This window comes from Serinus canaria, chromosome Z (assembly GCF_022539315.1).
Source record: "Serinus canaria isolate serCan28SL12 chromosome Z, serCan2020, whole genome shotgun sequence".
Lineage (NCBI taxonomy): Eukaryota > Metazoa > Chordata > Aves > Passeriformes > Fringillidae > Serinus > Serinus canaria.
Window position 1 is genome coordinate 31,869,189 of NC_066343.1, and position 288,358 is coordinate 32,157,546.

At 42.1% G+C, this 288,358-nt stretch overlaps 1 protein-coding gene across 6 annotated transcripts; it reads right to left on the minus strand.

Moving 5' to 3' along the window:
* Positions 1-59,007: 59,007 nt before the first annotated feature.
* On the minus strand, positions 59,008-235,222 carry NRG1 (neuregulin 1). 6 transcript variants are annotated; one of them, XM_050987240.1, is made up of 12 exons: positions 234,926-235,222; positions 204,305-204,482; positions 197,365-197,489; positions 190,355-190,405; positions 187,412-187,462; positions 91,022-91,151; positions 84,288-84,346; positions 74,001-74,103; positions 70,200-70,326; positions 69,573-69,703; positions 68,749-68,952; positions 59,008-64,800 (listed from the first exon to the last, which is right to left on the minus strand). In XM_050987240.1, exons 1-12 carry the CDS (start codon positions 235,143-235,145, stop codon positions 64,149-64,151), a joined length of 2,031 nt encoding a protein of 676 aa, XP_050843197.1. In that variant the 5' UTR covers positions 235,146-235,222; the 3' UTR covers positions 59,008-64,148. The 6 variants fall into 6 exon arrangements, with proteins under 6 accessions (XP_050843197.1, XP_050843196.1, XP_050843195.1 ...); XM_050987239.1 differs by lacking the exon at positions 84,288-84,346 and adding an exon at positions 85,003-85,070 and having other exon boundaries at positions 69,573-69,700; XM_050987238.1 differs by lacking the exon at positions 84,288-84,346 and adding an exon at positions 85,003-85,070.
* Between the last annotated feature and the right edge of the window lie 53,136 nt (positions 235,223-288,358).

Consider the following 288,358-nt stretch of genomic DNA (forward strand, 5'->3'; position numbering starts at 1 on the left):
TTTCATTCTTTCACAACTACTATTGACTCTTGGGCTCCCGTCTACTGTGTTTTTATGGCCTGGTCTCATAGAGGCTCCCTAAATCACGGCTCTGCTTCTGTGACCTCCCATATGTGGAGAGTGGTAAAATCAGCCATGCAACTGGTTTGCTGGTAAAATCAGCTGGTAAAATAAGCCATGCAACTATAGTAAGCAAGGATGCATGGAGAGGCTACCAAGACCCTTCCTGTGCCAAGCACCCAATTAGCTGTTCAACAATGCAACAGATTTGCCTGAGCAAAAAGGATCTGCTGCTGACTCAAGCTGATGTGTCCAGCCTAATAACCCTACTGAGTTTTTCTGTATAGTCTTATGTAAGCTCAGAGGAGTTTAATGTCTATACAGATAAAAAGGACTACTGACTCCATCCCCAAGTGCATCGTGGTATTAGGCACAGTACTGGGAGGAAGGCTGGAGCAGCGCGTAGCAACGGTAGGAGCCAAAGATCTGAGGTCAAATCCTTACCACCTTTGCAAATCAAGCAGACTTTGGTCTTGTTGGGGTGTCACACAGGACACCCCAACAAGCACAGGACACTGAAGAAAAATCATCCAAATATAACAAAAGGTGTGTATTTCCACTGCTGTAATTGAACTGCTGAGAGCACCGTGTGGATATTCTCTTTCAGAGCTGAAACAGTCACAATTCTGCTGAGTTTAATTGACTTAGGACAAGAATTGAGTTAAAAGAATTAATGCCCAATTAAACTAAACTGAGGTCACAGGGCTTTAGAAGAATTTAACAAATCCCTTTTCAAAGTTATTTTGAATTAATTTCCTCAAATGTTCCTGTGCCGACAAAGAACAAATGTTTGTCTGCAAAGGGACATTAATTTGGTTAATGTTATGGGATTAGCATAAAGAAAAAGAGTGATTTGTGATTCACTCCCTGTGCATGAGCCATTTTCATGCTGGCCTAAGTATACTAATTTAATCTAATCTGCTCTGGAGCAAGTGCTGTCGTGGAGTGGACCATCAGGGGTAGCTGTTCCAGAAGAATCCTGGCATAGGGAAATGCTGAGTGCTGCAGGAAAATCCATTCCAAACTGCCAGTCCAAATTTAATTCCTTAATGTGTTGAATGGCAGTTCTTTGTTACCTCTGCAATTCAACAGCTCAGAAAACTGATATCTCCTTCTTCTGGACAAGCCATTACCTAGTTTGTCTCTCTCATTTTTTTTTCTTTTCTTTTAAAGTGCTAGATTTGAAAGAGATAAGGGAGAAAAAACCTAAGGCAGTGATTTGAATTCCAAAGTAGTATTAGGAATGTATTGCAGGCTATGATATATGTAATTGAAAATCTATAAATACATCAGGCTGATGCTGGCTAAATCAAAGCCAGGTTTACTTCTATTACTGTTAATCTTTGGAGTGGTCTTGCTCTCTCTCCACTCCCACACCCTCATCCCTTGTGAGAGAAAATTGCACATTCTTTTTAATGAAATTAGAGCAAAGACCACCACATGTGTAATTTTAGCATCACTAATTCTTTAAATTAAATCCAGAGCAGTAAATTAAGCAAACCAAATAAAAATTGCACAGCCAGATATGAACATGAAGGTGAAGAGGGGGAGACAGGCACACTGCTCACTTAAGAACAGAGAGATATTTTCAGACCAATTTCTTCAGAAATTGAATGTTATGCAGTAAAAATGTGTGTGTCCCAGCAGTTCTAACAAGTTGTGTGTATGCTGGCCAGTTACAACCCAGTTTAAAGAGGAGAGATCTCATGATAATGACATTACCCAGTCCTAGGAGAGAGGTAGAGAAGTCTTGACTCACTCTCCTGCTGAGGGGAGGGCTCATGTGAAGTGTAATTGAACCCACACAGGAGACACACTGTATATGCACTTTGTTCTTTCCATTGCTTGAGGAATGGCTTGGTTTTCCAGAAGCAGACTACCAGATGTTCACAGATGTGTCCAGATTATGAAAGAACATGGAAGAATTGTCAGCCAGTGAGGCTTTCCAGTCAGTCTCCAATTCTCCAGCTGGAAGGACATCAACTCTTTTCCTCAGCTCATTCCACTTCTTCCACCCTGGCAAAAAAGTGTTGGCTGAGGACGAGGAACCAAGGCACTTATCACCTGCAGAAAATTTGCATTTTGCTGTCCCCAGGGGAGAAAATTGTTCTTTGCCCTCAGAACTTCAAAATACCATGCTGTGGTTGCAACAAGTTGGGTTGATACAGTGGGGTGAGAGCTCTCTGCAGTGTGTTGAGGGGAAGGGATGCTGGTGCAGAGCCACTAAAGACGTGGAAAGCAGAACAAAATTTAGCAACTGGTATCCCATCCTGTGGCAAGGAGGTCTGCAGCACGCCCTCCACCAGCTAGGTCACTCACTTGGCTGCTGACACCAATCTGTCCCTCCAGCCTACCTGTACGGCCAGGGTGAGCTGCTGAACACACTGTGCTCTGCAAACGACGTGCAAAGCACCACTGGCCTCCAGAAACTGAAGGGTATGAGCAACATTGATTTGCATAAAGTGGTGTTTCATTCTGGAGCTTTTCTGCCCCTTTTTGGCTTTTGTGTAGCTGATGAATTATTTAGTAAACAATTGGCTTTCTTAAGAAAACTGCTTTGACTGCATGTGTCCACTAAGATGCTCTGGTGACATTCAAGAACAAAAGCAATTTAGAGAGGGAGAAATACCAGAACAGGCTCTTAGTAAGTCTAGAAATATTCACAGTGCAGGCCTTGCATTGAGATCAGAGCATTGCACAATGAATAAATTGTGGCTGACATTTGATCAGTGACTCATTTTCCAACTATTTGGAGAGGAAGTATTGATCCCAGTGTGCTGGAAAAACCCAAACACTTTGCTAGAAAATGCCCTTTCTAATGTAGCCTTTTGGAGGGTGGGATGGGGGAGGAAATAAAGAAAAAAACATTTGGTATCTTTTTGTTATGGCTGCTGGTATATTCTTGACATTCATTCTGGGCTGTCATCTCAAGTTTGCAAATATATTCCTCTTATTCTCTCTTTTTTTTTTTTTTGGTTGACAGGGACATTATTGTTTGATATTTACTTGTATGTAAATAGATTTTGAGCAGATGACTGAGACTGCCCTTGAAGTTAAATATTATTTAAGTACACGAGAGTAATAACAGGGTATGAAACCAGGGACATGATAAAAGAAATCTTATTATAAAATAGATATTACATTATTGAAATTAAAAGACAGCTTTGCACCCAGTTTATGCCCTTATTTAGGCTGCCCTCAGCCAGCTGGTTGATCTGGATGCACTGTAATGCTGATAAACCGATCATAGGATTGATACTGTGAGTGATAAACCATGCTTCTACTAATGGGGGAGGTCAGGTCTTTGCTGCCACCTGCCACGACAGTCAAATCAATCAAATCTCTGAGGGAGATGAGGGATGTAGCAATCCCTACTTTAAATATTTTGGGAGACTTATTTTTTCTTCTCCGACCACCCTGTTACTAGAGTTGTGGAGGGGAAAGTTGTTCTCCTCACCATGTGCATGACGAGGGAACTCTGATGAGATTCCTTAATTTTCTGCCTCCCTCTTGAAAGCTGGAGTAGGAGAAGGGATTTGGGCTGGATGTCGCTGGCAAGGGCGGATATCTGGGTACACACAGTGTGATCCTTGGAGAAAGGTCTGGCTGATTAGGTAGTTAGTCTCCACTGGCATACATAGTTCTGGTCTGTGGGCTTTTTCCATGGTCCAATCTCTCATCTTCACTCTTCAGTGGAAAGTCCTTTTGTTCTGTTTTAGGGTGAGTGAGGTATCTCAGCAACTCTTTCTATATTGTCTGTGACGGATGTATCCTTTTTTTTTCGTACCACAGGGAGGGCTGTTGAAGAGATAGCTCTTCATCCCTGGCATCTGACGCTATCCTGCTGAATTTCTGGTTTATGGAGGAAATCTTGAAGCCACAAGGTACCAGAAAACCTTGCTAGGTTTGAGGAGCAAAGTAAAAATGAAGAATAATAATATGTATTCAAAGTTAATCCAGAGCCATGGACATAAAGTATAAGACAAATTACATGCTTTTTCTTCCTTGAGACACAAGCTTTTGTGTACCATAGGAAACCTGTGTTAGTTCTTGGCTTTGACATGACTGCTGTCTGTAGTATGCCACCTGTCAGCTCCCTTGAGGGGAGCAGCACTGGTGTGGAGTCTTACAGCATGGATATTCAGCATGCACCATCCAGAATGCCAGCACGCCTCTCTTATCCAAACACTGTTGCAAAAAGCTCTGTTTTGTGCAGCTCTGAGAACTGAAACAGCGTGTCAATTTCCCCATTTCACAGCTGAACATTAGAAGTCACCAGTGAATCAGTCAAAACAGGCCCAAAAACTGCAAGGGCTCTTCTGGGATGTATATGGTGCTGCACTAGTGACAGGGGGTTTTTCTGCCCAACAAGTTTTTTCTACTTGCCGTTTTTGTACTTGCAATTATTTAAAAACCCCCTCTCAGCTGGCAGGTCCCTTTCATCATTTGGCAATGAAGGGAAATCTTGGCATTTTCAGAAGAGAGCTGAGGGATGTGATTAGGTTGGAATTACAGAAGTGTGCTGTATGCCAGAGAGCAGTACAGCCTTTAATCATCCAACAAATACTGTGTGGTTTATTGGAGAAATTAATATAGGAAATTAAATGTCTCTCTCCTTAAAAAAAAAAAAGAAGAGACAAAGAAGAATATTTAATTTAATAAGTGAGGCTTCAGTGCCCACATCTAATCCAGAAATAGCTTTGAGGTGGATAAAACACAGGTTGAGATCAAAGGTCTGTGATGAGGCAGCATTTTTCTCCTGTTCAGGGTATTATCTTACATTTCCTTTGCCATCCGCTGTAGCAGGTCAGGCTGCCAGGGCCAGGCTGAGAACAGCCAAGCTCACCAGCCCCAGCAGTGCCCAGCAGCCAGACCGCTCCTCACACATGGACAGCTTTTCCCTGCTGCAGTGAATGACTGCACTTTGCCCTCCAAATATAGATGGGTGGCTTGTGGCTGTGAAGAATAGAGCAGTAAGGTGATGGGCAGGTTTCAGTGTTGGCAACACCTCTGCTTAGGGGGGCTAGCAAAATTGTACTCACCTTCCCTCAGTCATTGCCTACTTAGTACCTTTCTCTTTTGGTATGGCACTTCATCTAGACTGTTCTTGATCAGTTTCTGTTCCAAAATTGAGTTGAGGTAAGCCAGGAACTAAAGGCCTCTGTAGTTGTCACTGCATGCACAGGTGTCACTGGGACACCATAGCAACAAGAGATGTTGGAGTAATGGCTCAGGATATGAGACACAGCCTTTTTCTTTCTCCCCTCTCCTAATCTGAGCAGTGGAGAAGTGGGATAACAGCCAGTTTGTCAACAATTTTGCCAGCTGCAGGGAGTTTTCTGTAGACTGGGCTGTACCAAGGCAAGGGCAGAGCACAAAGATGCCTCAGTGTGCAGGAGGCAGGGGTTGCGTGGGTGCAGGATCCCAAGTTCCCATCTTCAGAATGTGTAGGAAGGCATGCATGGATATCTTGCTGTGTAGGGAGGTCTGGCTTTTTGCCTAGCAATCATCTCTTCTTTCAGGGAGATGGTCACACACAAGGGCAGAAATGCTGAAGTTTGAACTTTTATAGCCCCATGGAAAGGAAGTGCTTTTGCATGTGGGCACTGAATTTTCACAGCTGACATCATTAGTATAAAGACTCTGTCTGACAGTGCATTAGACAGTCTTTTTCCAGTGGAACAAAGACTGGCATTTTAATGCAAAGCCATTTTTCTCTGGCTTGTCTTCACTGCTTATCAGACTGGGAAACACCATGGAGCAAGTTTAGTGAGCTGCCGGGACATTTAAAAAAAAAATTAAAAATCTTCATGTCTCTGAAGGTGAGAAACAGAGAGAAATCAAGGAATTAATCTAAAGAAAGTGCATCAGAAAACACTCAGCACAAGAACAAGGAAAAGGATGACCTGGCCAAGGAAACTCTCTCTCTAGTTTTTAACTGAAGAAGAAACCATTCACTTGGCCAGGACTCCACTGAAATAATTTAATGGAAAACACATCCTCTCCCTTCTCTTGCACACTGTCTTAATAGTTTTTTCTCTCTCCTTTTATTAAAACTCAGTCAAAGATTGTGATGTTCAGAAAAGCATATTCCATGCTAACTGACCAGTCTTCAGAAACCTATCTGAATCAGGGACACCTCTGGCAAAACTGTGGTCCACACACTACTTTTCACCCAAGATGACAGAATTATGTTTTTCCCCCCCGTTTAATTTTGTCAAATCTGACTTTGCTAGATTGACATTTCAGCTGGAGAAAGACAGAGCAACCTTTCTGATCCAAAGAACAGATAAATACAAAAAGTTTAATGTGGAGTAGTGTGTGATTTGATGTAGGGTGTGGTATTCACTTGGGAGTAAATGTGCCTTGATTTTCTCTACACTTTGCCACTCACCTGCTGTATGATCTTAGGGAACCACTATGTGCTTTTTCTTTTGTCCAATCACTTCATTTGTCTCTCTAGGAAAGGTTCAGATCTGTTTTCAGGGTGTGTGCCACACCGAGACCCCCAATTCCAGCAGGGATCTCGTAGAATTGCTCCAGTGCACTGCTCAGGTGCTGCAGGAAGAACCTCACTGAAGCATGGAGATCTCTCTCTTCAAAATACCAACCAAATATAAATTAAACAGTCTGACTGCTGTCTCCAAATGGCCTGCACGTCTGAGGAAGGAGAGACAGAAAGAGAGGCACTTCCAACACAGTCCACTCATCTTAGTCAGCTTTCTTTTGGATGAATTGAAGGCTGGAGATGTTCTACCAGGTTGACAGGCATCAGATGTCTCGGCTGAATTAGACATAAGGCTACAGATGTTTCAAGTGAGACACAGAGACTCCAGCCCCATGAAACATCCTGGTTCTGGGGTCAGAGAAGGAGAGGGAACAAGTAGACAAGGTGATGAAATTGATAAAATGCACCTCTAACTAGGAAAAAACATTAATTCGGTAATGAAATTCTTGTTTTTAGTATTGTGTTATTTTCTGCTGCTGATACATATGTACAGTGCAAGAGAACTTTCTCCTTGCTGTTAATGAAATATAAGCAAATTCTTAAACCTTTTCAAAGTCTCAGCCCTGGCTGACTGAGGAAATAATGAGCAGTAGAATGGACTCTTCTGTGTCTGGACTGTTTTCCTGGGAAACCTAATGTGATAAATGAGCCTGTTGACTAAAGGTTAATTGCTACCTGCAGAGTACTAAAACATTATATTGATGAAATTGTGGGTGAAAAAATCTAGAGTAAGCACAGAGCAGAACATTTTATAATTTTATACTATTCTGTTCTGGCTTTCTTTTTTTGCTTTAGGTTTAAGAAGAAGAAATTTTAGACATGTGAAAGGATCAAGAGAATCCTGCACCAGTTCACCTATCCATAACACAGGATTTGCCTACACAAGTTTATCACAATGAAAAAACTTTGCAGTAATGTTTTCATATGCCTGTATCACTGGAAACAACCCACGAGATATGTGGTTTCACCATCAGTTAGTGCTTGCACATGTGATTTAATAGTGGTATCTTCTTTGTCTCCCACATTGCTCCTGTGTATTGGACATTGCAGAGGTACTGCATTGGATGAAGTTTGCTCCTGAAATTTCATTTAGGTTCCACCATGGGTGTGTTGTGTTTATCAGGTCTCGTTCTGATTTTAAAGGCAATAGTGCCAATTACAACTGAATATTCTGCATGTTCTGTTTAATCTGACTGTGGAGGGCAGTGAAAGATAGCTTGAAAATGTCACATCCTATTTCACTGAGGGAGCACCATGAAGCATGTTGTTCTGCTATCAATCTAGGTGATTTGATAAATTTTGGTACAGGAATGATTTGACAGCATTCCAAAGAGATGTTTCTGAGAAACTTTCCCAGTTTCCCACAATCAGAAACAACACCTTTTTTTTTTTTATTTTTGAGCACTGTGCTAACACAGTGCTGTTCAGTAAGCACATAACTATCAGAAGATTGTGAAATCTCCCTCTGAATCTGTCTCATACAAGATGTAAATGATAGTGGAAAAGCCCAAATGTGGAGAATACCCAGAAAAGAGGTGCAGCTGGTGCATTACTGTCCCAGCCCTTGCTCTGAGCAACAGCAGTACATAGAATCATTCTGAGATCTGTTCAGAAAGCATAGCGAGGATCAGGGCTGTTGAAAGCATCTGCCTTGTGTGTGTTTCATATCCTCTGTGCCATCTGGTCAGCCTCCGGAGTCCTCTCCAAAGTGTGTCTCAGAGCTAGAAACATGTATAAAAATCCTGCTAGCACAGATGATGAAATTTCTGACATTTCCTTGTCTTGCCATCCATCAGAGTATGTATTCTTTCCCCTCAGGGAATGATGTCCAACATTGTGTCAGTGTTTCTGCGCTCCATCCTCCTTTGGGATGCTCCTGCACAGTTCTCATTCTTGGCTGGGGTTCTCAGGCTCCTCAGAGGGACCCAGCTGTGGGCTGGTGTGGGCACAGCTCTATGAGAAGCAGATGAACACAGACTGGAAGGCACACCAAGCTAACACATTATTTACTGTTCATGCATCAGCAAAAGAAGTCCAGCACGTGATGGACTTGATTCACCTAGACATGTCTGAGGCTTAGTTCTGCGCAACAACGCAACAGAAGCACAGACACATGCCTGCCTGGTATTTTCCTCCCTGTGTTAAGAATACCACAAAGCAAACACAGAAAAAAATCACTTTGCTCCATATAGGAAGAATACTACTGTGAATTACCAACTATCCAGTATGCATTTTGTTGGTTTAATTTCAGACTTTCTGCAGCTTTTCTTTTTTCCCCCCAGTGCTGCTATTCTTTTTTCCCCCGATTAAACTGCTGCTGTATTGTTCCCACAATCACACTAGAAAAAAATTTCTGGTTTCCATCCTAGGAGATGCAGGGCCTTGGCTTTAAAAAGCCATAGTTCAGGTCAGAAAGAGCCTCCTGAAATTCCAGCTAAATCACTTGGACCTGCCAAGCTTTTCTGTTGAAGCTGAAATAATCACAAGCTCATGTCCAAATGGTTTGCTTCATCTAGTCTTATGAAATATGTTAATTATCTTGAAGAAGATAAAATCCTCTGGCTAAATCCTAAATTATATGTGGTCTTAGCCTTATGTTGCTCAGAAAGGGCTTGGCCCCAGCTGGCAGACATAGACAGAACAATAATAGTATCCAGCTTTATGATATCTGGGCAGTATGTACATCCCCTTTTTTCTGGACATGTTGCCTGATCCACAGATTAACTGCAACTATACTGAACAGACAAAGCAACCATACTGGAAGACAGAGCCAATACCACCTAAAAATTTATTAAGGGAAAGTTTGCACTATGTTAAAAAAAAAAAAAAAAAAAATCATCCTATGCCACGTGCACAAGACATTTTGGCCATTTTTCTGCACACAGAGTCCTACCCTGACCTGCAACTAGTCCAAAGCAAGGCCAGGGGATAACTGGAGTATTAAATTCTTAAAGGATCAGAATCTACAAACTCTGTCTGAAACAGAAGAAAAGAAGTTTAAAGATAATGTAGAGTTGTGATAACTAGGTCCAAGAACATTACTAATTTCTAGTTGTCATTTTCATGTTTCTGGTTTTTGTGACTGTGCATAAGGAAGTTGTGCAAGTCCTCCTGCCAGTAGTGCAGAGATGCCCAAAACACTGGTCCCATCAGTGAAAGGCTTGATCCCAGTATAAACTCATGCTCCAAGAACACTGTTTTTAAAAAAAGAAGAAATATGCAACTGGAATAAAATCCAAAATGATATTGTTTGTGAACCCCTAGAATGTTCTGTCTCCTTACAGCACATCTCTAATCTTACCACTTTTCACAATTTTTTCACTCCTCTCTGCCTGCTGGAGATCAGCATGTGTTAACTTAATCCCGCTGAAAATCTGAATTTTGGCTTTGAAGACTGCTGATTACAAGACAGATAAAATATCTTTTCCCATCTTTTTTTGAAAACACAGATTTCTGATCTGAAGTAAGATCACTTCAGACCCAAAAGCAGGAATAGTGCTAAGAAAAACCTGGAGATTGCGTATGTCCCAGTTCCTGTCTTTCACAGGTGAAGAGACTTCTCTCTCCTGACTATGCCTTGGATCCTATTGCAGAGGGAAAACAAAAAAAGGCTGCTGTCTTCTCTGGTCTACTTTTGATAGGCTTTTCTTTTTTTTTCCTTCACAGGGGCTAAAAAGAACCGAAGAAGGGAGGGGCCTTTGACTGACATAACTGCTGGCTGCAAAGAGAGAAGAACCTGACTGGAAGACAGGAAGAAAAGTTTATACCATCTCCAAAATGATAAAATACTTGGTCAACTAGAAGGAGGTTGGCCAGGACCTGGTTTTCTTGCATGTGCTTGAGCAGTGAGAAAGCCAGCTATCGAGATGGCAGCAGTGCATCTGAACTGTCTGTGTGTTGGTGCTTATTTCCTTGTCTGCTTGTATTGGTCCATCCTAGACAGGTCCTTAATTGCTTTATTAGTTTGTCGCTTCATGCGTGAGTCAGACACATTCAAGTTTTGGTGGTTTGCACCCAGCAAGTTCTAGCAAAGAATTTCGTGGTTATTACATTGCAGGTCCAGTCCTGCAACACAGACCTGTCAACGCAGCGTTATCAGGGAGATATCTTATCTAACTCCAGCTGGGATTTATGGATCTGTCTATACACTGGAATGGCAATATGGCTTGAAAAGAATATATACTGTATATATTATACTATGCATATGTATATATCGGTATACCAGGTATATGTATACCATATATGAGCCTATCACGTATACATGCAGGATGATCACAGTCCCAAAATCCAGGAAGATCACTCTAAGGAAGGAGTTCTGCACACTAATCTTCTTTCCCACTCCTCCCCATCACTTCCAGTGTACTAAAACTGCCGGGAAATTCTCTCTCTGGCACATATGATAATCTCCTGCTTTTAGCAATAGCTATGCTGAGTAATCACCAGCAGGAATGGTGGAGAATGACAAAGGGCAATACAAAGTGGAAGGGAAAGATCAGCTCCTCAGTTGGTCTCTTTTATGGCCAAATGTTGCCTCTGTAAAGAGCTCAGACATTTTGAGGATCTATTTACCTCATTAGAAGAGGTAATCATACAGGGACCAAATCTCTGTTCCTTCTTTCTCACTCATTTTCCCCAAGCAAGTTCTGTCCTTAACTAAGTCCCAAAATATGATGCAAGATAATGGAATTTATTAATGGGAGAGAGTGGTATCCCAGTTTACATGAGTGAATGTGCAGCAGACATTTCAAGGGGTAGAAATACCAGTCCACTGTTGATGAGTTTTGAAAACCTGGCAGTAGAGACTATGATCCCGGTATATAAAGCATAGCTTTGGTGGTGCAAATCATGCTGTGGAAGAATCAAAGTTGTTGCCTGGAAGATGATGTGCAGCACCCCAAAAGAGAGCTTGCCTGCGTAGTACATTTTCTGGAGGTAGAAAGGGCAATCTGGCCGTCATCATGTGGTTGTGATTACCATACCAGTTCACCTTTTGTACAGGAGGATCTTGCCATTAGGACAGTGTAACATGTTTCAAAAAGGGTAATTTTTCTGGTTTTTAACAGGTGAAGAAAAAGAGACAAAGTGAACCAAGATACCTGAGGCCAATGAGAAGTTTAATAGCTGAGTCTGAATTAGACATTGGGCTGTCTAGTGGGTCAGCATCAAGTTAATCAGGTATTCATAAAGCTGTGTTATTTACTAATGTAAATATGTCCACACTAGAGGGTGCTGCACTGCTTTTCTAAAGTAATTTTCTGCACTTATTTATTTAAGCTCATGCTGAACTCAAGTAAAACTTCTTTTTCTTGACAATGAAGATCTAAAGAACAGAAACCATTCTCGGGTAATTCAATGTAGGCATGCAGTTTTGCTTTGGAGAATTAAATGTCTAAGGAGGAAAAGAAACTCCTTTTTAGATCAATGAATTTGCAAAGGCATTTTCCCAGGAAATACTGTGCACGTACATAAGTATACATATAAATAGTCTCCTTTATTCATGAAAGCAATTTAAAAAAGAAAATAGAATAAGACAGAATTTTAACAGATATAGTGGAACAGAACTTGTGTTTCTTGAAAAAACAATTACAATCAAAATGTTGACAGTCAAATTTTTACGGCAGAATATGTAGATATAATAGACTGTTTTATGAAAATCGGTTTTACCAGTAACAGTCTGACTTTATATATCTCTCAAAAGTACATATACAGATTAAAAAAATCCAACCCAAACACTCATTCTCCAGCAAACTTAAGAAAATTAACTTTCATTAAATTAACAAAAGCCTCTCAATCTGGAAATGATGTGGGCAGCTCAGAGACTGTGCACACAGACTGGGCATGACATCAGGATCAACGACATTTCTAATCAATCAAGGGAGTGGCTGAAACTCTGCTCCTTTTAGAAGGGAATAAATTCAGAGAAATGTTGTTGAGTTCAATGGTGGTATGAATCTAAGATTTTAGCACCAGTGCCATGCTAACAAAGGTGTGTCCTTAGCAAGGAGCATGCATACACATGCATGCACAGTTATGCATGTGTGCACATATAGAGAATGCAGACATCATCATGTTTCAGCTACATTCTTTGGAACAATTTTCTTTGGCCTGAGAGTGGGAAATAAATTTTGCTGCTGGGAACATAATAGCCCAGAATAGCTATTATAGAAGGAGTTAAAGGTTAGTTTTCTCAATGGGCAACTCAACAGACTCTAAATCAAACACCAGTGAAAGAAGCCATACCATGTGGAATTGAAATGGACATAAATTATTCTTCTTTTGTGCTTAAGTTTTCTTCTGTAGTGTAGTTATCTTATGCTGGCTCTAGCCAAATTAGTGCATCTCTCATACTTTTAGATATCAGACTGCACATACTTGTGAGAATTAATCCACTATCTGCATACAGACCAGATAAAGTCATAACTTTGAGCTGCTTTCATCAAACCACAGCTTCTTCCTGATCTTAGGTCCATGAGGTGCACAGGCACGCTCTCTGCAAATCTGTGTTCAGGATTACAATTTGCATAGCATCTTTCATGAAGTTCATGGGAATGCTGGATTACTCCGCTGACAAATTTATGAAATGAACAGGAAGGTTGTCAATAATTCAATTAAGCTGCTACTAGTAATTTTCAAGATATTAATGTATTTTTCAATATATTTCAATGAAAAAATATATTCAATATATTTTCAATATATTCCAGTAGCTACTGTTGTAAGTCCTTTTAAAATGACTGCATAGCAGTGGAACTTGCTACATGTGAAGCTGAAAAGGCAATATGGCTGGGAAATTATGGTATGCATTGATTAATGCTGAATAAAATCTCCTAGCTTCTATCAGAGAGGGAGCTGCTGGAATTGAAGGGAAGACACTTCCAAATTAAAAAGCACTCTCCACAGCATCTAGCCAATGCTGCACTTGAATGTGCATGTTGCAACTTTCCACTGTGTTGAATTATCACCTGTCTTCAGCTTCCAACTCACATGACACCTCTGGTTTCCTTGTTCCCTGAGTTTGTGAGCAGTCCCACTCTCCTTGACACATGTGCTCAATGGCACACTTTGCTACAGCAAAAGCTCTGCCCTCACTTTTCTGCTGCTTATGGTGCTTTACAGCTGCTATAAAAACAATTGTTTTCATGTCTGGATTAAAACAGTGAGCAAACTTACTGAAATCAGAGGTGACAGTTCTATCAGAAACCCTAGTAAGTTCTGAAATTCAGAGGAGGCTTTTTTGACAAGGGAAATAATTCTAAGTGCATGAATTAGGTGTCACCTGGTTTTGTCCTCCGGCTTTACCTTGTGTGGCTCCATGCAGCTCCTCAATGGACCATGACAACTCCCTGCCTTGCTAAATTCCCCTTCAGTAGCAGACACTTCAGAAAACACAATCTGAATGTTTTTTGCACTGGTACTCCACACATGCCATGGCTCAGAGTGCAGGGCTGATAAGGGCCCCCGCAGAACTGAGTTGCTCAGCCTGGGGAAGGTGGGAAGGATGCTCTCCCTGTAAGGAGGACCTGCAAAAGGCAGATCACAGCAACCTGGTTTTGGGTCAGGGCTCTGAGCTGCACCTACCATTTCAGCGTTGCACACTGGAGATACTTCATCCTATGAAAACAAATGGAAAGGAAACGGGAGGAAAAGGAGTACAGATAAAGCCAGACGGGGCAAAACATGGTGTATCCTTTCCTTCCAGTGTCATAAAATGCATTGGAGTCCCATTATCACTGTGCCCTCTGCACCTTCCTCTCCAGCACATGGCATGTAGATTTCACAGATGTCAGATGATATTGCAGAGCCATTGTTTGAAATCCACGTGCAGAAACTGTCACTTATTATTTGCATTCAGTGGATTACCAGCGACCAAAGAAGATAATACTGGACTTTCATTGCATTTGCTGATAGTAAAGCAGCTCTGCACATCATGGGAGGTTGACCTTGTGAGAGATGAGATGCCCAAGTGCTGGAATAATTGCTTTGCACCAGGAGAGTGAGTGGGACAATGCTTTTTTTGCTGTTTTCTTCACCACTGGTACTAGCACAGTGAAGCCTGATGGCTAGGCTAGCCTGAGATCCAGCCTACTAGCAATGCAATCAACTGGTCTCTGTCACTTGAAGCAGGGAGAAGGTCTCTGTGTGTTTCTACTCTCCTGAGGTGTGGTGCAGAAGTAAGAGCCACAGTATTGGTTGCTTTCAATGAGAGTATAAACCCGTTTTGGAAAAGTAACTTTGGACATGGGAAGGCCAGGCAGAACATGAAAAGCCTCAAGAAAACACTTGTGCTGTTTCACTTGGAAAAACTTTTTATCATTAAACCAGCTACAATTACTTTGAAGGTCTCCAGTGACTTTTGTCTGCAGATTAGTAGGAAATTCACCCTAAAGTTGAGAAAATATTCATGTTCCTTTGTGGCTCTTTACTTACCAGTTTTTTATGCCACTCTGATCTTTCTCTGTGTTGTTCTGTCAGAAATAGATGGTTTTTAATCTTTTTTGTCTCTAAGTGTCTTCTGTCTTCAGACAAGTTGTTTTATCTGGTCCTCAGCTTATCCCACATTTAAGCTCCCTGTGAGATGTGCTCTTCCTGTATTTCTTACTATATTATTTGTAGGGAGAGAAGAATCGGAAGACAAGAGCCCAGTCACATCTTTTACCATAGAGGAGGACTAGGATCACTGGTGATCTAGGGGGGATGCAGGAAGAGATGTCATTTGTGATTTCTTGGGCTCACTTTCAAGCCAGAGCTCCTAAACTTGTATATTTAAGCATGCATAAAACACACACTTCTTCTCCCACACTCTTTGATTTATGATTCAGTGTGGTGCCTCTCTTCTCCAAGGGTTGTCTGCAAAGCCAAACCATCCAACAGAGCAGCTAGCTGGTGACCTTAGACCTTTAACCCAATCACCAGTAATGTCTGCTGATTCTTATATTTCAAATCCTGATGGGTCACGTGGGTGGGCTTGTTTTATTTGCACGTGGCACTATTTGTATCTTCTTGTGTTAAAAACCTAGGAAACTGCATATATATATATATATACATATAAATATATATATTGCACCACATGTTGCCAAGAGAATGTAAGAGGTAAAAAAAGTTGAGTACTTGGGAGTTAGGTAATGCCAAAAACACTTGAACTCCCTTGTGTGCACACATTATGAAACAGTCTCTACTTACAGGATCACATTACTCCTGTTTCCACAGGTCAGAGAATACTAGGTGCTGTAAGCTGGAGGAAAGCCTTGATTCTGTGTCTCTCCTGCTCCTGTGACAGAAATTAGGGGGTAAAGTGCAAAACAGAAAACTATGAGGAATAGGGTAGTTTGGCAACAGGTGTGTAAGCAAGAAAATCATCTGGTTGAGACGTAACGCCTTCAAGGTGTGTGGCAATATTTGGCACAAATGTCCTGATAAAAGACTTCATCTGCATTCATACTATTCTCACGTGGTCTGGACTGTCCTTGGGACTTTATGCAGAAAATTGGAATTACAACCAGCAGTAAGATTCACCAGCATGGGAAAAATAGAACAGAAGGGAAAGAACCCTAGAGACAAAATGTGTTTTTTTTTCTGCTGCACATTGGTGTTCCAGAGGTGTGGGGAAGGGAAGGGATTTCATAAGACTAAATTGCAGAGTTATGTGACAGGTCAGCAGTTCTACTATGTTTGTCCTTCACATTGGTGTGAAGTGTCAAACTCCATGCATTCAGGTACTTTGCAAGTTTTTTTATTGTTTATTCCAGGGAGCACAGTAAACCTACTTTCCCCGGGCATGTCTAGTGGTCTGCCGCACAGTAACCCTCTTTCTCTGTAGTAAAGAAAAAAATATTGAGAAAAAGGAATTTTAAAAAGGGAGGAAATTAAAGGGGAAAAAAAAGAGTGTAAACACAACCTGAAAGTATATTCACTTTGCCAAAACTTCATTCATAACAGTATGAACATGTTTATTGATGTTGAATTAACTTCAAACAAACACTCTGGACTGAGGAAAAATGGGTGTCGACTAAAAAAATGACATAGGAACAGAACAGATGAAAATGTCCTCAAGGTCAGTTTTAGGACATCTGTTGTTCATAACATGTGTCTATATATAAATATAAAATTGCTTGGATAAGGGTGTTGAAAACCTAAGCAATATCCAGCTCTAGTTTCCGTTTGCTCACTCTGGAGTAATTCCACAGACCTTAGTGGAGGAGATCCAGATTTACCCTAGTTAAAAGATGGAGAGCACAGTCTGACTCTGAGAGCTCAAAACTCCGAGTTTACAGATGATGCAGAGGATGAACAAATAGCAAGGAAGAGCGTAACCAGATTCCAAGGGATTTGGATTATATTGAGAATTGGAGCCGGCAGATGGGAAATGCAGTTCATTGTCAAAATGATAAAATAATGAGGCTGAGTTCAAGGAGACAATCTAGGGAATAACTGCTACATTCAGAAAACAGCATAACTAAAAAAGAGATTAAGGCAAAATAATTGAATCCCTCAGCCTCTTACATAGCTGCAGTAAATAGAAAGGCCTGTGAGGTATGTGCTTAAGTGCTGTAGTAGAGGTAAAGACTATTAAAGAAGATGCACAGTAGTCATAGTACCTATGGCACTGCCTAAGAAATTGTCTCTGCTTCTAACTATCAGTGTACAGAAAAGCTACCCTACCATTTTTCTTCCTTTCCTGAGAAGGCCTAGCACTGATCTGGGCAATGCAAGTTAGGAGAAAGGACACCTTGGTGTGGTTTTGTCTCTGTCCTTCCTTCCAGTATAACTGTGAGATCCCAGTTTGGAGATGAAGGTGGAGAACACCTCAGTGACACACAAGCATTGCATACCCTCACAAGAGAGACTTTAAACCCTGAGTTCCCCTAGAGAAAAATGTTTTAGGCTGGTAGGTATGCCAATATTTCAGGAAATCCCTCTCATTTGTCTAGGACCTGTATGTTGGTCCAGCTTTGTGATGAATTTGCAGTAATCAGAGTGAACAGAAAAGATTCAAGACCAGACATTCTATCTCCATCCCCACATTCACCATTTGTGCTGGCACCATTCTCAGTCCCAGACTGAGAGGGACCAAGAGAAATCTTGTCGGAAAACCTGTGAGTGCCAAGGACAGAGTACTCCTGTGATGCTCAAAAAGGATGTGCTGGTAACAACTGATTCAGAGCAGGCAGAAGTACTCGTTGAGTTATTTTCCTGAGTCTTCACTAGCAGTCAGGTTTTCCACTTTCTTTCAAGACCCTCACCCTATGGGTAAGTGTGGGGGAGTGAAGTCCAGTTCACTATAAGCAAAATGCAGGTGTGGGATCACTTGATAAAGCTAAATAGCCACCAGTCCATGTGATGAGATACATCACAGGGTTCTGGGGGATCCAGCTCATGTTGTTGCCAAACCACTCTCCATCATATTTGAAAACTCATGCAGCCAAATAGGAATCCCTGAGGACAGGAAAATGGTAATTGTTGCTCATTGTTTTAAAAAGGGAAAAAAGAAAGGAAAAAAATAAAAGGGGAGCTACAGACTGGTAAGCCTCACCCCTGTGCCTGGGAAAATCATGGAGGGGATCCTCCTAGAAAGTATGCTATGGCATACTTATCATCTTATCACCTTATCATCATTAAGAGATGATAAGGTGATTCAAGGCAGCCAGCACAGCTTTACTAAGGGCAACGTGTGTTTGAGCAATCTTGTGACCTCTGCAGTGGAGGCAATTGTCAACAGGGAAAGACTGAAAGATGTCATCTTCTTAGACTTCTGTAAGGTTTTTGATATGGTCCCACATCACATCCTGATGTCCAAACTGGAGAAACATGTATTTAACAGTTGGACTATTCAGTGGATAAGGAACTGGCAGGATGGATGCCACCAGAGAGCTGCGCTCTGTGTCCAGGTGGAAGCTGGTGACAAGTGATGTCCATCAGGGGACAGTCTGCTGGGACTGTGCTCTTCAGTGTCCTCATCAATGGCACAGACAGTGGGATTGAGTCAATCCCCAGCAGCTTTGGGGATGACACAAAGCTGAGCAGTGCAGCTGACACAACACAAGGATGGGATGCCATGCAGAGGGACCTGGAAGAATTTGAAAATTTGGTCAATGAACTTCATGAAGTTCAACAAGTCGGAGTGCCACGTGCTGCATCCGGATCAGCAATCCCAGACAGGAGTAAAAACTAGGAGAAGTCACTGAGAACAACTCTGCTGAGAAGTGCTTGGGAGCTCTTGTGGATGAAAGGCTGGACATGAGCCATGCACTTATGGCGTGCATGACAGGCTGGACATGAACCATGAAAGCCAGCTGTATCCTTACTACAGCAAAAGAAAAGTGGCCAGCAGGTAGAGGGATGTGATTTTCTGCCTCTACTTTGCCTTTGTGAGACCCCACCTGGAGTGCTCTGTCAAGGTCTGGGGTCCCTCGCAAAGGAAAGACATGGACCTGTTGGAGTGAGTCCAGAGGAGGCCACAAGGATGATAGAAGAGATGGAGTACCTCCCTTATGGAGACAGGCTGAGAGAGCTGGGATAGTTCAGCCTGGAGAAGGCTTCAAGGAGACCTCATTGCATCATTCCAGGACCTTAAGGGGGCTTATAGAAATGAGGAATAAAGACTGTGAGAGCATGTAGAGACAGGACAAGGGACAATGTTTTTTAACTGGAAGAGAGTAGTTTAGATTAGATGTTAGGAAGAAATTCTTTGCTCAGAGGGTGCTCAGGCACTGGAACAGGTTTTCCATAGTGCCTGTGGATGCTCCATCCCTGGAGATATTCGAGACTAGGTTAGATAGGACCCTGAGAAACTGGGTCTAGTGGAATGAGTCCCTGCCCATGACAAAGGGTTGGAGCTATATGATCTTCAAGTACTTTGCAATCCTTCTCTGATTCTATGCATCTATTATGAAGAGGACTATTTTTGAGGATTCAGGTTAATTACAACGGGCATATATTGCACTGTCCCTCTTCATAGAACATTCCCTTACATTAATTAACTTACTTGAAAGGTTCCTGTAAAATCTGGAGTTGAAAGTAATATATTAATTGATGACTAGTTTTTTCTTCCAAGACCAGTGACAGGGCATTATTTCCTATGCTATAAATTTATGGTCTCAGTTCAACAGTCTACCTTTCCTAATTTCATGATTCTGCCCTTTAATTCTTACTAGTGCTGCCAGGATCACTCAGGAGCCAAAAAGCTGATGTGTTGAACACCTTTTGTTACAATACTATTGATTTTGATTAAATGAGCAAGAGACCAAGGCTAAAGATTTTATTTAATTTTCTGCTTTATTTTTTCCAAAATCAACCTCCCTGATAAAACAGCTTTTGGATGTTTTAGTGGACTCAAGTTTTCTAATTTGGCTGTGATTTTTTTCTGTCTTCTTTGATGTATCCTTTGTGAGGGCAGTTCTGGGTTATACAGGACACCACTGGTTGCAGCTTTTCCAGCATTTTCCTAGGCAGTAGTTGCCTCATTCTCACTTCAGCAAGCAGATGAGCAGGTCTGACCACTGCTCTACCTGCACAACTCTCTGGCAGAGAGGGGCTTTAATGGCAACAAAAAGAGTAGGTGGGGAAAATGCATGAGATGGCAGCGAAAACGCAGCACACTTGCTGTGAATCAGCAGGTGTGTGCCAGCCACGTGTCTAAGCCCTTGCATTTTATATAGACGTGTCTTTGCTGTCACATCACTGACACTCTCCTCCTCCTCTGGCAAAAAAAATCCTTCACAAAAAAAATCATAGAGGACATCCAACATTCAGAAAAACAATCTGCAAGTTACCCCTGAAGAGCCAACCCCCTCTCCCCACTCCCCAACAAAAGTAGTTTTTAATGTTAAAAAAGAAACAGAAGTATTGGAGAAGACCAGAGTTGTTTGTGAACTAATTGAAGGCTATCCCTTTTGCAGGTACTTCTGTGTGAAAATGTCTGGATCCTATGTTGAGATCCAGTCAAAAAACCAAACAGGAGAATTTCTGTTAGAAAAGTCCATACCCAAGCAGCCCAAGAGTCATCATTTAATAGATTTAAAGGTCAGTAGGGACCATTATCTCATTTAGGACGACATCCGGTAAAGCACACAGGCTGTAGGGCTTAATCCAATTACCTCTGCATCAGCCTATAGCTTTTATATGCCTGTGGCACTTTTCACTCTGAAGAAATGGTTTTCCCTGGTCAGCCAGCTTCACCACTGAAAGCATGTGGTTTCCTAGCCATTTGTATGCAAATCTGCTGGAAATGCAGCAGTTTGCAGCAGGTCACATCACCTCTGAGACTGCAGCACAATTTGAGGATCACACAGCTCTGGGGTCTGCAGTGTAGTGAGTGCTGAGTGAGCAGGGAACAGCGACAAGAGGGAGGTGACTGTGTTTTTCATGGTGACACTGGGATGAGGCTCACTTGGACACATAGCTGTACCTCTCGTAGGAAAACAACACCTGAGTAATGAATTATAAGTGGTAGTTTGGTGTGTATAGTGGTATTTTCAGAGTTTTGACACACCTTGTTTCTTTCTCTGTGTCAGACAAAAAATGCCTATGAGACAGCAAACAGATTTCTAAACAAAGGACACACTAGTTTTTCAATTATTTCTTCTGACAATTTTCTTCCAATATTTTCACATTTAAGGAAAGGTATGGTTGTGTTTTCTGATTTAAGGCTGATGCTGATTTCAAACTCAATGAGGAAACAGACATGTTTTAAAAGTCTTTTGAAACAGTGATGGTCAGAATTTGTTGTCTTTTTTGTCCTTTTCCTGTTTTCAGTGTAGTTAAGAATAAAATTTTATTTCACATGAAAGCGAATTATAAATTGTTAATCTTCTATACAAAGTGATGTTTTTATTTCCTGTATATATTTGTTTAGAAAAAGACAAATAACTAGAACAGTTTAAGTATGCTTCTGTTTATGTAAAATGAGTCTGTTTCACTTCTGCTGAAATACAAATTCTGTACCAAAAGGTTGTGATTCCTCAGATAAGGTTGACAGTAAAAATAAACCAAGCAATTTGCAGAAAAGTCCTGTGTGGGCTGCAGAAATAGAACTGAGTATCATAGAGGCATTCACACCCAGTGCTAGAACAACTGTGACTGATCCGGGGATCACCGGAGGAAGCATCATTCAAAGGTTTGAGTGCATGTCTCCATCCCTACCTACAAACTCCCTGTGACATATCTGAGCATAGCTACTCATCCCTGGTAAGACCTTCTAAGCCCTACCTAGCCCTCAACATAGAGCTCTGCTGCCAGGGACTCTGTGGCACAAGAATCTGGCCCCTTCTGGTCTGGCTGGAGTTTTCTAAAATGTTCTATGGCTAAGACATCACTGGCTGCTGCATACTAGTGCTTCTCAGGAAATGTGCCAGACTCTGTACTAGCTCTAGTGGAAAGATTTGGAAAAAAGTACAGAAAAAGATGTGAAATGGTACATTGCAGAGATTTTCAAGGAAGGCTGTCTCCCAAGGACAAATTCAGGATGTTTCAGTGGGCTGGACCAGGACTGGATAAATGAGTGTGAAGGAAAGGGGTGCCGAACAGCATTAAATGCTTGGAGACACAGCTCTTCCCAAGCTGGGAATCCCAGCCCTGGCTCTGCCCCAAGCACCTAAGGAGCAGCAGTCCTGAGACAACAGTCTCAGCACAGAAGGGCCATGCCTTCCAAAGGGCCATGAGGATGTAATGAAAACCTGGCAAGTGCCATTCCATGAACAACAAAATGGGCTTCTGCTTGCTGGAACCTCTGCAATACCCAGCAATCATGGCTTGATACCTTCATCCAACAACAAGTGGTGGAGCAGCCCTTTTCCAAGGCATTCATGTCTTCCCTCAACCATTCTCCAGAGCCTGGAGCTCTCCTGTGGTTTTGTGCTTGTGTGAGCAGTGGATTGGACAAGCACACTCCATTCACGCCTGCTAGACTTCAGCACTACGTGCAGCTCCCTCTGTCATTCAGCACATACATCTTCCCTGCACTTTCCTCTTGGAAAGCAAGTCTGGTCTCATTAAGCTCTGCTGTCCCAAGGCAGCCTCATTGTTTACATCAGAGCAGCAAATCTACCAAGGAGGCCAATTAATTGAGATGTGTCTGTGGCCAGTTTGAAGCATTGAGCTAAATTCTTAATAAAGAATAATAGGGGATGGTGCTGGCCACAGAGATTATTTGGTTTCCAGGAAACAGCCTGCAACTGGGAAACCAATATGTTCAGTGCTGGGTGCCAAATTGCCAGCACAATCCTCCTGTTTCATCCTGCAGGCAGCTAGCAATCGGCCTCTGGTGAGCTCAGCCGGCCTGAAAAGCAATGGGAGGAGCTGCTGTGAGCTCCCCTACCTTGTCACACTTCCAGTAATATGTCAGAGCAGTTGACCCCTGGATGACTCAGCCACATCTCATAAGGGAAGTGCCTGGCAAGAAGATCATGCTGGAGGAAAGGTTTTAACAGCTGGGAGGAGAAGCCCTGTCATTGTGGCAGAAGAGGAAAGTAAGACAGCATGAAAGCAAGACTGCCTACTTGGACACCAGCATATAAGGGTCAGGAGAAAATGGATGCCCCTATTGATGCTGGACTGAAGTTTTTGTAGGTCAAGGCCATCGCAAGAGGCAGAGGGATCAAGCTCTGGCTATGCTACTCTGTAAATGTGAAGTGTTGTATACTTACATACATATTTGCTTGCAAAGATTTCAGACTATGATTTCAGAAATCATTGGCCAGGCTTACCAGGAAGTTCCATTTGCTGTATTGCTGCTTCAGGGGCTAAAAGAAGACATCAAGTGACTTGTCTAATGAGAGAGTGTGTGCGCTGCTTTAGCATCCAGAGCAGCAATAAGGGGGATTACACATGCTAGGGACTCCAACCCCTTAATGTCTTCCTGGGCAGGGCACATGGTCTATAAGAGATAAAAAGGCAGCACTGGGAGAAGAACTACTGCTGTTACAGCTGGCAGTAACCAGTCCATGGACCAATCTCTGCAGCTATGGAGCCCGTGATCCCATGGCTTCATGTCCCATAGCTAAAGCACCGTTATCCCAACACAGTATCCTAACACTTACTGTTTCTTACACAGATATCAGATATCATCTATCACCAGCTGACTCTGTGGCCTTTTGTTTCCGTGATCATTCAGCTTGCAAAACCACCCTGAGACCTGAGCAGAGACCAGAACAACGGTTATTCCACTTGTGAACAGTGGGACACACTCAGTGAACACATGAGCTTTTCATTACATGTACATATCTATTTCCAAATACTTCAGTCCTCTGGGGCATCTCTGGTACCCTTAGGGCACATCTTGAGTTGCTGAAGTTCTCACACAGCAAATAAAGATCCTAGCCAAAGACCCTCTAAGAAAAAACCAAAAGTACCAAACTCTTTAAAAAAGAGTTTAAAAAAGTATCACTTCAGTGTCAGTAGTTGTATTTTCTAAAAATTAATCGTGGTGGTTTAAACATCTGTGAATATATATTGTTTATGTATACAAGCTCTCTTATAAGCTTTCTTAGACTCCTCAGGTGGGAGAAAATTCTCCTGTCCTGAAATGTACCTGACTTAACTAGGCTTACTGATAGCAGGATTCTACAAAAGTAACAAGCATAATAAAGTCTCTCTCTGAATGTTTGGATTTCAGTAGCCCTGAAAAATGTCTTATTTAGCAGCAGTCTCTATCTTGCTCTAGGATCTGTCTGGGGATAGCTGTAGGTTTTTTAATGTCTCTGAGTGGAGAACCAAGAGCTCTTAACCATGGTGCAGATGTGCTCCATTACAAGGTCTTCCAGCCTCCCACATGGCACAAGACCTGTCCATTTCTCAGAGCAGTGTCATGGTTTGGTAGCCATCAGACAGTTCATACCTGACTTTTTGGGGTGATTGGAGCACAGACCATAGAAAAAATATTAGGAAAGCAGAAAAGAAAAAAAAACCAGTTTTCTTTAATACTGGCCTTTTACATCTTCAGGAATTAGTGCTGAAGAGTTCCAAAAGACTTACATCTGTGTTTAATTTTTTAATCAGAAGTAATTGCACTGGGATTAATGGGATTGTTGACGGGATTCTGCTTACAAATGCATACATAACTTTGAAGGAACAGCATCATTAACTGTAAAATCACTAGAGGTACAATACACATATGTTGTAATTTTCTGCATTTGTCTCCCTTATCCCAGATAGACAAACCTAACTGTCATTGTTCAGAACACAAAATCTTGCATTTCTCTATGCAGAAGTTCAGACAATATAAAAGACTGTCTTTATCCCCTTGATCTTCTCTAGGATTTCCCCTGTCACTCACTCCATGCTTCTAAAAATTTGTAGTTTAATCCCAAATGTTATTTCTGTCATTTTTCTGGGATTAAACATTTCCATTTACCTTTCCCTTCAGTCATGAGTTATCGAGTAGGTGGCCCATAAAGGCTGTTTATGTCTTCACAGTGTTTGAAGGCTTCAAGTTCTATTTGAAATTGCTATTTTCTTCCACTGTTCAAAGAGAGAAACCACTGTTACTTTGCAATCATTTAAGCCTCCAATCTCACATCAGAAAGATACACTGCTCAGTACAAGCAGTGACAAATTCATACTCAACAGCCTCACATTACCTAAAGGTTCATGTGTCTCATGCTTGTTGTTTTTTTGGTCATCAGGGCGTGGATTGGAATGGACCTGAAATGTCATCTAGTGCCAGCACCCCTTCCATGGACAGGGACTCCTTTCATTAGGCCAGGCTTCTCAACACTTTATCAGCTGACCTTGAACACTGCTGGGAGGGGTGGGGGCAGGCGGGGTTGGGAGGGGTGTGTGAGCATCCACAACCTCCCTGGGGAACCTGGTCCAGTGTCTCATCACCTTCATGGTGAAGAATTTCTTCCTAATATCTAGCCTAAATTTCCCTGCTTTCAGTTTGTATCCTTTACTCCTTGTTCTATCACTACAATTTCTGACAAAGTGTCCTTCTCTGACATCCTTGTAAGACCCTTCAGATACTCAGAGCTTGCTATGAGGTCTCCATACAGCCTTCTCTTTCCCAGGATGAACAGACCCAACTTCCAACAGACCCAACTTAGTTTGGCTTCACAGGGGAGGTGGTCCAGTCCTCTTGTCAATGTTGTGGCCTCCTCTGGACTTGATCCGACATTTCCATGGCCTTCTTATTCTGATGTCCCCTGAGCCGAATGCAGGGTTCTGAGTGAGGTCTCACCCCTCACAAGAGCAGAGGGGCAGAATCCTCTCCCTTGTCCTGCTGCCCATGCTGCTCTGGATTCAGCCCAGGATCCCGTTGCTTTCCTGGGCTGTGAGTGCTCATGGCTGGGTCAGGTTAAGGATTTCATCAACCATCACCCCCAAATTCTTCTCCTCAGGGCTGCTGTCAATCTCCACTCAACCTGTAGCTGTGTCTGGGATTTCCACAGTCCAGGTACAGCATTTGCCTTGTTGAACTCCATGGGGTTTGCACAGTCCCAGTCCTCCAGCCTGTCCAGGCCCCTCTGGATGGTATCTCTTCCCTCCAGCATGTTAGCTGCTCCACAGAGCTTGGTGTTGGTGCCAGACTTGCTGATGGTACCCTTGTCAATGTCATTGACAGAGGTGTTCAGCAGTATTGGCCCCAGAATTGATCCTAGAGGGACACACTACTGGTCATGGGTCTCCAGGTGGACAATGAGTTGTTAACAACAGCCCTGTGTGTGCGGCCATACAGGCAGTTTTCTTTATCAATGGTGGTCTCCATCATACCCAGGCCTCTGTAGTCCTTAATGCTTCCCAGGCTGCTGTTCAATATATATTTGACTGGCAACCACTAGGCACACTAATAGTGGATAATAATCGGTGGGTTTAACTACACTTGGGACTGTCTCAGAACATTGCTGATCTGGGCTCCCAGAAGACAACACGTCTCCCTTGAAAGCAGGTCAGGTGTAATATCAAAGATTAGTTATATTTCCTTGTATTTCTTCCCAACAACAAATTAGGTAACAGAAAGCTACATCAATACTGCAGTTCTTCCTAATGCTCTGGCTTTGCAAAACAGAATTTTCTGCACTATCACTCTAATGTAATATAATGGAGGGTCATTACAAATGCTCCAGAGATTCAAACTGATAGTCAGTCTAGTCCAGGGACTGCCTAGAGCAGTGGCTGGCAACCAAATGTTTTGGAGTAAGTGATAAAACATGTATAATGTTCCTTTTGTTGCAAGACTCTTCAGCACAAGGGAACCCCTGTCCTAAGCCCTGCTGCAGATCATTATATTCCCCAAACAACAAGGCTAAGTACCTCACAGAAATGTTATCCTAAGCAGTGTAATTATAAATGCAGATTGTACCCATTTAAGGCATCTAATCCCTTTTTGGAAGTCTTACTGACAAATCTGCTTCTCTGCATGGCAGCACAAATTTAATTAGTCTCCGTTCAAGGGGTCCCCATCAGCCTGTAGTTGTCTGCTTTTTGACTCCTCCACCTGCCCTCTTCTCCCAGGGTGCACAGGTAAATACCCATGGGTGCACAGCTTGCTTTTTCTCTTGCTGGAAGAATCTCAGGGTTTCATCCTGAAGATGAACACTCAGCACCCATGCCCTGTGGGATGCGTATCCTGGCACCCTCTGCCATATCCAACCTCTTCAATGTTCCTTTCAATATTTTCAGCAGAAAAGTGGCTGTTCAGGAGTTTCACACCTTCTCCTCCCCCCAGGGCATACCCATTTCCCTAAGACTCTTTCCCTGAATTCCCCCTGGGAAAAGCGGATCTGGAACAGATCCTTAGCAGGACCTGAGGACACCTGACTGAAGGGGAGGCTTCTTGCTGGAAGGAAGGGAGGTCACCTAGTGGGGCAGGAGGGGAGCATGGCTCAAGTGGTCAGCTGATGTGGGAAGGGAGGATAACATGCTGTATTTGAAGAGCAGGCTGCTCGGTATCTGGAGCTTTTTAAGACAGGAAGCTTGAAAGCATAGGTTGTCTTTCTGATAAGCCTTGCTTTTATCAATTCTCTGCAAAGCTGTTCCCCCCACATCCCCTGTTAAAATTAATTTTTTAAGTGTAATAAAAATAATTTCATCAAAATGCAACATCTCAGCAAAGGCTCCAATTTTTCACCTCAGTGTTGCCATTTTGCCTATCATAATGCCATTCCAGTATACCAAATTCATCCTACCAAAAACTCCAGCTTGGCAGAAAGAAAATACTTCAATAATTTTCATAAAAAAAAAACCTGGCACATTCCAGTGGAATTTTTCAATCTAATCAAAAGAGCATTTGCTGGATGGACAGATGTCCAGTCAGAGCATTTCAGCCATCTCTGATAAGAGACTTAGCAAGTAGTTCCCAATACACCCTAGAGACTTAGACACTCAAGGCTCAATGCAAGTTCGAAGAGTTTCTTGCTCCAAAACCACTTGGTATCAATTTGTGTTAGCCCACTTCTTCCACTCAACACCAGAATACTACAACAAATAAAAAGTAATCAAGAAATAGAGGGAAAGAGTCTGAAATATCATCAGGGATCAGAGCTTCTCCACCCGAAGCAGAGCTGGTTGCTGTAACATATTTGGCCGCATGCCTGCAAGAGCATGAAGAAAGAAAAGAGCACTCAGGAGAGAGCAGCACCAAAAAGAGATCATGGGAATTGGTAGTTATACTACTTGGGAAAGTCCCAGTGAGGGACTCAGTGAGTCCTACCCTGAGCTCTTCTAGTGGTCAGGGAACTTCCATAAAAAGTATTGGAATGAGGAAACCATGAAACTGTCAAGATTCTGCCAAAGCCCTGTAACACTGGAGCTCTCCCCTTCTAAAATGACATCCTCATGCAAAGGACCTGAAGCCACTAAGCTGAGTGAGCAAGGAAGGAACCCACCATTTGCACCTCAGACTGTGTGTCTGGGGCAGTTTATTTCATTTCTCATAACACTCTATTTCTATACTCTTGCAATCTTATTTCTTTTTCTATCCTTCCTCTTGAAGATTGTTCTGTACAGAACTGAAAACTAAATGCATTCAAAAACACACTGTTAATTACATATAAGACCTTTGACTGCTCTAAGCAACACATGGGATTTAAATATATAGTATCATTCCCCTGTGGATTAGCAGCACTTTTAAATCTGTCTTGAAATCAATATTTTGCATCAGTGACTAGAGAAAATTAGTCTGGGACTGAAATTGAAACCTGCAGCTATCTTCATCACATCCGCACAGCTCCATCCCTCTAGGAGACTGTGCCATCTGGTACACTGAGATCAGGATACTTGTCAGGCAACCAAATTGAGTTGAGAAGCTTTGGTTGCTAAGATTTCTTCCGTTCAGATTTTTACTGATATTAGGAATAGACCTTACGCTTCACTAATTGCTGCAAAACCTTTCATGCATGCTCTTTCACACATCAGAACTTCTCAGGGAATCAGAAATGCCTTTGCACCCGGCTTCTGAGTTTGCCTCCCAAAAATAAAATTTTCCCACCGAAAGTAGCTCATCTGTAGTAGCTGCTAGAGTCAAGTCAAAGTAGTACCTGAAATAAATTTCCTCAGTGTGACCTTTCTGCAAGTCCACAGAGCACAGGCCCCAGAAGCATTTTAATTCTCAGTCAGGGAGATGCTGTGCCTGCTATGTGCGCTGTTACGCCTCCATCTTCATTTGATCTGCTGCAAGCCATGTGTAGCTGGTAAGTTAGCACACCTCACTCTGCAGGAAGATAGGTAGCTTTCAAGAAACAATGATCCACCACTCCAAGAATTACTCTACCTGACAATCATTTCCATCCTCTTTTGTCTTTGCAGTTCCTGGGTTTAGAAGGATTTTTCCCTCTAGTACTGTTTGCAAATAAAAAACCAATACTGAATATTGTTTTATTATTTGCAAACTTCTCTTTTCAAGGATTTAAAATTTACATATTCCTGAGCATTTTCCCCATAATAAAGCTGATTTCAGGCCAGCAAATTTTGAACTTCCAGTTGTACTTAATTCTCTTGGATGGTCCCCTGTAAGTGCATCAGTAACTACAGGATGAAAACAGCTGCTTTTAAAGAGATCAATATCCCATCCTTCTCTCTCTAAATAAACCAAGGTGCTTGAAGCTGTTACTTTAAGGCAGCATATTCATACCTTGCACCACTTATATATCTGTATTCTGAGCCCTCTGCTGTCCCATTTAATCTCTTTGCCTCCTCCAGCATCCTCTCCGTACCAGTGACACCAAGCTGAACACAGTGGGGTGGGGATGGTGTCACCACAACTGAAGCCAACAGCCTGTAGCTCCCTGTCTCTGCTCCTTGTTCACAGCCACTGTACACTGTGTTAACCCTTTCAGCTGGAGCCTCTCACTTAAAATGCACATCAAGGAAGTCTGCCAGAGGCACTGCTTTCCAAAACTGTCCTTTCCCTCACCAGAAGTTGCTTCTTACTGATTTTTACTATTATCCAAACACAAAGGCCTACACAATTGGGCAGAACACAACTCAGTAATCTGGATTTCCCTGAGGAACCCTTCCTTAGCCATTCATTATTCTATGTATTCCTGTTTCTTCTGCAAATTTTATCAGCAATGATTTTCCTGTTTCCTTCCAGATTATTGATTAAAATATTGAACAGCCCTTGGACTGAAATCTGTCCTTCAGGGATGAGACTAATATCATCTGCATTCACACACTGGTCCACTTGAACAATTACCTTTTGAGATCTATTTTTTGGTCCATTTTTAATCCATTTAACAGAACTTATTGATTCCTAGACCATGCTTATTTTAAGAAGAGGTACTTTAGAACACAATGGAAACCTTATTCATTTGGAAAAGTGCATTCATTCTGGTCCTGGCAGCCTGGGGAATTGATGTTGACCATGGTGCTGACAGCATAGCATTTCTTTGTGCGTTTTTTCCCCTACTATTTCCTACCGCAGTTTTTTGCTGTCCAGGAAAAGAGAGGCATGAAAACCACTTCTGTTATTTCAGAGGTGCTGTGCTTTACATCTTCTTCAAAGCCCTGATCTACGGAGGGATTTGCCTTCTTACTCGTAGGGGTTGTTGATTGCCACTAGGGAGCAGCGTTTTATCCCTGGTGTCCAGACTTACTGCCAGAGAGTTCCAGGGCTATACCCAAATCTCTTTGTTTTTAAAAGGATGCTAGGAGGAAAATGTGTTATTCTCCAGTTCGGAGCTTTTGAGATCATCCAGTTTTCTTTGACTGACAAAATCTTTATGAATGCTATGTATGAGACAGCAGGCCAGTACACCTCTTACCAACAAATGGTTTGTCTTTAGCTGCACTTAAGTCTGGGTATGATCTTCATGCAGGCAGAATTTGCTTTGTTGTGCTGTGGATAAGTCCTTTTTGGAGAGAGGCAATTGAAACTGAACATTTCAAGCATGCGGAGGATCCAGGAAAGGCTTTAATTATGAAAAAAAATTATTGGAAGAATATCTACTTTTAAGATTTGAGGCAGACAGAGTTGTGTATGTGGGTTTCTGCAGCATTTGTAACCAAAACAAGTCCTGCCGCCCAAGCAGCTGGGTAACAGAGAGCCTGTCCTGAGCCTGTCAGAGAAATCAACCACAAATTGAAACCAAGTAACCCATCTAAACTAAGGAATAAATTAATGCAACACTAGCAAGGAAATTTCATTTTCCTCTCCAGGAATGCTTGCAAGGCACAGGAGCACAAGAGATGTTCCTGTTCATAGCTCATGTCATTGCTTGCCAGGCAGGCGGGTCACTCCCCAGCTCCCACACACAGACCACTGACCCCAGAGACTGGTCTGGAACCACTCAGTGGGAAAGAGGAGTTTATCATGACATTTCTTGGACATGTCACGGCAGTCCAATGCAGCTTTAGCAGTGCGCTGCAGCTGCAAAAGGAATGAATCCAACTAAACAGGGAGAGAAATGAGAGGGCACATATTGCACAAAGGTATCCCGACAGAGAGCAAGTTTCAGGCAATTACAGCACCTGCATGACAATAGCATGTGTATCTGCTTGGGATATTGGAGAGGACTGCATGGAAACCTGCTTGGCAGATGATGCAAAGGGAGTAAATTGCTCCCTGTGTCTAGACAGGCTTTTTAGGGACTGCTGGAAAGGAGGTGATAGTGATAGACAGTCAGTTGTGGTTGAAAAAGGGGTGGGAAATAAAGAAGATTCTCTATGTAAAGTTTAAGGCTTTAGCCAGCATCATCTTTGGAAGTCCTTCCAGGAGTGTATTCAAGGCCAGTCAGAGATGTGGAAAAACAAAGACTTAATGAATAGCTGAACAGATAACATCTGGAAGATGCGAGGGGGAAATGTCCAGTTTCATCATAAACACCCAAAGGATTGACTTTTGGAATGGAACATCTTCAGCTAATCCAGCATGGGAGGGGGCTGAGCTGTCAAACAGCAAATCAGAAAATTAAAAAGTAGAAAAAGCAATGGAGCTCATGAAAAAGAAAAGTAAAGAAGAAGTCTGAAAATATATAAATTCTCATTTAAGCAGACAATGGGCAATAGGAAATGAAATCATAGCATATAGGTACATACATACATACACATATATAAATATACATCCATGTGGTTGTCAAATATTCGTCATCCTAGAAATGTGTGGGAATTGAAAACATGGTTTTAAATGAAACTACTAATAAACAGACTGTAGCAGAAACTTGGTAGAAGAGGGATAATTAATAGAGTGCTGAAATGTCATAGCAGGTGACTACTTTGCCACAAGCCATATACAAGACTCAGTTCAAAAGAGAAAGGCTGATAGCATTGAACAGCAGGGTAAAAGATGCTATCAGGAAGAGGAAATAAGTTCCATTTGGGACCAGATGAAGACAACAGGAATCCTTCTGGTTACTCAGTTATGAGCAGGCAGGACAAAACCTTAGAGAAGCAACATGTCAAGGGCATATCTTTTTACTCTGCTCATCAGGAGAAGGATGCTCTTCACAGGCTGTGTAAAAGTTGTGGATGGTTGCACAGGTCAAGGTGAGAAGATAAGGCCACAGCAGAAAATCAGATACATTCTTCATGCCTGCATTCATTCAGAATGAGCTCGCTGAGGTTCATGGTTCATTTTCAAGCATATTTCTTGGGATATGCTCAAGGATCTGCGTCTGAATAAACTTATAGAATAACCTCTTAAAATAAAGAATGAAAAAGTCTCCATGAATGATGCCATTCATCCAAAACTTCAAAAGGAGCCCAAGTATGAAATTCCCACATCAGCTACTGTGGTGTGAGAGCTACCATTTACAGCAGCCCTAGTGTAGGAATGGTGGGTAGCAAGTAAGGTATGTTTTAAAAGACCTGTGGAGACAGATGTTGTGGGCAGTGCAGGTTAGAAATTCTGATGTCCATGCTGAGCAGTACAAGATAGAATTTATTTATATAACAAATAAGAGGAGAGTACTCAGATTTTGTGGAAGGAAGTAATGTTTCACTGATCTGCAAGGGTTATTTCAGAGATCCACTGAATTTGTTAGGAAGATCCAGGTTTTCTTAGGACCTAAGGACTAAGATCCTAGGAAACTGTATTTCTTGCATCCATAAATTCCCTACAGGATTATGGTAGACCTGAAGCTCTGATAGGCTACAAGCAAAAAGGTATTGCCTAGCTAAAGAACAGGATAAAATAAAAGAAAAAGTAAGTGAATAAAAGGTCATAACTTACAATAATATACAGGTTGCAAATATAAGGTTTATAATAAACAGGTTGCAAATGAAGCAGATCTATACAGAAATACATGTTGCATAGCTTGTTTACAGATGATTATTAGAAGGAGTAATTACCTAATGAGGCAATCAGCTTTGGCAAGCAGACAAAGCTGGCTTAGTAAAACAAGTGGTGCTGATAAAGGTTGTCAAAAAATTTAAAGAAGCAAAACAACATAAGAAAAATTGTAGATTAAACTCTGATATGTATTTCATACAAAACATTTACCATGTGGCAACAGCGGTGTCAATGCCGCATACAAAGTGGTGAATTGTAAATTCTACATTTTCCCTAAAAACCAGATTATTGTATTACTGTGAGTTGATTTGCAGAATCATTTTTTCAGTACAATAAAAATACAGAAAGGAACTAATATAAAAGTTAGTAGATGGGAAGACAACAGAACAGGCTATGTTACTATGTTAATCCATACGGCCTAAGATATCCATATCTTGAATACCAACTCCAATCCATTCATCATGGAAGAATTTTATGCAGCCAAAGGAGCACCATGGGAATGACTGGGGTGTGGAGAGGCTGCAGCTTGCAGAGTGATTAAATATAAGCAGGGTGCTTCTTCTTGAGATGAGCTGGCTGAGGGTGAATATGCTAGAGCTCATGCTCACCATGACGTGTGATGTCCAAATCCCAGGAAAGCAGAGCTTTTAGTGCTGCAGCACTGGGAATGGATCCCATGAGAGGGAAATGTGTTTCCCTCTCGAAGGGATTTCTAAGCTGTCAGAACTTGCTTTAAATCTGAACTTTGTTGCTGCAGAAGTTTGAGTTATTTGACTCTATATGGAGAACAGAGATGGGGGCAGTGAAAGATTAGTGAAAGAAGTTTCTAAGGAATCTGTCTCCAGCTGCTGGACAAACTATTCCCTGAAAGCCAACATGCACTGTTGTAGGGACACATTCATTTCTCAGGAAACACACTTCTAAAACTGACACATTCTTCAGCAGAGTTTGTTTATAAATTTTCCCTCACTTCTAAATAAACACCAGGACTGATATAAAGACCTTGAACAAATTGTTCTGAACTGCCAGATCTCACACTCATTATGATCTGAGTGGCAGCATTTGGAAATGGCCTCTCACTGTGCCAGATGCTGCACAGACATAGAAAAGAAGGGCAGGCTTGCATTGCTCTACACGAATTTCTCCTTGTTATGGGTATTGAAGAGACCAAGATGCTAAACATGAGTGACATTAAGGATGGGTACTGTCGACACTTACAATATTATTTAAATTTTCATTTATAATAATGAAATCAAAGGCCCTCATTTTTTGAAATTTAGGAAAAGTTTAATAATAAAAGACGCCCATGCAGCCCACAAATAATTTTTTGTATATCCCTTCCTCCATACGTTCCCCCCGGACCTCTTCCACCTTCCTAACCCCCCCAGTTCTCTTCTTTGTGAATGATTCAGTACAGCTGAATGACCTTTTCTCTTTGCAGCAGAGTGGTCTTCATCCGCATCACCCTAACTTCTCCACACCACCTTTCTTCCACATCATCCACCTCAATTTTGACTATGCTATGAAGTCCCTTGGACTGCCAGGTATCCTAACTCAGAGATACTTTATTTAGGAGTGCCTGAAATTCATGGCTTCATCTTATTACTTCTGGGCCTTCTGCGTTAGCCCTCCTCAGTTTCATGTTTCTTTAAACAGATTTATTTACCTCTGCACTCTTTTCCCATCATTAACACACCCACGCCTATTATATGAATCAATTCAGCTTTTGAAAGTAGAAGCAGCATTTCGATCTGTGTGTGTGAAAAATCCATAATGTGAGATAGAAAGGCCCTTCTTTCTGATGGTGTGAGCAATAAGAAAAATTGCAAAGTTCAGAAAAGAAAGTAGTTGCAGAAGAGTAAGGAATTCTTAAAAAATTTTAAATTCTAGGACAAACACCCATAATGTGAAACCCACCAACGTGTTCAAAACAGTTTTGTGCTAGCACAAGTAGGTCTAGTGATTTTTGTGGGGCTGGTGTCACTGCTGGACATGGAAAAGACTGTTGGGAGGGTGCTCCTGATGCTCACATAAACTCACAAGATCGTCAGTGTTAGGCTGAAGCTGACCTGAATTTATAACTGACACTAATTTTCATCAGGTGGACCATGGAATTATAGTATCATTTCAGTGTACTATCATTTGTACACATACACACACATTTACATCTATCCAGTATAATACAATTTTAGAATTACAGCACCACTATTGTCCTTAACAAATAGAGGAGTCCTGGACACACTTCAAGAAGGAAACCTTGAAGGCACAGAAACAGGCTGTTTCTGTATGGTGAAAGATTAGCCACTGGGGAGGAAGACTGGACTGGCTGAACAGGGAATTTTTGCAGGAACTAGTGGAAAAAGAGGGTTTATGACCTTTGGAAGAAGGGGCAGACAAGAGTAAAAAAATGTTAAGTCATGTAAAGAGAAAATTGGAAATGCAAAAGCTCAACTAGAACTCAATCTGGCCACTGCTGTGAAATACAATAAAAAGTGTTTTTATAATAGATCAATAACAAAAGGAGTGTGAAGGACTTCTCTATCCTTCTTGGATGCAAAGAGGGGAATATTGTAGCTAAGGAAAGGACTGAGGTGCTTAATGCCTTTGCCTTGGTCTTTAACAGTAAGACAAGACATCCCTGGGGCAACCAGTCGCCTCAGCTGTGGAGTGGTAGCTGAGAATAGAGAGGAATAGGGAGCAGGATAGAGCCCCTGCAATCCAGGATGAAGTTGTTAGTGAACTGCTGGTAAGGTTGGACATCAGGAGGAATATCTTCATGGAAAGGGTCATTAAGCATTGGAATGACCAAGAGGTGACTGCATGTGGCAGACAGAGCTGTGGCCTGGTTGACCAGGTGGTGATTGGTCAAAGGTTGAACTCCATGATTTTGGTGGTCTTCTACAACCTAAATGACTCTGTGATTACAGCACCTTGAGGCTGGAAAAGGCGTTTAATATCATCAAGTGCAATCATGGACTCAACACCTCCAAGTCTGTCACCAAACTGTGTCCCTAAGTGTCACATCTGCATGTCTTTTAATGGCCTCCAGGGTGGTGACTCCTCCACAGCCTGTTCCAATACTTGAGAGTCTTTTTGCTGAAGAAATTTCTCCTGCTATCCTATCTAAACCTCCACTAGTGCAGCTTGAGGCCATTTCCTCTTGTCCTACTGCTTTTGAATTATAAGAAGAGATTGACCCCAATGTTGCTGTAACGTCCCTTCTGGTACCTGTAGAGAGTGATAAGGTTTTCCCTGAACCTCCTTCTCTCCAGCCTAAACAACTCCAGTTCCTCCAGCTGTTCCTCTGTCTCATAAGACTTGTGCTCTAGACCCTTCACCTTTTTTTGCTCTTCTCCGGACATGACCATCATGTCTTCAATAGCCCCTTGTTCTGCCTTTAAATAGCTACGTCTTATATTTAATTCAATCTGCAACATGGAAAGAGGCAGTACATAAACTGTAGCAGGAGAGGTTCAACAATGAAAACAATCTCAGCAAACTGGAGACACTGGTCATTGAATACTAAGAAGCCCTACTTGAGTTCCACAGAGGGAATGGGCAAGTCCTGCCTCAAAGCCAGGTCTCCAGAAGGGATCTGTGTCTAAATGCAAGTTGTATTGCAAAGACTGATACCCTAAAAGACATTAATTTAAATTTAAAAAGGAGTTTAAAAAGGAGTGCCCAAGGTGGGAGGCCTTCAAAAGTTTCTTAGATTGGCACCTGAGAGGGTACACAGGGCTACAGCTGTGCTTGCTCTGAGCTGTGTGGTGACCCAACCGTGTGGACTGGCTGCACGACCAATCTCTGAGGGGAGAGACTTACTGATAGCACAAATTCTTAGAGCATGATCATAACTGCTAAGACTCAGGATGAAAATGACCGAAAAAATCCTCATGTGGAGTCTTGGCCTTGTGTTTTCTGAGTATTTACATAAAGAAAGTGACTAAGGACTACGTTGGAATCAATAGTGTTTCCCCTATGCCTTCTCTCTATCAATAAACATACTGAAGAAAAGAAGGTATCAGAGGAAGCCCGGAGAGATAAGAGTTATTTTCCCTTTACTCTACTTGTTTTCACCAGACTTGTAAAACTAGTCATGCAGCATGTGTGTGTTTCTTTTAGTTTTTGTGCTCTTCTGGGCTGTGATCTGTGCAAATGCAGGACATCACCTTCCCTCCCTCGGAAGCCAGAATTTCAGCTCTTCTCTTGGGACCACAACTCACAACATCTTCAGTCTCCCTACAAACATATTTTTATGGACAGCACTCCATCCAGTCCGTGACCTCCCTTGCCATAGCATGGGGAAGAGTCCAGCAGACAAAAGTCTCCGAAGAAGAAGAGGTAAAGCAGAAGTATGTTAAGTTTTGAAGAGGAGAAAAAAAGGGAAGGCATGGGACTGAGGCAGCTTTCTTGCTGTGCCTTTCTCAGCCAGTAGACATATGGGATAGGCCAAGTCCCTTGTAAACAAGACACACAAAGTCAGAGTTCAATCCACTATGAAACCTCTGCTCTCATAAATGACTTTCAGGTATTTTGTTTAGTAGGTAAACAAAATTCAGGAAGTCTGAATGTCTGTCTTCTCAGAGAGGCTTGTGAGATGGGAAAGTTGTAGGAAAAAGCTACTAAATTACTGAGAAAAACACAGCAAAACAAATTCATGAAGCAAGAAAAGGAAGTCTGGCGCAATAACAGTTTGGGTACATCACCAGAATGAAGTAGTTACAATTCCTCCACAAGAAAGTATAAGTATAGCATAACATGCCATGGCTGCAGTTTGCAGCCATGGCTGAAAAGGCTGTAGTTTCTTCATGGAAAACTCGTCATTTAGGGTATGACCACACACAGTAAATTAGTTAAATGAGAGACAGCTCACCCACCAGCCTCAGAATGGAGTCTGGAAAGGAAAAATAAGAATGAGAGACCCAGCGTGTTTGAATTAAGTGGAGTAAATGCTCACGTAGGAAGAGACACAGTAGATAAATATGAAAGTTGTCACCTTCTCTGGTAGCCTGGATTTTACGTACATGTCTCGTTTCACGAAGGATATGCATGATAGACAACCATCTCATTAAAAATGTAACAACAACACAAAATGCCAGCTTGCTGGCTGTTGTCTACCAGTTAATTCCTTGAGTATGACAAATGTAACTGAGACACCCAGCCAGGAGATGGAAGAAAATCCACTGTCCAGTCATTACAGTAGTTGTTTTGGATAGCATCCAATGTGCAGCCGAAGTTCTCCAACCTAGATGTAGGAGACAAATAGTGCTGCAGTGGCCCTTTCTTGAGTCTGATCTAAAGTGATCCATGTCACAGGGCAGCCTTTGACTCTTCATATCAGATAGAAGAGACTTTACCTAAATTTTCCCAGACCCTTCCTTCCAGTAGGTCCTTAAGATGTTGGCACAACTAGTCTTATAGCTGAGAATGAGCTCAGATACACCTTGTTCACTTTTGGCCCATGAAACCTTGCCTGCAGTAACTGATAGGATGGCCAGAAGCCAGGCCAGGAGTTGGAATTGATGATCCTTGTGTGTCCCTTCCAACTCAACATATTCTGTGATTTTGTGATATTTGCTGGTGTTATGTACAGGCCAAGGCTGTGCGATTTTTCTGTGGACCTGAGACAGGCGGTCTGATAAAACAAATGGCAGCACTTTTGAATCAAACCTGGATAGTGATTTAGCATTTCAGGACTTTAGCATCTTCAGCAAGCCCTTTGACATGCTTGGAAGAAAACCTGAAAACAAATGTGGGCTACCTGTGCAAATGGCACAGAGCCTGCTGACAGCTTCAGGCAGATTTGTGTCCCTACACTGCCAAGTAAGCCAAATCCAGCCAATGTGAATTCACCTAAGGCCCAGACTGTGGGCCAGTGGAGGTTCTTCCAGCTCCGTGGCATGTTTGACTGCTGAATTGACAAACCAGTCTTTGAAGGCCCAGTTGTGCCAAGCCATAGAGGCAATTCAGACAGCAAACCTGAGAGCAGTATTTTGCAGTGTCTGTGCAGGGTCCTGCACAGCAGAGTAACTCCCAGCCCATGAACAGCAGGAGCTGCTGAGGAAAGGGGTTTCCTGCAGCTTGGCTTCTGCTGCTTACAATCCATCTCCCCTGCACTTCTAAGGGAACCAGGGTGATTACTTGTGTTGTAGCCATAGCAAAGATCAGGATCAAGGAATGTCTTAAAAATCCTTTAATTGCTGTAGCTGACTCACTGTAATTCACCTGTCAGAGCTCTAAAAATATTTTTAAAAGCTCCCCCAGAGAAAATGGCTTATCCTGGATTAACTTCGATTGATTTGTTTAGAGGTGCAAGCCACAGAATTTAGTAAAGCCACTGAAAGAGTTTTTACAGACAAATTTGCACAAAGGGTCCGTTTTAGTTGAATTAGCACAATGGCTGCATACAGAAAAGGTCAAAGAACCAAACAAGAAAAGTGTCAGAACTTATTCAAAACCTAAGTATTTCTTTCATTCTGATAATTGCACTTGCCAGGTACTATGTTTGTTGAGTCAAGAAAGAATTTATTCCATGAAAGGACAGATGGATTGCATGAAAGCTGGAATCAATAATTAAAACAACCTCCTTATATTTTCAATTTGAGTTCTCAGTTTCAGTGAAAGATCTTTTAAAATGAGTCTGCAAACATTTTGATGGAAGTTGCACCACAGCATGATACATCTTTTGGTTTCCTAACTACTCACAGTTGTGCCATTGCAGATCACTGTCTGGCTTTGAGGAAACTCCTTAGAAGTGGTGGAACTTTAGATCACCACTCCAAGAGAGATTGACGAACTGATAGTCAAGGCAGAAAATTGTAATTCACACCTAAATCAATGGGAATACAATTTCAGCTTTAACGCCGAGCAAATCAAATCTCACCTGATTTTATAGAGATCTAGACGAGTTAACTGCTCTTCCATCACTCTCTGTTAGCAGTCGGTGGGGAGGGAAAAAGGTTCTGTGCCTGCAAGATTTGTGTTCTTGGCATGTTATCACTCAGGTTCTCAAAGGATAATGAAGCACAGTTTGTGATATTGCTAGGACTTTATAATTCCTTTCTGGGCTGAAATACGTATTTTTGTCTTTTGTCCCAAATACCTAATTCAAGGTGGCACCTCCACTGCCCACCAAGAGAGTTCCAGATGTGTCCTTCATCTTGGGACCAAAGAGGCAATGGAAACAGCTGGATTTCTGCATTTCTTTGCTCAGAGCAGTAATGAATTAGAGCAAAAAGGCAATTTGTCTTGCTTTTCTTATCCTGGAGAGGTGAATGAAGATAATTGGGGCATTTAATTCCCCTCAGAAAGTCTATCAAACTAGCAGAAACACTAATGAAGGCAATTTTTTCACAACTCCAGTTCACTCTCCAAAGAAGATTCTTTAGGATCTCACTCTGCTAGATAGCCCTGCTACTCTTCCCCACTTTGTCCCCATACAGGGGGCGTAAGCTAATGAGGCAGCCCAGGGGCCACCTGGCGAACTTAAATCACAGTCCCTTTTACAATGGATTACCTACACAGGTTTTGACCTCCACAAAACATGTGGAAATGTAATTCACTGAGATACTGGAGAATACCTTCAATGACTATTATAGAACAGAGTGACTGATGGCAAGCCAACTGCCTATTTTTATAGCCTGATTCTTGACAAATATCAGATCAGGGTGTTTTTTGAGAAGGCAGTTCTTTCTTGAAAGATCCATTTTCTGATACTTTAAGATTTTGACAAGTGAAAATAATTAAGAAAAGGGGGGAGATAAGCAAAAGTAAATTTCAGTGCTCTCAAAGGGCTCATGTCCACATTGCAACAAATGCTATAAGTCTGGACAGTGAATGCAGAAATTTCTGACTAAGGGTTTCTATTTTTAATCTCAGCCATACCACTTTATGGTTGGAACAAATCAATTTTCCAACTCACTCTACAATAACCTCTTCTGCCTGCTGTCATCTTCATTTGCCCTCCAAACTATAGAACTAGCTGGAAGTCTGCAGAGTTCCCAGCAGCAAAAATGCATTACTTCTTAGTGCTTGATTATTGTGAAAGTGAGCTGAATTAGAAAGAGCTCTGCTCCAGATGACATTTGTCACTGTCAGCCTATTATGGGTGCAAAGCTTTGGAGAGGACAGTCACCTAGCTCCTGATGGGAACAGGCTCCTGGATGCTGTTGGATGCCAGTCATGATGTCATACTTCACAGCTGATAACTCCCTTGCCACATCTTCCCTTGTACTTCAGGAAATCTGATACTGGATGGGCAGACTTGTATTCTAGAAACACGTGGAAAATTATCGAAAATTGAGTTCCTTTCCAGAGGAAATGTTTTTCTCCACCACCAGCTGGCTTCCTTAGATGACTTCAAGGCTTTAACAACCAGGGAGCCCCATAGCACACGGTCTTTTACTTTACAAAAGTATCTACACCACATACCCTTGCAATACCCATGCTCTTAGAGTACGGGTAGGGAAGGGAAGTCTGCCTGCCTAAGGGGCTGAGTTGTTGCTCTACTCTTTTCTCCCCAAGAAAGGCTGTGCCTATCCAGGTATACTGTTATTAAAAATGCCTCACCTGAGGACTGAAACCTACTCCTGAAAAGAGCATGTACTGTGCCATTTCTTGTATCAAATATCAAACCACTCAGTGTTTCTCTGTAATACCCTCTAGGGCTGAAGTGTTGTTGTCTTTTTCACCAGAGATGGCAAATGCATCACACTCCTTAGTTTCAGGACTGTCATTGAGGGAGACAAGCAAAACACAGGAACTGAGAAGAATGCTCCTTTTTCATACTCCCAGCGCACACATTGCTCTGTGCAGCGTGCTTCAGTGTGCCTACAAAGGGAGCAGTGCCAGATTGTTTATGTTTTACCTGGCACTGTGGAACAACCCAGGCCTTTGCTTTGGCATAAAGAAATAAATAATTCCAGGGTGTAACAGAGGCTAACCTTTGCAAATTCAGACAGGAGGGCCTGGAGAGGAAGGTGGGGCATGAAGAAGGCAAAAGCAGGGATTATATCCTTCAAGAGAGTGGCAGCTGGACAGTACACCTCTCCGATTACACAGTCTCCACCTGATGCTTTAGGTTCGTTTTTCTGGAGCCTTCACTACCCAGGAAGTAACTAATAAAGGCAATTGCACATCACACAAATTTTAAACGTGCTAGGGTTTTAAAACACATTACAACCTTTCTCGGTTCCCTTCCATACCCATTGCAGCCAGCCAAATCCACAAAGGAGGGGACGGTGGCCCCTGACATAGGATGTAAAGAACACATGATGGCAAAACTTACAGAGACAGCTGTCTGTGTAAAAGATAGTGTACTCTGGAAAGGTGAAGGCCTGTTCTCGTTTTCCCTGAGTTTTCACCAGCATGTTCAATCTCCAGATTGGTGGAGCATGGTGGCATACCAGAGAAAGGTTCCCCATGACTGCCCTGGCAGACATCAGGCTCAGGAGGACATCAGGACCAACATGTCTGTGGATGCTGGTTTTGTTCCTAAGACATCTGAAGTACGTGTAACACTCATTTTCACTGTCCTGGGCAGGGTCAGATATCTGTCACACTTGCCTAAGAGTCCAGAGGGCTCTTAGGGCACCAGCTATGAAGCATGGTTTCTTCTGGCTGCTGAAAGGGCAACACAATTCCTCTGCAGTTTCTAGTGCCAGTCCTCTAAAGCATGTCCATCAACAAATGAGCTCATATGACTTGAAAATCAGGATAAAATACCTCATCAATTTGAAATCCATTCTTTTGGGGTGCTTGCCTAAATGTAAAAAAAATCCCTCAAAACCTTTCCTTTGTTTTTTTAAATCACTGACCTCAGAAAAACCAGTGGATAAATTATATTTTTTCCTATGTCAACTGTTTGTTATCACAGGAAATGTCCTCAGAGTCAGGACTAGCTGTTTTTTGTGTTTTATCTGTGCAGCAAATTCCATTAAGTGAAATCTAATGCCAAAGCTCTAAGATCTGCATTCCTGGGTAATGACTGTTTGGGGGGCATTGTCTTTGAATCAGGAGCAAACACAAGCTGATAAAACACTTGTTGGATTATTTAGTCATGCCATCTTTTGCTGGATAGCTAACACACACATACAAATCACTAGAGTCAAAAATATTTCCTAAGTGGAACATTGATGATTCCTGAAAGATAAAGCAATGGTCTCAGGCAAGAAAGCAACCCTACTAGTGATTAAGCTGTTCCTGACATACATAACAGCCTGAACAAGATCTCCTTCTGCCCCCTCAGAGTGAAAAATCTTGTTTGTCCATGGCAGTGTTGTGCAGCAACGCACAAGGGGAAAGAAAACATCACCCTATTACATCTCCTCGAAATTGTGGCTGTGGCTGATTCTTCATGGCTATGGACCATGTAATTTTGTAGCAGCTATTTTGTTTGCCACGTCGCAAGAGTCTTCTCCCCGTCTGTAGAAAGAGACGGCAGGGCAAGCATACACCAGAATACTTACACTTAAGTATCAAATCTAGTACTAGCCTGGTAGAGAAACTCTGTAAAGACCTTCTTACAGAATTGCTATTTGTTGTGTTTAGCTTAAGGTTGATGAGCTTTCAAAAACCAGCATCTTACCTGGTAGGTTGCAAAATATGGCTTGTTCACATGACTTGATTGCCCAAGTGACAAGAGCTGTTGGATTTATTCACAGCTAAGTGTTTGGCCACTATTATTTTTTGCTCACAAATGGACACAAGGACCAGAGCTGTCTAATAATTGTTGAAACGCTACAGCAGCACAACTGCCATGATGATCCCAATGCTGTTCAGGTTACATGACTGATACTTACATGGTCTGGATCCATTCTAAGGCCACAAACAGGCTGTTAAGTTTTGCTAGCGGCTAAAGAGTTGACTGAAGCTCACACACAGAAGCAATAGAAAGACTTCTTTCAGAGTGGGAAAATTTTATGTTTCTCAACCCAAGATTAGGCCAGGCTTAGCCTTCTTCATCAATCTGCCTTACTGAGGTACATGAGGTCACAGTCAAAAACAGAAAACTGCCCTACGGTTTCTTTCACAAACAAAATGTGTTTTCACAGACTATGTTCTCTGAGTTGCCAGTGCTAGAACTGTTTCATGTAAGGAGAGACAGAAAACTGTGGATTGCAGCAAAGTTTTAGTCTGTAATATCCCTTAACTGGCCACACTTTCCTGAAAGCCCCAATTTTCTCTTAAACAATGGCTCAAGTGCTATCATTTGGCTGAGGACATCTCTGCTCTGGTGGAGTGGTTGAGGACACTCCACACGGTGGAGTGATTGCTTGGGTCTGCAGAAAGAGCTAAGTAATTCACCTCTGACTCTCCTCTGCTTTCAGATCAGATGCACAGACTTTTCAAAGCGATGAATAGAGAGACTTCAGCACCAGAAGAGGACAAGCTTACAGCTGTTTAAGCCTGGCACAAGCAAGGTGTAGGGGACTAGAGCAGAGCCGGAAAAGGTAACCTCTCTCTGGATCTCCAGCATAAACACTTGTCTAGCTCCTAAACAGAGTGCTCCTGTCTTTGCACAAGAGAGCACAGTCCTGGACTGAGTAGGCACAGACACGTGGCAGCAATATGGGATGAGGGAGAGAGCAGCTCAGATCCTTGCATTGGTGGTTCTGTAACAGGTACAGGGCAGCAACTTTGGCCTTCCTCTCTCAAAGTGAAGAATAGCACTTCATGAACTACTGATTACTCCAATGCAAGGCTTCTGCGATTTTCTCTGCTGAAGCTGCTGATTGCAGGGTACTGTAAGTGCCTTAGCTCTTTTAAGGTCAAAGGGTTTTGCAGATAGACTTGCAGCAAGTTGAAACTTGCAACTGTGCAGCCTGCCTTCTAATTGCAACTCAATACTTTCGCCCCCCCCAAGGTGCTGGGGTTGTGTTTTGCAGATCCTCTCCTGGAGTGTTCTCTTTTTGTTGTTTTGCTGCTGTTCTCATGGTCTTGCAGCCTTGACTCTGTGCTGTGCAGGTCTCCTGCAGAAAGTGACTGCCACAAATCTGAGACTTTTGCCTGCTTTCCCCATTTTCCCCTGCCTGTGGTTGCTTTGGTTCATACTTGGGAGCCTGTTTTATGTAAGCACAAAGATCAACAACCAGGTAGTGTGCAACAATTGCACCTGAGCAAGGGGTGCTTTAGCGTGTGCAGCATCCCACAAGCAGGGAGTACCAGGAGAGAGTCTGTGTGACTAATGAAAAACTCTGTGATTGTTTTGGTGAAGTATTACAGGGGATCATCTGCTGCCCTGCAGATAAAAACAGAAAAAGGACACTTGACTCTCCATTGCCCTTCTCCCAGCTGGCTGCCAGAGAGGTTTTTTTGCTTTTCCTTTCTTTTTCTCTTATTCAAATAATATTTTCCCCCAAAAGTAACTTCTGTCATAACAGTCAATACCTGTCAATAGCTACTGACGCTGCTAATAGGGACTGTCTCTGTCTCAATATGCTTTGTGCAGCATGCTCTATGCTGTATGAATTTCAAAGCCTGGGAAACACCAGTCCTTGGGTAAGGCCTTATCCAGGAGACACTGCACTCATTGTTAAACCTGGGTATGAATTCAGTTTCTGCTCTTGGACTCCTCTGTGCTGCCTGCAGAGCAGCAGGTATATTCTGTGAGACAGTAGGGAGTCCCTGAGGGCCCCTGGGGCTCTCACTATGTGAACATTTGTGCTGGAAACCTCAGTGCCTAATCAGTGAGATTGGGATGCCTAAAGGAAACTGTATGTGCCGGGCTGAAGGAGTTCCAGGCAAGAGGTCTGATGGCCAGAAGTTCTAAGCAGAATTCTCATGCCCGTGAGAGAATGGTAGCTGATGTATGTTGCTACAGCAGATGCAGTAACACAAACCAGTTGTGGCTGCTTTTTAGCCATGGCCCAGTAAACCTGCTAGAAAATCATTGATCAGCAAGACGAAGATCACTGGTTACAAGGGGTCCAAAAAACGCTGCTACTATCTCCGTGGTGTAGGGGCACTGCTTGCTCTCCTATAAGGAAGGCTGGTGTTTGGGAATGTAAGTGTCCAGCTGGAAAGAGCGAGAGCTGCTGGGCAGCTACTTTGTCTGGTCGAATGAATAGCCCTGTTTTGATGAGCTCTGTTCCCAGTGTTACTCTAATTATGGTTGTTCATATTTTGTCATAGGCATTTTTCATGGATTAGGCATTTGTTTTCCACACTGTCATTAAACCCGTGCTCTGGATCCAGAGCACTCTGTCCTTCTGCTGACCTGTTGGCTTGCTGAGCCTACAGGGTTAAGGTGTTAGAAGAGACATGATTTTGGAAAAAATAGGCAGCTTGTTCCACAGTGGGTTGGAACCATCTGAGGTTTCATAAGTGTCAGACAAACACAGCAAACAGATGACATCAGCTCCAGATAATGAGACAAAAAGAACTCACATCTGTAAAGAAATGCTCAGGGCCAGCTTCTGACACCCTGTGGGTCTCCTGACTGCCTTACTTATGCACGTGTGGACTTGGAAAAGATACTGGCAGTATTTTCATCAGGAGGTACTCCTGTCAGGGGGGAATGGAGTGGTCTGGGCTCAAGTGCTACTAAAGTGCTAATGCTCGGGAAGTGCCGGGAGCCAGCATTGTCTAAAGGATTAGTACAGTAATTAACAGGCTCTCTAAACATCTCTGAGCTTCCAGAAGTTCAGCTTTAATGACCTCACTGCAGAGGTCGAGGTTTCCTGGCTAGACTACAGCCAGTAGAGGTTATTTGAACTTTTTGCAGTTCAGCTAGGTAGTACAATGATTTCAAAAACAGGAGTTTCCCTCACCACAGCATTACAGCACAGGATATGCCTGTATGTTCCAATGTGTATCTGCACTTTGTTACTGAGGCCAGCCTAGATTTACAAGGATCCAGAAAAGCATCAGGCTAGCTTTTGGGAGTTGTTATGTTGCCACTGCCACTGGAACATGAAGAAGGACTTCAGGAAGTCTCAGGATTCAATGCAACCTTCAGCTGGAGCTTTTCTTGACTGCACAGATCTTGCCTGTTTCTTCCACACCACATCTCTCCCTGGCATCCTGGCAGGTCTGTGATCCATTCTGGGGACATCTTTTATTCCTCTCCCAGCAAATTGCTAAAGCAGCAGCATGGCCATGAGGCCACCTCATGGTTATCACTGTGTGACCACAGCCCTCTTTGATCAGGTGGTAGGTGCCAGCTGGAGCATGACCAAGGCATCCTGAAATCCTGAAACTGCCACTGAGTACCCCTTGCCAGCTCCCCAGAGCAGGCAGGGAGTTGTTGCCCTGTGCTCCCCCATCTCAGACCCCTTTTGAGCAGACTTCCTCTCTGAAAGGAACCATGCAATCATAGGTCAGACAGCACCTATGATTGCATGGTTCCTCAGGTTTTGGGTCTTAAGAGAAGTTGTCCCTGTTTTGAGCAGGAGAGATAGCATTGCTAATGCTCCTGGCAGGGCTCAGGGCAGGCCTCTGCTTATTGCCTGAGCAAATTCTCCAGCTGTCTCCAGGAATGGTCCCCTTCCCCCTCCTACTCTCTTAAACTTTGTTTGGTGGCTCTTTGTCCCAGACTATAACGGCCAGCAGTGTCCTTCTCTGTTTTCATTCTCCCTGTCATTTTTCTGTCTCCTTCCCAAACCTCTTGGATTGCAGCCAGAAGCAGGCACAGTGGTACTTAGAGTTGGGGCAGCAGGCAAAGCCCACCTCAGCCTTCGGGCTACTAACAGGGGGTGCACGGCAGAAGGGCTGTCCTGTGCTCCCATGCTGTCCTGTCCTGTCCTGTCCTGTCCTGTTCCAGGTGCTGTATCTGACTTTTATCCACCCACAGGCAATGGTGACCAGGAAAAGTGTGACTGGTCTAGGGTTAAAGCAGTCTTTCATTCCGTCTTAACTCCATGGTCCTTTCCTCTCTGCCTTTCCCTCTCTCTCTCTCTCTCTTCTCCTCTCCCTAGGCTTTTCTCTTTGGGATGCCCATGGCTGTGGGGTAGACTGGAGGAGCCCAAGCGAGAGGGAATGAGGCTGCCAGCTCCTCCAGGTGCTGTCCTTCTGTCAAGCTGTTGGGGTCTGCCAGCAGGACAGCTGGTACCCTCAGCTGTACTAAGCAGCCTGAGATACTTAGCACAGAGTCTGTCATCTTGTGCCTGAGGGTGAATGGAGAAGAGTGAAGGGGAGGGAATACCTCTCCCCACTGTGCACCTCTTAGAAAGAAAAACAGTTTGTTATGATGCCAGAGCACCAACCGTGTTATTGCTTAATTTGCCTTTCAGGCTTTTTGCAAGGCTTACATCATAGGCTTTCAGTTCAGAGCCATATGTTACCAGCTGCTAAAAGGACTAATCTGAAAAAAATCTGACACCATAACTCTCTGAGCTGCTGAAACAGTTTAAACAGATACACTGTGCTTCTGTTAACACACAGAGACATCTATAAAAATGCTAGTCACACAAGCAGATAGATATTTTTCTGCCCCGAAACCAAAGATTATGCCCAGTTTTGGGAGAGATGTCATTCTGAAACAAGGAAATAAAGATAGGTTTTTTGAAAAACAGGAATGGATAAAAATTACCCTTGAAAATCTAGGTCAGAATTTACCCCCTTACCTACCTGAGCATGTACTCTGACTGATACTCTGGACTGTAGGAAATGGCCACTGTTTGATTCATGCCTTGCATACAAGTGCAAGTCCAGCCCTTCAAGGTATTCACAGATAATCCCAAAGGCTGGGTAAAATTGTCTGGAGTTTGTGGTCCTGTCAGACTCCACTCCCACTGAGCGTGACATCATGGTGGATGAGATGCCTGCAATTTTGCTGTTTCTTTGCCCTTCTCTTTTGTCATGAGCACAGTGGACTTTTCCATCTTTATATATGGGCTTGTGTCTTCTCTCTGGTCAGTACTCTTGCTTTTTAACTCATTTACTGTACACTTTCCACCCCAAGATTCTCTGCAGTATTTGTCTTCCAGGCACCAGCTCAGGATATTAGGGTGATTAATCCAAAGGGTGAGCTTGAATTCAGACCTCTGAGGTAAAAAGGAACCCCTCTGCTGAGATTCCTGCATAAAATATGTCAGCCTGGGAGCCAGATGACATAGCATTTTTACCTGTAAACTGGTGGCCCAGTCCTGGAAGGGAAGAGCTGTGTATCTGGCAGTAGATACTCTGCTTTGAATAGACTGGGTCTGTTCAAGGCTGGAAGAGAATATTCCCATCCACTTGAAGTGCATATTCCCGAAGTCCCTCAGTGAGAGACCAGGAATGGGCAGATGCAAGGCAGCACAGTGCGTGCTGGACAAAGCAGATCCATTCCTCCCAGGCACTGGAGAAAGAAATTGTGTATTTGAATAAGACAACTGAATTAAATCCTTCCAGAAGGCTCCTCGAGGAGATGCCTTGGCCAAAGCTGAGTCAGTGTCCTTGAAACAATCTTTTATTGTCTGCCATTAAACAGTCTGAGAAAGCTGACATGACTAAAGAGACTAACACCTACTTTTCCAGTCTCTCTGCCTCCTTTTAATACATCCTTTCTATATGAGACTTTGAGCAAACTGACCTTTGTCTGCTGGCCTCAGCAGTGCTGGGTTGAGTACTGAATCATTTGCACAATCTGTATGTGTGCTGTCTGCATTTCTGCAGTTAGGACAGTGCCACTTGAGCAATGCACCCAAGAAAACATTTATCATAGCTGGTAAATAGGTTAAATACTGGAGAGGTAACAGATTTCTTTCTAAAGATCTCATTAATTTCAAAATCAATCATCTGACTCTGCTCAGAGACTGGGTACCTCCCTCCATAAGACAAAATAAATAGGCTACAGGGACTTGGTTGCAACTGAGACAATGCCTTGGTTTTCCTTTTATTTTGTCCATAACTTCTGGAACACTTTCCTACTGCATTCATTTAGCCTTCAGCACACTTAATCTGAAATTGACTTTGCCTGCCCTCTCACAGAGTTTTTGAATGCATGAATAGCACTGGGTAGGATAGATCAGCATTAAAGCGAGACCAGCAATCTGATCAAATTTCTGGCTTACTCTTGTTGCCTGCAGCAACACTGTCTACACATCCAGAAAATTACTTTCTCAGGGGCTGCACTTCAATGCACAGTTAAAAAAAAATAAAATTAATTAACCTTCTTGACTTTTACCTTGCTTAGGCTATTTCCCACTTCCAGAAGCCTTTTATTTCTCTTTCAGTTGAATGGAAACCAGAATGTAACTTAGCTCTCTGAACTGAAAAAGAAACCAGACAATACATTTCAACATGATTAAGGCCTTTATGTTTCTTTTTCTATGTGCAGTTTCAAGTGAAAAATTCTTAGAATTGCAGATATGTTTCTAAGAGATGCTTTTAATGAAGAAGTTGGAACAGCTAGGGAACAAGGGACTTTGTGCTCCATTTTGTGCAAATTAAGGTAGGGAAGCAATAGAGTATCAATGGTTTAGAGCAGCCTCCCCCAGCACGTGACCTTGTGTGGGTCAAATTGTTGACAGAGTAGTAATTATAGCTACAACAAATAGTATCAGATATAAATGCTGCTGGGGTCCTTCTTGTGAGAAGGGGTACTGGTTCAGAAACTGTAGGGGACAGAGGTTGTTAATGGTGAAAACAGCAAGTATGGCCAAGGGGCAAGGCATGCCACTGAAGAACTGTCTGCCTGAGTCTATCTTCACCTTTCACAGTGCCTGCCCTCAATTCACCTTTCACAGTGCCTGCCCTTGATTCAGCTTTCACAGTGCCTGTCCCTGGTCAGGTGGACCACTCCTTTCCTTGTGTCTAGCACAGGAGGACCTCTCTGGCTGTACACACCAATTTGTTTTCCATCTATGAATAACTGCAGACAGATGATGGTCTGTGAGACCCTAGCTGAGTCTCTGGGCTCAGACATGGCCCATCCTATAGGCCATGTCACAGAAGTGACAAAACTGGCAGTGCCAAATTGCAACCTATCCTTGTGCCTAATTTCCGCCTATCCTTGCAAGACAGCCACAGCACAGCCTCGAAAAACCCAGTTTACCAGCTCCCGGGGTCCGATGGGGCAGCAAGAAAATGTAATTTGCTCTTCTGGTAATCTCTCTGCAGGGACAAAATTGCAGTACTCCACAGGTGAACCAGCTGCCTTGGCTGGGATTAAGTGTGGCAAGACAGGAACAACACTCTTCTCAGCCGTGTTTCAGCTGCAGCTACCCTGGAATTAAGCTGAGATCTCAGAGAAAAAATCAGATGGGCAAAAGACCAAAAGGCAAAACTTTGTCCCCATCTGAGTGTAAGGAAATAGTTTGTTGTTTTCTAGTGTGCTTTTGTTGTCTGAAGTCAGGGTGGAATTAGAACCAAATAACCAGGACAAACATCACACAGGATTAGGCTCAGCACTTAGGTGGTGTTTTGGAAGATGAGTGTGTTTCTACTCAGAAGGGACAAGGATGCAGGAATGCTCTAGTGAGCACCATTCAGATGTGGCACAGGCCTGCTGACTGGCCCAGTGCCTGGGAGTCATTAGTGGACAGCCATATAAACATGTCCCAGCCAATGAGTTGAGTTTTCCATTTGTAGAGTAAATGAGGAAAGTCTTCAGTTTCTGGAAGCCTTCTGCTATTAACTGCTGACATCCATTGTCATTTTTTTCTGCTGTGGAGGGTCTCAGTGCCAGGAGGGAAGCAGCCCTCTCCCTGCAGTATGGCAGACTGCCCTACTGACTGTTTCATTTCACATTTATTTTCCTCCATCTATTTTCCTGTGTGATTCTCCTGATCACACAGGGGTAACTTCTGTCATGCTGTTTCTGGCCACTGTGCATAATTGCTTGCAATAGACAAGAAAACTGCTGCTTCTTCAACAGCAATCTTCTGTCTAATGGAGCTGGATAATACAATAGTCCCACATGTTTTGTTCCTCCTTGTAGTACTAGCCCTTGATGTGCAGCAAATGTGTTCCTCTTAACATAGACAGAAGAGATTACTGCTGTGTACAGCCTCTCAAGAATTAGCTTTCTATTAAACAATCAAAGTGCTTGTCCTGTCCTGGGCCACGGCACTCTGGCTGCAATAGGTAGGTGTTAAGGAAACGAGCTCCATATGTGGGCTCAAAACAGAGCTGCACGTCCCATCTATTCAGCCCAAAGGTGCTGTTCCTAATAAGTGTGGGGCATTCCTAAGTGTAAGAGCTATGCTGAATTTTTCCTCTCTCTCAGCAGCAAGATATTTATCTCACTCCCATTCTGTTATGCCTTCTGAACTGCTCCTGCCTTTCTTCCCCAAAGGTCCTAAATACTGACTGCTGTTGCCCTACTCCACATGGAGATATCCAAGCAGGATTACTAGGCAGTCAATAGAAAATGGGAGCAGCAGAGAGATGAACTTTGCCTCCCTGTCTTTGAAGCTGGTCATGGCCTCTTTCACATGCACTCTCGAAAGTCACCTTCAGACATCATGGAACACAACCAGACTGTATTACTGAGCACTCCAACCAGCTTTGTTGTCTTTCAGCCACCAGCAGAAATATTTTCCTCTCTCTTTCTAGTATCTGACTAGGGTCAGATAGATTTCTTTTCTGGGGTAATTTCAAGTACCAGGACATTGCATGGGATTGGTATTTCCTACTTCAAACAGGCCATTTGCAGCTGAAACTCCCTGCCAATTAGCTGAGAGAGAACCCAAAATTATGGTAACAAACTTCAGCTATACCAAGGTTATGTATTACATAGCACGGTGACATTATCACTGTCACTTATTAATAGAATTAGCCATCCTATTTTTAATCCCAGGTGAATTAGTGATTACAATTAGCAAAACAGTAACTCACGAGCTGCCAGACCTTTGCAGCTTTTGTGAATGAAGACAGGGAATATATATTATCTTTTGAGAGGCTTCAGAGTGCTCATCTGCACAACAAAACAGTGGTGCTGCTGAGGCTAATCAGCACATGCAAATCAGGGCTACAATCCTTGTAGAATGTTTTCTGCTCCAGGGCAAATTATTAGTCTTCAGAGACCAAGAAAAGCAGCGAAGTTTCTCCTGGGAAGGGCAGGGGTGAAGACTCTATGCATTTAACCCAGTTCTTTTAATTTCTATGTTAAAAGCGAACAAATCTTTATTTTTCTTTAGGGATGAACAAAAGCATTAATGGCTCATAGGTAGGATTCTTTTTCCCCAGCTACTTTCAAGATTTTGCACTTTCCCAAGCCCCTCCTCCAGAATCTGACTTCAGGCATCTTGCTTTTTTAATGCAATAGTGGAAGGTGTTGTTTCAGAGAGGCAGAATTCAGCATATACAATATAGGTAATTTTGTACTTTGACTCAGTCAAATATCTTGGTGAGAGAGGTGGTGAGATGGCTTTACTAGCCTCAGTACAAGACTAAGAGTTAGGACCACTATGTTTAGCCATAGAGATATTTCAGCAATTCCTAGAAATGCCATCTGTTGAGCACAAATCTAGCTAAGTAGCCTTGTGGCGAGTGCATGCTTGGCTCTCTGCTGTCACTGCTATTTTGCTATCAGCAGCAAAGGGGATATCCAGTCCACTTTGAGGGAAACCAGCTTGCAAAATCTAAGGGACTCTCAGAGAGAGATCGGACCTTTGGAATAATACTAAGGAGAGTTATTATACTACTCTGTGAGAGTCATCTGTTGGACAAGTGCAGTTACGTGTTTTAGGCAAAATAAATATCTTGCATGGGCAGTGGATAATATCCTGCAAGTTCTTGCTACATAGGTACAATGTTTATCTATAGGCGAATGCGACAGCTGGCTACAAAACTGGAGTCACTGGACACTCATGTCAGTGCTCAGATGTACAAGGGAGAGGTTCCATGTTGGTAGTGAGTGAGACCATCTGCTGAGTGCTCTTTGTGCCCCCAGGCTTTGAAGGATGCTAACCCAGCCTGCAGGCTGCAGGTTTCCATTGCATTTCATCATCTCAGCTCCCACCCACTGCCCCTCCAACAAATCAGGGAAAACATTTGCTCTTTGGCGCAAGAGATTGTTCAGCTTCTAAGTCACCGGATGCCTGTGCTCTGAAGTAATTCTCCCTACCATAGCTGTCATAGCAGAGTATTGACACAGTGTCTGGTTTCAGGCCAACACACAGAAAGTCAAGCTGTGCATTTGTTTCCTCCCCTGGGCTGGAAGGGGCACTGCTGCTATCCTGAGTGTCTCAGCTTGCTTCAGGGTGAAGGCTCTGGCTAGGTGACTTCGAGCCAAGGGTCTTCCCTGCCAGAGTGGGAGCACTTAACAGCCCTGGAAGCAAGCTGCAGCCAGGGATGGCTGACCTTTGGAATCTCCACACATGCCAAGGGCTTGACGCACTACAATGCGCTCAGCCGTCTGTTTAGAGCAATACTCTGAGATACTTTTGGAACTCCCGGGCATCCAGGCCTCCGGGTGACAGACTGCAAGGGGGCTCGAGCCTCTGCTCTGAAATTCAGCATCATCAGCTTCCACAGGCAGTATGGTCCATTTCCCATCACCTCAGTTTGAGATGAAGAGTATCTTGCTCAGTGTATGTGACAAAGCTAAATATGGACTCTTAGACAAAGTTGTTTGTCTTTTACTTCTGAGACAGGATCTCATAGCATCGGCTTTGTTATTCCCCTCACCCCACCCCATCCCTTTTAATTTTTTAAAATCTAAACAATGTGGTGCATACATGTGGAAATGAGGTGGGAAACAGACAAAATCAGCTCTTTTAGATCCTGAACCGAAAATCTTTTCTAAAAACAGCCTAAAAGTACGTGCTGACATTGATGATGTGATCCTGGTGAAATAACAAAGAAGGAGTAGAAAGCATGCAGCTCCCCTGCAGCTGAAGGCCTACTGCAATCACCTCGGGACCAAGCTGAGAGCTGCTCTGCTGCTGAGCTGGTACAGCTCTTGTCAGTCAAATGAAGCTGTAAGACAGAAAGTGAAGTTTGCTAAAAGTACCATGGGTTCCACATCTTAAGCCCTAAAATGGCAATTTAAACTAATTATGAGAGCCACAGAAATAATTAGATAAGCTCTGGACTGTATTGGACAGCAAAATAAAGAGCTGCGTGTAGAATCACTGTGATAATAATCCTCTTACCTGGACTTTATGTTATGTGAACTTCCTTCTGTTACCTCAGAGCTCGTAACAGGCCATGCAAGTTCTGTTTGAAGGAAGCTGGCACTTGGAAATGAACCTACTAGGGTTACTACATAAGGGTTCCTTTCTGCTATTCCATTGATATGACCCAGAATGTGTGATTTAGTACCATGACAACTGAGAGGTTGATTATAAAAACAGACACAAGATAGCTGTAGTCTGCCAGTTCTTTTTTTGAGTTTTATTTCTTTCAGCTTTATTTCATAATCATTAGCCATCAGATAAATACTGCATGTTTTAGTTGCATATGATAAGATGGGGTGTGCAGATAGCTAACTAAGCTGACTGAATTCCAGGGCATTTTTTAATTATTAAAATGGTTAATGTATCACTAGGATGGCATTGTTTTGTTTTCTGGAGCTTTGATTAGAGGATGATTTAAAACAGGATGCTGAATTTCAGGTTCCTGGATTTATATTGTGGCATTCATCTAAGTGATCTTTATTTCCTAATTGGCCTTTATTTTTGGATTACTGCTTTCACAGCACTAGTAATTCCCTCTGCTTTTTCTAGGAATGTTGCTCTAGGCACAGGTCTTCTCATACACATTACTGTCCATTTCTGTGGAGGATCTGACTCACCTCACCCTCAGCTTTGGGCCCTTGGGGGTGAGGAAGAGGAGCACAAAATGGGAACATCCTGAGAACCAGAATATGGGACAATAATTAATTGATCTTCAGAAATCGTCCCTCTTTGCCACATATAGAAGGCCCAAGACCCAACATTTGGGAATCTTTAGTGACTCATTTTTGTTGTTGTTGTTGTTGTTTGGGATTGAATCCATTGTTCTAGAGTTATTTCAATGAAAATGAGAGGCTCATGGCCGCCCTTTACCCTAGCTGGAGTCCCCTCAATCTTCCACCTTGCCAGTCCCTTCTCAGCTGTGGCCCTGTGAAAGCCCCTCTGAATCAGTGACCCAGCCTGTCCAACTGAGGAAGAAAGAGGCATTCCCTTTCTATATTTTCACAGCTGTACATGACAAATACCACCCTCAATTTTTTTGTCTCTGAGGTGAAAAAGTGTTTTCTCTTGGACGCAGGCAGTTTTGCAGCTGCTGAATGGCCTTGTTGTGACATTTTTTCCTTTCCTGTCACTGAGCATGCACTGAACATCAGGAAATCATTACAGAAAATTGAGAGACTGTATGTGTGTGTGTACACATAGAGAATACATAACCCAACTGATGCAATAATGTGCAGGGTAAGTTAAAATACCTCCTACACAATATCTGGCTTCTGAAGCATGACTCCAAATTGGCCATTACCAGAGTAATGACTTAATCAGTTGTTAACAATCGCTCTACTCCCTACCAACTGATGTGCATGTAACCTTGCAAAGACTCCCTTGACACCTCCTCTGCTGCTGTCATCAAGTGAGCTGGCCTTATTTCAGTGTTTGCTATGCACTGCTGCCAGGGTTCCTCTCTAGTTCCTAAGGCATTACATCCAGTGCAGGGAACTCCTGCTATTCCCAGGGGGGGAAAACCTAAATGGAAACTTAGCAGCTGCCATTTACCTTAGAAGTCCAGTTTCCAACTAAAGTTGGTGCTTGGCTACATTCTGGAGTTAAAACCTTAGAGAGTAAGGTCTAGCTTTCAAGGAAATTATTCCATTCATGCTGAAGGCTTTGTCTCAGATTTTGACAGTCCCTGCAATGCGTAGAAAGTGTAGCACTCTAAATACCTTCTGGAGTCACCATATTGTGCCCAACCCCAGTGACAAGGCAACTTTTCCAGATGTGCATTGGCCTGATCTTGTTCCACCTCTTGCTTGCTGGAAGATGTTGAACTGTCCTTGTCTTCATGTGTGGAAATGGGGACATCAGGAGGATATCAGTGATTTATGACATTTCTCCTACCACCTTAAGTCTGGAGACACATGAAATAAGTTTTGCAATCAGTAGAACTTTTCTAATGAGAGCTGCTCTGAAATAACTCCAGCAAAAGGTCATAGCATCAGAAATGCCTAAGGATACAAATTTTTTTTTTTCCTTTTGGAAAGCAGAAAGAGATTTAGCCCTGAAAGTGCCATTGTCAAGGAGCCATTGTCAGTAAAGAGTTATCAGGCTCATAACCTATGCACAGTCCATATTGCTTTGCTTCTGCTGCACAGGTTAATCATCACTGACTAACTGCAGTCTCTCAAGGCATTTGAGATAGTATTCCTCCCATCAGTTGTAACTGAAACAGAGAGAATTAACTTAGGGAATGCATTCTCCAAATCATGTGCTCATAACTGGGTGGAGTTGGCATGCTAAGAGCATACCCAGCTGTGGGCTGCAGAAATGAGAAGGGTTTGCTTGATTTTCATGTAGTGCTCCCTGACGCCGTCTGCTTCCAGACCTTGTGGGGAAGTGCAGAGGCAGATGCTTGGCAGAGAAAGCCAAAAGGATAAAGACAGCATGGACTGACAATCAACTTTTGCAAGAACAGACATTTGGGACACACAAGGATGTGTTCCCTACAGCCCTCCTGTCTGTATAAAATGTGTCATGAGGACCTTGGTCCTGTCGACTCTGAATGGTTCCTATGGTACTTAATTGCTTCGGAAATCGTCTCCCTCCACTTCCATTCCTGAAAGGACATTGGGAATGCCTGAGGATGGGTCTGTCTTCTCAAAGCAGTCCATTTCAAAAGCCTGCAATGGAAGGGCCATCCTTCCTCCATTGTAGCACTGTGCCATAATGTGCTAGCTTGGGCTCTCTGTGAGGTGACAAGGCCATACACAGCTAAGACACTCAGGTGAAGCAAATAGCCTAAGCATCCAGCCTTGCAGCCACAAGATCCCTCCACATGAAAAAGAAGGACAGTGAAGCTGTCCGAGGGAAACTGAGATCAGACTGGACCACCAGATCTTTGTGTTGAGAACCAGGGAAGAGGGAGAGTGATAGAAAACCCTTGCCAGTCATTTCCTCCCTCCACCCCGCCCTTCCTCCCTCCCTGTCTCTGTTCTTCTGTCCCTCCCCCACCCCATCACTCTCCCTTCCTCACTCCCTCCCTCCCTCTGTCCCTCCATTACTCATCCCATCCTCCCATTTATCCATCCATTTTCAGTTTGGCATCTCATTCTGCACCCACAGGTAGGCTTGGGAGCACTAGCCCTGGGAACAAATGGATGTGGAACACATCCAAAATGTTTTTACTGCATTCCTTTCTCCTCTGCTCATGCCTAGATTTCCTTCTCTTGTTTAATGCTCATTAGCAGCAAATGGCTTTACATACTTATATCACATAAGCACAGCCAGATTGGATATCTGCCCTCCCTTCCAAGTGTAGCAGAGGGTTGGAGAAGAGTAAGAGCAGCACTAGTACACACAGTATTTCCACTTTATACAATCTCCACGTTTTCTGTTCAGTTATTTCCTGCATCTGATGTGTTTTTCAAGGATTTAGTAATCTACATTGCATTAATGCCTAAGATCTGGCCCCCACCATGAACCCATGGAATCTTTTACAATCTACAATCCCTTGCAGCAAATAATTCTCCAAGTTTCCCACCCCTTACATGAAGAGCTACATCCTTCTGGGAATACTGTACCCAGGAGTTTTGATTGATAACTCCATTTCTTTTATTGGAAGAGGTATTAAACATCCAGTCCTTTCTTACCTTCTACAAGGTAAGTATGTTTCATCAGACCTTAAATATCTTCTCTCTGTGGTCCTTTCTTTCTGAATAATGATATTCAGCCTACCCAGTGCTCCCCAGACTTTTCCAGCTCCAGATATTTATTCACCTGGGTTGCCCTTCAAATCCTTCCCTGTTATACTATTTCTATCCTGAGACAAGAAGACCAGGACCACTCATTGTATTTACAACTGGCACAAATCATGATTTTATATGGTGGCATGGTGGCGCCATCTAAGAGTTCCCAGTATCTGCTTTGCTTTATTGTTGCTGAACAGTGAGGTGAACATTTTTGTAGTGTGTCATTTCCACCCCCCCAACTCTTCCCTCTCTCCAAACCCCATCCATCCTAAGTAGTAGTGGTCAGGGTAGAGCTACTCATTCTAACTTAAGAAACTAAAAATATTTGTAGGAGCAAGAGTGTCTGCCAGAGACCCCCACAGGGATGAGTCATAAATCTCAAGGAACAGTGGTCCACAATAGAACAAGACCTTTACAACAATGTTTGGATACAGAAAGATGGTAGCTAGTGACCTGGCACAGTCTGCTGAGCAGCTGGGCCAGGACCACACATAAACAATTTAATCCAGCACCTCTTTTACTGAAAATGAATAACAAAACCTTAATAAATCAACAATTACTTATTGCTGTATTTGGGGTAATAAATTCTTTAGTTTATCAGTAGCTTGTGGCTTCCACAGCATGTTCTTTGAACAGTTTGCCTTTCAGTTACATCCCCTTTCTCTCCTGAACAATAAATTAGCATTCGTTTTTTTTTTTTAAGGAAGAGGGGAAAAAGAGGATATATTACAATTTTTTTCAAAGCAAAAGGAAAAATGCAACATCTTTTTGACATATATCTTAAAATAATATGAGGATAACTTTCTCTGAGTGTTAGATGCCTATGCATAAATAATAAAGGATGTTATGTTATTTACAGTGTTACACAATAAACTAAGAGCGTCTCATTTAACACAATATCCATAAAGACAGTAAATAATGAAAACATCCACATATGTACAAGACATATTTACAATAGAATAGAGAATTACAAATGATGATAATTGGCCATGTTCTTTGTCTGCCCTTCTCTGCAGCATTTCATAGGTGCTTTTTTGTTTCTTACTAGAAGTAAGACCCAGGTAATTGTAAGTAGCCACACTGCAGGGCCAAGAAGCGCTCAACAGGCTGAGAGGTGTGTCCTTTGAGGAGACACCAGTTTGCTATCCTGGATGCTCAGGAAACTGCTTGCAATGTGTGTGAGAGAAGCAGGGAGATGCAGCATTGTTGTTTTGGACTACTGGAAAGAAGGAGCTTTCCTGTTTCCCTGATAAAGGCAGTGATTGATCTCTTAAACCTGGGTGTGTTGGGGTGGCTCAAGTGAGGAAGGGAATGACTGGGCCAAAAGGAGGAGTAGGCTTTTCTCTGTTGCATGAAAACCTATATAGAGCTGTAATGATTTACACCCCTTAAATATGCAGGCTATACCAGGTTGTGCACAACAAAATCTAGCTATACACTCTTGAAAGAAGCCTTTCATCTTGGAACAATTCCTGCATATAAACACATACACAGGAAAAACTCATGGCTCAAACTAAATGACATAGAAATAAACCAGGACAATCTTAACAACTCTGCCACCACTGGAATATTTCCCCCCTCTTCAAAGTATGAAGTATGATTCTTCTTGCCATGACTTTCAGCCAAAGAACTGGCAAGCATCACACAGTGATGGCTCAAGGGTGTTGGGACTGCCTAGCTCAAAGGTCTGGGAAATGAAGCAAATATCCCCAAGAGGGGAGCTGGCCTTTTCCATAGGCACTTGCTGGCTCTGCGCTGTGCTGCTGCAGCCTCCAGCCCCTTGGCCAGCAGGAACTGACTGCAGCCTGCCAGCAGCACCTGTGGCCAGGTAGACTCACTAACTTCTGGGTGTAGACCTGACTGATGTGAAACACTCTCACAGTGTGATAAACACAAGCTGAGAGGTGAGGGTCTGTGTCCTCTTCCCGCTTCTGTGCGTGCCAAGCCAGGGCAGTTCCCGAATTCACTGCTGCATGAATTGTGCTGTAAGGCTGGGTTCTTCACAAAGATCTAAGGGCTTAGGCAGCCATATCCCCAATTGTATTTTCTTGTTCTTAGGTCCATGTGAAGTCTCCGGCCTAATTTCATGCTTGCTCTATAACACACTGTGTATATTCTGAGGGGTAGGAATAGCAGGAACTGCACAACAATTTGACTTTGAGGCACTGCAACAGAAGATGTGTGACATTTTCCCTAGACCTATACCAAATAAATCTCACATTTACAGCTCCCAAGTATGGAATTTCTCCTTAATTTTGTACTGTCCCTCCACAATAACAGTGTCAGTAGTCAAATCATCTACTCAACATCAAGGCATGTTCCCTTTCTATCCTCATTAATCTGTCTGGGCTATTATAGATACTTCAACGAGAGCTGGCCTTATGGCTGATATATGCTGGAGGAGTTTACAAAAGACCCGTCTTATAATCTCTATTCTGCCACTAAGATGGGTGATTTTGGGGCAAATCTCTTGTTTCTCCGGTGTTCTTTTTCTGTCTTATCTGTCCTGCAAGGTCTTTGCAGTTTTAGAGGCCTTCCTGAAGGGACAGATATTCAAGTGCCCAAGGAAACTCAACAGTGCAAATCTTTTGGAAACTTGTGGCCTTCATTAGGAAAGCCCACCTGACTCTGTACTATTGAGTTGCAGACTTACTGGAGAGATGGATATTCTGCTGCATGGGATTGCAGATAAATAGGCATGACTAAAGGGATGAAAATGAGAATATGGCATATAGAATTTGTAGAGAGGTTATGTTTCAGTCTGCAAAGGCAAAGTGTGTTCAAGTACATGCCAGCTAAAGAAAAATGGCAAAGAGGACTTAAGTCCAGACAGTATGTATTTGCCATCTTCCACAGATTTCTCAAATAAGCAGTGCCATTTCAGCCATCACACAGCCCAAAGCTGTGGTAGTTTCCTAGCCTTTTGGTTCTACCACTGCATTCTAGTGGACAACTTTGTTTCCTATACTAAGGTTTTTGTTGTTCTTTTTCTGCTGAACCTGGTGTTCAGGTAGACTCACCTGTGTTCTTACTAACATGGTATGGTTACTTATACAGTTAGGAACTCACTGATTTTTGTCATCTTGGCAAAGATCTTCTTTTGCTATACTTTGCTTTCAGTCTCAAATCAATAGGACACCTTGTTCAACAAAACTCTTAGGCACATGCTTAACTTTTTCATGTGCTGGATGTGTCAATGAGGGTCTAGTACATGCTACATGAAGTTAACTTTTGCTGGGATTAGCATAAGCATATGCTTGAACAATTTACTGAGTTGGGACTTTTGTACCTCAGGTTTGCATCTCACAAATTTTCCTTGATGTATTTCTCTTCATTTAACTAGGACCAGAATGTGGCCCAAAGGATGAGTGTAGTTTGGCTGAAATTATTTTTGTCTTGACAGGGCTCTTATTTAGAGCTCAGTAATACCTGTAAAACACATGTTCTCATTTTCAGAATCCCCAGAGTCTAGGAAAAACATTTGTTTTCCACATCAATCCTGAGTCAATGCTGTGCCAACTGAACACACAACAAAAAATCAAAAGTATAGAAGAGGCAGAGTGACCCTGACTAAACTGATAGGAATTCAGTGCAAAAGAGTCCATTTGCTTCTGTCTGGATGGATGCATCTGCTCCAGCACTGACAGCATCCTTGTTCATTACTAGTCAATGACTTCAAGACTGTCACTGGCTATATAAACACTGATATTAAATAGTCACACATGGGTTACTAGGGCTGTAACTCACATGGTGTGCTTGCCTTCATAAATGGGCTCTGCATCAGCCTTGCCTCTCTCAACCCAAGTAAAGGAGTCAGTAAAGGTGAGTGGAAATAAACTCCACACATCTGCTTTGTCCCTCCTACGTGCCTATACTTTTTAACCATTCAGCAAATCATGTTATTCCTCCCTGAAAGGCGTTTCTTTGTCCAAGAGGAAGCCTTACTCCTACAGCAACTCTAACAAGGTATTGCTAGACGCTTGTCAGGGTTCTTTCTGAGGAAGGAAAAAAGGGGAAGAAAATTGAGTGGAAACAAAAGAATAAGTCATGTATTAGAAATCAACATTAAAGAAATAGAGGTGAAAACTGATTGCACTTTTATTAGTGGCATTTGTTTTCCAGCTAGATCTCTTCCTTGCTTGATTACAGATATCTATTATATTTGCCCCATTAACATAAACTAATATAAATGTTTTTTTTTTTTTCCTTTTTTCTTCTTTTTTTTTTCTTTTTTTTGTTTGAATAGAGTATTGGGTTCAAAGCCTCAGCTAACTTAAACCCATTTCCTAAGGGATAACTAGAACAATTAATATCTGGAAAATAATGAAATTGCAGCTCCTAGTATTACAAGCTGACCTCTGATTAATAATATATTTGGTTTAAAATCACAGTATTACTTTCTTTCTATAAGTAACATTACTTAATGCAGGCTGGCGTTTTTTTTTGTTTGTATGTTTTTTGTTATCCTGCTGTAATTAATAGTAGCATGCTGTTAGATCTACTATTATCCCAGTGCTCAAAGAAGCAAACCTTTTGGCTGGCAGAGAGCAGACAAAACTCATCTCATATACGGAAAGCAAATAAAAGTTCTCATATAATAAACTTTTTTTTTAAACTTTTTTTTTATCTTTTTTTTTAAATCTTTTTTTTTTTCCTTTCTGACTCTGTGTGAATGTATATGTGTGTTTTTCTGGTGGAGTAGGGTGAGAGTGCCATTACAGGGCTTTCTGATTTCGAGACTCTACAGCAAGCGACCAGAGGGACTTCTGCAATTCTTGCAAATCATACATCCAGTCATTATAATGCAGTGCACAAAAAAGCTAGGACAACTGGGGGTTAAAAGGTTATGCAAAATACTATGGGACAGCCATCATTGTAACTGTACAAAACTTGCTCTCAACTTAACATAACATAAAGGCACCATTGATATCTTTCCCCATTTTTGAAATACTGTAAAAAATTGCTACATATGGCACATAACACATTTGTACATACGTATATTTAATTTATAAAAGTTTTCTTCCCCTCCTGTTTTCTATCAGCGGAATTGCTAAAATAAAATAAATTGTTTAATTTAAAGGTGGAATACTTCATTATATAAAATAAAGTTTTACATGTGAATCTATGTGTTTTATGTTTTATACAGCAATAGGGTCTTGGTTAGCTATCACACTGGACAACCTTGCTTGTAACTCTTCTGGTGTGGAGAAGCGGTTTGCCGGGTTAGTCCTGGTTTCAGCCAGCCGGAAGGCAGTGGCTGGCTCCAGACCGGTTGCCCCGGGGTTCGGTATGCTCAGGAATGGTGTATCCTCACCTATTCTTTCATCTTCCGTTTCGGTCTCAGAGCTGCTGCTCTCAGAGCTTGTGTCAGAGTCCACTTCCACCCTGCTGGAAATGTGGCCATTGGGCTTTGTTCTTTTGACCCTCCGGCTGTTGGTGAGTTTCTTTGGGGGCTCCTGTGCTGGTTCATACTCCTGCGTGGTCTCGTACTCCTCATCTTCCACAATCCGCAGAGGACTCGGTGGCAGGCTGTTGCTCTCATGGGTGGCATTGTGGTGAAAGGAGTTGAACTGCTGAAGGTGGTGGTCGTACTTCTCATGCAGCTGCAGCGGAGTCACCAGGAGCAGAGGTCGCTCCTCTTCTATGAAGGGACTCACCGCCACTGAAGGGATGGAGATGGTCAAGCTGGAAGCCGGCGGTGACATTGTGGAGGGGAGGGACTTGGGAGAAGTTGGAGTGTGAAAATCAACGGGTGACATGCGAGCTGGTGTGGTCATAGCTGAGACATACCTGAAGAAAAGAGATGGGGACAGATTGCGAGCACAGGAGCAGTGGTGACCTGCAAAAACAGCAGCTCATGTGGACTGGGAGAGAAATGGCAGGGATTCCCTTAAGATCCCCAGCATCCTCACACAGGGCTACTAAGGAACCTTTCCTCTTCCTATTAATCCTATAAACTGCTGACTTCTGGGACTCTGGGCAAAAACATATGAAAGCAGGAGGAGCGTAGCAAAACTCCCAGATCCCAGCCATGGAGATGCTGTAAATTTTTTACCAGAATAACTTTCTGGAATGAATCCAGGAATGGGATTCAGAGACAGACAGGCTGCCAGAAACAAAACGCATTTGCAAGTATTTTCTCAAAAGGAAAACAGCTGCTGCACTTCTAGAAGGCTTTGACCAGAATCTGGGGTACATGCAAACAGACAGGGGGAAAGAAAGGAAGGGAACTGAAGGACTGTCCTCTTGGGGCTTCACCCTCTTCTGGCAACCAAACTGTCTCAGGCTAGGGAGGAAAGTAATGTTTGGATAAAATGTAGAGCCAGATTCTGCTAATTTTAGTCACCAAAGGCAGTCAGAGAAGCATTTGTGCTGCTCCACTCCTGGGTGCTAGTTACCCTGGCTGGTAGATCTATCTGCAAAGAAGCATAGAGTGTCATTTGTCCTCATATGGGAACAAATGCTGAAAGACAGGATTGTCTGGTCTAGTGCCCATGATTTCTCTGCAAAATTTGTCCCTGTTCCTGCAGGAAGGGTAGTGGTCAGAAGTGATTTCTGAAAATGAAGCTTAGGTGCCATTACAGGGTTTGTCCCAAAGAAACAGAACAAAAAATGTGAAGCTCTCAACTAGTTTTAATCAGTAGACATGCTATGAGGTCATGTGGATTCATGCTGGGTGAAGATCTGCCTAAAACCTCTTGATCAAAAGCACAGTGCCCAGCAAAACACTTTGCATAGTCTGGCTTTGCTTTTATTCTTATCCTAAATTCACCTGCCTGAATTTTGTCTGTATCTAAAGTTAAAATCATTCTGAGCACCATCACAGGCCCATTGAGAAAAGCTGTACGTCTATGACTGATGTAGTTATTTAGTTTTCTATCAGTGGTTTATTTATCTGAGCCTGAAATTACCGAAATAAACCTGAATCCATCTTTCTTATCCAATCTACGACTCAGTTGCACATGTTACACTTGATAAAAATGGAGTTACAGGAAAAGGGAGAAAGTGGGATGGATTCTGGACAGATGTGCAGCAGCATAAATTGATTTCACTAGAGGCGCATTGATTGCACATTGATTTACATGAACTGAGGAGCAAGAGAAAGGAAAAAAACAAACCTGGAGTTATGCATATGAATTAATCATGTTGGTTAAGCAAAGGGCAATGAATAGGTCTGTGCATTGGATGAATTAAGTAATTTTTTCTGCTTCCATGAGTGAGCTTTTCATATTTTTAATGGCATTGTCTGAAAAACTGAAGCCTTTCTACTTTCCCAGTTGGTACACTGCTGAATATACCTCTTTATGACACACTGGATTCTAGCTAAACTGGTTCTGTTAACCCATTGAGTTGGTTAAATGTGTTCAACAGTGCAGGCTTCCAATGGTGTCAAGTTACTCATACTGAAGGGTTGTGCATTCGCACATTTGTGGTCTATTCCCCCACACCCTAACAGGCCAGAGCTAACTAGCTGCTGTCTGCAGTCTGAGGCTCAGAGGCTGAATTTGTGCAGCTCTAGCCCATCCTGAAAGGAAGGTTAAAAGGTGATTGATTTATTCAGCTTCATGGCCAACTATGCTGGCTCAGTGAAAGGGGATCAGAGTGTACCCATGGCCATTCAGCACACATTAACTTGTTATATGCTGCCAGCTTCACCACATAGTCCAGCCTTTTGTGCAGAGACAGTGTTTTTTGATCTTCTCTCCTGTAACACAGCTAAGGACATCCAAGATAAAACTGCTTGTGCCCTCTGTTTGTGTACACAGGTGGCAGGGCATGGGATCCAGCAAACGTGTGGGTAACGCAAAACAACCCCTTGAAATGTCTGTTTAATTTAATTTGAAAATTGAGGAAATGCAGCCTTGGTCTACCAATTCACAGTAGAGCAACATGTGATGGCTTCAGGAAGTAATTTGTCAGCTCCTACATTCCTTTATGTTTCTGGGTAATTTTTAGTTCCAAGTAACTCTCACTTTTTCCCTTATACACACAAGCCATCTCAGGAACAATTGGCAATGTATTTCCTGCTTGCTAAAAAAAGATGAGGCCTGCAATTAATGCCCAGGGAACTATCATCTCCCACATTTCAAATTTGTGATTGCTTTAGGCACAGGCAAGGATGTCAATGCCTGATGAATTATCACAGAAATGTTGCTGCTATTGACCTATAGTACAACCTTCAAGAGACACAATAATTGATGAAATGCCTTCTTTCTTCTCAGAGAAACAAAAAGGAATATGGTCTCCCCTCTCGCCCAGCACCACGCCCCCAATTAAATCTAAACGGTTCGTATTAGAATGATGCTTTGGGTGTGTCCCATGCAATGCAGGCAGACAGTAAGAATGGTCTTCACTCCTCACATGCAGATGCCCAAATATACTAAGCTGTACTACTCACCATTGGCAGGTGTGTGGCCGTGCATCCTGCTCGGTTCCCAGGCAGGAGACAACATGGTATTTACTGTTACAGGTCCTGATCCAGCAAAGCACTTAAGCACATGCTGAGCTCTACCCATGTGAGTAATCTTGCTGATTTCAGTGGGCCTACTTGCACAATTAAAAGATAATCTTGTCAAAGTGCTCTGCTGGATTGGAGCCATGGCTGTTTATGTCATGTGAGCCATGTATCTTCAAATTAAATTCCATGGTAAATAACACAAAATTTTTAATGAGAGGGTAGTTTATTATTCTTGGTGGTACTACACTCAGGGTCCTTCCTCAGTGGGCCCTCTTCCTGCTGCTCAGCAGTTGTTTCTGCGGCAGAGGGAGGACCACAGAAATGGCATTTGCCGTATTGCGCATTCATTTTTCTGAAAACCACAACTTGTCTCCTACACAACTCAGTCTCCTTGGGTTGCCAAAAATGCCTGGCTTCATTTTTGGCATCATGGACACTCCACAAGGCCAAATCCCTTGTGATTTCGAAGTCCTCAGAGAACTGGTCCATAACCTTTTGTTTTCCTTTTCTTCTGCCTATGATTCCGGGGAGAAAAGCTCTTTTAAAATGTCCTGCTTCTTCTCAATCTTTCTATTGCTATTCTGGGGCCATCTTGATCTAAAATGCTAGCCTAAACCTGAGCAGGATTTTTTAGTTAAAGTTTTTTTGTGACTGATGTGCTTCTAGGCAGACCTTAGGAGCTGATGAACCAATCTTTGAAGAGAAAAAAATTACTTGGTTGGAAAACTCCTGGCCAGGTTTATTTATAACTATTCTTGATTTAATAATGACCTGAGTCCTTCTGGCTTGCACTTTGTATTTTTGCTATTATTTAATAAATGGTTAAGGGGAGTTTAGGAGCTGGAACCCTCCAGAAAGTAGGTGGTAGCATAATTTCTATATTGCTTAGGAGTTATTAGGGCCCTCCTCCTGTGGATCAAAACATTACTTTCTCACTGCAAAGTCTCTCAGTCTTCTCACTTGCATCTTCTAAGAAATTGGTAATTAGGCAAAGTTGTGTTTATAGTTTTCATGGAAATTTCTGACTAATTACTCCAATGGCACTTTTCCAAGTACGAACTGCTGGCTAATAGGACTAAATTCAGCAGAGGCAAGAAGGGAAGAAGTGCTTTTGGTGGACTTTAAGCTACTACTCAGCTCTTCACCTTTATGAATAAGGAGATGCATGCCCTACGTGAACAGCTGCACTGTCACATTTTCTCCTGTGCTCCCAAGCTTTGGAACCATCTGGGAAAACACCAGGTCTTGCCGGCTGAAAGCAACGGGGCGGTGTGTCCTACCTTTCGCTGTGAGGAGAGTCTCGGTAGGAATCGGGGGTCTCTCTCGCGTGCCGGAGGAAGCTGTTGCCTTCCCGTGGCCCGCCGATGCCATTGAGGCGGCCCCGGGGCCCTGCTGGGCTGGCGTGCCTGCTGTTCTCCATGGAGGAGCTGACGAGCACCGAGTGGCTTTCAGAGAGGATGCTTTCAGTGTGGCCATTACTCCAGCTGGAGAGCAGCAACCAGGAAAAGAGAGAGGGGGAGTGTGAGAGTGGGCTTTGGTGGCAACTGTGTATGAGCAGAAGTTTAGCCAGGGAAAGCAGGGGCTCTGTTGCCACACAGGATCTGCAGCATCACCTTTGGGATGGTAAGTGGAGCTGAAGAGTTTAGCAAACTTTATAAATCCACAGGACTCAAGGTGATTTTGCCACACAGGGCTCTGTTGCCACACAGGATCTGCAGCATCACCTTTGGGATGGTAAGTGGAGCTGAAGAGTTTAGCAAACTTTATGAATCCACAGGACTCAAGGTGATTTTGCATGTATGGATAAAAGACAAGGGAAGGAGGGTTCTCCTCCTCCAGTCATTAGAACTGTCCCTGATTTAGCAATTTGCATATACTAAAATTCAGTGTGACAGTATTGGAATGCCATTCAGACAATAAAGGTCTTTATAAATTCCTGGGAAGATAATAAGTTAGGTGATATGATATCAAATATTGTTAGCCTTAAAATGAAAACACTATGAAGGGAGCACAGATCTCCCCTGCTTTGTTTTACACATTTTTGGGTTTTACCACAGCAACAGATCAGATATTACAGCTGCTATTTGCCTTCCCCCTCCAGTACCTGTGGCTAGGTGTCTGGGTGACTGTCACGGAGTGATGTGTTGTGGAGGTGTAGTGGCTTGTAGAAAACGAGGTCTCTGTTTCTCGCTCGATGACATGCTCACCGGAGATTACATTTTTCGAAACGTACTGCTGAGAAAACCCAGACAAACCTCAGGTTTACCAACTGCAATTCACAGCACATTTGTAGACATAATTCCCAATCCCTTCTTCCCAGATTTCAAACTTTTACATGTGCCAAAGCACAAATTTTGTCACTTAAAATTGTGTCAGAAACTACTGACACACTTGAGGACACTCTGTGTACATAGCCCGTCTAGACTCAAAATAGGAGGAGACAAATGATGAAAGTAGCAAAGGTCTGCATCCCACACAAGCTATAAAAATGTAGTTAACAAGGGAATGAGAAGTCCCAGTAGACAGATGTGTGGAAAAGCAGCCTCCCATTACCATCAGATACACCAAAGAGGATGGTGTATCTGATGGAGAGGATGGCAGCAGTTTGTGATAGCAATCTTTTCTCTGTGGAGAAAGCCAAGAGAAATCAGTCACTAGATGTTTAAAAGCTGTGGGGTGAGCTTTCCTGTGGCACTGGCAGCCTAGGCTGAACATGTGCAGTGAAACCTACATTGACGAGCTGCACGTTATCGGGCGGTGGGTTGGGGTGGTGCGGCCCATTGGCCATGTTCATCACGTTGTTCCTTTCCGAGCGCAGGCTCTGCCGAAGGCGGTCGTGCAGCTTTTTCCTCTGCTTCCTGTGCATGAAACACAGAAACAATTTTAATAGACAGACAAAAGGAGAGCAGCTGCACCTTTCAGCATATTGATGTTGGTGATAATAATGTAACATCGGTTTTTTTTGCCAGAATTTTCTCCACTGCTGCTAGAGCTCAGAGTAACTCTCAAAACCACAGGTCTAATTGCAGCTGGAGCTGTGGGGACCTGCACAGGGGGAAAGATATTTGGGATCCCTTCCAGGAGTCAGCAGGACAAAGGGGGACAGGAATAAAAAAGTGAGAGGAAAAGGGAAGCCATTCCTAAGCAGTGCTCTGTCTCAGGAGGAGAACTTTTCTGCACTCAGGAGGGAGGGGGGAGAGATTTTAACCCAGACACCTTGACACCCTCACAAGGGTAAAACTTCTGACAGCCCATCAAGTCACACCTCTCCATTCACCAGAGGGAGCTAAGGTGTCTGTGCCTCAGAATTTGGCTGCAGACACTGGAACAGGGTCTTTGTGATGTGGCAGTTACACATTTTTTTGGTGGGATTCATCCCCTACCTCAAAAGTGTACTTCAAATACATAAATGTGTTATAGAAGAGTGCAGACGAAGACTCAGAAATCCAAAGTGAGACTATATGGCATAGGCCTGAGCCTCCAGAGTTCCTGGCAGCTCTGGAAGGTTTAGTTTCAGCAACATCAGGTTTGCTCTGAATCCTAAAGATCACCAGGTGGATGCCATGGGTGCTAAAGCATTTAGTAGAACTATCCACGTACTAAAGACATGATCTCTGACTGACTTTGATGCTTCTGCTGTCTCCTGTCCTTAGCTGCTATTTCACCACTTGCTAACAACATGTAATTTCAATGTGGAGTGTCTGAGGGAGCTGGGGTTGTTCAGCCTGAAGGGAAGGAGTCTCAGGGTTACCTTCTCACTCTCTACAACTGCCTGAAAGGAGGCTGTAGCCAGATGAGGGGTGGCCTCTTCTCCCAGGCAAGTAGCAACAGGACAAGAAGAATGGCCTCAAGCTGTGCCAGGAGAGGTTCAGGTTGGACATCAGGAGGAATTTCTTCATCTAAAGGGTTATTAAGCATTGGAATGGACTACTCAGAGGAGTGGTGGAGTCACCCTGTCTGGGGATGCTCAAGAAATGACTGGTCACTTAGTGCCATGGTCTAGCTGATAAGGTGGTGGTCATTCAAAGGTTGGACACATTCTCACAGGTTCTTTCCAACCTAAATTATTCTGTAATTCTGTAATCCTTCCAGCTCTCTTCAGAAGAACTTTTCAGAAGACCATTACAAGCTGTCAGCAGCAAAACTTACAGCATAGTAAAACCTGGCTATGCAGAACACACTAATTAAAACACCAAAACAAATAACCAGAGAAAGGGATATTCAATTTCATACTTAATTTCTAAATACTACCCAATTTTCTCTCATTATATTGGAGAACTTCCACCACACTGTCACAGAAACCAGGGCAGTGAAGGGAGGATGCAGGCTTCAACACACTCTGGAATGCATACGACTTTGGCTGTGGCTAAAGCTAAAATGCCAAGCTGTAAGCAGAAATGCAGATGGGGATGGCAGGGTAGGACAGTGTAAGAGATAACTATTTTCAATCCTGTTCTGAACTCAAGGGGACTATTTCAAGCTTTACAAAAAGGGAGGAATGAGGGAGGGCAATAACTATGTTGAAGCTTGATAGTCATGAAAGCCTAAAGACAATGAAAACATGATCTGATAGACAGCATTTTACATATTTTCTCTGTGTGTATGTGCCTGGATAGTGGAAAATGCTTAATTTATATCACATCACATAAGTGAATGGCATACACAGATACATCTGTCTTGGAAATGCTCCTGTCTCAGAAGGATACACTCTGTGGTTCATGTGGACTTTATGCTTTGAGGATAACCAGGCATCATCTTAGGACATGTAAGCAGTTAAGGTGTATAGACAGCGCAGTGCCAGGAAATATTTGAGCTACCCAAAGACCTGCTGGGCTGAGAAGCAGCACTCAATCAAGGTTTTGACTTGATTTCACAGCTCCCCTTCATGAGACTCTGGAGACCTTGTGAGCTGAGAACAATCTGAATTCCTTAACGTGGGAGACAAAGCAAGTTCTAGAAGGAGTCTGAGTTTGTCATCTACAGGACTGAAATCCTGGCACATGTAACCAGGGAATCTGTCCCTAGAAATCTGCATTATTCCCACCAGTGTGGGAAATCTGCATTATTCCCATCAATGACCAGTGTATTTGAATTTGCATGCTTTTATCTGTGCTGTTTGTCCTGTAGTAAAAGGACACTAACTAAATAAAGAAATTACTCTACAAAACTGAGATGAGAGAGTAACAGGTAAGCTACTATGTACTTAAGAAGCTTTTATATTCAGTGTAAATGGTGTGCAAAATAAAGTACCTCTGAATTAAGGCTCAGGGTCTGAAGCTAATGCCTTGGCAATTTAGTAGCAGTATTTCTTGTAAGGAGACCAACAAAATCTAAGCTATTAGATTATTACATTGTTCTCCTAACACCATTCCAAGATTAATCCTGGTTTCTGAGTTTTCCCCTATGTAGGAAAAAGAGCATATGCAAATCACCTCACAGATACCAGTCTGGCCTCACTGCTACATTTGGAGGGCCATGCCCTGGCATGGGACATTCATCAACTGTTTTTGAAAACAGTTAACTTTTGGTTCACAGTGATTGCTGATGTCTGGGGCAAAAAAAGCATCCAGACCCCTGATGGATTCTGCGGATTTCTTTGTACAGAAAATCTTACTTCAGGATCATGACTAAATGTTTGTTGAAATACATGGGGATGTGATTTCTAAAAGCAGTAATTGATCTGATTTTTTATTACTGTTTCAGCTGCTCCCCACTGACCATTGGCACAAGGTTATGGGTAGGAGCAGCTGTGCGTTTGTGTCTGGACTCTCACTGAGAGGAATAAATGATCTCCCTCCTCCCCTACTTTTAACACATTCATTATTGGTGGGGCTTACAACAAAAACCAACTGCCAATCAGGCCTTGAAACAGTAAATCAGGTTTATACAAATGTGGAATATTTATGATAAGGTCTTTCTGTGTTTTGGTGGGGAGATTTATAAAGGCAGCTAGAAGTTTTGGCAGCAGAAATTCTGCTGATGTTCTGTGTAATTTATAGTCCATAGCGCCTCATGCATGTTTCAGAGTCACCCCCTGCAATTTAGAGACTCACAGAACACATTTCAATGCCTACTTTCGCACTGAGAGCACTTTTGTGTTGAATTTTTGGCCTTTGGTGTATAGTAACTTTTAGCATCATTAATTGTGTCTCAAGTACAAACAAATTAGGCTTATACATAAAATTCACTGCTGGAAAGCAACATGATTCCAGGGTTGGAGTTTGTTCCTTTTCAGCTGGGGAAACCAGCTGAAATGGGTGATAGAAAAGAAGGCAAGCAAAAAAAGACAAAAAACTGCAAATTACATTTGAAGACTGAGAAATCTTTCCGATACTGCTCTTAATTTTGCACTGCTGATGGACATGGAGACTCATATTCATCTGGTTTGGATCAAAGCACCCTGGTCACAAATTTGTCTCTTAAGCTCACCTCTAGAGAAACCCAGATACAGCCTTATGCCCAGAGAAGTTACAGTCAACTGGGGAGGCCCTGACCAACAACCACAGATATGAAATAGAAGAGAAAAGTTTACTTGGTTTTGCAGTAGGCCACCACACACATGATGCCAACTACTAGAAGAGCAATGCAAATGCCAGTTATGGTCAGCACCCGTTTCTGGTACAGTTCCTCAGCTTCTAGAAAGGGACAAAAACAGAGAAAGTCACAACATGGAGGATGGCTAGGCAAGGAGCACACAGTCAACAGCTGTCATGCTACAAACCACTGCACAGATTCACACAGACACACCGAGACACAGCCACCATACTTCAGGCAGACTCATTATTGACTGCAAGGAGAACAGGACTACACCACAAACTACAAAACACAATACTGGAGGATGAGAACAATTACAGAATTACAGTCAAAAGTAACTTTTTTTTGTTTTTTTAAAGCTAACAAGAATAATATCTAAGAAACAACTTCTTAGTTGACAAACACAGCATTTGCTGGAAATAAAAATGAAGTGTGTTAAGGTAATAACAAGAATTTGCAAATGCTTTGGAAGTTTTGCAAAGACAGCTGGAATGAAAGCCATTTTTACAGCTCTTATGAGAAATTTATTTTCTTATTATCTTTTTTGGATTGTTTTCACCAATATTCCTCTGGTCCCATGTCAATTTATATCTCAGCTGTCTTTACAGGAGAAATTTTAAAACACTCTTGTACATTTGAAACATGAGCTTGGCTTGTAATTATATCACCAATGGAAATGAAGAGAGGTTTTGAGCTCTGGTCATAAAATTCAGACTCTTTCTCCACAGCTCCTCCTAAAACACAACAATATCCACAACCGGCAGTGCCTTGTGTGAGAGAAATGCAGAGTTTCAACCTGTATCCCTTAGTGACCTACTAAGGAACTCTCTATCTAGGGTGGCAGCTTGCTCAGTGATGACAACTTGTTACCTATCTCATTCATCTGAGATATTTCACTGTTATAAAGGTGTTAGCAGCACTGCTAATGTTTGGGCTGGAGCTACTGATGCTTTCCAGCCTTGCTCATGCTTGGCAGAGAGCAGGGCTGAGTGCTCTGCTGGGGAAATGTTAAGTAAGGAGCTCTGAAACAGAGGAGCGTTCTGTGTTGACGCTTTACAGATGAGGATTTGTGTACTTGCTCTTAGGAGAAAAATGGATGTCCAGCTTTACTTAAGTCTTATTTTTGATTAAGCAGACAGACCAACAGTGATCTGCAATATCGACCACAGTCAGAATATCAGCAGGTGATTAAAAATAAATTAATGAATTAGAGCTGCACAGCTTTGCACTACCTTTGGGATAAAGGTCAGCATTATTCCTGCTGGAAGGGACTGACATCTGGCTGGTACAGAGGTGCACAGTGGTCTCTCACATGTGCCACGTATCTCTCACATGTCCAAATGATGCACTGTCATAAATGACACACCAGTTCAGGGGAAAATATTCCTTTACTGAACAGGGAGCAGACTTCCCTCCTTTGTGTTTCCTGAGCTTGTCTGGTTTTGTTTTTAAGTTGCTGTGGGCAAGTGGCAAATACTCTGTGCAACAAACCAAAAAGCAAAAATAAATCTTAATTTCTCTGATACAATGCACCACACCATGGAACAAATTTGTCTTACAAGCCAAACCCACTGTAAATCAAACACCAGCAAACATGAGCACTGTCAGACAAAATTAATAGCACTAATAATTAACAAAGACAGGGAAGAGGAAAGAAGAAGTGAGTGTGGTAAAACTAGGATGCTGCAAAAATTTATTAAAGAAAAAAAATATAGCTCCAAGAACAGAAAGTCAAAGAAGGGAAGGAAGAAATGACTGAAACTCCAACCAAACCAAACTACGACAAAGAAAAAGAGGAAGGTGAAATATAAGGAAAGACAGGAAAAGAGGGGACAGACGTCAACTACAGGCCTGGCACATGCTTGGAACTGGAAAAAAACAGAGAGAAGAAATGCTTGGGGACAAAAAAAAAAGGTTGAAGCAGATTGTGAAGGGATTTCTCATACAGCATAACTCCTCACCTAGGCTAGTTAGTGGCACTGGATCCCCTTCCCTTTTTTGCCCCTTCTCAAAGCGCTTATTAGTTAGCCATGGAAATGGTGTATTACAAGGATGTCACAGGAAACAGGAGAATTGTGCTAAGCAATTTAGGGGCTAATTTGAAATGCTTTGAATTATTACTATTATTTTATTGTCATGCTGTCAGCTGTTAGCTTATGAAAGCAAAATGAATAATGACATATCAACCTGGTTTTTTTTGGAGCACGAGGAAGAGGAAGTAGAAGATTAACAGTGGACACTCTGCTCAGTTTTTGTACTGAAGGAAAAATTGCACTGACTCTGGGAGGTTTGGTGCAGGCTGAGGCTGTTCCAAATGAGCTGGGCAGCTGGCTGGTGATGGCCTGACTGAGTTTGCTAGTGGGCTGAGGCTCATTGCATATGTGTGGGACATTCTGGGAGCTCAGTCACTGCAGGGGACAGGGGACGTCAAGAGGGAGCAGGGCTGTGGGTGCAGCCCTGAGCAATGTTCACAGCACCACCAATTCTGCAGGGACTACAGGTCTTGATGGGCACAGGAAATTAAATCCCTGGATCTGCTTTCATAGCCTCAGTTCCCTCCTGTGCCCTTTGAAACAAAGCCCTAAGGAAAATGCAGCTGGACATGGTGGGCATGAATGGTGGTGCTGTCATGCCCGCCCTTGAACTCCAGGGGCACGGTCTGCCAAGGAAAGCACTTGGGCATGTCATGCCCAGCAAACCAGCAAGCTCTCATGTAAATGTGGCTGTGCTCCTGGCTGGCAAGGGACAGCCAGGGCCAAAGGAGGCATGCCATGTTGGGCGTGGGGGGGTGGGTGGGGGGGGGGCATCCCTCATTTGGGGGGGCAGTGTGGGCGACAGGGGCTGCTGGCAGCTGGGACACGACTGGGATCCTGGTCAAGACTTTGCAGATGGCATGATGCCTCAAAGACAAGCCTTGGACTCTGTTTAGGGCCAAGAAGAGTTTTGTGAAGAACTCCTGTGGGGCACTTGGGTTATACTACACCTTGCCCCAAAAGTGCCTTCTGTCTCTGACCAATGTTAACGTTTATGGAGTCAGTTAATGATAGCCAGCTAAATTACATACGCTGACTAAACTACCTTGAAATAAATTTATAGCAGCCCTACAGGAAAGTTTGTAAAGAATTTTATGTGCAGTGAAAATTTAGGAAAGATTTTAGCCTATTAAGTTTTAAAAATAATTTCAATATTTTTTTTACCCTACAGAGTGCTAGGAAAATCGAATCAACATAAGACTTGAGGTATTACATAAGCAGCCTTCCAGATATGCATATTATGCAATTAATTTCAAATCACTCTAATTTACACATAACTGATGATATATATGAAGTTTTAAAGTTGCTTTGTTTTAAAGTTTCTCTTCTTATATATTTCTGGGGATTTTTAAAAGAATTTAATTCCAAGAGGTTGTTCCGCTAATGTAATTTCATATATAAAGCAAAATTTGCATGTCAGTTTTTTAAAGGATTTTAATTTAACTCATACGTTAATGTAGCCTTACATCTTCCGCTACAACCTAATATGTATGAGTGGGAATTAATGCTAACTTAGGATAATAATAAAAACAAAAAATAAGCTGGGTTGTGAGTGATTTTTAAAATTTGGGCTTGTAATGGATTTTCCACAGTTCACAGCTTAAGCTAATGACATTTTGTGGGGGCATTTTTAATAAGAATGTGAACAAAAACTACCTCACCACCTGTTACTTTTTAAATTTTTTAAAAAAAAATTTATTTACCAATAATTGTAAGAGATTCCAAACTAAAAGTGACCTGAATTTCAAGTTAGCCTATTCAAGAAATGCATTATTTGTACCTCTGAATACAAATAGCTAGTCAGATAAGTACAGTCTATTCGTGAATACAACTTCAAAGATCTATTTCTATTATATTTAAAGCTGAAGTGTGAAAATAGTACCCACTGCCAATGTTCTTGTTGAGTTTAGTTTTAGAAATATTGCATATATTTGCTGACTTGAGGATCTGGAGTCTAGCTGTAAACTTCTACTTTGGATTTACAAACCTGGAACGGAATGTATATATCATATCATTTACAGGTATGTATAGGCAACTGATTTACACATGATGTGCAACCACCAAGATATGGGTTTAGACATAAAACTTTACTTGAAAATCAGAGCTCAACACTGCAAATTTGCACAATTTTAAGTGGCCATTACAGTTTCTCCCTCCCTTTTAATACACTAGTTAGACATTTTGCTTAACACTTACAGTGTTTCCAAAACCTGGCAACCCGAAAAAATCTCACCAAAAGCAGAGGTCAAAACTAGTCAAAACTATACAGCAGAAAGAGGAATGTACACAATGTTATGATCACTCTAGCAATTCCTAGAATTCCTTAAGTCTGGAATATCCTGTCAATATTTGATGACCATTTTAGTGAACTGATCTCCACTAACACTTCGTCAAGGATTGTTGTTATAGCTGTATGATCCCTTTTAAAGCATAAAGAAATTGGTTAGGAATTGAAAAGGGGAAGTGGAGAAAAAAAAAATTAAAAGGGGTTTATCTCTCAGGGTCTAGAATCTGCAGGCTAAAAGGAATGATTGGTCCATACCCATAAATTCAATCCCAAGATGCTCTGCCAATGCAGAAAGTTGTCAAAAAAAGAAAGAAAAAGGAAAAAGTTTCAGAAAAGAGCAATACACTGTACTTAAAAGTAAATTACATATGAGAATTACAGCTATTCTGTGTCTGCACATGAAACAGGACAAAGGGTGCATGGTTATGTGGGCAGTGCAGAAAGGGCACCTTCCTTAGCTATGTGACCAGACCCTCTGCAAGGCTTATACACAAAAATATGTATACATGGAGCATCCCAGCAGCCACGGTCCAGGGAAGGCAACAGGAACCATTAACCCTTAAAGATCTTACTGAGATGAACAGGGCTGTGGCCTGAGCATGCCATGCACAATGGCTGATTGTTTCCTCATGGGAACATGACAGCAAAGGGATGCTTTACAAAGGGCAGCATAACCCCTGGTAAATGGGGTGTGCACTGCTCTCCCTTCTGACCCCGCTTCTGTCCCCGGAATGCATACCCTTGCTCTTGAACTTTGTGACCTGGAGCTGGCTGGCACTGATTACTCAGCAGTGGTAGTCCTCTGCTTTGCAAATTGACTGCAGCAGGCCTCCAGCTTCTGGAAAATGAGGACCCAAACCCCTTCTCCTGTATTTGGACTGTGCTGTGTTGGCAGAACAACTTGTTGACCAGCCATATGGACCCTGGGGGCAGGGCCTGATCCCTTACACAAATCACTGCCTAAATCAGCATGCCCTGTGGGTCAAGAGGAACACAGGTGTCCCCCCAGCAAGTACCCTAGGAGACCCTTCCCATGGGGCCAACACCACAGCCATGGTAGCTCTTGCCTTTTATTGTTCTCGTGTGCTGTGAAATTTACATCCAATGGTAATTTTCACAGCAAATGGATTTTTAATGTAGTTTGCACACATGGGGAATGCCAATTCTTTGTTGTCAATCAGTAACATTTTAAGGGTTAAGTAAGTTGGAATCCATCCAGGTCTCTTCCTAAAGAGCCAGTTTCACATGCCTACCTGACCTCTGCTAAAGATATACATTAGTTGCATAGAAAGCTTGATTAAATCTTCAGTAAAATGAATGACATGCCCATGCACATATATTGCTGTAATTATGGCTGCTTATAGATAAGACACCTAGTTTGAAGGTAATTTAATTTTAGGGAAGTCATTCATATCATGCAGTTTCTATTTCATATAATTCAATAGGGAGTTGGTATTTTAAATGGGAATATATTCTGTCTGGAAGGCCTAACAAGAAAACATGCTGAAGAAACATGCATTGCTTATTCAAACCTAGATGTTACATAGCTCTGACTTATCCATGGTATTCCTAGTTACATTCCCTAGATCTGATAAGCAGAACATCCCAACACTTCTCATTTTATAAACAGGTGATTATTTTGGTATTTTCCTACTTAGCCTGATATTTTTGCACACTTTTTCCATGCAGTGTGGCTTCTATTGAATATCTGTCTCTAGGTACTCTAAGAATAAATGCAATTAATTATTTTTAACATCTCAGTTTTCATTCTGGTTGTGACTGGGGGATATGACAGTCTCGCAGGAAAAAATGCTTAGGAAGCAATTTTTTTTCAACGAAGTTATTTAAAACTACAGCTTGTTGGGTATATTGTAGCCTGCTGAGATGCAGGGTCTATGGAACAAGAGGATGGTGTTGGGAAATGTGGAAGAGAATCCTTCAGCACTGCATGCTCTGTTTATGAGTGGTGTGCCACAGCTGCTGGGCACTCCAGACTTTGAGGGGGCTGCTGTGTGGATTCATGTAGAGACATGGTGCTGCCCAGGGAGGGGTGAGCACCGCCTCCAGTGTTTGTAGAGAATTTTCATCTGGCAAAGAAAGGACCCATTTGGATCAACTGCAACAGCAGAGTGGTCCAGGAAGACCGATTCCAACTCCAAAGCACCAAAGTGTCATGTTTCTTTCTGTGGGTAATGAAAAACGCTAACAAATTAGAAATTCTTCTTCATGCAATTTCAAGTAAAAACAAACTCAAATCTCCTAAGCTACCAAAGAACAGAACCTCTGTGTGTCAACCATTTCTGTTTAAGAGACTGGGATATAGTCTCTTTGTGACATTTAGATTCCACTTTGGATCCAAAATCTGGTTCATTTCAATAGTACTAAGGTTGCAAAATTGGTTTTGAACTTAATGTATTAAGTCCTATGGCTCCTGTAAAAGTAACAATTGGCTCAATCTCAGGAGCATAGAAAATTTGTCCTTTCGTAATTGAAGTATCCTATTATAGCAATTTTAGCACTTAGTGAACATTAACTGAGCAGTATATAGTGAAAACCTGTCTTTTAAAATTCTGAGCAAAAGATGGACAATGGCATTTTTCAAAACTGCTTGTTCATTTAGGAGTCTTGGTCTCAGCACACAGAGTGTGAAAGGCTTTAGTAAATGAAAATTTCAGGGGAGATTGTCTACTACCTTATGCAGATGTGACAACTTGAGAAATATGTAGAAAATGAGAAATACTAAAGTAGTAGAATAGCTAAAGGCACACTTTTGAAGACCTGTAGTTTGTATGAAAAGGCTGAAAAATTAGGCCATCACACAGTAACTGCAGTTTTGGTCACCCTTTTCATCGGAGCTTTTCTCTTGCCCCCTTTAATGCCTCAGCCAGCTTCACTGTGACAATATGAGGCAGGGGCCACAATAATCTAAAAAGAAAATTCCTTCTGCTCCTCTTGCTCATCAGGGATGGCAGGGCTGTTTAAGCCAGTGACACTGTTTAAACTAGTGCCTCATGTTCAGGTGATGCCCAAGAAGGGCCACAGCCTGTCCCCGGACCGTTCTAAAGTCACAATTAATATCTAATTGTAAACTAGTGAAGTAAGCAAGTCCATAGTCCCTTTGAATGGGGTCCTTGGGGCATTTGAGAGGACAAAGTGTTTACCTGTGATTAAACTCTAGAGACATTCCCTCAACCTTCTATTAATTCATGGCTTTATCACTGTTTCTTAACCCAGGGATCATTCTGCACAGTGTTGCCATAAGAGTTCTCTTGCCTAACTACATGAAAATTACCCAAAACTTTGAATGTTGACTCATGACTTTTGCTCTCCTCCATTGGCCTTGATTCCCCGACTTCAAGGGAGAAAATGTGTGAACATTCAGACAGAAAATGCACGGAATTGATGTATTTTTGCAACAATTTGTGGACTGCCTTCTGCTGTCCTATGGGCCAGTGGTAGATCACGAGTCTCAAAGTCAAAGCAGTCACAGAAAAAACCCAGGGAGGCACTCGTGGTAGCAGCTGTGACTGCTATGCTCAAGGAAAGGACACTACAGGGTCTGCCCGCCAGGCTTGTGAGATGAGTCAAGTTAGACTTGCACTCTGCTGGGACAGGGCATTTCCAGAATGCTCAGTGGAGCCTTGTTCTCATCTGGCAAAAGCTCAGCTCAGTAATTCAGGACTCTCAAATACCAACTCCAGGGGAGATTTCTGAAGAAAGAAATTTTTAACAGCCAAATTAACACAGTAACAGCTCATCAGTAGGCGCACTTGGCTTGGAACCCCACTGACTCTTTCTTTCCAAATTAAGAGAGACCCTTCAAAAAGTAAGTGAAATTCATAACTGTATGGTTCACACATACACTTTTGTTTCCTACTGGCACTTACACTGTTTAGCATCTCAATTTACTCTGTATTTTGCAAAAGCTGCATCCACAGAACTAAGTTAATCATCCACAACACTGGGTGCAAAATATGAGCTTGGCTTTAAGTCCCAGATGCAACATTTGCCTTTAGAGAACTCTCTAAGTCCTCTGTTAAATAATATGCTCTGGTCTGCTTTGGGTATGATAATAAAATGTCATATAAATGCTTCTTCATTGATTTTTTTTTTAGTTAAGTATAAATGTGCCCTCAGTGGACCCTTTCCAAAAGTGTAATTTCAAGATCTCAAGCAGTATAAGAAATCAGATGTTGCAGTGCAGAGCAGGGCAGGCAGAAGTGCCAGACTCTCATAGCCCCATGGCTGGGGCTCTCTTATGTTTTCCCGCTTCTGCATTTCAAGGAGAGGAAGTGCTTGACCAGCTTAAGTACTAAAAACTATGTGTAACTCTTGCAGTACAGCAAGGGCATCTCTGCCTTTTCCATGGAGGCAATTTCAGAAAATCTCAACCTGGTGTTTTTAAAAATGCCAACCAGGGTTAGGAAACTGAAAAACAAAGGAAGGAAAACCCACCAAAACTTTTTTTTACTCCTTGGTTGGAAAATGAATTCATAATCAACACACAATTCTTCTACAGTTTTCAGATAAAATTCAGCAGCAAACAATGGATCTCATATTGTTTACACCACCTCCTTTTAAATTATTATTCTAAGATCCGAAAATCTGAACTGCACTTTTCACCTCAATCCACAAACAGGGCCACTTAAATCTAACATTTGGTAAACAAATACTGTAATAGCATAAAAAATTTTAGAGCCATCATTACCAGAGGGATTTAAATATAACTCACACTAATAAAGCTTCTAAAGCAGGGCATAAAATGCACACCTGAGTGCTGGAAGGTCCGGTCCCCAGTCAGCACTCTTGGGATTTATGTGGGTAGCTTCTATGATGGAAAGTATGAATTATGTATGGATGTTTTTCATCCATCAGTATAAGAGAAAATCTGTGCATCTCTTGAGACTCCAAAATGTCCAGCACATACTTACAGCTTTTTGTCCTATATACCAAAGGAAATTAAACTAAGCTGGCCTATAGTCTTTCTGTGCTGGCAAGTAATCCATCAAAAAACCAGTTTCTGTAACACTGCTTTTAGATTGCAGTATATTCTGATGCCAGGAACAACTAAATTTAAATAGTACACATGCATTTAAATGTAAGAACTAAGCAATTTTCTTGTATGTTACCTTTGACTTTGCTATAGCCAATGAGAGAAAATAAATATATAGTGTACCTTCTGCTGCATCCTTGTCAAGTAATAATAATAATTTCCATTTCTCCATGGGAAACCTTATGGGATGGGACTACAGTGCTGATTCTAGCAGTGTGTGTATGTGCGTGTCTGATACTTTCATTTGGCAGATTAATCTTTGATCTCTTGCACCTGTTACTCACAATATACCCAAAACATGTTAGACCTCATTGTTTAAATAATCTCTTCCTCTTTTCTTTTTTTTTCTGTACTCTCTCCACTGAAGCTTGGAGAAGGAGGAGGAAGAAAATTTTGATCCTGTTTGGCAAGTGCTCACTTGAAACAATGTAAGCACTTCAATTACCTTTAACCTCTAGTTCCAAATGTCATATATAAGCAGAGGACTAGCTACCCATCCTTTGGTTGAGAGAGTGCTGGCCTGTATCTTGACTCAAGCTTCTTGTGGCAAATAAAATGGGAGACTTTCAAAATTTCATTTTTGTACTTTTTCTGCTTGATGTCAGCAGGGAGTCGGTATCACAGAATTAATTCAGAATTAATTTCACAGCATTCCTAAGTCTTGCATTTCCCCCTACCCTCAATACCAAACAACCTCAGGATTGCTTTCTGTTATAATTTGCGATTGCTTTTTGTTATAATTTTCATGCAACAGGCAGAGACAATCAATATTAGGCCTTAGGCAACAAATCTAGTTACAGATTAAAAAAAAAAAAAAAAAAAACAAAACTGGAGGAAAGATGCAGCGACAAGAAAGCAGCACCGACTGAGCATGCTTCTACTGCGGCACAGACAGAAAAGTAGTGGACGTACTGTAGAAGCTGGCCATTACGTAGTTTTGGCAGCGATCACCAGTAAATTCATTTGGGCACCTGAGAGGAAAAACAAACAAAAAAAATGGTAGAGAAAAAAACAGAGAAAAGAGAAGAAGTGAACATATGCTAAGAAAGAAGCTCCTTCAGTGTGAACTGATATGACTTGGTGAGTTCACTTTCAGAAACTGAATCTCGGTTTAGCGTGTCAAAATAGCTCAGGATGTTGAGAGCAAGTTATTTGCTCTGTGGAAATGTAAAGAGATACCCCCTGCAAAACCAGCCAAAACCAAACCAATCCAGATCAAAATGAATCAAAATTCAAGATCTGAGAAAGAAATTCACCATTCCAGAGACCGAGATTGGTTTTAGGATGCTCTTTCCACAAGGCAGCAAGGACACAAGATCTGTACGTACTCATCTCCATGAGTTTGGTCTTTTAGGGTTGCACAATGCAGCAGTCTCCCAAACAGGAAAACTGCCAGCGTGTGCAAAACAAATGCATCTGTGAATGAATGGAAAGATCAAAAATCACACAAACGAGAAATATTTTGGAGGTCAATAATGCCGTGGTGTACAGATTGTACTTCAGAAAATCAGGTCAGAAATTAGTGAGTAAAGAGGCCGGTTCCAGCTGAACTGTGAAAACACCAAGTACTATTGATTTTGTTGCTGTAGTTGGGGAAGAAAGCAAAGTTCAGATTATTTTAACATACTTTCTTGGTTTTGGATTTTCATGGGCAGAGTTTCAGTACATCTTGCTCCAGTGAATCCAGGTTGGCACCTAAAGGGCAAAAACGTGATAAGCAATAGTACACCAAAACCACTGCACTAACAGACTTACATCTGCTGTTCTATGGAGTGCGAGTGCATTAAGTGACCTCCTGGTAGGGTGTTAGTGACAAATGATCAGAAGAGAGGCAAGAAAAGTGTAACCTTTCCAGAAGATAAAACTTTGCAAAATTTACAGAAAAAATCCATCAGAGAAAAAAAGGCATTTTTCCTTGTCTGTTTTGAAAAAGATAGAAGGGTCATGGCTAGCAAAAATGTGCACCAGCTCACTGCTTATTCCATCTCATGAGGGGCCCAGACTGAGTTATTTTTTAAAACTTGCAATGCAGTGCATAACAACAATTTACACTGTTGCTTTCATTAGTCACATAAAGTGACTAGTCACATAAAATCTATAAAAATACCATGATTTTCTTATTTCTGTTGTGTCTTCTGGTAATTTGCTTTGAGGAAGAACAGTAAGTACAGTGATCACCGAAAAGCTGCAAAAAATCCAAAAGGTGAGAGGACAAAGTCAAACCCAAAAGAAAGTATATTCAACATGGCTCACAAGAAGGTAAAATAAGTCAGTCCAGACAATAAGTAAAATGAGAGGGCAGAAGTGCTCTCAAGATTCGCAGCCCTTGAGCTGTCTGTCCTTCCAGTTCATAAGCACTTCTGCAGAAAACTTCAGGGCAGCTTCCTCCTTGATCATAAAGAAAGAATTTCTCTTCTATGATTTGTCCATCTTTTTTGCTGCTGCCTACCAATTCTTCCTTCACCTTCATTCTCCATGCTGGGGCAAATACCAGACTCCCAAAATTTCACCATAGAGGGGCTTCCTGTGCTTCAGACTTAAGTGTGAATGACTGTCCACCATACTAAGGATCTATAGATTTCAATCTTTGCTCTTTCTTTTTTCCAGTCTTACTCAGCATTAACCTGAAATTACCTGATACCTGCTCCTGTGAAAACATTTCAGTTGTGTTGTCCGTCTTTGTGATGCTTTCCATGACTTTGCCATCGTGCAAGAATCTCCACCTCCTTTTCTCCTGCTGATGACATGGTGCTGGCCTCTTTTTCAAATTTACTTGCCACGTGCTAAAAAGTCTTGTTATTTGCAAATACTTGTTGGCCAGAAGAATCCTCCATCTCTTCTATCCATCTGAGTTTCATGTGTGCTGAAAGCTGTCCCAAGATTTTAAATTCTGCATTTCCACAATTGCCCCTAGCCCTAAAAAACAGGGATGTTGTCCTTGCACAAGTGAGACTTTCAGAAGATCCCTTTGGCAAAGGATCAGTGTCAGGGATGAACACTAGCATCTTGTTCAAACCAACCATGCAGGAATGATATTTGTGTAATAAAGTTTTGAGAATCAGCAGATGACTCTTTGAACCTGATTTGCTGTAATGATATATTTATTTATTAAGGAAGAGAGTTTAAGTTTTTCAGAGCCAACGTCACCTCTTTTGGTGACTAGCCCATGCGGAGAGATCCCAGTCTCCATAGACATAGTCAGCTGAGAAAAATGCAACAAGGGTAACTCAGTCTTTAGAAGATGTTTTTGCTAGGCATGACAGAAGACTTTCTGCACCTTTGAGAGAACGCAAAGTACTTTTAACAGAAAGCATTTTGATCAGTGTTAATGAATCAAGAATAAAATTATTTTGCACCTCTGATCTTGTTAAATGGCTGTCCTTAGAAAGCTGGCATTTGTGCATGCTTGGCTTTCAGTTCACAGGGTCCTTTACATCTTTGTCGTCAGACTAAATGCCACAAATTACCAAGGAACATGACTGAAAGGTTCGTGTTTTCCTCCTGCCACTGGCTGCTGGTGGTTGCTTGCTTTTTCTGTACTAGATTTCAGATGTTGGTGCAGCTGTGGAGGTGATGAAAACAACTTGAGCACTGGTATAGACAATGCAGAAATCACTTCCAGACTGAGCAGGGTCAGCCCTGCTTGAGATGGCTCCGAAAACAGTTCAGGTGTGTTTATACTTGCTCTGAAACCATTGTCAGCAAATGGGCTGCAGCACCTGCCCTCGAGAATGAGCCCAGGGTGGGCCAGCTGAGAGGAAAGCTGAGATGAGCCTGTCCACTTATGAGGATGTGTGAATGCTGAAGGCATTTTATTGCTCAGATATGCACTGCAGCACTGTTTCCATAGCTTCCAGTTTGAAAGGTTGTCTCCTCTAGACCGTACTTTTACAATCAGCTTGCAATGGTGTCCTTTCCCAAAAAACTTTTCCTATTCAAAGTTTTCAGACATTTTTTCTTGTTGTGGCTTTTTTTTCTAGATCATTATCCATGTACCATTTTTCTTTAGGACAGTAGCATAAGTTGAGGTCAAACATTAGAGCAATATGTGTATGTTTGTGCTGTGAGAGCCCTGAAATTTCCTTTCTGCCTTAAAAAAGGCTACTTGAAACATTTATTTCTTATATTAACTGGGTAAAACCAAAAGAATGAACCACGTGTAATAGAATAATTGCTTTTTTCCTGCTACACACACTAGTTGCAAAGAGCAGCATTTGCATGTGTTCAGTGGACACTTCTGAGAACACTGAGCACATATCATCAGACTGGTTTTCATCAGGAGGGAAATGGCTGAATGGTGCATCTTTCCATTTCATTCACTGCCTATAAACAAATGCAATGTACTTCCGAAATGCATGGGAAGTACAGTACTTAGTAATCCATTTCATGGCCTAACTAAGTACTAGTATTTCTATCCTGTCTCTTGAATGAATACTTATGGAACTTCTGCTTGCAAACTTGCTGGTTTTAAGAAAATTCTGCCCATTTCTATTCTACAAAGGCCTTTACACGGAGACAGATGTAGAAAATGGCTATATCATTAAAAAGTGCATAATCCACTCTTTTGCTGTTAAGAAAAGCAGCAGCACACTTCTGTTTAGACAATAGCATTATTTCCATCCAATGAAATTCCATTGTAAATTTCATTTCTTCAGAATTAACAAAACCATTAGAAAAAATGATGTCTGCAAGTTGGAAATCAATTGGTCAGATTATCAAGACCTTCATGGTATGATTCTTCAAAAGAACACTCCAAAAGTGTAACAGATCTTATAATTGACATAGATTTTTTCAAGTAAGAAGGAAATGCTAGGAATTTTTGTCTTAATTTTGCATTTATTGAAATCTTTTTTCTTCATTGAACCTGGGGACGCATTTCCAACAGAACAGAAATGACTTAGGAATCTCAGTCTCATAGGAAGCCAGTAACATCTCAAGGCTTCTTAAGTCTATGATGTTTTCACAATGTGACTCATGTTTTTACAAAGCTTCTGAAAATTTTATACACTAGTCTATTTAAATAGTCAAAGCTTCTTATTTCATCTGTCCTATTTTGAGAGTGTTTTACTCTGTCTTGGACCTTAATTAAAATATGTGTGGGGAAAAGACATGCTACCACAGATGTAGCTGTACATTGCTTTACTATGTCTTCACACATTTCTTGAGCATTTCACATGGTTACCTTGTGAAAGCAGGGAATTTTCTTGAAGTTCACAGTAGTATCCAGAGCAGAAGATCTGATTCTGTCCAGATCATCAGTATGTATTTAATAAAATTTTATTTTTTAATATATAGCCAGATTTTAACTGGAGAATGGATTTAGGATTTTTTTTTTTAGTAGAATAGGGGATTTAAAAAACCAGATTACTTGGAAAATTCCATGGTTGTTTTGAATCTGAGTCATGTTTTTTTGGTTAGGGATAAAACCAATTTAGAATTATATGGCTCATGCTTTAGAAATTTTGTTTTTGCTCTCAACAGATGGACCATATGGAAAAATGTGAACTTGCTACTGAGGCAGAAATATGAAGAGCAAGTACCATATTTCAAGCATTCTGTTTCCACAAGCATGTTCTGGGAGTAGATTTGTTTTCTCAGAACAATGAAGACAATGTGCAGTGGTTAGATACCTATTTTAGATAACTGGAATGTTAGAATAAAAAGTGGACATCTTTATTTTCAAAAAAATAAGAAGAAAACTGTATTTGACCCTTCATTTTCACCCACTTTCAAGTACTCACTTTTATTTCACATATAGCTGAATTGCATCATTTTACTACACAACATAAAATTTTTGATCTGGCAAGTATTAGAGGGCATAGTAAATGGCTCTGCAAAATAGTGGTGGCTCTGACTGTTCTCAGGGTAAGAATCCTTCTCCACTGCCTTCTTGTAAATGAGATTCACCCTGTCTAAGTTTACAGCTCTGATGCTTTTTCCAAACATGTCTTGGACCACCCAGGCAGAGGCACATCCGCCAAATCTGGGAATCGCCTTTTCCTTGAAGTACAGCCTCAGAATTAAAATTTATTTCTTGTCCACAACAGGGAAAAACAGTCCCCACTTTATTCAAATGTCCCCAAGACTTTTTATTAAAAAATTAGCCAGTCTATATCATCATTACAGAACATACACAGATGTCTGAATTAAAATAAAGAACTCTTCATACCAGTGAAGATGGGTTACCTCTGAAACTACCAAGACAACATTAATGATTAGCAAGCCTGCTCAATGCTCAGCTCTGCCATTCACTGGAGTTTCTGAACAGTGTTTGGATAGGAAGCTGAAACACACAGGCTCTTGTGCATGCTCTGGAGAGTCATAGCAAACTGCTCATCTTGACTGCTGGCTTACAAAAACCATGTAAATTTAACACAAATCTTTCTCAAAAAAGAATCCAACCCACAGCACACATAACTTTTCCATATTCGCTCTAGCTAAAAATGATCCTGAAAATCAATGGAGCATTCATTGCTTTCAGCAGTACAGCAATCCATGAAAATCCAAAGTGAAACAAACCTGTGCAAGTAATATCTTTCTACAAAAAAAAGAGTAAACTTACAGGTAAGCCAGAACATTTTTTGGTTTGGTGGGGTTTTGTTGGCTTTTGTTTGTTTGTTTTCCTTTAAAAAACCTGAAGACCAAAAACCCAAAAAAAACCAATGAAGACAAGCAGTCAATTTCTTCCTGGCCTAGGGAAAGCATCACAGACCTTCACCTAACTCACCTACCAAAGCTATCTTCACAATTAGTGTTTCTTAATTTTTAGCCCAAGGAGACTGAAAAATTAAGCACTTTCAGCAGATACCAATCTTCACCAACCACTATCTCTTTGTCTGAAAACAGTGATATCCTCACAGAAGTGCACCCTTTTCCATACCTCTTAGGAACCAAGGATGCTTCCCGAGGTTTAAAGGATGAGTTTCCTCTCAAACTAGTGTGAAGAAGTCCCTAAGACTAGTTCCTCTTCAGGGGTAAAAGCTACATGACATGCTCCCAGACAGGAGATAAATTCCAGTGCTGGAGCTCTTCATGGATGCTCTCTGATGCAAGGGACTATAGCAGCAGACAAATACAGCACAACCAGGACCTGAGAAAGGTGCACAAGCACCCCACTAAACAAAATTCATATGACTTCATGAATCAAGATCAGCAAACCAAACAGTAACCTCCACCATGACCAGGACATTCATTGATTTTACGCAATTAAACACAACAACAGTTGTGAATCTGGTCTCACCAGAAACTGTTCAGTTACTACATCAGACAATTAAAATAACAGCTTCTTCTATACGAAGTGTGATATTCAAGGTAGTTTTCCACACCCCTTCTTTTTTTTCTTTCTAAATGTAGAATATTTAGTTTACAGTGTCTGTTTCATTTTTTTCTAACTTAAGGCTCAAGTTGTGTTACTTTGTGCCATATAAACACCAATAGAAGATGCTGTGCCACCATCATGTAGAAATAGTTCCCAGTTCCAGAACACATAGGTTATTCCTGGCATTCTTTCCCCATCCACATGGTTAAAAAATGAAGAAATGCAAGTTCAGAATAAGACATTTTTCAGGTGCTCCTCCAAAGAAAAAACCATTTGTGAGACCTGATGGCTCCAAAGGCCAACAAAAGAAACAAATAGGATTTCTTACCTGCACAGGTATCTTGGCGGGTTTGGGAGGTCTTTAACCATGTAACACTCTCCCCCATTTACACAGAAGGCTTTCTGCTTTATGTCACATTTTGTGAGATGACTTGTCCCAGTTGTAGATGTGGAAGTGGCTGCAAAAGATAAGAATGAAAACACAGATCAGAGGCTGTTTTTCTTTCTGACTGGTAAGTGTATTTGTATGTGAGGGAAGAAGTAAGGCTAGGGAGGATCTGGCAAGCCCTTTGAGCTCTCTCTTTGCTGCTACCACAAGCACTAATCACTTGACCCTGTATTTTGTTGATTGCCAGGGAGAGTGGAGTTCAAATACATCCCTCACAGACACACAACCACACACTCAGCCTGGGAGGAAGTGAGGGTTTTCCTAGCCCTGTCCATGAAGTGGCCTAAAATTTTTGCAACGCTAATATGTGTTTCCTTGAAAATGTGTAATTTATGTGCAGTAACTTTTGTTGCAGTAATTGTATTCAAGTGATTTTGGGGTGTGACAGTCATTACTGACTGCTGATACAGTGTCCAATAAAACAAGGTCCTGGAGGATATTTTCTCCCGGTATTGTCTTGAAGCAGGTATTTTCCAGGGAAGCTTAACCTGAGGCCCTGTGCTTACTCAAGACCTCAGTCCAGCCACCTCCTTCTCCCCAAGGAGAAGGTGAATGTCTGAATTCTGAGTGTCCCTTTCCTTGCTCATAAACGAGAGCTGTGACTGCCCTGGGTTGACTCCGTAGGAGGAAGAGAATGGGGAGGTTGGAGGTTTTGTTCCTTCCTGTGCATATGCAGTTGCTACCATTGTGTCCACAGGAACCTTTGATCCAGAGGCCAGCCTAGTATCCCCTGCAGCTGGGCTCATTTGCTTGAGATTAGAATGAGGTTTTGGGACACCAACTCTGCTAAACACCATTAGGTGTCTAAATTGCTATTAAATTAAAGTAGCATCCTGACCACAGAGTTTTGTAGCTTACTCCCTGCTGCACTTAGGGAATATCTAGAAAAGGCAGGAGCATTGTTTGTTTAGCAACCCCCATCTTCCGGGAGGTGCCCGGGAAGGATAAGCAATCACAGCCTTAGGATTTGCCAATGCAATTTCTGTCAAGGATATGCTCTTCATAAACTCACAGAAAGTAACTCAACTCATCCCCCCAAGGAGAGGGATAAGCCCCTTTGGTGGTGACAGTCTGCCCACACTGACTGCAGGTGAAGCTTAAACTCTAGACAATATGCCCATAAATTTTAAATGGCAAAAACTAACTGAAGTGACTTCCTGCAAACTGTAAAAAGTGGAGATTCTTGGATGATATTTGGTTTTTTTCCCAGACATACAGAAGTTAGGAATTCTGCTACTGTCATCAAAAAATCCCAATATTTTTGTTTCTGAGAGACAGTTTGTACCCTGAGGTGAAACAATGCTACTCCCTATTGACTGATTTCACCGGAGTTGACTAGAAAGCTGCAAACACCTACAGAAAAGTTGTCTGATACTTGAAACCTTTTCTAACACAAAGGCACCCAAGGGGTATGCTTATAATAGGTGACATGTGACATTCTACCATTTCCTGGGCACACTGAATCTGAAGAAAACATGGTTTTAGCAGATAAACTATGAACAAATACCACTTATGCATTAAACTATAATATGATACTGTCCTTGTCACATTTCACTTTCATACATTATCTTCCAGGTAAATGCATATTTAGCACTCAGTACTTGGGAGAGTGCAGCATTTGGCTTCTTTCTCTTCCATGCTGCCTTGCTTGTATGGGGTGCTCTCCTCTAACAGGGCCAGGAAAAACCCTCCAGTGACCTCTTCCAAAACTGAAGCTCCCTTCTGCTTCTCACTTGCATCCACACATTGTGTCACATCTCCACAGATCCTGATCTTGACTGGGGCCTCTTAGTGTTAATGAAATGCAAACATAGAGTACAGATTCCTCTTAATAACACATTCCTTTTTTTCTGGCCCCCTCAAAGATTAATTTATATCCTCTCAGACCAGGATAAATTTATGTCTGGTCTAGGGGCAGGAAAAGGGGTCATGTTTTAAGAGTAGTCTGACACTCTTTCAGCTAGCACCAGCTCAAACAGGACTTTGCACCCAATGTTGACAAAAGGCTGGCCTACAGACTGCCATTCGCTCAGCAGTGAAGGGTCCTCTATGTTTGATGTCAGAGGCTTGACCACCATCCTTGAGGAGCTCCCCTCCCTTAGGATGGGGAGATTTGCCTTGCAGAAGAGCCTTTCTCTCTCTGCTGGTGTGAAAGGATTATTATTGTAAAAGAGATGCCTGACATGACAGGCTGTGTCACACCATGTCCTAGGATGTAACAATGTGGGTGAGCAAATTCCATCTGTACAGACAATGCAATTTGAAGCCTTTGTGAGTCTCAACACGCAAACAATATTAAGCTTATCACTGCTGATAAACTATTCACCCCTTAATAAAGGACACACTTCAAGCTGCTAGCCAAATACCCTGAGGATGTCCCTCAGCTCAGAAAGCTAGTGCATTCATTTGGAAGGGGAAAACCAGCAATTTTGTCTGCAACATTTTTGAAAAAAAGAGAAACCCCACATTTTGCTACCCTTCTGACTAATGCAATGTTTTGAACTGAACATTGAGGGTAGATACAGTGACAAGTGGACTTGTAGCTGTCTCTAATTGTTCCATAATCTCTTGCTTTTTCTCTAAGCAGAACTTCAATCAAAACCAGAACACCATGGAGTTTCAAACCTAGCAGTGATTTCCCAACTGATGTAAGTCAGATTTGGACAGCAGCAATTGCTCTGAGCTGATTATTAGAGATAGGAATAATCTGCAGCTCTCTGAAGAATCTCATGAGACAAGGGCTTCACATGTATTTGTGAGGAGTATCTTCACCCATGTTTTGGGCATCACATGTTCAAAACTGTTGTATAAATCTTTAACAAGGAGTTTCTTTGCATTACTGATCTGCTGGCACCATAGTCCCTGTCTGCCTGAGCTTTGTAATGAGTTGAGGGGAAGAAAAAGGTCTTCCGGGAGTTAGTTCTGATTTTAATTTTTCTTTGCAAAGTATGCATAGTTTTTATGGCATATGGCCAGTATTCAGTGTATGCACTGTAAGCCTACTTTGCCAATTAAATACAAGAAACACTAACTGGGGGTTTGGGTTTCACTTAAAGCTACATAACGGAAGAAATGCTGTGTTTGGGAGCAGGTGTTCCACAGAGTCCATTTCATATAGTCCATAACTAGACCCAAAATATGGCCTTTCAGTGCATCTCTAGCAGACATGGTCTTGGAAGATGTTTAGTGGGAATGACCAGCAGTGATGAGGTAAAGCACACAGCTGTAGAATGTGTATCTGTACACTGCTACTTCTCCACCTAGTCAAAATTTGTACCTACTTTCTTTTTTGCAATGTTTTCTTCAGCTATACAAGCACAAGAGAGAAAAGCTGTTTTTTTTCTAACACAGCTTACTGCAAGGACTAAACTACGCACATTACAGGTAAATCACAATTTGAAAATATCATGCATGAGAATATCTGAAAAGACTGCATAGTTTACCTTCCCCTCTCTCTTCCCTGAAGGCAGAAACACCATATTTTAAAAAGCAACTGCAGGCAGTGTGAACAAGGTCACTACTTGTAAAGCAAATATTCACATGGCACTGAAAAACAATGAGATCAACTCCCATCCATGGGAATTGCCTAAAGACATTAACAAGAAGAAAAATAGAAGCTATTCCATTTTACAAAAGCAGTTCTATAAAATGTGAATTACTGTTGTAAAACCACCTTAGGTTCATTTCATGTCAAGCAGACAAAACTTCATGTAATTCTGTTCTTACCTGGGGAATCTCTGACCCTTTTTTTCTGGTTTGAAACAGAAAAATGCATTCTCTTTCTCTCTCTCGCTTTCCAAAAAACCCCTCTGATGTTTAGTGGCTACAGCACCAAGACTCCCAGACCCTGCACAGACTAGACAGACCACTGAGAGGAGCCCTAAGGGATCTCTTACTCAATTCAGACTAAGAGGGAACAGCTTTGCAAGCTAAACAGAATAGTATCCATGGCTCTTTGAATTGAGTTTCTGCAAAGGTGGTGTAAAATCAGAGGACACACTCAAAGTCATGCAAGGTAGCTAGTGAGATGTTTTTGACTCAGTGGAGGCAAAGTGGCACCTACAGCACAAAGGAAAGTCTGCCATTCTCACTGGAAGGCCACTTAGTGGAGTTAAATGCACCACCTTACTGGATTGCAGATCTTACAGCTTTCCAGTCTCCTTTTGTGAAGTGTGGCTCATGCTGGTGGTGAGAAAGGGACCTGCCTGGAAGTGAAGGACGGACCGAGTGAGAGCAGGAGGTGCACACGAACATGCTTTGGGGGCGACAGAGTGTCTGCTCCCAGCCACATATTCCTGCACTTGAAGCTCATTCATTTCTTTGAAAGAACAGTCCAGCTCCCTCTTGACTTGCTGATATGCAGTCTAGAGATGCACATCCTGATCTGTAGGGTATGTTGGTTCCCTGTGCAGCCTTGGCTGGAGCACTTAATTCCACTGTATCTCCATGAAACCACCTATGTTTTCTTCACGCTGAGTACTGAGCCTCTTCAACTCACTCTGACTTCCTTGATAAATCCAACTTGCAAGGTACTTACAGTACAGAAAACCTCGGCATTTCTGTACTGCACTGAATGAGGAAAGCTGCTGGTTCCAGTGTAACTGTGGGCAGCAGAATCTATATGCACAATTTCAAGGAGAAGAGAAGCCAAAACCTGAGAGCAATCAAAACTTAGGCCCTTTCTGAAGAGACAACATCACAAGACTTTCCATTTTACCAGGTGTGTAAAAAGATGTATTTCATACAGTCCTTCACACTTAATTGTTTCAGACCTCGAACTGCATTCATGTAGCTGTGAACATACCAAATGTTTAAAAAAACTACCAACACCAACAGTAAACACCAGAAGAAAATACCATCCAGAACAACCAAGTCTCTATATGAGACATTTACAGTCTATTTCATGGGGCTGCTCAGAATTTTTCACATTGTTTTTGTGATTTAATACCCTAAAATGGCTGTTCATTCCAGTTAAAATTTTTTTCAGCTTCTCTCTTCACAAATAACATGCAGTGTAACAGATTCCTGGGACCTCCACATGAGAGGAGGATCTGTTCAGCCAGCAGCTGGAATTGAGTGCTTAAAAGTTAGTGGAATTGTTCTCTGGCCTTAAGGCAGTACTTTCTCACTTTGGCACTATCTCTACGAAGATCAGGGCCAGCAAGAAGGAAACAGGAAATCACCGGGTATGCAAGATAGAAACTTCAGGAAAGATTGAGAGCACATAAACTCTTGCTGAACCAAGGCGGCACGTCTCTCTTCCCCCTACGATACGGACTCAGTGGTGGTTTCCTTTCACAAATCCAACCTTAGCAAAGCAAAGTAAAAAATAAAAAAAATTAAAAAAAGGAAGAAAAACAAAGCACAGACGCTTCAGCTTGCTGCACCACCCGATCGCTTCCTCCCCGATAGGCCAGCAGACTGACCCAGTTGGCAGGCGTGCGACTGTGAGACCTGCACAGCATCTGGCTCACCACAGAGGGTCAAGAGGTGACACATGCTAAACACTGCTGATCAAGAACAATTTTTGTTTGCTTCATTTAACTTTGAGATGGTAGAAAGCATGGGCACAGACACATGAAGTTCATAAGTTGTAAGTGAGGAAATGCAATTACTGCTCGCAAAAGAAAATTTTCAGAAGAAGGATGGAAAACACAGGCTGTGGAAGAGTACTAGTGTGTGGAAAGACCTGGTTGAAACTGAGCTTTGAGACAAGGCATACTTTTTCACTACCATGAAAGATGTCAGCTTGCACTTGAGGGGGGTGTGATAAGTGAAAGGTTTGTAAGAGCCTTTAGAAAACTTTCCTCACCTGGTGAAGGGAGACATGAATGGCAAAACACAAGGCAGTGACAGACCAGAGCATCCCAAGGGGAAAAATGTGTCTGTGGTAGGAAGGGACAGAAGGTAAAGAAAAGATAGGAGGCGCAGAGGAAGTAAACATAGATTGGAACAGTTCAGGAAAAATGGGTCTAAGCTCAGGAATGCTAAACTGACAGGAAGTGGTCAGACAAGCCAGACAAGGAAGTGCTTTTACTATTGGGTGACAACCTTGTAAGTGCCAGGAATGGGTGGGAGAGTCTGAAAATGTAGAGACCTTAGATTAAAGCAGACGGCAGACAAGGAGCTGAATGCAAATGTCATGATACCATGAATGTTACCCAGAGAGGAGTGCTTTGCTGCACTGGAGAACATCCCATCATGCAGAAAAACCTGAGTGGCCAAATAAACTTTAGGAAAGTATTCCTGGCTCACCTTGTTTTGGAGGCCACAAGGACTCTTTTCAGTGTTCACTGTGCAGCAAGGTAAGATACATAACTTATTGGTCCTGAAGTAAAGGGCTGAATAATGGGCTGAGCCCATGCTAACCAACTATTAATTCATTTGCTAGGAGGTGCTTCATCATATGTGTCTTACTCCTGTGTATCTCACAGCTCTTCTGCAGAGCTCTGAAAGGTCTCTTCAGGCTTCTGACCACCAGGGCAGATGCAGAGGAGACCACTGAAACTGAAAAGGAGACTCAGAGTGGAGGTGGAGCTTCACAAAGCAAGAGCTGCCTTGGTTGTTCGGTTCCTCCCCTGTTAGTCCTTCTCCCAAGGGAGCCATTTCACCCAGAAGAGAAAACAGCTGCTGGGCAGGTGAGAAGCCATCTACTCCTGAGTGCCAAGGCATAGATACCAATCTCAGGAGAACTGACTGCACCAAATCACTGCGCAGATCAAGTTTTCTTGCTGCTGTCAGGGCCCCTGTCTAACCAGTAAGAAAGGTGCTATTGCAACCATCTGCAGATGCATTGCAGCCTGGGGAAGTGACTGATCACATCTATATGGAGATCAAACTGCTGGCAGGAGGACTGGACTCAAGACCATAAAGCAGAGAACTTAGATTCTTTTCTCAAGTCCCAAATGTCCTGGTTCTGCAATGCAGTATGGGGGGCACCCTAATCCAAACAGCATCATTTCTGTATAGAGCAAACCACCATTCCCAAAGGTTTTAACTCAAGAATGCTTTTCACTTGAAAAGCAGGGAAGAAGAACCGTGACAGAACCGAAAGGACAAGCACACAAAGACTAGGAAGATTATGAAGACAGATTGCTGTCCTTCAAGAAAATGTCCAGAGGGAATTTGAACATTATCTTAAGGCCCTGCCAGCTACCCAAATTCTACTGCAAATTTGGCATGGCAGCAATCTTCCTGAGAAAGGAGACAGCAAGTACAGCTGTACTACCACTGTTTTCCCTGCCTCAGGATGCAAACTCTGGATTTTTTTTTCCCTATTCCAGTCCACATATGATGCTTTCAGTGAGGGTCGATCATTTAGCTCACTTGTGCTGTAACCAACATTCAATTACTCAGATAAATAATGGCAGAAAATCTAGGTCTGATTAGCTGCAGTTAGATTCAGCTCAGGTAGCCATGCTGTCTTACTCCTCTGTGGGGTTCGGCTGTTCGTCTCTGCTCCCACACATGCTTAGGATGGTTTGGCAGGCTGTGTCTCAAAAGATGAGTCTGGACTACAGGGTTTTTCGGTCTTCAGAATTGTTTATTATATCTTATCTATAAAGTCCCTTCTCTGCCCGACCTGGATCTGACCAGCACGGCAGCCAAAGGCACTCTGACCTTCCCCCAAGGCAGGCACATCTTTTATATCAAAAACTACGTATATCATATTTACTTTTTATCCCCAATACCTAGCACCCTCATCACCAGGTACACCCTCACCCCAGATCAATCCCCAAATGCCAACACCACACCAGAAGATGAACGACAAGAAGAAGAAAGAAGAGTCTTGTGACACACCCTGATTCCTCCATCTTGTCTCCACAACCCCCCTGTACCAAAACCCCAAAATCTGTAATTTACCCTATAACTATGTTTTTCCTTCACCATTCACACCCGAGTGATTCCCACAGGTTCCATCTCCTCATACATCAGTGGCACATCCCTAGATGGATCAAAATCAAGCCACCAAGTGCTTTTGGCAACATTCCAAAACCCCCGAGCCCCCCAAGGGTTCTCTCGGTAGCTCTGGACATCAGGAGTGATGTGCTGAGCTCCCACACTCCTCCTGAAAGTTACTGCGGCAGAAGATTGTATTACAGATTCCATCTAGTACCATCAAGTTTGCCCTAATGGGTATGTAGTGATACTGACATAACTACTTCCTTATCACATGGAGTACTGAAATAATTTCATTCCATTATAATGTAGTCAGTCAAAATCTATTCTTGTTCCTCTTTCCTCTGAAGGATTTTTGTTATTAATTCCAAGTAACCAATTATACTTGTGCAGATCAGTGCAAAATGTCTTTACCTCTTTAGTTCTATCTACTCACAGAGAAGCAGGGATAATAAAGACTATTTAGCAGCTTATGAAAGGCAGCCTGAAAGCTTTTTATTCCAAATTACGTTTCATATAAATTCAACATGATAATCCCTGTCATGAATCCTCCTTCAGGAAAGCACTACAGCAAGAATATAACTAAAAGTGAGCCAATAAGCCCACACAAATTCGAGATTGAACTCAAGCATCCACTTAATTTATTGTCATATTCACTTCCATGTTTCCCCCTATATCTTTATATAAAGTTTTTCTGAAGGAGAATGGATTTCAGCATGGTGCCTTAAGTGTTTAGCCTTGTTGAAAGCAAGATTTACCCACTGAAATACCTCATGTTAAATAAATTTGCAAGAGGAGGCTGTGTCTGCAACCTTTCCTTGAATAATTTTAAGTGCCCAGTCCAAGATTCTTAGGCACCCATTAATCTGTCTCCTACAGCATATTTGGCTGTGAAAAACATATAGGTTACCAATTCCACAATGAAACAAGCTTTCATGGACTTTGAAACACGTCTTCAAAGTCCTTAAGGACACGTTTCCTCCCTGTGCCCCCATCTCCGAAGCACAGAAGACTATGTTGCTTTCCTTGTGGCCATCTGCTTCAGGGAGGTGGTCATGAAAGGAAGCCTCTGGAAATGTGAGGCATGAAAGGGATGTGCTAAACCTGAAGGTAATAGAAGCTCAGTCTGTTCAACCAGCCTGAGAACCCTGGGCCGTGGGGAAGAGCAGAGTAGCAGAGATTAGCTTTTAAGATATAATTGTAGTCCTTGTCACAAGCTCTGACACAGACTAGTACAGAAATATGCCTTCAGTTCTGAGTTAAAGATACAGCAAAGGCAACTTCTCTAGAAAACACAAAGGGTTTCTCACAGGTTGCCAAATATCTCCTTGATATCTTTGATAAGAAAGCATTACAAGAAAGGATTCCCAACAGACAGGCAGGTATGGAGATAAGCAAAGAACAAGAATGCTTATCAAAGACAGCTTCCTTTCTAATGCACTCAATTTATTTGTCAGTTTACGTGGATATGTGTATTACACCAGAGATTCCCATGGCCTTTAGTTTTTTACCTTTTATTAAATTTTAAATTTCCTGTACAATTCAAAACAAAGTTTTGAAGTATAACATGTAGACAAGGCTTTATTCTCTTGGTGTTAAAAATAATTCCTCAACCTTTGGACTCTTTAAGCGGGAGTCCTTTAATTGCAAACTGTCAAAGCACTTAGAATTCCTGTCAAAGAAAGACCTTTCTGTAGCAAGAGAACCTTTTCTCATTTCCCTCCCTAATTTCCTGCCTGGAGGTATGAAATTGTCACTGTTTATAGTGCTGCTTGAGAAGGAGTGTGTGTGAAGTGGCACTCAGGAAAATCATACTAGTGACAGTAAAAAGACAAACAAGAATGGCCTAGAAAACATGACTAGCAGGGCAAAGTGGAAAGATTTCAGATTGCCTAGCCTGAAAGAATTTTTTTTCATAACTGTGTAGTGTAGTCCTGGTGGGACTGACTCCCACAGGCTTCAAAAGATTGCGTGATATGTCAGGAGCAGTCACATTAGCAGGCAGCAGCTTGGTGTCCTCAGTGAACCCTGCCCAGGACCTCTGCAAACTGCTGCAGATGGCAGCTACGACTGCAGAGGAGCAAGTTCTTACATCCAGACCAGCCCTGATGGTCTACTCGCTTTCCCCTGACCTCACTCCTGCCACTTCTTCCACTGCCTGCCTTAAAAGGCGTGCAGTAGTTCACCTTGGGCTCACTGACAACGTTTTGCAGCAAAACTTCAAAAGCTCCTGCAAGAGCAGTGGAATGCTGTCTGTTACATCTGCTGTCAATTCAGGTTTTTTTAAAAATTGATATAGTAATATTTGTTGCAATAGAAAGGGCTACCTTTGTTCTATCAACAACACTGTTTGTTCTGACATTAATTTTTCAGCTGCTAATCTTATTTTAGTCAGCTGTTGTTTCTTCAGTTAAGCTGTATTTTAATGAGCTGATACAGTAATGCCATTTCATCAGTTCCTGTTCTCAAGAAACATCAGAGAGGACTATGCAATAAACATGTTACTGTACCAGACAGTTTTTAAATGTTTATGAAAAGGTTGAAGTTTTTTTCACTTAAAAAGAAATACATGAAAACAAGCATAACATTATTTTTCTAGCCTCTAAAAAACAGTCTAGTAACAACCACTGCAGAAAAATAAAATGTGTTCTTGCTGAGAATAAATGGCACATTTCCTCCAGCAGTTGATTTCTACAATCTGGTTATAAATCTGTCAAAAATCAGATTTTTAGTGGAATGCTAACAGATTCTGGGCAGTTGCTGTCACAATAGAGCTACTTTCATACTCATGCAGATACAGATGTGCAGAAAGCATGGATTTGCAGGAATGAGAAAATGGTTCAACAGCCTGATCAGGACAAGACAGGCTCTGAGTGAAGGAGAACATGCAGTCCACATGAACATCATACTCTCTACAGAAAGCAAAGATTTTTTGTCCAGCTAAGGGAGAAAATGTGGCAACAGTGCATGCAGCCACACAGCCAAAAGAACTGCCCTGTGTACACGTGGCAATTGCCTTTCCAGCATAAAGTGAGTTGCTAAGGCAGTCCTGTCGTTGGTCCTTGCTCTTCAGTTCTAAAAGGGATTCTCTGCTGGTATGGAGCATTTCAGGTACAAGGAAAAGCTCAAAGAACTGGGCTTGCTCAGCCTGGAAAAGAGAAGGCTTCAGGGTGAACTAACTGTGGCCTTACAGCACCTGAAGGGAGCCTACAAGAAAGATGGAGGCTCACCTTTCTTCTGCAGACTGGGCTTAATCTTTAAGGTTCCTTGCAGAAAACTGTTAGTGCATGTGGTTGTGGTACCCTACCAATGACCTTCCAAGCACTCCCTCTGCTCACAATTTTTTGAACCATTTGGTATCAAAATGAAAATATATTTTCATTAGTTAATGTTAAGGTGGATTTGTCTTTAAATCTTCTTTCAGTACAGTTGAACTGTTATGGTTTCTCAACTGACCCATCTGTTTTATAGTGCCACGAGGTGTACATTTAAGAAAGAAATCTGTGCTAATGGGAACCTCAAGTATCAAATGTGTCACAGCCTCTTGCAGGTGACTCTTGCACCACCCTGCAAGAGAGACCCAGGGGATTTCCCTCATCTCATTGCTTGTCAAATAGCATTATTCCATGGGTTTCCGCCAGCAATTTAACAAAGCCCAAAAGATAACCCAAAGACTGGGAGAGAACAGAGCATCTGAGCCCGGTAAAACTTGGTGTTCTTTACACCAAAAAGCAGAATGTGTTTCACATATTACAGTTATTGGGCAGATGTACCAATCTAAGGACAGAAAGAGAGAGAGAAGCTCCTGAAAGTCTTGAGGACAGCACAGAAATTTTGCACAAATCAGTGAAAAGGGAAGCTGCCAAGTGTGCAGGGCCAACATCATAGGTGAATGCTTGACAGAGACAGCAGCTCTCTGTCAAGCATTGGAGCTCTCCTGAGGATACAGAGGTTGCAGGCTTTTTTTTAAAAATAGTATCTTCTAATACAAAGTAAAACAGGAAGATCAAAAGTCGGAACTGTTTAAAAACCCTGAGCCAATCTTAAAAAACCTTGAGTTTAGTTTAGAATAGGAGCATATATATATAAAAAACAATAATTCACTAGGTATTTTTATTGTTTTGTAGGTAAGCCTTTGAGCTTATCTTTTATTGCAATCCAAACAGAATTTCCCTTTTTCCTTCTAAATGAAAGCTAAAATGTAGCTTGAAGAAAGAAGCAATTCTTGAAGGGATTCTGTCTATGTTGTGTGCTGGTTGCAGTAATACAGCATTTTGCCATAGCCAGGAAAACATTGCAATCCACTGCAAATTGCCTGTTAATATTGCTTTCAAAGGTTCCTTGGCTGAGTACCCAATAATGTTGCAGATTCAACTGCAAGGAGCACGTTACCAGCCTGTGAAAGGATAAGGATTTAGTAATGGCGAATTTTTGTTACTTTTAAAAATTTTGAGAGAAGGTTGAGCCTTTTAACTGGGCAAAAGTAGTAAATGGTTGATTTTCTCCAGGGTTGGAAAGAGTGTGGGGAAAGGACTAGGATGCCAACCTGGCATGTGTGGCAGTACTGTGGCTGTGCCCAGGCATCAAATCTCTGTGCTGCCAGAGCTGCTGCTGTTGGCACAAGACTGCACCTGAGACCTGTGGGAGCTGCTTTTGGGGGGTGGTGCCTCTTCCCTTTCTGCTGTCATCCCCTCTCCTGCAGCCTTCCTTACCAATCTGCAACCTGCAGAAATTCAGCAAGCTTCCTGGCACAAAGACCTCAGTAAAGATAAGTAGAGAACAGCACTTCTAGCCCAAACCTGTGTTTTACAGGATGCATTTCCTTGCTGGAAAATACTTCAAGGTCAGTGAAGACAAGTTAAATTTGAGTATGTCAGGGCAAAACAGAATGATTTTTCTTTCTTCAGGGTGATTCTCTTACAGCCGCACAAAGCTGACTTCGTGTCTTTTCCAACTTTCCTCTTGTATCAGAGGCCTATGTCAGCTGTCTGTCTGACTTAACCTTGGTCAGCAGGACACAGATAGTGCTGTGGCAGACATTATTGTCTTCCTCCACTTACTCAACATTGCTTAGCTCCACCAAAGCCATACATTTTGTTAGCGGCAGCAGCCGCACCATGGAGGTAATGAAAGCCCTGAGTTGGTAATGTGCCAGTGGCGAGCCAAGTCACATGGCTTGTGCAATCTCTTACTCTCACTGTGCTGTAGATGTGACCTCTGGATGCCATTAATTTTCCATGGCCTTTATGGAACTCACTGAACGGGATGAAATTGCATTTTGCTGTGCAAGGAGTCTGCTTTGAGACAAAAGGGCAAACAGTCCAGGAGAATTTATCTGCCAAAGTCACTTATGACTTAAATGAAATAAGAAACTGATGCCACTGTGGGAGGGGGATGGGAGACAGAGACATCCTCTCTCTGATGTTTTTGCATGATTTCTCTGCCTTTATTTACATGTACCAATGAAGAGTGGTCCTTGGAGAAGTTTTCTTTAATGCTTTTAATGCCAGAAGCAGCTCTTCAAAATAAATAGTCTGAGACAGTGCTGGCATGGAAAGGAGTAAATTTGAGCATCTAGATGAAAATTTTCCTTTTTAGCTAGGGATGAAAACAAAGACTAGATTAGAACACTCACATGTGGGAAAGACAAGTCTAAATCAGTGAATGATAGCTATGATTAAAGAGTTGACTAATGGAAAAATGAATTCACAGATAATAAACTAAGAATTATATGAAATACATTTGCTTAACTACTTTTTTTTCTCCATGCTTTGGTCTGTTAGCTCTGTGAGGTCTTGCAGAAATTTACTGTGGCATAGGATCTTCCCTTCATTACTCATGTCGATAAGAAGAAATGTGGGTATCAAAGAGATATCTATTAAGAGATGATGCTAGAAAAAAATAAATTAAAAAAACCCTTTTTTATTTTGAAAAACTAGAAACAAGCTCAAGGAGTCTGATGAACATATTAAACAGTTTTGTGCTTCCAAAAGCACGAGGAACAATTTTTCGGTTGCTGAGTTTTATTTCCTAACTAGTAATCAAAGCAAAAGAAAAGCTTCAAGAAATCAATGGACAGCAGTTATGAAGAAGGAGATAGCGAGGAGAATGTTTAATATTTTAGAAGGGATTTGAAAGTGAAAAATTTGGAAAAAGGGTTGGATCAATATTTATTTCTCTATTTTCTTGAAAAAGAACTGGAAGACTGACAGTCATAGTTTTTGCTGCAAGGAAACAATTTTGTTTACGAATTTGCTCTAAATTGTGGTGAAATACACTTCATGAACAATTGGCAAAAAAAGGAAGATATATAAAGCTTTGAACTGAATAATTATAAAAATCTTTTAGGTATATTGTCAAGCACCTTTTGTCTCTACCACAGTGGCACAGTATATGCTGCTTGTGTCATGGACATCATTACATCTGTCTGAAAAGTTAATACCAATTTTCCAAGAAATTCTAACAAAAATGCTTTCCCTCTTCTTCCCCCCGCCACCCCCAACTTTGTTTTAGTGTTCAGTAGTTGAGATAGTCAGAAAGTGGTTCTCCTAAACAAAAAATAGAAGCATTTTGCTATGGCAAAATGCTTGTTTTGGTTAGACCAACATGAGAAACCAAGCTCATCCTACCTTGAAGCTGCCTTGAATTAGGGAGTCCAAAACTGGAGGTACCTAAAAAATCAGCAGTCTTTTCCTAAATTCTGAGTTTAAATGGCAACGGTATGAGCTCATAGTAGAATTAGGAGTCTGTTGTCTTATAACTGAGATCAGTGTTTGGCCCAAAGTCAACAGCAGACACATTTTACTAATGAGGGAGAACAGGACGCCATTCATTAACTCCCATCTTTCACACATATTCAGTGTGATCTGGAGGAGTGTGTCCCATTGAAAAAGAAATGGAAGAAGCTATCACTTTGAGATAAAACAGGAAAAAACAAATTTTAGGGTTTCATCTGTAACTGTATTACTGCTTGAAATTTGCTAACTAGACTGTTTTCAGTCTCAAAAAGAATCATGGCTACCTAGAATTGTACTTCTGACTCCACATGGAGCTGAAGTCCAAGTCTGGCTCTCACTGTTGCAACAGTGGACCTGTAGAGCATATTTACCATTTCATTACCATTTACACTTAGCCTTTCCGTTTTCAGATCCTTTTACCCTCTATCCAGTGGTTTATTTTAGGCTATGTCAAACCAGCAGACCATTCCATCTGTCTCTGTTTCTTGTCACAATTTTCCCTCTAGCCATCCCTGCAGCCCTTCTCTCCACCAGTTGAAGCTGCTTCCCTTTCTCCCCCTGCTCCACAGCACATCCTTGCAGCACTGGCCCTACAGATTTATAATGGAATATAAATTACAGGAGGCAAGGACAAGAGGGGTGTCTGTGGGCTCCACACCTTGACAAATGCTGGCCTGCTCCCACCCATGCCAGCCAGGTGTGCAGCAGCCAGAGATGTGCTGGGATGGCAAGGGGACAACATCTCTGCAGCCAACATGAACAGGGCTGTCCTCTTTCCCTGCCTACAGGTATGTGTCTGTCTGGAAGGAAGGAGAAGTGAGTAATCAGGTCTAGGAAGAGAGGCTGGGAGACGGTTCATGTGTGGGAGCAGGCTTGACACAGTAACCAGACCCATCAGTAATTGCATCCCCTGCATGTTCTGGTGTGCCTGGCTCGTCTCCTAGACTGACTGCTCTCTTGAGTCAGGTCTGGTTATATCTTGATACAGAACATGCCCATGGTATTAAACAAAGGGTCACAAAGAAAAGACTCAGTTCAGCCACTTAGTCTGAAAAAAAGGCATTTTAGAGCTTATTGCTTTGGATTCAAACTTGGAGATTCAGCTTTTCTGTGTATTTTTTTCCCCTAGCACTTAACTAGTCCTTTCTGGATTTTCAGTAGAGAGCAGAGAGTGACAGACACTTTATGAGAGGAAATTACCATGCAAGAGACCTCAAAAGAAGTGAAGCAATTATCTGAGCTAATTCCAGCAATGAAGTAAGGAAGCTGAAGAAAGAACCCCCCTTTATCAGTTTGTTAAATAATAAACTTAATTAAATTTTGGGCTTCAACCCTATGCAAAACCTGGCACAGACAGCCTGCTTAAAGCACTACCTTGATGCAACATGCACACATTCCTTCCCAAAAGGTGTACAAGGAATACCCACTGGTAGGCAAAGGGACTGGACTGGACTCAGTCTCACAGGCTTTCAAATGCCTTGAAAAGCCCTGTCCAGAGTCAGACTTCAGCGAGCAGATCTGGAGAAGCTCAGGTCACCTGGTCCTGCTGTGTTCAGTGCAAAGCTACATCAGCAGAGCTGTGGGAGCATCCTCTGACTGTGCAGGTAATGCCAGCCCTGCTCATCAAGGTCAGAAATTTCCCAGACATGCCAATCCTTCCTGCCCCTTCTGCTAAAACACAACCAGCTCAGTGCCAGGTTTTGTGCTCTGCTCCAGCTCTGCACCAGCTACCCGTGGAGCTGATTTTACTGCCTGATCAAATCATGGGCTGTTTCAGCCTGTGCTTTCACACATTGCAGCCTACACAGCACAGCCTAGTAATGCTCCTCAGTCCCTCCCCAGTTACGATACAATGTCTTTTTATGAGATCATCTTCTCCAAAATGCGTTTAAATTTACAACAAAAGTAACACTTACAGAAAAAAAGCATGAATGCAGATCATGTCTGCCACCCACGATCACTTTACAGGGACCTCACAAAAAGTGGGATCTCAAAGAGTGGGATCTCATTCAGATCCAGCAAATCAAGTGAAATTTTCCAGTTGATGGCATGCATTCTGGCAATGGTCTGCTGAGTGAGAGAGTCCAATGTAAATTAAAGACTGCAAGAGATTTGTGGCTCATAGAATTAAAGGCAAGATACTTATGTGAAAACAGAGGGAAAAAGTAGAAAATGTATCTCTGACCATTACAGTATGTCCACAATTATGGTATTTTACTTTCTGAAGAGCATGTTCAGCCACTAAGCCTACAGCCAATTTGTAAAACAGACTTCAGTGTTCTAAATATTTGTTTTGAAGGATCAGCAAACCCTGAAAAGGAAAAGACGTATATGGGAAAAAGAAAAATGCTTATGGATCCCAAGACTTATGGATCTTCAGATCTTTATATGTGACTGCTATTTTTGTCCCTTGGAGTGCTTAAACTCATATGTTTGATTTACTGCCTACTAAATATAATGCCTGCAAAACTTTTCTTAAATGAAAGATTGCACTTCCAGGTGGACATTTAAGCATGTGGAAACACATATCACATGCAATTCCCAGTTCCCTGCTCATGAGTCTGGATCTATTCCCTCATTCCTTAGAATCAGCACATTACCACATTAAAAAAAAAAAAAAAAAAGGTTTGGCTAGATTTTATTGAGCATATTCCAGAATTCAGCTTTGCCGTTGACTCTGTCTCTATTTAAATATTTCTTCAATTAAATAATGGTCTCATACAGTATATTTTTTCATAGGTGTTGAGTATGAACAGCTTTCACTGAAATCAAAGGCACTGGCAAGTGTTTATTACTTCTGTTTAATTAATCTTCTATGCTTTTTTCCAGACATTCATGCACAACAGAAATCTCTCATGGCAGTAGTAGTTGGCAGCTTTCAGTGAAAGAACAATGATTTATGAGATGGATGGCACATTGCCAAAGGCTTGCAGGCCCTTGACGTCAAACACCGCTTTTGGTTATCTGAGCTGATCAATGAATTTGGGCACCTGAGCATGTGAGTACCCAGCTGGACAAACTGCAACTGCTCTCTTTCTTAAAATGAGGCTGCATTAAGAACTGCAGTGAGAATCATCCTAACAGCACTTCTATTTTCTTTTTCTTTCCTCTTATTTCCATGGAGCTCACTGGGTTGCCACTATAAGTGCATGGAGGTAAAGAATCTAGGAACATTTTATAGTTACAGTACATCCAGACTCTCTAGCCTTTTCTAAGGTTTCTGTGAGGATGCTTATGCTTATGCTGGGATTACTATCAGAATTTCTTCTTCCAACACATTAACAAGCCCACAAAAGTATCTCCTCGTAACTGCATGCATCTACTTCAGACTAGATGAAATCTGGGCTTGATCTCCTCTACTGCACAAGACTCTAGGCTGTGTGCTCTCTTTGAAAGTACTGGAGTCTTAAGGGAAGGAGGAAATTTTTCTGCCATACACGACAAATGAGGTACTGCTAAAACCAGATGAAAAAGTGGCTGGGAAGAGGCAGCCTCATTTCTCTTGGGAAGCAGCAGAAGCAGATGAAACTGTATCTTTCTTCCACCTGCCTTCTTATTTTCATAGGCCTCTGTGGAGGAACCCTCAAAGTGCTGAACAAATGCGGACAAGGATGGGGTGGAAGGGAAATCCAATTAGACCAAAACCCTGTTCCATCCATTGATGGACCAAGGTGCTGTTGGGAGGGCACTGGACTTACAAAATAGATCTGGAGCCTTCATCCTTCCTCCCTCTCCTCATCCTCCTGACCTATTCTTCCAGCCTTGCTGTTATCTCAGTCTGACTGACCAAGAACTCAGGGTCAGAAGCAGACGTATCTGGCCATGGGCACCTTTGCATGATTTGCTAAGGAGAAAGAGGAAAAGGACAGCCAGTTTCTTTATGGACAATGTAGATCTTTGTGCAAGGGTGCTGCCACCAAAACACCTCTGTGTCTGCACCTGATACTTGTTCCTCAGAGATGGGTGAACAGGCAGAGCAGCAACAGAAGGCTCAGGCAGACAGGCCCTTACACCAGGAAAGAGTAGTGACACTCTGGTGTGCTCCCCCTAAATCACATTCTGGGAATGTCTCCACCAGCTACAAGGAGTACTGAAAACAACTGGCTTCTTCAGTAGCATGCTGGGAGTTAACATTGAGTAAACACAGGCTTTTCTGCCCTTTCACCTCAAACCAGGAAAGTAACTTTTCAGGATGTCATAAAGGGCTTTGAAGAGAATAAATCATCTTATTTCAAGGGCTTCAGCCTGCCCCACAGCAAACGGGTTAACACCAGCTGGGAAAGAGCTCCATGCCCAGAGATTCAGGCTTCTGTATGCTCCACAGCCCTACCAGGCAAAAATACACACAAAAACTGTCACATTCCAAAACCGTGCAGGCTCAAGCATCTTTTGTTCCTGAAACCACAAACAAACACAGTTCAGCTGCAGGTAAGCATCAGCTCATGGACACCTGGACGTCACTCTCCCACTGCCAAGCAGGAGGAAGACCTCAACATGGGCAGCATCACATCAACTAACAGGGAACCCAATGACTGCCAGAACACACATGGGGCAAACAGCTGGTCTCTGGTATAAGTCCCCAAACATTGAAGCAAAATAGCCTGTGCAGGGTCTTATTTCCTGATTGTTTTGTTTCTTCAAGCCTCCAAACAGCAAAAATGCAGGAAAGTTAAAAGCCTGGGGTGAAGGTCAGGGGAGATGAAGAACGAAAAGGCTTTGCTTGCCTTCACCTGTGAACTCTACTGCTGACACAGTGTGCTAATACGCACTGGTACTAGGGTGAGTTGAGTGTCCTAGTTTCTCTAGGCAGGAACTATTGGCAGAAAACTAGAGGCAGAAACTATCTCCTTCATCATATGTAAGTGTCTGTGCAATCACTGTTCTGTTTTGCTTTTTCTCCCCACCAAGAGTACACATGTATTATTAAAGGAAAATGATCCTTGAAAGGGCCAATGAATTTCAAGGCCATAGAGAAAGCAAACCAAAAATTACAAATGTAAATTGGGATTGCTCTTGGAAGAGTTTGTCTTATCCCAACCAGAACTAAAATGTAATTGATTTCTTGTGAGATTTACTCTATTAGTATTAAGAAAAGTAAAAAAAAGTAATTGATTTTGCTTTGCAGCTATGGTTTGTAAGTGAAAACATGTGTCAGCTCCTGTATCACACACTGGTTGTGCTTCTGTCTTACTGTTTTTCAGTGTCCTAAGCCTGTTTACTTTCAGAAAATTTGATCTGATAAATTAAAAGACTTTCTTTATCATGTTTTATTTTTCCTTCACAGTCTCTCTGCTTTAGTTTTTGGGATGATATATTCTCTGAGTTAAGAAAGCACACAGGAAGTTTTCTCTGCTCATCTGACAAATTATTTAAAACACACAAGCATCCTATTGAAAGAAATCTAATCTCTTGTTACAACATCCAAATTAGACTGTTTGATAAGGGCTACAGATGGTCTTGGTCTGTAGTGCAGAGAAACAGTGAACACTTTTAATCCAAATCCACCTGTAAAGAATCAGGTTTCAAGTTTTAACATGCTGTGTGTTTCTCTCTCTCTCTTTTTTTTTTTTTTTTCCTTCTCTCTTTCTGGAGAGCAAAAGTCTAGCTACATCTGTTCCTAGCCCAGATCCACACAGAACCTGTTCATGGGAGCAAATCCATTCATTTGTTATCAGCCTGGGGGCAGGACATAATCTAAAGAGAATTGTGTTTTCTGCAAAGACCTACAAGACCAGAGTAACTGAAAGCAAAGTCTGGGACTGCTCTCTGGAAGTTGTGAGATATTCATCAGCTGTGACACAGATCCCACAGTCTGAAGGGTGTTATTAGCTCAGCCTGTGCACTAGCCACAGTCCCACTGCTCACCCCTAGCTGTGCTGTCCCTGCCCCTTCACTTTGGATATGCACTTGCGAGATGGTTGAAAATGGAAGAAGACAAGTCTGTAAGGCTCAACCATCCTTTGGCACGAAAGACAGACCCAGGAGAAAGGCTTGTAGGGAGGACTGACGCTACATCTGCTGCTGTTACTCACCTCTGCACCATCTCTCGCCTGTTCAGTGAGCTGTCCTACAAGTTTCAGAAGATTGTCTCCTCTATGGGGACATGACAAACACAGTACCAACTTAAGGCAGTAGGTCCTTCTGCCTGTGTGCTTTGGGACTGAAGGTGAAAGAGCTCTGCAGTACTGCGGCGCATTCCTGTCTGCCTAGAAGCACCTGGCTGGCTGCCATTGGAAAGCTGCCATTTTTATCTTGTGATGCTGTCAACTGGCCTGAAGGACCCAGCAAGCCTGGTTTCTGATAACCTGATAGATTAGCCAATGGATGGATGGAATGGCTCCATCCATTCCTCAGCTGACCAATCTCAACTGCATTGTTCCCTGGACTGAGCCAGTGCAATCTTCCTCTTCACCTGCACATCACCTTGTCCTGAATTCCTATTTTGCTGCAGGATTTGAAATTAGCCAGATACTGCTACTTGTACCTTTACCACTCAAATGTTTCCAAGAAGAAAATGTCAGTTCCCACCAAGCAGTTCCAGTGCTTTTCAGACAATTCCATGCTCAGAAACCTAATCCAACAAATCATTGTTCTGGTTTCAGACTGTGATTTTCTGTGGCAATAAGCTTCACATTTTAATTACAAGCAATATAAGATTGACTTTGATCAGCTTTTAAGTCCATCAAGTAATGTGACTGAAAACATCCTTGCTTTTGTACTAATGGACAAAGAGAACGGAATCTCCTGTCAATCCTCTCAAAGCCAGTTTTAAAATCACCAGTCTCCCCATCTTGTCCCCCAAGTACTTCAGCACCAAACTCCACACACAGGACAGTTATTCCAAGCCCACTGCTATTCCTCTACCTTCTTGCTGATACCCTTTCTACTCTGCTATTTTAAATATGAAACGAAGCAGGAGGAAGCACTCCAGAGTACTGGAGTGCATCACCATTTTGTATTAAGGCATTATGTCATTTTCCCTATAGCTTTCCTATTCTAATTTTTATGTTTCCTAACAACTGCTTGGGTCTTTGACCACAGTGATATGCGCAGAAAAGCTCTTTTAATGGGTTTAAAAACAACAACAACAACCACAACAACAACAAAAATTAAACTACAGCTGTACTAAAATAGCAGAATAAACTTAGCATTTCAGAAACATCTGTAACGCAAATGAAGGCTCATCCCTACAGTCCTTCCAACACAAAGTCAGCAGAGAGACAAAAGATAAGAGGTGATATGATAGACAGAGGGTCAGTAGCAGAGGCAGAGAAAACACTTGATTATCCTGAGTAAAGATCAAGAGTGTGACACTGCCTTGGTTCTGGATTTTTCTTGAGAAATGGATAGTTGAGCTAATTACACCTATGTCCTTTATCACTTCAAGCAATCTAACCAAGTCGGAGAGGAACCATCACAAAGGACTGCTAGGAATACACCTGTTTCCCAAAGTCTGTTTTCTTGCATCCAGAGGCCCTACCTCTCTCACTGTCCCCCCAGAGGCTCTCTTCTTCCTCTTTTCTCCCTGTATCATGTATTATTTGCCAGATCTGTTTAATATGAAGCAGGAGAAATAACTGTTTCACAAACTCTGCTCTAACAGATCTGCACAGATATGGTCACCCAAGAGACAACGAAACTTTAACTGACCTACTTGTAGCCAAAGTTTAACTTTCAGCAAGGAAATAAGCAATGACTTTGATCCAAAGTTTTCAAGGAAGGAAAAAAGGAGAAAACCAAAGATAAAAGTCAGCCAGTTATTCCTGAAAGACATAATACACTCCACAGTGTATTTTTCAGGGTAGAGGGGAAGGAGGAAATGGGGAGCTCTAAAGTCATGTTCCTCATTCCACAGGTCTCAGGGGTTCCTTGAGTGTTACAGCTGGTCTGATTTATAAATAGGTATATCTCTCACTTTTTATTTCTCGCTTTTTTGTCATGTTCCTGCTGGCACATCTGGTCCAAGAATGGCCACTAGACCATTCTAGACAGGAAATTATTGCAGACACTTTAATGAACTTTCTTATTGAAGGGATGGTTTTCCAGTTACCAGACTCATGTTGTTGAGCCTGTGTGATGCTAAATGAAAAAGAAACCCTCTATTTCCTCCTTCACCCATTTCCAAAATTGATTTTAGAATAGAAAAATTACCAGTATTGATATCATTCTCTCTCTAGATTTAACAAGAGATTGCTTTGAAGTTTGGAAGAAGAAAATTAGCTCAATTTTGGCATCAGAGTGTGCCAAATATTGCAGCAATAAAAAATAATCTGATAAAATGAGGACAGACTTTTCCAAAGACTGAAAAGCTGCCTGCTTCTACTACTGGAGTCTGATTTTCTCCAACTGTGGCTTTCTGTGGGGACTGTTTTCTGTCAGAGGTGACACTGAATGCTGCCTAGGGAAGTTTTCAAAATTGATTAGTGAGGCTTTTGCTAGCTCTTTTGAGAAAACTTTCTGCCAACAGGTTTATCCGGATGAGTGGGAGCTGTTCTTTAAAACAGACATGCATTTTTTTGTACATGCCTATTCAATAGAAGAAGATGCATCTCTTTTTTTGGGCCAGTCTCCTCTTTGCCTGCCTCAGTACCTTCTCCAAACTCCTCTTCTCTCCTCTCTCTGCCCTCCCCATTGCATTGCTGCAGCCATACTCTCCCATCTGAAACAGAATCACAGAATCATAATGTTGGAAAAAAACCTCTAATGTTATGGAGTCCAATCTTAGACTTACCATCACCTTGTCAACTGGAACAGAGCACTGAGTGCTATGTCCAGTCATTTCTTGAACACCTCCAAGGTTGGAAGCTATCATGTCCCTGGACAGTCCAGTCCAATATTAAACAACCCTTTCCATTAAGAAATTCCTTTTGATGTCCAGCCTGAACTTCTCCTACTTCAGGTTGAGGCTATGTCTTCTCATCCTGTCTCTGGTTACCCGAGAGAAGAGGCCGATCCCCACCTGGATACAGTCTCCTGTCAGGAAGTTGTAGAGAGTGATGAGGTCACCCTGAGCCTGATTTTCTCCAGGCTAAACATCCCCAGTTCCCTCAGCTGCTCCTCACAGGACTTGTGCTCCAGACCCTTCACCAGCTCCATTGCCCTTCTCTGGACACATTCCAGCAACTCAGAGTCCTTCTTGTAGTGAGTGGCCCAGAACTGGACATAGAACTTGAGCTCACCAGTGCCAAGCACAGAGGGGCAATCCCTGCCCTGGTCCTGCTGGCCACACCTGTATCCTGCTGATACAGGCCAGGATGCCACTGGCCTTCTTGGCTGCCTGGGCACAGCTTGCTCATGTTTATCTGCTGTTGACCAGCACCTCCAGGTCCTTTTCCACTGTGCAGCCTTACGGCCACTCTGCCCCCAGCACTGACTGGGGTTGTTGTGACATGGAGATGGGACCTGGAACTTGGACTCATTGAATGTCTTTGCACTGGCCTTGGCCCATCAATCCAGCATGTCCAGATCCCTCTGCAGAGCCTTCTTACTCCACGTGGGAACCCTTCCCTAACTCTTCACTAGGAACAATTAATGTCAACTGTGTTGACGTGCTGTTCTTTCACAGGGGCTGCAGCTCTGTGAGATTTTTCTGGAAGGTCCTAGGAGAAACCTAGTCTTGGCAAACCCCTTGCTGTGTTAGCAGAACTGGCACACCTCCTCTCCCGCACAGAAGGTCCCTCTGAGATTGCTTTAAAAATTAAAAAGCTGCATTAAAAATAAAAAAGGGGTTTGATTGGCTCCAGTGTTACAGTGGAAGAGGATGATGTGGCCTCTCGGACTCATACTGATGTTCATACATAAAGATGTATGTGGTTAGGTCTTGCTGAACTCAATAGATTACATCAGCATATGGCTGGTATTAGGCCAGGTATTAGGTTTCCTGCTATTGAGTGTGGGGATAGGCTCATTTCTGCTCTTTGCTCCCAGATTCTGAAGGGATAAAACTCATTCTCCTTTCCCAAAACTTTTGTTTCATTTCTATTTAATTCTGAATTTACTTAAATAAAGGAAATTGTTTTTGCCAGACTCTGTCTGGATGTGGGCCTAGTTTACCCAGTGTCCCCTCTCTGACAGTGGCCAGCATCATTTGCTTCAGAGGAAGGTGCAAGATACTCTGTTAAGACTCTATTACAGAAGAAGCAGGCCCAAGGGAAAATTTCTTCCTAAATCCTACTAGCTAGAACTTGGTTTCTGTCCCGATGCCTGAGGATTTATATTCCTTCCAAAATGTCGTGTTTATTTTTAAGTATTAACTGTTATGAATCCGGCTAATATTGCTTTTCATGTTATGCCTAATCCTGTTTTGAACAGGTCTGCAATCTTTGGATTCATTTGTATCCTTTGACAGTCAGTTCCATAAGCTAATTGTGTGTTATATTAGAAAGTACTTCCTTCTATTAGCTTTCAATTTTTTGTCTGAATAAAAATTATTTTACTATTTTATCTCTGCTTCAAGTTTTCCTGTTTTCCTCACAAATTTCCACCCCAGAGCTGGGGAAAAAGGGTAAGATGTGTACTACTGACCCAAGTTGTGCCTACACCCTAAAAGACAGGCGATGGGTTTGAGGGAGCACATGTCCCAGCCAACCCCACTACTAGCCAACCCCAAGTAGTCTGCACTATGATGTGCCAGCACCCCAAAAGTAGAGCTTCTGTAAACAGCTTTTAGAGTCACAGATATCTCTAGATCAAAAATTGTTTAAACTTTCTTGTAACAACTTCAATTTTTGATATTTTAGTTCAGACATTTATTTATTTATTTATTTGTTTGTTTGTTTGTTTGCTTGTTTATGTCATATATTCACTGCTTTATTACAGACCAGTAGTCTTTAGGACCAGAATTGGCAAATGGAAGGGTAAAATTTGCTATTAGTCACCAGCCAGCATTCCTCCTCACTCACTAGATATACTTCGCGAGAAAAGAGACAGATGGCAGCGCCAGCAACATACTTCCTTGGAGATTTTCCATCAAGGAAAACTTCCTTGAATTAAAAGCTGAGTGTTCTGAGAAACCAAGTAGAAAAGTCTGCATAAGTAACTTAGGGCTTTTGCAATGTTCTTTACATCTCCTAGTATATGACAGTTAAAATTACTTTCCCACACTGCCTGTCACTGTGAAGGTTCTCTGCTGGAGGTGCAAAACTACAAGTTCACCAGCAGCCATCACTCGCATGATCTCAGGCTGCATGGGCTCCACTGGCCTCCAAACCATAAAGATCTGTGAGTCAGAGATGTAATCTGCACTTACTCCAAGACCACATGGATGGCTCTGCAGCAACCACAGGGGGCTCCTCATGGAATGCAGAGGGGTATGCAATACAAAGAACATTGTAGCATTAACTCCATCTTTTGCCTTAAAAATCTCCAGAACTGCAATCTGTTCTGGTCACTGTTCTGACAATCAGATGTGTGTACCACAGCCTGTACTTCATGCAGAATCTCTTCTCTGTCTTCTAGAAAAAACATGTTTCAGTACTCCAGGCACATTAATCACTAGCCAACCAAGCTGTTTAACTAATCAAAATCTGGGTCTTACAGCTGATGCAATGTAATGAATCAATTTCAGTGCCACTGTGGGCATACCAGACCTCTCTATCATTGTCATCTACTGGACTGGAGGAAGTGAAACTGCTTCATTTTCAGTAACCACTTATTTAAAGGCAGAGTAGAAGTGGCAGGCAGTTTTATTCATGGATAGCCACTGGTCAGGGAATTTGAGGAAGCCAGCTGTACAGAAAGTGGGGGTGATTGCTAGGCTAGGCATTCTACCTCATGACTGTGTTCTTGGGAGCTCTGGGAGATCACCCAAGCCAAAATACAGGCAAGGTCCAGGGGTGGCCTTAAGGTTACCAACAGTACCTCAGAGAACAAGAGGCTCATCAAATGACAACACGAACAGCTCAGTGAAGTACGGCATGGAAACAGGAATGACACTGAACTTTTCCTTTGCAGCTGCTCTTAGGCATTGCCTCGTGTCAAAGAACCAATGCTTCATGGCTTTTTTCCTAACAGGTGTCACAATGAAGTCATTGCTTGAGATGTCTGGAGTCATGAACAGGTATAGGACCTCACTGCAAAACTGGGTGAAGTAGCAGAAGATATTTACCCAGTACTGGGTGTTAAAGATAAACTAAGATAAACAAGACAAGCACAAGTAAAACAAAAGGTGGTGAAGAAGATGGGCCTTGCACAAGTTCTTACTCAGGGTTAAGGGCAGCTGTAGAAAAGGAAGAACGTCTTTTGCACAACTCTCAAATGGGTGTGTGAGAAACAGAGGTCTCCCTGCAAAGCCTGTAGAACTGTCTGCATTCAGGATCCTGCAGAGCCATAATGCTTTCTTGCAACCTTCTTTTTTTAATTTGGAAGAGAAACTGCAGAACTCTCATGAGCTGGTCAAGGACTGCAAAGAACATCCCGAAGAACCCATAAAGTCTAGACATTGTAATACCTGGGAGGAAGCTATGCATACCCCAAAGTACAGCACCCAGCCACAGCTAGGGATCTGCCTACCTGTGTGATGTTGTGTTACTAAAAGGACAGCACTGAACTTTCTGAACACATTCTGCCTCTCCTGCTTTTCCTCTTACACAGGTGCCTCCTGAATGAGGTATGGGCATGGGATGGATGGGAGGTGGCAGTAAGAGGGGGCACTGCGCAACATTCAGTCTCCAAGTGACAACAGCATGAAAGATGGCAGCAAAGTCCAGAGAGGACATTAAAGATTACATGATTGCAAGGAGACACAGATGAACAAACTGCTGTCTGATGAGTCATGCTGAACAGGTGTGACAGCTTAGCAGGAGAGGGGGAGCTTCTCCCACTGCCTGTTCCTCTGGAATGCCTCTTCTGAACATCGCTTTAGATTTGTCTGGGTTACTCTCAGCTACTGTCTCCCAGAGGAGAATGAAGGACTGGAGCTGTTTTTGGCAAAGTACAGGACAAACAGTTCCTGAACTTCTCTCCCATTCACAGTCGGACTTCACTCGTTTCAGCTCTGAACACTCCAAGTTTTAGCTGTCACAAATACACAGTAAAAGGACAGGTTCCCATCTATTGCTGCAGTGAAACACATCCCAAATCTTATACAGGAAAAGCGCGCCAAAGAAGATTGCTCTTCATATTAATTTTATTGTCATCAGAAAGACCTACATTGGGAAAATCGCCGAAGTACTTGTGATTTCTCGAGTGCATGCAGAGTGTTGTGGGCACACAACACTGGTGGCACAACTGGGTACAGAATAATCTTGCCTGTACTGTACATAGTACATGATGATGAACCACAGGAACCATCTGGAGAGAAAAGCAATTGCTAGTTGATTTGGGCAGGAAGAAGTAACAAGACGTAGCGGTGATGTAGGTGCAGCCGAGTCACTTGGAAAGAATGAGGCCTCACTCCAAATGAAGAAAACTTAGCAATTGCCTTACCAAATGTCCCTAGCGGGTCTGAAGGCAGGCCCTTGCAAAGTGCCACAGCTACCCTCTTAGATCTTCATGCTGCCCAACATTTTTTATGCTTATTGAGCAGAGAAAGAAGAGGATGACTGGCATTTTGGATTAAAAAATTAAATGCTACTATGTTATTAGAAGAGATGGTGCTTTTGTATGGGTTGATGCCTGGTTGTGCTTAAATGCTTTCAAAGGCAAAAAAGGATCCCCCTTATTCCAACATTGCCTGGACTACTAACAAACTAAGAAGTCTGAAGCTGGAAGCAGTCATACTTTGCTAGTAACACAACACAGGATTAAAAAAAAAAAATCTAAGACAATTAGAAGACTGTAAATCAACCTCTATTAATATGAAGCAAGATTGTTACAATTTTTCATTCTCCTGACTTAAGGAAAATCTATTTTCATGTTACTGCAAAACCCAAGCCAGAAATTTGGAAGAGTTTATTTGGTTTATTCATTCCTCTAGGGCTACTATGCTTCACTCTTTACACAGACCAGCACATTGGCTTTCAATTAAAACAACAGAAAAACATAAATCTAGGTCTCTTGCTGGAGTTGTTTCTGTAAATCATCCTCCCCTGCTATCCCATCCAGTAGCCACCAGAGACATGCAAAAATTGTAATATTGGGTTTTTATGTATGATAACCTTCCTCCTCTCTCCCATTCAATTATCCTTGATTTTCTAAAGCTGTTAGTGTCTAGCAAGAACTACAAGTACACCACAGATGGACCAAATTCATTGAACCGTAATAGGAGTGATTAATTCCAAGCTTAACAGGGAAAGCTAATCACAGCCTTAGCTACAAAGAGACCACCTTTGTTCTGATATAGCAAAGCCTGCTTTTTACACTGACAGTGTCTACAGGTTACAGATTTTGAAACCATAGTGGTGGGGAAAAGCATCAGTTGCATGAGTGCATCAGTTGCATCAGTTGAAATGTGGTTTTGACAGAGCTGGCATTTCTGAGACTCTGCTTGTACACTTGCTTTGTACCACAGTAGGGTGCACTGAATGCCTTTGCTGTCATGATCTGTAGCATTGAAATGGAAGTAAGGTGAGGAAAACACAGAAAATTAGGGCTGTTGGGAGAAAAGCACTGCAGTTTTTTCCTCAGAAGGTAAAATGTAAAAGTATTACAATAAATTATGATACTGTGACTTGATGAGGTTTCTCTGACAGAAGAGGATACAAAGAAATTCATCATCTCTATATTATGAGTTCTAAACTGCACTTAGAGATAACAGTTTTTCGCTTCAGAAGAAAATGCAATTAACATAAAAAACAAATGTGGGAATCTGAGGCCACCATCTACAATCTTCTTCCTGAAAGAAGGCTGCAAAACCTAACCACTACCTTAGACCGTCTTTCCAAGCTCTCTCTTTCTTATATATAGGAAGCTGAAAAATGCCAGAACTATCAAAACAACCACAAATTTAGCTATTCTGCACAGGATTTCCAAAGGAAAAAGGGCCAAAGCCCAGGATCATGAGACTCTGTTTCATATCAGGAGATGTTGGGACATTTCAGCACCTTGGTGGACATGCTGCTTTCACCCACTGACTGCCAATGTGACACTTAATTCCCCATTCCTATCTATAAAAAATCCATTCTCAGCTGATGAGCATTCATAACATGTGTGAGCCTACAAAAGATCTTTTGAAATCTGTGATTCCAAGATTTCAACAGCTCTGTCCTCCCAGACCAGCTGTTTGTTCCCAGAGACATTTCTTCTGCCAGGACCTGTCCCCACTGCTGCTAACTCCTGCTTGCATTGAGATTCCACTGGTCCTCAGCTTGGGCAGCCTTTGTAACTTCCACATTGCAAAGCCCTGATACTCCCTTCTCCACCATTTTCAGGCTTAGGGTGATGCCCCACAAGCCCTGCAGCCAGCTTCTGACCACGCGGGACTGCTGCTCCCTGACCAGGGCAGGATTTGCAGAGTTGCTCTGCCAAGGCACCTGTACAGGGTTTGCAGGTTTAGAGGCTGTTTGACCAGTGAAGTTGGGTTTCCCAGGGCAGCAGTGTAAGGGTTGCCATCTCATGTCTCAAAACAGAGGTTGTGAGGAACAGTAAAACCCTTTCCCACTGACAGCGCTACACAGCTCCCAGACCTAATGCTGAGCTTCCAGGCTGCTGGGGATCGACATGAGAGGAAGATGCAGGGTGCACAGTGATGGACACCACAAGATAGGCAAACCCTGCACAAAGCCCTAGGAGCTGCCTAAGAGAGGTTAGAGATAGACTAGCAAATGGTGCATTTTGCTTTTCATGCACTCTTGCATGTCACACTGGTTTTGTAATTTTGAATGCAGCTTCATGCCACAATGCAACTATATGAATCAAGCACAACCCAGATCAGATGGAATGTAAATCCACGCTGTTATGCACAGCCCAACAAGAGTCTGCCTTGTATGGCAGGCAGACAGAGTGACAAAGAAAAAGCCCCCAAGCACACGCACACGCGCGCGCGCGCACACACACACACACACAGAGACAGAGGTGCACGCAGTCACACTTGCTCTTGGATGCAAAAGGCTAAACAACAGAATCATATCCAATGCCAGAAATATTGTATGCTCGTTAAAATGCTGGCCAGACTGCTTTATGATTACTATCCCAGGATTTTAAATGATGGCTGAGTTTGAGACAAGCCCTTCAGAGCAAAAACTGATGATGAATAAAGGAGGGAAGTGGAGACGAAGAGAGTGAAAGGGAGTTAGACACATAGGAGAGACTTTTCTCCTAGAGCAGCCAGAATTAGCTTGACAAGTAGCCACTGTTTCTAAGCCAATGTTAGTTCTTTTCTGTCTGTTGGGGCATTATCTTAGATGACCAAAAATTATGGAAATGAATGAGAGAAGCATAGAAGCATAAGCTGTTTAACATTGCTCATAGCAACTCACAGCAAATCAAAGGGGAAAATAGAAATGTGGCCTGTGCTGCATCCTCTCAATGCAATTGGAAGGATCACTGGTGATGCCAGCTCTTATCCTTGACTCTTTGGGGTGCTTTTGCAGTTGTTAATTTTTAATTTGCTCTCCATTTGCAGCTTAGGACTGCACCAAGTGAATGAGCTAGGCTGTGTCTTTCAGCTAAAAGTAAAACAGATCATCCATAAAATGAAAAAAAAAAAAAAAAAGAGATTAATAACAGTTAAAAAAACCCCCAAAACCATACCTCAGGGCAATGTGGTCTTTAGTCACAATTCCAGATATTTATTCTTCCAGATGATGAGTAACACCAAGCAAACTCCTCACTGCATACAATGCTGATTCACCCTGGAGGCAGATCACCTTTATTTCCCCTTAAGGTGAATCTGTCAGCCATGCCAAAAATGAAGTAAGAGATTCTACTCTTTTCTCAGGGATCCTACTATTAGCAGGTATATACTTTCCCTCTGAAATGTCCCCTTCTCCTCTTTCCACCCCTCTCTTTTGGGAAGAACAAGGTTACCATAGTGAGCACAATATCCATAATTTCTTATCAGGAACACACTAGGTCAAAACGATCTGCTGTTGACATCTCTGTCCTCCCACTAATTCCCTGTTGTCTCCCCATTATAGTACTTGCAATCCACAGAGGCAGAGATGTTTTAGACACACCTTGATCATAACAGCAACAGGTCAGCATCCCACATGGTTGCAAACTGGATGTCACTAATAAGGAAAGGCTCTGTGAAGGGGCTGAATGAAGCTAAAGAACCACAGGGGAGCTGGCAGGCATCCAGAGGACTGATAAATCTCTGCCTGGGGCAGACCTTCAGCCTCACCACCAGTGACCAAGCCTGTAGCCCTCACTGGGCTGGCAGTTTTGTACCTTGTCTAGATCCCACACGATTCAAACAGCTTGCAAAACTAGCAGGCAGAAAAGCAGGAAATGAAGGCAGGCAGATGTGAGGGAATGCTCACACAGAGGCCTGAAAAGGAACGTCTTGCACATGCAAGATGCTGACTACAACCTGCTGCCAAAACGCTCTCTATCTCTTCCAAATGCTATCAAGGCTGATCCACCTTTCTGACAAGTGCACCGCTACTGTAAATGAAATATAATTCTACATATGGGTGCTTTGGAGTAGTATCCCTGCTGCCACCATATAATTCCTTATCTAAAGAGCCAGCTTCATGTGTGACTGTGTGAGCTCATCCAGTAGGTACTCACAAGACATTCTTTTGCACAACCGAATCTGTGCTGCAAAAAACTCCCTAATCTGTCTCTCAGAAAACCAGAAAATTTCTTTTCAGTGAAATTTTTCAAACAATGCTCTATCTACACCATGAGGAAAGGAAAATTTCCACTTGAATAGTGTGTAAAAGTTGCAAACAACTGACAACACGGACCTGTCATGGCAAATTCCAAAGACACCTAGCTACAAAGCACGGGCTACTGAGATGTCAATATTTAAAAGAAAGCAATTTATTTTTGTTATGTAAGATTTCTAGGCAGTTGTTTTCTGTTTCTGCTCAGCACTGGATGGCTTCCTTTATGCTTAACACAGTGTAAGAGTGGCAATGATGTCATTCATTGCTGCAGAGGAAGTAAAAAGCTCTGAGCTTAGACCTTGGCAGGAAAAAACAGTTTTGCACTTAATCTCTAAACAAGTGTTTATTTAAATAAAGTAAGTTTTACTTGAATGCTAGTCAGGTCTGACAGGAGACTGATAAACTTTCCCTAGGTACCCAGTCTCTGGACAGATGAAAAGTCGAGGCAGAGCAGAGGGACTGAAAGGAGCCAGATGCTTTCAGCCCCATAATCAGTTTACAGCCAAACCTCTCTTGACACCCTTATATCCTCCCCAGCATCTGTGCCTTTTCCAGAGCATTTTTAAAGAGGTGAACATTTATGTAGTAGTGGCTTCTTGAATTTTGCACCATGTCCACTTAGCAGTTTCTTAAAGAAAACCCCAAACAGTTTCTTAAAGGAAACCCCAAACTGCTGTGCACTTGAGTAGTCCTGGTCAGCTCCCTCCTCTGACCCACAGATCCAATGGTGGTGCTCCAAAAGATGCCTTTCTTTGGAAAATCTGGGCTGGAAATGCTTGCCTTGTAATAGGCAAGATCTGTGACAGAGCTGAAGGTACTGCTTTAGTATGAGGCTTAGCAATGTAAAAACCAGGCTAGCCTGTGTGACTGTGATCTGTCTGAGATCTGAAACTGAAACATCACTGAATGGGTATGTGGCTGTAGCTGTGTTTCTTCACAACCAACACAGTGACACCACTAAGCTCACATGTAAAAAATGCCTCTGGAGGCAACCTAGGAATCAAAACATGAAGAAATAATGTGTGTGCCTGTAGCACAGTTAAAGGCAAATAAAATCAGCAGGAAACACTGACTTTTTTGTTTAGGGTTGGGTTATTTTCCTGGTAAGTGACACAGTTAACAAAGACCCATAATGAAAGTAATCTTAAGTTTGGAGAACGACAGAAGTGAAGAGAAGGGCACAACTCACTTTGATCACAATTCAGCTTTATTTTTTATTTTAATTAGGTTAAGTGATGAAAGCTCATTTGCCTGCTGTTGAGAGAGTACACAGAGACAAGGGGATATAGGGGGTCCTCAAATCATGCCTTGCCTGGCCCCTCCCAGAGCCATCACAGGAGCCTTCAACCACACATCAAGGGATGAAACCTACCACTGTGATCCAATTCGTAAGGCTTCCTGGTGCAGCCTATAAACATGGGGTATTGCTGCCTTTGGATGTCTGGGACCTCTCATGGGATGTGAGGGAAGAACATTCTGGCACAGTGCAAGTCTCAAGATGTTTAGAGGAGGAAGCAAAGGCAGGGAATGATAAGGATCTGAGAGGCTTGACGGGGAATACGCATGGGGAAACAGGGAGATATGAGGACAATACGCGTAAACAGGCACTGATCATTGTGGTTCTGCGGCTGTGCCTTGCACATAATGAGTGCAGTCTGTCCAATATTCTCATGAAATTCCATTTCCAACTCTTTTAATGGGGTAGTGGTGTGCCTGTGTCTACAGGTCATGTGTATATGTACATGTCTCTGTGTGCACGCCTGCTATGAATGGGCGCCCAGTTCCACTGCTGCCTGGACCTAGGGCATGGATCTGCTGCAGCCCTGCTGCAGTGGGGCTATCAGATTTGTCCACTTCCTAAAAAAAAATATATACTGTTTTCAGGAGTTTGAAAGATGGGCAGCATAGGGCAGAACAGTACCAAACAATTACGAAAAGTGTGGTGCTTTGTATCACACACAACAACAAAACCATGTTATTCCCTGTCCAGCTTCACAAGGCTCAAACTTATCCTAACCATTTCTCACTTTAGCTACAGATAGATACAATTTACTTCTCCTTGGGATGAGGTGATTAAAGAACAAAAATGAACATGCTCATCCTTTTTTGGTCCTATAGAAAGTTTTCCATACAAAAAAAAGACACAGTACCTGTTTGAGAAAGGAAGACTTTTAAACAATTTAGGGAATTAAAATATTTTTGTCATATAGAGAAACATTTTTAAAACTAGCTGGGTTAGTGCAAAATGCACCGACCATCATTTTAGAAATAGAATGTTCAGTTTTTCTGGTCTATTGTAAGGCTGACTGTGCAGATGTTTTTAGTAATAGCAAGTCTCTCAGTGAATACAAGATGCTGTAATTTTTTTAAAACTATTTTTTGGCTGCAAAACTTTTTTTTTTTTTTGGAACACATCAGGGACAAAAAGCACACGTGTTTCAGACTGGGGTGTTATGACTTAGGGATGCTGACTGCAACTTGAAGGCAGTAAACTTTAGGTGAAATAAAAAGTAACAGAGGTTTCTTTTGGAGATGCTCAACTGACAGCCAGCCAGCCAGCAAATATGATGCACACCTCAGATGAGGATGCAGTGAAGAAAAGAACCTTTGCCACACACAGGGATAACAATCATTTTTAGGGGACCAAAATTCAAGGAAAATTGCATCAAACAGGTCACTCAGCATAGCACCCTGTTACAGAAAATCCAGGGTAATGCCTCAGGTGCCTATCACTCAAGTCACTTCTGGCAAATTCCTCACAGTCTGCCCTCTGTCCTATCTTCTTTTCCAGTGCTCTTCAGGTTTGGAGGTTTGACATGTGACTGTTTGTGCTGGTGGAAGATAAGGGTGTTTTGGTGACAGGTTTTCCAGCACCCAGCTGGACCCTCATGTCTAGAATGCACAGAGGCTACTCACTACACTTATGGGATAGCCTCTGGAGAAGCAGGACAAGGAAGGACTGGTGGGGGTGGCAAATCCTTAGAAAGGAAACCTCACTGCAGCACTGGAATTGCATCCTTTGCCCTTCTTCTTGGCATTGTACTGCACGTGGGTTTGTTGGCAAAACCCCTCGAGGGTTGCTGAGACTGTCCTTCATCCTCAGGTGGGAGAGAACCCTGAGGATATTCACTCTGAAGAAGGGGAGGTGCTATCCATCTGGCTGATCCTCACTGGCAGACAAACCCAGACATCTGGCAGATCTCCACTAGCCACCTTCCTGACTAGGGAAGGCTCACTTTTCTTCTCCTTTCGTCCCATTTTTTAATGATTCTTTGTCATTTGGGCTTTGCGAAATATGGGCCAGGTGTAGACAGGGTCACTCCTTCAATAAGCTTTGCGGTATTTTGGATTCTTTTCCCTCCTGACTCCCTATAAACAATCAGTGAATGCTGGGAAGGATCTTCTCCATCTCTGTTTTTGTGTCACAAGCTTTTCTGCTCTGACATCGTTGCCATGAGCACATACTACCATCACACTCAGCAGTGTAGACTATTGTCTTGGTGCCTTCTCATGGAGATAGATGCCTACACTGTTTCATGTGGGTGTTCAGCAAAGGATAAAATGCTGAATCCACTTTCGTCTGCATCAGCCTATTTTCAACTTGCCTTTGTCTAAACATCAAGTATCCAGCTTCTTGCAAAGTACCTAAAGTGTGTCTGGTTCCTCACTGTTACTGGTTTTGTACATTCCTTCTCTGCTCTTTCTGGTTTGTCCTGTTGGGATTATTTGTCTCAAGAATACAGAGTTGTATACACAGAACACAGTATATACACATTGCTCTGCAGGGACTTTCAGGTTGGGCCACAAAACAGCAGACATACTCTCTGGTTTGGCTTTTTGCATTGTATTGTGGCCATGGCTGAGATGGACATGAAGATCTTGGGCACACTTTCATTCTCATTTGAAGGTATTTGCTTGTCTTTGGAGGCTATTTGCTACTTTGGACATCTCTAGAATAGTACTCAGTGAACAGCAACCATGTCTTCCATTGAGAGGAGAGCTTTGATTCTTTCACTACCATCTTAAAACAGAGGAGGATGTTTTTTTGTAACCTATTGATGAATGTGAAACTTCCTTTGCTTTTCACACCTCTCCTTCCATTGTAAGCATGCTCCACTAAATATAATGGCAATTATGCAATGCTTTTGATGATTGCAGGAGATATCCATGCCACACCACTGAAGATTTAATTGTACTTTTTTGCAGTAACAGAGGTAAACAAGTTACCTTGTTCTGCTTTAGGGCAGAACCCTCTTTGTAACTCTTGTACACCCTAACTTTTAAATGAGTTAAGGTCTCTATTAGACAGCAGTGTCTTTTGGTAGACTGACGGACTGAGTTGGAAAAAGCTTGGGAAGATTTTGAGCCCACCAATGTATTTTGAAGCCTCTACAGTTTCAACAAATTAATCTAATCCCAGTGTTCTTATACTCCACAAGCATCACTTTCTGCTGGTGCTGAGACATAACTTCACAAAGGTCAATGTGGCTCCCTACATCTGTGGTGGATATGGCTTCATGTATGTGTACATGCACTGAATATATCTAAGTGAGCATTTCTTAACGAAATTGAATGAGCTAAGATGTCATGGACTTAGCCATGGCCCCAATGTTGTGGATGCTGGGTTATCAGCTACAGGTATTGTCCTTGAACACAAGTAATTAAGCTAAGTTAAGCTAGCTACTTGAACACAAGTAACTAAGGCTAAGCTTGCTAAACTGGTCATATCTCTTGCCTTCAAACACTGTCTGGACCACCTGCCTCCTGTCCTGATTTCTTTGTGCTGCAACCAAACCAAGAATATTTTTGAAAGCCTTACTGTTGTGTCCCATCATTGCTCATAAGTTCAGCAGTTCTGCTGCCAACGCTCAGGAAACTGGGTACACTCAGTCTGAGGTACGTGAATTGCCAGCCTGTCTCATATGCATGCACCTTGATTCCCACCATCCTCAGGTAACATGATCACACTATTTATTCAGGGCCATTTGTTCAGAGTCAGCATCAGCCTACTGCCTGCAACATGGATGCTAACAAATAGCTTCTAAGATGCCTGTAGGTATGAAAGATCTCTGTTGAATAATGCTAACAGCTCTGCTTCATCCTTCGAGCTCTTTGCACACAGTTTCTCTACTTTCCCACTACTGCCAAGGATCACAGCAGTTGGTAGAAACAAGACACCCTGGGAAACCATGTCCTGTTTTCACTTTCTGGTCTGTTTCTGTGTGCTGGAATGGAAGGAACTACAACCATGGTGACTTCAGACACTGCCCTGGGTGACTTCTGTGCATGTCTCACAGCCTAGAAATACACCCTGGGGCAGTCACGATAAGGAGCCTCATGCATGCAAATGGCTTTCCCAGTGAGTGCAGCACAACAAGTTTTAATATCTAGTTGAGTTTTCAGGGCTGGATCCCATCCAGGCTCAGCAATGTGATTGTACATCACTGGCATGTCTTTCTGGCTGACTGGGGCCATGGAAATCTGCTGGGTAACCCCAGCTTTTCTGACACAGTCCCTCCACGTCTACACTGCTTGTGTTGGGTTGGAAATACAGACAGGTACAGTGCTTAGGAGAATACCTAAATGTCCTTAGTTTGCATGTTTCAGCTGTAAAGTAACAGAAGCCATATTCTCCAGTTCTTGTATCCTCACCTCTCCTCATTTCCTGATTCTTTCCCTAAACACTTCCATGCAGAAACAGTTCTCAGACCCTCTGGGATCCCTGCAGAAGGCTTTGTGTATTTGACTGCTGGGACCTGAGGAGCAAGGCAGTGCTCATAAAGGAGGTGTCAGAGAAGTTCCTCAAATGACAAACAAAGCGAGCAAATAAGAACAAAACCAAACCTAGCATGTGGACCTTCCCTCCAGCGTCAGCTGCCTCTTACCTATCCTGCAGTGCTTGTGCTCCCCTATTAATGTGATGTTTCCTAGGAAGTTGTTCAGAAAGCCTCAGGTGAAAGGTATGCCTAGGAGAGAAAGCTTTGCCTGGCCACTTGGACAAAAGCAGCTGCCCATACCCAGCACACTCTATTTGTAACATTATCTGAGGAAGATGCTCAAGACTGATGTCTGCTCACAATAAGAGAAGAGTTTTCCTTTTCCTTAACTAGCACTTTGGTGGGGAGAGGGAAGCTTGCACATGCCTCAGAAGTGAACTGCTTGCCTGTGTGGATCTAAGACACAAGACTGGAGACAGAAGAGGGCAGAAGTCTCAGGGGGGCATTGCTTTTGGGCATGGGGAAGAAAGAAGTACAGCCAATAACACTAGAGGGAACAGGCAGTGCTGGCTGTGCTGAGAGTCACATGAGGCCTGGGAACAGCCGGGCTCTTGGCTTCAGTTACGGAGCAGCAGAACTGCACTTCAGAGACCACTTATCACTGCAATAAATCTTGCTTCTCACTGAGCACGTGTGGAAGCTGAGACATCTGACAGTGAGGAGGGCTCCTGTAGGCAGGGGTTTGGCAGCACAGGCAGGCAGCATTTTGTACAGAGCTACACACTATTGCCAGTAATGTGACAGAAGCAATACTCTGTGACCAAAGCTGCTGTTTACAAGTATTTTCTTTTCTTATTCCTGGTGTGGGCATTGAGAAGAAGGGGATTTAGATTAAGAAATCTCTTTTTAAGCAAAGAACTGAAAACAAAATTTAAAACAAATTCACAGCCTCGCAGCTTCTGTATAACACATCGTGCATTGTTTCCCTCACCCAGTCACCTCCAATTCCCTCCCAGCCTCATCAGCAAGCTGCTGGCAGAGTGAGCCTTTCCTTCAGCGTGAAGAGCGGGTCCTGCCATGCTCCCATTTTTAATGCTGCTTTTGCTGCAGAAAGCATGAGATGTCAGTGCCTTCTCACACCATATCCACACCCTGCTGCACGCAGCAGTGAGTCAGCACCAGATGCTCGCAGGCTTGGGAGTCTCAGTTTCATCAACTGTAAATCCCTGCAGCTCCACTGGCTACAAGAGCTCCTCAGAGCACCACCAGCTGGAAACCTGCCCCTGTAAATCTCCGGGGATGAGCTGCCCAAGCAGCTTGTCCTCAAGCTGGCCCTGCACAGGGGTCTCATTCTTCCTAGTTCCCAAGTCCATTTCCACTCCTCCTGAAGCATGAAACGGCTAGGTGGAACTGGGAGCCAGGGCTCTTTGTTTAGACTAAGCATGCAGAGTTTGCTTCATCTGTAGTTTAAATAAAAGTCTAAGTGAGTACAAATGAAAGTCAGGAGCTTGTGTGCCTGTGTACAGGGAAGCAGTAGGGATGCAGCCTGCTTCTGTGTTCATGGGAATTAAATGGGTATTTGTAAAGCCTGGACACATCTAGTTTACACACAGACTGAATATCCATTATGTACACACTAGCAGGAGCCTATTTTTAGCCACTGGGCAATCATAGGTTATCTCTCAGTGTAGTGTCAAATCTTATCCCATGCCTTCCATTCTCTTTTCCCCTCTCTTCAAGTCTTCACTACCCCTCCCTCAAACCTTCCCCTTCTTACAGAAACTGGGAGACATATGATGGTGTAGGTAATGAGAGTCCATCTCCACACAGACAACATTCAAGAAGGTTCATTCAATCATTCAAGAAGGTTTTACCTCCTTTCTCTATGACTTTTCACAACAAAGAGATCAACAGACAGTTCTATGATCACATAACAGGAATTTCCCCTTCCCCTTCCCCTTCCCCTTCCCCTTCCCCTTCCCCTTCCCCTTCCCCTTCCCCTTCCCCTTCCCTTCCCTGGGTTGAAGCATAACCTTCTCTGCATTGCACCATGTGACACTTAGCAATCAGAATCTGAAACACTGACACTATTTAGTTACCATAATGACTTTGCAAGTGCATATGCCTCCGGATGTCCCCAGTCCAAACGAGATGATGGAACCTGAGGGGTTAACAGGAGTGACACAGCCCTCACAGGCATTGCTAGAGTCAGGGATGACAGAAGCAGCACACAATCTGCTAGGTGAAGGGCTCTGCTAAAGGCCTCATCAGCACACAGGGCCCAAAGTGTTGACACACAAGGCACAATACATTTTTATTCTGCTATGTTTTATGGTATGTCATAACCAAAAAACATACCTCAAATGTTCTGAGGCACCAGAAAGTAATGATAAGATTGGCAAAGAAATGAAAAATTGGATAGTGTTGCATTTACAAACAAAATCAGGTAAACTCAAACATTTCAAACAACTGCAGAAAATAGGACTCTAATATGGCTGCTGCCCAGAAATGATCAGCTACACAAAACTGTTATTTTAACAGTCTTATACATAGCCTCTAGATAAGAATTGATTTTTCGTATCAAATTCTCTTAAGCTAGTATCTAAAAGAATTACCCTCACTTAAGAATTCCCTTATTTCCCCTCATACTGGGATGGAGTCTGGACTACTTTCAACATAACTCCACAATAACCAAGGCATCTTGTCCTCATTTGTATAGAGTTACCCCAAGTTAGTGCTGTACTTTCAAACTCAACTGTGAGTCCAGAATACTGGCAGTAAAAAACATCCATGGGCAGTAACTTCCTAATCTACTCCAAAATATACAAGGCTACACTGTCCCTGTGACTTAGAAATAGGCAGACCCCGGCAGGCAAAAGCTGTTATACTGATGGAGAACTGAAAACAGCTGTGAGTCTCCCCAGTCATTTATCTCTGAATTTCAATGAGTACCTCAACACTAAATCACTCTCTTCCAAAGCTAATTTATTACTTCTTTTTTTTGTCTCTGTACTAGTACTCTTGTGGGCAGGCTAGTAGTTTTACAAGGCTGGTTCACATGTTTTTTCATCTAAAATACTACAAATAATCATCCTATTCTTGTCTTACAAGAAACAGGCAAGAGCTCCAGTGACAGAGCAGTCTTTCAGGGAGGACATGTTAGCAATCCCCTGAACTCAGTAAGTGATCCAAGGTACCTAGAGGCTCAAGGGGAATGCAGAATGAGGGTATTAAGACAGTCTCTGTAGCCCATGGGCAGAGGAAGGTTACCCCTCAATGGTCCCAGCATTCAAATGAGACTGCTGCACTTGACCACTTCCTGAGAATCCAGCCTTTCTCATTCTGCTGCATGGTGAGCTAGCAGAAATGCATGTGCTGAGAAATGTCTTATAAATCACAGTCCAGAGATGCTACTGACTAAAAGCATGCTGGCTTGTGGTGCTGGTGTACTGCCTGCCTATTTGCTTGCTGCTGTAGGCTGCGTGAGAGCAGAGAGTTTTTCTTATTTTGCAGATCTCACAATAGGAGTTGTGTGTGCCCAGAGGGCACCACCTGCCACCCCCACCACCCACCCCCTCCCGCTTCACGCAGCTGTCTTTGGCCACGTCCACGTGGTATTCCTCATGTCTGGACTAGGTATTTCTGCAATGCATCAGTTTTCATCCCAAACCCCAACACCTTAAAACCAAAGCTAACCTCAAAAGCAGAGCTGTAGAAGCAGCAGGCCCGTACTTCTGGAAGAGGACATGGAGATTACAAAGGCTATTCACTCATGACTAAGCTATTTTTGACTTGTCGAGTCTTTTAATATTCAAACATTTCTTCCTTCACATCATGCTGGAATCACCATGTGAAAGATCACTATTTTTCAAACCACAGTGCCATAGACTCTGTCCAAGGGAGTGAAGTACAAGAAAATCTGGGTTTGTCTGTGTAGCATTATGGCTCCTCAATTTCTAGGAAAAAAGCCTGTTCCAGATGTGATGAAGGTACTAACACCTTCCTAAAACTGATGCTTTTCAGAAACCTTCTGAGGGTCTTCATGACAGACCTGTTGAGTGGCTGGGATGAGGGCCAGCCCCTGGCAGAGCAGCCTGAAGTCTTGGAATACACAGTGAGGAACAAATCACCGTACAATGGTTTATAAGCTGGTACACAGACTAGTTTCAAGGCAGATGTGCCCATTGCAGATGGGTGACAGGCTTTCTAACGGTGATACTACCATCTTGATGCCCCAGAGCAGCAGCTTGAAAACTCATTAGAGGAGGAAACTCCTTGCCCAGCACTAGGCTGAAGCAATGAAACAGGACCCAATTTCTTCTGTAAGACTGCCGCTCAGTTAGTTCATTCATACTGTTGTCCTGTCCTTGTAATGGAAAGATACACACTGCAGAACAGTCCAAGACCAGCTCCTGCCAGACTGCATCCTAGAGGCAGAGCATGCCACTTACTTCTAAAATTATCTCCTTCGCTGCATGGTTTTGGCCGAGGGTATTGCCCATGCATTCACATCACCTCCTGAGACCACACACACACATCCTTCCTTGTGCGTCCTGTTTCCATCCACTGCCAGGAAACACTACACATTATATATAATGTGCATAAAACCACAAGCATTGAGATAGGCACAAAAGAAGATGAAAAATACGTATCTATTTTGATTTGCTTGAATGAAATGGCCACAAATGAGGCTTAAAAACTTTAAAAAATGAAGCTTAAAAACTTGAAAGCTTAAAGAAACAAGACTCAAACTATGGAGAACAAGAGAACAGGGATCTTATCCCTTCCAGTGTGGGGGTCAGGCAGATGTACTGGGGAGGTATGAGCAGGAGGAGAGGGTGTCAGATCTCTGATGCTGCCACAGCTACAAAGCAAGCTGTTCTCTCCTTTCTGCCACACTTCCCTTTTTCAGAGTAAGAGCTGTTAAGAATTACACTACTTGTTATGTCTTCCTTTCAAATCCTGTTCCTGCTTTGCATACTGCTTTTTCTGTATCTGCAGCTATCCTTATTTTTCTCCCTGTAAATCTCTGGAGCATCTTTGCATTCTCCTCAGAGTGCCTTCCATAAGGAAGGCTTAGGAAGTTAGTCTCTGCATTTCCAGAAATGTGTTTGCTGCTCAACTTTGTTAACCCCTTGCTCACCTCCTCTGATTGTGCAGACAACTTGCTCTGCCTAACTTTCAGTTTTGGCCTGAAGACCCTGTGTGGGGAGGAGAATCAGTTCCAGTATCAGGGAAAGCAAGTTACCAACAAGGCACAGGCCTTAGGGAGAGTGAGATGTGTATATCCAGCTGGCTATCTAGTGTCATCTGCTCAGCTAAAAAATCCCAGAGGGTGTGGATTAGCATGTGTGAGAGTTGAGGTGGGGTACTCTGCAGTAAAAAATTTTTAGGAAGCACTGACTTGTTGCAAACTCAAAGTCCAAATTCCTACAAAATTTTTAGCTGGACTTGGGACTGCAGCCTTTGGAAAAGGGATGGTGGGTGTGCTTAGCCAGGGCACAAGAGACATGGTATCAAGGCCCTTGTGCCCTGAAGCGGGAATGATCCTGCATTCCATGTACTGAACTGAGTTATGTTCACTGTTGAGCTGCTAGTGCTCAGCGCACTGGGAAAGAATGAGTTTCGTTATGGTGCCCAATGGAAACACCTCAGCCAGAGTCCTAAGCAACCCAAGGGCACACCAGCATCTTACATTCACAGGTGCTGTCTGTGTCTTTAGACAGTGGAGGTGCCACCCTCAGAAGGTGAGTCTGTGAGACCTTCAGGAACACAGCAAGCCCATTTCTAACCCAAGTACAGAGGGACAATACTCTCGGGCAGATGGTGTAACTCTTTGATATGGCCTTGTGTAGGGCCAGGAGTAGGACTCAATGTTCCTTGTGGATCCCTTCCAATTCAGCATATTCTATGATTTTGAGGTTCAGTGACCGAGCCATTAATAACCTCCTTTCTCTCCTTCAAGTTTCATTCCCTACCACTTGACTCCAAGAGCCACACTCTCCATCCCAGGACTGGACAGCCTTATTAGCAGTGCTGAACTGAAGGGCAAGAGCAATCCTGGTTTATTTTTCTCACATGCAGATCCAGCACAACTCCTCCTGCAGAACTGCAGAGGATTCTTTGCAGATGCAGCACAGGACTTCTCAGAGGACAAGCTAAAGGTAACTGTATGGAGCTGCTGTACAAAAGTACTTTAATTGCTTTAGATGCTGCAGACTAACTTCATTAAGCCCTAGGCAGATGAGTCACAGTAGCAGGCTGTACTGGTGAAGGAAACACAATGGGACATGGGGAGAAAGGCAGCCTTTCCACTATAATTAGACAATTAGTGTTTTAAGTGGAACTGCCTGATTTCTTGCCTTCCGCTGGACTTTAACAGCAGGTGATCAGAGATGTCCTCAAGGACCAAAAGATGTAAACAGTGTCCAGCTTATCTGGCTTCTGTTGAAAGGAATGAAGTAATGGTTTTCCTCAAGGAAAGTGCCTTCAAAGCTCACACTTTCCTTACTTCTTTCCAGCAAAAAGAAAACTAGTACCACACAATCTACACCCACTGCCTTCACCCAGTTAGATCTTTTTGACCTGGCAGAGCCTCATCAGTATGTGTAGGGGAACAGAATGTCCTTGCTGCAAGACTGAACCTGGAAGGCAAAACCTGCCACATTCACAACTCATCTGGCAGCAAAAAGGACACGGCACACTTTCTGCCATGACTGTGCTACGCTGAGGTCCAAGCTCTCTGTGCTGTGGTTTCTGTCACTCACAGTAACTAATACAGGTGTGGGCCCTGTTCTTGAGATGCTAGAGTGACCCCCCCCCCTTGCACGTCCAGACATGCACCTGAGACAGACTCTTGGCAGCTGCCACCGTGAGCTCACGTCACAAGAGCTCAGGCCTTGCTAAACCTGTGATGGCAAGAGAACTTAGAAGTAAGCAATCCTGTGTGAAGGCTTGCTTATGAATTTGGGTATCTGAAATTACTACTGTTACCTGTAAAAAGAAAAAGCTGTGATGAAGATCCTCCCGATGAGATCACACCAGGAGACCTGCTTCACCAACATGCACATGGGCAATGTGAGCTGTCAGATAGGGTCCCTTCAGCCACTCCACCCACTGCAGTCACTGTGGGTCCAGCACTGAATAGACTCTGCAAGAGGTAGTCCCCTCAATGCAAAACAAAGGGAAAACATGCTGCCTCCCAAAATGGGGCTACTAATTACACAAACTGCAAGGTTTTGGGTTTTGTGCTTTTTTCCCCCCTTTTTTTTGTTCTGTTGACATAATATCTAGCTCTCAGGTGAGAGTGAATTACTTCTAGGCATACATGTGCTAGAAAGCATTCAAACTCATAAGATAATCTTTCAGAACTCTGTTACTTACATTTTCATACAGAAAACAAGTACTGTGAAGGCAAGAGCAAAAAATTCAATGAGTGCAGCTGGATTAGGAAGGACCTGCTCCTGACATAATAAGTTGTCTTACTGGTATTTCAACAATGAACACTAAAGTGAATGTCTTCTTTTATTTCTCTTCCCCCCACTGTGAAGTAAGTAGCTATATCCTGAAAATTACCACGCTCTGAAAGTTATCAAATATTTACCTGAATGACACAATTTTCATGACAATATTGTCCTGAGAAGAGTTATTACATAATATATTTGCAAAATAACTTTGCCAACAAACCGCAAAAGATTTTTAATTTATCATTTAGTGTTGAAGTTTATAAAAAAATCTTGAGCAGCATGGTCATGAAACTTTATGCTTTCCTACATTTTTAAGCAATTCATTAAAATAACTGTAATAACTAATGAATGCACAATATCTATAGTGGCTGTTGCAGTGCAGATCTAGTGGTAACTGCAGAAGCAAGCAGCTTTTTCACAACCTGGTTTTTATTAGAGTTTTTTACTTTTTGCTGCAGAGACTATGTAAGAGCAACTGCAGCTCCTTTGTGCAAGTTTATTTGGTTTCTCAAGGACTAAAATACGCTTCTCCACCTTTTTGTTTTGGTGTGGGGAGGTGGAGTGGGGATGGATTTTCAGCTAGCTATGTGTTTGTGCCCTGACTGCTCTGGGTGAAGCCTAGATCAAAGCCCATTGTGGACAACCCCTGCATGTTTAACCATAAAAAATAACAACTCTCATCATACATTTGGGAGAGAAGGCAAATGTCAAATTTTGCTGAGTCAGCCTAAGTTCTGTTCTCCAGAGGACTGTTATCTGTTCTCCCCCATCGAGGACTTATTGCCATTACAATATCTGATTTTTGATGTTTTTGTAAGTGAGGATTACAAGAGCCAGTATGGCTAGGGAGTTTTTCCAGGTAACTAAACAGACATCTTTGAGCTTCTTCAAAAACTTTTTACACTTCCCTTTTCCAATTTTCACTGCTGGTTTATTCTCATAATCAATACATTTATGGAATGAGGGCATAGTGGTAGCAGATTTCTAAAAACTACATAAAAAAAGCCATAGCTTTTTTGTGGCATCCCATGAAAAGCGATGTTCACCAAGGCTCCCTCATTTCAATTGCAAATCTGGAATGTGGCAAGTTTATAGAATGGGTGTGAGATTGCACATTTAAATGTGATCTGGGTTAAAGCTGCTATAAGACTGGTTCTATTATCCTGCCGACACATTCACTGGATTTGTGCTGGCATGGAAGAGGAGGGTGAAAGACTCCTTTTTGTGGGGCTCCCAGACTCCACTGTCACACTGATAATTGCAGAGCTCCCAGGCCAGCAATACCAGTGATCTCTTGTCCTTCTGAATAAGGGATGTTTTCCTGACTCTCTCCCTGCCACAGGATACATGCATTGTTTTCTGGCACTGTGCTGCTTTCTACCAGTGAACTCCAGAACCACCATCGAAGAAGCTGCATGGATGGTGGAAATGGTAATTCCCAGTTAATGTTTTATGCTTTGCTGGAAGGGAACCAGAGCTTTATTCCTGGCTCTGCTATATGCTTCCATTGCAATGTTAGCAAGCGAGGATGTTCTCAGACATGGCCACTAATCTCATTTCACTCATTTTTCTGACAGCTGGGGCCTGTTCTTTCCAAAACATTGTGCCTTCTGAGTGCTGTTGGCAAGGAACTGAATGGGTAAGAGAAAAGTCTCAATGTTCAAGCTCTGAGGGCATAAGGGAGAGGCTATATAAGATGGTAGCACATTTGCAAGTGGTTACACCTGGTCCAGTTCCTGTGGGGAGGAGCAAGAACACCTGCAAAGCTACAGAAGAGATCACACATAAGAGCTAAATCAGTAGGGTAGTTCTCGTTTGGCCACTATCTCACCCTTGAAGGTACCAACAAAGACTCTGCTGAGGATCTCTGACTTAGCCATCTGATAATTTGGCCACAGCCATCTGATAACTCGGCCAAAGAACCCATTTTGCAAATCACATGTAAACAAGTGAGTGACCCAAACTGTTTTATGTGACTCATACTGTCTGAAAAGGCACTCTGTAAACAGCTTTTATGGCTAAAAACGATTATAATCTGTCAATTACAGCATGCTACGTAACAGGGCACAAGTGTTCCACGTTTTTGTCATTTGTCACACATTGCTATGGCTTGTGTCACACACTGGCAAAACTCTAAAGGTTGAGAAGTTTGGTTATGGTCTTGATAGTATGAGTGCATAGCAGGCAGTCTCTTCATGAGAAAAGATTTTGAAAAACAGAAGAAGGATGCTGGGAACAGAACGAACCAGCCACAAATGTAGGGATGAACGATTTTACAAGAGGATGTCTGAGTCATTATGGATCACAAATGGTGGGAAACAACAAAGACACCAAAAAATCATGTCCCATTGCACGCTGCGTCAGTAAGTTCCCCATGCAAGACTGCAGACTCTGAAGAAGGAAGACGTGGACAAACATAGAAGAGTCCAGCAATAATCACCCCATACATGAGCATGAACATATGAACACATGAATATAAATGAGTGAATGACTTCAAGAACAGAAATGCTGAAATGGGGCAACAGATACTAAACACATTTAAGATGCAGACCTGGCCCTTAGTAGTGTAATAACTTAATGTTACTGCTGCTGCAGATCATTGCAGACCAAAATCTGACTTTGCCAGGATATGGAGGTTCCCTACTGATATCAGATACATGCTGTTTGTACTTGCCCTTTCGGAGTTCAAACTCTAATGCAGTTCAGTGCATAGGAGAGGCCAGCCCCACAACAGGCCTTGTAATCCCTTGTAATTTTCAAGGAAGGTTTTTCAGATAACCTCCTCCATGTTCTTCTGGTAGAAGGATATTAATGAAATCAGTGAATTTCTTGAGTGAATTTCCTTCTGCAGCCTTTAAACTCTTACATTAAGAGCACTAGCACTCGACAATAGAGCTAAAGGACTTCAGTTTTTAGAGTAGGTTTACAATGCATGCTTTTTTACAATGAGCACAAAAATTACCAGTCTGCTTGGGGTAGCTGAGAAAACCATTTGTGTGGCTCAGACTTTCTTCTCATACTCAGCACAAGAAGAGTAGTTATATTCCATGGGCATGACTTTCTGAGCAACACAGGACATGTAAGGCTTGAGATGGTGAGGAGAAGTTGGTAGGGAGTGAAGAAGATCCTGATGCTCTGTTTGGCAAACATTTGGTGTTTGGATCATGATGTATTTGTGTGCATGTACATAAGCATATGAACACATGAAATTTTGTATAGGGTTGAGTGGAAAGCGATATTTGCAATTCATCAGCTTAGTGTCATTCCAAGGATGCGAATGTTTATTAGTGGGAATATAATAGTCATTTCCTGTGGGAAAAAACTATTAATGGAGTAATTCCAAAAAGTTTAAAAGATTATCCAATGTGTTTCTGAAACATTCTAGAGGATTTTAAACATTTGTAACATCATGCAGATCTTCTACCAATAACATATATTGGCCTGTTCATTTTTTATTCAGCCAAAGTGGATACTTTTTAGAACAGAAAAAAGTAAACCAGAAGTCTGGCCTGAAGAAAAAAAAAAAAAAATCTGTTGTAGTTTAGATTCGTGAAGTTGCCAAGATTTGAAGCCTGTGTTCTCAATAAAAGGTTATATAGTTCATCTTGCCAATCCTAAGTGCTTAAAACTCCTGAAATTAACATGACAATAAAAATCTCACTAAAATGACTCACTAGGTTTGGCCTCTGGATTTTTGATCTTTAGCTGTCCAGATTTTCAAACTTCTTTTTGCAATCATCACTTAGAAATTATGAAAAAATAGCATTGCAGAGGAATGAAGTACAGATGCTCATGTAGTATTAGAACTGAACAGGCTGATAGTTTGTCAAGAAAGCTTTGAGTACCAAGAGCTTTGTGTCTGTATCTGAACGGTATTACAAGCCATGCTCCATTGCTTGTGTTTTAATTGCTACATTGGTGGAATATATAACTTGGTTACAAGCAACCTCTAAATCAATTGTTCTGACAACCCATGTTTCTGAAACGCTTTTTATTGCAAAACAGGTATCTCTAAAGAAATGTTATCATAATTAACATTTGCACATCTTTAGTCAATTGTTGTTAGTAATTTTTGACAACAGCTGACCAAATCAGGGCCTCGATCCAAGTAACAGCTGACACCATCTACATTGGTTGAATTCACAAAAGCAGGAGCTTTTATTTACAATCTAGGTAAATAATGGCAGAACAGATGCTATGGGGAAAATGTGCTACTGCAGCAAGAGCCCCCTATCACCTCCTTCTGCAGGCAGAAAGCCAGTGGAAAGCAATGCTGGATTTCATTTTTGACAACAGTGAAATATTTATTGTGATGAAATAGACCAAGGCTAGAGATGCAGAAATTGTTTTTCCACTGGCAGTGCAACCTTTCTCTAATGCATGGGCAAATCTCAGAGGGACTTATATACCTAAATAAGGTGGTTGACACCTAAGGAGATTCACTAAAAGGGTCAAACTTTATCCTTCAGTAAAACACATCCATTCTTCCTTGCCTGTTACCATCTCATACAGTTTTTAAGAGGAAAAAGAGAGAGGAGAGCAAGGACATTTCATGCATTGCCCACAATTCCTTTGGCATAGGGTAATTTCTATAACTTCATCTGCTATTAGTGGGTCCCAACGATTTGCCACAGAAGACACATCCACCAGCAATAGCTGAGCATGTATCTTCCACACCTTTGAATGTCAGCCCCTGCAATTCCCCTGGTGCCTTTCACTTCTCCTTGGGTGGGGGGGTTGGGGTAGGTGTTGGAAATTAATTTCTCCCATGGGTCAGGATTTCACACCTGAGTATAGAGGGGTTACTTTGATCTACCCCCATGCACGAGTTGCTATGAGTCTGTAGTGGAAGCAATACATGAACCTGCATAATCAAAGAAGGGAATAGCAATAATCCTGACCATGGTCCATGTGGCTTTTATATAACAGAACAAAGCCTGTGCTGTGAGGGATTCTGCTCCTGTCCACTCATGTAAAGTCTGCCCTGATATGCTCCTCATCTGGGGCAGGACGGACAGGTTTTGAGCTTGGAGATATGTCTGGTAGTGGGGAGGGAGGCCAGAGGAAGGAGGGACACAGTGGTCTTGGCAGAGAGCAGTTCTTATATTACACAGCATTAACTAAGTGCTGTCACACAAAATGAGCCAGCAGCTGTGACTTTGTTTTTGTAGGGCTTTTGCATAGAGTTACAGCCCAAACCAGCAGGCACTACAGACCAAGACCTGCTGTTTCAGCTATTGTGCTCTTCATTCTCACACGCCCATGAGGAGTAGTCACAAACTTTGCCCTTAGCTGAGCAGCACAAGGGACATCCAGCCTCCTTGGAAAGTGGTTCATTTTTGGCCTGGCACTGGGGCTGGTCCACACTGCTTCTGCTGAGGCTCAAACCTGCAGTTTTCTGCACTGCTGCCCTGAATTCCTCTGACCTTTGTGCAGAGCAAAGCCAGGCCCTGTCACATCCATGAAGACAAAAGGGTGAACATGAAGAGATGCAGCCCTGAGAGTACAGCCCCTTGCTGTCCATGTTGCCCAGAACAGCGTCTCTCAAAACACCACTCTTGTGCTTGTGGAGAGAGCTGATTAGTTCTGCCCCCCATTCAGGTCATGTTCAGCCCCCATGGCAGCACACACATAATTTTTTGCACCTAAGTAGGCTGGTCAATATAGAGTCGGGATGACTCCTGCCCCAGGCAACTACTGCATGATAACATACCCTTTTGTGGTAATCTAGGACCTGACTGGGTTCAGAACCTTTCCCCATGGCTGCATGGTCCTGAGCTTGTAAGAGCTCTATTAGTACCAGGAAGACCCTGTGCTGCAGGAATGACATGGCAGCAGTTAGGCAGACAAATGCATTTTATGAGGAACAATTAAAGAACTAAGTGTGAGAGGAAGTGAGTAAAACATTAGAAAAGGTCTGGTACAATTGTCATCCCTAAGATTGGCAACACCCTGGAAAGGGGAGTGGGAGGCTGTACAAGAATCCTCATTTACTAGAGAGCTCTCTATTGGTTTCTGCAGATTTATGAACCTGGTAGCTTGCTCACTGTTAATGCCTTATACTCCTGAGAAGCCCTTTTTGGGCAGAAGAAATTATGGCCTCCCCCACATGGCAGGAACAGATTGTTATATAGTTCTCCAAAAGGACCTAACTGCACCATGGAAGTTGAAACAGCATGACATTTCTTTTGAAGCAAAAGTAAAACTACTTATACTCTGAGTCTGTGGTCTTTCTTTTAGAGAAAAAAGAGAGATGAGTAATAGATGGCCCCCTGGAAATACTGTTCCAGCAGCTCTTAGCTGGAATCAGGCAGTGCTAATAAACTAGGGGCTTTCAGGATTATTCTGTTTAATCTCTGTAACAATATAGTAATTTTAGCCCAGTGAGAAACCACTGTAACTCTCCCATTTCTCCTGTAAGGACCTTGAATTTCCAAGCAAAATGAGTCTTAGCCATGTCCCAAGGCAATAGATAAAGAGCCTTTAGCTTCCCTGTCATTCTCTAAAAGTATCAGATAACCAGGACGTACATGGCATGTGAACAGGAAACAATATACCACTGAAATGCTTCAGGATGCAAGAGACTTCTTAAAAAAAACCCAAAAAACCAAAACCAAAACCAAAACCAAAAACCCACTACCTTGGAAATAGAAAGTACGTGAAGGTGGTTGGGAGACAGACGGTTAATCACACCTATCACTTAACACAACAGGACAATTAACCTTGTTTACTACAGATGTTTTGGTTTTGGGTTTTCAATTCTCTAAGAAAGGGTGAGACGACAGGGCCATAACATATAAGGCCACCACCTACTGCATGCTGAATCCATATTTCTCAATTATCTTCCAGATACTTAGATTTAATACCTGTAGAAGTCCACACGAGCCTCAGAGATCTTCCAAACAAAGTAAATGAAAACAGGTGCTTGACTGTTCTGGTGTGTTTGGTAAAAGCTCAGCAGCCAAGACTAAAATTACAGCTTCATTAATCAGGCATTACTCGTGTACTCTATTGTACGACTAGCTATAAGAAAATTAGGTATGTTTCCTCCTTAATGATACTGACTCATGACAGATCTGCCCTCTGCCACATCCACCAACTCACTGGAAAAGTAAAAAATAGCCTACAGTGTGTTTGCTTTCTGCTCCAGTCTGAATGTGAAACAGGTGTATCACGTGGCAGAGCATCACTTTGGCTGCTGTAGCTTGTGAGCCAAAGAGTTCTTTACTGTTTGGTGTCTAAGAGGTGTGCCTTTTGGGCTGCAGCACTACACAAACTATGCAACCTTGCTCAGTAACAGAAGATACTGAGAAGTATCAGAGATGTTGTTTCCCCACCTTACAGTTGACTACTCCTCTCATATTTACCAAAAAGCACTTCGGGTGCAGGATGAATATAAGTTGTGACCTGAGAAGGTGCAAAAGCCAGGAAAACATCTAAAAGAACTAGAAGATTCCAACCCTCAAAATTTAACTATGCTGACATGATCATTCTCTGAAGAAGGACTGGGATCTCCTCCAGCCTGCAGTCTTAAAGAACAATCAACCAAGTATTCAGCACCAGTCCTCACCTAAAGGGCAAAAGATCATCTACTGTTCAGGCATCTCCAGGTTACAGTGTGAAACCACAATCTTGCTCTAGAAATGCCTCCTCTGGAAGGTGAATGTTCAGCAGAGGGCTGCCACAAATGAGATGCTATGTAGCACATGGGGACTGGGGATATGGGAGCATGATGTAAAGCAGCACTCTTTGGTCATGAACAGCATCACTCTCCCCCTCTTGGGGCATCCTTTCAAACCAAGCATTCACTCCAGCTCCGCACAAATCTCCATTCTGACTGTGAGTAGGCCTGCACCAGCCATAGAATTTCCAAGTGGGAGTTCACACTGTTCATGCAGCAACTTCATAAACTGAACTCCAAGGGCACTTTGAGATAAGACAGATGGAAAAGCTTTGTTCATTCACTTGCACATCAATCCCCAGAAAGTCAAGGACCACAGCCTCATGTAGGGGGTAGACTGGATTCATATGGTTGGTAGTATCAGTTCCTTTTCTGCTCAGTGGACCACTGGAGAAGACCTTCACAAAGCCAAGACAAAGTAAAGCTTGATCTCCTAACTCTAGAGCCATGAAAAATCCCTTGACCTCTCCACCATCACTGATGTTGGAGCAGAGACCTGCTACCTTTTAGTTATCGTGTGTTGTACCGAGAAAATTATGACCCATCCATTGCAGTGCACAAGGACCACGTAGAGGCTTTTGTCTCTGCAGTAGGCATCATGTGCTCTGCTTTGCTTCCAGTAATTTCCCTGCAGTTCTCAGCCAGATGCTTTCCAGAAGACGTTTCATTTTCAAGTGGGATTTAAAGTGTTGTCATGGTGTCCTGTCCTAATTGTGAAGCAGCAGAATAATGTGGATCACGGCTGAAAAAGTGTTTCAGTCTGCTGTAAACAGCATCATAGCAGAGCTGAACTCAGATATAAAGAGGATACAGCTCCCTGGGTTATCCCAACAAATGGTCACATGCTAAGTTTGGTATAGGGGATATCATCCCATGGAAACCTTCATTTGACCTCTCTTTTACAAGTCTGGCAGTGACCCAATCCCATGCATTTGTGCTCTGTACCAAGCTGTCTATCTGTAACAAACCCTATATTAACATTGGCATTTTCCACTCTGAAGCAACAGTATTAACCTGTTTTGGAGCTGATTTCATGCAGGACACTGGGAATAAAGCACATCTAATGTAATCAATCTTGCATTTCCAGCTGAGGCAATGCTTAGGTTGCTTTTTGCTAACAGCAGCATCTATACAAAACTGGTATATATCCCTGCTGCAGAGAAAAGCAAACTGGCAGGAGAAGAAAGGATTGTTCCTGGCATCATTTCCCCACCTACACAGCAGAAGACAGAGCTGTTTCAAACCAAGCAATTATCCTCAATTTATTATATTAATGACAATAGTGAAGGGCAAAGCTAAAAAATCTTTCTGGACAGGGCTGACAAGCAAGGAGGTGGTTTCTCACAAAGAAATTGCACTTAGGTTCATAAGTGTCCCATAGGCATTCAGAGAGTGCTTATGTCCCTTCTTCTCCTGCTCAAAGGGTCAGCCTTTTTGCTTGTTGAGCTGGAACTAACCTTGTGCTGTACCCATCGGACATCTGCAACCTCCCCAGTCAGTGCTGTAGACTGCTGGCCCTTCTAGCCACAGGGCTGGCAGCCTGTCACCACTGCTGTGGTGTGGTGATGCACAGCAGGCCCTTCACAGCTCCTCTTGTTCCCACAGCTGTGCTTCTCCATCTGGCAGAGTGTGGGTTCCTTCCTCCTCCAACCCAAGCAGGAGAAGAAAGGACATAAGCACTCTCACGCTTATGAGATTCCTTGGCCAGTGACAGGAAGTGATGGTGTGAAGGTCATGCCTGCAACCTTGCTTTGTGCAAGGCTGCTAAGTTTAAAGAAGCTTCATGAGTGGCTGAGGAACTGAGGGCTGAGCCCATGCTACACAATGGACAGGTTGAAAAAACAGCCATTAGACCAGACAGTGTTCAATCAAATGATGATCTGATTTTGCATATTTAAGTACAAAAATTGAAACTAGCCAAGATTGGAAAGAAGCAATAAATCTCTATTAAAAACAAACAAATAAACAAAACAAAACCAGAAACCAGATACAAACACAAACAAACAGGCCCTGCAGCTAGTTGAGGTTCAGCTAAAGGGCGAACAACTATTCTACAACACCCAAAGCTCTCAACTTAGGGAAATGTGATCACCAGACATTGGTTAACTAGTACTTTGTCAGCTGTCAAAGAAGAGCAACACTGCTTCTTTTTTTTCCCCTGAAGGGAGCCATTAGCCAACAGTCTATTACGTTCAGTGACAATGACAGAAAAACAGTCTGACTTGAAATGTCAGGATCTTATTTTATTTGCATTTATTTAATGCATTTTTAGCAATAAACGCTATAAAGGCATTTTAACAGTGAAGACATATTGTCTTCCTATGTATTTTAGACAGTATTTCTTTCCATAAATGAAAAAGGGAAAAAAAAAAAAGAAAAGAAGAAAATCTTGTTAAGAGAAGGATTCCAGAATGGTTTTTACTTTGCTGTGTCTTTATGCACACGCCTGTAAGTATAAGTCTATACTTACTACCCTTTATTTGTGAATTTTTACTCTTTCTTCCTGGATTTTCCTTAGTAGATGCTACTGCTTAAAGGGAGCACAGCTGCCTCTCAGTCTGGGGGACTTCATTCTTGGTGCTGCCAGAGGTGCTGCCAGGCTTTCTTTCCTCTGTTATAGAGGGTAAATCACAGAGGCATCTGTAAGAGGGGCTGTTGGCACTCAGAGACTGTGAATTCATCCAAGCAAGGCAAAACATTTGTAAACTGTCACTTACAATGTTATTATTGACTCATGCTGTGTAAAATGAAACTGGTGAGTATATTTCCTTAGCTCTCTCCCAGTCTTGTAATGGATATGAAAGTCAGAGGCTGTCAGAACATGAGTTGAGTGGAGTTAAATGGAAGACCCCTCCATTCTGGTTCTCTCCATTTCATGCCATTCAAACTGGGATCCCATCTGATCCAGGGGCACTCTTTGCCAATGCCAGCACTGATACTGCAGAGCTCATGGCACCAGTCCTATAAAGACTAACAGGGCAAGAAAAGGTCATCATTACCCCCGCTGCAGCACCCTTCTCCACTTGCGTGTCTGGATATTCCCACACGGGCTGCCCTGACACTTTTGAAGGAGGAGGGGATGTGCCCGCACAGCACAGCTTTGTGTAGTCCAGATCAGGAGTATCTCCCTTCATCTTTAACCCGAGCAGCCTCCCATCATTTTAGTTCAGCAAGCAGCCTAGCTGAATGGGCTGGCATGAACTGCAGTGACATTTCCATCCCAGCTGCCATTTTCACATCAGACTAAAGCCCATTAGCCGCTAAACTGGCTACTTCCTGGCGCTCAGCTGAAGGAAGCACTTTGTTGGGAATATAATCAATCTTACCACAAAACTGGCTAGTGCTCTCTCAGGTGATTAAACAGTCACATGAGAGAAAAATGACACAATTCAAGGCTTGCTCTTAACCAAGCTAGGACATGAAAAATGAAAAGTGTCACTATAGTACTTAGACTCCCTTACATCACCAGCCCCAAAAAGGAGCCATGAAATGCAGCCCCTCTGAAATGGACGTATGCATAATTCAAAACATGAGCTGCCTTAGGGAGTAGAACTCTGGGCCCAAGTCTGCTGAGAATTACAAGCAGCACCAGTTTGAAGGCTTCTCAAGCAATGAGAAGGGCAGATCATTAACAGTGCAAGAAAATGGAGCACAGGAAAAACTGAGGTTGAGATTACACATGGGAAGTCGCAATTTGACAATTTTAAAAGCACTCTTAACAAGTGAACATCCCCAGAAACTCTCGTACTTTAACAAATATCACTAGATTTGTAGCCCTTTTGCTACATAGTCTTCTTATACTTCAGGAATATTCACTCTATGAGACCTCCATGAGGATGCAATATAACGCTTTTTAAATAAGCAGAATTCAGAGCAGATTAAGTGCTAGATTTCAAAGCATCATTCTAAGGTTTCAAATTATCATCCCAGCATTTCTTCTACTTTTACATTTAAGCCTGGAGAAGTCAAGCTACAACTGGAAAGGTAGACACCATTTCCAATCCTGAAGTCAGCACAAGGTAAAACAAAGGTCAGGGTAGCTAACTGCCCACTAGTTTTCAGGGAAAACTAGAGTCAGTGTGTAGGTAAAAAAGTTGTTTCAAATAATTGTAATCATGAAGAAATCTCTACCCAAATTCACCAGACCCAAATTCACCAGAGGGAGAGACTTGAATTTGCTAAAGCTTTTCTCTTGATGAGATTGGGATATGAAACAGTCACCTTAGGGTAGCAAGTTACTGTGGTACAACTGGTGACATTGCTGTGGTTGACAGAGGTTAGTTAACCCCCAAAGGAAAAATTCCTGCAGTTTAACATGTTTATTCTTAAAAGAACTGTGGATAATTTCCAGCTTGGAAAATCTATTTTTAGCTCAGTCTTGCATGATGCAGATTTTCCTGCCAGATCTGAACGCTCCAAATTTTCTCTTATGTGACCTGTAATTACACAGAAGTCCTGATCAAGTGGTCTGATTTTTCTCTATTGAGTGACATCCTTAAGATCTCCTTTGAAGGGGCAGTATTTACATATTCTTTTATATATTACTTGACCAACATTTGTCAATAATGCTTTTTGAACATTGTGTCTGAGTTTCTGCTAAGTCATCATTTTTGATCAATTATCAGAAGAAAATTGCCATTATGTCATCATCATTTGTAACACAGAATAATGTATGAAAACCAAGATATGAAATAAATGTAAGTTAACATCAGACAGTAATGCTGGTGTACCCATTTGTTAAAAATCAATTTGTATTAGCATCCTTAAAGTATCAGTAATACCCCGAGAAGACATTACAGATAATCTGCAAAAGCAAAAGCAAAGCATAGCCATGTATTATTCTGCATCTTGGGGAAGCTGCTAAGTATGTTAGGGACAAGTAAATTTAGATACTTCTTTGAATCATGGCATACTGACATGCAATACACTCTGGATCTCAGTCCTGTTCAGGAAACATCAGAATATTTTTCTGTTTTGTTCATCTTCAACCCCCTCCCCTGCAAGCTTTTAGCCCAGCTAAGTGGCTTTTGTGAACCAGTACTTCCTCTGATTCACAGCTAGCAAATCTGCTTCCTGGGCTTGTAATAGTTATCTGAATAGGCTTACAGAACATGTCATTTTAATCCTTCTTCCAAATTTGGAGAAGGAAGAACTGCACACATTAAGCAATCTATTACTAACAATTAGGAAAATTACGGGGTTGCTTGAGAAGCTACTTATATGAGAGGCCTCTATTAATCTCTACAGCACAGCAAATTCAAATGCTTGGAGATAGCAAACAACAGAAAGGTTGTTAGCCATGTTCTTAAACTTTCACACGTTCAAATCTCATTTTGATGGCTTTACTGGCCAGATGCCATTTTATAAACCATAAGGAGAATTTTAAGGTGCCTTTCTGTTAACTGATTTTGAAGAAGAAGCCTGCATCCTAATGCATTCATTGGCCTTTTCATCCAGAAACACAGCCTCTCTTTGCTCACAAAAAGAATGCATTCACAGTTGTATGTCCCAAAAATTATGCAGTTGGAGGAATTTGCAAATTATGTCAGTAATCACATTCAAAATCTATTAATACTATACTAAATCAACACCTCCAAAATAAGGGTAAGCTGACTAACCTCTATGAAGCAAAGGCTGGGGCACACTGGGGGGTTTTGAGCAGTTATGGGAGGGAATTCAGTAACAGAGAGACACTTTGCAGTGTCTGCAGCAGAAGCAGGGCACCTCCAGCCATTGGGGTGGCCGGAGAAAGCAGAGTGTGAAGGGCAATTCCTTGGATCTCTCCATCAACAAAAAGTGCACACTCAGCATGGGCAGACGGCAGGATGATCTGCCCTACAGAGGATCCCTTAGAAAGGCATGATGGACAGAGGGAATGACTGCATTCCTAGCTCAGATCCTCAGCAGGGGGAAAAGTGTTTTAGGATTTGCTGCAAGTGCCACACAGGCTATAAATACCTGTGGCACTGGAGAACAGATTCTTCCTGCTTTTATCCAGTCAAGAAAATATCAGACCTTCCCTGCTCTCTTCTGCTTGACAGCTACAATCAATTCTTTGCAGTTTCCTGGCTCTTTCCTAGCTACTTAATGATGTTCTGCTCTTGCAAGTAGGAGCTCAAGCCTCCCCAAGATACTGCACCAACACAGCAGGAAGCCTTTTGTCTTGCTTTTGATCCTGTACTCCTTAATTCCTAAAACCATAACAACATATTCAGTGGTTGATTCCCTGATCAACTCAGACCAGATACATAAATAATCATTCTTCCACTCTCCTATTCTTGCCCTTCTCACCCTCACACACTTAATTTCCCTTGCTAAGGCATTTTTACTGTCACACTGCTAACTGTTCTGCTGAGCACACCCACAGCCCAAGAAAGCAAATTTTGAAAATATACAACTGTCTTAAAAATCCCAGATATCTTGACATCATAAGCCATTGCAATTTTCTTGATCTATGATCATGCCCCATTATTCTCATGTCCTGTTACTCCAAAAGATGCTCAGGCACAATGTAACCCTATCAAATAAGTCCACTGTAGGACAGAAATGAAAAAGAATCCATAGGATTCTCAAAGTATCTTTAGGCTGGGAAGACACATGTAAGCACCACTAATCCTCCATCCCACTAGGAAAATTTCCACTTCTGGAAGGAAGAACCGAATGTTGGAGAAGTTGAGATAATAAACTGCCTGAAGGGCAAGTAATGAATAATAAGATGAATGAAGGGCAAAGTGATGGAATGGTCCTTGGGCCAACATTGGGAAAAGTGACAGTGGGGCATGGAAGGAGAAATCTTTGAAAGCATGAGGAGAAGTCAAATGTACAGGGGAACTCTGCACAGTTGAAATCATTGTGCTGGCCTCCTGTTCACCCAAGAAGACTTGCTGAAGGCATTGTTTGGAGTAGGACAGAACGAGATGGGGAATGAGGGAGCTGAAACTCCTCCTAAAATTGCACACAGCATTGCCACGGCTGGGCAATATTTTATTTTCTTTCCTTAACTGGCCCTTAGAATTATTATTCCAATGAGCAGCAGTATGCAACCCTGGGAGTTAAAGAAGCAGGATGGTGAGGGTCCTTGCATGTGTGAGTCATTGGTCTTCTGTTCTGACTGGACTATTGATTTACTGCTTAAAATATTAAAAAGCCACTGATGCTACTTTATGCATCTTGAGTACTTCTGAACAGTGATCAAGGCAATGAGCAGGTTTTGTTGTCCTTTGCTGGGATTTTGGACTAGTCCATGTCTAAGTATCATCAGAATTATGTCTCTATTTTCATCTGAAAAATAAGAAAGTGTGAAGAATAATGAAATAATTCATGGACTGAAAACAACTTCCTTCATGGGGAGAATCACAGAGTTCAGTCTACCTACCCTGTCAAAAAGCCTTATCTAATGTTGAGCTGATTACAGTGTATATGGACCTTTGTGAATGGGAAACACATGGCACAGAAGAACTTTTTTATCTAGGAGAGAAAGGTGTAAATGAACAAGTGGCCAGAATACAAACAAGTATTTTCGAAGTCAAAGCAGGTGGTTTTATCTAAAAGAGATGCTAGAAAAGAGGAAAAGGCAGACGATGTCTTGCTCTCAGGTTTCACACCATAACTGGAAGACCCCTTAGTAGGGGGAACTGGATTAGTACTGGAATGCACTCTGTCATGTGCATTCTAGTACTCTTTTAGGTCTTACAGGGCTAGAGATCTGAGAACCTTTATACCAGTGAAAATTCAGGTCATTTAATTCAAGTTGAAATACTAAATTAATTATCCAGATTAATTTAATATAGGGAAAAGCCCAAGTTTCTCTTCTCAAAATGCTGTTCCTTACAATTGCTTCCACTTACCTTCTTAGAAGATTTAAGTAATCTTTTATGAGCTCAGAGATAATTAATTTTTTTTATACGAGAAAAACTTTTGAATGAGCTTCATACTCTTTTTTTCTACTTTGATCTGTCTAATCACATGAATTAATTGGCTGTTAAACATTGTAAAATTCAAACATCTTTCATGAATTCCATACAAATACTAAACTGTGTCACAAATCATGCTTAAGATCACAGCTTCATATACTCCCCCCAGTGCCATGTGACTACCAACCCAGTATTGATTTCCTTTCATCTTAAAAACCGAGACAATATTCATTGCCAAAATAAAAAGCTGTGTGAGTTATGAGAATGCACCACCAGCAAGTTCCAGGATGAAGCAGTGATATAAAAAAGTGGGGGAGGGGGTAGGGAAAGCATATGTGAAAAAGCTGAATATACTCTTGGGAGAAGACATACATTGAAATAAGGCTTTTGTACCTAAACAATACAGGACCAAATGTAACAGATGGATGCCATAATACTACTGATCTTGTCCAGAGCTGGACGGACCTTGCCTCTGGCTTAGCTTAGGGAAGCCTTGGCTTAGCTTAGGGAAGCCTTGAGTGATGGCCAGCCATGTCCCACTGGATTTGTTCCCGTACATTCTTCCTCAGCTAAAACCTTTTCTTTTGTCTCTTGTGACAGACTCTAATGTGAATGGGGGAGAAGGATGAGACAGGTCAGGGTATAAATTGGCAGAGTTCATATTACCTCAAAATAACGCATTTCTCCCTTGCTGCTCCCTAACTGCCAAACAATGGTCATGCTGCAGCTCCTGAGTTTCATGTGTATCTCCTACCGCGTTTGGCACTTCACAAATGTTTTAAAGTGAAAGACCAAGGTGAGATTCTCAGTGCTCACACTACAGGAAATTGGTCTCCTTTCAGTGTAAACTGTAAAGATAGCTGATGTGCCAAATATAAAACCATCCACAAAGGAAAGGGCCTGCTCCTCTTTGTGATCTTCCTGGAAGAAGATACTCTCAACCCACCCATCCATCTCCAAAGTACACACCACGATTCAGTTCCTGGTTTTATGTGGCTTAAACATGACCTGAAGCACCAAGACTTCTGTTGCCGCTTAACTTAGTACTGTGTAACAATAACCCAGCTTTGAGTTCAAACAGATCTGAATCCTTCAAAGAAAACCAAATCTTTTCCCTTAGTCAGAGAAAGACCCTTCTCCTAATTCCAGCCCATCCAAGGTGAAACAGACATTTTCTCGTCAAAATTGTTTTATTACCTGCTATGGCATTTTTTAGGTCTGTCTCCCCTTTCCTGAAAGAGAGACAGCACAATCTCTGCCCAGGTACTGTCTGCAGCAGATTGGCATCACATGTACTCTCCCTCAACCAGCTGCCTCATTGCATTGCTATTGATTCTGAGTTGGATTTCTGCAGCAAATCTATTGCACTTCCATTAGCAAGACTGCAAATGATGAAAACGCTCATTTATATCATCCCAGCTCTGCACCACAATTAACCTGCAACTTAGCCTCCAGCAAGCCAAATTGTGCTTTCTCATCTGATGCAGAGAAAGTTCCCCAAGGCTTCTCTGTAACCAGAAGTTAGGCACAGCAAATCTGAGGTAGGCTGCCGTGTGCTTTATTTGCAGTGCATTAACAGGAAAACAAACAGTGTAAAAAATACAATAGAAAGAGGATAATTTTAGTCCTCTGCAGTGAAAATCCAAACCCTGAATTTTGTAATTACATCAGTTATTAATCCGTTTTCCTTAGAAACTTTTGATGCAGAACAGTCGCAGATGACATTTTTTAATAAAGAAATAATGGCCATATACTTTGCATATCTACTGTATTCTCTATACTCCAATATGCATATGTATATAAATGAGGCGGGAGAACATGCAAAAGGCTCCAATGTAGCACAAATACATGGAGACTTACTCTCAGGGAAGTTTCCAAAGCAAAATGGAGCTTTAAAAAATAAATACAAGTGCAGACTACTGTTTTGTACTGAGAAATTCAGACTGTTATTAAGAAAAAAACACTCCAGGAAATTCTGCTTTTTCTCCACCATGTTCTGTGCACAATTAATGGTTCATGAAAGGAAAACCACACCCATGAGGAAAATTTGAAAGCCATGAATTTGGGGTGCTTGTCCAAGAGAAAGAAACACAAGACCAATCCATACAGTTTGCTTCATGTTAAACAGAAGAACTGTTTCTGTTTTCACGCAATCATTGAAAGCTAAAAAGGGGGGTGGTAGAGATACTGAAAGAAAAAACCCAATAAATGTGTCTGAGCAAACTGGGCTTGCTAAGGACATTTTAAAGACAGTGTGAGCTAACTGGACTGGAGAGGGGAAGTCTCAATTATTGCCTTGGAAGGCTTAATGGACCTAACTCCCTAAAAATTGCTCCATCTTATGCGTCTCACCCCATTAGTCCCCACGAGTGCTCCTGTCACAAGTATACACCCCTAGAAGCCGTCATGACCTTTGGAACAGCAGAGCAATAGAGACTGGCTGGCTCAGTGCAGTGGCACTTGCTTTATTGCTGCTTGTTAATGGAGACCTAGTTGTGTCTCCTGGGCCTACTGAGAGCAGCATCCCTTTACTACGCTCCTGAGTTAGGCTCAAAACTTGTCTGGTATCTTAACCATGATTAATTGTAACTTCCCTCTGACAAGATGTTGTTAATCCACAGGACACATAAAGAAAAGTCATGGCTTTCAAAATGACTCCTCATATTGTGGAGTAGATACTTAACTTAGAAACTGAATTGCAAGGGTATTCTCCCTGCAGACCCATGAGGAAAGAGAGTGACTCCTGTTAGAGTCACTCTGGGAATTGTCTCGGGGAAGTCTCTCCCTTTATGCTGGATATGCAGCTGAAGGCTAACTAGCTTCCTAATGCAGGCACTTAAGTCGGGTATCTGAAGCTAATCAAATCCAGTACTGTCAGAAATGGACCAGCATGTGCTCTAAGATCCTGCATCTTCAAGTTTTGGGGAAAAAAACAATCTCTCCCTGTGGCACTGCCCTGCAGCGAGCACAGAAAAGGCTGAAGTAGAGCCCATGCTGTATCATGTCCTGTCCCCTCCCCTGAGTACAGTCCCCTGCCGCTCTCTGAGACATCCCAGACCTCGACATGTTCAGAGGTTGCCAGACATGGACTCGATCCTATGTTGCTGTGATGGAGATATGAAATACAGAGCATGGGTGGTCAGAATTAGACTCTTTCAAGCGTAAGAACAAACATTGCATGAAGATTCTATGAACAAACCCTCTGTCCTTAAATTGTAGTCAGAGAGGGCTGCAGCACTTCTAAGCGGAGGGAGAGGCTCCCTCTAGCCTGCCATCAAGCTACAGACCTTCCCAAATTACTGTGAATAGGAGAAAGGACATCAAATGCAGAGCTGAGAAAGAATGAGTGGAAGTGAAAGAGGCAGGGAAAAAAATGCAAGGAATATTTACAGTATGATACAAGGTACAGTACAATTTTTATTCAAATTTCCCCATCTCTAGCTCTAAAAAGACACAAGAAATTTAGCCATTGTACCTCAACTTAAGACTGGTCTTGCTTCTTTTATTACTCTATGCCTTTATCAACACAGAAATATTCCTTTCCTTTTGACTTACCTTTAGTATGTTAATATTATTTTTCCCTTGCTTAAAGAGAAAGGAAAGGTGAATGCTTTAAAGCATTGACATAATTAGGGAGCTCGTTAATAATCTCTGAGTGCAGCCTGTCAAATCAGAAGGGGAGCTGAGACTAGTTCCCAGGTAAACAGCCACTACCAGGCTTCAGAAGCAATCTTTTAACCTTTTTCTACTGAGGATGAGAAAGCAGCATCCTTTGCTAATAATGACCTGCACACCTCAAGTGGAAGCAGAAATCAGAAACAGTGGAAGGGAGCTGTCCCTCCAATAGGGAGAGGTAGTTGACAGTAATGTAGAACTCTTTTTCCACTCTGCCACATTCTCCAGGTGAGGCCCAGCACAAGGGAGATAGGAAGAAGCTCTGCCTGCCTCCCAAGGGACATGCACAGGTCCAGGGCTGTAAAGAGATAAAGACACGCCCGTTGATCGTCTGCTGGCCACCAGCACAGTGTGTGGGCAGCTGGCACATCAGTGCATGGCACCTGAGCTGGCCAGGGGAGCCAAAAGGGAAACGGATGCAGGGATGTGCCACCGGGCATGTGCATCCTCTGATGGTCCTCAAGATCTGCCCTCAGGGAAACCCACTCCATAAAAATCATGCTGTGGTCTGTCTCCCGCCCTGTCTCCTGTGTGCCCTGTGGCATTTGATCAGGTTTTGAGGGTTGTGGTCCCAAAGCCAAGGCCTGCTTGGGCTGGCCTGCCAGGGCTTACAGTGCCTCTGCTCTGGGGCAGAACCCAAGCACAGGAGTGCTGCGCTGCTTTGGCAGAGCTGTCACCCCACATGGGCCTTTCTGGGAGTTTTGTGGGGAAATATTCTTAAATGGAAAGAGGAGGCTGTAGGAAGATCTTTAAAGAGGGGAATGGTTGGTTTGCAGGTATATAAAAGCTATTGTTACAGAAACATATTTTTTGTAGTACTACAGAATTGAGTCTCTAACCAGCCTGGATAAAGGGTGGAATTGTGTTTGAAGGTGATAGTGTTAGAAGTAGTGAAATTTAGCTCCTGAACTGAGTTAGGATTTTTACAATCTTCATGTCTTCTCAGAGGGAGGGAGATTGTAGGTTAGGGTTGTATTATTATATCCTGCTTGTAATAATACCTTCTCTAGTGTAATTATGCTAAGATTGACAATCTCCCTAAATATGGGAATGCTTTAAAACATACACCTTTCCTTTCTCTTTCAGCAAAGGAAAAATTATATTAAAATACAAAAGGTAAGCTAAATGGAAAGAAATATTTCTGTATTGATAAAGAGCAAAGAATAACCAAAGGAACAAGACCAGTCTTGAATCTAATACACTAGACACAATTATCAGGATTGTCTCTCTTCTTCTTTCTCTTCCAGGCTCCAGGAGAAAGAAGAATCAATTAGCTCTCTGCAGACTATGACCTTGAAGGATACAGCTTTAAGGAGAATATGCTGAGTAAGACAGAAAAGAGAGGAGAAGAGAAAAAGATTTGGCAACTCATGGAGGGGATAGGTTCAGAAACAGTACATCAAGCACAGAAGATGAAATGTGCAATTTTTTTAAATTTATTTTTGCACTGGAAAAAAAATTTGCAGCACATAAAGGACTTTCTGGGAACATATTACCTCACTCTGCCTGAAAAGAAAAAAAGGACACTGAAAGGCAAAAGAAGGGACAATCCAATTTGCAGATGCTACTTTTCAAGCTATGCCACAGAAAATTTTATAGCTGTCAAAGGCATTAAAAAAAAAAAGTTAGCACTGATGCAATCTGTCAACCTCTTCAACAAATCTTGCTCTACATAAAACACAATGATGCGTTTGAAATGCAGCTGTTTCTAAAATCCCAAGTGAGTGCTTTAAGAGCCATCCAAAAAAGTTCTTTTCATGCCTCTTGGAATTCTTAGGCAGACCTTCTGCAGTGTATTTTTGCAGCTAGATTTTCTGATTTTTCTTTGCAGATAATCAGAGACACTTGCCATAGTCAGAATTATGTACCACAGTTAGGATAAATTCTGGCTATGCAACATTATCCCCCAAAAGCAAACCAAACTTGATCTGCTACCAGCTCTCCCTCTCCTTTCAGTCTGCAGCTATGGAACTCTACAATGCCTTAATAACACATTTATCTTTAAAAATAAAAAACCCAAACCCCATAAATTCCAACACACACAAAACCCCCAAATCAAAATAATAAAAACCCTCTCAACCTAATCACCTAACTTCTGGACCACTATTTATTTCCCAGATGTGAGCAGCTCTGAATGCAGATAATGGCTTTTTGTCAGTGACAGCTCCAAAGAATCTTTTCTGTGTCCCTCCGCCCCTTCCTTTACTTCAGAGATGAAGTTAGCATGGTTTTGGAAAAGGTTTGCCACATATGTGGAAATTCAAGAGGGATTCTTGAGGCAATTATGACTGAATAGTGGTCTCTGGTCACTTTATGAAGCAAAATGTGTTAAAAAGTCATATATTTAATGTCAAATGTTTGCACTACAAAAAAGATTTTATGCATCAGCAATAGAAAGCTCACTTAGTATAGTTCTATTTAATTGCAAAGGTGGTTAATTCAAGTAAGACCACAGACAAAGCCCCCTGTCATTTAATGGTACACCAGTATTTCTCTATTAGACTGTTTCCATCTGACAAATGACTTTTAATCTGAGGGGTGGTTGCCCCCCATTATCTAAGCAAAAGGCAGCAGGGTTTCTGCAGGTATACTCAGAACTTTCTTTCACTGATTCTGGAACTGCTGTTCAAGACTGACCCTCAGCTGAAACGACCTCCTCTGAAATCACTGTAGTTATGCTCATTTTCACTGGCAAGGGGGTTGGCCTAAAATGTTAGATTTAATCCAAACGCCACACATCTATAGTTCATCTATAGCCCCAGTGGGGCTAAACTTCAAAGTGAACTTCTGGTGACTTCAGAGCTCCAGGGTGAGGTCCAGTATGTGCCATCCTCAATGTGCCAACCTCTGGCATTATAGGGAAGGTATGAGGGAGAATGAATGACGTGGGGTCCTGCAAGGAAATTTGTGAGGAATGCAATTTTTCAATCTGATCACTGCAGCTTTCCACAGGAAACCTCAGCTCTGTGCTCTCAGCAGAAGAGTGTGCAGTCTTCTTTTTTACTAGAATTACACAGCTTTACACAGCTCAGGAATTGCTGGCTTGGTTTGCTTTAAATTTGGTGGGTAAAAATCAGGAATGTCAAAGAAATGACACTTCAGCAATGCAGTATTTTGATGCTTTATGATTACTACTAAGAAAATAATATAGATATCTTTTTTGTTTGCTTTTATGATGAGCAAAGACTAATTTGGAAATTGACTCTTCCCACATCAGCAAGAATGCTTTCCTGAAATGCCCCACAAAAGGCAGTAAGGCAATAGATGAGAAACAATTAAACAAGAAGCAGCTCCTAGAGGGGAAGACACAGAGAAATGTATGCTTTGCTCTTAAAAGAAAGGGAAAAATCATAAAAAAAATCATAAGCTAGATGCTAAATTAATAGCTCCCAGTTTAACTGCTTCAAATCTGCTGCTGCTTTTTCTCACTGTTCTGAGAGTTTCATGAGGATGATAGGGATATTTGGCAGTCACAGACTTCAGGAAGGATGTACCAGAAAAGCTCTGCAGGCAAGGCAAAGAACACACATGGAAGATCCAGCACAAGAGACAAAGCCAATTTATAAGGAAAATACACTATGCGGAGTAGCCATCAGAGAAACCCTTGAAGCAAATCACGTACTTCCCTACAAGTGGATGTAGAGAAAAAGGTGGTACTAGCCCTTTACAGGCATCCCAGATGAAGTCCTGCATACTTCAGAATTAAGGTCTGAGGACTCTAGATGCTGTTCTCAGAAGGCAACCCATGCTATCCCTGTCTTAGCATGCTTAAGCTTTGCAAGTCAATCACATGCCCTCCTCGTAGACAGTCACAGAACAGTTAAGTGCCTTTTTTTTCCTTTTTTTTCCTTTCTTTTTTTTTCTTTTTTTTTTTTTTTTCTGTGAAAGGGAAAAAAAAAACCCAAAGAAACACATAGCTTTTACTTACAAAGTTTTGGAGAAGTTTGGAGATTGGTTTCTGTTGCTTGTGCCTGAGATGCTGTGGTAGGCTCCAGGGCGGGTGGTGACAGCGAAGGTGCGGCAGAGGACAACAACCCAACATCTAGGATGCGGTTATACAGAGAAGGCTGGAGGAACGGTTTGGAGGGTACAAGTGAGCTGTCACTGTGCACTGTCACTTCAGCCTTGCTCTTGGGGCTAGGTACGAGGAAGGGTGAGGCATACACCTCCGAAGGCACCCAGGCAGACAGAGCTGTAGGATCCACAGCACTCTTTGGGTCTTGTCCTATCCTCCCAGGGTCAAGGTGGGTAGGAGAGTCATACTCAAAAATCTTGTCCACAAAGACCCACTTGAGGCCAGCAATGCAGAGGCAAAGGCTAAGCAGGCAAGCCAAGATAGGGGCGATGCAGATCTTTTCAGAGTTGAGGCAGCCCTTCAGTCGCTCTGCCTCCAGGCACGCACAGCAGGTTGCGGCAAGGCCTGCTATCCCCTGGACCCTCCTGTCCTCTCTTTGGGTCCCCGGCATGTTCTCCTCATCCGGGAGCCCGTTAAGGGACGCATCAGGGCTCAGCTGAGCCGAGGGGCTGGGGAAAGTGTCGGCAGCTACTTCAGACATGTTTAAGCATCAGCTCTCAAACAGCTCACCTCGAAAAGGCCTTAACTCTATCACAGTCCATTACTGTGAGACACAGACAAAAAGAGACGGTAGTAATAGTCACAGTGCTCTGCAAAAATCACAGAGTGGGAGTCAATAAAAGGTCGAAGCTCAGCAACATCATCCAAACTGAGAGAGGAGTAATGCACAGGAAAAATTAGATCCCCCCAGTCCCTGTGCCCCCAAGCCCTCTGTCACTGTCTCTGCTTCTCTGAAGTGAGAATAGCTTTGCAATTACTGAGCCACTTTGCTAGCCACTTTTATAATTCCTTAAACACCTCTCAAGCAATTCCAGCTCTTCTGCAGGGGGAAGAAACATTCCCCCAAAAGCAAGCACAACAAAACAAAATAGAGGTAAGGAGGGTCATGAGATAAAGAAAACCACAAACACTGAACAAACTGACCAGATTAAGTAAACCAGTAGCCCAGAGTGAAAGGCAAGACTCTCACCTTGAGCATCTGAGGCTGGTATCTGCTCAGACGAGGAAAACAATTGTCATGCGGTAGAAGGAGCAAAAGCAAAATCTCTAACAACAGCGGCAACGGCAGAAGTGACAGTAGCAGCAGCATCCTGTCGTGTTACAGCGGCGGCTGAAAGAGGCTGAATCATTACAGAGCAGCAGGTGCTCGCTGTCTGAGCATCACTGCAAACAATATAATTACAGAGAGGTTTGAAAGCAAGAGCGATGCCAAGACGGTGGTAACTCCCTTTATCTCCCCTCCCTCTTTGTCCTCCTTGAGCGCTCATTCACTTTCCTCCGTTCCCCTCCCCGCCCGCCCCGCTCCCCCAGCCCCCTCGCAGCCTGTTTCCCTGATGTACAGACTCGCTCCTTCCTCCCCTACCCCACCCCCCGCACTCTGCAGGGCTGCTCTGACTGAAATCAGTATACCCAGCAACGCAGGACTGTCAGTGACTTCCTATTTTATCCAATTAGGAGGAATAAAGGCCATCAAATCAAAGGGAGGGAGCGGACAGGAGTTGCTCACCCACCCACTCCATCTCTCCAGGCAAAGCATGGCCAGAGGCAGCGGCGGCCATCGATGGCAAAGTCCTCCAGCAAGGACTGGGTGTCGGTGGGAGCTCTTTGGGTTGGACTGGGCTCGCTTAGTCTGATATTCGATCTCTCCCAGGGGGAAGACCTCTTTCCAGAAGCAGTTTCTCCCTGCCTGACACCTAGAGACAGCTTTTCTTTCCAAGCTCCTGAATAAGTTTTATTTCCTAGGAATAGGCTGGAACGCATCTTAGATCAAGCAGAGGAAATAAAAAAACCCAAGCCATTCCGATCTCTGATATATTTTCATTCAAGTTATTGATTCAAGTTATTGCAAACAGGTTTGCTTTTTTTAAAATTCCATTTTCCAACCTCCTTTCCAGACCCTTTTCCAAACCCAAAAACCCCCAGACTTCACAATAAAGTCAGTTCCTGAATGTACTTTTCAAGAGCTCACATGTTGCTAGAATAGATCCTCACTCACCTTAGACTAAAAAAAAAAAAAAAAAAATTAAAAATTTAAACTATTATTTATTATTATTATTATTATTATTATTATTATTATTGTTATTTAAAGGCTTACACTTCTCTAAATTTAGCTGCCATTTCTCACCGTTACTAATATGTAGCACTACCATTTCCATCAATGCAGTATAATACAGGGGTAAATCAACAGTCCCGTTAACATAATGAAAGTAAGACTAGAATCAGATCTATTCCCAGTCTCTTTTGTCTCTCACAGAAAAATACACCCGTGCAACAAGAAAGGCAAGGTGCTTATAGCACAATTTTCAGGTCCTTGAATTTAATGAAAGCATCTGCATTGAAGTTTTGCTGGTGATAATCCCCCTTTCTCCTCAGTATAAATGGCTGTGGGTTGCATAAGGAGACAAAGAATCAAATGCTAAAAATTGCTCTGAACTAATTTTTGTTGGTGTCTTGTTTAGGCACATGAAAGGTAAATTCCTTTGTAGTTATCTATTTTTGGTAGTGTCACAAGAGGCATCTGACTCTATCCATGGTCTCTTTCTGCCTCCAACTCTTCTCTCATCTCACCCCTCCTTCCACAGGAACATTAGTAAGGTTCACATGAAAAAGATTAATCAAAATCTCAATGAATCCCATAGCATTTTTACCGGACTGTCATGTCAAGGACTAATTGATGGATGTCTCATCACAAAGCTTCCTGTGAGGCAGTCGTAGCCAACTGAAGTAACCACAATGCTACTACAATCAAGTGCTTGGAGCATTTACCTTAAAGCACAGCTAGTGATAACACTCTCTGAAGGAATGTAAAAAGATAAATCATCTTACAATCTAGTCTACATTACCACTGAAGTGTCTGGTCCTTAGGTTAATGATGTGATCAGCAGCCTCAGACAGAACGAACAGCTTGCACTGCATATTTACATACATGGCTTCTCTTATTACAAAGCACATGTTCCCTTTTGCTGGTAATATCCTGCATCAGTGCAGCCTCTCTCGAGTATCTCAAAACCTATTTCAAACAGCACTAACAAAACAACCTCTATAGAAAGTATAACAAAAAGTAGCATTGACGTGACAGGTGTGGTGGTCTGTGGCTACAAGTAAGCACGATTCCTAGAGAAAAGATGTATCTTTCATTCGATTAATTGATAAATCCAGAAAACCAGGCACACTTTTGCACACCCAAGTTGTTCCTCAAGTGTGAAGCTACAGCATCACTCTTCAAAGTGGAGTGGAAGTAAGGAATCAGCTGGGAATACTCTATTCATTGCACAGATGAGCTACTTCAGCATCTGAGTGCTTGGCAGAAATTTTTTAAAATTACTTTCCTTCTTTATCCATGCCTAATTTTTCAACCTTCCTATTTCCAGTAAGAGAATTTTCCCTGCTGACCCTCCTCTGAGCCTGTGTTTAATCCCCAGTCCTGTCCACGTCTTTTCTGCACTGGTCTTCCTGGCAAACTGCCTGCGTTCAATCTCCAGTAATCTTCGTGACCCTCCATCCTATCTACACTTATCTGCCCTCCTTTAAATCATGTTCCTGCTTTGCTCACATCTTCCTGCTGCCGTGCTGAACAGAAACGAACGTGGAGACCTTGCACCTTCCGGACAAGGGTTGCCACGAAGTTAAACCGAACACGCAAAACACTGCACAGCTGGACAGCGGGATGCCGTGCTACCTGCATGGGGGACGCATTCAGGGGTTCCTCTGTATGCGTGGGCATCGCCCCCTTTCACATCCTGCTGCCCTCAGTTCGCACGGACAGGGAAAGGGTTCTTCCCAAAGGCTCCTGCCCCAGCCCGGCTGGCTAAACGGAGGCCGGAGAGCATCTCTCCCCGCCTTTTTCTCCTCCACCGGCAGGCCCAGCCCGCCCGCCCAGCTCCTCCCGGCAGGCAGGCAGGCAGGCAGGCAGGCAGGCAGGGAGGCAGACCCGCACACCCCCGCCGGCTCCGCGGCCGCAGCGTGCCCGTGGTCCCTGGCTCCCGGCCAGGCTGCAGTGCCCTCCTCCGCTGCGGGTCCCTTCCCCCGCCGCACCTCCAGCCCTGGCGCGCAGCCTGCCTGCCTCAGCATCACGCAGCCGGCTGTGCCCAGACCTCCTCCCCCTCCTCCCCTCCGCAGGGAAGCCTGCAGAGCTGCTTCAGCCCCCCAGCTCCGCAGGGGATACGGGGCCTGCGGCGAGGAGAGCGGGGCGGCACCCGGCACGCTGTCCCCGCCTTCGGGGTGCCTGGCGGCTCCTGCTATTCCCCGACGAGAAGGGCGAAAGGGGGTGCTGAATCATCGCCCAGACAGCTTCCCTGGCCCCGATCCACAGGTGGCCAAAGCCAGGGCCAGAACACAGCCTGCCTGCCATGCTGCAATCCTATACCTTACGGGCTGGTTCGTCCAGGGACCTTTCGGACCAAAAAGGAACCCCGTGTGCTCTACCAAGTCGGGGTGGGTACGGGAGCACATTAATTTCTGAGTCAGCTCTCGAGGATGCAGTAAAAGCTCATTGATGATGTTCTCTCACTTCTCTCACTTCTCTCACTTCGGGTCTGTAGATAAATGTATAAACTGAAGGTACAGGTCACTGACTTGCCTCCAAAGCAATGCAGAAATGCTTTATCCTGCATCAGCAGGCTTGAGCTTTTTACATTTCTGTAGTGACATGCTAGCAGTGGCAAGCTGTGCTTAAACACAGATTCTGCCTGGCTGAAGGAGATGAGTGGCTGGGAAGATTCAGCAACTGGCTCACTGGAAGGGAGGCCTGGAAAATCAAGTGGGGGCATGACCTTGAAAGTAATGAAGTTTTACTGGGGTAGCCCATTGGTGGTATACACAGCAGGATAAGGAACGAAATTACTTGCCTCTTTCAATAAGGTTAGCTTTATGTGCAAAGCTTTGTTCCTGATTCCCACGTAGCTTGGGTCTCTTTGGCTTAGAGGAAAATGCAGTTTGAGTCTACACTAATGAAGCTGATCTATGACTGAGATTTGGGTTCCTGCCAAATAACAGGCTGAAACTAAGAGCCTTAGAAAACTGTAATTTTATTTTATGGAGTGTTTATGCAAAGAATCAAATGTGTTTTTTTTTTTTTTTTTGTGAAGTTTCACTCCCAAAAGGTTCAAGGAAATAACAAAAAACACCAGTTTTATGGGTGCTAAAAGGAGGTGGACTTCCAACTGCAGAGAACTATTTTCTGTGGCCAGCCACAAAGATGTGAATAGATGTGTGATTATGACCATCATCATCCTGCAAACTAGAGCACAAGTACCATTTAACTCAGCTGACCCTTCAGTCATACCATAATAAGACTCAAACCTGCTGAAAGTTCTGGAAAGTAAGCTTGGTGAGTCATTCTCATGTAAGCCATTGGATTTCAAATATCTATCTCCTTCAAATACAGTCTTAACAGTCCACAAAAAGATTCCCTAAGAATTATCTACTGTCTTGCAACTACTGGGACATTAGGAAATCAAGATACCTCTTCACAAGTGGTTATTCATGGCTCTGCTGTATAACAGCTTAAGAAAGAATATTCAGAGGACCATACATCAATATAGGACAAGTGAGATGCACCCCCTTCCCCAGACTAGTTTCCTTTAAGAGCATGCCCATTCTCCAGTAAGAAGCAATAAGCAACATGCAAGCACCAACTGCTCCATCATGTGTTTGATTGCACCCCTTTTTCTACCATACACTGAGAAATTAAAAGCATTGTAACTAACAATCCAAGAAGAAAAAAAAAGTGCATGTTCATTAAGAAAAGATTGATGAGGAAGATAAAAGGATCGCTTTTTATTGATTGCACTTTCTTCAAATTAAATACGTGCACTATATAAAGATGGAGGAGTGACCTAAAGCAAGTGATCAGGCCCAATGAGCGACATCACTGCCAGCAGTCATAGTGTGGGAAGAGCGGGCCATCACACGTGGTTGAAAATGATTCATTTATTCATCCTTTCAGTGTTTCACCAATCTCTCTTCCATAATCCATTTCCCTTGGACTGATGCCAGCATTCTTTGAGTCCTTCCAAAAGCCGTTACTAGGAACCTCATCTTTCAGCTCAAATGGCACGAGGAGAAAACTTCATTTTGCCTCTATACTGGTCCTGTCACTGAACCACAAATGTTAAAAGGGGACAAACTGCCACTTTCACACAGACATCCTATTTTTTACCCGATGTAACGCAAATATAACATAGATGATAGTGCTGCTTTTATGCTTCTGCCCATTTCCATCACCTTCTTCCCTTTATTGGTTTTAAACCCTCTGCTCATTTGCAGCCATATATGAGTGAGGAGATGAAACATCGAGCCTCTAAGAAAAGGCAGGAAATATATATAAATATATATTCAGGTATAGACATGAGGCTAAATATGTTAATGTCAGCAGAACAATTAGTGTTCTTAATTTGGTTGGTATAAAGGATTGCTGTGGGAAGACCCCCTCCTTTCAGACAACACAAAAGATGGAGACATGAAGAAGCTATTCTAACTCTCTTTGTACCCTCAAGCCAAACCAACTATATTGGACACTGGTGTGTCAAAAGCAGGTCCTCACACTAGTATGTTACTTGGAAATGTCTGAAGAACAGAATGCGAACAAACAGCAGTGATTCTGAAAACGTTTGGGAGAGCTCGTGTTGCCTCTGTATCAGTATTTTCTGTATCGGCATCACACATACACATTTACACCAAGCATTTACACGCTGTAAGTCCAATAGTTGTGTCTTGCAGAGACACTGATTTGAAAAAAAACAACACAACAACAATGGCTGTTCTAAGAAAAGTATATACTTTAAATAGCTACAGCCAGTAATTGAAACTGAAAACTGCCATAAAATGGGCTGTTATTTCAGGGGAACCAAAAAGGTGTTCTGAGTCTTTTCATCTTCAAGTGAAATGTAAGACACTGAGTTTCTTTCATCCTATTCTAAAGCAGAGCTAGTGGCACGACACCAGACACGAAAATAGGACATGAAACCATGGATGTCAGGGTTTTTCATCAGTGGCACTGATTCACTTCCCCAGCTTCTGCTAAGTCACAAAACAGGGATGGGGCCCCACCACTGTTCAGGCTAATGGAAACTATCTTGACCAAGTGGTAAAGGAACATTTAAAAGGTGCAAAGACAGGTAATGCACTCTGCTAGGCTCTTTTGCCTGAGGGCAGATGCAGACAGAGAAAGTCCATGTGCAATTCAGATGTTTTTTAAATTTGTTTGTTTGGGGATTGTTTTTTCTCCGAAGTCCAACACCCCTTTCACTCTGTCACTGGCATCTCCAGCAAACCTGCTGGGGCCATTGTGATTATTTATCTTCACACTGTGGCAGTGAGCTGGAGCAGCAGTGCACAGGGCTCAGGCTTGGTCATTCACTCCCACCTACCCTAGTACTGCACTCCTGGTTTTGAACTGCTTTATTCAGACAGAAAAAAATTCCTCATGGTATTCATAGGACAGTTGCAATACTGCTATTTTGCACAGGCTCAGCTATGCAGGATTTTGTACTGTCAGCCTTTGTATTCACAGTGCTCCGAATGTTGGCAGAGTCACTGGACAATGATAATTTGATTCAAGGTCCTGAAAACCCTGAATCAAGGGATTATCCCTTCCTCATTGACACACAGTTAATAAAATACTTAAATGTGCATCTAGTTAAACAAGTGGTGAAATGCCTTCCTGATTAGAGATGGACCACATCATATATCTAAGTGCCTTTTTGAATCAGAGCCTAATCAGGAACTGAGAAGGCATTTTTGGAGCATAGTGCAGTGGTTTCATGATAAACAGTTTGGGTGGCAATATCATCCTCTTCCTTGCCTCTCCTTTCTTTTTGCTCCTTCTGTTCTGTCACTTCCACTAATGCATTAACATTGTTCAACCCTAATCCTCATGCTGGTCCTGTAAATACCTATACATCTATATATCTCCTAGGCTGGAAGAAAGAGAATAGGACTATGCTCCAGAGGCCTGCTCCTTGTCTTCTCACAAAAGACTTTGCATAGCAAAACCATGACCCAAAGCACTTCCTGAATCTGGGCTTGATTTAGGCAGAAGCATGTAGAAGATCCCAACAGGATACACGTCATTCTGAAATATCTTGGCTGTACTTACTGCACCTTTTGGTGGTTTTTTTTTTTGGTAGTTGTTGTTTTGTTTGTATAAATAGAATTATTTTTGAACCTGCATGTATTCTCAGCAGCTGCTGTTTAGATCTAAGGCACCATACTTTATTTCACTTTTTTATATTCTAACCACTCATGGAGTTTTTAATAGAGAACTCTTTACTATATGTGCATTCAATAGTTTTGCTATTAGAAAAGCAAAAAGACGTCAAAGGCTTGAAGCCAGGCTACTACATGGAAGAATTTCTGTATCATAAAATAAACATGTATTAATGATAGGACATTAACATATTTGTGGCTTGGACTTTTGAAGTACGTCTTATAGTAAAGTTATACTTCAGGAACCTCCAAATTTCAGAATTCTTGCAGAAAATATTATGATTTCACCTCAAGAGCTGGTTTGTTAGGCAATGTTCTACAAATACGTCTAAATAATGAAATCAATCCACCTTATCCTAAATTGAGATATGGATTCAATTACACTTGTTAGATTCAGTTCTGGTCATGTTTATATGTTGCCGGATTATGCACAAGTCAGCAGAATTGGTATGTCCACTGTTTGAAACAGATAATGAACAAGATATTTTTTAGTGCAAAAATTCAGCAATAACAAAAGCAGTAGCTCTCACCATGCCTCAGAATCTCAGTACCTAGTACCATTTAATATTTAATATTCTTTCTTAGTGTATTCAAAAGGCCATAGAAGGCATGAATCACTCTGTTGGAATGGGCAGGAAAACTGTCAGTTTCCATAAAATTAGGAAGAATTCAAGTTAGTATGACAAAGGATATTTTTTGTTTAGCAATGAGTTTTGAGTAGTCTAATCAAATATGCTTTTATTACATAGCTAAGTTTTAAATGCAAAGCCTAACATGTCACATCTTTATCACTTCTGCACACAGGCTCTTTTTTGTCCTCTGTACGGTCTAGCAGAAAAGCAAAACTCTCATCTTCCAGAAATCAATTGATTTAAGGTAGTTAACTTTTCTCACAAACGGGACTTCAATATTTGTACATCAGGCTGAGTCCTGTCAAGAGCAAGAGAGGAAAGTGGCATAGAGGAAGCTCTGAAACCTTAAAGAAATGTTCATTAGCCTGATGCAGTTCAAAGCTACAGAGCAGACTCTGTGCTGCTCCAGACACTGAGTAGACCCCTACACCAGGGCAAAGCAGATTTATTACAACTTGTTTGTATTTAACACATGGACATACAGCAGCACTGGACAATATGGACTACTACTGCCGAATACAAGTCCTGTGATGCAGCTTTGGAAGCATCCCCTTCTGTAGGACATTGAACAACCTAGAATGAAGCATCAGAGGCAGACAGAGCTGATACATGTATACATATGTATCAGAATGAGTTTATAACTATAATTTCATTTGAAGGATTCATTATTCCTGCGGCATTTCCTGCATTCACACTGCAGGTCATGTCCACTGGGGGTGCATTATGTGTGCCTGTGTTTCACTGCAGAGGCTACAGAGTGGCAGTGAGACTTCAAAAACAGAATGGAGAGGACAGCCTGTCTTCTTCCTTCTTCTTGAGGGTGTCTAAGGAATAAATGCATTTACTCTGAAAGATTATTTGAAAAGGTGGTCCAGAGAGGCAGGGCTAAGGTCATCCTGTATTCTGTGTTCCCAGCCAAGCCCATCCATATTAGCATCCAGAGAGAAAGTCAAATAAAATAGAGCTGTCCTCCTGTACACTATTGCATTGTAGGTGTGAACTATTGCTATGCCTGTGAATAGTGGCTGCAAAGTGGAGAAGGGAAGCCTACAGAGCTACAAGAAAAATAAAAAGGCACTTTGTGTCTTTGGCCTGTATGCACATAAATTAAATTAAATAGAGTCCCTAAATCACTTTCTGACCAGGGCCAAACTCTGAAGCCAGACGTTATAAAACTCTCCCTTTCCTTCAGAAATTTGCTTCTGCAAAGATGGGGTCAAATATTTTGCCAGTGTGAGCAAGATTTCTTTCTACTCAGCTGTGGAAATAGTGAGGATCCAATACATGTTTTCATTTGAGAGATGCTTTGCTCTTTTCCTAAACTCTGCATATTGCTTAACTGTTGCTTAACTCCAATTAAATTAAAAGCTGCCAAAGGACAGAAAAACCTCTCAGTGTTTCTAATTTCACAATTAAAATAAAAATTTCCTTCCTTCAGGTTTCCAACGAAGGAACGACATTCTAACAACTTTGCACATGCTAGAGGAGAAAACAAGGATGTGACCAAAATAGATTCCATTCTAAAGGCACCAGCTTCACAGGACAAGGACCAAGCTCCCAAGGATGGACCAGGCTGTCGCCCATTCATGGGCAAAACAATTCTACTTATTCCAGAAACCTTCAGCTTAGTTAAGGTATGAAACAACAGGGGGTCTTTTATTTCGAACTCCTTTTGCTCTGAAGAATAGAGCTCGTGCTCCTGCTTCACTGATGACTGAATGTTAGTAACACTGTCTTGTTACTAACACTTGAAAGATAGGTGGATTTGGTTATATTACATTCCTTTCCTTCATCAGGCACCAGTTCATGGTTTCATCAGGAAAGCAGCCTTGTGCAGCTGCATAGAGTTCGCTCCTTGAGACTACCTTCAAGAATACAATATGAATAAAATTCAAGTGAACTGAAAAGAATTATATTGTTTTGGCCTGCACTGCTGAGTATGTGCTAGTAACACTACACAGTGCAGGTGTGAGCAGACAATACACTTCCCTTTCTAAACTAGCCTGCTTAAGAAGTGCTAGTATTATCCCAACAGTGACTATTAGGTTAGACATGGGCTAATTAAAAACCTATGCAGCTGGGTCTCATCAGCATTAATAATTACGTGTATCTGTTTCCACCACCCTTCACTCCCACCTCCCCATCTTCTTTCCTCCTCTAACAAAAAAAAGTAATCTCTGTGCATGTACATAATTACAGGAAACATTATGCATTATTAATGTGGCTGCAGCAGACAGAAAGTTCAGGTTTACTGCTTACCAGTGTAGAGGTAAGTTGTAGCTACTGGCAACAGTCAGCTTGCCTGTGCATTAGATAATGAGATAGTTTCCAAGAGGTCCAACTGAAGAGACTAAATAATACCAGCTATTTGGAAAAGCACAGAAGTTGGAAGGCATGATGTATCAGAATCTACCATTGAGATGGACAACAAAGGACAACCCGTAAGCATTGTTCCAGGAAAAATTAAATTGCGACAATAAGGATGTGTATTTTCTTTGATCCATGAATGGGATTATGTACAAAAGCAATAACATGAGCTGGAAGTCTACAGAGATTGGGCAGAGAGGAAACAGGTACAGATAGTACCCCATGAGATGAAGCACCCCAAATAAAGACCTTTATGATGCCTTTTTCCTACCAAAACAATAGTGCTCACAGTGACCTGGATAAAGTATGCATGTATGTCCTGTGATTTCAAGGAACATCGGACAGGTCAGGCCAGAAGTGCTCATTTCCTGGCACACCACACAGTGACCTATGATTACAGACATGTATCTGTCAAACTGGTATCTGTACATTAATGCTGAAGAAATGCCTTTCAGGTTTCATTTTCTGTTGCTCTGTACAACATATTATGGTGCACACAACATGGATACAGAGCCAGAACTCCTGAAATGAAGGCTTAGAACAGCAGAAACACACCGTGTGACTTGAACAAGCAATAAAGTTACAGATTAGATACATGGATTAAAGTCACAGACACTAATTCAGACCTGCTTCCCCAGCAGGATGCCTTTGTGCAGTCTCAACCTGAGTCACAATTTCTTTTTCCCCTCCTCAAGGGGTTTCTTTCTTTGTACAAAATTTGTAACTGCTCTTGATAAAGTGTCTAAAATGTAAAAATTATAAAAAGCAGCAAGGAGCTGTCCTAAAGCTGAAGAGTCAGAGACTTCTCCCACAGACTGCTGATGTATCTCACAGATTTAAAGGATCCGCCAAAAAAAATCAAGTAGACTCCCTGCCCATTAGGCCAGTGGGGAGGCCTCTGGTCTGCATTAAGAACCAAAGGGCCAGCTAGCATGAAATTTGGCACACAGGCACTGTTAAAGCTTGGTTATCCCAGATCCCTGGCGTGTTGCTGAACAAGTGCTGCAAAGGATTGTCATGACACCTACCATTTGGGCTGTAGTCCCTCGCTTCACCCTGACACCTGACAGAACCTCCCTAGTGGCTTCAGGCCAAATGTTTATTCTTCCCACAATGGGAACAGTTGGGCATAATGGAGATGAGGGTAAAAAACACTGCAGCCTTGCCTTTGTAGATGACTTTCTCTGGTTTGAGTGGCAACAGTTAACTCGGACCTTGTCAGCTACCCACGGCCATTGCCTATTTCAGTACTGAAGACAGGCTTTTTAATACCACTGTGGGGAACAGCACACAGATGACAGAAAAATCCTTTGGTAATTATTTCAGCTAATCCTATTAGGAAAGAAAGGCTTTCAATTGCAAAAGCAACAAAAATCCTTCCAGAGAAGGAGCCCACCACTTCAAATTAAATCAACATGCCCATCCAGTCCATGATAGCCTGATTATTATTGTACATAAGAAGACTTGTGTTAACTGAAATGAAAAAATATGTAACATTTTAAGAAGTTTATTTAAATTTTTAAAATGCATTTGAAATACCTACAAATTCAAGAGACTGCCTCCCTGCTTGTATTTTATACGCACCTTACTAGTCCACAGTTCTACCTGTATATTTTGCAAGTTAAGACTTTTACAGAATGGCAAAATTTTATAAGGATTTTGCTTATGTTCCAAATTTATGCTCCTAAATTTTTCTCTTATTTTAATGCTGTTGTACCATGACAGTGGTAGAATTAACTCTTTCATGTGCTCATCAGAAATTCAGCTAGAGTGTTTAAAATGACAGTAACTTGATTTACTGAGCAATAAGAGGAATTATCCTTCTATGGCCACCAGCCAACCAAGCAATCTTTTAATAAGGCATGTGCAGTCACTGCATTTCCTTTATGAGGGAGAAAAAAAAAAGGAAGCCAGTCAAAAAAAAAAAAATTGTACTCAGGCACTTAAAATGAACCTAACTTGATAAACAGGCAGATCCAACCATGTGGCCTTGGGCATTTTCATTTGCTTTCTTACACCTGCAACTGTATGTGTCTCTCCTCCATTCCTTACCCTAGAGGTTCCTGGATGAACCAGGATCCTGTTCAGATCCTTCTGTGATCATAGACTTCACCCAACGTGTTAATAGGAGCTTTTGGTTGTATTTTAAAATACCAACCAAAATACCCTTTCTCTCCCTCCTGAAATCACACTTTTAACACTGGCACAACAGACTGTTTTAGGAAGAACTTCCACATTCCTCTTGCTGAAGGAAGCCTCCAACTCTGCAGGAAATAATGATACATTTTTTACATCAGAGATGTGAATGTCACTGAAGCTTTTTTTTTTGAAGACTTAATTAACAGAGAAAACACATGGTGAACACTCTCACAGAAAAACAGTGGGTGCATTTATATTAACACAGTTTAATGCTTTTTTTTTTCTTTCTTTTTTTCTTTTTTTTTTTTTTTCCTTCCTTATAACTTCAAGGAAGCTCCTCAAAGGCAGGATCTAGGAGATGGACAGACATGGAGACAACTTCCCATGCTCCATCTTAGTCATCTTCAGCATGCTGGCTGTCTGCCTGGCTTCCTACTCAGCACTTGATCATGGAACAACCATTGGCAATTGTTTGGACTAATACTCCGAAGAAATAATTTTAGTTTTGAGCCATCAAAAGTCTTCTTGGGCATCCAATGGGATTTCCGCACATGCATTTCAGAATTCATGGGCTGGTCCCTCAGGAGCCAACTGCTGGTCTGGGATTTCCAGCCTACATTCATACTAGTCCTAAGACATGTGCTTAAGGCCTCTCAGGAATTTTTTCCTCTGACCAGTGTCTTGTAAACATCCAATTGCTAGCTAGTCTTTTTTGAGAAGAAGAATATGTCATGGCGACTGTTGTCCCTGTGATACGTTTTTGCATTTGCAGATGTACAACTTCCCTCTAGTTAGAAAAAAATCTAAGCAGGATTGCATATCCTTGCTAAAGACTGGAAAAGAAAGACTGTTTGATGCCTGACCAGCAGCACCAATTGTGTTTACCCTGAGCATGAGTGTGAAAATGCAGGAGAAAGAGGCAGATGCTTTGTGGGACCTCTCTCCATTTATTTATCAAATAAACAAGTAACTGCAAGACTTCTTTACAGCCTTTCACATGCTGAAAACACAGCAAAATATTTTTGTAAGTGGAGGGAAATATTTTCGTAAGTGGTGAGAGAATGTGAGAATATTTAATAAAAGCTAGGGCCATCTGAAAACTACTTTGCTGCTGTCAGTAATAAATGCATGAGTTATAAAACTCAAGTAACTAATTTTGTGCCTGTCTTCTTTCGTAGAGCTGTCTTTCTAGCTGAGATCAAACACACTGTTTAGTGGATCAACTCCTTTCCCCGTCCCCTTCCCCACAAAAATTCCTATTTAAACATCTACATTTTCTTACAGTAACATTATGCATTGTGTCTGAAATTGGCATGATCATGGAAATTCCCAAAGGAATCTGGAGCACGGCTCATGTTGCTCTTGCTGCACAGGAAATGCAACCATTCTTACTCATCCTTCCTCTATAATGAAGAGTCAGATTCATTGTCTTGCTGTGCTGAGGAGGAAATTGCTGCATAATCTCCTTTCACAGCTAGACAATCCTCTCTTTCCAAAGCAGGCTAAGCATGCAAATTCTCCAGACATATTTGATGAATTTCTAATCACAGTGGGTGAAATGACAGGGCAAAGGCGAGTGTCAGTGACAGAAGCCTTGTGCTAATGCCCTGCTGAAGACATTGTTTTCCTTGTATATTCACCCACATATTAATTGTGGGTGATAAATATTAATTGTATCTGCTCTGGGACAACTAAACCATAATCAGGTCAAGCTGTGTCCAGTGTTAAGATCAGTTTGAAGCCTTGAAATGACTGACATCGGGATATTTCTCATTACTTCACAAAGTGAAGTGCAAAATGAAACCCCCCAAGGCTTCCCAGTGTGTGATATTACATCACCAGGGTAGTGAAGGGAGTGCCTTCAGACAGGAAGAGTATACCCTTCCGTCTCTTGAGCTAAGAGAAGAACTTTTGTGGACAGTGAGGAGCAGGTCAAATTACGCCTCTGCAGCCAGTCAGGTGATTTTACATTCCTCTGCAATCAGATTTTCCTGTATGGGGAATGGAGACATTTCTTTTTTTCCAGGTGGATATAGAAAAGAAAAATTATCTGCATCAAGAAGCACTTATTTGCTTAGAACCCATTAAAATAGAGTTCTTAGGGAAATTCTGGGAAAATATTTGATAGCTGCATGGAAAATAGGAACATTCCTGCACTCACAAAACCAAATGCTTCTTATGCCCAGGCTAGTAAATCTCATGCTGTAGCCAATAGTTAAGCGCAGGAGGGCAAGGATGACATTTTCTAGGTAATGAAACAAATCAACAGTTTTCCACGAGGACTGTTTTTGCACCTGTCTCTCCCTTTCTGGCCTTGCTCACAGGTAGTGGACAGTAATCAGTAAAGTACTGACATGTAAATTGGAGAGGCCAAACAAGGCTACAGAAAGTAATATAAACTTGATTACAGAAGAGGCAAGACTCCTCATAAACCTAACTAGAGAAAAATAGGAGTCAGAAAGGTTGAGTTCCCTCTCCTGGTCACAGTGTGGGAGAAAACTCATTTAGCAAAGGCATCATCTTTTCGTTGTGTCTTTCCCCGAGTCCTTGAGGCACCAGCTGCTACCTGTGCCTGAGACAAGAACACAGAGCTTGGTGGGCACTGGGGCTGGCCAGCCTGCTTTCTTATGCATGTTTCTGGCTGTTCTGCTTCCCCACCATCTGTGAGTATGGGGTTGTGTCAGAAATTCTGCCCAGCATCAAACACTGCCTTCCAGAACAGGTCAGGTACCCTTTCTTTCTGTGGCCAGGTAGAGATAGAGCACCATGATTGCTTCACGTGTGATCAGTCTGACTGGCTGGCAGCTGGGACCTTTGTTCAAGATATTTCAAAGCTGACAATGTGTTCAAAGACAGTGCTCAAAATTATTTGAAACAACTATTTTCTGAAGAGCTACTGAGGGTCAAGACATGATCCTGACTAGGACTGAGGAGTCCTCAAAGAACAGAAAAGCATGCAAAGCTCTTTAAAAACACAGAGGACCCTTATAAGTCAGTGTTTCTCACAAATGCTGTAATGTACTTTGTCACAATGACAATTTCTTGAGATAATAAAAGGGGAGATGCCAAGAATATGGCAGTGTCTTAGGAAGTCAGTGATGCAATTGAGACAGAGGCTAAGCAGAAATGCCAGCTCATACTACCACGCTTTCCCCTCCTTTCTGCTTAGACTATCTTTTCCTATGATCCACCACCCTGTCAATCCTAGCATACAGCAGATAAAATCTAGAGCAGAAGGCCAAAGAAGTGATAACCAATTCTCTGCTTGCTTCCCATTTCAGAGTCAGCTGATACCCATTTCTTCGTATAAGTATTTTTAAATAATTCTTTTCTCCCTTAAGAAATCTCAACATTTTCAGCAATCCTGTGTGAATCATCAGCTCTGGCTAATGTATTTCTACTAGAGTTACTTGTGCCACATTGTGTTCTGAAAATCTGATGACAAAAAAATATTTGACTCTCTCTTTCTGACTTTCTTTATCTCCACACAGAGAAAATTCTTCATCCACTACTTCATACATGATGCTCTCAGGTTATTGTGAATGGCAATCTCATATTTTACAAGATATTCACAGATAATAAAAGCTATTCCTCAGGATAAAACAACATCCACAGGAACAGATTCTTATCAAATTAAAGGGAAAGACTCCCTCCTCTGTACACAGCCTTCCTTACTGACCATCTGCTAATAGTGTCCATGTGTGTATGAAATTCATTTGCATATTTAAATTGAAAAGCTCCATTTGCTCAGCCTGTGCTTTCTTGATGGGATGAGTATTAGGTCTCTGATGTATGCATATTATCCAGTGAACACGTAATTGCAAATGCAATCCACATCCAATTATCTAGAGTTTTACTGCATATTTTCTACATATAACTCAAGCAGTAAGTACAACAGTACATTAGCTCTCCAGGTGTCTATTTGGCTGGAAGAATTAATAGGGTGCTGGCATTTAGCTCTTGACTTTGGAAGTGTAATTCAGTCATGGTGTCGCTGCCAACATGAGAGGTCACTTACAGATTTGAAGCAGGACGGAGACATTGTGGGTAAGACACAGGGAATTCTCTCCATCTGGCAGAAACATGCAATTGGTTAAAGTAAACAGTCCCTAACCCATGAAGAAATTTCACCAGTGCACAGATCAAATGCACTGGCTGATCACACATGGAGAGGATTTCAGACTTGTGTTACCTCCCATGATGCTTGGGATTGATCTGCCACTCTCAGTGATCACAGCTCCACTGGCATGACTACTAGTCCACCAAAAAAGATACAGAATCCGAAAATTTTCACAGCATTCCTTCCCTGGATCTGTCTTAACCTGCTCCCTCCAAAGTGAGAAATATTTAAACGAGTTACAAGGATGTACTCTGCAGATGCAGCTTGCCTAGTAGCCAAGAACAGCATCTGATTCAGAGCTCATTACACCAGGGATCTGAAGCACCAGTTCTTCAAGACAGATCGACATGCATTTGAATGAGCTGCATCACTGCTCAAGGCAACTCTTCATCCTTCCTGCAAGATTAGTGTTTAAGATTCTTCTGGCCTCTCACAGTCTCTGAGACAACTGTTATCTTACTGTCTGTCAAGTACTAGTTGTCACTGTGTCAGCTAATGGGTTTTGTGTAGATTATTAAAATATTCAAGAACTATGTATAACCTTGCTAAGCCAAATATTTCCCCAGTGGGAAATGGAAGGAAAGAGCCATTCCAGGGAAATAATAAAATAATAAAAGTCATACTAACAGGATAAAAAGTACAGAGCAAGATCCAATCCTTTTTCACCATGTGCCCTGTGGACTCACTCCATATCTGTATTGTTTTAAAAAACATAAAATATTTAGGAATGCAAAACAATCAGTGCAAGTTTTGGACTTTCTTAGAATGGAAAAAGGTGGCGGGGGGTGGCATTTAATCAGGCAAAAGCACCAGACATTTAAAGCTACTGTTGTCTCAGAACAATAACTAAACTGTTGAACAAATGGCCCATGGCACTGGACGTCAGTGTTTGAGAGCTTACAACAGAATTTTAGCTACAACTAAAAGAACATTCTCAGTTACTATATATAAAACCATAGACATTTCAAACAAATAAAAGCATCACATGTGGTTAGCTCACTTCTAATTTGAAAAGGGAAGAAAAAGCTTTCTGCCACTGACAGTTTGTGCCACAACTGGCATCCATAGATCCAATAAATAGGTTTATACAATGCAGGTAGCTGTGGCTTTCACAGCTGGGTATCTGCCTGCAAAATAGATATTATCAAAAAAACACCCTAATATTTCTTCCCTGGAGTATGGTTTATCCTTTTCTTTAGAAACCAACCATTCCAGTAATACTCCTTATCAACTATGTTGATATTTTGGAAAGCTCATCTAAATACTTGTCAGACACTTGACTGTGTTATTAAGAGTCATATTTTGGATCATTGTGAATATTACCAGAAAGATATCAGTAACAGAGTTCAGATTCCACTTTATAAACCTCAGAAAAATAATCACTGTTTTAAATTCTGAAGGGCTATTACTACCTCATGTATAAATGGTAAACTTTTGGATAATCTCAATGGCACATGGTATTGGTAAAACTATAGGCTACAGAGCTGTGTCCAGTCAAATCCTTCCCTGTTCAATATCAATTCAGAACATTCTGAACATCTGGAGCAAGGAGCTTTTCTGTGTTGAATAAACAGAACAGAAACAAATGGACAAACAAAAGAACCAAATGGTCAAGCAATAGAGCCAAATGCTCAGGGCTGGGTAAACAGTTGTCTCCTCTGCTGGCTTGGATTGCAGTCCCGTAGGTGTTATCTCACATCTCTGTTCTAGAGCAGTGACCATGGTTGCTAAAGCTGGGAGGGCTGGGCTGTAATGCCAGTTGCTTTCTGCCCCACAAATACATGGTCATTGGGAAGGCTGGGTGGGATAGGTAGCCTGACTGCTCAGATGTTCCAACACTGCTCAGCAGGAAAGGAGACAGATCATGCTCTCAGTCAAAGGGCGAGCATGGCTAGGCTACATCCACATCACATACCACTTCACTGTGGCACTGCCCTTCATTAAAAATCTTTTACATGTGTCTTCTTCCAACTCTCAGTGTCTAAATTGTGGAAAGAGTGACTCTCAGCCCATCCAAGTGATGTTTTCATGGCATTACTATAACTTTATGATTAATTCCCTCTGGCATAGTTAAAGACGTATGAGTCTTTGGGGGTTGCAATATCTGTTGGGATGATATGGGAGAACTGCTCAGAGTGAAGGGAGCTGGGCTGGCAGGGTGGTACCCATGCTGCCTCCTGGTTAAGGTCTCAGTGCACTCAATCCTTCTTATTGTGCTGAGGTGTCTTGAAAATCAGTGGCTGGCATGGCCAGAAATGACACAAGAAAGCATGTTAATGATGAAATGGGCAAACACTCCTCCAGCACTCCATCTCGCTCCTCAGCCTCACTCCACATAGCACCCTAGGTTTAGCCTTTATGATCATCATAAATTAGAAATGCTCTATGCTATTTTAGCTTTCAACAGACTTAATAAACTTTGGAAACTGGAAGGCTAAGAAAAAGTTTCCTCTTCTCCAAAGAGCAGATCCCCGTAGAAGGATAAACTTGGAATTACTTTATTTACCAAAGGATCTCAGACAGCTGGATACTATACTGTGATTAATATAAACTACCAGTAAGGCCTATGAGCTCTGTATATCCATAATGAAGATGAAATTACTAGAATGAAGAGTAGGCAGCCAGGAAAACAAAATCTTAAAAGGAAATTCAAGAGCCTTTATATACATACATAGTCACTGAAAGAAGAAACTGATATCCATCAGACAAGAGTCAAAGGATATTTGCTCTAGGGCACAGCTTTCTTTTCAAAAAACACAGCGTGGGTGTTTTGTGATACTTGCCAGCTACAGTGGATGCAACTCAAAGTTACTGACTAGCTGGCTACTGCTAAATATTTAGAAGAAGCAAACCTAGAAGGAAGATCACACTGTAAAAGGCTGCTCTTTAATAGCTGCAATGACTACAGTGATTCCTTCTCCTTTCTGTACAGGGGGAGAATGTCAAGAACAGCAGAAACCATTAAGAACCTCCGGGAACATTTTGATAATGAAAGTCACAGGAGATACAACTTTCCCATTTTGCATCCAATTAGAAGAGGTTACCAAAAGGCAATTTAGAAGAGATGTGGACATGAAGGATAGGATAATAATTTCTTCCCGAGGGTTTAGCTTGGCTCCCACTGCACTATTACAGTACTGCTAGATAGGAATGTGAAAGAAGACTATTGCTTTTAATTTACCTGATAGAAACTGCTGTAGTCTAAATTGAGTCTCAGCCATAGAGTGCCACTGTGTTTGTGGAGAAGCTAATGAGGGGACGCAGTGACGGCTTTTCAAAGCCATGCATCTATGGAAAGTTCACATTTATGTGTTCAATATTCTGCTACAGCTTTTGAAATACCGTTTCTGTGATGCAGCCTACATGTTTTAAAAAGTAAATAGTGATTTATCAAGGGTTTTTTTTTAAGTAAATGGAAACATACAGAGCCATATACTTGACAAGTTATTCTGAAAAGTAACAGCTTACTTTTCTGTTCATCTTTTATCTACCACTGTGTTTTTCTTTGTTCCCTCTCCCTAGACATCACCATCTGCCTCTGTGGTTGACCAGAACTACCCAAATTTGAAGCTCATTGTGAAAAAAAGCAATGGATCCAGGCTCTTGACTCCCTTATATTTAAATAAATTTGTGTTTCTACTTCATGCCAGACCTCCACTGCCAGTCCATGGACTTCAAACAATCTTTCATGGACCAGGGTCCTGCTTTGCCACAAGGCGTCTGATTACAGCTGAGGCAGCCTAAGATCCCTCTTGGAAGAATGTGGACTAGAAAGCCCAAAACACATCATCTAAGAAAGCCTGCTCTGTGTGCCTCCCTGTCAAAGGGAGCTGAGTAAGCCTTCAGGTTTGATAGTATAACTCAAATTTGGTAACTTAAATTCCCTCTGGGATATTTATCCCTGTTGGACCTTTCCCTCTAAACCTGACACAAGAGAAACACCATCTCTAAAAAGCAAGAAAGTAGATAGTCATCATGTCTTTCTGAGGTCAGAAGGGTCTCCTGAAGAGCACAAAGTAACTTGCATTGCTTGTTTCCCCTGGGGTTAACACAAGAGAGTGCCTCAGGATAAACTCTTTGGAGGCAACAGATGGAAGATAAGGAGATGAACAGCATATCTGGACTATAGGGGTAAGTTGGGAACTCCTTATTGTATTAAAATACAAATATTATTCTGTACCCATGCACATGCTCATAATTTTTGTTGCTTGAGAGTATCAATTGTTCATACTTGTTCTGAGCTCTTTGTTTCCCTCATGCCCTCCCACAGAACACTGACAGTCTTGATTACAGCATGGATAATGACATGAAAGAGATGCATGTTTCTGTCAAGGTTACAGATTCCATTTTGTTCACAGATCCCTGTCCTACTGGCATGACTGTCTGTTGTGTACACAATGTACCTTTAGTTCTCAGTAAGAACCACCCTGATGTCCCAGAAGAGGGAAGATTTTGAGAAGGCTGATCCAGTACCACAAAGTAAGTTCACAGCTGCTACCCAGAAAGAGCATAGCCAGGAAGAGCAGGAGTCCTTGAGTGCCCATTTTTGTCACAGTGACAGTGCCTGGGACTTCCTCGGAAGGCACAGTGACCAAACAACTGCAATCAAAACACCGAAATACGAGCGCTACAAGCTCGTGTCCTCCAGTGGAGCACAGGCTTTGCTGGCAGATCAGGAAGATGCTTACTTTGCTCTCAAGTGGGCCAATAGCATGTGTCATTTCAGCAAAGTATGAAGAAGTCAGAAAGACACAAAGTAATGCCCTCTTAGGAAAGAATTTGCCATGATTTGACTTTGTGGGAAGAACCTTGAGACAAACGAGGCCTTACTAATAGACTGTGGAAGAAAAATTCCCGTATGATTTGCAGGATCTCAGAAAAGTCCAGACATACTGAGGGTTCCTGGGGAAAGCTAGGGATGAAGCCCACACTCTCCAGCTAAGGCATCCACTGACAATGTGATTTTTGGACAGCTACCTCAGTGTGAGGGGCTCCCCCACTCCATCACTAAGGACACATACAGTCTTTAAAAATTCTTTTGCTGAAAGATGAGAGGAGTTTCTGGAGTAGGAATTTGGAGAAGAGAGGATCCTCATAATATGGAAGACAATGTGACGTGGGCTTGAGAAATCCCTTGAGAAATACTATGGACAACAGAAATCTGTTACTTGCGTTCTACCAGAGTGGACTACCACATATTTGATAACTCTTTTTATGGTGTAGTTCATGACCTTGGGAATGCACATCTTGAAATAAACAGACATAAACCATTGCACTCACCAGGTGAATGACAACACAAGCTCTCCTTCAGAGCAAGACTGAGGGACCAAGAATGCAACTACAGAAATCCCTGTGAGATTAAGTGGTTTGGGAGAAGGCATTTATTGTCACACCATCTTTAGACTGGGAGTCATACAAAAGATTGAAAGCTGTGTCTCTGGGAGATTTTACCCGTTTCCATGAGTTGGCCTTATCTGTGAAATATAAGTATGGGAAGCAGGGTTTGTCATGCCAGATGAAATCATAAAAGTACTGAAGTTACCACTGCATTGTCCACTGTCACTGGTGCCCACTATGAAGAATGAAACTGGAACATCCTGCACACTGTGGTAGGTTATAACAAAGGACTGACACTTTGTCACCACTGTCTTTCACTAGGATTTCACTAACTAAGAGGTTTAAACACATTAAACAAGAACTAGTTATCTGACCCTTCCCTTAGTCACTCACCAAGTCCTTAGAACAAAGCAAAGTATTCTCTCCAGAGACCATTGTTAAAGAAATAAACCCACTGAAATGATACAGCAAAATGCACAAGGTGGTATTGTGTTTTCCTCTGACCCACTGTCCCACCACAGCATGAAGTGTATGGCTTTCCTGGAAGAAGCCTTTAAAACTATGGAACAGATGAATTGATTTCTGATAGCTGAAGATGCCAGACTAATTTTTTACAAGAGCAGGAGCTGGGAGTCCTGCTGATAGCATAACTGCAACCTAAGTAATTGCCTTCTTCATCTGAAATCCTTCAGCTTTATAAATTGGTTACAGTATTCTCCTCTTCCCATCCTGCCTCAACTGCCTGTACACAGTTACTTACTATCTCATTAAAAAAATTCTGTTTTTTCACCCCAAAATAGCTGCATTTCAGAAGTTTCTGAGGTACTACCACTGTATATGAATTTTATGACAAAACAGCAAAAGTTTTAAGAGAAGAAGCTGAACATGTGTTAAAGAAGCTGAACATGTGTGCAATGGTTAGGCATTATCCCTTAATTTTTTCTGATCCTTACACTGTGTGGCAGCACTATCAATCATACTATTGTCTTTGTCTCTCCATTGTAGAGGGAATACTATAAATTAAAATCTGTCAAACTCAGAATAAAATGAAACCAAACAAAATAAAGAAAATTGAATTAATGCAGAAAAAAATAGATATACTATATTTCACTAAACTGCAAGATACCTAGTCATCAAGTAATGCTGTATCTTAAAGGAACTGCAATTCACATGGACCTAAGTAAGCAGGAAAGGCTTTCCATCTCTGTTTCCTTGATTCCATAAGTTTTTGCCACACATCAAAGAAAAGTGCACTCCTGTTGGTAGGTAGGTATCTGTGCATGAGCCAGATACCATTAAAATATTAAAGAAATCTAAACAAACTTCCAAAAATCAGACAGCAGGACAACTTAAATGGACTTGATACAAATCAAGATTACCCTTTAAAAAATTGCTTGAAATACCAAAAAAATCAGAAGGTCATTTCAGGTTTGGGTATTCCTAAGGCTGAAGAAAAAGCCACCTAAAAACTGTACCATTTGGGGCCCAAGCACTCTGCCTTCCAGAAGCCCTGGATAATGTTTGTATGAATTTTAGAAAATTCATGGTTTTTAAAAGTGGACTTCTGTATAGGGAGAAGAACTGGGCTCACTTTAGGAGATGAAGAAAAGCAGAATTTAGCAAAAACTTAACTTGCTTTTTAAGATTTTAGAACACAGATGATTTATTGGCCAGGCTGCTTGCTTTGTATACGCAAAGATGTTCCTATTCAAAATACTCTGTAAACCAATGACCCTAGCAACATGCCGTAGAAGGTTTTATTGCTCAGCATTGACCATTTTTATCAGTATTGTACTAAAAAAAATGTGAAAGGCAAAAAAGTCTTTGCAAACTTCCTTTCTATGTGCTGTATCTGGTCATAATTTAATATACATATTGGAATCTCTTACTGCATGACAAGAAGATGAAGTGTTAGCAAAATGCCTTGCTGTGCCAGGCCTGGAGCTTGTAAGTTAATCACTCCAGAGCTATCCAAACTGGCACACTTCTTACCCAATTAATGTTTCTTTTTAAAATTTCTGTGCAGGTTTTAGAGGGCAACAAGAAAGTCTGTAGGAAAACAAGTTTAAAGTTACCTATGGGACAGATGACCAGCAATGAGTCTTTCTCTCCAGGAAAAAGCTAAACAAACCCAACCTGTATTCCTCTGAAAAAGAAGCCACAGGCAAGGTGGGATCAGCCTCCTACCTGTTCTTTATTCATATTCTTGCCTCCAGCTGGGCATCACATCAACCTGCTAGATAGAGGACAGGAGGAAGCATTCTGCAGAGAGTGTATTCCAAGTGACGGACAGATGATGCCAGCGCACCATCTTGTCCACACAGACAAATCTGAACTGAGAATCCCCGGATAAGACAATCACATCTGAAACATGCAGATCACATGACATGTCCTGGCCCTTTGCTCTTTGCGGGGGGAAGTGTCTCCACAGGCATTTCAGGGAGAAGCCCCTATTAAGCAGCACAAACAAGTATGGGGGTAACGCTGCAAGGTGCAGCTAAGCAAATGCTTCTATTTGACACATATTCCCATAGACTCTCAGTGCAATTTCCTCATTTCCAACTGCTATAAATGCCCAGCTTTTGATCCAGTATAGCTCTCAGAGCATGGGTTTCCAGACTGATGCTGTCCATAGACAGTGTTGTCCTGCTGACAGCTTTAATACACAGTCTTTCTGAATGTGATGGCAGAATAATGAGTCAAGCCTTTCTCCTTTACTTAAGAATGGAGGTCCACACTCTCAAAGTGGACTTGATTTAGAGGAGTGTAGCAATATGTGAACATAAAAGGAATCTTCATGTTTGGGATGTCAGTTGTGGAGGGTCCTACAGAAGTGGGATTTTTTTCTAAATTTCTTCCTCTCTGAATACCTGTCACTGAAACTCCAAAAGAAGCAAAGCATGACACATGTCTGTCTTCTAGTGAAAGCCCTAGGGGAGAGAACCTACTGAATCACTCTGCTGTTTTCAGGTCTTTCCCAGTGTCTGGTGAACAGTGACAGTGCTGGCATGTTGTCTAAACATCTGCTATTGTCTGAGAAGTGGAAGGACACAGTTTATTTTATCTCATGTGGCTGCTACGAGATTGACAGGGACAAGTGTGAAATGGACATGTCACACAGAAATTCAGAAAAGAAAATCTCTAAAGAACTTTAAAATAAGTACATGGTCAACTCCCTCATCACTCTGTACTGTGAGTAGACATTCACATCTGTTAGCAATAAAAGCTGACTCCCTCTGCTTCTCCTACCCAGCACAGGCAGCAATATCCAATACTGCCCTCTCTCCTCCATTACTTTAGTGACTTGAATGGTACTAACTCCAGTACACATTAATGCTTCTGAGAACAGAAAGGAGAGGTCCAACTGTTTTCAATTGCTCCAGAAAGTGTTTCTGCCTACTCTGCTGCTAGTCACCAAGGGGAAATGAGGTCAAAATCCAACTCTTCTCACCTTGCTGGCAGAAAGCTTCTTAAATAACCAACCAAATTTCTTTAATTCTTTCAACACATACTTAAAATTTATCAGCTGAGATGAAAATCTAGAAAAATCCAGAGATATGGCTTTGACCTTTCCTCCTGGTGCTGCTGGAGTAGCTATTAAATGTGAGCTGAGGGCATTCATGTATAGTTTGCTATAAAGCATATTTTATAACAGCCCTGGAATGTCAGAGTGGATCAGACTATTGCTCTATCTCACCTGCCATCCTGTTCTTAGTGGCTGGCAACACTTACTGCTTTAGGGCAAGATTAATACCCCACCTCCTACAACCCTTTGATTGTGTGAAGTGGCCTTCCAGACTGCTCAAACCAGCCTGATGGATGGTGTTTGATTCTTTACTAGAACCAAATCTACCTTCTAGATTTGGTTCTAGTAAAGAACTGGAAGGCTCTTCCTAATGGTTCTCAATTGTATATGATTATGGCTAATCCATAATCCCTGGGAAGCATCACTTCAGAGGAGGTAAAGAGTCACTTTCCCACTGGTACCCCTGCAGTTTCCAGTGTGCTCCTGGGATAAACAGAGCAATAATCTCTCTTGCCTAGGAAAGAACCATATCTGGGTCTCTGTTCCAGCTGAAAGAAGACACACAAAATGATATCGTCACCCTCCTCATCTTCTTCCCAAGGGTAGTGGGGCACAGAAACAAGAGTGAAAGAACTCTAACAAGCACCAGCTGTCATGCAGATGAAGGGAAATGCACCCAGGTGGGGATGGCTGGACCTGAGGGTGCTGCAGCTACCCCAGGGCCAGGGGCTGTGGAGGCAGAGGAGATAGTGTTTGAAGCAATACATTATGTGGAGAAGGCAGGGAAGGGAATTCCAAGTAGGAAACACTGGTGTAGTTTCCTCCTCCTTTGCCCTGCCCAAACCTACATTTGACCTTTCCGAAGGAAGGTGTTTGAGCCTCAATACACAAAAAGCATGTCTCTGAGAGTTCTAATAATATGTAACAAATAACAGTTGCACCAGTAGTTCAGAAATCCCTCTCAGTCATTCCTGATCTCTTAATGTGTATTTTTTCCTGAGCTAGGAAAGGAGAAATATACTTGAGGGTCTTGCCAGCAATAATTTAAACAACTTGCATATACTTACAGGAGGAAGTGTTTGTTCCTTCTGTTGAAGCTTGTATCCTAAGCATGGGTTCTGCAACACACAGAAGTAACAATAAAGTTGTAAGAATACAGCCACAGCTACAGCACTATACTGGAGGAGCCTGAACATCTTCCCCCAGCAGATATTTCTTTAATTTTTGGATTTTTTATCTCAGTAGTCAGAAACTCAGCAGAGCAGAGAAAAAAAATGAGATAGCTTGAGAAAGCAAAGAACTTCAAAGTTGGTTCAGCATGTCCTAGGCGCACTGTAAATAATCAATTATAGCAAAAATGCTCCATAGTCCTGGGAGGAAAGGCCGTGAGAAAACTGGCAAAGACAGAGTAAAATTTTCAGCTGTTTCTGACAGCATCAGAGGAAAGTGGAAAGCAGTAGGTCTTGAATCTCCACATGCTGACCCAGGAAGCTCTGGCTTCTTATCTTCTTCTCACATAATTCCTATTGAACAGCAAGGAATTTCAGCCCATCAAAACTGTAGTTTAGGACTTCTGTGGCTTGAAAAATAGGAGAATCCATGAGTGTCACCACCTCTGCAGAATGCTGTAGATGAAAGGGAAAGCAGAACACATTCCACACCAAAATGGGACACGGCACCAGCTCCAAAGTGGTTACAAGACCAGAAAAAGAATGGAAAATAATCTTGTAGGACAGTGAAAGGAAATGAACCTCAACAAAAATCACACAAAGGAAGCACTCAGAAAAGTTTAGCGAAGAAGCAGGTCTGAGCTATAGGAATCTGAACCACACAGCAATTAAGAGCCATGGGTTGGGGTGGCTTCATGGGCTTTCACTATCTAGAAATCATATATGGTGTCATGCAGGAATAAAGAATTCAAGAGAATGCTTGAGAAGTATTATCAGCTGAAAGGAGTAATATGAAGAGAGAATACTTCACCAAAGGTGGCAATGTGATGTGCTAGTGTGAAGTAGAGGTGGCTGACAACCAGTCTGTGAGTTCTATGGAGCAGGTCAGGCATACTGCATGCTCTGTAGTGATACATTTAACATTTCATGTCACACAGAAAAGATGACTCTGTTGCCTAACAAAGCCTGGTTTTAGGCAGAAAAAAATCCACTCTTAAAAACTAAGACTGCTCGCTAAGTCCTCCTATCAACAAAAAATAACTTCAGTTACTTTACTGTAGCAGTACTTCAAGAATCCTAGATCCTGGTGATTTGAACACCAGCATTTCACAATAGTCTGTCTTAAAGTAAAGAAGCAACACACTAATTAATTATTTTCATTTGAAAGTTCTGGAAAAAAATCAGCAGGGCCCAAAATCCAAGGCACTACCGGTCACCAGGAAACTCGTGAAGTGTTAGAGAAAGACATGGTCTGGACCCAGAGTGGGGATAGAACAGTAGGAAAAACAGCACCTGGCTGGGTTTGGGACTAAGCTGGTCTCTGCTCCAGCCACGTATCAAAGACCTCCTCAGAGCTCCATGTGGAGACCTCCACAAGCAGCCACTAAACATACTGCTTTTTGCTGTTCTGGGGACAATACCGTGATGTGTTGCTTGGCATGAAATCTGCCAGTGCAGAGATTCATTGGGAATGCAGCCAGCTTTTTGAACATCCTAGCTTCCTCCTCTCCAGCAGCACAATAGCAGTAAAGAGAAGGACAGTACTGTAACAGCAGGCACTTGAAGAGACATAAGCAGGGAAAGAGACTGCTCAAGAACAAGAACTGTAATCCATGGGAAAGGAGGCAGCAAAGTGCAGGGACTACATTCTTGCTGCACAAGGGAGAAGGCAAGGCAAACCCAGAGGAGTCAGTGACCAGCGTGTCACCTTCTTTGAACAAAAATGGTTCCAATGGTTACAGGACACTTGCTATTAGCTATGTGGTCTCATATATCCCCAGTGAAGCACCAGTGACAGGCCCCACTGAGAACATGAAAGAATATGGGCACAGCCAACGTCTCTTCTGTCAGGCAGCAATGCCAAGATTTCAGAAGTAGGTCGCCACACACACAGATGCATCAAAGAAAAAGGCTGCAGGCATGCTAAATGCAAAATCTGGCAATCACACTGTTTTCCTTGATCTAGCCTACAAACACTGTCATTTCACACTAAAACCTGTCCCTGCCAGACAGAGCTTTCCCAAAAAAGCTAGCAGGACCCCAGCCTCTTTGCCAAGGAGGGTATGTGCATCTTGTAAATCCTTGGGTTGCCGGCTTACACACGTATATCTACAGTTGTCTCAGCCAAAGCCATCAGTAGAGACAAGTGCTGGTACTGTGGCCCTATATAAAGTAACTCTTAACAGTTAAATAATGAAGGAGCTTCTCACTGGGGTCAATTCCAGCAGTATTGCAACTCTGGAAGTATGTGATCCGTAACTGCAGGAAGGATGCTGAAAGCAAATTCCATCAGCCTGAAAGGAAACCACCTGGAGAAGGCTCCAAGCATGCCAAGCAGCTTCAAAAGTGGTTAAATTACTGACAGTGAGTTACCTGTCTACACTGACAGACCCTGCAGAGCTGTCAGGACCTGCATGTAGAGCCCTGAGGAACAGAGCAGTCTAGGCAACAGACTTTCCTGAAGGCACATCAATATGCCTATACATTCAGCAAACTCACAAGCAGCTGCTAGGATTTATAGGAGAAGGAGGTAAGAGCTTTTTTAAAACTTAGTTCCTGACAATGCAAATACTTCTTCAGTCAGGCTGCTGTGGCCTGACAACTGTAGGCCAAATTTGCTTCCTCAACACAGTCCCGGGATAGTAAAAAGTATGCTTAACCCTTCTTCATTCATTTCTTGGTCCCTCAAGTAGCTCAAGTATGCAAGGTGACATGCAGAAATGGAGCTGCTGGATGTAGATGAATTGTTCTCTGTTAAGAAGGAGCTGTTTCAGAGCTGTAGAAGCAATTTCAAGAAGAAATGAAAAGAAAGAGACAAAAAAACTTGTTAATTCAACTTACGTGAAGAAGTTTTTGTCACTTCTGTTGATACTGGTATCTTGCTGGTACTCTCTGGAAAACACAAGAGGCAACAAGAAGTTATAATGTGGTGTCAGATGGTCCTCAAGCAGCATTCAGCTCCAGAATGGACAAGGTGAAGAAGAAAAAAGGTGTTCAAAGAAGGAAGTTTAAATTTTGCTCCATTGGGCAGAGGCTTCAATCAGATATCAACTTGCAGAAGTTTCTTTTCAGGAAAAAAAACAAAAAATAATGGTGCCAATTAGCAAAGCTGAAGAAAAAAGACTGCTCCTGAAAGCAGCCAGTTGTTCAATCTCTCATTTTCCTCTGGAAATAACTGATCAGTGGCAACAGGAGAAGTCATCCAGATGGCTCTGTTTCTGGAAGACGTCAGTGTGAGTATTCACTCCTTATGCTTCTAGGCAGTTAAATTTTGCAGAGACGTGTCTCTGTTCATATCACTTGAATTGCTGGTAAGTACATCCAATAGTGTCACTTGCCACTTCAGGGAAATCTTCTGAGCCACACATGCAAACCCCGTCCCTCATGGACTGCTGGGGGTTCTGTGCTAGAAATCAAACAGCTGCTTTGCTGAAGAGATGGGAAAAGTTGCGCTTCCATACTGATCCTATGTATATGTCCACACACTGTTGCTACTTACATACTGGCACGGACTGCTTGCACTCACTTGAACCAGCTGATGGCTAAGGGGAATGATGTTGCCATATTCAGATCCTTGCTAATGCAAAAAGAGCAGATGGGAGAAAGCAGAATGAAGAAAGCCTCTGTTTAGGATTCACAGACTTGCACAGAGACCTTGTTCCAATGACAGCATTGATTTGCGAGTGCTCTGCTGTCCCCACAAGCCACGACTGTGCAGATTCTTAGGTGTGAACGAATCACTCTTCAGCTGTATTCATCAACAGTCCTGGACTTCCCCAGGTTCTCAAAACATATTTCAGACATTAAGTGGTGCAGTTAATGCAGCTGCACAAGTTTCAGCTCTACAGCTGGAGAAAGGCCCTGAATGCCAAGAAAAAATTCTTGCCCTGAAACATCTAGGCACACCAAGAATCCCCTACTAGGTCAAACACACAGAATTTAAGAACACCTGATGAGAGATTTAGGAAATAGAAATTCGGAATTCCGGAATTTCTCTTTCTGGAATGTTTTTATTCTGTTTTGTCAATCTGGATTCCAGTGGTTCTCTGCTCATTGTCTCCAGAGTTCACAGACACTTGACCAGAGACAAAACTAGATCAAATGCCTTCCCTTCAACATCCTTCTTGTTAAACTTTAATATCAGCTCTGCATTCTAACTTCTTGCTTTCTTGCTCTTATTTTGTATTTTTTCTTACATTATGGCACAGCTTTCTTTGGCAAATATACTATTTGCCAAGTTAGTATATCCCAGTTTTGTCTCACTAATGGGAGAGAACATGTTATGCAGCATTTCCCTGGCAGCCAGTGATGCATGGCACGCAAGTGTGTATCACAATTAAAATTTTTAAGATCAAAACCTTTGCATTAGGTCTTGGAACACAGTGGCCTGTATCCAGGCAGCTTTCAAGACCATTTTTTGGGTATAACGGCAATTTCTGTATTGTGCAGCTGGGTTGTCTGAGCAATTAACCTTTCTTAGTCACGTCAGGAGAGGGAACAGGTCTGACAGCTGCATAACTCAGCATCTGGCACTACTGGAGCAAACTTTTCTTTCACCACTAAAGAAACCATGTTCCATTTAGTGCCTGTGCTGAGCTTGATGGAGCATTTCTTACTGGCACCTCCCCAGCCCAGCTGTGTTAGTACAAACGCCGACGGGAAGCTGCCAGTGGAAAAAAAAGACCACAGCCAGAGCCTCCTACACCTGAAACGTGCTGAGAAATACATTTGGAAAACATGTGGCAAAGTCACACTTTACCAAGCCCCACTAATAATGTTCGTGATAGCAACACTAACAGTGGATGCTAAAATTTGGAAGACACAGCATTTGTGCGTATTGCTTACTGCACACAGCACACCACAACTATAAGAAAGACGTTTTACAGTGCCTGGGAAGGCTAGCACAGATCCACGTGGCAAGCTATCTGAACCATAAGAGGTAAACAAAAGAGAGCCTTCTCATAGCAGGCCATCAGTACTTGCCTGAGGTGAAAGAGCTGGGACCATTTTTCAATCATAATACTTTTGCTGCTGCAGTCTGCTAGGGTATGGAGATGGCAGCCTGCAGCCCCGTCTTCATCATCAAGTTTAAGTTCCCAGGAGCAGCAGCTACCTCATTACAACCAGTTCTGTCCCCTGGCACTTAGGAATACTAAGTCTTGGTGAAGTGCTGTTTCCTAAAACTGTATGTTTGTGCAGGGCTAACTTATATAAAACACTGAAGGATCCATGAGAGATCCCTGTTTGGGGATGTTTTAAATAGAAGACCTCTGCAGCTTCTCAGTCTTATTTGCTAAGTACTTGGGCGAGCAGCATCTTCTGCTGTTTAGGCTGACATAACAGGGAAGAGCTCCTTCAGCTCACACAGGACTCCCAGCAACCCCATGGCCTTGATATGTTGATCCATCCTTCTAGATAGGGAACTTTAACTGGGCTGCTGAGAGGACTTGTTGCATGGGCAACAAGCTCTGCCTTATGGCTCTGAAGCAGGAGGTCCTTCTCCTCCTCAGCTAAAACCTTTTCTCCAGGATAACGAAATATTTAAGAGCCTTACAGCTGCTGTTGGGAACTCTGTGCATGCCCTCACAGCTTTTTTGGACAGAAGAAAGGATTTTTTCTGCACTTGAAGTATTTCATAGTTTGTCACATGCTACTAGATATAAGATGTTTTTACTTAATTATTTCTCAGTCATCTTCTTGAAGCTAAGCTACTGTCTGTCTTCAGAAGAGGAAGAGCAAATTAAAACAGAATGAATTATGAGCATCAGATTCTTGCTGATTACTGCACAAATTGGAGCTGCTGCTACTACTGCAAGTCCTATGGAGGCAAAACCAAAAGCCTGTACAGGCCATTGTGTAGCTGATGAATTTACCAAGGCTCACCTCTGCCTGCAATTGAGATACATTAACAGATCACCTGAGTACTTCTAGCACCCATCAGTTCAGGCAGATTTGTTCCAGCCACTCACACTGATGACTCAAACTACATCTACTCACTTTCCAACAGACACCAAAGGAATAGCCCTCACCCAAAACCCAGCACACAGCCCAGCAGAACCAGCACTGCATACTTCTGGCTTCTGAAACATCTCTGCATTAATCCATCCTTCTGCACCCTGAAACATGCTGGGCACAGAAAACATCCTCAGACAGGCAAACAAATCAAGCCAACAAGTTTCAATGGAAAAGACTGACACCACATGCAGATTGAGCATGCTTGACCCTTTATCAAAACAACATCATTTAGCTAGTTGCCTAAATACAGGGTTTTGGGAGTAAATGGAATGCTTTGGCTGTGCTGTGAAGTATTCTGTTAGTGTCATTTATCAAGCACAGTAAGGTCCTATGCTGATAAGAAAATCCCTGAAAAATTCACCACAAGAATTTTGCCTGGGTAAAGTAAGAAATCAGGATGCACAAAAAAGCAGTTACTAGTTCATTAGCAAAGTTGAGTACTATTCATACACAACCAGGAGAACTTCATGCCTCGCTTCTGACCTCAATTACAATCTTTCTTAGGTAAGCATACGTGAGTATGAGTGAATGAAAATAAGAAGGCAGCTCATATCATATCTTAATAGCAAGTGATAGGAGTTATTATCTTTAAAATTTATAATGAGTGTATGAGTTACACTCATTATAAATTTTAAAGATAATAACTCCTATCACTTGCTATTAAGACTGGTAAAAAGTGTGTTTGTCTAGCTATTTTTATATTTGCTACATTTTTAATCCACACACATGGCTCTAAATACAAAGATTTATATATATTTCAGTAAAACTGGGAAAATTTAAAAGTCTGTGTAGGTTACTACTGTTTGCATGGGGTGTGTGTTCATGTTTATGTGTAGCAAAAACTTGTACAAAAGCAAATTTGGCATTTTTAAACAAAAACAATGTTTGCAGTAGTTAGAATAGAAGGAATTACTATTGCATTGAATATTACTGTTTTAGACAGAAAAGTTTACCACTTCGGGGAATGAGATCAGGAAAAATCAAGGTCTTTGCTCAAGGAAAACAACAAAAATTATTTTATTACTGTTTTATTGAGAAATACTAGTTTTCTTATGCTTGGAGCAGGGAATTGGAATCAGCAACCTTGGTGGTAAATGTATGGCTTTTTGTATTCTCAGGGGGAAAACCCCAATATATTTGCCTTGTTCTTCCTGTGTTTTTTCCTAATGTCCATTGGTAGTTGATGTTAGAGACAAGGCTCCATGATAAACAGACTTTTGGTCTGGCTCTGGGGTTCTCTTTCATGGCATATACCAGTACAGAAAATTTCAACTAAAATACTCCTAGTTTGAAAAAAGTCTAGGAAATTTAAATGCAAAATTTTTTTTAGATACTGAAAAACACTAACCTTACAGTGGAAATAAAAATAACCCCATTCCTAGAAAGCCCATTACCTTGCCTACCCTCACTCTCAAAGTAATCAGCAAAAAGGGAAAGGAAGATCTAGTTTGTAGACAGCAGGGCATACATAATAAATATGACCAGGTGAGGTCACTAAATTAAAGGTCATAATTTAAGTTTTGGTTCACACAGCAGACCAGACCAGTATCACTATAAGAAAGTCAGGCTCTCTGGTGCCTTTTTCTTTACCTCACTGTTACCCTTCTGCTGGAGGTGGAGGAAAGCAATCTCTCTGCTCACTTTGAGAGATTCAGCCTTCTCAGAGACCCACATTTTAGTTTTCTACAGGGACTCCTGGGCTACACTGGACCCTAAGAGCTTCCCCAAAAGGCAATTAACAGGTAATAACAAGTAGGAGTTAAATATGCTGGATTTTTGTTTGTTGTTTTGGTTTTTTCTTTTAATTTTAAATTCTTTCTTTCTTATGAATATTGCAGGACCTCCCAGCTATCCAGGACCCAAGTAATGACTGCCCTTCAGGGCTCATTACCGAGTTTGGATCCCAAATCTGTCATTAAGCTAGCAAGGGGAAGAGGTCAGGGAATGTGGGGGAAGGAGGGGTGAGAAGGTCACCCATGCAGGGGGTCTATCCCTGTGTGCAAGGCAGATGTTGCCCTTTGAGCCCGTAAGGATCTATTGCTCTTAAGTCACCAGATGTTGCCCATGCTGTTTCTCAAATCCAGGTGGAAAATTCCACCATTAGCAGGGAAATTATGCACAATTTTATTGGTAATTTATGAGGAACAGTAAGCAGAGGCAGCTCAGATGTATACGTAGCAACCAAACATGCATGACTGATTTATTCCACCAATGAATGCTGCCATGCCTGAGTCTAGATGCTCAAATATCACTGAGATGTTCCAGTCCAGATATCATTGAGTTTCCAGTTCAGATCTTTATGGACAAGAGCCAGCTGGCAGGTTTAGGCCGGATTCCAGTTTGCCCTGCATTTGCATGCGTGGCTGTGTTTTAAACAACTTACACTTCATAACAAAATTAGATAGATTTTAACATATATGTTATGGATGCACACAACAGGGCTTGCCACAAATACTTTCTACTGAGACCAAGCTCCTGCCCCCTTGCAGCAGGAGTGTCTTGCAGTCATTCAGCCCAAAAGGAAGTTGAAAAATCCATGTCACATAGCAAAGGAATGAAGTTCCTGCATGCACTCCCATGACACTGTTCCTTGTCTGAGAAAGTAATAGAAAATGGTCAAGCTTTTTTTTTGTTTCTTTTTTTTGCATTTATCTGTAATACCACCTAGGCACAGTGCCTACAGTTGAGTTATGGAAACTGTATAGGAGCTTCCCATGTAAGCAGCTAATGAGCAACCAAAATTTGTATTCATGGAAACAGAAACACCTACCTGTTTTTCCTCTTAGCAACATTCTAGTAAATAACACTTGATCTTTTATATCAGTCTCCTGACATCTGCTTATGATTATAATACCATACAGCTAGAATGAAATTCTAGCACTTGAGATTCTGTAGTTGATGAAATAGAACAGCAAATATACAAAGTGAATACAGTAAAAAAATTGCTGTGTGATTACAAAACAGCAGATAGACAAAGACAAATCCCACTGGAAAAGGTTTACATTTGGTTTTCTGTTTATGTGAATGCCTGTCTCCCACTTAAGAGCACAGAAATGTGGAGCAGAAAAGCATGCCTGGTAAATTCCCATTGCTATAGCCTCTTTAACTCATCTATGATATGCAGAGAACTTCAGCTTTGTTTGCTAATCAGGACATGTTTGTTTCATACTTCACAACTGGCTAGACACTGGAGTTTGAATTATGGGAGCTGAATTAGTCAAAGCCATGCTGGAAATACGTGATTTCAGCTTAAATCACAATCAAACTTATATTACAATACCCAAAATAAAGCATCTGAATCACACTCAAGCCTTTGAATAATTTTCCTTCAGATACATTCATACCTTTGTGTTTATTGTTTTGGAAATCAAAACAAAAACCTGTCAACATATGTGGAAGTAAAAATGGTGGCAATCAAAGCAATAGAAATATTACTTAAAGTGAGAAGTGCTGGTTCAGCAGTTCAGAGTATGATATGTTTTAGGTTAAATGCAACTTACCTCACTGTGCATAACAGGAATTAGAGTAATATTCCCTTCATCTTTTTCTGATATTGACTAGACTTTGTCTTAGACTTGGTGTTACACAGAAAATGCTCATCTGTCCTGACACCTGTTGGAGACAGCCCATTTGCCTGTAAGGCAAATTGAACATCTCAACTACATAACAGACAAGTCAGGCCCGACTACTTTTCTTAGTACATCTAAAAGATTTCAGTGCTTCCACTTCCACTTCACGTGCCAAGCTTTGTCCTGCTTCTAAGCCCTTTGTCCTGCTAGCAGCTTTAACACATGGTCTTTGTGAATGTGACAATAAAATAATGAGTCAAGCCTTACCATTGGTGTCTGTGATGATAACACTGGCTTTAGTACTGTCATTTCCTAGCTTGCTGCTCACTCTGCAAACGTATTCCCCAGCGTCGGCCAACGTGGCTCTGTAAATGTGAAGCTCAGAGTACTTCCTGTGAAATCAGAAAAAAACATATAAACATCCTATACTGGAATAACAGCCCCCTCATCAAGCAAAGCACTTTTCTCCCCACCCCTTTCAACAGAGGGTCTTGTCATCCATTCTTACTGACAGATCAACACTATCCAGGCTTGAAAGAAGGGAGGAGAATAAAAAAATATCTTACAAGCTGCTGGAAAACAGGCATATTCATGAACCCAAATAAAGATACTTGCTTATGCTTTTCTATATAAGAGAAGTCTTTGCTCTTAAAGAAAATCTGGAAAACAACCACCCAACAACCATCCTCTCTCAGATGAACTGTTGGCTGTTCAGAAGCCACTGAGATGGGTGTAATACTAAAATAGATTACCCTTCCCTATAGGTTCATATTACCAGTAGTAGAGCTCTGGATAAGTACTGTAGTTCCTAACATCTGACTAAATAATCATGAGATTAGAACACACTTTTTAACAGGCTCTGAAGCCCCAAATCATTCTCCAGTGCTTAAAAATAAAAAATTTAAAAAAATGGGCAGAAGCACAATTTGCATGAAGCTACATTTTGTTCCTGGCTCAGAGATGTAATTTAATCAGTCTCCAAGGTTTTAAGATTAGATTTTCAAATGCAGAACTCCTGCCTACCCATTAATTTTGTAGGAACATGTTCTGGTGTCATTCATGGGGTCCCCAACTCACAGGATGGCAATAATCCCATTATCTAGACTGCATAGAATGACTAGCTTGGGGAAAATGGACACATTACTGCTCTTACCAGTTACTGTTTAAAAGAAGTGCTCTGGGGAAGTTTCCGCCTATCATAAAACCTGATCTACAGAATAGTCACTCAGAATGCATGAACACTGCCTTCCCTAAGCAGGCCCACCCTGACTTGAAGGGCTGATCCCCAGGAAGCAGCACTTGTTCACTCTAAAAGCTCACAGTTACCACCATGAGTGCTGAGATAAACAGTGTCTGGGGAGATGCTTTGCTTCAACACTGCTGTGTCTCCTAACTCTCCATGCAGAAATTAACTGGTTAGCCCTTCTGCAAATCACTGAGCAGGGGGCTTGGCTCAGACCACAAACAGGTCTGTAGCAGCAGTGTGGATGTGGACTTCTGAAGCAACCAAAATGTCTAATGTCCTTTTTTAACACATCCTTGTGAGCCACCCCTACTTCCATCACAGGACACTATCCCATCTGCTACCTGCTATCCAAACCCCTACTTATTGGCAGGTCAGTCTTCCCTGCCTCTATGTGAAACTCCTACTGCTGAGGAGTCAGCCCTCGTGGAAGGAAAGCAGGATGCTGGGTGGACCCCTCTCTGCCAGAAACCTGCATCACAAGAGTTGCCCCCCATGTCCTGAAAGAGGACTGCTTTCTTGAGGCCACTGGGCTTGCAAGAGGGAGGAGGCACCAAGCCAGGATTTACTCAGATTTTCTCAAATGGTAAGAAATGAATAGCTGAGTATTCGGGCTCCCTTCTCAGGAAATGTTAGGAGCCCAGTTCCCAGTGCTGAATTAATTAACTGGGTCGCACTTCAGCTGGCATACAAGAACAGACTCCAGCCCGTGGCAACCATGAATACGTGAGAAAAAAGTGGTAAAGGCACTGACAGAAGCATCCAAAAGTTGAATGCTACTGTATCTTTGTGTGAAAATGTTGCACCTGAATAACAGCTATGTTTATACAACAGTAAAAGTGGCCTGCTTTTTAATTTTCCTGCCAGCCATTCACCTTCTCAACAGCCTTTTGAGGGCCTCACCAGAACGTGGTGTGGTGTTCTGCACCACCTAACAGCTTGTGAGTACATGTGATATTTCCTGTATTGCAACAGGTTGTCTTGCAGCCATCCCTGCAGACACTTCTCTAGATGGAGAGCAAGCTGTAGCCTTAGGAAGCTTCAAAAGGCAATGTAAACAGGCTCAGTGATTTTAAGAACTCGCCGTAATCCAGTGAAAAAGAAGGAAGCACAGCTGCAACTACTTCACTTTAATGTGGACACCCACTGTACACTTGCTGCAGTCCTCTCCATACATTAAGTAATACTGATGCAAAACACTTTTGTGGCCTGCTTGGCTTTGTGAAGAGACTCTTTCCCACATTTATTTTTATTGCTTTTGTTTTACTTGATACATAGGGGAAAAGACAAGGAATTGTGTCTTCCTTCTATTATTTTATTTTTATATTGAAGTAGGTGAAGCATAAATATTTCTTACAAATCCATTTCTAACAAGCCAGATTTACTCTTGGTTTTAGAAAAAAACCCTGTATGGAGCTTTGTCTCTGAGAGCAGGAGAAATAATATGAATATTTATAGCCTTAAAAATATCATTGAGAGGTATTGGGACAGAATTCAAAACAGCCAGAGCAGAAGATGACTCATTAATGGCTGTAAATGAAGCAGTTTCCTAGCAATTCAGTACTCCAACAGTACTGACTTAAAGCCCCTGATAAGGGATTTATTTTTAAAGGCTTGTCCTTTTCTCAAACTATATTATGCTACTTCAAAAAAAAAAAAAAAAAAAAAAAGCCACTCCCTGTAAGATTTGCTTCTGCTGAATCTTGAGCTCATTGCCACTGTGATACTGCTGAGCTTGTACTCATGGTAGGGGAATTTGTATTCATACATGAAGGGGAAAGAAACACATCTGCAGAATGCAGTCCCAGCCGACCTTATCTGATTGCTTGAATTCATTTTGCTTCCAGTCTCCATCTGTCATTCAGAATTGCCTGTCTGCAGGCAAACATCCAGGCCAAGCTTGGTACCAAAACCTCAAGGTACAGGGCACTTACACACAAAGTTTCCTTGTACACCACTGCACCCAAAGCTACCATCTAGAAGGGGCAAACACCTTTTCTCTGCCACAAAAAAAAGAAGCCCAGACGTGATAAGGGAATCTCTCTACGTGTAATGAAGAGTGCCTGACTTGTACAGCACTCTGCCCAAACCAATAATGTACAAGTCTCACGTACATTTGAAATAAGAGAAGGAAAATGAAATGCTGTCGTAGTAGAAGACAGTCATGGGAAAGTTAGCTGGTAGGTGAAATGCTCTTGTCTGGGGCCTGCTTTTTTCTGAATGTCTCCTGTCACAAAGAAATAGCTTAGAGCCTGGACACACAAATCAACCAATCATGGCCTCATCAATCAGCAATCATCAGTAGAAACTTACTGACTGCACGCTCTTACTCTGACAAATCTGAGGTAAAAGTGAGTGCTTTAAATGCATTTCATTAAAATTTAAAGTCATTCAGTTTCTCTTGACACTCCAGTGTAATGAGAGCGGATATAGACATTTAGCGTGATTCACCTGCCATACTGTCATAGAAGTATAAAATCAGAGTAGTTTGGGTTGGAAGGGTCCTTAAAGAGCATACAGCTCCAACCCACTTTCCATTGTCAGGGACACCTTTCACTGCACCAGGTTACTCAGAAAGCTTCCAAGGATTTGGAATCCACCACCTTTCTGCGCAATGTGTCAGCGCCTTCCCACACTCACAGTAAAAAATGTCTTCCTAATATCTAACCTAAAACTACCCTCCTTCAGTTCACAGAAACTCCCCCTTGTCATGTCACTCCACGTCCCAGTAGAAATTCCTTCTCCAGCCTTCTTGCAGCCCTCTTTGGGCACTGAAAGGTGCTCTAAGGTCTTCCCAAAGCCTCTTCTCCAGGGTGAACAGTTCCCATTCTCTCAGCCTGTTTTCACAGGAGAAGTGCTCCAGCCCTGTGATCAACTGCTCTTCTCTGGGCTCACTCCTACAGGTCCACGTCTGTCTTGCGTTGGGGCTCCAGAATCGGACACAGTAGTCCAGGTGGGGCCATCACATGTTGGGGCTCTGCACCCTCTGAATCAACCACCCTGAAACTCTCCTAGGGAGCTTGGAGAAGTGAAGCCATCTGACACGCAAAGGAATCTTTGGAAGCTTTAGGCTTTGAGGAAGCCTGCCAGAGGGTCTTTGAAACTCTCAAAGCACTAAAAAAATCAGCATGTGCTCCACTTTGGCAAATCCTTTGATCCAGTATTATTCACATTGTCCAATGTGCCCAAACTACCGAGCTCTTTATTATCTTTTCCTTGACTACTTCAGGTGTAAAGCTAAGGTCTTAATTTCCAGTTTCTGAGACAGACACTTCATCATATTGCCAGACATTTTGCAGTTCGTTAAAAAACATAAAGCTATTTAACTTTAGCTCAGGAGTATGTAGCCAAATAAAGGAACCTTTAATTTATTCCAACAATAAATACGTTTTATTCTGCCATTGCACAAAAAGAAGGGTGATTTCTTGCAAATTGATAGAAATCAGTGACCAATGGGTAGTACAAACAAACTTTGTGAGCTTTTTGCAAATGTGTTAGAAAGTGTTATATTCAAGTGTTTGGATTGAAGATGCCAGTAAGGCTGTGGTATTCTGCATGCTTATGGTTCTTCAGAAACATAGCCTACTCTTTATGTAGCCATTTGAACTTTAAAACAAACATTAATCCAGGCAGCTTATCAACTACTCTAACCTGCACAGCTGATGTTCCTCACACTTGGTAATATTAAAAAATTCACACTAAAATGCTTGTGTAACAATACAGAAGCATATGAACATGACATACACTTATCAGCATGCTATCATGAAAAAAAAAACCAACAATGTAAGTGAGGAAAATAACTCCTTGATCTCTGATACTGCTCTAATTTGCAATGGAATCCCTTAAATGTGGTTTTGCTTACTGAAATGTGCATGACTTTTATGTGTTCATTTACACTGCATTACCCCCACCCTCTGTTTTTTAGATTTACAACATGTGTATGTGCCACTTTTTACCAAAATAAAATCTATTTTCCCCTAGGATGTTCAGTTCTACTCAGTCCCAGATGCACACATGAACAGCAAAAGAAGAAATGGCAAAGCAGTGACACGTTCCCAAACTAAAATGTCAAAGTAGGAAGGCAAAGAATCTCCTTCAGATATCAGCAGACATCCTTTGCCTTTTCCTTTTCTGTACTCTACATCTAGTGACTTTCATGTCCCTAACTGGAAGTGCTTCTCCATTCCACACTGACATTTCCAAAACACAAGAGAGAAATTCCAACAGTGCATGGTGTCATTGTGACTGGGGAGGCACAAATGTGTGAAATACAGGTCAAAGCCTGCACCCTCTCAACTTATGGTGAGTGAAGATGACTTCATATTTCTATCTTCCAGAAAAAGGCACAATTTTAATCTTTTTCATTATGTATCTTCTGGGGAAGTTTAAACACTTTTTGGCACATCAATCTGAAAAAGAGTCTCACACTTCCACATGCATCAATACCAAATCAATGGCTATCAGTTTCCCTTATGACAGCTCTTCAAAGATTTCTGGGGGCAAAAAAACCACAAAGAAGTGAGCTGACAAAAGGCACTTCCTTGATTCAATGCTGAACTGGTGATGGTCAGCCCCACAAGGTAAAATCCTAGCCCCAATGAGTTTGGTCAATCAGCATCAGCCAAAATGGAAGTGGCAGAAATACAGATTGCCCCTCACAGGCAGCACCATGCTGCTGGGAAAGCTGAGGGCTAGGCTCTTATCTGAACATTTTCTTTACAGAATAGACTGAAAATACAACTCTGACGGAGACATATGGCTCTGCAAATGAGTCCAGACAATTTGCCAGGCTATCTGCCACCTGGAACAGCTCCATTTTGCAAATGCTGGAAGGAGACATCACAGGTTCCTTCTTGACATCTGTGCAACTGTGGCATGGGGGCTGTGGTGATGCTGCTCTGTCCCTCTGCATGTTTCATCTTGTGCCCCAGGCTGGGGTACAAGAAACTGCCAAAGAGGGTAGGATTTCTGAATTTTAACCTGAATAATTCTAAATAGTCAAATATCTATTTATTTATGCCTCGTTTGCTCTAGTGAGGTGAGCCCTGACACAAAGTACGGGGTGCACTGAACACCTTGGAAAGAAAAGCCTTCTGCATGGTGCATTCCAAACCTTCTGTGTCTTGAATGAGGGGAAGGCATGGCATGGTGCACCAGAGAGCCCTCCCCGGCTTACTGAGAGCAGAAGTGAGAGTTGAAACACTGTGTTCAAACAGATTTTCATAGCTGGTGACAATTACAACTTTCTAATGTAAACAACAAGGCAGAGACAAAGCAGCAAAAGCCTTCTCCTGTCTCAATGCAGTAAAAGCATTGTTTAGTTTTCCCCTGCAGAAACAAGGCACCAGTCTATCTTCTGGCACTGGTCATCAGTCACATGTAGGGGGCACTTACCACCAGACAGAAGGATAGGATTTGCATGCTTTGCTATTTGTCTGACATCTGTACACCAGTGCCTTGTTCTGCAAGTGCAGGAATGCCTCTGGTAAAGGACTACTGCATGCTTGCATTCAGAGCTACTGAGGACAGCATTCAGCTCTTATAAAGGATTAAACTGCTGGAAAAGAAAACCTCTAAAATATTTCAAAATCTGTGACCCTTTGATGATTTTAACTGTTCTCTGATTTTAGACAATAAACAAATCATACTTCTATTCTTGTTAGCAGTTTAAAAATGGCCTGTTTCCAAGGTTTACTGGTTGAAATCATAGCCTTTGGCTATCAGAAAACAAACAGAAATTGAGAAGGAAAAATTAATTATGAAATATTTATATCACACTCACACTTCATTCAAACTTTCAGAAACAATAATACTGGTTTCTGTTTTCTTAGATTTTCTTCCTCTGTAACTCACAGCTCTCAGCTTTATGTTACTGCATTTAACAACCTCAATGGTTACATGTTCTGGTGAACATCACTTCCCAGCCCTCCCAGCCCCACTTGAAAGATATTACTTTGTACTTACTTTTGTTTTTTTGGGATCTTGATATTTTCCGGTCTGTTTTTTTTGGTTATTTCCTTCCCATTCTTTAACCATTTGAATCTGAGCGCAGGATACTCTGAAGTGGTTTCACACCTTAGCACTAGCTTCTGACCCACAGTAGCCTCTTGGTTTTTCATTTCCTTCAATTTGAGGGGCACCGCTAAAGAAATAAAAGAATGTGGTGGTGATTAAGCCATCCTCAAAAGGGAAAACACTTATTCAGGTTGAGCTAGGCAAACCATGGATGGTGAAACCCCAACCAGACTAGCAATGCTTCTGCAAAAACCCCTGAAAAACAAGGATCTGTATTGTCCTTAAAGCATAAGGACACATTTAATGGCAGCCCACATGATGCTTTGGAGATCTCCTATGATGGTCTTACATCTTGCAAGCCACAGAGAGAAGGAAAGTGCTGGTTCTGAATACAGCATGGAGCACTAACACCCTCATTTGATTGTGTGCACCTAGGCACAAGACAGCCCACTGTGGCAGGCACTTCTCACTGCCCCTTTCTCACATAAAGGCAAAGGGGCAAAGGGAGGGTACCTTGCTGCTTTACTAATTTCAATTGCTATGAGTTATGGCCTACCCAAAAGCTCCAGGTGCAATGGATCTGACAGGGAGCTAAAAGCATAAATATAAGCTCTACAGCTTCCCTCATGTCAGGGAAAGGTTTTTGTTCCAGCCAAACACAACAACCCACATTATACACCTACCTCAAACCTCAGCTTGGCCATATCCTTTCCCTGAGGCAAAAGACAACAGCCTTGGAAGCCCATCAACAGAATCAATACCAATTAAGGGTATTTTGGACCCAGAAGGGGACACTGCATTGAAAAGGCTCAGCCAACACACTGTAGGATTCCAGCTGATGCATCTCAATTTCTACCGTGTCGTCGCAATAACGTTTCTTGTATGCGTAAACCTCCAACTATTTCAGGCTTTCTAAGTTATAGACCTCTAAATTTCCACATGAGTTCTGGTATTGAGCAGAGGCTTCACAAGAAGATGCAGTCCGCCTGCGAGAGTCCCTTCACCTGACCCTGCGCTTTAGCTGTAAATCAGCCACTACAGTACTCCAGTGTGTAGGTAAAACACCTATACCTGACCTTGCTTCACCTGAGGCTTAAGATAACACCTTTACCACACAACCAGGGAGGCTAATATGGGCTACTGCAGCTGGCCAGCTGGTGGATGATAGCCTCCAGTCCATCCTCGCTCAGATGTGCCCTGCCTGAGCCTCCAGGGAGTCACTACAGCCGTGCCGTGCCTCCAGCTACAGGGCATTTTGTTTCTTGAACAGCTGTAATATTGTCCAAGGACACAAATGGCCACTGTGGTCAAATAATTCTCCATAACATGCAGACTAGGAGCACAGCAAAAGGTCTCTGACAGAGCCCTGTGCAAGGAAATGTCCTAAGAAACTGGACATTCTTGATTATGTTTTGGTATCTGCTCCTTGTATATTTGTGGAGACTTACTGACATCAGGTGTCCCTAATTTTTATTCCCATAAGACAAAAAACAAGTAGTACCATCATAACCATAATTATGAGAAGCCTAAATAAAGGACTGATGTGCACATGTTCAATAAGTGGACGACTGCTGAAGCATGCAGCAGCATGGCCTGTCCCACATGTAAGGCAGCCTGTCTCACACCAGGAAGGCACAGGGAAACCTTTAATTTCCTGGAAACTGAGCCCAGAGCAGTATAAACAGTGGTGTTTGGGAAAATGTGGTCTGCAGTGAGTGACCAAATGAGGTGATACCTGCTGTGACACCAGCAGAAGACAGAAAATAGACAAGCCTTCCATAATTAAAAAACTCCTGATTAACAGGAAAGTGACACCTTTTTCCATGCACCTCTGCTGGTGTGGACAACAAGTTTCTGGCAGAACGTGTTCTAGACATCAGCAAAATGTCTGAGAGAGAGACTTCTCTAGGACTGGCATCCAAGGATGTTGCACACACAAGGTAGGAACTTCTGTCAGTGTTCCACTGGGATGGATCAGGTGAAGGCCCAGCATTTCATGACAAGAAAATGTTCTCATATGTTGGTTTCCATTTTCTCCCACTGTCCTGAATAATTTTGGAAATTTCAGTGTGTTCTCAAAATGCTATGAAAACAACTTTTGATTTTGGAAAAACATGTGCCCACACACCATCCTGAAACCAATATGTTTAAATACATACGCTTTTATAAGTGTGTGCTTGTATAAATGTGCGTATATATATATATATATATATATATACACACACACACACACATTTATACAAGAAGACATGGAAATATTTCTGAATATAAAATTTTAGGTCAATAACGTTTAAAGTTTCCAACAAAAATAATTAGCATTAAGTAAGAGCCTTACTGCTGAGGCTTGTGTTAATAGCTTCATTCTGTCATTGGAGAGTTATAGTCTTTTGTCACTATGTAAGAAAAGGAGATGCAGAGGTTTGAAATACAAAGGCAGTATTACTTATTTTACATCTTTCACTTGTTATAGTCCTAGTCTGTATCTTGCATAAATTAAAAGCATCACCACAATTGCAAGGATTAAAATTTTTGTGCAAAGGACTTCAATTAGTTATTGCCTTTTCTTTCAACATAGCAATGTGAAACTGGGAATAAAAGAGAGATGCCATTTTGTTCCTGATTTTTATTTTAATTCAGTATTATTTGCTCAAAATGACTTGCAGATTTTTTCTTCCATCAGAGCTGTCAGTGAAAAAAAGAAAAGCGTTAAATTAATATGCTCAACTCTTGCCATAATTCTGGAGTTACCGGGAAACATAAAAGAGGATTTAATCAATGGCAGTGACCCTCACTAATTCACAGTAACTCGCTGTCCAAGCATGCAGGCTCTCCAGGGAAAACAGTAAAAGCTGTTCACAGACATGACAGAAAAGAGATTGTTTCTTGCGCTTTTTTTTTTTTATTCTTTTCATTTACACAATGTTTGTTTCCTTTCAGTTGCAGTTTTGCAAAAGTTAATCAGACCCGCCAGGCATATGAGAAAGCTTGTGCTGATAAAACTACAGCATTGTACACTTGGATCAAGATCAGCTACAGCTTCCACTGTTGCAAGAGGTAGCTGAGTTTCATCACAGTCTGTGCCAATTCTATGGTGCTGGTAAGACAGGACTTTGTCTGCAGGGTAAAAATGCTTTTAGAAGAGACAAAAATGTTTATAACTAGACATGGCTCCTCCTGATACCACCCTCCCCTTGCCTCTTCACCCATTCCCCCTTTGTCCCCTCAGCATCTTCTGCCAGCTTGGCTCCTTTCCTCTTCTCCTTGCTGTGCCTGTCACGCAGGACCGCTCCTGCCGCCGGCGAGGTTTCTGTCCACTGTGTGAGACTGCCCGTGGCAGGCAGGAATGAGGCAGGAAGGGCGACAAAAACACTTTCTGCATTTCCTACACGTTGAAGTGCCACTGGGGACACAAGGACTCAGTCAAAAAGAAAATGGAATTTTTATTCACATCATTTCCTACAGGTCACTATTTGGGCAGTGCCTTTGTGAGCAGCTCCTGTATGGCACCAGCAGAGGCGTTACACATGCCATCCACCACAGAAAGACAAGGGAGCAAAGTAAACAGACAAATCCTGAAGAGAAACTGCACAAACTAAGTGTGGAAGTACCCCGAAAGAGGAGCTGCTTGAATGAAAGATCTGGTGGGGCATCTACTTTATCTGTATTCCTTGTGCCAAAATGCGGTAGGGCCTCACATTTAAGAGTCAATTAGGCGCACAGAAAGGAACCCAGGCTTCTCACACTACCCAGTCAGGATGTCTTTCTGTGACCCATGGACCTCCCCTGCTTTGACAGACTTTCTAAGAAAGCAGCAAGGGTGATAACAGCGAGAGAACACAAAGCAGTGGAGCAGTTGTGTCAGCAAAGCCGCACACAGTTGGAAGGGTTTAACAGGCAAAAAAGCAAGCAAGGTGTTAGATCTTTCCTTATTAGCATGGCTTGAATAGCTGTCATTTTGTTAGCAATTTTTTTCAGAAACTCATGTCTGCTGGCCTGCATAATATCATTGCAGATAAGGAACACGAATTTCCATATTCTCTCTGCAAAAGACTCACTGATAATGTATGAGTGCAGATAACTTCTTCTCCCCAGACCTGTGAGTTTGGCAAAGAACATCAATCTCCTCACTTTCAGTGCTTGATTGTATAGTTAATCTGCATGGAAGCTCAACACATTGAACAAATTAAACAGGAAACCTGCAAAATATTATCACACAACCACACTCAGTTGAAATTCCATGAGTGGTTGTCTTTATTTCCCTGTCTTTTCTTTCCCTAGGAAGGTGCAAGGCCTTTCAAGAGCCTGAGCACGGGAATGTATTAGGCATGCTTGCCAGTAGGCACATGTGCAGAGTTTGCTGCACAGAATTGTGACAAACAGCTTGGTGTGGGGTAATAGAAGCCACAGGAATAACACCCATTGCCTTGGCCTCAGACTTACTGCCTCTTTTTCTTTTCTGTTTTTTTTAATTTTCTTTTTTTTTTCCCCCTGTATAATGCTCAAGGCAGGGAAGTAATGCAGGACAAATTACATTATTTCCAAAAGCCTTCTCCCCTTGCATATGAGATTATAATCAAGGTCAGACTTACCATCAGCAGACCAGGTTTTCTAAACATATAAGCTGCACTTTAAAATGTACACTGCTCCCACTTAAGACAAAAAGCCTCCCTGCAAAGCCCCCAAAACCCTAACCAAACAAATAAACAAAACCACCAAGCCACAACAACGAAAATACACAAACAAATAAACAGTTAAAACCCACAAAAATTTGTGTTGCTTCTCTTGGTTTTAATCCTCCTATTATTCTTTCAGGCAAATTTGAATTCTGAACGCTTTTCAAAATCTGACAATTTCCTGCAAGCAACCCTGCAGGAAGAGTCTCTGTGCAGATTACCTACAAGATAAAGCACGGTGCAAAATGATAAAAGATAATCCCAAACACCCAGCTCTCCAAAATACCAGAGTAACTGAACACGAGCTGAAGGACTCAAAAACCAAACAACTGATTTGGCTACTTAATGGAAATTTCTGAATTATTTTGAAAATACTGTCAGATGCATATGAGGTCAGGGTCTTGATACTTGAATACTTGTGTCTGCACAGACCAGAGCAAAAGTAAAAATGCAAACCTGACATTAATCTTGAACTATACATAAAACCAATATCCACTGAATATAATTCTTTCTAGTGATGCTAAAATGAAATCTTTACAGAAATTTTAGGAATTGCAAAAGCCAAAATAAAGGTGAGTACCAAAGGAATGGCTAGCAACGTGGTCAGGAGCCAAGAAATAGAGCAATAGAGAGACACAGCTCTACAGCCGTGCTCTTTAAGCACTGGAACAGCATGGAAGCAGCAAATGTCTCTATAAATCAGAGTAACTACTCCCAAAAGCCAGTCACAAAGACAGCTGCTAATCTGACAACAACCAGGTTTAGGAATGATGGTACTGAAGCCTCACTTGGTCCTGTCAAAGTAATGCTGCACCAACAAACCCATAGATCTCTACCAAACATATTTGTTTATTTGGCATGAGATGCTTTCAAGTGCGTGCTGTGTCATGCCAGTGTTCATGGATATTTATCCCTAGCCATGAAACTGCTCAGTGAGCTTGCATTAATCTTCTCTGCATTCTCTCTGTCACAAGCCCAGTAAACCCTGCCAATGACAGTACCATGGGGCAATTCATAATATGGCCTCAGGAAGGCATATTTTCAACAGGACACTGAAAATGAGCATAAGGAAGAAGTACTACCCACACAGAGTAGGTCTCACTCCTGCCCCACTGCTTCCACTCAACAAGTAAAAAGCATCTCCAGTAGAGTGAAAAAGGATGGCAGTGACAAAGCAGCATGTCTAGAAGTATTGTGTCCAGGAGGAAAGCCTGAGAGCACTCATTTATTCAGTGTAACATGATAATGACAGGCTGTCCATTCTCCTGCAGACTCTCAAGATATCAGTTTCTGAGCTTAGGCCTCCTCAGAGACAGAGAACTGTGTTCAAAGCAAAACGTAGGTTTTGCAAGGGAAGCTGGGTGTGAGCAAGTGCCTAACCTAAAGATTATGATTTAAAGGTCAACACCTAACGTATTTACTGATGATCGTGTCTGCGGGAACACACTGCCTGATTACATTAAATACTCTCTCTGATTCTCAGGGCTTCAGCTGACTCCAGCTGGCTGCATCCCTGGTAAGCTTTGATGATCCTGTTAGACACTGTCAATACAAAACCCCGATCACACAGACTGAAAATGTGGGACAGTGTAAAACAAATATAGTTGATATCCAAAAAGTGATTCAGGTAAAACAGCTTGTGAAGTTGATGGAAGAATATGCAGGTCCATATTTTACATACCTATGTGCATAAAAAGGGACTCCAGAATCTTTACTTGAACACTAAAATTAAAGTAAGCCAAAGCACAGAAGTGCTATGCAGGCTAAGTCCCATGGACTTCAAGGGGATTTGCAAGTACTCAGGAATTTAAAGTTTTTTTTTTTCATAAGAAGCCACTTTTTATTTAGGAGCTGAATTTCAAGATTGCGGATTTAAAAAAAGTTTGACTCAGGTTGTGTGCCTTGAAGTGAGATGAAAGAAGGAATGATGTAGCAGTCTGCCATACCATACATATATCTCCTTCTCTTGTTTGCTCTCTAGTGTAAGAATGTCAAGCACTAATTTCTACTTTTTCTTGAAAAAAAGTCATTCAGTGACTCATCAAACGGAGGGCAGTGCAGCCGACTGAACCACGTAAAAGCAAAGGCTACATTGCTGTGCCCCAAGATAATGTTGGGAAGAAGAAACCCAAAGAAATGGTATAAATTCAGAAGTTATTTCTCTGCATTAATGATGAAAATCCAGATTTTTGGCAACTCCTTTTTTTGTTGTTGTTGTTGGGGTTTTTTTTGGTTTTTTTTTTTTTGTTTGTTTGTTTTCATCTTTTTGATAGAATTTACTTTTTAAAATAGCTTCCTTAGAGCTTTAGCCTTTCAGGCTTCAGGGTCTCAAAAGTGCTGTGGCCATCTCCGCCTTTCCCTCTCACATTTCATATTCTCTGATCTACTCCTGTTATGACATCACCAGAATACACGGAGATTTCTGTGTGTCAAATCCTGTAAGCTTTGCAAATCCTATGCACTATATTATATTCTTTAACTCTTGTTTCTATCTCTGGCCTCCGGTTGCTTCTCCACTCTTTCAGCATTTGTCCACCATGCTCTTTCTCTTCCCACTGTTCCAGCAAAGCTGGGCTTCTCACATGAAAAGGACATGAGTCTGATCCTAGTCAGAGAATCCCATTTTTCCTTCTGGCTTACACTGTTCTCTCGGCTTTGCAGCATTTTCTGATTCTGCAATACTTCCATTTCCCAGACAAAGTGTACCATGACTCAGCCAATAAATTGCCCAGTGCAGATCTACCCATGGCAGGCTTTCTCATGTCTAAAAATCCTCCTCCTCCTGACGCTGGGGAAGTCTTAAGAGAATGAGTAACAATACGCATGCAGCAACACTGCTAGCACACTTTTACATCCCTGGTCAGAGATATTTCTCATTGAGTATGGCACATTGTCCCTACTCCAACAGTGAGAGCTCAATCCCATATGTATAGGAGAAACACCCTGCATCAAGCAGAATTTCAATAACATCAGACAATGTTATTTATGGTCACTCTATGTACATAAGCTTTCCCAGTATTAAAATAGTTTTCCATGTTCAACAAGAAAACCAGAAGGACCTGCTGTCCACAAGGATGTCTTATTAAAAAATGAGAAAACACAGGGAGCAGGGAGTGCCATGACAGGTGAAATACAATGGAACTGGTGGTTAGAAGACAATATCCAAAATGTGGAATGAAGGTTGCCTTAATAGGTCACCACTAATCACCTTGTCCTGTGTGGGTTCACAGAGCTAGTCACTGCCACCACACATGAATAATCTGAGTTTAGGGATATAACCACTGGAATGAATAATTAGCATACAGGAAGAAACAAAATGGAATTCCCCAAAACAATTAACTCCCCAAAGACCAAAACAATCTCCCTCTCACTAAGTTCACACAGGGGCCAACACTTTTCACAAATTAGATGAGAAAATGTCTGCATATCTCAAGACACAACTGGAAGTTTAGGAGGTTCATTTGTTCGCCCTTGTTCCTCTGCACAAAGAACCACTCATCCATGTTGAAATTTTGGGTTGGAAAGGTAGAAAACCTAAGCTGAAACCTGTCTGCTGGCTTGCTTGACATGAACAGAAAGAAAATCAAATCATAGAAATGAATTTGGGAAAACCAAGATTAGTTGGAGCATCAAAATGAAGAAGTTGCTGTTGCATTACTGGCTGCATAAAACATTTACAGCAGTGTGAAGAATTTTGAAACTCTGAAGACACTGATTTCCTTATGCAGAAGTCAAACTTAACACTGTGGGTATGGTTCATCATTCGTCACTTTCCTTCTCCTCCTCTCATTTAAATTCTTTGTGGTCAGCTCTCCTAGCAATACTCCCTTTCTAGGATTTGTGTGGGTGTTCAGCACAGGCTGTAGAAAGATGTAGGCCTACAAAAACATCTGTGTACTAAAAGACTGCACAGACTGGAAAGCAACAATGGTTCTTCCACAGGAATCTCAAATGTTTTCTAATAATTTTCTTCTGGTGTTGATCACAGACAGAGCAGATGATGTGCCAACCCAGTCCCAGCTATATAAGAACTGAAAATTCAATGTCCCCTGCCCTCTACTCAGTTTTAAACATGACTGCTTTTGTACCTGCATGCTAAAGAAAAAATCACGAGGTCTGACAATTCCAGAAGTGACACACTCAAAGCAAAAGGACACGTTCTTCCACAGGGACACAGCACAGCTAGTCCAGGTCACTGAAGCTGACAAAGTGGCCATTACTTGGAAGACCCTGTTGAAAATTTTTTTTTTCCTTTTTTTTTTTTTTGGTTTTGTTTGTTTGTTTGTGGTTTTGTTTTGGTCTCTTTTTTTTGTTACCCGGAGGAGTGCAAACCCTTCACCCAATGAGGCAGAAAGCCATTTGCCGCATTTCAGGAGTCAGGGAACTGGATATACCTGGGTGTTGGAAAAAAAATCATAAACTCAAACCCAGCTCAGCAAAAATTTAAACATGGCATTTAACATTATGGACTTGCACAGTAGGCAGAGAGATTTCATCATGTACCCTTCAATATAATTTACTTCCAATATACTTGAACTCCAGTTTATACTCTGCAGCTATGGCAAATCAGAAATGGAATCTGCAGTGAAAAGGAAGCATTTATGTCACAACTGTTTGAAAATGTACGTGCTATCTTCAGACAAATGAGAACATGAACAGAATTCTTACAAATACTGCTAAATACTTGCAATTGGGAACAGCTTGCAAAAATACATAATTGGAAATCTCCCCACTGGCTAAATTATTATACAAGATTAGACATCCTTTTAAAGGCCAGCCTCCAAAAAAATCCATAACCACATGGTAAGTAAAGCGTGCAGATACATGCCGTGGTGCAGCAATCACTGGAGGAGGAAGAAGACAAATTATGCACCTCTGAAATGGTTTTGGACTCAAGGCAAAATTTAAAAATTTATATAGGGATAATTATATGGCTTTTTAAAGTATATAAAGAATTGTATACTGGAATATGTGTGTGAATGGTAGGTAGTGATCCAAACAGGAGTGGAATCTTTGCTCAAATACAGAAAAACTGTGACACAGATCTCCAGGCTGTCAAGTCCAGCCTGGGGCTTCTGGTCTACAACATGCTGCCAGTTCAGCCTTGTGCCAAGACGTCTCAATGGCCTTAAAATCTATGAGTACTTGAGAAAGACTAAAATGTGCATCAAACAGTTTGTAATCTGTAACACTCTAACCCTTGTGATGGTGGCCACAAGTAGCTACTGTCAAGGAGGAATTACAGCTTTTACTGTAGAACAATGACATTCCTTACATAGAAGCCACCAGTGAACCTTGTGGACCTTACTACCCTTACTACCCTTCAAATATATGAAGGGTAGTAAGCAATGTGTATCATTTACCAAGCCTAGTCCCCAGTCTCCAGTCTCCATTAGCAGAACAGCATTTATATGGTAAATTTTAGTTAAAAAGGAGTTGGAGAATAAATTCCACATAAATTCTGAACAGCCTGCTAGCGAAAAGAATAAAGACATGGTAAATCAAGTAAAACTCCCTTCCCCCACTATTTTTTTTAAACTTAGTAGTGGTTTCTGTGTGTCATAGTTTGGGATAAAATCACACCCTGAAAATTGATTATATCAATTTTCCAGTATCCAAGGCTTTACTTACTATGTGATAAGAACTGAAGGCCTAGCACAGAACTAAGGTAAAATTCAGGCCCTGTGAAAATAAAACGCTTTGTCATTGATTTGTTACAGCTAGACTTTCACCCCAGAAGATGGAGAAATGTGCTACAGTTTTACTGAAGGAAAATATACAGAACTTATCTATATCCAAATTTGCAGGGATTTAATTGAAACATAAATCAATTATATTTAAACCAATGCAAAGTCTCACTGTGAACACATTTAAACCAATTTAAAGCTGATCTATGATCAAACTCACATTAAAATCAATTCCTTAATAAATTAAGTCAAATCAATAAACTTCTGGATTAAATTAGTCCTAACAGGTCTTTCTAGAAACAACACTCTCTGCCTCAATAGCATTAAGAAAACTGAATTTAATGACAATGACTTTTGTGTGCCAACACTCTTACATGCATTCAGCATCCAGGGTAGAAAGACATCAATGTGATCATAAACTTCTGCACAAAAGGACTAATCAGAGCAATGTCCCAAACTTTTCTTAGCCTCCATTCTGTTTCATTCTCAGGGAAAATAGCCTTGAGTACAATACTATAATATTTCTACTACTGAGCTGGAGATTTTTGTGTATCATCTTCTGTGGTTTATTTGTTCCACACAATGTCTACTAGAAGTTTCAGTTTGTTGTAATTTGTGCAACAGGAAACTTTTCCTTTGCTTTTACTTCCTACCCAAGGCACCAACTTCAGTCATAAATCATGTGGACTGCATACACAGAGCATGCAGCATAAAATGTGCTTTTTTTGCTGCTGAGAAATTACTGAAGAGCACTAACAGAACAACTGCAAACAAATCTGCAGCAGAGATGCTTTCACAGAGTCACACCAGACCTCAAACCAGCTCTGTACAGGTTTGGACTGGTGAGCTCCAAGGAAGGCAGCCATCTACATAATCCTTATTATAGTAACAGAATAGAAACTCTGACACAAGAGTACCCTGAGAAAACTGCTCAGGAAAATGTCCAAGTTAGGAAAAGCAAGAAGATTCTCACCCTGTGGTTTTGGTGTCATGCTGCAGCAGCCTAGCAGACTGCTCACCTATTTCTTGGAGAACCAGAAATAAAATAAATTCTCCACCCTAATCACATGTGACCCCTGTGCCTCTCTGAAGCTATCTGAAGTAAATAACTTCAAAATCTGTCAGAGGAGGAGCTGCTCCATATCAGGCACAGGAAACATGCTTCCCCAAACTAGACAAGATCAAGAATGAAAACAGGTTCAAATCTCTCTTAGGGACTATCTGCACAGTGTTCAAACTAATTCTTACACAGTGCCAATCTTTTCTTTCTTTAACTAATCTTAAAAAAAGACAAAAGAAAAAAAGAAAAAGGAAAAAGATAAAAAAGGAAAAGAAAAAATTAAAAAGAGAAAACAGAAAAAGGACAGTAAAAAGAGAAAAGAGAAAAAAATAGAAAAAACAGAAAAAAAGCAGAAAAAATGCAACTCCCCAAGCAACAAACCAAAAACCCCACAACAACAAAACAAAAAATCCCCCACAGACCAGTCTTTCAGAAACCAAACAAAACCACATTATCCTAAAAAGATGGTATCATGTCAAATTACAGTCTAGATTTTCACTGGAAATAGCTCAGAACAGGCAGAATGCATAACTTTCTCCCCAGCTGTGCTGAACTCTAGGGGCTTGCCAGTCATCTCTTTTGTCCACATTTTCTAGAAGACATGAGAATGAAACTCATGTTACACAAAAAAATCAGAAATAAAACCTTGATCCTAAAAGGGTTTTGAAAACCAGGAGTTTATGAGGGAAGCTTATGCAATCCCTCCAGGAGAACGACAAGGAGTATTAAGTTTCCTGTAAGACTCAGTCCTGCAAGGTGACATGACAACAGATAACAGGGCTGTCTCTCAAGAAACCCAGCAGCAGGTAGGATTCACTCCTTGCTACTGTGCAAAACAGAACCTGCTGTTTACCTAAATAATGTATGGACACACTTTGTCTTTTCTGCAATTTGTTTTGTTGATGTTGTTGTTATTATTTTTGGTTGGCTTTTTTGTTTGTTTTGTAATTTTTTTAAAAACTTCTGGCTACTCTCTCACAGATTGTTCCACTGCACATGAAGCAACATGCCCATCTCTGCTTAAAAATGCTCATTTATTCTCTTTCATCATGACCTAGATGATGATCTGAAGTCCACAGAGCAGACCAGGACTCTCTCTTGGGTCTCACACACTCTTATGCTTGGATATCACAACAGCCAATAAAACACCCTTATTAATTACAGTCCAGGATCCTGCTGACACACCGGAGGGAAGATATACCCCTGGGGAGATGCAGCAACACATGGGCTGGAAACTCCTGTGATAAACAGACAGAGAAGTGATACAACAAACTGCTTCATGGTGGACTGGAACCTGATTCCAGACATGTCCAAATGTCCATTTCAGTACTTCCTTCTGCAAAATTTGTCCCACTCTGCTAAGAACATAATAATGAAAGCTATGACAATGACAGCTATAAGAGATTGATGGAAGAAGCCAAGGAAGAATCACAACAGCATCAGAAAACAATGTTCTGGAAAAAAGAACATAAAGGACAAGTTCACCGCATCTGCTGAAATTTAATATCCTGAGTCCCCCTTCTGGGTGCAAAGGGAATTCTACGTAGGAAGTAACCAAGCCGGACACCATTACTGTTAGGGGAAATGGAAACAATTAATAGAGAAAAATACTTTGTAGATGATAAGCATTCTGTTTTCAGAATATTAACTGATTCCAAATCTGTATCTGGCTATTGAAAGATGTCATAAAACCCAATGGCTGAAAAACACAAGAAAAAACCCGAACAGTATAATTACACTGAAAGTCTACCATACTTTTGCATTTCAATCACTGCTTCTGGAAAGAATTAAAGGCATGCTTTGGACTTTGCAAGATGTTCTTTTCAGGTCTGATATTTTCATAAGCTGGTTATTCCACGAGCTTCATGAATTTCCAGCAGTAAACAGATCAAGGATTGAGGAAAAGCAGCATCAAATTAGCATTTTCCTGAAGCCTACAGAAAAATCGAGCTATTTGCAATGGAGGAAGAGGAAGGCAGCACACACCGTGTTTACAGGGATTCTCAGCAACAACTCTGACGTGAGCTGAGAGAGAATAGAGGAGGATCTAAACCCAGCAAATCACCAACAAAGTGATTGTCTCATCTGGCAGTGCAAGGCACCTCCAGCTGTAGCCTCAACCTATCCAGGGTTGACTGACACGCACCGAACAAGGAATACAATCACGGGAGCCAAGGTTTCCATACTAAGACAGGCAAATAGCTCCAGGGCCAGGTACCTTCTTTCTCACAATATTTTCATCCTAACTTTTCTCAGTAGATTTAAAAAAAAAAAAAAATTTAATTGGAAAAGTTTTTAATTTAATTTTCCTTAAGATTATCAGTGCTCAGGAGATGGCATTGTTTTTGATAGTACTGAGATGTTTGACAGCTGTTTATCCCCATGGCTTGTTTCCCCAATCAAAACATTCCTTAAGTAATCAGAGGAAGCACTGAATTTAAACAACAGGTTTTAACCGTTTTTTCTTTTCTTATACATCATTCTTTCTCCCAAAAGAAGGAAAAAAAAAGGAGAAAGATTGTCACTGGCTTCTAACTCTTATGACATCCTTATTTGTAATTAAGCATAGCCCTTAATTTCAATTTGATAACTCAGTTTTCCAAGTTCTGAGGATATTCTATCTCTACAAGAGCAATATAAATTCTAACAATTTTTATTTTAGGCTAGAAAACAATGTGTTATCTGATGTATCAGTTATCTTACTGATTATTCTGCAGGGCAATAGATAAAGATCAAAATACAGAAAAAGACAAGGACTTGGCATTAGTGGAATCTACCAGAGCCCTGAGAGAGGAGAAAAGAAGAAATTTTATTAAAACATGTTTTGAATTCAGATTCAACAGGATCACTAAACAAGTAAGTACTAGGAGTAACTTTTTGAGTCACATTTGAGTAAATGGTCATCACATCCCAAAAAAAGTCATCTCAGTTTTAGGAATGGATTGAGAGAAAAAAATACTTCTTTTTCTCCAGTTTTAACTCTTGTTCAGCAATTTCATTGTGACTTGATCATCACATTGAATTAGATAAAAAACACTGAAAAAACTTATCTGCAATCAGCAAAACAGATAAGCTTAACAATCAAAAAAGATCTCAGGCAAATAACATTTCTACACATTCGACTTTCCATGTGGGGAAGCTAGTTAGAAGGATGAGATGTGAATTCACAGAACTCTGGTCATTTTACACTCAGCCACCTCAGGCATTGAGTTCATATTTACTGATGTGGCCTAACTTCATTTTAAACTGGAGTATCACATTAGAAACCACTGACATGAATGGTCCTTCAGCCACAATATTGAGTCCAAGTGAATCAGAGAAAGGTACAGAGACTCCTTCACATCATCATGCAGGCACTCTGCCTAGCAGAATGCTTGTACTGCACCCCTTCTTATGAAGTGTGATGTGAAATATTGTAAAATTGGATGTCTAGGTAGGGAGTTGTCCATCAGGGCTAGCATTCAAGAAAATCATTCTGAGGCAGGCATGTGGGATGTGGGAGGACAATAAAGCTCAGGAAGAAAAGGCATTGCCCTTAACAGAAGTCACAGTAGACTTTTGATGGAATAGCTGTACAGGAACTATTTGGAGTAGGAACAGAAAATAAGGAGAAAAATGCAACAAAACCTCAAAATCAGAATCATTTTCTCCCTGAGCCCCAAGATTCATTTCTATGCAGACCCAAATCCCATATCCACAAATGCTGTGTAATGTGACCACTCCTCTCTCCCACATACCCCAGGTATCCTGGGCAAAACATCACAACACTGGGTGAGGACTCAATTTCTGACCATTTTCCTTGCAAACTGTTACCTGATCTTCAGCAATGTTTTTGTACAACCCACCTTAAGCACTCCCACTCCTCTCAGTACACCCTGTGGTTACGGGTCCAAACAAGTCCTTTTGTACCCCAAGTGCCCACAAGATGCATGAACATGCCTGGTGCAGACTGGTGGATATAGAAGCAAGGGCAGGCAGGGGATGTATGTGAGGAACTATTAAGGATTTACTGAAGGTTTCCATTTTTAAGGATTAATTAAATCCAATAAAACATCGAAGGAAAAATGGCTCTTCCAAATTTGTGTGGCTTTGGTATAATTAATTCAGAATGATTAATCTCTGAAAAGGAGCCTCCACTCCCAGCCTTCCCACAGTTGAACTCACTCACTTTAAATGTTAATAATTTGAGTGCCTTGCCTGGCCCATCTGTAGGACTGATCACCTGGAGGGTCTGTGCAAAGCAACCATTTGGCCACAAACCCACCGTTTAGCTGACTAATTTACTCTTATAGACAAGCAATTGTTTTGGCATAAAAGCCCGCTCAGCTAAATCCTATCCATCTCTTAAATGCTTATTCAAAGTTCTGCTGTGGCCCGTGACATAACCCAAGGGTTCTGGCTCCCAGCTCCAAAATAATTAGTCTGGGGAAATTAAAGAGTGTTCTCTGCACACCTGTGGCTGGCTGCGCTCCCCTGCCTGACAGCGGTGCCTCTCCCACACCAACGCAGGCCGGCTGCGAGCGCGGCTCCCAGGGCTGCCGTGCCCAGGATGCAGCCTCACAGAAACCCGTCAGGGAGCACCGCGCCATTCCTCATGGAGCCGGATGGAACCACTGGTTTGGCAAAGAAGCTGCTCATGAGGGTCTCAGCTTAGAAGATTTATATTTTAAACAGGCAACAGCTAATATCAAGGGGGAACAGATACATTACCAGCAAGTCATTTCCAAGCAGCTAATAACTGTTTCCCTACCCACCAGATCCTAGGATGCATTTTCAGGTTTAAACATAACATATACATTGTAAATAGCGGAAACATCTGGGGTTTATTATAACACCACTTTGCTAGCCTTGGGCATTGTACAACTCCCGCAGGCCACGGTTCACCCTTGACCTGCCAAAGACGATTACTGTACTCAGGCAACTTCCCCTGCTCCACAGCTGCTTGCCTTCCCCTCCCCTCTGTCAATACTCACTACCACTATCATTACAGCCACCATCCTAGAACAGCTAGTCAGAAATTTGGGTTGCCATGGTCACTGTATGGCAACAGCATGGCTAAGCCGGCGAAGAAAAGATGATGAGGCTGGTCAGTGAAGTCACTTTGCTGGCTAACCCCAGGGGAAGTAGGGCTGCCCAACACCATCTGCATTGACAGCCTTTTTTCCTCCCCCCACAAGGCCACCTTCCTTCTCTGTTCCACTCCTTCCACCCTTGTTGGGGGTGGGTCACGTCTCAGTTTCCCCCTTTCCCAACTTTCAGTCTCCCACTGAGCCAAAAATGACCATGCGCTTCTCCCCTGCTCTTCCTCCAGCCTTATCTCCCAGACACACCGTGCTCCCCAAGTTCTCTGCTCTCACTCTCCTCCCTCCTTTTTTAGGTCTCCAATGAGGACCTCTCTACTCACTCATTTCCCCACTGTTCAATGTCCAACCCCACAAATCCCAGTTCTTTCCCTGCTTTTCCAACAACTCACCTGTCCTTTTGAACAGGTGACTGTTCTTGGTCCCAACCTGACTTCTCCCTGGGTAACATCTCGTGTAATACCACAGCAATGCTGCAGACTGGGCATCTGGTTTCCCCTGGATAGGGCTAGAAACTTTTCCCGGGTTCATCAGCAAGGGCCAGGCATTTTAGGGCTGTTGGTGCAAGGACAGACTGCAAAACTTCTGCTGAACTAATGCAAAGTGTGAATCTACAGCACATCCATTACACTTAGGTGAGGACACACCTTCAGAAAAATGTGATCCTAATTCTCTCTGGTTTACAGCTAAAAATAATAAAAAACCACAAGTGATGATCCAATGTGACTTAATGTATGCACTGTGTGCACTTTGCACTAAAGCTCATTTGGATGAGCATTCCAGGTCTCCCTGTATAAGCAGACCACTGACCACAGACTCTTGCCTTCCAAGCCTTTTTTGCCAACATTTGTGTCTCCCTGATGAATGCCTGAACAAGTGGGTAGGGGAGCAGCACTCAGTGGTTCTGTTCAGAAACAGAGCAGAAATAAAATACAACCTCAGTTCCAGAAGAGCTGTTTGCTGCTGAGCAGACCCAGAAGTCACCCAGCCAAGGCACAACCACTGCACCCCTGATTACAGCTCACATGAGAGTAATGCCCTTTCACAGCAGCCTTCTGCTACAAGAAGCCTCCTTGAGAGGTAACAACCATTTCAGCAACAGTACACACATTTGTAGAGCGCTGCAAAGGTTCTCTGCCACCCCATCTTGAGTAAAGCCTACTGACTGATGCTATTTCCATCCTGGCCCTGAGAGTTCACATGCTGGTTACTGGAGCATTTCCTCTCCCCCTTCCTGCAACACAGAGGTAAATTTATGAAAATAAGCATCAGAAGTGTATTGCCTTTTTAAGATTTATTACTCAGTAGTCTGGTAAAATCCTATTTCTTAGGAAAAAAAAAAGATATATAGCATTGTCTTATTATTTTTTTATTTCTTAACTGTTCAATCTACTGATCAATTTAAACATCATCCTAGAATTATGCTATAGTAAAACAAATGCACATTTAGAGAATAAATGGAATTGATTATCTTCTGGAATAAAAGGCCTTACTAAATGACGTATTTAAATATAACTCCTCAATCCCTCTCTGAAGAAGCACCTGGTAATTCACTTTTCGGATCAAATTGCAACTCCACAAAAACTTTATGACCTCATGTGGTCTTTCCACCCCCACATTCCTACCTAGAAACATTATATACAGTATGCTCCAGGCAAGAACTGAGTTAGAAATGTGGATGGTGGTTCTGGGGAAACAGATATAGCAGACACAGGACAGAAGCAGAGCACTGAGAACATGATAAACAGACAACTGCTAAAGGAAGGTGCCCTGAGGTGCTGGTAGAGTAATTCCTGGTCAAGTGTATATCCTCCCCTCTTGTTTGAAAAACCCTTCACATCCAATAATTTCCTTGTCAAGCAGACCCACATGCCCATTCTTCACTTCATCCTCAACCATATTTGTCATATATAAAAATGACCATTGTGATCAGACAAATAGCTAGACTAGCTAAGTATCCGACCTTCAGCTACAGCTGATTATGGGTGAGAGGGGAAAAAAAAAAAAAAACCTAACCAGCACTCATTGGCTGTGATGCTCTTGCACATAGTAAAGCCCTACAGGTCAGCAAGCTGCAGTGGAAGCAGGTGAGATGCTTGGGAGCCTTTTTTGGTGTGATGCAGATTGAAAAGTTGCCTCTTGCTCCACTGGTGGGGCTTGGAGGTGGACAGAAACCCCAACAGGCTCCTAGGCAGGACCTGGATCTGGTGTTGTGGGGCTTTCCACTGTCATCCCGTGATGACAACCCTTGAGCAGTCCTACTAGACAGGCATGTGCCCTGCTGATGGTCAGGAGAAGATGCGCAAACACTGTGAGGGTAATCCTGTCTTGTGCTTTTTATCTTATCTACTCCCTGGTGTAGAGCCAGCAGTCATCATGGTTTTCTGAATGGAAATAGCCTCACAAACTAATTTCGGTTCTAAATACCTCAAGTTGTTCCTCATCCCTCAACTCCAAAGTGATTTATAACTCTTATTTGTGCCTGGAGTCTTTGGCACTGATCTGAAGTGAACTAAGCCTTGCCATGAAATTGAAATGTGCCATGAAACAAAGCAATTCTGAGGCTGCTTAGTACTGTTAAGGGAGTTGTTTACCAATTGCTACTTTAAAAAAAAATCAAAGTGAACTCACTACTTTGGACATTTCTACACTTTCCTGATGACCCATGGTGAGATTTTCACGAAAAGTTTGTTTCCCTGGATTATCAAAAGAAGATGCTCTCTATAAAATTAACACAGAATTAAAAGGGTTATTTGGGAAAATACACTGCCTTCTCACAGAGGCTGTCAGTTCTATTCTTTAAGGACAGCAGCGTTTTCCAAATTTGTGCCATCTGGCTGCCGGCATATTTCATAGGACTGCTCCCCAAGGAGGTCTTTCCAGGAGCTCCATCATTTTTATGGAACCTTGAGTTAAAAATGTCTTAGAAAAGAAGTTGTTTCTTGACACTTCCCCAGTGGAAAAATTCTGTGTTGCAATATAGCTCTAGGAAGTCTTGAAACTCAAATAAACTCCTCTCTTGCTGCATTTGTGATGGACTGGAGTGCATGTGTATGCACAAGTCCACATATATGCTTACACTAATATTGCTCTACGCGACTCCGGGGGAAAAAAAGGAGTTGGCCTTCTCTTTGTGAAAGCTAATAGTTTAGAATAGAATGAGTAAAAGCTATCACCTTGCTGTTATAAAGAGGGTAAGATGAAAAAGGTGTCAAAGCAAATCCAAATGCACAGGTACCTGATTTCACACATCAGATGAGTTAACCACCAACCTTGACAGCAGACATCAGACTCAATTTAATCATCTTTCTCTGCCTGTTACCTCTTGGCCAGCAGACATGATTCAGTGCATTATGTCAATTTCTTCCATAAACAGTTCTTGTGGGACAGAAGTCCTTTCATTATTCTCAGTTTAAATAATTTGCAGTGTGACTAAAGAACACTAGGATGGCCTGCTCAGAGTTTAATATATATGGTTCTCTGGGTAGGGTGAGAGAATGGAAAACCTAGACCATGGCACAAGCCCCAGCTAGTTTCATTTACTTTAGGAAAGTGCTTAAGCTTTAGTCTGCAAATACTCCCAGTGATGTTCAAGGAGTTTCAATGCATTCCTTAAAGGTCAACTTGTGTGTAGGTAAGCTGGAAGATCATTTTCCTTTCAGGGCTTAGGTGTGGACACAACAGAGTTTTACACAGACATGGTGCCCTCAGAACTGCCTGTAATGGGTAAGAGGGATTGGATAAAACTTGCTCCTGCTGATTTTGATCCAAATGTCCAGAAGAAGAAAACCGTTTATCACAGACTTAAGGGGTAAAAAAGCCATGAACAAATCAATGACAGCATACCATCTGTAGCAAAATCACGTGTGCAGTTGAGAGGGAACATCAGGCAGAGCAGTGGACATCATCCCTCCTACCCATTACATGTCCTGCCATTTCATCTCATTTTCAGGCTGTTTCCCTCTTGTCAGTGCCATGGAGATACCTTCAGGCAAGCACAATGTGGCAGCAGTCACTCAGCGCAACTTGTCACTGGAGACAAGTCAGACCTTGAATTCCAAAGGGAAACAGACACAAAGAACTCAAACTAAAGGTCCTCCTGTACAGAAAAAGAGCTACATAGACCTAGCAGCTTACTTCAGCTACCAAAGCAGCTACTTTAATGGCACTTGCATACAAAGCAAACCTGAGGAAAAATTGTAGGAGCCTAGAGTGAGCCATGAGAAGCATTTAAAAATCCAGCTTGGGATTAAGCAGGCTTTGGTGTCCTGGGAATCTGTCTTCGCACCTCCCCTCAAGAGGAAGCAATGCCACTGCCAGCAGCTGTGCAATTAATTCCATACCTTCAAAACAAAATGCCTAGATGAAGCTACTCCTCTCTCAACATCTCTCAGAAATTATATCCCTTCCCTTGATCTTTTCTTGTGGACTGAAGTAACATTCTCTCAACAACAGGCTCTGCCTTCATCCTGCTGTTAGGTACAACTCTTACTGCAGCCAAAGAATTGGTTCTCCTCATGCAATCTGCCTAGAAAGTGGATTCTTCTGTGCTTGAAACTGGCTGGATCATTGCTATCAGCTTCTAAGAATCAGGTGTGAGCTGGAGAAGGGCTGAGAGAAGATGGCAAATTAGGGGATGGAAGCAAGAACACTGGCTGCTGAGACCAGTGGGTTCTGTCGTTTATGGAACTGACATGAGCTTCAGGAAAGACCTTGCAGCTATAATGAGGGATGATGGTAGGATGGTCCTACAAGGAGGCTCCTCACCCAGGAGGGTCTTCAGGTGGTCTTCACTCCAAGTGTGAGGACAGAGTGTTTCTCATTAGAGAAACATCTTCACTCCCAGATGGGAAAAAAACCCAAGGCTTATCAATGCCAAGCAACCTAGGACTGGAGCTGAGTTAACAGGACAATTATCTACTTTAAACCCCTCTCTCTGACCTTGTTTCAAAAACCTTCCTGCTCTCTCTTCAGTTTGTTGTTATTGCTCTGAAATAGTTTTCCAATTTCTGACCTTTCTGGCACTTCATAAAGCCAGGAAAACCTGTGCTTATCATCAGTTTCAGTCCAGCTGATAATAAATTTCTTTTTTTCTACAGTTCATCTTATCATCCAGCATTTACACATAGTCTTTTGTGCATTGGCTGTACCTTCTCACATGCCATGAACAACATGCTTAAGTAAAAGTTGCATTTAAATCAAAAGGTACCAAGACAAAAAAGACTAGGACAACAACACCAAATCTGGCTCAGAATGTCTGCCAGACTAGAAGCCTGTAACAGAAAAAAATCCTCACACAGTAATTTCTACATTTATCCCATACCTTTTTGTTGAACTATAGCTCATCTTTCAAAAATTATGCCAATCCTCATCTCAGAGGTTATGAGGGACAGAAATCCTCCACATGCCCAGGCAGGTTCCTTCACTGCACTACAACTGCAAGTGCAACTGCACTGCAACTGCTCTGATTTCAAATGCACTGCTTTTTAACTAACCTCTCAGGTGCACTAGCAGCTGCATTAGTCCTCCAGAGCCTGACAGTGAACACACTCTTTATGGGGCAGTTTCTACTTCTGCATTTCCAGTCCACTCTTTCCAAGAACAGGGTCAACTAGCTACTATGTTTTCAGGTTTTTTTTTCAAAGGCTTAGCTAACTTGTCCTAATGTAACTTCTCTTGAGACGATCAGGCCACTACCCTGAAGCTGGCATAGATCACTGCAGAATGTGCAGTAACAAAGAGGAGGCACTGGCTGCCCTGAGACACCAGTTTTTGCAGGTCAGATTGTTCGCACTGGAATGGGGAAGCTCTGCATGGGAGATTTCTCCTTCATTCTTGCAAAGGTACATACTGTCCTTGGAAGCAGCCTGCTGGAAAACTTTTCTACTAAAACCTTTTCTCTGAGTGTTTCTCAAATGCTACCAGTGACTCTCTCTGAACCTGCAGGTCTGTTGGCACAGCTGACATCTTCTCTGGCACCCCTCATCCCCGTATTCACCCTGTAGAACCAGCTCCTGCCATAGGGCTGCAGGGCTCCAGGGGGACAGCAATGTGTCTGCTACCTAAAAAGACCCCTCCTCTTCCTATGTCTCCTGCAGTAGACATATCAACTATGCACAGCGTCCTCCAGAAAACTTATTTTCACAAAGGGAAAGGAAACTTTTTGACAATTTAAAAATAAAAAAAAAATAAGGGCACGTGGCAGGTTTGTGGTACACATATGTTACACATGTGTTAGAAACCATGGTGGCTTGAAGGGAGAGGTTAGACTGAGAATCAGGAGACTCTGGTTTCTGTGATCAGACTGATCTGTTGTGACCTTGGACATGCAAGGACTGTATGATCCCAGGCAATGGGAGCTTGTTCCACAGAGGGCAGTTGGAGAGACAGAGATTTCAGCTAGACCTCAATTACTGTGATGACACAAACATTACCAGTTTAATTGGTGAAATTCAAGAGGACTTGCAAAAATCTATTTACAGAGTAATAGGGCCACCCATTCCAAATATAGGACAACAATTTAGAGCAGTTTTCAGTGCTGTTTTGTATACAGATGCAATATGGCATTAATATGGCATTAGAGGGGCAAAATATGGCCCCTTTTTACTATTTTCTAAGTCCAATGGTCTTCCCCAAAGGAAAACTGAATAGACTATAACTGTAGAAGCCAACAGTCCCACTTAAACATTGCACCTGCATGTGCTCACACACACACACACAAATCCATGCAAATAGCATTTCGAATTTAAATCTTCTGGCAGTGATGGCAGTGATAACAACCCCTATCTACCACCTCCACAACTGGATGTTACTAGGGACTCTGTTTAGTCATCCTAAGTATGCATTCATGCTTTGGTAATTGCCTTCAAAGGAATTAACCATTAGCCATAGGACGTGGCATGTGGTTGACTCAAGGGTGAAATGGAAGCTGGTAATGCAGGAGAAAGGCATCGAGCAAGGCTCAGCCTGAGTCCATGACTGAATGCCAAGCCAAAACTCCCTGATCTGAATTCCCCCTGCTTACAGAGGTGGAAGGACAATCAGCTCATAAAACCTGAGGAAGAGATGCACGGAGCGAATGAGTAAAGGCTCCCAAGTGAACTGTCACAAGTGGATTAACATCTCCCTCTTCCTCCCTGACCTGTGAAGCCTGTGGACTTGGTTGTCAGAGCTAGGATTCAAATGGCCCATAGTGAACAAACTACATAACACGGTCAATTTCTCCCCAAATCTAATGCTCCCACAGAAAATTACACAACCAGAAACACAAAACCAGACACAAGTAGAATTCTATGCATAAATGAAAAACTAGCAGTTACTCCAGACAGGAGGTTATGCTAAAGACCTCTATCAGTCCCTTATGAAATATCTTGGTTTACTTTCCTTTCATTGTTTTTTTTCTTCATTAACAGAAATAGAGCAGATGGTATGGACAGGATGAAGGGGAAAAAAAAGAAGGAAAAGGATGGAGAAATAACAGAGAATAAAGAAAAATGGAGAAAAGAAAGGAGACAGAAAGAAAAGTATGGAAGAAGGACAAAAAGGGGTGCATAAAAGGACAGCAGGACAGAGGGATGGAAAGAGAAGGGAAGAAAGAAGGAGAAAGAAGGAGAAAGAAGGGAAAGAGAGGAAGAACAAAGAAGGGAAGAAGAGAGATAGAGGAAGTGTGGTAGGAAACGAAGAAGCGAGAGAATGAACAAAAAGAAGAGCATTCTTGTGACCTCACACTAGACGACTTCATGCTCATAATTGCATGGTATCAGAGCAGTGTGTTTTTCAGGACCAAAGCCTCCTTCCCTCACAGCTTCTCTACCTGTTTACCGCACATCCTCTGGCCTTCAGCACCAAACACAACAGCCCTAACACCCCGCTCGAACCATCCATCCCCTGACGCTGCCGCGGCTCCCGCAGCGCCGGAGGACGGCGGGTCGGTCGGCCAGGGCGCTCCCGCCGCGCCCTCTCGCGGCCGCCGCGGGCACCGGCAGCGAAACGCACCGGCAGCGCTCCTCCCTGCAGAGCCGCAGGTCACCGGCGGCTCTTCTCCCCCTTCACTGCTAGTTCAGTTGTTTTCTTTATTTTTAAAGCAGCACGTCCATAGACGCCTCCGCGCCGCAATCCATCTCTTCTCTCGGCCGTGCTGCCCCTGCGGCGCCGCTGCCGCCGCAACCCCGGCACCGACACCGTAACTCTCCCGATGCAAGCCTGCCGCTGTAGGCTTTCCAGACGGGCAACAAGACCCCCTCCCCCGCCGAACCCAGGGCTCCGTGCACTTGGGGTAGCAACTGAGGGTTAACTCAACCACCTCAAGCACACTCGAGCAGCTCTTTGCACAACTAGAATGACTCATACAAAATACTGACACTTGGTTTGTTTTCCTGTATCATAACGGAACACGATAAACTATCAGTACTGTTAAAGGCACATTCACTCTTGTTACTTTTGGAATGCTAGCAAAACACTGATTTGGTAAGAATTCATAGCATTTCCAGATCCTGACACCCTGAGACACAATTGTTCTCCACTGTTTTGCTTTTGGTTACAACCACCTGCCTCAAAGGGCTATCAGATGCTTGCAAATAGATTGAAATGGGGGAGGGCAGGGGAAGGGAGATGCTTGGAAAAAAGTTTTCCACAGCTCTGCATTTAACTAGCCTTACTTTAAGAATAACGAATTGCCACTTAGGTGCCTAAAGTCAAATGTGTTTTCAAAGATCCTCTATGGCTAGGCATTCACAAACCAAGCACCAAAAAGTTTTTGTAAAAACTAATTGACTCTGATTCAGTAGAGGAGATGAAAAATGAGCCGCCCCAAATAGTGAGTGCTGAACTATTCTGAAATATCAGCTGCATAGGATCTTTTCTCTTTTTATTACTTATTAGTGCTGTTTCAAACTGCCTCATTCAACCTTTTTCCCCCCCTCCTTTTTCAGTTACTGCTTTTCCAGAAATCTGAGAAGCCCATGATTACAAATAGACAAACTTAGATTTAAGGGTTAGCTCACAAGATTTGCCAAAGGTTAAAGTTTTTAAATCCATGCATAGCTTAGCAGGCTCTGGCATTTCTACATGAAAGATAAAAATTTTATTCAGCCTTCCCCAGCCAGCAATATTTGCACAAAGTTCAGAACAGTTTCTGGATTTATTTCACAGGGGAATGTCTTTCTATACACAGGCAGTATTTACTGGACAACTGTACTGGTATGTTCTCACCATTCTGTTTGCATTCCCATGGCTGCAGTCAAGTGGTACTTCTAGTGTTAATTCAAAAAACTTTGAATGGTGACTAATCTCGTTTATTCAAAAAAAACATGAATGCACTCGCATGCTTTTTAAAGGATTCACTCTCAAAATTGCTCTGAAGATTGTGTGGAATGTTTGGAGAATGCAGGCATTGCACACCGGTAGAGAGGCTTTCCTCACAGAAAAATGTACAAGCATACCAGCAGCACATAAATGTTTTGGATTGGAAACAACAAAAGAAGTTGTCACTCCTTCTAAGCAATAGTTTAGAAGTGGACTGGTTTTGTCAGAAATCACAGCTTTCATTCCATCTCCCAGACTCTTGTCTTCAATTCATGTTGAAACAGTGATCAGTCTTCTGATATCTCTTTATGAGTACTGAATATCAATTTAAATTTAGCAGCTCTCAGATTGAGCTCTAATCCTCCCAACCAAGCTCTCACCTGCAGCTTGGTCTTTAATATGATAAAAAACATTTCTTCCTCAGCAACCAAGCCTGCTTCCAGGATACAGTCAAACGTTCTGCTCAGCCACACTCATCTGAACTCTGGGCTGTTTATTCTGTCAAGCAGTCTTCAAGCTCTGGCATTTTATCCAATTCTAAATTAAACCCACCAGGAGATACTTATTTTCTATGTCAATGACCACAGCCTTTCTACTTCGGGCTCTGTGAGTGCAGATGTGTTCAGAACAAGGCTGCTGAGGTCACTTCACTGAAATGATAATTGAGACCCAATTGATGGTCTTCCCTCTTTCTTCCCTGTGTTTTGGTGCCGGATGCTTGTGGAGCCTTGCTCTTTGTACCACTAGAGAGTGGCTGACAAAACCCTAGGCCAGAGTTCGCAGCACTATCACGTCTTCACACACATAAGGTGTTTTCCTCAGAAAGGCTTCACATCTTCTCACACTTTGTCCTTTCAAGCCCAGCAACCTCACCCTAGTCTTCTAAGCAGAACCCTAGTCTGCTAAGCAGAACCACCTGAAAACTTACATTCCCCAAGATGTCTGGAAATGACAAAGGGGCTGGGCTGATGTGCTGGTACCCCACCTTACTGACACAAACACAGCTCCCACAGAGGGATTTTTCCAGGGCTGACTCCTTTCTCTCAGTGCACTAGCCCCACATTATGCAGTCCAAGACTAGAGCTGGGTAGGCAGAAGGTTGGGCTGACACAGGGACAAGGGCCTATTCCCAGCCCCTGTGCTCCTCCTCTAACAGCACCTTACATCAGCAGCAGTGCCTCTGTGAGGGGCAAGTCTGGGAACCTTGGGTGCCCAGCCTCAGCCTTCCTGCAAAAGCTTCCTCTGCCCAGGCTGGATGCATTTTCAGTGTGCTGGCAATGCTCTAGGAAGCCCTGCTGGCAGATTTGTGGAGCCTGTCTGCACACTCAGTTGGCACGGCAGTACACTGACATAACTTGGAGAAAAGCTGTAAGCTTCTGTCCATTTATAATATCCTCTCTTCAGTCTTCCATGCCTTGTATTTATCATGGTCCAGAGTGCCCTGCTAAAGGAAAACCTAGTCACTCTGGTCATGACACAAGCCAGACACTATCAGTTCATTCAAGAGCACTTGTAGCAAAGGGGAGTAAATGTGCTAAATAATTTTAGTGAGAAAGAGATCATACCAACATGGACCTCCCCAAACTTTTTAACAGAGCCCAGACTTCATCTAGGTGATGGAAAACATGAAGATTTTTTTTTTTTGTGTTAACACTGTGCAGGTGAGCAGAGAAGACCAAACCTCCTTCATCTTTCTCTTTTTTTTTTTTCCCCAATAACTGACTTTCTTGTCCAATAGCAGCTCTGGAGTTTCTGGATAAGTTATGACAGAATATGAAAGATTTTCTTATACCCTTTCTTCCCAATTAACAAAGCTGATTCTCAACCCACTGAGGAATTACCAATGCTTCCAGACCCAGGATGGAAGTGCATATGATATACTTTGACAGCAAAGGCAAACTAAGTTGCAAGGAGTTTTTGTCAGAAAAAACTACACTAAGCAAAAAGCTGAACACCTCCTAGGATTTCTGTGCTAGTGCCAGATCTTAAAGCTGAGGACTGTCTGAAAGCCACTGCTCTTCATGAGGAAAACCTTAAGTGGATGAAAACTCTGTGTAGACAAGAACACAATAGAGAAGAAGGTAATTCCTGACATAATTCAACAAAGAAAGCTGGTAACTAAAAGCAAAACTGTTTCATAACCTCTCAGACTGCTCATCCTAAGCACACCAAATGACAACAGGTATGCAAACCTATATTAGCAAAAAGGAAAACTGCAGTCCTGTCAAAGTCAGAAGGCCTTCATAGAGCCCCCAGTCAGTACTGTTAATCAATATGAATAGACTAATAATTAATTCAAGCTCTAATATGCTTGAACAGAGAGAATAAAAACCCATGGCTTGACATGCAAAATTGCTCTCTTGTTACTTTTTACATTAACCACTCTTTCTGCTCTTTCTCTTCTAAGTATCAGTTCTAGCTCTAAATGCCCCTCAAACCAGGTAATACCCTTAGGTAACACATTAGATAAAATCTGTATGACATTGTCAGTGTGACATTATCTGATCCAGAGTCAAATTTACAATCGTGTGTTATGCTGTATTTAATTTTCCTTTTGGATTAGCTACACACCTGAACTATCCTGCCACATACTCTCATCTTGGAAGGAACAGGATTTTTATTACATAAGATAGAAGAATGTTCAGTTCTTGCCCACACAGGAAACTTTTGACTAGTAATGTCAGGTATGGATGAAGGTGTACTCCTTCATACCTATAAAAACATACCGGTGCTCTGGAGACCTGAGGTAAGCACTTGCCAGAAAACTGGATTATTTCTGGTCCAAACACTGACATATTTTAGCTTAGTAAAGACTTAGCCTTCTGGAGTTTTAGCAAAGCCTTAGGAGCTGGCATGATCGGAATCCTGCCCTGATGAATCTCAATCTACATTCGCTACTCTTCAGATTTTCAGGTAAAAACACTCACCATGGCAGACATAATCAGACCACCAGAACTGAGAATTAACCACCCTTAGATACCTAAACTTAAGGTGCTATTTACTAGCATGGATTTTTCTGCTCTTCTAGCTCCCCTCTACAGAGAAAGAAGACCATCTCCCCAAAAATCTCTGCCTAGTTTAGAAGCTGACTTGGTTGGATTACTCAAAAAATATGCCTTCTGGTTCACAGCTCCTTTCACTACTCCCTCAGCACCCCACTCCACTGCAAAAGGAAAACTGCACAACAGGACAAAGAAATTACTCCTACACAAATGGGATGGGATGCTATAAAACTCTCAGATGCACAGTGAGAAAACGTGTGTCTCCTTGACAGATCTTTCCTATCACAAATTGTCCAACTTGTCACTGTCTTCCTGTTTTCGGTCAGACACAAAACAAACAAAAAGCCTTGCAAACAGCCCAGCTGTCACAGATAAGTTTGCCAGAGGTTTTAATGTTTTAATGCCAGAGGTGGTCAGTTTTAGCAGGAGATGCTTACAATGCCTGCATAGTGTAACAGCATTATAAAAATCTGGTGAAAGAGAAAAAGAAGGTCAAAAGGAGTGTTTGTCTCTATCTTTGAATAACAAGGGAAACCTCCTGTGCTGTACCTGAAACTTGTTTACAGCCACTGCTGAGCAGAAGCTGGGCGAGCTGTGTATCCAAACAACCTAGAGAAGAGGATGCATTGGGCAGTACTAGTTTGTAAAAATTAGTAGCCCAAGGGGATATCTGCTGCTGTTGAATCACACATATCCTCCCTGAGGGCTGATGATTGAAATCAAGAGCAGCACTATGTTGGCCATGATGCACTGAGCAAAATTAATGCAGGTATATTTAGAAAGTTTTACCCTATTAGGCTTTATGTTAATTTGGCTGTTGGGACAGGAAAACAACACAAAGGGGAAAAAAATACACAACCAAACAAAAATCCCAAAACCAAACCACAGGCGATTGACTGCTCTTCCCAGGCTTCTTTCAAAACAATTTCTCACAAAACCCCAAAGAATTCAAATGCAGCTATACACTGCTGTTGCAAAAAGCTAGAAGTATCCATAGATACTGCCAGGCTTTCTGATAAACTAGGTGGCATAACACAAGGTCTCTATGAAAACCATCATGCACTCATATGTGTTTGTACTGCACTAGGAGTCTTGATCTTGACTGGGGCTTTGGCTGACAGAGATAAGTAACCATGGCAAGTGGGGCAGCACGCTCAGTTGAGACCCTTCTCTTGGGTCCTGCTTCTGCACACCTACGGAGAACAAGGGTATCACCGGCATGAATTCTTGTGCTTAATACTGAGAAGGCACGAGAGGAACAACACGTGCTGCTAAGCGAGCGAAATGTCCTCTCTGATCATCCCTGAGTAAATAGATGCAAGTTTAGACAAAATACCCCATATGAAAGTTGGCCATCTGTTCAACTACGCTAAGTGATTCCTGGGGAAAGGAAGGGAGAGAAAACGTGTTTTGTAACAGGAGAGACAGCCTCACGCCCTCCAAAAAATGGAGGGAGGGGGGGAAAAATATGAAGAAAGCAACAGCTGACCGAGAGCCTCTCAGGATTTCGGGGCCAGCGGAAGGGAAATAGGGCAGCAGACCGAACGGTGGTCGGACAGCCGAGAGGCTCCCGGCAACGCCGCCGCCTCCGCCGCTCCGGGAGCTCTGCGAGCAGCCGCGGCGGGGCGCGGAGGTTTCGCCGAGCCGGGCAGGCTCAGGTTAGCTGAACAATTGTTCAGCTGCCCGCTGCCTGCGGATCGACGGCCGCGGAAAGGGCGCGGAAGGTCCGCGCGGGGCAGGCCCCGCACCTGCCGACGGGCTTACCTGTGGTAGACCCGGGCGCCTCGCCCTCCTCCGGCGGAGCGGGCTTCTTGCCGGGCCCCTTGCCTTTCCTGCCCTTCCTGCCGTTGCCGGCTTTTTTCCTCTCGGCCATCCCGGCTCCGGCGGGCACCGCGCTCCCCGCTGCCGCCGCCATCCCCGCGGTCACCCCCTCTGCCGCCACCGCGGTCGCTGTCGGCTCCCGGAGCGCCCGAGGCTCCAGCATCGCTCTTGCCTGCCGCTGGGACTTGCAGCCGCGAGTTCCTTGGAAGTTTTCGGAAACTCCTCTTCGGGCCTTTTTTTTTTTTTCCTTCACCCCCCCTCCCTCCTTCTCCACCCCCTTTTTTTTTCCTCTCCCCCCCCACCCCCCTCCAGCTTTCCTTTCTTCACTACTACTACTACGAATAAACTCCAGCCCAAAAACACACCCCCTCGCCACACGCCTCACTAACGCCCGCCCCGGAGCCTGCACGGCCCCCAGGGTGCGGGGCGGCCCCGGCCCCAGCCCCAGCCCCAGCCCCAGCCCCGGGGAGGGCACAGGCACCGCGGCCCCGGCGGGGCGGGGCGGGCCGGGGCCGGGGCCCGGCAGGGCAGGACGGGGCGGTGTTGCAGCTGGAGCCGCCCCGCCGGCGGGCCCTGCCCGGGGCGCGGGTGGCTCTGTGGGCTCGCCAAAGGGGCGAGGCTGGGGCCTTCCCCGGTGGTCCGGGTGGCCCCGGCGTGGGGTCGCAAGAACTGTGAGGCGGGTGCGGTGTTCATCGGGATACTGATATGCTGCCACTTAGGCACCTGCTCAAGCTGAGTTTTTCGCTTAACCTGCGAGGTTACCTGCAGTGCCGACTCCGTTCCGACGGCGGGGGATGCTCAGGGGACGGAGGGTCTGCAAAACTAGCGTGCGCTCTCGCACCTGCTGATTTGCAAGGAGGTCCAGTCCCGGGGAGCTCTCATTGTTCTCAGTGTGCGTCCTTTTCTACTTTGGTACCTTCTCATGGGGCTGGTCCCGGAACCACCCGTTCTCGCAGCTAACAGTTGGTCAGGCAAAGCCTTGCTGCAGCCCACAGAGAGAAACTGCACCAAATACAGCCATACCCAATACAACTGTGACGTAACTGATAACAGTGTGAAGGCACCAAACTGAACTCTACCATCAGCTGGAAAACTTCAGGAATCTGTGTATAATTGTTCAGCTAACTTGAGCAATAGTTCCTGATGGTAGAGATAGCTGCTACCTGTAGGACTTACACATTAAAGGGTGGAAAACAGAATACTCAGAAGTTATGGAAAAGATCTATACAAAGTACTTGAAGTCTCACAATGGAGGGTCTTTCCTAGAAAAGTCATGCAATGTGGAAAAGCAGATTGAGTCATAATCTAAAACTGGGTGATTCCTTGTTTTGAATAGAGTTGTACATGTGCCTTAGACATCAAACAATGACCATCATGCACAAAAGACGTTTTAAAATTCTTTTTCTGTATTCTTGGACTGAAGACATTAAAAGGATCTTCCCAAATCACGCCTAAAAAAGACAAAACAGTGAAACCCTATATATACTGAGTTCCTCATCTTGGCTGAAATTTTTTAATTCAGTTTTTTCAACTTACTCTACTGAAGCAGGAAGATTTTGAAGAAGCAGGAAGATTTTGAAGAAGCAGTGGCTGGCCAGCATTTTAGTTTTTCAGCATTTGGACTTTGAAAACAAAAACAGTTAAAACCCCCCAATGTTGGTATAAGTCCTTATCTGTGTGGTAAAAGAAGAACGGCAAACAATATTGACTGCAAAACATCAAGGCAAAAGAAAATATACTTCTAAAGTGGCCTGGTGATACAACTTCAGTGAAAAATCAAGTCAAGGTGGGGACGAGGAGTAAAGGGAGAAGATATGCATACAATTCTTGACACAAAAAGTTACAGGTGCATTAGAGTCACATTTTGGGTTTCTTGGCAGGCGGCATTACGACATCCTTTCTCAAGTGTGCTGAAATGAAGTTGAGCTCCAGGCATCGCGGGGAGGAAAAGCGAGCCTCACGGAAGAACAGCTGAAGATGGGGAGACAGCACTGGCGGCAGTAGCTCGGTTTTTCCTTAAGGGGTCACTACTTAGCAAGGAGGGAGCCTGCAGCGAGATGTAAGGGACTCGGCTAACAAAGTGTACTTTTAAGGAATCTCGAAATAACCTGGTGTTCTGTGCTCTGCGAAATCTAAATACTCAACCATTATGTTCAGGCTGTGTTCATCAGTATTAAATCATCATTCCAGGGAGTTATCAGCACTGAGGCACCATGAGCAAGACGCAGGGTGAACCCCCACCAAAGACGCTGTTTTTGAGGGTGAGATGCTGCAGAGGGACACCAGCAGCCCGAGAATGCATTCAAAGTGGCAGCCTAAAAATGAAACTCCAGACGAATTCCTGCACCTTGCCTTTCACAAGTGGGAAATTTCTCAGAAAAACATCCCAGAATTTCTGTTCCAGAAAAAAGCCTATTATTCCAAGAAGAAAGATTGCAATTCATTTTATACAATGTGTCATAGATCCACAGCTGAAGGGTGTGATTTACTTCTGTGTACACCAATGCCGAAGGAGGCGGTATTGCTTACGCAGGTAAGTCTGCCTCTCTTTCTCTGCTGTTGCCATCTGTGAGGTACTTGAGCAGAGCAGGTAGCAGCTGATGTAAGACCATGTTACCCCCTCAGTGGCAGAGGCGTAGTAAACAGCTGGCTTGGCAGAGATCACTCAGAAAATGCCCAGTGTACATCAATCTTCTGAGCTAGTACAGCTCAGTCCAATCTACTCTAGTATTTCCAAATATTGAAATATTTTGCCTGTTCCTACAGCCAAGGACCACTTTGAACTAGAGAGATGGGACCATTTATATAATTTCAGTGGAATGGGAACCGTAGCTCAGACATGTTGCACAATCTCACAAAAATTGCACAGTTACTTGAAGAGCAGCAGTCAAACGTTCATGCACATCAGTTCATAATAGGATAGGTAAAAAGGAGTGCTGCCTGCTTGTCACCAATAGACAGGTAGAGACTGTGTATGGAGTTTTACATCTTTTTGCTATTGGCCCTTCTGGACCTCTGCACTATGTGAACTTGTTTACTTGCTTGTGAAGTGAATGCAGAATGCTGCTAAGTCTAATATTTCACTCATATATACATCTCTGCAAAATGTAATGCAAGCTAGAAGAGACAGATGAGTAAACAAAAATAAACAAAGCATGCTCCAGAGTAACAAACAGTTGAATATAATTTCAACAATCTGATTTTCTTTGTTTCTAAGTTCATTTTTTCAAATACACTGGCCATACAAAAGGGACCTAATTACAAATAATTTGGAATTCCAATGCATTACCAAGAGAGAAAAGAAATGGTTTCAGACTATTTTTTTTTTCTGCACAGAAAAAGTACTAATTTAACAAAATCAGTTCCTGAATTGATAATTAAGTTCATGGTTTAATCCTGTTCTTATTCTTCCCTCAACTGAGGACTGCCATTTTCTTTTTCTTCATTTTGTGCTCCTTAAAACCCATGAAGACAAGTGGAAAACAATTTGCATGAACTTCAAAACTGCCTGTTGCCTGACTGGTAGCAAGAAAAGAGTAAGAAGTGTCATCCTAAACAGACTGAAATGGGAACGATGTATTGTAAACATAACTGTGAATGAAACACATTCTTATCTTAAGTTTGACTTGAAATTTTGTCAGCAACTAAGCACCAGGTCCTTGACATCAACTCAGCTGAGTCAGGACAACAGGTACCTTTTGTTCTACTGACATTTTGAAGATGCAAATCTTGATTACACAGAAGTGTCCTAACAGTGGTTTAAAGGTCAAGGCAACATCTTTGGCAAGAGCAGCAATTGTGACAGGTGATGACGTCTCATTAACGTCTCTTTTCAGGAAATGGCATATTTCGGAGTTGTTTGTACATGTATCTGTATATATGTTACTATAAAACAAGACCTGATAGCCTCCAATTTGCCAGCAATTTTTACAGACTCAATTTGTGGAACTTCAGGAGACTTTCACAGCAAAAGAAATGGGTACTTTAACATCTAATTTCAGATCGTTTTACGTCATTCAGTTCCAATGATAGATGCATACACACACACACACACACACACACACACACACACACACACACACACACACACACTCACACACACACACACACACACACACACACAGAGTGCTAGCCCCATTAATGTGTGAGACATTGATACTGTTTGGTGTGGGCTGAATGTCTCTACAGTCTACTACACCCTTGAAATACATCATTAGTTATAACCCAGGATATGGCCTCTGAAAACACCTAAGCAAAAAGGCATGGAAGGTGAAAATCTATTATTAGGAATAATTTGGCTTTCCCTGTTTGAATCCAAACTATTCTAGCACTGGCAGTGAGGACTGCTCTGAAGATCTCTCACTTTACTGATGTGACTCCACTGGCTGATGTTCAGTCCAGACATTTTGCTCCCATGAAAGCAAATCCAAATTAATTTTTTAAATGTATATTAAAGCTGAATTCAATTTGTGTGTGGATATTCTAATTCAAGACTAAAAAAAAAATACGAAATTAGGTTCAGATCAATTCACTTGGTAAGGTAAAGAAGACTAATCACATTAAAAGCACCTTTTGATAAAAATGCTGAAACAGAGCTTTAATGTGGTTTAACAAATTTACATTAAAGGCATAGCTTTTTTGGACCCAGACTGATTTTCCGTAGGCACCAGTTTAGTGGTCAAACAGGATAATCCCCATTGTCCTGATGCACTTGTGAGAGACCACAAGGTCTTCCAAATTAGATGGGCACACTGTGCATAGATCGGTGGTTAATTTGTACCCCACTGCAATCAGCACCCTTATCTCTGTGGTGACACATCTCAGGATGAATGTTGGTCCCAGCCCCTTCCAAGCCTGCGCTCTCATGGTCAGCAGTCTCAGAGTGTGCTCTGCCCAGTGGGCCTGGTAATGCTGTTTCTGTCTCTGGCCCATCATGTGGCACAGGTATGCCTTGTGCTCTCTTAACACCATGGGTTCAGGGGAGTTCTGGCTTCTCTGATTCCTTGCAAGCCCACTTTGCTGCAACCACAAGCTGGCCTGTCCTGCAGTAAGCTGACTGAGAGAGCACAGGCGCCAGCGAGCATCCCTGCCATGTTGCAGGAGGAAAATTTATGTTCCTGGCAGGGTGCAATTTACCGAGGTATGTTATTATCCCAGTGTCCCTGACGAAATCAGCTGGCTGAGGGGTCTCCAAGGCTCCACTTTGTGCTACCTTCCCTCCACAGGCTCTATGAAGAAAACAACTTCCTTTTGGAATCAGTCGGTGCAATACAAGCACTCTGGACCGTGTGTTCTGCCCCCACCATCATCCAAGGTGTTTACAGCCATCTCTATGAGATTAACTCAGTGGTATGCAATCTCCACGGTATATCATCTTCAAAGTACCACTGTGGGAGTTGGAAAAGCTGCTGGCTTCTTTCTTACAGAAGGGGAACAGGACTTTAAGGGTATTTAGACCAAGCAAAAAGCTCTCAGCTTTGGAGCTCCAAACTCATCATAATCTGGTCATCAACACAGTATCTTGAGTCAGGCACAAAGGCTTCACATTTATCACCTGAGGAGTGTTCAGTGTCTGATGGTCTGATGGTGGGAGTCACAATTACCGTGTCTGCTAAGCAAGAAACTAACAAAGTGTTAACGATAGAACAGGATTTTTCACTGAAGCCTTGGAGGCTTTCAACTCCTGGTGGCAATGAGGTGCCTTCACAGCCCCAAAATGAAACAAAAACACCAGAGAAAGAGAAGATGTTATTTGTAAAGGATAAAAAAGGACTGCTTTCCTCTTGCATGTGCTTACAGTTCAGTGGTGGCAAATGCCCTCTCCCCAAGGAGGAGAAACCTGAGCTCAATTTCTTCATGTGCCTGAAGAGATGCGAGTGCACAGCTCTCATCTCTCAGGAGACCGTCAGGCTCTTAGGAAGCTTTTCCAGAAATTTTGGACTGATAAAATACTTCAGAGAGCAGGAACTGGAATTGAAACCACCCTTTCTTTCACATAAACTCTCAGACCAGAACCATGCTTTCTTTCTTTGTCTCTGTCCCATACATGGTGGGACAACTTAGACTGGACTGACTAAGGATATTCTCTTGTTTAAACACACCAACAAGTCCAGCACTATAGACCACACATGCAGATATACATTTCTTGCATGGATTTCACTGAGAGCACAGCTAAAAGTCCTGCAGTTATTGCAGAAATTGTTTGGATCCATTCTGTCACTAATATACAAAATGAAGGATGAGTCTTCCCCTATGTACCTATCTACTCACACACGTGTGCTCACAGCTACTCCAGAACTGCCCTGATTCAACAGGAGTTTTAACATTTTTGCTCATGAAAATCAGTTAGATGACCAGCTGTAAACAAGAATATATTGCTTATGGGGAGAGGGCTCTCTGTGTGGGCTTTGTTTTCCCCATAACTCTTCTTACTTAAATCCCAAGCAAAAATTAATAAATAGAGTGTTAGGGAGGATGTACAGTCACTGCAGTTTTGTTTTAAGGTTTTTCATCCAGCAAGAAAATGAAGGTGTGTGTAATCAAAGCCTGAAACTGTGGTAAGATTCCCTGATGTGTCTTATTTGTGTAAGAAATTTATATTGATAGCTAGCAAGTCTTGACTCTTTGAAGCTCAGGCTTCAAAATTTCATGTGATTAATTGCAGCATCCCTGGTAAAATCAATGGTTTAGCAGGCATTATATCAGGCACAAGAGTATTTCTATAACAATTCCTTTGCTTAAAGCCAGACACATTCTTAGGTACCTTTTATAAATGGGGTTTGGGAGAAATTGTTCTTTCAGAAAGTTTTCATGCCTTTTCCTTTCTAAATAAGTAGAACTTTGGGTAAAGTGTGTCTGATATGCCATTCCTCCTATCAAAATTTCTCAGCTGCAACCTTTACTGAGAATTTTCTATGAGCAATATGTTGTTTTCACTGAGTTGTTTCAGAAAGTTGCATTCATTTCCCATCACATCCAAGCAAAAGATAATTTTGGTAGGCTTGCCTCAAAAAGAGAAATATGGTGTGCAGGGGTATCATTTCATGCTGTGAAATAAGGATTGAAGTGAAAGGTTAAATAGGAAACTAGTCAAGTGGTAAATTAAAGCCCAGGGAAATCCAGTTATTTCAAGCCTCAAAAAATAATGTTTTGAAATTCTGTTTAACACAGTGCACTGGTGGGTAGGGTGGAGGTGGGGTTTACCTGCAGACAGACCAGTGCAAAACTGTGTGTTTTTCTGTTTTGAACCCTGCCAACCATAGCAGGCAGGGAAGATGAGGGGGAGAGGAGGGGCAGAGGGAGGAATGACCCCAAATACATCTAGGGACTCAGTAGTTATCCTAAAAATGTAGCACCTGGCTCAAATACGGGACTTGGGGGCACAAATCCAGAAAATTGCTCTCTACATGCCTAGTTTTTGTAATCTCCTTTAGGAGCCTGCTCCTGGCCATTATTAGAAAATGGATATTAGGCTGGATGGAACTTTAGTTTGACCTTATATGACCAGTGTTCTTTAACTTTGCATTTGATTAAACAAGCGCCTTAGGTTTCAGATCACTATGAGCCTTCATAATATTTTTGAAATCAAGTGGTGACTTTAGTGATCTATGATCTGCTGGTTTGGAGTTCATAGGAACTTTTTACTTCTCCCCAGACTAATTACTTTCCAGTTTTTCCTCAAATGCAGTGACACGATGTGAAGTCCTGTTGCCTTAGCCTTCTGTCACAGTTATGGTGACTGGACCCTCACTGTCACTGTCTCATAGATCCTAATTTTGTGGAACCAGTTATTACAAAGCTGTACACCTAATAAAAGTTTGCCAAGGCGGAGTTAAAGCTACATATTAAAAAGCTGGTCTTTTGTCATTGTTTTTTGTTTGGTTTTGTTGTTGTTTGGTTTTGGTTTTCTTTGGGTTTTTTATTTGTTTGTTTGTTTTTAATGGCTTTGCAAAATCACAAATGAAGGTAATTTAGTTTGAATAATGGTGGTGGGAAAATTGAATTCAGTATAAAATATCAGACAAAAGGATAAATATAACTTTGTTTGGCAAAAGATGTGATAAGGAAAGATGATGCGTGATAAGATGTGTGGTGTTTGATAAGATGTGTGTGGTGAATCTAATGTGAAAGTTGAAGAAAATCCAGAGGTCAGACCTCTGGAAATTAGTATGGCTCCTTTTAAGTCCATGGAAATAGTGATTTTCATGCCTGAAAATTTGTCCCTAATACATCATGGCTACTTCTAGTTGATCCCTAGTTTAAAATATATAGACAGCAAATACTTTTCTGTTTGCTGACTAATTCCTCCCTTTCCAAAGCAAGTCTGAATATGGGGTCAGGTGGGAGAGGCTTAGCAGTGTAAGCGTGCTGATGTAATCAGACTGGTGTGATTTCCTCTGTGGATAAAACTTTTGTGAAGTATTCTTTAGACAGAACTGTTCCAGATTCTCAGGTCATACACACACACACACATACACACAGAGAGACAGAAAAACAACTCAGAAGGTGCTACAGGGCCCAGTAAACACAGCGTGTTTAGGTGTCTTCAGAGTTCTTGAAGACCTAAATACATGTATATTTAGGATTTTTTTGGATCATTGAAAAATTCCTACACGGTGTACTGCCAAGTTTCAGTGCTTAAAACCACAAATAAATGGAATCTGGGTACTTCCTTTTGGGGCAAAGTTTTTTTAAAAACCTTCATTAATCCTACCCCTATGAAAACAATGCAGAACATAGTTGCAGGGAATAAAATGTGTGTCGCCTCTGTCACTGAATTCTTTCAAGTGGTTTTAATTGACTCATAAAACATTCAAAACTGAGCCAAGACAGAAATCCTATTACCCTAAATGTACTGCCTCTATATAGCTTGCTAGTAAAGCACTGAAAGTTGTGGGAGCACCTCAGTGAGCAGAGAAAGAAAGTATTTTAATGGCAATTCCTCCTGCAAGTTTACTCATGAGTTACAATTGACAATGAATGTGCTATTCCACAAGCTCAGACCTTTGCCTGTTCATGATTAACCCACTGCAAATATGTTAGTAATAGAGGAGCGTATGAAAGTGGTATTTGTTATTTTGATTGCTGTGTGTAGTTCTATGTGGGCTCATTATGCAAACCCATTTAATCCTGAATTTTGCTCCTAAACTATTCACTTCAGCTGCCACAGGGAATTTGGTAATCTAGAGTCACCACCTCAGCTATGGGCCTAGTAACCAAGTTCTCATAGTTTATATCTGGAGATGGGAAGGTAACATTTATAACCAAAACCAAGGTCTGAACCTAATCAGAGGGCAGACAACAGGCACTGCTTCCACTCCATACTGACCTCTATTCTCTGTCAAGGGTTATTAAATATTCTGTCTTCTAGTAGGTTTCATTCTGCAGGTAAATGGTGGTGAGCCTCTTACTAGCATTCATTAAGTTTTCCACTTTAGTTGTATGGTATTTCCCGAGAAAAAGACTGTATAGCAAAAGCAAAGAGAATGCAATTGACCACAGCCTGATTATTTGATAAGAATCTGTCAGTGAAAGCTATTGCTTTGAAATATACTGGGTTGTTCCAGTAACTGATGTGTTCCCACTGAGTGGTTGTAGGACCACACTAGTGATAGCAACATATTGAACAAAGAAAACTAAGAGAAGATATTTTGGTCAAGTTTCTTCACAAGGGATCACTTGCCCAAGGACACTGACTAAACCAACCAGCTCCAAAGTACCTGGAGAGAATAAGCAAGTAAATCATCCAAGAAAATTACTCCTGGGGAATGCACACTTCCAATACAGTACATTAAGAATTGCCAAAACAATACCTGCAATTTTCTTCTCTCAGGGAAGAAGTTCTCTTTTTACACAGGGTAAAGAAATTAAAGACAATTAATTGGCAAGCACTAAACTCAGCTGTACAGTTTGCAGTGGTGCAGGATCATGGTAAGCAGCAAAACAAATTGGAGGCATTCTACTCTCAGCCCATACTGCAAGGAAATCGGAAAAGAAAATATAGTGAGATCAGTTGTTTGGGAGCTTGATGGAAAGCTAAGTATTTATCTGATTTGCTTAAGAAACCTTCAAAACAACTTCTCAGTAGGCTGGCTTTTGAGGGAAAAGAGGGAGTGAGAGAAAAAATAAACAGCAACCGAAAAATTCATGCAAATGTCAGGTGATTACAGCATGGCTTTTTCATGCCATTCCAGAAACTTGAACTAAAACCAGAACATGAGACAAAGGCAGAGAACGAAAAAGAAAACCATCAGGAAAAGAATAAAAGCACTTCTACACTCTGTGCAAGAGTCCTGAAAATCTCGGCTGTCTAGTGCCACAGCAGTTCCTTTCCCTGGCTGCAGGATGAGCAGCACTCAGTGTGCCACTCTGCCTTGCAGGCTTCCCCGTGCAGTCCTTTCAATTTCTGGAGGCAGAACTGGAGTTCTCTAATGTTAATGGCAGAAAAAAAATCAGGTTTAGCCTGTGTTTTTCAAGCACCTTCTGAAAAACCTTACTAGAGCCTCACTGTACAGACAGTTACCATTTAACAAAGTGCAAAGTAATGGATAAAGAAATCTCTTGTGTGCGTGGGTTGAATTGCAGTCTGCAATGGCAGATGGTCCGGCAGGTGCATGACTTGTCTACAGCAACAGGATGCAAAAGATATTAAAGAATCTGATGAAGTGTCTGATGGTCAGGGACACCTCAAGAAAATAAGTCACATTGATACAGATCCCAGTGTTCTGGCAAAAAATGAGTAAGTAATGAGAGAACTATCCTAAATAAAGTGCTGAGAGAGAGAGAGAGAGGATAAGCTGCACTAGTTTTGAGGAAATAATTAACTAGCGAGAGTTACTGTAATAAAATCAAAATAGTTAAGGATCAGCAAAGCAATCAAATGCAAATGCTGTTCCCTGTGAACAACTGGGGAAGGCAGGCCTAGTTTTGAAAAGTCACTTTTCTGAACTTACTGTAGTTTCTCAGGTAAGCTAATGGCTTTGGCAGGCTGTAACGTGATGAAGAGAAGGAAGCTGTGCTGTGACTTCCCCTGGAGCAGAAGAGTGCCCTAGCATCCAGGCTGACCCCACACTCTGCAGCCCAAGTTGCCTGAGGATCTGGATAGGGTGGATGCAGTGAGCAGGCTGAAAAAAAGATAGAAGTAACAACATTCAGCAGCTTTTGCAGTTTGGGGAATAGTGTTTAATCTGCTGTGATTCCAGTCTAGCTCTGTACAAATGCAAAATTTGCTCAAGAGAGGAAAAGATTTCTCATTCCCTTGTGTTTATTGTCTTTCATTCATGTGTTTATAAGGATAATTTAAAAACCTTTAATTTATCTGCATTTCGGACTGGAGACCACAATAAAAAGCCTGTTTTGCCTCACTTCTCCTGTGTTCTTTAAGAACATAAACATTCTTCCCACAAAATTCCCCCTTGCATGTCCATTTCTTCCAGCTCATCAGGACACACCTTTGGCCTTAAGACAGCTGTTTTGCTCTTCTTCATTCTGCAGAAACCCTCGGGTTTTTGGTTTTTTTTTTTCAGGCAGGAAATGCTCATGACTTGGAAACTGCTGATCCAACCTCTCAGCCTCAGCTGGAGCTGCACCCATTCACCCAAAAGAAAATCCAACCCATGCTTCAGACGTTGCATGTAGTGTTTACAGGTTGTGGTTACATTTAAAGCAGTTCATGTTCTTACTAATCAAAAATGTGAAGAATTTACAGCAAGTTTAAACAAAAAAGGTGGGATATGAGTCAGCTTCTTCAGTCATCTGTGGTTTTATATGGTCAATTAGCTACTGTTTACTCCAACATCCATAGATGCCTTCTGGTAATCAATAAGGAAATGACAGTGATCACCTCCAAGAAACAGCAGCTCTGTGGGGAAGGATCTGGGGGTCCTGGTGGACAACAAGCTGTCCATGAGCCAGCAGTGTGTCCTGGGGGCCAAGAAGGCCAGTGGGATCCTGGGGTGCATTAGGGAGAGCATTGCCAGCAGGTTGAGGGAGGTGATCCTGTCCCTCTGCTCAGCCCCTCTGCTCAGATGTGGTGAGGCACATCTGGAGTGCTGTGTCCAGTTCTGAGCTCCTCAGGACAAGAGACACGTGGAGCTCCTGGAGTGGGTCCAGAGGAAACAATGAAAATGCTGAGGTGAGAGTAGTACTTCACTTGTGAGGAAAGGCTGAGGGAGCTGGGCCTGTTCAGTCTTGAGAAGACACAACTGAGAGGGGTCCTTAAAATGTTTAATCTGAAGGAAAGGTGTCAGTGTATGGAGCCAGGCTCTTCTCAATGGTGCCTTGCTACAGGATGAGGGGCAACTAGCAGAAACGGATGCACAGGAAGTTCCACCTGGACATGAGGAAGAACCTCTTTACTGTGTGGGTAAACATGAACAGACTGATCAGAGAGGTTGTGAAGTCTCTTTCGCTGGAGATATTTCAGATCTGAGTGCAATCCTGTGCCCTGTCCTCCAGGGAGACTCTGCTTTAGCAGGGAGGTTGGACCAGAAGATTGTGGTCCTTTTCCACCTGGGATTCTGTGATTCTGTGAAAATGAGGTGCACGGTCCAAGTCCTGCACCTGGGCCAGGACAGTCCCAGAGACTCCTACAGGCTGGGTGGAGAAGTGATTGAGAGCAGCCCTGAGGAAATGGACTTGGGAGTGATGGTGGATGAAAATTGAACGTGACCCAGCCATGGGCACTCACAGCTGCATCCAAAGCAGTGTGGGCAGCAGGGTGTGGGAGGGGATTCTGCCCATCGTCTCTGCTGGTGCAGATGGGCAGAATCCCTACCTGATTCCACACCTGGAATCCTGCATCCAGCTCTGGGGCCCCTGTGTAAGCACATGGACCTGTTGGAGTGAGTCCACTGACAGATCAGGAACTTGATAAGAGGATATATAAGAGGACCTCCCCTCCCCTATGAAGACAGACTGAGGAAGTTGGGTCTGTTCAGCCTGAAAAAGAGAAGACTGTGTGGAGACCTCATAGCAGTCTTCCCATGTCTGAAAGGCTCTACAGGGAAGCTGGAGAGGGACTCTTCATCAGCAACTGTAGTGATAGGACAAGGAGTAATGGGTAAAATTTGAAAGAAGAGAAATGTAGGTAAGATAATAGGAAGAAATTCTTTCCTGTGAGGGTAGTGAGCCACTGCAACAGGTTGCCCAGGGATCTGTGAATGCCCCAACATTGGCACTGTTCAAAGTCAGGCTGGATAGGGCCTTGAGCAATATGGTCTAATGAGAGTTGTCCCTGCCCATGCAGCAAGGGTTGGGACTAGATGATCTTTAAGGTCCATTCCAACCCTTTAAAATTTTATGATTCTGTGAAATATTAAGTGTTCTTGAATATTGTCAGCAGCACCATTCCCTTGATTTAACTGAAATAAGTCTCCACTGTTGGGGTGTCCTTATAATGACTCCTATGGAACAAAGTGGAAACGCAAACGTGATACAATGGGTCAGTTTTTTTAGGAAAGCACATGAAAACTATGGCAGAACCATAAAAGATGTCAGATGTTCAAAATGTTGTTTCGTCAATCTACAGAGATGTTTTATCTGATGTCTTTACTCAGGACACAAACGTCTTTTTTTCTTTCAGGCTGTGTTGCTGGTAAAATCAGGTGGTCCCACTCTGAGATAGGGTGCAGAACACATGAGACCTGCTCTGGCCTTTTTGCCAGCCTGAGAAAACAGCCTACCCCACCACATGGCCTCACCCACAAGACACCACAGGCCAGAACCTTTTTGAGGAAGGCTGGCAACATCAATTTAATGGTAAAAGGTCATATCTGTTGTTCACAGAGAGAACAGTGACAGACTATTATTACAGCATTGCACCAGCCACAGAAAAAATTGTTGATAGGAGGAAAAATATAACCAGAGTGGGGCCTTTATACTTTGCTGGACTAACTATATGTCAGCTTTCAGAAATGTTGCTGCTCTCTGGGGCGGAGAAAACAGTGAAAACTGGTTTTGTTCCCTACTCACGGACAATCATTCAAGAGAGCTCTGATTTGACCCCACCAGTACTAAACGCCCAGTAGCACCCAGAGGGCCAGATTCTACCCTGGGGTGGCAGCAGGTGTCTCCCAGCACAACAGTAATGCCAATATGTGGTCTGACAGCTCATGCTAGAGCCATTGCACTGTCTGTGAAACAGTGTCCATGGAGGTTGGTCACCACCATAATGACCATGTGCACAGAGGGGATACTTCATTCCCTCTTTCTGTTCTTCATGTGCTCTCTCTCTCCACAGTTCTTCAATGCCTCTCAGCTTCCTTGGGAATGTGCATGCTTTTTACTCCAAAAGCTGAGGTTTGGGTGTTTGGGGTAAATGTGAAGCTTAAAGCAATCAGTAGAGCTGCAGAAAGAAAGGAATGCCAAGATGCCATAAAACTCTCAATTCAAAATTCACAAATTTTGCACCTCTTTGACAACAACATAGTGATAGGTCCTCATGGACCTATCACTATGTTGTTGTCAAAGAGGTGCAAAATTTGTGTTAGGCACAGTTGAAAGGACATGAGAGCAGAACTGATATACCCCAAAGGAGTATTCCTGGAAGCCAGGTCATCTGAGCTTAGAAGGCAGGACACTGGAGTGGAGGTAAAGGGATTGGAAGATTACAGATGAAAAACTCTTCCTGACCTTTACCAGTGCATGGATTTAATGGTTTTTACTGGTACGTGGGCTTCAATGCATTTGAGTTTTAAACAAATAGCTCTATATACAGCACGGCTGGTGCTCCACCCAAACAGCAAACTCTATGATAAGAATTTTTGGGAAAGAAAAGGAGAAGAAAACAGAAAACATCTCTCTGCCAAGCATGGTTTACAGCCACATTAAAAAAATCCCAAACCATGTGCAGTTCCTGCTCCTGCATCTGCTCTGGGTAAAGTACAGAGAACAACACAGATGGCTGAAGGCATGCAGTCTGGTGGATGTGGTGGAGTCCCGTGCACACAATATAATTGGAATACAAAAACAATTAGTAGGGAATTATTGAATTAAGGAACATAAATAAAACAGAAATTGGCACAAACATAAGCCCTGTTTGAAGTATGAAAAGGAGTACTTTTTCATACATCATTTACTTAAATACATTGTGGAACTCCTAATCTTTACCTTCACAGCACATTGTGAAGGTAAAGATTTGCATGGAGTTCAAAACCAATCTGATAGTCTTAAGGACAAAAAGTGATTCAGGAGCTGCTGAATCAAGCTCATCATCCATGAGAGTCAAGTTCTTGGAATCTGGGAAATCATTCCCAAAAATCCCTCTCTGTGTGCCTCCCATGTCCTTATGCTCTTCTCTTGGGTAGTCTCAGAGGCAGGATAGTGAGGTAGATGGTCTTCTGGTCTCGACAAAGTAAGCTAAATTTAGGCAAGCAACGTTCTCCATACCATTATTTTTGCTGTGATTCAGCTTGTCTCTTTTTTCCTTAATTTTCAGTTTGTAAGTCCTACAGGGCAGGAAAGTCCTACAGTATAGGAAATATGGATGGTCCCCTTAGCTCAGGGCCCCTCAGACTTCATCCAAGCATTGAGTTCTGTTTTGGGCCCTAGAGAGGTGACACAGTGACCAAACAGAGGGGGTTCAGGAGGGGCTGGAGGAGGGGCTGGTTTCCTCTGGAGAAGAGATGGATTTGGGACACATGACTGTATTCTGGCAGCAGCTGGTGGAAAGGGGAGTGACAACGGGCATAAGCTGAGGCTAAAGAGGTTAAGGCTGGATATAAAGACACGCTTCTTTCCCACATGGATAACCAGGCAGGGCAAAAGAATTCCCAGGGAGGCTAAGCCTTCTCTAATCCTTGGAGGTTTCCAAGACCCAATCTAAAAAGTCCTTATAAAGCCTGGGTAAAGTTCTTAGACTCTGTTTCCACTGAGCCCTCTGGCCCCAAAGATAATGTAAATGCTAATGAAATGCCATCATTTCGGTGTGTCATTTCTCTTAGCTTCTGAAATGTATGTATTCAGGCCTTGGCATTTATACTCATGCAAAAACAGATATTAACTTCATCTTCCTCCTTAGCAATAATTACCATTAGACCAGTCCTTCTCTGTCCCAAGAAAACGCATTAACTCTGGCAAAAGCAGAGGGCAGGTTTTCAGCTGGTCTAAGTCATTGCAGTGTCACTGGAACCAAAGAGGCTGAGCTGAGCAGCACCATTTCAAAGTCTTCCCTTACAGTCACACTTGGAATGTCCGCCCCTCACAGCCCCCCTCGCTCGTCTGAGCGTGGCTGGGTGGTCAGGGAAGCCCTGTGGGTGCAGCCTGCCCACGGGTGTAGAGGTGGGTGGATGGGAAGCGGCTTGGCTGGCGCGCAAGGCTGTGCTTGAGCTGGGGGAGAGGTGCAGAGTTCGCTCAGTCGCAGTGGTGCTGGCAGGGAGTCTAGCCAGGCATCTCACACCAGCACTCAGCAGGGGAGGAGGAGGTGGAAGAGGAGCTGCCCCTTCCTCTTGCTGAGCTGACAAGGTTCCCTTTTCCTTGGAGGTGCTGCTGGATGGGCAGTGGGGTGCAGGCACGGCTGTGTCAGGGGCTGTACTGTGAGGTCCTAACCAGCACACTTCAGAGCTGCCTTCCGACTGACAGCGGGGGGCTGGCATGGCTGCACGGCTTCCCCTTCCTTCTTTAGCACTGAACACTCCTTTAAAGAGGAATGGCCCTTGCCTGGGATTTGCTAACTCCAAACATCCATCCTACTCTGTATTGGAATGACCAAGATTAATGGGCTAGATTATTGCCACCGTTGCCACAGGTCCAGTATAATGTCAAATTTATCTGTTATATAGAAACAGCAAAAGTCCTACCAGCAAGCTCAGTGTTAAACTAGCTTTGGTATTCTCTATGGGCCTAAAAAATGCTTGTGCATACTTTAGACCTTATCAGTGTCACTCTGCTTGCTATCCATATCCAAAACAAAGCATCGCCAGGCACCTGTTTTGCTTTGTCTCTCTTCCCAAAACAAAGTGAGGACACAGATGATACAGTGATGGAGCATTTAATCCGTGTTCTCTAGCTGGAGCAGAAAAGAGTAAATGTCCTGGGTGGCAGCAGCAGCTGTGCTTAGAGGAGGAGCTGGAGCCTGCCCTCTATCTGCATGGTTTTAATGATGAACAGACTTTGAGTCTTCAAGCTAAATTCCTCCCAGAAGGAAGCTCCCAGCTGTAACACATCACTGCCACCCAGCAAATCAGTGTCTTACACATGATTTCTTAGGTACCCTGTTTCTCTGTCTGGCTTTATGCTGCTGTTTCTCTTGCTTCCCTCTCCAAACTCCCATTTAAAAATGCAGATATGGGCTGGTAGGCACTGCAAGGTAGTGGGAGACATTTTTTCTCATTCCCAGCAGAGCGTGAAGCCAGGCAGGATGTGTTTCCACAGAGGGACCTGTGAACACATGCACTGGCTGCTCGTGGCGCACACTCAGCAGAGAAGAATTTCCGTACACATTTTGGTGTTCCACCTGTGTCCAGCCTCTTAACTGCACAGCATGATTGAGTAATCTCATTTATGTTAGTGGGACTACTTACTGTAGCACTACTCATCAGGAAAAGAGGCAGGTCACAAATGCTTAATCATGATCATGCATAAATTTGTGTCTGTCTGCTTCAGGTATGATTTAAACATGATGCCTTATAACAGCCTGAAAAGCTGTTATAAGGCATCATCAAGCCTTATAACAAGCTTCTGAAAAGTCAGAGTAATGCAGGACTGTGGTGGTGTTACAACTGAAAAACATAGGCCAGACAAACAAAGAAAACATTACAAAGAAAAACAAAATTCAAAAGCAAAAATGCAGGAAAGTAAAAAAATTGCAATACCTGGCTGGTTTTTGAGCTGGTCTTTTAGTACTAGTGAGAACATTCCACTTTTTTAATATAATGGACTGCTTCAAAAAGCATAAAAATTTTGTTCATGAGGTACCTGCCCTGTGTACATCACCTGCCATATGTGCAAAAATAGTTACTGAGTGGGAAAGGTACTACTATTTTTATTGGAGAACCAGAAACCAGGCAGAAGGAGTGTTTTTAGCCCCTTGTTCCCTGAACAACAAAGCTCTCAGACTGAAACTGTGTGTTGGTAATACTGATCTTTTTAATTGTCTGGATTACAACTTTTATGAGATGATTTGTGAAGAAACTTGTAAGATATTATGTTCACCTTTACTGTCTTTATCTTTGTAGTGTATTTTATGTCCAGATTGCTTCTGTTTTGCAGTTCTGCTGCATATCTTCCTAGTGGATGGTGACAGCAGTATATGGTCACAGTTCAAGCATCATAGATGCATATAAATCATTCAAAGGTATTTCAAATTTCAGCAGGGTGACTTAGCCCCTGCTGCCAAAGAGGAGGGAGGCTCTTCACTTTCGCTTGGTCAGATGGATTGTTGTTCTTCCAATCCTGGCATTCACTCCACAGGCAACTCACGTCCTGAGTGATTTCTTGGAAGTGCCAGCATTTCCTTGTGGAACTTCTTTCACCTCAAACAAGCTCACACCCATCCTTTACAGCACACTGCAGGACACGTGCTGGGGCCAGTTTGTGCCTTGCAGCAACATCTCAGCAGGCACAGGAGTTACCTGGATCACATCACTTTTCCAAAGACTCCTGAGCCAGACAGTTTTCAAAACTGTTTTGAAGAACCAAGAACATCTTCCCTGCATTGTGAGCAGCTTTTCCTATCACCTTTATAATTTGCAGTGTGTGTGCACCCCATGAGTATGCTCCTCTTTGGACCAGCTGGATGACAAAGTTGAAAAGGAGGGACCAGGCAAGAAAATGTTGGGATCCAAGTGCCAGGTGAGGAAGGCTTCTGAATCTAGAGTCTAGAGCCAAAGTCTTCCTTGGTATCATGGAAGATGAATTTTACACAGGGCCCTGGGCCAGTTGAGGGGATTTACAAAAGACCTCACTAATTTTTCAGTTCCTCTTGAAATATGTCCCTTCAACAGCACAGGATCCTGCTGCTGTCTGCCAGCTCCACTGAGGAAGCCTTTAGAGTGCTTATAGCACCACTTGAAGAAACCTGAACAGAAAGCGTCAGACTAAGTGAATAATGGAAAACATTGGCCTGATGCATAGCTAGGAAGAACAGTATTTTTTCCTGGACAGATGTGTATTTTGAAGAGAAAAATAAACATTTTGGCTACTTTTCTATGATCCAGACTCTTCTTGCATAAACTTACTTCAACTTTTGCCATGTGTCTGGGCCCTGATCTTCTCTCTTTGCAGAAACCAAGCTGATCAGGCTTGAGTCTAGCATACACCTTCCTTCCCTTCTACCACCCTTCTTTATAAACCCTCTTTCTGATTTTTTTTTTTTTTTAATCATAGCAGGGATGACCAAGGATTTCAAACTGGAGGCTCTTTGGAAAAAACTGCTAATGCTGCTGCTTAGGTTCTGGTCCAGATCTGTTAATTGTACTTTTCATACCTGCTTTTTTTCCTTGATGGTGCAAAAGAGTATGCCTGGTTGTCTTTCACAGCCAAAAAACCCTCAAGCCCAGCAAAATCCTTGCAAGAAACAGTCTCACAGAGGGTGCTGGAACTCTCAGGCACTGACCCAGACTCTCTTCCTGATAGAATCCACCTTGATTTAACAGCCAGAGAACTGGCAAAGTGGGTTTTTTATTTGTTTACGCTTGGGAAACAGAAGAGAGGTGTGAAAACCATACAGATAGTAATTTTCAGAACATAGATGGAACATTAGATGATCACCTCTCTTTATGATTGCCTAGTTAGACAGAACTTTAAAGCCTTTATTTTTAATTTACAGAGAAGGATCTTTCCTTTCCTTTTTTGTGCCATCCAGCTGATACTTGTTCAGGGTGGAAAATCACTGTTTAGACTTACTTTGAAGGCACATAAATGCTCCCATTAAGAGAATAGCCTCTTAGTTAGCTGTGCATGCCCTGGTGATCAGGCTTTTTTCCTGTGCTTTTCATTCTGTGTTTGAAGTCCAGTAGGAATCAGCCACTCATAGTGGGGGCATTATCCTGTTTGTTTTGGCAGACAGGGAGCAGATAAAAGGGACAGGCTTCCCATTCCCTGCTCCAGCAGAGCCATCCCTGAATGCCAGCTGAGACCTTACCATGAGCAGGGAAATTGCACTGGGTCAAAGACAAAACTGAGGCAGCCTCCCTGCCCACAAACCCAGGCCAAGAGGTAGAAAAAACCCAGCTTCCTCTTTTTACATATATTTGGTGGTCTTTTGAAAAGTCTCTGCTTAAACCAAACTAATCACTTCCAAATTACCTGTCAAAACCTGAGTACAATGATGTGAGTGAATGATGGCACCTAGAACTGTACTCAAGGTCCACTTTGGATTCTTACTTCTGCAGGTAGTCAATGGCAGAAGTATGTTTAATATCTTGAAAGTTAGTGAAACTATAACCAGTGAAATAATCCCTTCTGTGCCCTAGGATAAAGCACTGTCTCCATAGCCTCAGAAGCCTCTGAGCCCTGTGGAAAGCAACACATTGCTTGAAATGTCACTGACTAAAATCTTCATTAAAACTTTGAGAATGTTTTAAGAAAGAAGTAGGATAGGAATTAAAAGCAAGAGTGTGCCACATGCAATTTTTAAATTTCTGGGCGCAGTATAGAGAACATAATCCGTTCAATTGCCTTTTAAACAGTGTTCCTTACTTTCCATGAAAAAGTCTTCAATTCAATACTGCTTAACCCTCTCTCTGAAGAATTGATATTTTGTTTACTTCAAGACATGGAAAACTTTCCTAGTGCTATACGCAATATCCACAAGCTAAGCCAATTTTTGACACTCAAAGGCTCTTATAAGTGAGGTTCAATTTCCTCTCCCCAGCAATCAGGATCAGATTTCTGAGGAGATCCTAGTACTCTTGTATTAAGATTAAGCTGTGGTATTCTTTGTAAGGAAAGCATCAGAAAATTCCTGAGATGTGTTTCTCCAAAGATGAATACAGGATTGAACTGAAGAAGCCTAAAAGTCAAGAGCTGTGGAGGACGGAAAAGTCACAAGGGAAAAAAGTGTGGTTTCTGACTCTACCATAAAGGCTGCTGTCTACAAATCTGAACAGACAGGTTATGGTTGTAGAAATACTTCCCCATTTTTGACTTTATAATCTTACAGTTCTTTCAACACAACTTTTAAATGTAAGCTGATAAAATAATAATATTAATGCTAGTTTGTGTCTCAAAAATAGGCTGTAGATCATGTCAGAAAATACTACAGAAAATACCAGATGGACAAACTGGTAGGACTGTGTTGTGATCATTCAGGAGCAGAAATAGGTCAATGATTGAAGGAAGTGTTGCCATCTCTTAATTGAAACAATTGATATAGTAGGAAAAAACTGATGAGCTAGAGAAAAAATGGTCTGCAAAGGTTCACTGTATTTTTTTCATAAATGAGCTACTCTGATAGAAGAGTTGACTTCTCCATACAAACCATGTCAGTTAAATAAGCTAAGGTATTGCTTTCTAGACTGATTTCCAAATTTTTTTTTGAAATTTGCCCTGCTAAACCGTGGGACCTGTTATCCTGTTGTCTAGGCTCTTTGTGTAATGAGGAACATTTTGTGTTCCTAAATGTAAGTTACTAATTCATTGATTCTTTAAATCAGACCAGTTTTGTTGTCTGAATAAGACCTGTTGGAAGAGCAAGCAGCTCTAGCAGTCACATTTTCCCTTGATCTGAATGATTGTTGTATTTGTTCATACAACAGATGGGCAAGATAGGACTTGAAGAACTGAGTTAAAATAACAAGTACAGCTTTATCATTAATTGAAAACTCATGGAAATCAGAAGCCCATGTCGGTCACAGTGACACCTCTGTTTGGTGGATTTTCAGGGGCAGCATCACTTATTTAATTATTTTTATATATATATTATTTATTATATATATTTTTTGCAGCACAAAAAGCCCAACGTGGGCACCCACCCATGCCAAGCGTGCAATGGATCTGCACAGCTGAATGATGACATTGAAATAAGCTTTCCCTTTCCTGTGGTCAGGCTCTCACTTGGGTAATAACAAGTGCAGAACTTAATCTGTCCAGAGAATTTTCAATGACAGAGGTATGTCTGCTGCCCTGTCCCCACCAGATGCTGAGCAAAAATGCACGAGTGGGGGCTGCATACCAATAATTGTGAATTTGGTGCTTCTCAGCTGCAGTGGGTCGAACTGCTGTGTGAAAAAAGAACAAATGCATGTTCACTCAGCTGTTATGCTCACCAAGAAAACTGGATTTTCTGCCTATTTCAGTCACACCAGTCTTGTAAATATCCTTCAGCCTGTTGTACATGACTACAGCTTCTAGACCTTTCCTGTGAACTCCTGTCTTTCCTTAGACCCCTGATGAACTGAACTGCTTGTCTGCAATGGTGCTTCTCAGTATTCTGGCAAATCTGATCAGATGGTGTCTGAGAACAGACATTTCTGGATTCAACTGCTGCAAATAATTTTGGGAATAAAAATAGTTTAGAAGATTCCAAGTGTTCAGTGACAGCACAGCTAAGTATTTTCACCAAAAATTTAAAATAAGTAGGCAGGCAAAATATTTAATGCTCACAAAGCCAAATATATGTATTGCTACAATATGTGTAACAACACATTTTCCACTGTTTTGCTCAGGCTTTTGAAAGTTATGTTAGGTAGAAATAATATAAGTTAATTTTTTTTTGCTAAATATTCTAGGAATTTCACTTTTTTTTTTTTTTTTAATTGCAATTCAGTATTAAATTATTTTTGCCTGGGGAGATTTCAGGCAATTCTGTATAATGCCACATGTGTCTTTGTCTCTTACCTCCTCAAGACCACGCATCTCATTACCTGACTGAATGGTTTGTAGGATCTTCTCTTTATCACATCATTGAATGTCTTGGCCCTTCCTAGATTGCTGGTGCATGAGCAGCCTGGGAGCAGGGTGAGGCAGAGGGAGATCCGGGTAGAACCAAAGCCTGCTGGTCCTTTCTGCAGAGATCTCTCACCAGGAGTGAAGATGGAAAGGGGAAAGAGGTGTCCCATGTCCCTCATGCCCCTTCTCAGCTTCCAGTGCCACCTGCAAGGTGGTGCAGGTCTTTGCAGGTAAGAGAAGGAGATCACCTTTTCAGGTGGTATATGCTGCTATACATGTCAGAAGACCTGGGTTACTGCCTGATTGTCTCTACCTAAAGGCAGTCTCACAGTGAAATTTGTGTGTTTAGCCCTTGGTCATTTTGATGGAGCAAAACTACAAATAATGCACTTGAGCTAAGTGTATATTTTAAAAGACATACGTGCAAACTCCCAAAATCCTGCCAAGTGCATGACAAGCAGTGAGCACATAAAAAAAGTCTTCTCCAACTTATAGGTGAAGTTTGGAAAAAACCCTCAAAATGGAGGAGTACCCATTTCATTTATCTAGCTTTATGTTAGTATGAGACATCTGGTAACTTTTCTGAGACCCTGCCCCAGCATTAGTTCCACCAGAAAGAACTGCTTCAGGACCATTGAGAAGTCCTTTTCATACTGATGTCCTGGCTGATCTGGTTGTGGTTGGAAGTGATAGCCATACAATCCAGAAAGGCACATTTCCTTCTCCCTCTGAGGATTTCCTTTTAAGATGGCAGTTGCTGATGGATAGACACTGTTAGTTTAACAAATTAAACCTAAGAAGAACGGATTGAGAAAGTTCTTAACTGATTAAAGTGCACCAGGGACAGCTTTTCCATGTTGGTCCTTCCATTTACAAAAACTCTTACCAAAGCTGTCACAAAGATTAAATACGGATAGGCCCCCCCTGCACAGGGGCCAGGCCATGCTAAAACTCACTTTATTTGTTATTTGCTTTTTTTCTCTGATCATGTGACTATTGAAATCCATCTGCTATGCCTTGTGTTCCAGGCTGAGGGTTTTTGCTGGAGAGTTTTGTCCCTCACAAGCTGCAACATTAGGAACATTGGTACATCTTAAAGGCAATGAAGCTGAGGGATATCTTTCTGCAACATCCTCCTGCACACACTGTAAATCCTAGGTCATTACAGCACAGGTTTGGAGAGGCTTTGAGAACTGTCATTTTGCAGATGTACAACACAGCTAAAATAACCCTGCTGAAGAAATTCCATTGGAAAAGTTAAGATGTTTGAAAACATTTAGCCAGCCTAACCAACCTGGCATTATAGTGGAAGCTTCCAGCATACATCATAACTCTTAAATTTACTTAATTTTAACATTCACTGTGCCCCACCATGCATAGGTATAAAGAGCAGCCAAAGGAGTAAGACAGTCACATACACCCCCCACCAATTCTTTTTAAAGTGAAGCACACCTTTGCTCCTCCTGGATTTATTTTCCCCTAAGGCAAAGATTATGTTGACTTAAAGCTGCAGTGCTGGAGGTTATGGAAACACATAAGCCATAGTGTTTGCTTTCTCTTCCACATGCCTTGCTCTGCTCAGTCTGTCTCTTACAAAGACAACACCTTTGTTACAGAAACATGTAAAGGGAACTTGGAAGTGACTTCACTCACGCTCAGGCAAGTGGGAGAGGGGGTCATAGATGTCATTGTGCCCAAAGCTGAAGAAAATTCTTCCAGAAGTGAAAATCAGCATGTTCAGACAAGCAGTGCAAGGGTGATACTTCACTCCAGCAAGGATCTCTCTGCATCGGCAGATGCAAGTGAGGTAGTTTCAGCATGTGGGCGTCAAATGAAACCTAAAGTATACGGTGGACTTAGTAACTCTCCATTTGTTAGCTTTACAGACCTGAGTTTGCAAACAGTTTGGATAATTCTGTGACCCAAAAGAAAAGCCAGCTGTTTCCAGTCTTCACTTTCAATCACTTCTTCCTACTCTCTAAAAACAGGAAGAGGAAAAGAGTACATAAAAAAATATAAAAGAAATTAAAAATCCTGCTTCCTGTCATAAGAGGCTCCAATTGACACTCTGTTTTGTTTGATAAAAAGCAGTGTCCTTGTTCCCTGTGTATCAGCAGGCAAATGGCTACTGCCCAGCAGGGAGAACTGTGTGCCACAGTGTGGGAACTCAACGCATCACCTCGGATGCTCTGAGTCCCAGGGAGACCCCTTGGGGGGCTCAGAAGTCCTGGAATGTAGCCAAAGGCACCTGGTGGCTTGATTTTGACCCTTCAAGGGTCGTGCTATCAAAGCATGAGGGTATGGAAGTTTCAGAGGTTTGAATGGTGTAGGGCAGGTGTTTTTGTAGAATAGAATGTAGGTTTTAGAATTTTGGTACAGGGGGGTCTAATGGAGGCAAGATGGAGGATTCAGGCCCGACCTCGTGGCTTTTCTCCTTCTTCTTGTCATCCATCTTCTCTGTGATGTGTGCATTTTAGATTGGTTCATACTAAAGGTGCACTGTTTAATAAAGGTGATGGGTATTGGAGAAAAATTGTAAATATCGTGTACATAATTATCAGTATAAGAATGTGCCACCGCCCTAAAGGGGCAGAGAGTGCTTGTGGCTGCCTTGCTGGTCAGATCTCGGCTGGGCAGAACAAAAACCTTAGAGATAAGCTTTAATAAACAACCTGAAGACTGAACTATAGAGGAGTCCAGCCTCGTCTGTTCATCGCGGGCTGCCTGCGAACCGTCCCACGCGAACCACCCCACGCATGTCCCACAGAGACACACAGCCGATCCGACACCACAGAAGAGATTTATGATGTGATGTCCCAAGGATTCAAAGGATTTTCCTTTCTCAGTTATTCTCTGGAGCCTGTCCTGCCTGGAATATGAGGTAAATCCCCTACTGATTTATCCAAATGGGGGAATTGCAATCAGTCATAATGGGGAATAAGGCTAGAGCAATCCAACATTAAAACATGTACAAGTGGTTATTAAGAAAACACTCTGCAAGTGTTTTTCAGTGTTTTTGTTTTCCTGCTCTGGATCTCAAAGCTCTCAGGTACAGGTTGTCCTCACCATGTATCTCTGAGAAAGGTAAAATCCTGTCCACAATGGCCTGACTCCTGAATAGGCCAAATAATTTAAGAGCACTGAACATAAAATCTAGAGCTGTGTCTTGTGGGCCTGATACCACCACAGGGCGTATCAAAATGAAAGTAGAGAAAAGAGCCAGCAGGCAGAATTTTGAAACAGTATCCAAAGGGTACTTTGATTTGAACATAATTTCTCTTTCATGTTCATCTCCCCAGCAAAGCTGCACCTCAGTGGGTAGACTCACTCCTTCTTTTTGCCATTATATGAAGGAAGTTTCTTGCTATATTAATCTGAAGTAAGAAACCATGAAACTAAGAATGTGTTTGAGCCATTCAGTGAGGATTTCCTCACTGGAATGCACAAGACAGAAATAAGATCTGTTGTGGGACTGGGGCTGTGCAACCTGGATTTCCACAGAGCCTGTTTCAGAATGTTGAATCACCTTCAGCCAAAAAAGAATTGCATCTCAGGATGATTTATAATCCTTTGGCTGTATTGTGACTGTAAGTACAATAATGAACTCTCAAGGCAACCGCTTTTTCTGCTAAGATACCCTTTTGCATCACCCTGACAGCATATGGTAGCTTTATATTGGTTACACATTGTATTTACACCCTCTTTGCACTCCTGCAACAATGCAAAGTGAACACACAGAAAATACAACCTTCTTGTTCTTCATACTGAGGGAATGTGATATTCATTATGAATCTCTACTCCAGTTCAGTGTTAACCACACAGAAAGCTGGTTTGCTTCTGGATACACTTTTCAGTGTTGTCAAGGGACCCAGTGACTTTGGCCACACTTTTTAAAAGCGATTGTGATATGAAGGAGAATGTGATGGCACTGTCTTTAAAAGGTGACTGTATCTTTCCACCATTCAGCAGCTTGTCATAGGTGTGTCTTGTTCTTCTGTAGGTGCCAAATGCCGTGCTATCACTGTACTCAGCCTCTGACTCTTCTCAGGCACAGCTGAATTCAGGACCACCTGGACTTTGAAGGTCCATCTCTCATTGTCCCTAGTCCTCAGTTTTCAAACTGATGTCTGTATGGACAATTTAGGCTTGTGATCAGCATCCCCAAAACCATCTGAGAGGTGTGCAGGAAACTGTATGAATATGATGCTTCTAGACTTTTCCCCTTCCTAGCAAAGATGGTAACTGATTTCCCAAGCATCACAGAAGAGAGGTGATGGTGACGTCCTTTCCAATGTTAAGTGGAAAGGTTACCTGGAAAGGTGCTGGATTCAGCCTCCCTGGAGCTGACTGGTGTTGGTGATGTGGTTCAGGGGTTACAGTGGTAGTGGCAGGTCAGCAGTAGGATTTGATGATCTCAAAGATCTCAAAGATCTCCTCCGACTTCAATGGAAGTTCAATGGATTCTGTTGATTCTATGATTCTGAGCTGCAGGAACAGCAAGGCCTGTGGGTGCTCTGCCTGTCTGCCAAAATGAGAGTTTGATTTGGTTCAAGTCATCTGTCCTCCAGCCTTTATTTAACTTCCCACCTTATGAACTCTGTCTTTCATTTGCACCTGCACACATTGACTGCAAAGACCCATTTTTCCTGCCTCAAAGGTGAAATTACCTAAATAAAAGGCTACATTAGGCCTTGGAGCTCCCTCAGCAACAAAAGAAACACTTGTTGGCTTCACTTCACCAGGAAAGAAAGGAAAAATCATCAATCAGACTGGATACTGGACCGGACAATTGGCTGCTAAGTCATCTGTCCAATCGATTATCCACTTGAAGTAGTCAATCTCTTTTGTAGAAAGAGGAACACATGCAATTTCTTCTGACATCAAACTGGTAGATAGCTACAAAAGCTTCAAGAAACTCTGAGGAAAGCCTTGCAACCTTTTATAATGCACCTTGAAAGCACAGCAAATCTATGGAGAATTGACTTAAAGGTTTTGCTCAAAAAGTGAAGAGAAGAAATGCATAACTTTTGATAACTTTTAAAGAAAATATATTCAATTTTCTTGTGTCTTGTAACTTTGAAATACTCAAAGCAATTGCTGGTTTTTCTTCAGATGATTTCAGCCACCTCTTGCAAAGTGCACATGAATTCTCTACACAACTGGAGTGGTTTCAGTCACTGCATAGCTTGATTTTTTTAAATCTATAAAGCTGAGGTTATTTCTAAATGGACCAGGGATCTCCTTTGCACTGAGGCACAGTAGCACTGCTCCTGTGCCTGTAGGAAGCCATGAAGGCCATTTCACACTACCTATGAGGTGCATATGCATAGCTTATGTGGGCTTTAAATCACAGGCTCTGGTGGTTTCATCTTAACTGTAGGTTAAGAGCAACCATGCTCTGCCTTCCACCTCCTGCTTTAAACTCGGAGGAGTGCACTGGGCTGTGGCATAGGCACGTCTCTCACTCCACCATGGGAGCAGCATCTTCTGGCAGAGAAGCAGCGTAGACAGCTGGGAGCAGAAACAGTTTGATTTGCTGCAAATGAAGATGTCAGAGCTCATGGCTTGGAGTGCTGACTCTAACTTAGACTTATTTATGATTCACCTTCAGGTTTTGTGCCTGATTCGTTTCTGCCGTGTTATTTGAGGCCCCAGAGCCCTAAGGGCAACCAGAGAAAAGAAATAAAAAAGGCAACAAGCTCTTTACAGATATGATAATCATGTATAGTTGTGATTACAAGAAAGGCTGGAAGGTACTATGGAGTCAGTTGTATTTTGCTGTCTTTTAGCTCAGTACCTGCTCTAACTATAACTTTTACATTGCTGGTCCATTTTAACAGCAAATATTAGCAGAAGGGCAAATAAAAAAAAATCAATATTGTATTTTCAAGAAATCAAATCAGTCTTCAAGGTTGAGAAGTTATTTTCTTAAATAAAAGGACACCAAATAGAATTTTGGCAGAAGTCACAGCAGACCACTGATGAGTCACACTGTCTAAAGATGGTTGTGTACTGAAGCTGAATAGATAGCAATATATCAGGCTTTTAACTTCCCATAGAGTGAGAACAGCAGATTCCCAGCCCAAGGACTCAGCAGCCCCCCTCAGTCTGTGTGATGCCTGGTGGCTGGCAGGCCATGTTCCTTGGGAGAGCTTCAGTGCAGGTGCATTGGGCACCTGCAGGAGATGGATGGCAGAGGTGTCTGATTCAGCATTGTGTGGGTCTGTCCCCTGTCAGGAAACCAGCAGATTTCTCAGCCCACGTGGAACCTGGCTTCCTTTGCCACCAAGGCCGGAATATATGGGGACTTGGATTAATAGGGCAGACAATGAAGACCTACCTGTTGGGAAACATCAACTTCTTTTACACCATGTGTGCAGAAAACATTTGTCCTATTTGGTTCCTGTTGACAATGGAAAGACATGATTTTCCATGGTTTTTTGAGTCCTGAGGCCATGGAGGTGGCTATATATGGATATCTAGAAAAAGTCTATTGGCAGAAAAGACAAAAGCTAGTTTAAGGCTACAATTTACCAAATTGTAATAGATGACTGCTGGTAGCCAAGTTGTTTCTGGATCTACCACTCCTTTTGTTTTCTGGCTGTATTTTGCTTCTGTGTTACATTACTCTAAATAAAAGTATGGACAACACTGCCTGGCTTCTACTGAAGTGGGTATTTTGCCTGGTGGCTGTGAAAACTCTGCATTTATTTTCTTTCAGTGTTTTGAATTTTCCAGTTCTGACCTCTGAGAATTACTCCCCAAAAAAGCATACTTCTTTTTCAGATCTGGCATGAACTAATCTTTAAAAATCACCAAGAAATCAAATACAAATGTTAAAGGTGGGTAGGGGTTGGAATCAGAATCGCCACCATTTCAGCCCAGGAGATGGCCAAAAACTGCAAGTGCAGCTCTGTGCAGGCTGTTTGAGAGCGGGTCCTGATGCACACTATTTCTTTTTCTAACTAGCTCTCCTGCAGACCATTCACATACCCTCTACAGGATTCTGTGCTCCTCCTGTTACACTGTGAATTCCAGCCATGCTGTCAAGTGTCTTGTAGGCACAGTTTGTCAAATCTCTTGAGCAAAACTTCTCATGTTATGAACTGTTGTTAGTATTTTGAGGAAGGGAGCCTGCATGAGTCAGGAATGAGAAAAGGTCTTACTGCAACTCTCCTGGGACACCTAGCTGCCCTGTGAGAAGAATAGTATACCATATTCCCCAAAATGGTGGTTTCAGAATGTTTATAAAAGGACCCATAATGTCAGAATAAACAAAGTTGAACTAATAGAAGGCTCCTCCGTTTCAATGGAGATTTAATTTTATTTATCCTTTCTCAGCTGTCATATTATAGATTACTTTTTTCTTGGTTCTCCTTCAACATTTTTAAGGTGTCAATTCTGCTTGCACATTTTTCCAGTGTGGTTCTTGAAGGCCAGGTGCCGGCGCGTCATCGCAGCCAGTGTGATGGTGCTGGTGCCATGCCTTACAGCTACATGCAGATCCTGGCACTGCACAGAGCTAAGCCAGGTGATGACATTAACATGTCCAAGGGGCTTAACACTACCTCAAGGAAAATCATCCAGGTTGGTTTACACATGTGAACACATGGCTTAGGTTTGCACTATGCCAGCTGTTTTTGCCTACAGCATGTTGGGAAACCTCTCTGCCAGCAGAATTGCAGAAGTGGCAGCTTCCATTGGGGTGATGCTGATGCCTCCACCTGAACAGCTGACTCAAAAGAGTGCCTGAAGAAAGCAACAGAAGGCATTTCTGATCCAAAGTGTAAAGTGTGGATTCACTATTCAGGCACTAAATTTACAAAGACAAATACCTTTGAGGATCTAAGCCATCATAGGGCATTTAATATATATAGGGCATCTATTATATTTAATATTTAATTTCATTCTTAAACTGAAAAAACCTTTCTGTATACCTTGACGCAAGGATAGTCAAATGAATTTCAAACCATGAAATAGATTTGAGGATAACCATCACAAGGTCTTGCCCTGTGCCTAGGTTCTGTTCCCATCTTCACACTGCATAGATAGCAGCTCCCACGTCTTTATACTCTTCAGTACTGGGTATCAAAAAACTTAACATTTAGGCTCATCTTTATGCTGCAAAAGATGTGAATGATTTGTCTGCCATTTGCTCCATTTACTTCTCAGGGATGTCTTTTGGTTCCTTTTGACTCTCCTTAAGTTGCTTAGATATTTCAGAGAAGGAGTGCAGAGGAAACGCAAAGGAAGGAACTAACTTTGACAAGATTTATCAGTTGGTGACCAAGATGGATCACCAACTGATATAAATCAAGACTCAGGTGTCCAAGTATAAGCTTGTATTCTGAAGTGGGGTTTGCTAGATTTTAGTGCTTGTCCATAGTGCATGCTAAAGGCTAAAAAACTGAAGTAGTCTGTATTATGAGGAATCCCACATGCAACATATGCTTGGAGAAAAACTGTGCTGAGTCATTCCTCATTACTGAGGCAAGACTGCAGAGTGATTATATTACAGAAATCCACTAGAATCACAGAATCACGGAATGGCTGGGGTTGGAAGGGATCTCTGTAGATGTCTAGTCTAATCCCCCTGGTAGAACCAGTTCATTTAAGCAGATTGCTCAGGGTTGCATCCAGATGGGTTTTGAACATCTGCAGAGGAGGAGACTCCTCAAATTTTCTGAGCAGTCTGCTCCAGTGTTATGTTCCTGTCAAAACAAATAAGACTTTCCTCATCTTCATACAAAAATTCTTGTGTTTCAGTTTGTGCCCACTGGCCCTTGCCCTGTTTCTGAGGATCCCTGAAATGAGCCTGGCTCCATTGTATCAATACCCTTCCTTCAGATACTTGCATGCTTTCATAAGGTCCCCTCTCAGACATCTCTTCTCAAGGCTGAACAGGCCCAGCTCCCTCAGCTTTTCTTCATAGGCAAGACATTCCAGTCTCAATCACCTTCATAGTCCTCCTCTGGAGCCCTGGACTCACTCCAAGAGTTCCATGTCTCCCATCTCCTGAGGAGCCCAGAACTGGGCACAGCATTCCAGATGTGCCTCACCACATCTGAGCAGAGGGACAGGATCACCTCCCTCAACCTGCTGGCAATGCTCTTCCTAATGCACCCCAGGATCCCACTGGCCTTCTCGGCCCCCAGGACACACTGCTGGCTCATGAACAGCTTGTTGTCCACCAGGATCCCCAGGTCCTTTTCCACAGAGCTGCTTCCCAGCAGGTCACCCCCAGCCTCTGCTGGTGCCTGGGGTTGTTCCTCCCCAGGTACAGGGATCTTTCTCTCTTCATTTTCATTGGGTTCCTCCCACTCTGCTTTCTATATAAGCTCAAACTGACTAACCTTATACATATTCCATGGGCTTACGCCTCAATGTCTGACTCTATTCCATAACATTTTACAATAATTATAATTTTTTTTTAGAAATCTTCCAGGTGTTCCTCTGCTTTCTTGCTGTGGTCCATAATCTAAAACATACCCAGATCCTCCGCTCTTCCCTGACCTTCCCTGGCTCACCTGCAGCTTCAGTGGGTGCTGTCCTTTTTCTTACAGGTTTTATTAGCAAGAGAATGGAGAGATCTCACAGGCAAATTCTCCCCATGAGGAGTTTGAGACCACTGCAATAGCTCATTCACAAAACAGTCCATCCTTCCACTAACCTACCACTGTACTCTGATAAAGGGAGCATTGTCATAAGATGTCTGTTAATATGGAAATTCTTTGTGTCACTTCTCTCAGAGAATGAATATCAGATTTCTCTTACTGTGGATATCAGGATGGTAGTGTGGACCCACATGTGAGAGTGTGTGTGTATAAAAACACATATATTGTATATATGTATATATTAGCCTTTGTACTTTTATATGTACATACATAGATATATTTGTATATAGATGTAAATTCATACATCAATTGATACACATCTGCTGAAAATTATGAATATATAAACTAGATTATGTTTTTCTTCAGCAAAACTTCATACATAAATGCCTGGACAAATAGATTTTTTTGATTATTCTTAACTTTGAGAGAAATAAGGGGAAATAAGAGCAGGATTAATGATTCCAGGTTATTTCAAGAGAGAATTGGAATTAGAAAACAATAAACTATATTTGCCTCCAGGGAGGATCAAAGGCCATTAGAAACATTCAACTATCCTGTATAAGAGAGATAATTTGGTTGGTCTTTTGCTGTATAAAGAGGTGTATTTTAATCCTGCTAACTCAGCTTCTCTGTCTGTATTTAATAGTCTTTTTCTTGCCAACATATTGCTATGGGTCTGGCTATGATCTCAGCAGTGTCTCCAGGTCAGCGCTCTGTCTTCTAGGTAGATGTTAGCTATATGTTTATGACTGATTGTTTATAGCTGCATGATAGTTCTTCTTCATCAGCTCATCAGCTAAAGTAAGCTTGGCAACTCAAATAACCCCCACATTTACAGCAGCTAGAAATCACTCCATTACTACCAAAGCCCCTTGTCTGGGCTGGAGACAGAGTTGAAAAGTAAAATCTAACTGCTCAGTCTAAATACTGTCCCAGGTAACATGGAATAGAAAGGTTACTCCTACATTAAAATAGTTTATAAAGACTAGAAAGGCATCCATAGGACAGACACTAAAATCGATTTTCCGTCCAAGATGGTCCCCAGCTAGTTCCAGGTTCTCCAGAAGGCCCTCATTTACAGGGTTTCTAAATCAGAGGAATTCCTCCTTGGCAGATGTCCTGTATACCTCTAATCATTTGTATTAAAGCCGTCTTCCTTATCCAGTTCATCAACATTTTCCTCATTTCATGGGAGATGCTCCACAACATGGAATATATTTTCCTATGTACTGCTTCAGTAACAGAGGACTTGTGATACTGAGGAGGTTTAATAAGATGGGTGCTGGTCAAAACCTTGGGAAACAGCTCTCTGAAATGTGTTTGAGGCACAGGGACAAAGGAAGGACAAACACAGTGAAGACTGCAAACTCTACAGTAGTGCAATCCAGAAAGACTTTTGCTGACAGCAAAACACCAGCTGGTAAGGGCTGATTTCAGGACAGCGTGAGAGAGGCTGCACCCACCTGCACAGGAAAGTCACACAAAATTACATGGTCTTTTTTGAGTGGCACATGCAGAAAAAGACAGGCCTCAGATCCCACTGTGGAGAAGACAAGGTTAAAGAGCAAAACTAATGACATGGAATAGGGATGCTGGCCTTTTCCTTCTTCTTTGGTCTATTCTATTTAAATTAAAGATTTTTCAAGCAGATGTAATTTGTTGGCAGTTCAGTGCTCTACAGAGTTTTCCATGATCAGACAGCCTTCTTGGTATCATCCTAACAAAAAAAGCAATCAGTTCAGCATGTCTCAGGTGAAGACAGCTGTCTTGTTTACAACCATCCTTATGTTCCTCTTGCTAAAGAACACTGATGTCAGCCTGAAATGCACTCTTAGAGCACTCAGTTTTACAAAGTAACAAAAAGTGGGGGTTTTTTTGTTTTTTTTTTTTTAACTTCAGGCTGTCATAATCACAAGCTAGGTATTTGTCCTTTTCTTCTCTATGATCCCAAGGTGAAAGCTCCTCCTCAGGTAACACCAGGCTACTGTGAACTGCTGCTGAGTAGAGGTTGACCAGAGCTGTGAAAATCCCTTTCACCAAGGTAAGTGACTTTGTCTTTCTCACGTCCTTCCCCACCTGCTTTGGCAGCAAAGCTTGGTTTCTAACTTGCCAACATCACATGTTTACAAATCCTAAGTCAGGGCGCCAAACCTCACAGGATGTTTAAAAATACCTTGGAACACCGACTGGAACCAAGGTCCCTGCTGTCCCATACCAGCACCATATAATCCAGTTAGAGATTCCTAGTTTTCTCTGCAGCATTAAAGAGGATAGAAAATTACCTCAAACCACAACATGTTCCTAATCTCTTAGAGAACCTCTTGATGGTGAATAAGGGCTGTTTTCACCCTTGTCATGCAGAGGAAGAATTTGAGCTACAGACTCCAAGGCCTCCAACATGGAAGGCAGCTGCCAGATCAGGTCTCCTGGCAGACATGAGGGAGGTGGCATGTCCAGTTCCCAGCCTCCAGGAGAACAGCACCCAGCTCTATCTAACTTATAGCCAGTGGCTCAGCTAGTGGAAAGCTAATGTCAATGTTTTACTGCTCACCATGACAACTGACACTTTCACCTACTGCAATGCATCCTGGATCTAGGGCTGTACTGAAAGGCATTTAAATCCACATCTTAACATCTCCAATAAAAATAGAGGGTGGAGAGGGTTGGGGGAAGAGGGTGGAGGGATGCTGGTGGGTTTGCACTGTAATTTTACATGGAAAACTCTGAATTAGCTGTTTAAGGACACAGTGATAAGGAAAAATCCAGATGTTGCCTTCCAGCTTTTAGTACACCCCATTTCTGGAGTTACCATAAATGTTTTAGGCTGGTGTCACAACACAATGTCAACAGCAATCTTTTAAATGACAAACCATGCCTGCAAAATGACCACGTTTCTCTGAATTTTAAGGCAAACACTTTATCTCAGTTAAACCCTTAGCAGTCCTGTGGTTTTGCCCATCTCCTCAGGAACATTTAAAGCACTCTTCTTCTTATAAACAGTTTAAAATTGTAATGGTAAACATACGAGCCTAAAGCTAAACTTCCATTCCTTACACTTGTGTTGGTTATTTGCAACAATACCAGAAATGTTTACCAATCCACCAGCACAGTTTACATTGAAATCCCCCACTCATTTACCTCTTGTGCCATGATTAATTGTTAGCCTAAATGAAGGAAGTGTAAGACAAGGATATGGCTTGTGCACCGACATCTTCTGCTGACTAAACTTCTGTTTTCAAACATGATTCAAGAAATCAATTCTAGACTCAGTGTTGTAGATCTGTTCTGGCTTTTCCAGTTCATTGCAGTGCTTTTAAGTGTCTCAAGAGCTGCTAAATCTCAGGAAAGACGGTGGTGATAAAGGCTTTGTGAGGGATAGCTCTTTCTGGACAGGTGAAACAAGTGAGATGCTGGACAGCAGCTTTTAAAAACTGCACTGTGTTACTTTCTAGAGCCTTCTCCCTGTTGCTGTGTACTGTGCACTTCTGGCACTAAGTTGAAGTCTATTATGCATCAGAACAGGTCACATCAAGATGCCTTTCAAAGGGCATAATGGGATGTGAGTCCCAGAGATGACAGAAAGGTGCTATACCCACCAAAGAAAACTGTCTATGCAAGACTGTGCTTTCCTCTCAAAGAGGATTTCAGGTCTATAACTTAACAAGTCATGCTTTCCAGCACTAAGTAGCAAATACAGGTGGAGTATAAAGCAAGATTCACTTTAGGATATCATTAATTTTCCCCAAATACCAGGGCAATACACAGCTACATCATCATTTAAGAAAAAACTGGCACTGTTACCAACAGCAGGGCAGTCCTGCAATAAACATAATAGGGAAACAATGACAGTAAGAGAAAAAAAAACACAACTGCAGAGAAGAAGCATACAAGTTTCTAATTTTAATTAAAGCCCTCTGTCTAGTTTTTCAGCAGCCTTAGAAAAAAGACTGGGTCCTGCTGTAGATCCTAGTGACCAACAGTATGGAGATATTTCACAGTAAGTTCACTAAAAGCCTTCTTCTAGGGTTTTTTTTTTTGATTCCTTGAAACAAAACATGAAACAAATAAATTTTCCTGCAGTTGATTCAGATAAAAAACCATCTCAAAGCATGCCATATAGCACCATTTTCACAGATTTGCTACTTCCAGATGATGAGTGTTAACTGGAAAAAGAAATATTGATTTCAGAGGGAATCTGGTCAGGTAAATAGTCCAATAGAGATCTGATTGTACTTCCATAAGACAAATGCAATAACCTCAGTTAAAATTACAACAAGCACTGCATAAATTACATCTGCATAAAGCGTTGTCTGCCATGGGTCTACTGGGATGACTCTATAGCCATCTTTTGGAAATTTCCCCATCATTTATATTATTTTAGTTACTACTATTCGAAGTTGCAACTTAAGTTTACTAGCTGATATCTTTGTCTGTTAGATACATGAGTATTTCCTAAGCTCCTATTTGATGGATAGGTAAAAATGGAAGTAGCTATATGGACCCATCCACAAAAAAAGTCCACTTCCTAATGATACTAATGATTCCTATGAATACTGATAAGCAGTATTTTCGAATATTTTGAGTTTACCTTCCAGTCTTTATTTTAGGTTTGCAGGCTGTGATTTTGAAGAGTGTGCACAACCGACACAGAAATCAAGACATATTTCCCTATGCCTTGAAGAGAAGACAGATTACAAAAGCTCCTATTTAAAAATAAAGAAAAAAAGGAAACATCTTTCCATTTTCCAAGTGTCTACAATTAGTTTAGCCACTCACATTTTCCAGGAGCTTTTGTTTTCTTTGGTTTTCAAATGTATCTTTTTTTTCCAGAACCCACACACAGGAGTTCCACAATCTCATCGCTGCCCTTTTAAGGCCATTATCACCTCTTTCCAAAATGCCTCTGTCCTAGAGCACTCCCAAAGCACATCCTGGAGAGTTCATTTCCTCGCGTGTCACACACGTATTTTTGTCCTTGTGGAAATGGATTTGGAGCTCTGGACTAGATTTCTGACAAAAAACCCCCAGTGACCTTCATTCTATTTCCTCCTATTTCATAGTCTCTTTGCTTACCTGCAAGAACCTAGCTCATTCTTACTCCAATTTACTTTATTGCTGCTCTATTACTTTATATGGATTTTATTATATACTTACAGTGTGTTTCATAACGTCTCTTTAGAAGATTGGAAATGTAGGATTGCTGGAAAACCTTTGCCTTGCCTTTAGCAGCACTCCCATCTTTGGAAGTAAGGTTGCTGCTGATGCAGAGCTACATAATGGCGATCTAAGAAGAGGCTAGGGTTAAGCACAGGCATCTCCTGGTGGAAAATCATGGTAGGATTAGTCAGTTCCTCTGCCCAGACTCCACTTTTTGGGGGGGAAGCATTTTAGAGGCAAGCTGGCCTTTGTGAAAGGACAGAGATATATCTAGTAACCCCCACAAAATAGTTGTTAGCTACATGAGTAAGAGAAAATATAATGTTTAAGAGACTGAACAAAGATCTCAGGGCTCAACTTTCATTATTAAATTGTATTGTAGGATCAGTATGAAAATCAGTATGAAAACAAGCACAACATACACTCCTGACATGAATAAGGGGGTATCAAGATTTCAGCTAAAGAATTTTTGTAACATGTAAGAAGCTGTTTTGATGACAGACGCACAATCTGAGACAGGGGAAGTAGAAGAAGGAGACATTAAATGTGTTTGCAATAGCATCTAGCTATATCTGAATATAGCACATATTTTGTGGTCGTCCTTGCTGCTATATGAAATATGCAGCCATTGCTTATGGGAGATTATTATTGAGAATAGAATATATTTTACAGTACTAACATGCTTAGAAATCATCTCACCTGTACCCTTTTCCATATGAAGCCTTAATCAGAACCACATGCACACATGTCAAAACAAAAGAAAACAAAACAATTGAATCTAAACTTGCATTTAATTTGCACATTGCTATGGTTTTTTTAATGCATTAAAAGTGGTCCAAGCCCATGCAAACAGTTATGGGTCATTGGGAACTACATAAATTTCAAAAACAATACAGGCTGCTTCTTCTCCAGGACATGAAGACAACTCAGGCAGTCTTCATATTGAAAACTATTTATACTCACTGGGACAAAAGAGTTACTTATAGTGAGACCTCAAAGAAGACAATAGTTTCCACAGTAAAATTCATTTTTGGTCATGTCCCTGCTCATAAAATTCTCAGTGATTAGGATAGGGTTCTGAAAGCATGTACATCAGTGGTGCCATGGAAGGATGCATGTGGTGTAAACCAGCACCTAGCTCAGATTTTACCTATGGTAGATGAGCATCAGGCAGTATGAGCAGGGGGCCAGCCCACGCTAATCTGTCTGAGGTACTTGCACGGCTGAGTCTCATTGTACTTCTCACTTTTCCTCGAGGTATAAGCATACTCCTCCTTTTGCAGCAAGGGGAAGATGCTTCCGTTTCCCCTGAGACATTTCTCAACTATAGAGCAATTTCAAAGTCACTTGTCTTCCCATTTCTGTCCCCTTCATTTCTTCATGAGAGGATCTGTGTAGCATCCCGGTGAGTGCTATCTTATAAACTTCTTCTCATGCTTTTTTCATGTCCCTTATTTGTTGTATTGATCATACATGTGATTTTTTGTATAAGGGAACAAAGAAAGTTATCCCTACTGCATGAAAATATACAAAGCTATGTCCTGGTGTAGGTTCACCTATGTATAGGTAATAGATATTTTGATATAAACCTGGAATATTCATATTCCCATCCAGCTGATTGTTAAAGAAAAATTACCCTAGTCCGACTGGTCCACTTGGGTCTACATTCCTTTGTAAAGTCTGTATCACAGTGGCACAAGGATTCTATTGTATGCTTTCTTATAATATTGTCTGGGGAATGCTGCTGGCCCATCAAATCTTTTCCAGGCTTTCTTTTCAGGCCTACTACTTTCTGCTGAAAAATTTCTAAGAAGACTCCAGAAAGAGGTTTGGGACCTCTTAAACATCACAATTACTTAGGTCACAGTTTTTCCAGGGAGAATGCCTGGCAAATCTCTCCTCACATTAAAACAAAAAAAACCCCCACCACCCTCTACCCCAGCATTATCCTCCCAGGAGAGAGACACCACAGGTGCTCCAGAAATTTCCATGGCCCAGGCTAGCCCCAGTGTGTTTCAGGGTATAATTTTCTCTGAGACATCCTGATAAGAGAAGAGACCCCACAGAGACACAAGCGGTACCCCCAGGCTGTGTCTTATTTTGCACTTTAAGTAGGAGTAACCTGATAATTGAGATTTGATAGACATTTTTAATGTAAATATTTTTGACCCTTAGACAGAAGGAAAAGCACCACATCCTGATGCACAGTTTGGTGTTTGATGCAGAGTAATGGGGTGGAAGTGATGAATTCTCAGGGCACAGGCTGTCCCTGAAGAAGATGAAGGCTACAAAGGGGAGGTGGTGGGAAGAATAGACTATGAGAAGGACACTTCATATGAGGTTGCAGTAAGTTCACATGTGATTTGCTCTTTTACCTAAACTCAAGAGGGGACAAAACCACTTGAAAACTCCTTAGTTGTATTTATCTGTATGAAATAACATCTGCTGTTTCTGCACTACTGTAGCACTTCCAAGAACTAGCAAACTTTGCTAAGCACTGTACAGATACTTTGCAGCAATACAATGCTTGCTGAGTGGGGCTTCTAACCACAGTGGATTTCTCTTTACTTTGTGACTGGACCTGTTTACCTCAACATTTTTTTCACCTTCTGACATGGAAGAATATGTTTTCAGTGAACCACAGAGGGGCTTAGGATTTTGGGATCTAGTTATTTCTCATTACTGCTCTCCTGTGTTTTATGGTATATGAGAGTAACAAGAGAGACATCTTGCTGCAGGAAGCAGTACAGTGATTTAACAGGGAATGATATCCCAGGGTTAGGAAGTGAAGAATTTCACCTTGTCCAGAAGTTTCAAGGAAGATGCAAACATGATTTTGAACCGAGAGATGAATGAAAGCAAAAACTAAACTCTATTTTTGCTCCAATTACAAACTTTAATCATTTGAAGCAAGAATGTGTTGTTAGCCAGGGATTTGCATCTATGGGCATTTTCTTAGCACAGCACTACCCACACCTCGTGGATGGCTGTGGGGAAAGCCAAGAACAGAAATGAAACTGGGCCCTTATGGCCAAGTTGTTGCAGTGACTTCCTTGAAATAATTAACGGTTAGGAGGAGGCTGCCTGCTGTTCCACATGTGAAACAACAACAGATGGGCAGCCTTATATTTCTCTGATAATAAAATGACCTAATGCTCTATTTAGAAAACTAGAATACTTCTCCCTGACTGTTTACAGATTTTAGAAATATCATGATAAGCAAACCCAGAGTTCAAAGCTGTGATATAAAGGACAAGTGGATAAATAATGACCCAAGTTTGTTACGAAACATAGTGGAACTGTTGTATAGTTAATATAAACACAGATGACCTTTATTTTTGCTCATTTTTCTTCCCTGAAACAGGAAACAGAAGATAATCTTTGTCAGCCAGTAGAATCTTCCACTTTGTTTCTGCTTTGGAACTGTGGGGCAGATTACCATGCTGTGTTTAGGAGTATGACAATGCTACTTTCTTTTCCAAGCACTCACTGAAAAAGTTTGAGTTTGAGGAGACAGACGCAGACATAATTTTGGGTAATCCAAGGACTGCAGCCACTACATCAAAAAGCACACACTCCTATTGTTCAAAAGTGGGGCCTAAAACTATAATCACTGTGACCAAGTCACACTTAAGTGGCTTGTGTATAAAATAACCAAGGAAAGCAAATGGAAATAACCAAGGAGAACAAGTTGTACAGCAGGAATTATTCATGTTCCTTGGCATGAAGAATTTGAAGTTACTCTCTTTGCGAAGGTTAAGATTGATAGCCAGAAATATGTTTCTAAAGAGGTTGTATTGCCCTTCTGCTTTGGTTTTTGGTCCCTTCCCTGTGTTGACAAAAAGAGACAACCGAAATAATGTGACAAAGAAATGACCCTGAAAAATTATTCTGGGAGTGTGAGTTCTAACTTTCAAGACAGATCAGCTCTCTGATCTTCTTGTCATGTGTGCATGGGCACTAGAGTTGGGATAAGGTGCCAACAAACATCTGGGAACAGGGAGGTAAGGGTGAGGAGAACATGACCATCTCTTCATTTTCTACACAGACCTTTACTATCTTCAAGAAATTCTGAAACTGAGATAAATGATCAATTTATTTCCACTACTACAAAGGTGAGGCCTCAGCCAAAAATTGGGTTAAATAATTCTGCAGGCAGCCTAAATGCAAAACATGCCTCAATCTGTTTTCTGAAATTCTGGCAAAAAATCTACTGGAAGTTATACATGATTAGCTCTGTTTTCAGATGGGAGACAGTAGTTGGGGCATCTGTATTCCTTCATAAATTTCTTTTGAATTACTTGATTACAGGTACCAAAGCAATCTAGCAGAGACCGAGGACATAATCCAATTTTCCACCATGTGAGTCCAGTGCTTTCATATTAATGTTACTCAGAAAGGTGTAAAGGAGAAACATTGTTATCTGGTGGTACTTTTTCTCAAGCTTGCCTTGAACAAGTGCAGCTCCTCCTCCAGGTCTGAAGTCCTCCAACATAAGGGTATAATAAGACATTTTTCTTCCTAAATTGGCAGGAATATGCATTGGGCAGGCAAACCAACCCCCTTTTGGGTGCCCTTCAGAAATCCTAAATCGCAATGAAACAGAGACAATGGACTTGCTGTACGACTCCCCTACAGACCTCCCACCACTTCCTCTCTCCCACCAGGCAGGCTGGCAAGGGTAAAACAATCCTGCCCTTTCTAGAGATGCCAGATATCTCGGAGAGACTTGAGATGTCTGTGAAAAAGTGGACAAGAAGGCAACATACAGTCAATGGGTGGAAGGCGGATCTGTGTGGGGGACTGGAAATTACAGTCCAAAGAAAGACACTTTTCTATACACCAAGAATCAGCAGCTGTCATCTGTGATGTCTTCCTGGGGTGTCAGTTCAGCCAGGCAGATATACACATCACTTGTGGAGGTCTGGTGTACCTGACCTTCAGGGTATAATACCTGCATCTAATTTGAAATGTCATGTTCTTGGCTCACTGAGGCCAGATTCAACACAAGGGATGAGCACTGCGTGCCCATCTGAGCTCTGACCAGGAATGAAAGCAATGCTGTTCCCAGGGAGTGGTAGCATTTCCCATAAGTAGGAGAAAGTGGTTCCAGAAAGTGCAGTTGCCTTTGTCTTGATACATGCAGAATTGTGCTGGTATCCTCTACAACAGATGCTGCGCCAAGGCCTCTTCTTCACCCTGGTTGAACTGAGCTGTTTTCATGTTTGCCTGTGTGCTTAACAGAGCTGCTTCAGCAAGTCAATTCTACTTTTATTTAAAACTCCACTGAATTGTGAGAAAGTTAATTCTGCCTCACTCCTGTCACCGTTAAAATAATTTAAACTATATGCATAGGGCACCAGTGAATCCCTATTGGAACAGGGCAGAGTGTTAACATAAGGAGGATAGGTCCAACAGCACAGGAATCTGCTAACACATGAAGTGGATGCCACTTTAAAGTGGAGGAAGCACTTTAAAATAAGAATTCTTTGAATGTACCAGTTTCCTGGGTTCTATGTTAGCAATTTCCAGAAAAATAAACACAAACAGCTCAGAGTTAAATCAGTTCTTGATGCAATGGAAAACAAACTCCATCATTTGACTGTGTTTGCCACAGTGACGTGGGGCCCTAGAGTCATACCAAACAACCACAATTGCTTCCAGGACAGCAGAACCTCCCAAATGAGTAATTCTGTCAGCAAGGATTTGGCCTTCACAGGCTGAAAGTGTCTTTCTCTTAACATTTTCTGTTTCACTAGGTAATGGGAGAGCACAGAAATGATAACGAAAATCCCAACTGAACATACGTGAAAATATATTTTTTTATATATCCCAAAATGTCCAGTTCCTGTTTGTTTGGTTAAAACCAAAGTGTTCAGATTCATTCTCTATATCTAGCAAAACAAGTAGAAAACACCATTTTTGTTGTCAAAGAATGTGCCTCAGGGTCGTGATGGAGCAGTTTCAAAAACAGGGATGTATTATTTTTGATGATGGAATAGGGATCAAAATCCTTTGAAAGCATACTTCTATTTGTGAGAGTTCAAAAATCAAAAACTGAGTCAGCTACTCCCTTGCCCTTCATCCCCTTCTGTTTTGAAATTAGCCTGAGAAATCATAAACCTACAAAATACTATTCGAACTTTCGTAGTGGCTTTCAGTTCTTTTACCAGATTTTATTTTTCATATCTTCTCCCAAATCACAGGTGTGGGCTAATCTTTGCACAGACCTTCACCCAGTAAGAGGGCCAGGGGAGCTGGACTTGCAAGAGACCTCAGTGGCTTTGGCTGCTGCCTTGCGATGCAGCTCTGGGTCATTTTGTAACAGTTTGTGTCCTGTGAGAGCTACAATAAAAACACAAGGTGGTGGGAGGAGTGCAGTCCTCTGCCCTGGATGGAAATTTCCTATGTTTGTGCAACATCCTTAGCTCTGTTAACAAAGATAAACGACTATCATTTTTGCAGAGTGTACTCAACTCCTACAGGCTCTGCAAAGTTTCCTTGTGTTTGAGCCTTTACTGATTCTAGATAGTGTCCTTCCCACTTTCAGAGAAAAAGTGGGAAACCAACCATATTTCAGTAATAAACATGGATGCGGTGCAAGCCACACGAATTTTGGGTTTGCAAAATTTTGGCTTGATGTTGGATTTTGCAGTGAATGACTAGCTCTAATGCTATACCAGCTTAAACGAGCCCAGCACGGGCATTTCACAGTGCTCTGGGCCAGCTGGTTGCTGAGGTATTGAAGCTGTATCTGCCACTCCCATTGAGCAAGATAATATAGAATTATCACTTTTTATAGACTATCACTTTGTATAACCTGAGATCAGCAAAGAAGCTGCATGCCCGATTCAACAGTGAAATATCAGCTAAAGACTCAGACTGAAGCAGAAGCATTTTGCTGCCTCAAGAGAAGAGGATCAGACAGTTCCTAAGATTTTGGGACAAGTGCCTCAGCAAAAGTCTTTCAAATTTAAAGTTAATATTTTGAAGGCTTAGATCAAGGCATAGGTCAACCCTCAAAGCCATTCCAGTGGAGTCCATACATGAGGTTAAAACACTGCATGCTGTGATTATATGAGGAGCATTTGTTTGCTCTTCTGTGATTTTTGGAATTGAGTTTGAGCATAGATGGTAGTGAGAAATAAAATGTGCTTGAATAGCTTGTAGTCAAGGCTATAGAAACCTACATAATGTATTTTATTTTTGTCTTTATTTATGAAAAAAATTTTGGTTGATTCTGATGTGTATTGTTAGAATAACAGAATGATTCAGGTCAGGAGGGAGGCTAGTCCAGCCTCCCATTTACAGCAACCACCTATTCCTTCAAAACAGGTTGCTCAGAGCTTTGTCAGTTCTTGAAAACCACCTCCAAGAGAGACCTCACAGCCACTCTGTACCCTGCTCTGACGTCTAATAATTCCTGCAGTGTTTTTCTCCATCCTGTACATCCAGTTACAAACTCTCTTGTTTCAAATAATGACCACTGTCTCTCCATCTCCTGTAAGCATTGCTGATCCCCACCCCACAGGCACTGGGGTGCTAATCCATGCCCAAAGTTGCTCCTGCTCCTGGCTGAGCCAGACACATCCCAAAGCCTGTTTTTTTTCAGCGGGAGTGCTCTAGCCCTCTAATTGCCTCCATTGAATTTCTTCTAGCCAAGTCTTTCTTGAGCATACTTCTATATTTTTTAGCCTTGTTTTCTCTGTTACTTAGATGAAAAAAGAAGAAAAGAGTAGAGAGAAAAAGGAAAGGAAGGGAAGGAATAAGAATGAATATGAGTTAAAACCTATGAAGAACATGGTACCTCATTTGAAAAAAACTGGAAAAAATATAGGCAGAATACAATTTAATCTACTTTGGATTAATTTATCAAATTGAATCAGAGGATGCACTGAATGGCCACATTGCCTCATTTCTTTTACTTAGTGACATTGATCACTCAAAGAGGACCAGTGTAATTTCATTGCGCATTTCCTTCCACATTGTTTCAGAGAAATAAGACTGATAATTTCACAACTGGCTGAACTGAAGGATGGATGGAGCCAGTCTCCTATTATTTCATTGTGTGACAGAGTGAGAGATTACCCAATGAATTAGCTCAGTGCTGTGTAGGAAGGCTGGGTAACTTTCACTTTGAAATTAAATTCCTAGTGGTTTATATGTAAACTACAACTGAATTCCCAAAGAAGGGAGGCGGTTTTTGGTGGAGACCTTAAAATTAATTGAAAAATTGAGTTTCAAAGATCTGTTTCTCAGGTCCTGACATCAGACTCAGAGCAGATAAATGACTGGTCCTGCAACCCAGCAAAGGATCAAGTTCCTATCTTTGAACCACCATGTGGGACTTCTGATTTATACCTATGATGTGCAACCAATGGCAGATATTTGTGTGTTGACTGCTTATCACAGGAAGGTGTAGGTGGCACAGAGGAAAGACAGCTCCTCTTTCCATTGAGCTGTCCATCAACTAGGAGGCAGTTATGTGACTTATTTAGCTCCTATCCCCTCCCTGCTGTCTTTGTGGTACCTCACTCCCCTAAAAAAAGAGAGAAACTTCACCTTCTACAGCTTTGATCTTTGGAGCAGATGTAGAGGAAACATCAGCACAGGACATCTGAGATCTCAGGAACTACAGGAACATATGTTACTCTCAGTAATACTGTGACTAAAATCTGTCCATGTTTGGTATGGAAATTGTGACTTATTACTTAAATATAAGCAACATTCCTTACATGTACGGATATGTTGTAAGATTCATCAGAAAGTTGCAAGAATCAAAATGATGAAGCTTTCTGTTTGTGCGGCAGTTTCAGTAATTTGCTGGTTTAGAAGAAATCAGCCTGGAATGAGAGAGTCCTTGCAAAATACATTTGTAACCAGATCCAAAACAGTTAGAGACTTAGGTGAAGGTTTTTTTCTGTCAGTTCCTTTTGGCATTTAACAAATACAGAGAAAAATAAAAAAGCTCTTTTTACCTAGTTGAGAAATGGAGAAATTTTCGGGTGTGCAGACCTTGAGTCCTGGCTTTAGGATAAAAGTGCTCTGAATTCTGGATATTGTTAATTTAATTTTCCCACTCATTTTACTTTGCTCTGAAGCCCTTTATCTGCCTTTTTCAGAACTGTCACAGTTGGTTGTTAAAGTGTGTGCTCTCCTGCAGTGCATCATTTACCAATGCTCAACTGCTGCTAAACTGGGAGTGCAAAGCAGCACTTGATCTATGACACAGATTTCTCCTTTGTTTCAGTGCAAACCTGGTGTCCCCATAGCCACAACAGAGAGCTGCTGTTGCAGTTTGTCTGTGAAGAAGTGCTAGCATCATTTCTCTCATCTCCTCGCTGACTGCCAGGCTGCTACTCTGGGTGAACATCTTTGCCTGTGTTAATATGCAAGGTGTCAAAAGATCTCTTTTTTGGTTCAACATCTTTAAAGCCCATTCACTGTGCTGAGAGGACAAAGGTCAGCTTCCACAATTGTACAAAGACTGCCTGTTTGAAAAGAAAGTGCTCTTGACCCTGGTCACAGATCTGCTGTGAAGATGCTTTGCACAGTTTGCCACTCAGCCTGGCAGGAAAGCACAGCACAAAGAGAAGACTTGAGTATCTTGGTGGAGTTCTGCATTTTCATAGAAGCACCAGGCTTAAAATAAAACTTGTCAAGGAGCTAACCTGTAAGTCTCATTCTCACATTAAATGGAGTCTACTAGAGGGTTCATGATGGGACAATATGAGCAGGTGAAAAGGTGCTGCTGGCCTATCTCTAAAGCTGAAAGCAATGGGAAAAATGAAAGAATCAGGGTAGAGTGATGGATAATTTCTCATCACTTTTTTTTTTTTGAAGGAGAGCTTTTATTGATTCAGAAGTGAGCGTAATTGTCTGACATGTTGTTTTCAGATGTTTCTTGCCAGCATATCTCCCATGAAACCAGACCAGGGCGTTGTTAAACAGAGCTGTCTCAATTGTCAAACAGCAAAATTTGTTAGTGGGAAGAAAACCAAAAGAGATATTAAAGAAGCAGAAGGAGAATGTTTCACATTTTCCCTTTTCTTTACATGGTAGTTGATAAAAATGCCCACTAACTGTCACACATGATACTTTATCCCAAGGGGTGGACAGACCATGAGTTAACACAGAAATGCCATGGTAGTTTATTCTTCATACATCACAAGCACCCTCTGCTTTGGCCTTAGGAAGTCTCTAAGAGGACTCGTTTACTCATATGCTACAATTTGCAGCCTCTTATGGCAATTAGTGATTTTTGCAGAGCTAGCTGAAGTCTGCCTTTGATGCATCCAGTGCGGGGTGACATAGAGGAGGTGGAAGGTATTTGAGTCAAGACTTGTGGCCTGCCAACATCCCAATGTCCTGTGCTCTGAACACTTACTCCTAATTCCATTTGGATGACTTTGCAGGCAGGGGTCTGTAGGCACTTAGGAACCAGTGTCTCCCTGATGGGCAAAAAGTTTTAATCTCATAAGCCTGTCATTTTTCCAAATGATGGCAATAAGTCCTAAATCACTGAGATGGTTTAAAAACATTTCTTTGATTTTCTTGCTTTTCTATGTGTGGTCCATATCATATCACTTTCTCAGTGCTTGTTTGTCCAGCACAGACAGTGAATTTGCAAGTTCCTCTGACAGACCTTCAATTTAAAAAAATTACACACAAGTTTGGGCTCTTTACTACAAAATGCTTTTGGCAGATCTCACTGTTTTGCTTTTCTCTTTGACCTTCACTAATGTTAACATGTTGCTTCTTCCTAACAGTTTGTGTTCCTCACCTAGGTGCAGCTCAGTAAAACATCATGCTTAGATCACTTTTGAAGACTGCATTACAGTCTAGAGGAGCCAATTTGTTTTGTCTAACATTAATGACTGTGTTTCCTAGATAAAGACAAACAGCACAAGTCATTCCTTTCAGTGACACTACAGGAATCAGAAACAACTCAATGGGTCATACAGGTCCTCCTCTGTTAATTTCAAGCTAACCCTGAACACCTGTCGAGAGCTTGCACTGCCTCATTAATACACAGCAATGCTGCCTTGTTGGTCAAGCTCAACAAAACACCATTCACATCAAACTGGAAAAAAAAGCAGCAAATGAAAAACACATGTCTCAGGGAATGCATTCACTTTTATGTTGGCTTTCCCCTCCCAGCTTATGGGAGGCTGAGTGGAGAGCGTGGCTAGGCAAGGAAGCTGGGACTGAGAGGTGTGGTCTAGACCCTGTGGGATGCCACGAGAAACTTCCATTGCTGGTCACAAGTATGTTGTACTGTACAGACATTTGGTCTTTGCTCTGCCTCATTAAAGTTGCTCTTTTGGAGCACAGTTTTTTTATGGGAGGGTGGACACATTGTCAAGTATCAGACACTCAGGGCAAATGATGGATAGTCCAGACATGGGCACATGGGTTCTGGAGGGAAGGACTCAAGGAACAGTTTACATTCTGTGTAAATTAGGCTAGCACAACATGGGATCTTTAAAAAAAAGAATCCTAAAATTACTCATAAATGCAGAGAAATAAAAAAAATATTAAGTTTATTTTGTTTTTAGCATGATTTAGTTAAATTGCAAAATGTGTAATCCAGTCATGGATAATGAGGATTTTTTTATAAAGGACATGAAACATTGGTCTAGATTACATTTTGAAAAACACTTACTGCTTCCTATTTTCCTGAAGTATTTATCACAGCACTATTCTGATCTGTCAAAATTTTTCTATTTTTTTATTGGATATGGTCTTATAACATGTCACATTCCTATGACACATCCAATAGGATAAACTGTGCTTTAAACAGTGTTCCTCTACAGAAAGAAGTGACATCAAAAATTCTTTAAAAATTTTATTACTGCAGGTATCATATGGCAAGGAGGGGTCAAGGAAGTGTATTTACCTGGGCTGAGCTCCACTGAAATACCTGATCCTAACATTTCCTTGTGGCATCTTGAGAGGTTTGACTGCTCATTTCTTAAGACTGGTGAATCATTTCCTCTTCAGTAGCACTTTACTTTCTTCATAGATTAGGAGATCAAATGTAGTGTGATCTGGTTACTTAAAATTACACAGCAAAATTATCCTCTGTATATTTACCCAACATGAAACTTGGGACCAGCAACCAAATACTGCAACTTTCACCATTCAGCCATTTGGAGAGGGATCAGAGCAGAGTGTCAGGGGGAATATAATTTATAGTAAGTGGGCGCTGGGTCAGAACCTTCTGAATGGTGTGATATTTCTTTCTTCTATCAGTATATCAGCTTTGCATCTATCGAGGCTGAAACGTTAAGTGTTTGTGCAGAATTACCTTTCTGAACATTAGAAGAAATACCTGTGCAGGCCAGAGCTGAAGAAGATTCTCTGCTTAACAAGCATAGAACCAAGTTGCATAAGTTTCTTCCTATATTAAGATTCCATTTATAAATAGTTTATAAAGTATTAATACATTACTAATAGACATTAATCAACAGTGATAAAGTTTGACAAGTTGTTTATAAACATTGGCTTAGAATTAGCTACATTACCTTCCCCTGCTTTGTTTATAGCCATTTACAGCATAGACTGATCATGCCTATAACAAGCTCAAAGCCTTCATTAATCACATACTGCTCTTGCAAGAATGTAACTTTAAAATAAACCTTGAGCAGCTCTTCCCCTTTTCAATTCTGCAAGGAAAGAAGCCCCCAGAAGTCAGAAGCTGCTTCTTGCACAGCTCAGCGCTGCACTATAGGCAGTGCCTGGATTGAAAGGGCTTCGAACTTGTTTTCAAAACTACCAGTATTGATCACAAGCCATATATTTCTCTGAGCCAGCTTTGTTTCCAGAACAAGGCCAGTTTTGCAGATGACACAGGGATATAGACAAACAATCATATGAAATCACTAAACATTTTCTGCAGAACAAAAGTTACACAGGAGTGAACAGTCCAAAAATCCTTTTCTTGGAATAACAGAAGCTCAGTAGATTTTATGGAAGGCAAAACAAGAGTAACATTTTGACAGCTTCTCTGAAGTGAGGCTTTTTCCAGCATCCTCCAGACCACAGTAGTTGCAGCAAGTGCATGTACACCTTACAGCTGGCATTCTAAGTGATGAAGGTCTAAGAAGAAATGCTGAGGCATGGGCAGAGGTAGCTTACTCAGAAAGCCAGGTTCACGAGTAAGGTAGAACAACGTCAGCCTGTGATATTTATGGAGGGTCTTCTCAGACCCTGGGGCAACACTGACTTTTACCTGAAGGTGAGAAACAGGCGGTACACCAAGGCAATACTGTTTCTGCTGTGGGAAGCAAACTAACTGCTGAAATTGCATAACTGGTCTGGAGACTGCAGCTCCCACCAGTATGGTCAGAGATGGGTGCTTCTGGGAATTCCTGAATGCTAAGCCATGCGTCTGAATCCGTCCTTCCTCCAGCAGCATAGCCAGTGTCACCTGGCATCAAAGATGTTGGCACAAGGCAGCGGGGTCAAAGATGATGATGAACGCACACTTCAGCCACTACTGAGCTCTATACCTCTCAGGAAAACAAACCCAGGGGTTTGTTTTGCTGAGAGGTATAGAGCTCAGTAGTGGCTGAAGTGGAGGTATAGAGCTCAGTAGTGGAGGTTAGTTTGTTTGCACACACTAACTAAAGGTTGTGAGATGTGACTTTAGAAGCCCATGTCTTTTTGAAACCACAAGTGAGAACCATAAGTTCTCACGACTGAGTGATAGTCCAGAAGCCAGTTCTGAGCCAGCACTAGCTCATGGGCCTGCCTGGCTGGACAGAGAGTTACCCCAAGTTCAAGTCTCATACAGAGCTCTGGCACTGCACTTGTTCAGCTGCAACTGCTGCTACCCGCAGTGGTGTTGCAGCACAGCATCACACCCTGCTGTGCAGACACAAGCCCTTGCTCACCATGGCCATGTAGAAGACACTAAAATGCACCAAAGAACCCCAGCCTTAGACATCATTACTTTGCCAAAGGTAAAAAGAAAATAATTTTTTTTTTTAATGCAAGAGCTACCATCTAATAATTTAGAGCTAAATCCAGCACAACTATTTTTACTTTTCTAAATTAGTGTTATTGCTACTTGCAGAGCAGTAAGTGCCAGAGTTAGTGAAAGCCTCTGTATTTATTTAACCACAGAAAGAACCCTTGAGATGTATACATAGCAGATTAGTCAAACTGAACAGAACAGTCTGAAAACTACTGTCTTGAGATGCCTTGATTTCTTACTGATGAACTCTATGGAGGAGTTATCAATGCAAAGGAAAGGAAATCTTTTAAAAGTCATGGATGCTTGTAAAAATTCTGCAATAAAGTCCACTAAGTTAAAAGGGTTTAGGGGAAGAATGTAATTCTAGTTTCTAGGCACTATCTCAAGACAGATTTATAATGACTCATAAACTATTCATTTGATTATATATTGCTGTGTTGTTTTCAGCACCCCTATCATGGAAGAGTCTGCTGTCTTCATTAATGCCTACTGCAAACTTTCAAATGCTTTTGGACATGACAGCTTATTTGTTTTGGGTTTTTTAAATAAGCTGTTTCATTCTAGAAGTAAAACAGTGCTTCACTAGTAGTAGATGGAAGTTAAGAGCCAAATATTTCCATTCCAAGATGTTTTTCTAGAGTTAAAAGTACATTAAGATGGAATTTGATATACGAGCCCAAACAGATTTTTAACTTCCTGCGCTCCATTAACTTATTCCTAGAGATGCTATACATGAAAGTACCAAATGACACTTTTTAGACTTCCTACAGAATAAAAGATTTATATTATTCTGAAGAATAATAGTCACTTAATCCTTTGTGTGGATGGCTGCTCTCAGCAATTAGTAGGCAAATGCAAACAGCTGAATTATTTAACTTTGCAAAGTGGTCGATGTTAAACTTAATGGCTCTACTGTGCAAGCATATGTCTGCTGAAATTCAGGGCAGCAACAAATGTCAAGTAAACAGCAATTATCCCACAAATACTTGGCATTTTAGGTATTTCTCTTGTGAATGTGACAATAATTTTAGGAGGTTTACAAATTTCAAGTAGAATGAGTTTTTAAAAAGGCACAATAATAAGGGGTTTGGTTTAGATACAGGCTTGAGTTTCCAATTTCAAACAACATTTAATTTTTTAAAGATTTTTTCACTGGAGTTTGGATGGCACTAAGTTTAAATTTTAATTCTTTTTTCTACATGGAATGAAAATTATTGATAATTTTTCTTCCCTTTTTTTTCCCCTGACAGCTTTCCACTCAAACTGTATATGCTTTGGATGCTGGTACAGCAGATGTATATTGCTGGAAAAACCATGTCTTTTCGGCTACAGCAGTGGTACTCATTTGCAAAGTCCTCTTTATGTCTCAATGACAGTTCCGAAGGATCTCTGTCCTTGCCCTCTGAAGTGTTCCAGGCAGGGCTTGTTCATGCAGAGCAAGTAGTACAGGGGAGGGAGTTTCCTCTGCATATTCTCATGTGCCTGCTGCTCTGTATAGCACAAACACCTCTGTGACAAATTCCCTTGAAAACCTCCAAGTATGCAGAAGGTGAAGGATTTGCAGGCTTGTATCTAGTGTCTTCAATCAAGGATATGGAGGGAGCTCTTCCACCAGTGACACAAACTCCAGAGTCAGCAAATGTAAGATCACCCAATTTTGAAGACTGAAGCTTTGAAAAATCAATATCCTTGCTGTGTGTTGCAGTCAGTAGTCCTTACTGTAACTTCCCTTGCTCCTGTTCAGAGGAAGTATTTACAGAGTTGTCGTTTTTTAGTGTTGTTGGGGGTTTTTTTGTG

Excerpts from the sequence above, each read along its gene's own strand:
- NRG1 (XM_050987241.1), bottom strand. The coding sequence starts at position 160,496 with ATGTCTGAAGTAGCTGCCGACACTTTCCCCAGCCCCTCGGCTCAGCTG. Across the intron at positions 70,327-74,000 it reads GTGGCCTACTGCAAAACCAA|GAAGCAGAGGAAAAAGCTGC; the intron begins GTAAACTTTTCT and ends TTTCATGCACAG. Across the intron at positions 69,704-70,199 it reads ATAACGTGCAGCTCGTCAAT|CAGTACGTTTCGAAAAATGT; the intron begins GTAGGTTTCACT and ends GGGTTTTCTCAG.